Here is a 288,358-nt window from a genome sequence, read left to right as displayed (position 1 = left end):
GATTAGGAATTCAGAGTCCAAGTTCTATGTCTAGCTTTGTGTGACATAGACTGTTGGTGTTCCCCCAATATTCAGCCTCACATTTTCAATAGCAAAAGACCTCCCAATTTTATTTAGGGCATGTACTTTATTAGGGCTTCCCCAAGGCTCATCAGGTAAAGAATCCACCTGCAATACAGGAGACACAGGCGACACAGGCTCAATCCCTGGGTCAGGAAGATACCCTGGAGGAGGGCATGGCAACCCACTCAAGTATTCTTGCTGGGGAAATTCCATGGACAGAGGAAGCTGACAAGCTACAGTCCATGGGCTGGCAAAGAATCGGACATGACTGAAGCAACTAAGCATGCACACGTCCATGTATTTTACTAAAACACTGCATCTCCCAGACTTCCTTGGCAGTAGATGCGTTATGTAACAAAGTTCTGGCCAGTGAGATAAAAGGCACAGGTGCGTGCCTTCCAGGAAACCTCTTCACCATCTAGCCTTCACCCCTGGTCTTTGTCTTCCTCCTTCTTGCCCTTCCTCTGTTCTGATGCCTGACCCCACCATGCCAGCCAGAGCGCTGGCAGCCATTGGGACCACAAAGACAGGGGTCACACCCTAGGCAAGTGGAAGGAAACCAGGCTTCTGACAACTCTGCACAACCACCCACAAATGCTTTTACTTTCCTCCCCAAATTTACTTCCTGTCAGCTTCCACAGTCTCTAGGTACAGCTTTACTGCCCTCCCAGACACAGAACTGCTCACAACTCTGGCATCATCTTCAGCTCCCTTACTTCTGTCATCAGACAGCAAATCCTTCACCACGTCTTTCTGATTCATTCATCACTGCATGCTTTGGCTCTTCCCTCCTAGCCTGGATCTGCCTGAACGGCTATCTGATGGGTAGTGATAGTGACAGCAGCAACTAAGGCTCCTTGCCAACCTCATGAGACGATGCTTTGCTCACTGACTCAGCTGTATCCTCTGTTTTTGTCAGTCACTGTCCATTGTGTTCTCTGTGGGCACTGCATCTTTTAAGCAGAAAAGAAATGTCAGGGTAAGATCCTCCTCCAATGAATGTTCAGTGCTACCAAAGAGTCTGCCATTCACACAGTCAGTCAGTCAACTCTTATTACGTGTTTGTTTTGTACAAGGACCGGAGCTGGTGCCAGAGGGGGAGTAAAAGGATGACTGAGACATAGCCCCTGTCCTCAAGGATCACGGCTTCCAGAGGAGAAGGTAGTTTTGTATAAATAGAAACCAGAAACAAATAACTAGATGAAAATTTATTTTCCAGAAGAAAGTCCCAAAGCCAAGTTTCTGTTTGCCATTCAAGGAAGAACAATGCAAGCATCACCCAGAGTCTCTTAGGCCCAGTCTACACATTTGGAAGAGAGTCCCATAGAGCCCATGCAATAACCTACAGCATGATAACTTCTGTTGTAATCTCTCAGTGGTTGCAAAATGCCCATCTATCGTTTCAGCTAAGTGGGATTTTGGTGATTACATTCCTTCCAGCTCTAAATTTCTATGTTCTATGAAATACATAACTAATGACAGTTATGGTTACCCAGACACATATACACGAGTGCTTAGAGTGATACGAGTGTCTTGAGATGAGCAAGTTAATCTAGGAGGGTTTAACAGAGGAACTACCCACATAGGCATTCCAGTATGAATGAGAGCGCTTTCCTGTCAATAATACTTCCAAGTGAAGAGCAGCCACAATCAGAACCCTCACCTGTGCTTAATACAAAAGAGTTTCCACATATATGTTCTAGAAATGAGGCAAAACTATTTAACAAAATGCTATGGTTTCATTGCATATTTCTTTTTTATGTTCCTACTGTTTGTAAAATTGGATTAGAAACCACTAATAAAAAAAAAAAACCTATACAATAGGAGGATTTTGTAACAGATAAGAGAGCAAGAGACCTAGAAAACTAGAATGATGGAATTGATCAGAATATTGACCTCTGAGTTTCCGGATAGCTAAGGTAAGATGTGTTACATCCTGTGTTACGTCATTCTCATTAACTGATCATTTTTGAGAATTTGTTGTATAGATTTTTATGAAAGGGACATTGAACAATTTTCAAAGAATATATTCAAGAACAGGTTTTAAAATGCTTTAAATCAATGCTAAAAAAAAAAACCTCTGAAGCACAGATTATAGTCTGTTAGGACTACCTAATATAATGTTGCTGCTAACTACAGAACCCTATCTTCAGAAGGAGTAAAAATCCTGTCCTAGAGACTCTTTAGTAAAACTGAACATCTGAGGCTCAGCTGCCTACCTTGCTGAGCTGTCCCTTTGCACAGATATACTTCCGTGTGACTTGGAACTTTGCAACAGGACCACAAGGGGTTCTCTGACTTCTCAGGCAACACTTGCTGATCACCTGACCAAGGTAAGCTAGTCCAGTCCACTAAGTCCTAGCATACAGGATCACAAAGAATTCTCTGAAACAGCAGTGAGTTCATGCTGAACTCTGAGTGCCCTGAACTTCACTGAAAGCCGTTGGCAGCACTGGATAAGCTTCCCAAATGGACCAGGTGCATTTTCACAATGCCAAGCAACCAACTAGGGCTGCTGTTGCTTCTTTGTTTTCTTTCCAAAAATTCAAAAGCATGGATTCCTCCTGTCCACTGGATGGATGGTGGTTTGTCCCTTCGACATCTCAAGCTTGGTTCAATCCTGATCTCCAGATATCTGCCCAAGGGCTACCTAGCCTCTCATCCCTAAGAATGGAGCAGCAACGCTCAGCACCCATCATAATTCAAAGAACAGAGACTTTGGAGATCAAAAGTAGACTTCTGGAGTTAGGTGGAATTCCAACAACTGCTTTCTGAACTTGGTTACCCAAGAGCTTGTTGGAGTATCCAGAAGTCACTTTTTACTCTGAAATCTTCAGACTTGTCTAGATCCACAAGGCAGATGCTGATAGCTCCCCAGCAGGCTTTAAGCTTCTTTCCCTCAATCATTCTGGATCTCAAAGATCCCAAGTGCTGCCAGCAGAGGAGGGCAGGGTGGAAGTTCGGGAGAAGCCCCTGTACCTCTGCACATGCTCCTTCCACTTGGATGGACCTGCCTCTCTCTTGTTCTTCCATCAAAATCCTTTGTACCCTTCAAAACCCAGGTCAGGCCTTACCACTTCCGTAAATATTTCCCTGATGACTCCCTCTCTCCATGAGAATAAATCACTCCCAGCTCTGTACTATTTATCTGTATAGACTTTACTGTTGCCTGTATCATTTCATGTGTTTAGTTCTCATGTTCAACTCTAAACTCCACGAAGGCAGAAATTTTTTACCCCTCTTTGTAATTCTCAATACTAGCAGAGAGCTTGCAATTTTCTAGGAACTTAATGAGGGTTTGTTAATTGTCTGAGCAAGAGTTTTACCACTTCCCAGGTGGTGCTACTGGTAATGAATCCACCTCCCAATGCAGGAGACACAAGAGACTTGGGTTCAACCCCTGGGCCGGGAAGATCCCTTGGAGTAGGAAACGGCAACCCACTCCAGTATTCCTGCCTGGAAAATTCCATGGACAGAGAAGTCTAGTGGGTGACAGTCCATGGGGTTACAAAGAGTTAGACACAACTGAGAGGCTAACTTTCACACTTTTACTTTAACATCTTTGAAAAAAAATTACTTTCTTTAACATATTTGAAAAAAAATTATCTGAACCAGCAGGAAAAGCTTAAGGTACTTAACTACTTTAGGGGAAAAGAAAATCAACTAACCTAAATCCAAGGTGCAAGATTCAAATGCATACCTGCAAAGTGTGTTTTTCTGTTCTTGGAAATAAGAAAATATTCCCTCCTTAGCTGCAAATGGGAGAGGATAAGGGAAAGAGATCACAATAAGGGTGGAAGGTTGAAAAGAAAATTGCTAGAGCCAAGAGCACAGAGTCCACCCTCTCCTTCCTGTGTTTTCGGACCCCCAACTGACATCAGCCAACCCATCACCCAGGCATTCTCTGGGTTGGAGTGACTCTCATAAAGACACCAGAAGTTTCCCTACCCTCCTCTCCCCACCTACCCTCTCACACCACCCTCCTCCTCTGATGGCCCGGGATGTTAGTAAACTCTTCTCAGAATGAAGGGTGAACATCTTCACCTTCAGGGTGATGGCAGGAAGGGAAGACCCCCAGTAGGTAGGGACCATATGGAATCATTTGAAATCAGCCTCCCATCAGCACCCACAGTGGTGGGACACATCATTCCCATTACAACAGCCTTACAACTGTGCAGTGTTCTGAAATCTGGAACCATCCCACACCGACATCAGGCAACTCAGGTGCTGAGTTTCCCTTGGTCCCTGCAGGACTCTAGTTAAGTGATGTATGGCTTGAGGAGGGAGCCATTGTCTACATCTCCAGGCTACGTAGTTACTCCTGTGTTTGGGATTATGAAGAGTCTTTTAGAACCTATCATCTAGCTTCTAGCTAATACCCCAAGTGCTAACATTTTTAGTACTGGGGGCCACTTCAAAAATGTGCTTACAGTTAAAATCTAACCTAAAGTATACATTTTCTTACTTGGTGACTGAGGCGTGAAATGGAATCATGTGGGATAAGGAAGTGGCAGAGTAGAACAAAGAAACAATACAACAACACAGAAATCAGTGTTTTCTGAGCTCTGGGAAACACATGTTTGAGAAGGCGAATTCCCCAGGAAGTACTTGCTTCTGTGTTGTAGCTTGTTTTGTTTTTTTTTTTTCTTTTCTACTCTACCACTTTTTCCTTGTCCCATGGGATTGGGTTTCATGGCTCAGTCACTGAAAAGAAAATGTATATTTTAATTTTGAAGTGAGAATTCTGAAATAGCTTTGAAGTGTGCGGTGATGCAACAAAGCTGAATCCCTAGGCCTGGCAGATCAGCCGCGGAGGTAAGACAATTGAAAAGGAAGTTTAGAGCTCAAAAAGTTGATTCAGCAAGAAACTAGGAAGACATTAGGTGGTAAGAAGTAAATAAGTGCCAAACTAACCTACTGTTGCTCAAAATCAGGTATATACTAGGAACACCAGAGAACAGCTTAAGTGCCTATGGAAGGCAACTGGTAGCAATTAACAGGAGAACAAAAGGTTTTTGGTTTTTTTTTACATTGACTTTTCTGGAAAGAAGCATGGCGATGTCAAAGCCCAATTAAAAGAATTCTAATATTAATCACTTCACTTGTAAAGAAGAATAAATCCAAAGGAAAGGTGTATACAATAGGTGATTGTTGTTTTTTTAATCAGAAGTACAGCATTTTAAGAGTCCAGTCACATTTTTTAATGGCAAAGAGAATTACAATTGTTTTTCCAAGACAGTTATTCAATAATCTTACACTAACTGTTCACTGTTATAGAGAAAATCTTTGGAGAGAGGGAACTGATGGTCGTAGAGGGACAAGACCTGCAGAAGTTCCAACACAAAAATGCTCCTAACGTCCAGTTGATGGTTCTATCAAAGTCAACAGCCATCTGGGGCTTGAATGTCATTTGCTATTTGTGTTTCTGAAAGTTATTTATCATCATTTCTTTTTGTCTCTTAAAAAAATTTTTTTTTAATTTAGAAAGAAAAAGGTCAACTTTTTGGACCCTGGGAGATAAATTTCACCCTTTATGTTCATATGTTTTCCTTTCAATAACAGCATTTGTGTTACCCAACCAGCCTCCTTCTCAGCTCTATGATAAAAATCTATTATTCAAGGAGAGGCAGGATTCCTGAGACAGTCATCATGCTTCAGTTTATTTACTACACTACAGGGGAAAGAACACCAATCTCTCAAGTTTTTGCTGCACTTCTGAGGGGTCTCAAGATTCCAAAACTTCATTTGATGATTGTAAAAAAAATTCCTACAATGTTGTATGTGAAAATCGTGTTCATCTAATAGACCTGAATATTACAGTCACCAAAACAATGACACAACTGAAAAGAAGTCTTGGAATAAGTGACAAAGAATAAGAATTAAGAGAATAAAAGAATAAGAGACAAAGATAGCAATGGGCCAGCTGTTCCTCAAAAAAGGCCTTCAGTTGATTGCACATCTTTTTGGACTTTTTTAATAAACCAGTTCAATTATCTATTAAACCTCTCCTGAACCTTTCACTAGCAACTTTTCACTCCTCTCTTTACTTAAGAGAAAGTGAGATAAATAGCCCAAACAGGGCGGAAAAAATCTATAGTAGTGGTTGCTAAAATCAAGAACTTGGAGTTTTTCCCTTAAAAATGAATTACACAATAAAAAAAAAAAAGAAGAAAAAACATGAATTATAAATTTTCCAAGTCATGACTTTGGCCTTTACCACTTTGATTTAAGAACAAAGTGTATAGAATTCTGAAGAATGTCCACACATGGTTCAGGGACCATATGCACAAATTCAGAGATTAAATCCCTTTACTGTTCCACATATCTGAGCTCACATAAGTCAATACATTTTGAGGCTATGAGTTTCAAGAGCAACAGGAATTTTCCAACTCCTTCATAGAGAATATTTTACACTTTTAAAAATACATAAGCAAATCCAAACTGAGAGACATTCTACAAAATAAACGATTTGTACTCTTCAATAATGTCAAGGTCATGATGAAGACAGACTGGAGACTGTTCCAGTTTGAAGGAAACTAAAGAGACTTGAAGCTGAATACAATGCATCATCTGAGGTTTTTGCTTGTTATAAAGAAAACTATTGGGAAAACCAGCAATTTGAAAAAGGTAGATAATGGGGACTTCCCAGCTGGCTCAGTGGTAAAGAATCCGCTTGCCAATGCAGGAGATATAGGAGATAACAGTTTGATCCCTGGGTTGAGAAGATCTCCTGGAGAAGGAAACGGCAACCCACTCCAGTATTCTTGCCTGGAAAATCCCATGGACAGAGGAGCCTGGTGGGCTACAGCCCAGAGGGTCGCAAAGAGTCACACATCACTGGGAGACGGAGCATGAGCTAGAGATTAGTTAATAGTACTATATCAATGCTAATTGTGTAAGAGAATGTCCTTACTTTAAGAAACATGCAACCATTTAAGAGTAGAGGAGCAAGGACTTCCCTGGTGGTCCAGTGGTTAAGACTCCACACTTCAGATTTCTTAACAAACTAGAAATAGAACTGCCATATGACCCAGCAATACCATTTCTGGGCATACACACCGAGGAAACCAGATCTGAAAGAGACACGTGCACCCCAATGTTCATCGCAGCACTGTTTATAATAGCCAGGACATGGAAGCAACCTAGATGCCCATCAGCAGACGAATGGATAAGGAAGCTGTGGTACATATACACCATATTACTCAGCCATTAAAAAGAATTCATGTGAATCAGTTCTAATGAGATGGATGAAACTGGAGCCCATTATACAGAGTGAAGTAAGCCAGAAAGATAAAGACCATTACAGCATACTAACACATATCTATGGGATTTAGAAAGATGGTAATGATAACCCTATATGCAAAACAGAAAAAGAGACACAGAAGTACAGAACAGACTTTTGAACTCTGTGGGAGAAGGCGAGGATGGGATGTTTCGAGAGAACAGCATCGAAACATGTATATTATCTAGGGTGAAACAGATCACCAGCCCAGGTTGGATGCATGAGACAAGTGCGTGGGGCTGGTGCACTGGGAAGACCCGAGGGATCGGGTGGAGAGGGAGGTGGGAGGGGGGGATCGGGATGGGGAATACTTGTAAATCCATGGCTGATTCATGTCAATGTATGACAAAAACCACTACAATATTGTAAAGTAATTAGCCTCCAACTAATAAAAATAAATGGAAAAACAAAAAACAAAAAAAAGACTCCACACTTCTAATGCAAGAGGTGAGGTTTCCATCCCTGGATGGGGAGCTAAGATCCCACGTGCCACACGGCAAAAAATAAATAAATAAAAGATCATCATAGATCACTCATATTTTAAAAAAATTTGTAGAGTTCAAAATACAGTTCAGAAAAGCCTAATAAAATGCATATACATGTGTATATGTATATTATACACACATACCCACAGAACAGAGGCAGCATAAATAAAGCAAATGCAGTGTAGTGTAACAATGTGGAGACTGAGGGCATACAAGAATTCTTTGTACTATGCTACTAAATCCTCTGGAAATCTGAAACTATGTCAAAACGAAGAGCAAATACAAAATATTTTTAAATAAAAATATATAAGATTAAAATTTTTACTGCATTCACTCTTACACCACACTTACCCCTACTTAAAAAGAGAAACATATTAAGGGGTCAAAACTCCTACTAGGGTGTTTTACCCTAAAAATATATATGAAGGAGCACTACTTTAAGAAGGAAATATCTAACAAGTTTGAAAAAACAAAACAAAAAGCAGGGATCATTACATTCACAGCATGGTGTCTGGAAATACACTTTAGAATGTGGACAGGTTTCTTATGGGTTAGCAATAAATGTATTTTAAAAGTTGAGGCTTACTAATTTCAGAAAATGGAAGAATTAGTATCAAAGGCAAGAATTATCCTTTCCCCACATCAGTACCTTTTAAAAGAGGAAGATACCACCCGCTCCACTCATTGTCTACTATACTAAAGGTGGAGGAAGTTTGGGGAGAGGAATTTGATGGGAATGAAGTAGCAATACCCATCATTGATAAAAGTCCCTGCATAAAATGCCCTAAACTGGGTCCCAGGCTTGGGTTCACCAGGTGATTGCTTTAGTAAATGGTTTCTTAGAAACATGGAAGAGTTCGTCAACCTCCTTTGCACCAATCAGCGGATCCTTCCTTAGGAAGGATGGGGTTCACCTCCCCTTTATTTTAACTGATACAGAGAGAAGTATCAGTGCAGATGAAATGTAGTTGAAATAAGAAGTCTCATAGTGGTCCTAGACAGTCTATAAAATCCAGTGGCAAAAACAAGAAAAGCATTTGCCTCCTGTGTTATGTTTAATGTATTTAATATTAGTCATTTGGTCAGAAACTTAATGACTTTTCCAAATGTCCCTAGTTTTCAGATCAATGTCTAAAAGAGTGGGTTGCTCTCTTCACCTTCTTAGAGAAAGTTCAGGTTAAAATAAGAGAAATTCATCATAAAATACAAATAATATTGCTCTATTACTAATTCTTTCTTTCAATTTCAGTAAAATCTCAAACCAAAGTGCTTCATTTTCCAATCTAAACATTTTATCAATATATATTTTGCATTTAATTTCACGAGTATGGAAAGTCCTCAGCCAAAAATAAAAGCAAAGTTAAAGATTAATGAAAATAGTGCCTTGTTTTAGCCTGACTTCAGTATCTCTAAAATCATGAGAATTATTGTGAATTGTCTAAATGTCTGGACACAGGCTTAAATTTTTAATACTCCCATCTAAAAACTATGAACCATTTTTCTTCTAATTTGACTTCATTTTCTTTGCTCAATAAGAACGCTACTCACATTCAATTTGAAGTTTATGGCTTCAGCTCTTTGAGTTATATAAGCCTCAAAAGGTCAGAGCACTTTTCTTAGAGCAGAAAGTAAGTTTTTTCACCCTCACATGACTCAAATATGGCTAAAGTGACCCAGCGGAAGCTTTAAAAAGACTCACATACCTGTTGGTTTGGAAAGTTTTAACCTAAGAGAATATAATCCATAACCTAAAAATGACTTTTCAATAGCATGTGTCAGGGAGGGGAAATTTCCTTCTCTACCCCTCTGGAGTTCTTGAGGCTGAACTAATAATAAAACTGATATAAGACAGATTAACAGGAGAAAAAGTAACAAATTTTAATTCATCCACATGTAGATCTCAAAGACACGGGACTTAAGAAGTGGTCATCACAGGCAGCTTTCATACCTTTTAGACAGAGAAGGAATAAACTTGTGAGGAACTGCCAAGACAAAGAAATTTAGGCTCTGAGTGCTCAGTTAGTGAAGAATCTGGAGCCTGGACTTGGGGGAGTAAGTTAAAGAAATCACAAGGTTTGTTTATAAACACCCTGTCTCTGGAGGTAAGGGTGTTCTTCCACCTCCAGACGCGTGAAGGGCACTTTTCACATGAGAGATATATATCCTCCTTTCATGAAGACAGAAAGGAGAGTCAGAGTGTCCCTTTTGAATTGGCTGTTACTTGAGTGGATTTAATTCAAAAATAACCAATGTGTGCTACATATATACAATGGAATATTCCTCAGCCATCAAAAGGAACAAATTTGAGTCCATTGTAGTGAGGTAGAGGAACCTAGAGCCTGTTATACAGAGTGAAGTAAGTCAGAAAGAAAAAAACAAATATAGGATATTAATGCATACATATGGAATCTAGAAAAATGGTATTGATGAACATATTTCCAGGGAAGGAATGGAGACACAGATGTAGTGAATGGACCTGTGGACACAGTGGGGTAAGGGGAGGGTGGGATGAATTGAGAAAGTACCACCGACATATGTACACTGCGTGCGTGCATACTAAGTCGCTGCAGTGTGTTGGACTCTGTGTGAGCCTATGGACTGTAACCTGCCAGGCTGCTCAGTCCATGGGATTCTCCAGGCAAGAATCCTGGATTGGGTTGCCATGCCCTCCTCCCGGGGTTCTTCCAGACCCAGGGATCAAACTACCATGTGTAAAACAGATAGCTAGTAGGAAGCTGCTGCATAGTGCAAGGAGCTCAGCCTGGTGCTCTGTGATGACCCACAGGGGCAGGATGGGGGTGCGACGGAGGCTCAAGCAGGAGGGTACATATATCATATATAGTTTTATATGTATATATAGTTATAACTGATTCTTGATGTTGTATGGCAGAAACCAACACAACATTATAAAGCAATTATCCTCCAGTTAAAACTTTTTAAAATAATAACAATAATAACCAATGCCATTATGGCATATTTGGGGCAGCCAAACATGTTTCATATTACCTTGATTACATGTTCTGTAGTAACATATACAATCGTTTATCGTTTTTTTTTTGTTTTTTTTTTTTGCTGCAACTCACCACTTATGGGCTCTTAGTTCCCTAAGCAGGGATCAAACCTGGGCCCTCCACTGTGAAACTGTGGAGTCCTAACCACTGAACCACCAGGGAATTTCCAAAACTTACAAAGTTTTAAACTCACACATTTTAAGAATTTAATACAATTATTTTTGCTTGATTTTCAATACTTTTTCCAGAGGTAAAAAAGGAATTTATTAATGGATTAATAATGTTTTAGGTAAAACTATTCATTTGAACAAATAAGACTGATAGGCATAAAGCAACTATATATGTCTCCCACTGTCCTTCAATTTAATCCTATCCAAAGCTAGTTTCTCCTACCTCCTTAGATAAAAATTAGGGCAGTTTCAAGAGTTTTTCTGGATTTGCTTGGGTAAGAAACATTCCTCTCAAAAAAAAAAAAAAGAAACATTCCTCTCATGACTCTGGTCCCCCAGTCTCAGTCCATTTATAAAATGTTCACTGATTGCTGTTGTTGTTTAGTCTCCAAGTCATGCATGTCCAATGCTTTTGCAACCCCATGGACTGTAGCCCACCAGGTTCCTCTGTCCATGGGATCTCCCAGGTAAGAATACTGGAGCGGGTTGCCATTTTATTCTCCAGAGGATCTTCCTGGCCCAGGGACTGAACCTGTGTCTCCTGCATTGGCAGATGTATTCTTTACCACTGAGACACCAGGGAAGTCCTCACTCTCTGCTGCTGCTTCTAAGTCACTTCAGTCGTGTCCAACTCTGTGTAACCCCAGAGAAGGCAGCCCACCAGCCTCCCACTCTCTGGTACTTGTTAAATTTTCAACTGTCCTTAAAGTTCTTCCCATGTGCAGCTGGGCCTGATTCAGGTTGAACACTGACAGTGACAAAGATGAGCGTGATGCTCTCACTTTTTCTCCACCAGCACCACCCCTTTCCTTTCACCATCCCCAACTCAGCTCTAGCCGGGCCCTCAGATCTCTCAGGGTTGGAGAGGAACGGAAGAGGAGGGTAAGAGCTACAATATGGTGTGGCACTGTCTTCTGAAGACCTGCATAGCTGACTCCCTCTCCTGGGCTCTTCAGTGCGTTCTTGGACAGCAGAGGACTTCTTAACTTGTAATCCCAACATGCTGGGAAAGGTGTCATCTTATACTGACAGCTTACACCTCCTCCCTCAACCGCCACCTGTCTGTGCTTCTCCAGGATCCTCTTGATGGACCCCTCCAGATGGACCTTGGGGCAGATCTCAGATGATCTATACCAGTTCTCTCTCTTTTGCTGCTCACAGAAACCAATGGCATTTGTTATTGCACAAATTCTGAGTGTATAGCCTATCCCCTACCCAGTAACCAATATTCCCCATTCTACCAAAGCAGGCAAGCAGTGCCAGACCTGAAGCAGTATCATTCCCTAGGCATGAGAGGGAGAGTCAACCCCTTCCTCCTCTCCCTTTGGAACTTCTTAACTTTCCCCCAAATTTCTTACATCCGACTCTCCTCTGAGTCTCTTCAACAATGCTTATAGGTTGGAGACAGGTGACCAGCTAAGGGTTACCAAACCATTTCTCAGACAACGTCTTCACAATTGCTTCCCTAGTAGTCTGGAACTCTGTGCACACCCATTGTTTTGGGACCTGAGCCAGAACTGATCACATTTTTAAACGTCTTGTTCTTAACACTGTTGCAACACCTGCCAAGAAGATTAAAACACCCTGGAATGTAACAAAGCCAGGACTGGAAAATGTGGTAGTAAGCATTCAATTTATACTGTTTTAAATCATAGTATCCGGTTGAGGAAAGATACATTCAGAACTTCATGCTATTTTCAGACCAGGGAATCCAGTGTTCCCAGATAACAAACCCAACTGGGACCATAGAGACAATGGAGAAGAGGTAGATGGCAGAGGCTGACTGATTATAAAAAATTTGATCCTGAAAGGGAATCTAGGCAGCAGGAAAGAAACTGTTAAAGATAAAGGAAATCAATCAGAAGCCAGTGGAAGACCCATTGGCACTCCTGGAGCACCTCAGGGAATGCCTGCCACTGACCCTGAGTCACTGGAAGGGAAGGCAATCCTGTTATATTTCATTTCCCAAAGTGTCCACAACACTAGGCATAAGCTTCCTACCTCTCACCTGGTCAAGGTTGCCTACCAGGTGTTTAATAACAAGACATAAAGGAGGATAAAAAGCCCGGAGGCAAGGCCACCTACTGGCTGTTTCCCTACAAGGTCAGTCGGTCAGCAGGAAAATCTGGACTAACCACCCATAGAGACTCTTGATTCCAGTGAATAAGCCCTGGCTCCCATCAAGGGTCACCCAGCCAAGGAAATTAGGACCCAATCAGTGCACCCCATGTGAACAAGAGGGACACTGGGAAAGAGAACACCCTTGCTGTCCCCACATGGTGATGTAAATGGCAGATCCCAGCTACTACACTTGAATGCAGATGGTCCAAATAGACTAAGCACGATGGGGCTGGAGGCAGCCCTACTGACCCCAAGGAACCCCAGCTGATACTGGACATGAAGAAAGTCTGTCAAATTCTTAGTCGACACCAGTGCCACCTACTTGGTTTTGAACACCAGACTGAGCAAACTCAGTCATGATGGTTGTAAACCTACGGGGGTATCAGGGAAGGTCTAAGAGGAGGCATCCACAGAACCTTTAGAATGCCATCCTTTCCTGTATGTACAGGTCGGAGATTGGCATCCCCCTTAAACAAAGGGCACAGTATGATAATATTAATGGCTGAGGGCAAACCTCCATGGACAGAGCAAATCCATCTGCCCAGAGTAAACTCCAAGGTCAGGGCTCACAGGTAGGTGAGATGAGCTGCAAATGTTACTTCATGCAACTTTTTTTTTGTAATTTGAAGTAATTATTCAAATTACCTGTTTCACATGGGTGATTTGTAATAGGTTCTACCTTTACCATTTCACGTATGTTTTCAAGTGAGCAATCTATGTCTATACTCTACTCTATAGACATCGAGTGTGTGACAGTCTCTTACTAGCCTCTCGATGTCTATAGGTTTAGTGTAAAATAAAAATTCAATCCAGTAGATATTAAAGATCACATATATTAGCTTTATATGGTTTCTCTCTACAGTGGAGTCTTTTATTGAAATATAATTGATTATAACATGGCTCATTTTGGCTATACTACATAAAGAAGTATGTGCATGCATGCTAAGTCACTTCAGTCGTGTCCAGCTATGTTATCTATGGACAGTAGCCCACCAGGCTCCTCTGTCCTTAGGGATTCTCCAGGCATGAATACTGGAGTGAGTTGCCAGGCACTCCCCCAGGCATCTTCCCAACCCAGGGATCCAAGCCACATCTCTTAAGTCTCCTGCGTTGGCAGGCAGGTTGTTTATTACTAGTGCCACCTGGGAAGACCCACATAATGAGGTAACATTTGCATTTGCTTTATAATAAGAAGCCAATCCCATGATAGTCCATCAAACACCTGGACATTCACACCCACCAGACATGAGCATCTCTTTGTAGAGAGGACTTGTTTGGCACTGCCTCATGATACAGGGCCTAGTTGACCAGGGCCTTGTTACCTCAGGCCAGTCAGCCTGTTCTCTCTCCATTCTCCCCACAAAGAAATGCACTGGGGAATGAAGGGTGATATAGGACCTCAGTGCAGTCAGTGAAGACCGCCCCCCCCATATACACCAGTGGTCCCCAATCCCTACACCATGCTGGTTGCTCTACTGTCCACCAGGACCTGGTTCTGTATTAGACCCACATGAAGCTCTTCTTCCAAAAACCAACAAAACAACAATACGCCAGGGATATTCAGGCCTCAGCGCCAGGGCACACTCACTTCCAGGCAAAAGATGTAGATACCTTCATTTTTTTTTAGGAAAAATTTGACATGTGACCATTATTCCCTTGCTAATATTTGAGCCATGCATCCTAAATTGTCTAGAGTCCTTTGTCTTCAAAAGGTTAGACAGATGGTGTTTGCTCAGGGAGACTGAGGCCTGAGGACCACTAAACACGTCTGAAGGTGGCTGAGAAGGTCCGCTCCTCCACCCGCGGGTATAACGACACCCACACTCAGAAGGCTGGGACAAATTGAGGGCAAGAGGAGAAGAGGGCAACAGAGGATGAGATGGTGGGATGGCATCACTGACGGGATGGACGTGAGTCTGAGCAACCTCAGGGAGATAGTGATGGACAGAGAAGCCTGGGGAGCTGCAGTCCATGGGGTCCCAAAGAGTTGGACACGACTGAACAACGAACAACAGAAAATGCAGCTGCGTCCCTCAGCACCCCCTGAGAATGAGGAGCAGGACAAAAGGTAGAGGAGGGGTTTGTCTCCAGCAAAGCCCATTCACAGCTTCCAGGGACTCGAGTGGGAGTGATAAAGTCTAACCTTTCTCTTTTCCTTTGTGCTTAGCCTCTCTCACTGGCTCACGGGGCGCTGCGTGCTGAGGCCTCATACCTGGCACCTGACGTCAGAGCTCCTCTTGAAAATGGCTGCCCCGACACCTCACCTGGGCGGGCCGTGGGCAGAGACCGTGCCCACCACCCCGCAATCCGGGGTGGGGGTGGCGAGCCGTGTGCAGAAACGCTGTGCCCGGCACTGCCGTCTGAAACCCGGGGCTGCGCACCCGGGCCTGCCTCGCGAGAACCGCGTCGCCCCACGAGATTCCCGTGAAGCAGCCTGTCCGCGCACCAGGACCCACGCCTGTCCACAAGAGCGTGTGCTCCCAGCAGGAGCCTACCTCTCTCCAATCTGCGAGGAAAGAATTCGGCATTTTTACCCTTTGCTTCTGAACCCAACTCTGTCTCGTTCCGCTGCCTCAAAGAACACGGGACAGGAGGACGCTCGTTGGGGAGCAACTCGAAAGGTTAGGTGACATTAATCATCAGCCCTCAGAATCAAACCAGTCTGGGGTCTTTGTGCTTTTCAGCACGTAACAGCATCCTCCACCTGGGTGGGGGGTCTTCGTTCCTGCAGAACAGCTCAAAGGTGTGTGTCAAGTTGTTCCTCTCTTGCGGAGGAACTAGATATCTGTTTTATCACCGAACTAGGTTCTCGACTGCTTTTCCTTTGTTTCTGCATTCACTCACTCTCCTAATTGCAACTGCTCCTGCCTGCTCTTTGGAACTCTGGAAAGGCCTAAGGGACTAAAATCTTTTTCTTACAAACATGAAGTGGGGGATCTAAGTGGGCTTTTATATTCAGGAAGGTTCCCCCAGTTTCAGTCACCTCCTCTTTGCTTTGATACTTCTCAATCCTGGGGAAAACAGAGGTGAGACAAGAAAAGGAATAAGGTTTTGGACAGAGAGGTTAATTATCAGCTCGGCAGAGGAACTCAGTTTTAGGGGAACTAGGTTTTGGTGGCAAGACACATACACAGCTGGGGAATGTTAAAGTTGGTAGTGTCAAACGTGACTATAAATATCAAGTTCAATTCTTTTCAAACTTTGGAAACACAGAATTCCAAAGAAATGCCTCAGGGTCCCCACCAGAAATAAAGGGACAACTGATAACGTGACTTCGGCACTTTCCTCTGCAGCTTTAAATGGAACAGCTTAAATTTAATGTTTAATTATGAGACTTCCACAAAATGTTTCATTTTTTTTTTTAAAGGGTCCTCATGCAGGAGCCTGGACTACCCTGTAGCTCAAATGATAAAGAATCTGCTTGCAATGCAGGACACTCCGGTTCAATCCCTGGGTCAGGAGGATCCCCTGGAGGAGGGACTGGCAACCCACTCCAGTATTCCTGCCTGGAAAGTTCCACGGACAGAGGAGCCTGGCGGGCTACAGTCCGTGGGGTTGCAAAGAGTCAGATGACTGAGCACGACAGCAAACAACTGGGAAACAAAAGCCTGCTAAAAAGCAGAGCACTTATTTACAAGAGCCACCAAATGGCCTTTGCTTTCTTATTGCATCACCATCGTGGTCTGCAGTACCAACTCCACACATGTTGGATGAGTTAGGCACTTGCCCAAGACAACACTAGAGAAGGCAATGGCAACCCACTCCAGTATTCTTGCCTGAAGAATCCCACGGACAGAGGAGCCTGGCATGGGGTCACAAGAGTTGGACATGACTTAGTGACTAAACCAACCACCACCCCAAGACAACACCACTGATCAGTGCTAAGCAGAGACTGGAACCGAGGTCCCCAGATTTGCAGCCCAGGATTATGACTGCTGTTGTCACACTACTTACAGTTCTTATGGTCCTACGTTCAATAAATACTTGCTGAATAATTGCACTAATCTGCTCCATAGAAAAATCGATCTGCACTTCCAGGAAAATATATTCAGCCCCATTGTCATGGTTGGTCATGGCTTTTCCCCAGACTTAGCTTTGGGTTGATTTGGGACAGAGGGTTCCCTTGGTGGTGCAACTTGAAGAGGAGTAGCTATGGTGACACCATGGAGAACCCAATTCCAAGTCTTTTGATAGAGATTTCTGTTTATCGCAGACTTCTGTTCTTACAGTACAAAATTTTGCATCATCAGAAGTCCCTTTTTCTCATGCAAATGCTCCTGGGTAGACCAATTCATTGTCATTATCAAAATGAATTAGAACAGTGATTCAAAAAAATAGCGCACAGTTTTTATCTAGGGCTCTCCTTACAAAGTAACTTCTGAATCCGTCTTTCTGGAGTGAGGCCTGAATTTCTGCAGTTCAAACAAGCTCTCTGGTGCCTTGATCTGCCGCCCTAGGACCACGCTTTGAAATTAACCAGTCTCCAGAAAAGACTTGGAGGAAATAGAAGACAGGCATAAATCTAGAGGCAGAGCTTCTTCGTGAGTTCTAGATTCACAAAGGCCAGGTCTTGGGGGTTTCTAGCAGGGGAGATTCTAAACATTTTCCAAGAAGGACCTCAGTGTGGTCACAAAAGCACAGAAAAGGCAGGACACCGAAGACTGGCTAGAAGCTGCCTGGTTTGAAAAAGAAAGTAAAGCTGGGTTCAGCCAAGGGAATGGGTGAGTGTTAAAATGAGCCATCTCTATGCTTAGCACCCACCTGGGCAACCACGAGAGCCTGGCGTCCTGGATTGTTTAATAAGACCCACTTCCCAGGCTCCCTTGACTTTCAAGCTAACACCTCGCTGAGGTGACTAAGCGGTAAGCACGCACTGGAGTCGCACCTAGCTCCACCGCGGCAGCAATATTATCTGATTGGAGATGATCTTCATAAAGGCTGGGGGACAGGAGTATTGGCTAAGTTGGTTTCAGTGAGACTTTCACGAAGCTCCTTAAGCAGTTTGCCGCGTAGCAGGCAATATCCAGCCTTCCTCCCTCTGTGGCGTGATGCAGGGGCTTGGAGTTTCATTAGCCCCAGCTTAATTTTTACCAGATCCCTACTGAGCATACACAGAAGCAATTTTTTTAATTGGCTATTTTTTTTATATTTTGTACTTTTCTTTCTTCTTTTTTTTAAATTGAAGAAATACTATTGCACAAGGGAGATGAGTCATTGGTGAAGTTTGAAGTTTTATTTGTCAGAATTTTTTAAGGCATTATGGTAAAGCATATCTTCTCTTTTTTAGACCTATAAAATTTAAAAATATATATGTATCTTTTAAGGGTGGGGGATATCTTTGTATAACAAGATAAAGAAAAACTAGCTCTAAAATAATTTCCCAAACTGTGGCATATATAAAATTACATCATTCATTCCTTTGCCAAATAAGGTATAATTTTAATGTCTAGAAATGATAGCCACATACTTTGTGCTTATCTTGAAAACATCTTTTCTCTAACTGAAAAAAAAAAAAGAAACAGATTATCTTAATCATTTGTATCATTTGTCAGCTGCACACTGGAGGCAATTAATCTCGTTTTTAACTTTCTGAGTTTGTTGACACCACTTTGTTATCAGATAGCCCTCCTTCTCCCAGAAAAGGAAAATTTTCTTGTTGGTGTTCAGTCAGTACATTCTGCAGGGTCGTTTTCCTAGTTCTCATCTGCACTTCCCATGTTGAGGAGTGTTCCTACTTCTTTTCTAACATTGAAAACTTAATGTTATTTTAAAATGTCCCCTGTCACAGCCTAGATTCTCCAGAGAAACATATTCCTTTCCATAGAATGGGCATTTTTGCAACTTAATATCTTACATTTGATTACCATTGGTGCATATTTAAATATTGTCTTGCTCATCTTGTTTATTACATATATGTATTAAAAACTAATAAAAGCAAAATAAGACAAAAAATGAACATTTCATTTTGGCATCCTCCCTACTACAAAACCCTGCAGATGTTTGGCTGCCTGTGATATATTTTGGAGGATGGAATTTGCAACTGTTATAATTAAGCAATACCATTAAGTCACCCGAGAGTAAATTAGAAACTAAACTGGTGCTGTGTGCTCAGGAACCCAAGATTATGGGCTGAGATCTCTATTCAGTATCTGAAGTCAGCTCCCTTCAAATTGATTCTGAAATAAAAGGTGTTATTTCTATTCCCCACCTCCAAAATACGTAAGTGTATAAAACATGTCCCTAATATTGATTTGGCATGCCGGTTGTAATCTTAAATTGTAGGGGGGAAATGTTTTCGTAAATAGAGCTATTTCTGTTTTGCTACTACTGTTTCAGTTGTAATGGGCAAGAGAAATGTGTAGGTCTGGATTATTTCCAGGGATTTGGCCGAGATCCATGAACTCAGTTGTGGTTTAAAAAAAATGGAAAGAAAGAAATCAAGAGAAAGAAAGGGGGAGAAAGGAATCTTAGCACATCCTGTTGCAGTTAGAATTAGATAAAGGTAATGTCATGTCTCAGAGTTTTCCCTACATAATACCATCTAGAAAGACACAATCAAATCCCAGCAACCCAAGATACAAATTGTCCATAATAGGAATAGAACATTGATACAATAGCTGTCATAAAAGGCAGCTTGAACAACCTATAAGCTGATACATTTAGAATCTTAACAACTAAAAACTTGTTAATAATTACCTAATAAAATTAAACTAGATAATCTTGAACACAGCACCAGGCTAAACTCCTCTTTAACAGCAATTTAAGTTGGTTAAACTAAGACATAAAGGTCCAATCCCTCGCTACTAGCTGCTCAAATTAATGGTCTTTGACACCAGCCCCTTGCTACTCTGGGTAATGCCCTTTGAAAGCCCTATTAAGAGCACAGGCTGGGAGTTTGTTGGAAATGCAGAATCTTGACCCCATCCAGGACCGAATCTACATTTTCACAAGATCTCCAGATGATTCATTCATATCTTTAAGGAGAGAAGCTCTGATCTTGGCTTCCTACCTGTTTTCAGGACCCAGGTCAGCCCAAATTCACAAAGGCTTTAGTCACAGGACAGGGGCAGCTTTCTTCTACTTCCCCACTTGTCAGTCATTTCCTTGACTTTCATGACGTGGCTGATCTCCCTAAAGCCACTGCATTTCAACAGTTTCCGAGAATTCTTTACAAATACCACTGGTGTAGAGGATTGGATCCCAGCTCTTCTTTTCAGTAGAGCCACTTTTACGGAGCTCCTCACAGACACGCTGACAAGATATTGATGCTATACATTTTCAGAGTAGTTCTCAAACTGATCTTTCCACACCTGAACTGTTGTTAGGATGGCTTGCTTTTCTCCCCAGACTTGACATATGCCTCCCCTGATCTAACAATCTGCTGCAACTTGGCAGCCTGAGTTTATCAAGTTTTCTATTCTTTCAGTTTTTCTTCTACAGATAGTACTCTGATTTTCTTCTTCATTCGTCTGGGATTAATCAGTTCTGAGGCTTCCCTCATGGCTCAGCAGTAAAGAATCTGCCCACAAAACAGGAGACACAATGTAAGAGAGACAGTTTGATCCCCGGGTCAGGGAGATCCCCTGGAAAATGGAATGGCAACCCCCGCCACTGTTCTTGCCTGGAGAATCCCATGGACAGAGGAGCCTGGCAGGCTACAATCCATAGTGTTGCAAAGAGTCTGACATGACTGAGCACATTGACCAGTACAGTAACCGGTTTTGATCTGATAGACTTGATGCAGAAGGAAGCTACTTGTAGAAGTAACACTTGTCCTTTTTAGATATGGCCTGTCAGGAATGTGTCCTTCCTAGGGTGATTCCAAAGGCTTTCTTTCATGGCCTTCTCAGGCTCCCACTTTTTCACTCTACCCTATCAACAGAGGTGGAACGGTGTTCACATTCTGTGTGATTTTGCTGCAAGACTGCAAAGGACATCAATACCTGAGGACATATATCTTCTAATGAACTTTAAGGAAAAGAAAAAAACAAAAATACAAACCTAGCTACATGAGGTCCATTGCACCATGTTCATACAGATACCAAATCATTTTATGGCAAAGTCCAATCAATCGCTATGGTAACTAGGGTATCAACCAAAAGGCCAAGATCTGCTTTGTCCTCCAGGCAGCCTCTAAAGATTCTTCTCCTCCTCCAGATAGACTTGCTTGTCAGTTGCCTCCACAATCATGTTCAATCCAAGATTTTGCTACATAGGGTTTGCTTTTATTTCTATTTGGCAATTTCAGTTCTGCTATGACTTCCACAAACTCAACATCATGAATCACTTGAGCAAATAATGAGCCAGTAAGCACAAATCCAAGGGAAATTTCTACAAAGCTGTCTTTTGACTCTTTTCACACGGACTGAAGTGTTTCTTGTCATGGGATAACAATCTGAGAAACAACATCTGGCCAGATCCACAACTTCGTTTCAAATTGCAAACTATTTTAATATGTTAGAATAAACATTCCTTTATGCAATCAGTATCTATTCAGTGCCTACTTAGATGCAAGAACAAAAGAACAAAGGAACAACTCTTACAGCCTAATGATTTTTTCCCCTTATTTCTTCAAGCCTGTGCTTCTCAAATCCATCAAAAGGGCCTCCTTAGTGAAAGGTCTCCATGGCTTCCCCTACTCCTAAACGGCTCACATCAACCCTGGGAGCACTATCAATTCAGAAGAGGCCTTGAACACTTTTCAACTCCCCATGGAGGCACTCTCCCAAGCATCCAGAAGAGAGAGCTCTTGATGGCAAATCAAACATAATTTGAGTTAATATGTTTCTTAGTCATCTCAGTTTAATTTTTGTCCTCCCCCCACACATGCACCATTTTTCATACTCCTTCCAATGGTAACAATTTCCCAGCCTCTTGAAACTCTATGTGCTCAGCACTGTGGGACCTAATCAGATTTTCTAAGCAGCTCCATGCTGTGCTCTCAGCACTCTGGGACAATGCAAGACAGCGCTGAAATAAACTGGGGGAAGTATGTTTTTCTTTCCCAATTCCCAAGTATGCAGTTGGTTCTCACCAAATTTGCTTCTGATATAGTAGCCAGGCATAAAACCTTGTGATCATATTGAGAATCACTGCCCCCAAGACGCATCCAAAGGTGAAGAGAGACTGCTGATACCAGGCGGGGATTTCACAAGACCAAGGAAGGGGCACTCAAGAGAGGCAGTCTCCACATCGGATGCTGGATTTGTGCATCATTGGCTGGGTGTGAGTGGAGAGATGTACATGAGCAAATAAAATCTCATTGTGTTGAAAACCCTACTGGTTTTGGCTACCTGCTCCAGTTTGGACTGTTTTCCCATTGAGATGTTCTTTAACTTGCAAGAGCTCTTCGTTCTATTTTCCTAAACATTCCTTGGTAAATTCTTCTCTTTTGCATGTGGCAAGTTTTTTTGTTTGTTTGTTTCCAAGGCTTTTCCTTCTAAGCCTTCCTGGAACTTCATACTACCTCTTTCAGGAAATACCATAAGAGAAAAGGCACAGAGAATTATAAAGTTTAGACCAATGCTGCCTGATTCTAAAACTAAAAACAAATAAGATTCAGCCATCACTGTCTTGGAAAATAAACCCTATTAATAATAATAGGATGCTTCTGGTACATCCCCTACTTTATACTTTGTAAATTAGTCTGCCATTCTCATCAGTCGCCCCTCAGCGTTGGCGAGAAGAGCACTGGCGCCCCAGGTAATATTTTTTTGGCAACCCCTCCCCAAAACAACAAAGCCAGTCCCCCACTGCTCTCTCCTCTCCAGTCCTCAGGTCGCCCCATGTCTCTAATTGGTATTCATCCAACGTGGAACAGTAGCTATCAGTACTTGATGATTAACAGCCTTGTGAGACCTTGTGCTAGCAGCAAGAGTTGGCTCTTGTAGCCACCATTTAAAAGGGACGCTCAAATGTGAGATTCTTGTTTCAAAGAGTTACAGATGGATGGCATTGTGTTTCCACCAGCTGAATGGGTCCTGGGAGTAAGGGATGTGTGGTGGAGGACATATACCAAAATCCCTCTGTGTTCCCTCCCGACTTTGCTATGTACTGGGCAACTTTTAAAGCTTGATCTGCTTCTACATCGCTCCAACATTAATAAATCACTGGACTGTTTAGTGTTGAGACACCCATTTGTATTTCAAAGGACCTTCTGATCTGTAGTCACTTTTCTCCTCCATGTTGATTTTTGTGCAATGCAACCCTCTTCACCCCCGCCACCCCCCACCAATCCGATTCAGGATTCCTCACTCTCTGCCTTTTGCCCCAACTTCACTGACTCATAGGAAACTGGATGATCATCTACATTTATACTAGAGAGCAACCCAGAGTTGCATACAGAATTCAACTTCTTTTCGGAATGATCCTAAAGGTCTCTAGTTACAAAGAGCTTTGCATGTCAAGATGATGATCCCACCATATGGGGCTCTTGGCTTTGCACTGGACCTGGGCACAAGGTTTCAGAAACAAGGTTTGGGTCTCATGGAACCACCAAGAATGTTTAGATGGCACCAGACTTCATAAGCCACAGAGCAAATTGTAAATACTTTGGGATACTGGTGCACATTTTATAAATAATTCTGGCAGAGCTTTAATTCTCTGGGACTTTAGGGGTTTGTTATATTCCATTTTTCATTATTTGTTCATTTCCATGTGGCCTTATTTCTGCAAACACAATTTCTTGAAAAATGGAATTAGGTCCAGATTTAGCAAATACAAAAGGATGATTTGTAACATTCCTCTCATAAACTGGTTCTAAGCAAAGGCAAAATGAACTCATTTATACTTAGTAGAACATAATTGTAAATTTACACATAAAAGTTGAAGGGAAAAATTGATATTCTGAATTTCACCAGTCTCTCCAGTTGCTTTCCTAACCTCTTCAGGGTGACGAGGCCTTTCTCGTTCCATCAGTATTATGCCCAGAACCCTACAGGGCCTGTGTACTGACCAGAGGAAGCAGTGATTCAGTGGCTCCGGAGATAAGTTCCTCTCAGTAGAACCATTTCTTTTCTGAGTGCTCCAGAGTGACCACTGTGCACTGGTTCTACAGTGTGTCTCAAGGAGAAAAGAAGTGGCTAATGTAAAAATAATATCTGAGCTATTCGTACGATTATGTTCTATCTGCCTGAAATCCTCTGAGCAGATGACATGACATGTGACTCACTCCCTCACCTCTTTCTGGTCACTTGGTTGCCACCTCCTAGAGAAGGACTTCCCTGACCACCTCTTTTACATTGCAACCCACCCATGCCCAAACCCGGATCCCCTCTCTCTGCTTTTTCTCCAGAGCCACTGTGCATGGACACAGACACAGACACACACACACCTCTAGGATGCCGGTGCCGTGAGAAAACAGATTTCGGGATGTTTGGTCACTCCTGTATTCCTAGTTCCTAGAATAGTGCCTTGCATAGGAGAAACACTCTGTAAATACTTGTCGAATAAACGAAGGTATACAAGTCCATAAACAATGCGCATTTAAACACCCTCTTGGCCACATTATCTGTGTAAAGTTCACTCTAGGATATTCACTTTTCCCTTAGACTCATTAGGACCAAGCGTACACCTAATATGCCTTTTAACCTGCTTTCACCTCTATAGAATCCCCCTCCTCCTCCCATAATTTCCTTTCTATTCTCCTTGAGCCTTGACTTCTTATTTGTCTTCACCAGAGATCTATAGTGTATTCATCTGTAGAACCCAGTGCCTGGAGAAGCTAATAAAACTGAGCTATCAGGGTTAAGAGGAGAAAAAGATAGAAAATTAGGATGCTCAGAAGCACATTAGCATAAACCAAGCAAAGAGGAGTCTGGATAACTGCCACAGAACAACAGAGATGTTCACATAATCTCCGAAATTTATATTTACTGGCTGTTCAGTGGGATTGATCAGAAAATGTTGGGGCTAGGACTCAAGTTGAGGTCCTTTTCCTCAAAGTCAAATACGGTTAACCTTTTTTTTTTTGTTTTGTTTTATGATATAAAGCTCTTGGTTTCCTTAATCCATTTTATGGATTGTAGATGTCATTCTCATCTAACAACTTAATTAATAACTTCCTTGTATAGCTCACTCTTGAAAGATGATTAGGAATCAAGAATATTTACTGAAGTAATTCATCTCCACGGTTCATGCTAGTTGCAAAAGAGTAAAGAAGGAAGAAAAGAATTAGAGGGTATACGGCTTCCTCAAATACCATGGCTAACGGGGGGAACACTGTACTCTCTGGAACTCAACAGGGCCATCACTTGCTGCTACTCTAGTTCTGAAAGAGCTGCTGAAGAGCTAGCTGCTAACGTCAGAGGTGTCATTCTTATCAAGCTTGCCAACAACGCACTGAAGCAAGAGGCAAGAAGACTGCCTTCCACCAAAGGTGAGCTATGGGGAGAAATGACCCCATGCTTCCTGGATGAAGGCAAAAATGATGGGAAGTATGAGTAAACACAACACAATGACAATATTTGGGCCCACTAATAATGTGGCCTAGAAGACTTTTTTATGATTCCTGTTTTGGGGAAACTGTTTTAAAATCTTTCACTGGCCAAGGCAGACCTGGTACTGTTAGCTAGACTGATTAATTTTACATCTGTTCTAACACAAATAGCCAACAGGCATATTATTTCCAGATTCCTAAAGGTTGGTGAATAGCAGTGGAATTAATTCTTGAGTACACATGAGAACATGCTCTCCCCCTACTTAAATACCATTGTGTTTTTTTCTTATAGACGACACACAGCAGAGCTTTGTTCCCAGTCCTCGAATTCTAAGAAAACCTGATCCTTTTGAAAATCTCAATTCAAAAGTTTTGGAGTTTCTATTGTACAATTGCTATAAAAATTGTGAAATTCATCAAAACTGTGATCCTGGATTTGATTTAGATAAAACTCCTAATAACAGAATTATTATAGCAAACTATGTGTTAAAGTTTGGTTTTCCTCATGGAATTTACTCTGAAACTATATTTTATATATATATTTATATATATAGCATGCATGCTAAGTTGCTTCAGTTGTGACCAAGTCTTTGCAACCCTGTGGACCTTAGCCACCAGGCTCCTCTGTCCATGGGATTCTCCAGGCAAGAAATACATACATATATATATATGTGTGTGTGTGTGTGTATATAATATTCATATATATGGGCTTCTCTGGTAGCTCAGGGGTGAAGAATCCACATGCCAATGCAGGAGACTCAAGTTCGATCCCTAGGTTGGGAAGATCCCCCAGAGAAGGGCATGGCAACCCACTCCAATATCTTGCCTGGAGAACCCCATGGACAGAGGAGCCTGGAGGGCTACAATCCATGGGGTCACAGAGAGTCAGACACAACTGAGCGACTAACACCTTCAGCTGGACAAACAGATGACACAGCAAAAACTCCCTTGAGAAATACTTGGGACTATTTGTGAAGTTTTATCACCTGACGTTCATCTATCCTTTCCCACTAATACACCTTTCCATCTCAAATGTGCAGACTAAAAGCAAGAATAACTTAAGATACAGGATTGTAACCCAGCAGAACTAACTGTAACCAAGGAGAGGGGCTTCATCTAGTACAAGAGACACAAGGGCTCTACACTTGAACTCCAACATCCTCAAGGGACTGCCTTCTACATCTCTCTGCATTGCCCTGCCGGTAAAATGGGGCTAATTCAGCTCATCTAGATAACCCAACAGACGTGAAAGTGAAAGTGTTAGCTGCTCAGTCGTGTCTGACTCTTTGTGATCCCATGAACTGTAACCCACCAGGCTCCTCTGCCCACGAGATTCTCCAGGCAGGAATACTGAAGTGGGCTGCCATTTCCTTCTCCAGGGGATCTTCCCCGACTCAGGGATCAAACCCGGGTCTCCCACATTGCAGGCAGATTCTTTACCATCTGAGCCATCAGGGAAGCCCCACAAACATAAAGAGAAGATGAATTATTCAGGGTTCACTGAGCGCTTTCAATATGAAAAGCACGATGTATGTCACAGACAGAGGGCTCTGACTTCAGGGGAGGCAATCGGCAGCAGGCACAGATGAACTTTTAAAAAAACAAAGGCCCTATTCTCATGTAAATACTCCATAATAAAGGCTACGGAAAGGAAGCTGCAGGAAATATAAAATATAAACAGAATATTTTCCATGAGGAGTCAGCAGATTTTATCAAGTTAATAAATTATTACAATAGAGTATATAAAATCAAACTCATGCAGAATCAGACCAGAGACTATCACGTGTGGCTGCTGGGATCATCTGGTGGGAAAGATCTCATTGATTTTTGTAGAGCACTGGATCTGGGAGATTTTTAAATTAGGTAAAGATGATGACCTGGTTTGGGTGGGAAAAGCTTAGAGGTTCCCAAGGAAGAACACAGCCCAAGAAGTCGTCTCTGGAGGTGCAGTTATTTTTAACCTTTCAGACCTGCATGACATGAAAAGAATTCTGAAAACTGAATGCAAAAAGGAGACATTTTAAGAACTTCTATATCCACTTTTCCTTGTCATGACCTGGGCTAAGATTTAAAAAGGACGGGCAAAGTTTATTTACATTTAAATAGGGATTCAAGGAAGATGAAATTCAGCTTGATATTCTGTATTTACCAGTATATGAAGGAACAGAGCTGGGTGGATTTTCTCTTGGACAGTGATTGGGCTAAGAGAGCCCCGTAGGAAATAAAGGCCATGTGTAGTCGTTTCAGTTGTGTCCGACTCTTTTCGACCCCATGGACCATAGCCCGCCAGGCTCCTCTGTCCATGGGATCCTCCAGGCAAGAATACTGGAGTGGGTGACCATGCCCTCCTCCAGGGGATCTTCTCAACCCAAGGATCTAACCCACATCTCTTACGTCTCCTGCATTGGCAGGTGGGTTCTTTACCACTAGCATCACCTGGAAGCTACACTGAGATGGCTGAAGAATGTTTATTTTGAGACCACAGCAAAGTGCTGTCATCACCCACCATGATTTCCAACAGTAACTGGGGCCTGACACTGTCCAGGGTAGCCTCCCTTTCACTGCCTACGTGTTGCAGCTGCTCCAAAGCTTCCCACACTAGTCAAGTTTTCCACACCCCACGAGGATCCTGCCTACCCTCAGCAGCTAACTTGGATTGTTCTTAGAGAAGAATGCACTCACCAGGACCTGTCTCAATCTCTTCTCTTCCACCTCTCCTGACTTGCACTTCTGCATGTGTCCACACAACAGTGGATGCTGTGGGTGCCCAGATCCTCTTTACTGAAAGGTAATTTTGTCCCTTGGGCTTTCCATGTGACTCAGTTCAGTTCAGTTCAGTCACTCAATCGTGTCTGATTCTTTGTGACCCCATGGACTGCAGCATGCCAGGCCTCCCTGTCTATCACCAACTCCCAGAGTTATTCAAACCCATGTCCATTGAGTCGGTGATGCCATCCAACCATCTCATCCTCTGTCATCCCCTTCTCCCACCTTCAATCTTTCCCAGCATCAAAGTCTTTTCAAATGAGTCAGTTCTTCGAATCAGGTGGCCAAAGTATTGGAGTTTCAGCTTCAGCATCAGGGCTTCCAATGAATATTCAGGACTGATTTCCTTTAGGATGGACTGGCTGGATCTCCTTGCAGTCCAAGGGACTCTCAAGCATCTTCTCCAACACCACAGCTCAAAGAATCAGCTTGTCAATGAAGAAGACGTGGGTTCAATCCTAGGGTTGGAAAGGTCCCCTGGAGGAGGAAATGGCAACCCATTCCAGTATTCTTGCCTGGAAAATCACATGGACAGAGACTGGCAGGCAATAGTCCATAGGATCTCAAGAGTCAGACACAACTGAACAACTGAACATGCATGCTTTTGTCCCTCAGCTGTTCTGAGAGCTGGTTGTTTAAAATTCACGGCTACTGTCTTCCCCAGAGAATTGCCCTCAGATCAACTGTATGTACCTAGTCTGGAAGGCTATGACCCATTCCCCTGGTGGGCAGACCTTAACCAATGAGTAACTGGCAAGGGGAAGGCCAGTCTTCTGGCTCCAGGTGGGTAACCGCGTGTTGCAGCCCCTCCTTCTATTAGACTGACACTAGTTTCCAGTCAAGATCACACTCTTGCTTGGCTTTCTTCCCTACCCCATAGAGAAGATACAGAGTAATATCAGAAAAGAAGATTTTACAAGAAAAATGAACTGTTTTTGACGTGTTAAGTCTTCAATGCCTGTGATATTAAACTTGAGATGTTGAGTAGGCAATTGATATTGAGGGTTTCAAGAAGTTTTGTGTTGGTAAATATATAACCGGCTCTTGGTGGAGGAGGGGGACGCATGCATACATAAGCATTTATACATTTTCCTGATGTGAAGGATGTCTGGTGCCTAATTTACACATACTAATAAAATATAATATTCTATTGTAAACTTCATATCACCAACCAATTCTCATAAAATGTTTTTGTTGACTTTTATCAAGTGCTTGGATCCACAGAAAACCTATAAATGCAACTGATGAATGAGTGTTATGGTCAATATTTATGTTTAAGAGGAAGTGAAACAAGTAATTCCCTGGTAGTGCAGTGGATAAGAATCCTCCTGACAATGCCGGGGTCACGGGTTTGATCCCTGGTCCAGGAAGATTCCCCAGGCCATGGAGCAACTAAGCCCGTGTGCCACAATTACTGAGGCTCATGTGCCTAGAGCCTGTGCTTTGCAACAAGAGAAGTCACCTCAATGAGGAAGCCTTCAGACCACAGCAAAGTCCCAGTACAGCAATAAATAAATAAATAATTTTTTAAAAAAAGAGAAAGTGAAACAATAAAGTCGTAGGTCAGGATTTCTCTTGTTCATCAATGAAAGGACCAATTTCTTCGCTGAAGTGGATAATACTTTTTGAATGTGAGAAGACTATTTCCTCAGTTTTTTGGCATTACTATGTTACAGCTATAGACATGACACTATTACGCTTAACCTACATTATTAACATTTTCTCTATCACCTTCGTAAGTCTAGACAATCAACAAAACAATAAATTAAACCCTGATTTGAAGCATTTCCCAATTTCCATAGTGTAAATATTCCCACTGTGGCAGTTTTCAAGTTACCAAGATGACATCGCGGAATGTGAGTTGCAAGAGATGTGCAGTAATACGCCACTATCAAGTCCTTTCAATACATAAATACAAGAGACGCACAAAATCTCAAGTGCATTAATAGTTTTAAAATGTAGAAAAACTGTTAGGAAGTAATGGGTTTTAAGTATTTATTACTTTTGTTTTCTTTACTACAGTTTATTTTGTTGTAAATTTATAATAAAGGCTGGGTTTGGCAGCTGGCTCACAAAGTTCCTGAAAATGTAATAGTTGGCTGGCCGCAGCACACCATCAGTGTAGAGTGAAGTTGAGTGGTCCAGGCTGAGACATTTAAGTGCATAAGTAATAGCCCAATCAAGCATATGGATGAAATTCCCCCAGGGCGAATATTTTTCATAAAAAGGTAAGACAAGGTAGTGAGGAGGAAACCAACATTTAAAGGCAGGTAGTAGAAAGGTCAGTATGGGGAGGAGATGAGAAAGAGCCAAAGAAGAACAAACGAGGCAGCAGAGGGTGGGGGGTGGCGGGGCAAGGGCGAAGAGTGATGTGAGAAACGGTATGGTCAACAGTGTGAAATGAGGCCAAAAACTGATCACAAGGAATGAAAATTATCCATTCATTCATGGGATCATTTGTTTACTCATTCACCACTAATAATTCATTAAAAAAATTTTTTTATCAGGGTAAAAGTCACATCATATAAAACATACTCTTTAAACCATATTTAACTGTACAGTTCAGTGGTCCTAACTACATTCACACTGTTGTGCAATTCTCGCCACCACCCATCTCCTGGATTTTTCACCTTCCTAAACTGAAATTGTTCCCATTAAACAACAACTCCCCATTTCCCCTCCACACTGCCACCACCCGCTGGCCCTTGGCGTCTACCAGTGTACTTTCTGACCCTGAGTTTGACTATTCTAGTTTCTCTGTATGTGTGTGTGCTAAGTCGCTTCAGTGGTGTCTGACTCATTGCAACCCTGTGGGCTGTAACCCACCAGGTTCCTCTGTCCATGGGATTCTCCAGGCAAGAATACTGCAGGGGGTTGCCATGCCCTCCTCCAGGGGATCTTCCCAACCCAGAGATGGAACCCGCATCTGTTATGTCTCCTGCACTGGCAAGTGGGTTTTACCACTAGCACCACCTGGGAAGCCCATCTCTGTATAAGTGGAATCAGACAATATTTGTCTGCACCTGGGCTTCCCAGGTAGTAAAGAACATGCCTTACAGGAGATGTAAGAGATGTGGGTTTTACCCTTGGGTCGGGAAGATCCCCTAGAGGAGGGCAGGGCAACCCACTCCAGTATTCTTACCTGGAGAATCCCCATGGACAGAGGAGCCTGGCGGGCTGCAGTCCCTGGGGTCACACAGAGTCGGACACGATTGAGTGACTAAGCAGCACAGCGGTCTGTGACTCACTCCAGGAGAAAGTGTCCCCCTGAGAGGCAGGCTGAAGTAGTCTGGAGTCTGGGTGCTTGGACACTCAGTCGTGTCTAATTCTTTGTGACCCCGTGGACTGTAGCCCCCCAGGCTTCTCTGTCCATGGGATTTTCCAGACAAGAACACCGGAGTGGGTTGCCATTTCCTCTTCTAGGGGATCTTCCCAACGCAGAGACGGAACCCTCCTCTCTTACCACTAGCATCACCTGGGAAGCCCTCTACAGCCAGAGCAGGAGGCTACACTTGAGAAGTACCACCTCAAAGGAGGACCTCAGCCCCTCTGAGTGCATCCTGAGTGCATTCTGCCAGAGGGCCCAGCAGTCTGGAAAATGGCTGGAGGTGTACATTTGGCTGCAGAGATCACAGCTGCCCGTTTACCGTATAAAATGTTCTTTCCTTTGTTTCTATGGCATAATATCTCCCAGTTCTCCTTTTGATTTCTCATTGTTTCACTAATCCTCCTTATCCACCCACTCCCACACCTGCCTACGTCCTTAGCCATTCAGTCCTCCTTATATCACTGAGACTCCTCTGTAAAATTATCTTCAGAAAGAAATACTACTTCCTAGTTTGACCTGAATATACTATATTTCACCTAAGACTCGTGTTTTATCTGAGTTTCCAAACTGAAATTATAGAACATGGCTTATCTTTGTCAGCCTGAATTTTTATACCCTTTCCTTTCTCCGTTGTGGCAAACTTCTCGATGCATCAATCCAAATATGAATGTATAGATCCCACACGTGCTTACCAATGTATTCCAAGGAGCTCTTGCTATCTATTTCTCGTAGAAAAAGACAAATTATTAGTAACAGTAATGCCATGTCAGAAGCCCCTCATGTAAGGGAGCTGTCTACCAGAAGAACTTGGAAATGCTTAGAAGCCATAAAATGTTAATAAAGGAAACAGGTTTAACAGGCAACTTGATTGAAGATGGTTGAGTGAATATTATGCGGTAAGGAAAGCCACTTGGAATGTAAAGGTATGTTTGTGGAGGGTGATGGAGAGGTGGGGGAGAAGCTCTAGGAAACAGAAGGGGCATTGTTAAGGTAGGATGGGCACGCAGCCAAGGGTACAAGAGAGATGTGGAGAGGACAAAGAAGTATGATGGCAAGATCATACTGTGTATCACAATGGGCTACAATGGTGAAGGAAGAAAACTGCACTTTTTCCTAGTAAGTTGTAGAATCCTAATCATTTAGCTCTGGGCACAGAATAGAGAATAACAGAGACCAAAACAAAGACAGGAATGTTGTCATCAATGTCATCATTTTCCCCATCTAAACAGACATCCCCAAGATTTCCTTTTTTTTATTAACAAGGGGAAATAAGACAAAGTTAGCTTTGCTTATCATTTCATAACTATAAACTTATTGTAATTCTATAATTCATTAATAAGTCACCAATATAAACAGGCAACTACTCCTTGCCTACTTAAAAATGAAATGTATTGTTCTATTATACAGCTTAGGTGGCTCAGTTGGTAAAGAAACCTGCAATGCAGGAGACGCAGGTTCGATCCCCTGGGTTGGGAAGATCCCCTGGAGAAGAAAATGGCAGCCCATGCCAGTATCCTTGCCTGGGAAATCCCACGGACAAAGGAACCCGGAGGGCTGCAGTCCATGGGGTTGCAAAATAGCTGGACATGACTTAGCAACTAAACCACCACAGACATTGACACAGGTTCAGAATCCCTTATCTGAGACTCCTAAGACAAGGTATTTCATATACAGTATCTTACATCCACACCTCAAGGGGAATGTGAGTCAGATAAAGACAGGCCAGGCTTTGCAGGCAGATGACCTCAGGACAGGTCAGGACTGGGGAGTTTTGAAAAGGGAATTGTGAACCTGTGTTAATAATAATAAAAACCTTCTATTTTAACCCATTTGTTTCATTACTTCATTTATAATATGATTCCTAAATTTCTACATCCTAATTCATAATCAACATTCCTGATACACTTTCAACTAATACTTAGAATTTCCTTTACATATCAGGCATTATTCCACACACTGAGACCAGCAGTAGACAAAGTCCCTGACTTCAGGGAGCTGACAATGACTCCCTTTGAGCAACAGAAGATTCATAAATGAGTTATAAAGTGATGAAAGAATTCGGTTTCATTCCTAAATCTATTTTTTTTTTTTTTATTAGTTGGAGGCTAATTACTCCACAACATTTCAGTGGGTTTTGTCATACATTGATATGAATCAGCCATGGAGTTACATGTATTCCCCATCCCGATCCCCCCTCCCACCTCCCTCTCCACCCGATTCCTCTGGGTCTTCCCAGTGCACCAGGCCCGAGCACTTGTCTCATGCATCCCACCTGAGCTGGTGATCTGTTTCACTATAGATAATATACATGCTGTTCTTTCGAAACATCCCACCCTCACCTTCTCCCACAGAGTTCAAACATCTGTTCTGTACTTCTGTGTCTCTTTCTCTGTTTTGCATATAGGGTTATCATTATCATCTTTCTAAATTCCATATAGATGTGTTAGTATGCTGTAATGTTCTTTATCTTTCTGGCTTCACTCTGTATAATGGGCTCCAGTTTCATCCATCTCATTAGAACTGATTAAAATGAATTCTTTTTAACGGCTGAGTAATATTCCATGGTGTATATGTACCACAGCTTCCTTATCCATTCGTCTGCTGATGGGCATCTAGGTTACTTCCATGTCCTGGCTATTATAAACAGTGCTGCAGTGAACATTGGGGTGCATGTGTCTTTCAGATCTGGTTTCCTCGGTGTGTATGCTAAGAAGTGGGATTGCTGGGTCATATGGCAGTTCTATTTCCAGTTTTTTAAGGAATCTCCACACTGTTCTCCATAGTGGCTGTACTAGTTTGCATTCCTACCAACAGTGTAAGAGGGTTCCCTTTTCTCCACACCCTCTCCAGCATTTATTGCTTGTAGACTTTTGGATAGCAGCCATCCTGACTGGCGTGTAATGGTACCTCATTGTGGTTTTGATTTGCATTTCTCCGATAATGAGTGATGTTGAGCATCTTTTCATGTGTTTGTTAGCCATCTGTATGTCTTCTTTGGAGAAATGTCTGTTTAGTTCTTTGGCCCATTTTTTGATTGGGTCATTTATTTTTCTGGTCATTCCTAAATCTAGTCATGACTCCCAAAGAAGCCAAAGACCACATCCTACATATTTTGCGATATTAATGCCAAATGTAAGAAGTTTATGACTAGGTTGGCTATACAGATCTTTTATAGTTCTAGCAAATATTTGGAATACACAGTGCATTTGTAATCACACTCCTTTCTTTTTCTCAAACTACTTGCTGCTGCTGCTGCTGCTAAGTTGCTTCAGTCGTGTCCGACTGTGTCTGACGGCAGCTCACCAGGCTCCTCTGTCCCTGGGGTACTTACTTGTACCTTAATATTTTTTCTTGGTCAAATTATAGCTCTGTTGGTTATTTTCAAAACACAGATGTGGTTCTTATTTGATGATCCTCTTATTTTTATTAATTTATGATCTTTATTATTCCCCCTAAAAATCTTCCTTAGATTGTTTTGTCTGTGTTTAGTTTTGGCTTCCTCATCCATTTTCCTGAGTTGAATTTATTTTCCACCTTTTTCACATAAAGACATTTAAGGCTATCAGTTTACTTCTAAGAACTGTTGCATCAACACCTCATGAGTTTTTATATTGACAACTTGTATTTTAGCTCAGTTCTAAATCTTTTAAATTTCCACTGCAATTTTCTCTTTAACCACAGATGCTTATTAATAAATTTTGCAAGTTCCTAGCACATGTACCGTTATCAGATAGTGACTCATCCAATATGGATTCTGTAAAATTTGATCAGACTTTATAAATTAGCATAAGGTCAATTTTTGTAAATATTACATATACTTGAAAAAGATTTATACTGTCAGGTACAAGACTTTGTATTTACTTATTAGATTTTCTGCATCAAGGCTATCCAGCATGGTAGCCACTAAGATGGGGCTGCTGAGCACTTGAGATGTGACAAGTGATGCACGCCAAGTGTGAAATACAAACTAGATTTCTAAGACTTACTTTGGAAAGAATGTGAAACATCTCACGAATTTTCTCTCTCTTGAAATAGCATTTGGGGTACTCTGGGTTACACAAAAGATATTATCTTCTCTGTTTCCATACTTTTAAATGTACTACTAGAAAACATTTTAATTACATATGGAGCTGATACTACATTTCTATTGGACAGAATCTTTCTCTATCCTTATTGTTGTCTGGATAGTAGACCCACGTTTCTGCTAGAAACAGACTAAAATCCTTCCACTATGGTCTTGCAGGTGTCCCTTCTGCAATGCGGGAGACCTGGGTTGGGAAGATCCCCTGGAGAAGGGAAAGGCTACCCACTCCAGTATCCTAGCCTGGAGAATTTCATGGGGTTGCAAAGTCACACACGACTGAGAGACTTTCACTCACTATGGTCTTGCAGTTTTACATTTTTGCTTGTAATTCTGTTTTTGCCTTATATATTCCAAAGTTATTATACCTTAAGTGGTTTTTCTATTTAATTACTTCAGATCCTTCTTTATTCTATTACTGCTTTTGCTTATAAATTCTACTTTGATATTATTACCTGTTTATTTTTCTACCTTTCTGTTACAGTTTTAGTAATATCTCAATAAGAATAGTTCGGGTTCCCAATTTAATATCCTATAATAAGCTTAATCCATTTATACTTACTGTGACTGATGTATTTAGATCTAATTTTATGATATTCTTTCATGAGTTTTTACCACCCCATCTCTTTTTTCTTCCTTCCACTGAGTTAACACATTTTGTCTATTTCTTCTTCTCTTTTTTCCTCTTCCCTCTTTCTTGGCTCTTAAATTTATTAATTTGTTTTTTTAACATGACTCATTTTTTTATGCTGACACTTTTTAACATTACTCTTACAATTATACCCTAAAAATTTCCAATAAAGTCTAAAGGTTTTCAGTCTATTTCCCTGAACATGAAAGAAAATCCACATGCTTCCTATCTTGTATCTTATTATTATATCAGCTATCTATTGCTGCAATAATGCTTCATAACAAAGAAACATATACTAGTTTCATACAAACAAAGAAACTATACACAAAGTCAGTGACATATAACAAAACAATGGCTTAAGAGCCTGCAGGGTCTTGTTGATCTGGACTAGACTTGAATCTAATCTGTGGTCAGCTGACTGGCTGGGTGGCTTTGCTGATCTTGCCTGGTGTTCACTGTTGATTCGGCTTTGCCTCTCAAGTCTCTCCCATTCCTGGGCTGGTTAGCCTGGGCAGATTTCCACAGCAAAGGCAGAGGTACTGAGTGGAAGCAGAACTGCACCAGTGTTCTGTAAGCACTCTATACAAGTTACATCTGCTAATAACCCATGGACAAAAAGCAAGTCACACAGCCAAAGTCAGAATCCAGAATCCAGAAAACGAACTCAGCCTCTTCAGTGAGAGGAAGTGCAACATCACATGGCAAAGGGGCACGAACTCAAGAGAGGGGCGCGAAGAATTGAGATCATAAATGCAACCAACCTACCACATTTATAAATTTTTTTTTTTAACCTTTCATCTTCACCTTTCCTTTCCATGGGCTTCCCTAGTGGCTCAGATGGTAAAGAATCTGCCAGCAATACATGAGAGCCAGGTTTGATCCCGGGGTTGGGAAGATCCCCTGGAGAAGGGAATGGCTACCCATTCCAGTATTCTGGCCTGAGAAATTCCATGGACAGAGAAGCCTGGAGGGCTACAAACCATGGGGTTGCAAATTATAAAGAGCAGACATGACTGAGTGACTAACACTTTTTCTTTTTCATCCCGTAAAGCGATCTGCTTCCTATGAATAATTACACTTGACAAATTTTATGTAATCTCTTTTCATCATCCTATACCTTCTTCTGATCATTATTTCTTTGCTGAAGTACATCTTCCATGGATGATAAACTCTCTTGGCCTTTGTAAGTCTGAACATTTCTATTTTGCCTTCACTGAAGAAGGCTAGTTTAGCTAGGAATAACATTTAGACTGACTTATTTTCCCTCAGTACCTGACTTCTCTGTATCTTTTAGATTGTTGCAGATTAATTCTCTTGCAAAAATTTTACTTCTTCATAGGTAATGTGTCTTTTCTCTCAGATAATTTTTAGATGTTTTGAACATCATCATAATTTAACTGAATATGGATTCACTTTCCTTTGCCCTCATTGGACCTAGGGCAAATTGATAATTCAAGTATTAATAGACTGAACTGTGGAAAACTGTCAGCTTTTATCTATGCATAGTTTTCCTACCAATCCCTCTATTTTCTTCTGGAGCTACCTTATTGAAACTCTGCCTTCACTTCCATCTCTCTTCAATGTTCCTTCGTTGATATACATATTTTAACGTTTTGTGTTCTTGTATGAGACAATATCTCACACTATCATCTAAATCACAAATTTCCTCTTCAGTTGTGCCCAGCCTACAGTTTACGCCAATTGAGCTTGTTTCAGTGATATTATTTTTTACTTGTAAGATTTCTCAGTGGTTTTTATGTATGTTTCATTTCTTCATGTTTTTGTTTTGTAATTTCATATCCATTCGAGGACGTGACTGGATAAATTTCCTTGAGCTGCTTAAGCATTCACATTTTAAAATGTCAGACCATTCCATAACATTTAATTTTATATAGTGGGAATACATATTCTTCCAAGTGATTCTGACATATCTTGAAATTTTAGTTCATGGGTTTATTTAAAGAAGGCTTTACTTGTACTTTTTTCCTCTCTTCCCTACCCTTCTTCTGTCTTTCTGCCTTTCCATTTGTACTCCTGGACCCTTGCAGAAAATTCAGAACCAAATCTCTAAAAGCTTCTTTCCCTACAATAATTATTTTAGGAATATTTTAGATCTAATTACCAAGTTTCAGAATACCTTGGTTCTGCTCCATATTAAGATGCTAAATATGTATTATCTAGCTTCATTATACTTAGCTGCCTGGAAAGAAGGCCCTAGATAGTGATCATCAGTAGATTTTTTTTTTTTAAACAAAACCTCCTTTTGGATGTGTGAACAGTTGGGAAGAGTCACATTTGAGCTTCTCTGATGTTAAACAGTAAACGTGGCTCCAGTGTCCAATCTTGTTATTACTTTTAGTTTTTATTACTTCACAGGAGCCAATTTCTTAAGTACCACTACCTGCTTCTAGACTCAAAACCCAGGTGCTCTGTGGTTTCAGTCTCACTCACCAATTCACATTTTTATTCTGTTTTTGCTCCACAGAGATACTTGGTTTTTTGAGCTTGACTGTATCTGCTTTGGTTCCTTTTCTGTCTTATCTTACAGTAGCAGTATTAGTATGCATTTCGAGATAATACATCAAAACATGAACCATCCCTACTTGATCGAAGTCTACATGGAATATTCAAATCCATACACACCCTAAAACAAACCCAAAAAAATCCATACACATTCTTTCTGAGTGACTGATCTTAATCATTTTCCACTTCCAAAGAAATTTAAATATCAAGTGATCTATTTAGTGATATTAATGACATAAACTGTTACCTCCCAGAAGATTATTGTAAATTATGGTCCAAAGTCCTTTAATCATGGGAACATTGACGTATATTTTATTTCAAAGAACCAAAGAGTCAAGTGCCACTGATTTGCAACTTGGAATTCAATTTCTTCTTATAAAAATCCAGTTATAACTTATTAAAACTCAAAATGCTTATGGGAGGGGGAGGGGGCTAGAGGAGGATGAATGACTTTTAGAATAGCCTGAGAATCGTGAATAAAGAAAAACATTGCTGTGTTTATTTAGAGAGTATTACCCCTTGGAGCCAGCATTTGCACTAATGCATTTTACATTAGCGTGCCGCATCAGGAAATCCTGAATTCTGGTGCCAAGGGGGTAATTAATATCAGTTCATGTTTTCAAAATGGTTGTGTTTATGTGGGAATGAGGACTGAGCACTAACATGTTGAGTTTGAAGTATGAAAGCTTGCTGTGAAGCAAGATCTTGGGAAAGAATGGAATACTGAAATTAATGAATAGGAATAGGATTTCTATGGATAGACTAATATTAGTACTGAAAAGAAAGTCACTGCCACACTTCCTTGTTCTTAATTTACTAAGCTAACCATTAACAGAAATAATCCCCTGGTATAGTTGCATCAATAGAAGATAAAATCCTTGATAGCTATAAACAGTATTTTGTTCCATGATGTCAGGAGTCCTAAAAGTGCAGAAAACTTGATGTGTATGAAAAAGTATGAAAAATAATCAATATTCCAAGATATCCTTCCATAGCTAATATAGTTACACTTCCTACAGATATTAAATCCTTTATATTTGACCTGAAACTGAAAGATAAAAGCTATTACAGGTATAAAATTAGAATGCTTTTAGTACATCTTCCCCGCCCACCCCCCCAAAAGCAAAGTTGGCAGGTAAACTAGAATCAATGTATACACTTCAGATAGTCAGTCAGAAAGCTAAGGAAATAGCAAAAAAGCATTAGAGAAAAAAGTCCAAAGATCAAGTTAGGGCAGAAGAAGCCATAATAAAATTAAAAACACAAGAGATTTTATGAAGTCCTATCTAAAACATAATCCTCAAAGTAAGTATTCAGAAAACATGCTATTTATAAAATTTATAAATATGCCAAATGATAATAAATAGTAAGTATATTTTTACCAGTACTTTAACTACATCTATTGTTACTAAATATAGCATTCAGCTAATTCAAGTGGTGGAAAGCTGAATATGATATTAAAGGAAATATGGTGGGTTTTACCCTGTTTCACTAGTTAAGAATATGAACTAAATACAAAGTACACTACACACACAATAAAAACTTGTCACTTCTAAAAACTATGACTCCACACAGAATATGTACAGGGTAGTATGAACTGGCCCTCCCCTACGTGACCCTACATTAGAGTATGGGGTTTGCTGCTATAACAAAGAGCCCCATGAGACAGAAGTGTTACTTCTCTCATGTCATCATCCAGGCAGATAAGCAGTACGGGGATCCATGAGGCCATTCAGGAGACTTTTCATCTTATTTAGTTGCACTGTCATTCTCTAAGTAATTTTCTAAGATGTTAAGTTCAGATCTCCCCACTAATATGTGATAAGAGAGCCCTTGGGAACTGGAAGAGAGAAAATGGAGCATACTTTTAAAAATGTTATCTAGAAGTTACACACATCACTCCAGCCCCTCTTCCACAGGAAGCTGTAAAATGTAGTCACTAGGTAGGTGGCCATGTGTCACCCAAAACTTGGGGATTATTTTTAAAAGAAGAGAGGAGACTACTGATTGTCATCAGTATTTCAAAGAGACCAAAAATGATGAAAAAAATCCTCATAATATTCAGGATTTTCCATTCACCTATTTTAACATTAAATAATTATTTATAATGTACCTCTCACAAAAAACCTCTCAGAATATTACCATAGTTACAAATTATAGCCTAAACATAAATGCAATGCTCACACATCTAAGTTCTTAAACTATAGATCTCTATCAGGAAAAAAATTTTTTTATATACATACATTTATCCACATGTATACAAATATATAATACATACATATATATGAATGTGTATGTGTAATGTATATTTCAATAATTCTCTTACTATTAAGAAGCCACTCATTATTTATACCATTGCAGTTAACTCTTACCCAATAGCAAAACCCTTGTGAGGGGAAAAAATTAATAACTTTATGCCAGCTAAATGAAGTTATATTTAAATAAATCTAACTAGTCTTTGAAATGGCATAAATCAAGCATGTCTTAGCTATAATTAATTTTTTAGGTAAACAAAATAAGGTGACTTCTCAAATAAATTGGTTTATTCAGTAAATGATATTGAAACAACTGGTTATCACATAGGATAAAAACTAATGCTCTAAATCATATCATGTACAGTAAGTTTTAGAAAAATTAAGTATGGGAATATTCTCATAAATTTGGAAGTTAGGGAGGTTCTAAGAAGTTATGAAATTGAATACATCAATAGTATATCTACAGTTAAATAATAGAGACTAAAGAGATGGGCAATATAGAAAGAGAATTAACATTTGCATTTAGAGAACCATATATAATTTTGTAATTTGTGTATATGTATTTATATAATTTCCTATCTCTCTCATATGCCCAAAGAAAAATATACAAAGAATATTAAAAGCCATTTCACAGCAAAAAATAATAAACTCCCTTTAAGTATTTTGGATGCTTAAACTTACAAATAAATCAAATGTAATTCAAATTAAATTCTGAGATAGCATTTTTTAGAAGCCTATTAGAATTGCAAAAATTAACAAGGTTAGTAATCTCGTGTTAGCAAGGATATATCCTTTAGGAAGATAATAATGTACATGGCCTTAAACCTAACATACTAAAATTTATAGTTTAGAAATATTCCAACAATCATATAAAAACAAAACCAAAAACACCTTGCCAGATAGTTTATGAAAGCTTTGCTTTTGCAATTGTAAAAAAACAAACAAAAAATCCAAGATATTTTTTACCTTAAAAAAAAAAAAAGCTGCAAAACAGTGTGGTTAGTTAAATTCCAATTTTGTTTAAAAAGAGAGAATAATATCTCAGCTTATGTGTATAAAATCAAGCTGGAAGAAATGTATCAAACCTTCTTAACAAGTGTTACATTTGAGAAATGAAATTAGGAAGACTGTACACTTAGTATACTTTTGCTAATACCTTAATGATTTAATATAAATGACTTTTTAAAATGAAAGAAAAGGTAGCAATTTGGCCATACATATTCTGAGATGATTTTTTATTCATTGCTAACAATGAAAATACAAAATTTCCAGAGCAGGAAGAATCCTGGTACCAAGGTGTTACTTTAAAAAGTATTTATCTTTAAAAAAAAAAAAAGTATTTATCTTTTAGAGGGAGGTGGGAGGGGGGATCGGGATGGGGAATACGTGTAAATCTATGGCTGATTCATATCAATGTATGACAAAACTCACTGAAATGTTGTGAAGTAATTAGCCTCCAACTAGTAAAAAAATAAAATAAATAAAATGGATAACCAACAAAAAAAAATAAATTAAAAAAAAAAAAAAAAAGTATTTATCTTTTAGAGATACTTATTGAAAGAATCAAAGGACATAGTGTTTGCTTCAATTTGTGGGTGGGTATAAAGACAACACAAGACTGGCCACGAATTGCTAAGTGCCTCATTCGGATTTATGGTACACCAAGATCCTCATGCCATTCTCCACACACACAGAAAATGCCATTAAAAAATTAAAAACAAAACCAAAAACAACTTGCCATCAAAGCTGTACAGACTACTAACATACTCTCAAATGCCGAAACTGGCACAGTTAAATAGTTTTAAATGTTGATCAATAACTGCCCTGCTCTTCTTAGTAATGTTTTGCTTCTGGAATTTCATGGGATGGTATGATTTCTTCATAATAATACATTTTGCTAAAACGAAATTTCCAGTTTTACAATATATGGTCTATATGGTGATGTCAAACTTGGTAGAAAGCTACTGGTAAAGTTATTCAGCTTACTAGGTATCAAAGGAGTAAGGTAATTTTTGTCACCACCAATTAAAAACTTCTACGAAACAGGACTGTTATAAAACAATTAAACCTTGCAAATGCGGTAGTCTCCAGGAAGAAAGTCCTAGAGGAAATTCTGCTTATTAAAATTGCAATTTTAGTTTCCATTAAAAGAAGAATAAGACAACAGAAGATGGGTTGGCAAGACAAATTATTTCTTAATGTCAGTTGAGCTTATTTCAAATGAGATAACGTATCTACACCAGGTTGGGTTCAGCACAATTTCGTCTCCTCAACTCATTTATCTAATTCAGTCATCTTGATTATAGCCTCATGGACTTCATTTTCAGAGAAAGAATTCCATAACAAACAGCCCACACAACATTCTGATTACTGAACAGTTAATTCTAATTAACTTGGGCATGACAAGAGAATTTTGATAAAGTCCTAGAATACAAATATAGTCTGCTTATACTAGACTAACTTATATAAAAAACCCATAGCACAGTCTCCAGACAGAACAAGAGAGTCAAAGAGATCTAATTTAAAAAAACAAATGAGAAAATTAAAATCACAAATAATTTATTCTTCTGTTAGAGTTGATACAGTTTTAAATAGCAACAAAGTACACAGTGGTGGAAAATTGGCACAGAACCTAAAAGCATTTCAGTCACAATAAGGCTGTCCATGCTTTATCTGCTCAAATTTGATGTCCATTTTCTACTGACCATGTTGAAAACAGCCTTATTCAGACTTTAAAACACGCACACACTCTCTTTCATACACACAGAGACACATTAAAATTTCTCCTTTTGGTTACAGGATGTTAAGAACAGTACATTTTGCTTTTTCAAATTTATGGCACCCCTTCTGTTTTGTTTCCAGTTGTAAGTGGGAAAAAACAATCCAATTATAAAGAATATACCTTATTCCCTGGGCACAGGCAACTGTGATGAAAATAGCAACTTACCTTTGGGCTAGACGTTTTCAGATTACGCTTAAAGAATTGTGGTTATAAACTTCTCAATGCATGATTTCCTGCCTAATGCAAAATCCCTGAACTCAGCTCAAACAATCAGGCACAGGACAGTCTCAAGTATGATTAAATAGACCATGCTAATAAAACAGAGTGATCTGAAATGCAACCTCTATGCTTTTAATATAGATTAGAATAAACCTCATCAGCAAGCATTTTCCTAAACATCTCTGTGTTCTATTAACCAACATAAAAAAGGGGGAAACATAAAAATACTCCTTTATAAATGGCATTATTTCCAGTCAAGAAAAGTTGAAAGGAAGGTTTATAAAGTCTCCTGAACTATTCTTATTATAGAAACCAATTATCCTTCTCATGTTAAAAAATAAAATACATCATTGTTGACTCTTCTTTGCTATCATTTATAAAATGTTCTGATATTGTTTACTAGTGATTACTCAAACAAGGTAAAATCAAAACTTTCATGTTCAGTTATTGCTGTTTTAGGAGAGGACTTACACGCAACTGTTAACCAAGATTCTTCAGATCCCACACGAAGCAATTCTTATTGCCTCACATTTTAAAACAGAATTATAAATGATCTTTTATAAAAAAGGTTTTTGTCCATAAAACTGGAAAGCTTTTTAAAAAAATGTCTTTTTACTCAAAACTGTACCACAGTGCCCCTGATTAGCTAAGAGAGAAAAGGGGTCTGAATGTCCTCTGAAGAACCTAGTAGTGGACGTATGGGAGCTTTGTCTTCCCCCTCACCTTTAGCTTCACAGAACACCATTTTCAGACTAGCACAATCAAGCATCCAACGTGCTCCCATCCCCATGAACAGAGGATTTCTGATTCTGTCCAGCGCGTAGTGTACCGCCTTGCATATTCACCACATGAAATAAACATAATATACAAAATATTGCTGCTGTAAAAAGTGTACATTTCCCTCTTCCCCTTACAAAAGAATCTATGGAAAAGTATTAAATTCCCTTAACCTTCATAAACATACAACGCTGTTCACACCTTTCAGTCTGTAACAGTCCGTTTGAAACGCAGTTCCGAAATCATTGCAAATTGGGTATGTCATTGTATTTTCTGTCCAATGTTGCCATCTAGAGTAGACATGTGAAATCAAGAGTATTTTTGAGCTACTAAAGCCTTTTTATAACTAAGCCACACAGGCTGCTTACGGATGAAACAGCCGCTTATCCACAAGGTTTTTCCAAAAACTAGATGGAATGGAAGGGTCTCTTCACAGGAAGGTGTCCACAGTGCTGAGGCGACAATATGGCTGCTAGTAGATCCTGGCTACTGGAATGGAAGTACTTTTCACTGCTGGTAGTTTCCATACTGCCCCTAAAAGATAAATTTTAAAACGTAATTAGATGATCATTTGACCATAATAGTTTGCACAGAAAATCACAAGTAAGTCTTTACACTGTCATATGGCAAAAGCAGCTATTTTCACAACATAGAGATATTGTTCTATATTTAGGTATATATGATATCTCTATAAATTTTTTCTGATATCACAGTCAACTGCAAATGGATTTCAAAATCTTTGAGCCTAGAACAGAACATAATGAGAATTTAAGTTTCTGGTGAATTTTGATGAACTGAATTGATCAGGAATGAGCGAGAAGTTCTGGCTCTAAACTCTGGCATGGTGTGTATCAGTGTATAAATTATGTGCTAGTATACAAAGTTCGTAACTGTTTAGATTATTATAATTACTTATGTATTAACACCAAGTTAGGACAAGTAGCAAGGATGAAGAGATATCTGGGAGATAAGGGGAAAAGAACCTATAGCCTGTCTACAGAATTTGGGCCTCTCCCTGAGGCCAGTGAGGTATCAGCAGACATATTCAGATAGGCAGCTGGTACATAAAATCAAAGAAAGACTGTTGTGCTTTTGTTGCTTTTATTTTTATTTTTTTGCTTTTGTTGCTTTTAATAAGGTAGGTTTGAAGGGCCTGTAGGCTGACAGCAAGGGAAAGAAAATAAAGTATAGATATAAAAGAGGTAATGAATGAAATAGCAACATTCTACAAGAGAGGTAAACAATGTCCAGTATACAACTGTTACAGCAGGTTTTTAGAAAAGAGAAGGAAAATATTTTTCTCCAAAAGAGAAGAAAAGTAGAAGCAAAGAGAGACCAGAAAAAATATACTTTAGTAAAACATCTTAAATGTGTTTTAAAAAGATGCTCATAAAAGCACTTATTTTCCAAAAACAGTACTCACTGGAAGCACATAATCAGCTATTTCCTCTGGCTAAATACCGCCCTCTAAGTCACATTAATTATTTTATATCAAGAAAGTATTCTAGAGTTGAACTCCTCCTATACCATAAGAAGTAGTACCCTAAAAGTTTACACTTCCATAGAAGTAGATATACTTGAAAATCTGCTGAATACCACTATATCTAAGCAGATAATGCACTATAAATAGAATTAAGGTTTGAAAAATTTTGATGAATTTTACATAATTATATTCAGAAAGATTTAAAGTCAGAGTTCATCTTATAATATGTGCAGGGCTTCCCAGGTGGTCCCATGGTTAAGAATTCAACTGCCAATGCACGGGACACAGGTTTGACCCCTGCTCTGGGAAGATCCCACATACCAGGGAGCTACTAAGCCCATGGGCCACAACTACTGAGCCCATGCTCCACAATAAGAGAAGCCCCTGCAATGAGAAGCCCATGCACCACAAACAGTAGCCCCACTTGCCACAACTAGAGAAAACCCCGCAGAGCAATGAAGACAGCACAGCCCAAAAATAAACAGGCCATTAAAAAAAATAAAATTTAAAAAAAAAAATTTAAAACAATTAAAAAAAAATTAAAAAAAAAATATATAAAATTACAAAAAGAAATATTTATAGGTAGGATTTGCTTTAAAATACTCAATAAAATAGGGTGGAAAGTATATAAAAGAACATTGGTAAAATGTTAATTGTTGAAGTTGGTTTGTAAGTACACAGGGATTCATGAGGTTCCTCTCTGCTGTCTTTGTTTAAAAATTCCTACGTGCTGTGCTTAGTTGTTCAGTTGTGTTCAAATCCTTGCAACCCCATGTGTCCATGGGGATTCTCCAGGCAAGAACACTGGAGTGGGCTGCCATGCCCTCCTCCAGGGGATCCTCCCAGCCCAGGGATGGAACCCAGGTCTTCCGCACTGCGGGTGGGTTCTTTCCTGCCTGAGCCACCAGGGAAGCACAAAAACTCCTACAGTACAAAGTGTGAGATAAGAAACGCTTCCTGTACAGGAGCTTGCTAGTCAACTATAAAGTTACCTAAGTACTAAGTTTAAGTCCCAACTCTACTGTTAATTGTTTGAGACGCAGATTCTTCACCTATAAGGTGGGGACTGTAACATACTCATCTCTGGATCTCAATTTTCTGTTTAAGGTTACATGAGTTCTACCTCACTTGTTTGCTAGGACACTCAAATAAGAGAGCACATGAGAAAGCACTTTGAAAAATTACAAAAAAATTAGAAATAAGCAAGCCTCAATGCTGGAAGGAAACACTCTCCTAGTGCATGTGTATAATGAGATAGTAATGATGAAAGCAAGTGGCACGTATTATGAATGACATGAATGCAGAAGAGAGGTAAAAACTGATATGCTATATAAACAGAAGCTATAATCTATCTACTATAGTATGAATTAATGATAGGGACTAGGTCTTATCCATTCTTAGGCCCCAAGTATTGATGAGTGCCTGACACACAAGACTTCTTCAATAATGTATGCCAAATATGATATTCAAGCAATTACAAACATTTACTGAGCAAATATTATATGTTCATCACTGTAATAAATCTGAAAAATAGGGAAAATAAGATTTACAAATAAAGTCTAGTTACAGAACAAGTTCTATAAGCATTCAGAAAGGAAAAGGTTAACACAACTAAAATAATTTTACAAATATGTCACAGAGACTGTGTGCCTTAATAAAATAGTAAAATTTGAATAGCAGAGAAAAGAAAAAAGGGGCAATTCAAATAGCAGACATAGCTAAAGCAAAAGTGGAGAAAAAATGGGTAAAAAACGCTTAGGGAACTGGAGAATAAAAAAGAATGTACAATAATAAGGAGTAGAAGCTATTGATTATTTGGTAACACACAGCTTGAAGTAATAGATGTAAGTCTAATATCAATAATAGCTAACTGTTAATGTGTCTCAATAAGATCTTAATTACCAGATGTCAAACACCATAATAAGTGCTTCATGTTCATCTGTTACATATGCAGTACACATTATCTCCATTTTATAGATGAAGAAACTGAAGCCCTGAAAATTTAAGTAACTTGATCTACACTAAATCACTTCGCTAGGATAAAATCAAATCACAAGCAAGCCCCCCCAAATACGTATATTTGCAACCATTAGCAAATTCTAGGGTTAAAAGTAAAGGTTTTGGAGCCGGAAATCTATTTCTAGTTTTAACTCTTCTGCTTAACAGTTTCTTGTCCTTGAGGCCAGTTACCTACCTTCCCTTTCTTGATTTTCTCATCTGACAAGTGAGGATAATTATAATTCCTGCTTCAGAAAGTTATTCAAGAAGAAGAGCATGAAGATGCTCTGCACACAGCTGGTGTGGCTGGAGGCAGCCTGGTACAGGGAGGGTCCAGTCACTGGGTCTCTAGTCACTCAGGACTTACCACCCAGCTCCACCACTTCTCACCTCGGTCATCTTGGGTCAACCACGTCTACTCTCTAGGCCTCGGCATAGCATCTCTCTCTCTGCTTCTTCAATTTTTCTTTTCCTTTTTTAAATTACAAAATTCCTCTGAGTAATGAATGGGAAAGGATGCAAGAAGATAGCATGGGAGAATCCTTCATCCTGTGATGAAGTCAGGACATATTAATGGTCTAAACAAAGATAAGGCACTTTTAGAAGTGGACGGATACAAGAATGTTGAAGGAAACCAGGCTAACAAGATTTTGTCATTTACCAGATGGAGAGAGGGAGATGGAGAAAGACTTAAGCACCAAATGTGGCACATGGCATTCTAACTTGGCAATAGTACCTCTCTCTGATAGACAACACAGAAAGGAGGAATGTGTGGCACAGAGATTATAAATGTTTTGGTTATATGAAACTGATATGCTATTTCTAATTGCAGATGACTACTAGGTGCCTGATGTTCAGAAGAGAAAGTCAAACTAGAAATACAGATTTGACAGTCAACAGCACGGTAAATTGAAACCCTGTGAGTAAATGAGATTTTCTAGAGTGTATGGTGTGAAGAGTCCCTAGACTGAACAATAACTGAGTAATATCAACCATCTTTAAATTTCTTTTCTTCATTCACCTAATCATACAAAGGTCTTAAAATTACTGTCAGAATGCTTTTTAGGGGTTTCTTTATTCTTATGATCACCATTCAGATTTAGGAAGTAAAGGTCTTATATGTTCACTCACCATATTTATTGACTACTTAATGTGTTCCCTGGAAGAAAAGCTATGACAAACCTAGACAGCATATTAAAAAGCAGAGACATCACTTTGCCAACAAAGGTCCATACAGTCAAAACTATGGCTTTTCCAGCAGTCATGTATGGATGTGAGAGTTGGACCATCAAGAAAGCTGAGCGCCAAAGAACTGATGTGTCTGAATTCTGGTACTGGAGAAGACTCTTGAGAGTCCCTTGGACTGCAAAGAGATCAAACTAGTCAATCCTAAAGGAGATCAGTCCTGAATATTCATTGGAGGGACTGATGCTGAAGCTGAAGCTCTAATACTCTGGCCACCTGATGCAAAGAGCCGACTCACTCGAAAAGACCTCAGTGCTGGGAAAGATTGAAGGCAGGCGGAGAAGGAGCTGACAAGAGGACAAGATGGTTGGATGGCATCAAAAACTCAATGGACATGAGTTTCAGCAAGCTCTGGGAGACAGTGAAGGACAGGGAAGCCTGGCGTGCTGCAGTCCATGGGGTCACAAAGAGTTGGACACACCAGAGCAACTGAACAACAATAACAGCAATGTGTTCCTGGGTGGTGGAGACTCAACAGTGATAAAAACAGACATGGTGCTGTCTTTAAAGAACTGACAGTCTAGGGGAAGAGAGTATGATAATAAACAATAACTACATAATGTGTCACATGGAGATAAATACTATGCTAGAAAATAAAAGCATCCAACATCGTATTTAATGAAACTTTCCTGCTAAGATCTAATGAAACTTTTGTGCTAAGATCAGGAACAAAGCAGAGATGTCCCCTCACACCACTCTTTCTCAACACTGTACTGAAATTCCTAGCTTATGCAATTAGAAAAAGAAATAAAGATAAACAAATTGGAAAAGGAGAAATAAAACTGTCTATGTTTGCTGATGACATGACTGACTCGGGAGAAAATCCCACAGAATCAACAATAAAAAAAACCTCCTGAAACTAATAAGCAAGGTTGCAGGATACAAGGTTAACACAGAAAAGTCCCCTGTACACTAGCAACTGAGAGAGTCAATTCCTGGGCAGGTTGATAAGAAGTCCAGGGTCACCGAGGAGGAGGAGGAGAAGAGAGGGGTCTGGAATTCTCAAAGAGGAGGAAAGGACAAGCGTCTTTTTTTTGTGTTCCTTAGTCTGAGTCATAAAACATTTTTTTCTTTAAGCCTGGAAGTGATGATTATACAACAAACAACTCAGTTTAAACTCTGTACTAAGGATTATATAACAATGTATCCTGCTTGAGGACAGTTTCTCCTTCCTGAAAATCTTCTGACTAATCCTAGTATCTTAGAATGTATATTATGGGAGTGGGTCTGGTAAAATCCTTCTGTTTTTAAGTTCTAATCCTATTATCTTAAAATGTAAACTGTGGGAGTGGGTTTGGTAAAATTTTTACAACCTTGAGACATTCTTATGATTCACTGTAATAGCTAATTTAAAAACTATGTAACTCCCTTGCTAACACTAGCGAGGGGGCCACTCTCTGTCCCCCATCCGATGTCTGTCTTTGCATCCGATGTGATGTCAGAAGCTTTCTCTGTCCCTTTTCTTACTTTAATAAAACTCTGCTACACAAACGATCTTGAGTGATCAAGCCTGGTCTCTGGTCCTAAAGCTAAATCTTCTTCAGAGATCATGAATCTCACACCGTTCACGGCAAGTTATCACAATGAACAAGTGGAGTTTGAAATTAAAAACAATACCATCTACATAAGAATTCTCCCCCACAAGTTAAATTCTTAGGTATAAATCTAATAAAATATATATAGAACTGTATAAGGAAAATTTAAAAAGTAATAAAAGAACTGAATAAATGTAGAGATTCTCCATGTTCATGGATAGGAAACTCAATATTGTTTTGAGTTCTTCCCAACTTGATCTAAAGACTCAACACAATTGCAACCAAAATCTTCAAGTTATTTTTGGATATTGACAATATAATTATAAAATCTATATGGAGAGGCAGAAGACCCAGAATAACCAAGGAATACTGGAGGAGATGAACAATGACTTATCAGTTCATCATGTTCAGCTTCAAGACTTACTATCAAGCTATAACAATTAAGACAATGTGATATTGGTAGAAGAATAGAAAAATATATCGATGGAAGTGAACAGAGAACCCAGAAATAGATCCACTTAGATACAGTCAACTGATCTTTGGCAAAGGAGCAAAGGTAATACAATAATGCAAGAGTGGTCTCACTCAACAAATGGTGCTAGTTAACTGGACATCCACATACAAAAAAGTGAATCTAGATACAAATCTTAACAATTAAGGTTTTCTCAATTCAGAAAATTAACTTAAATAAGAACTTGACCTAAATGTAAAATACAAAACTAATAAAGCTCCTAGAAGGTAACATAAGAGAAAACATAGGTGACCTTGAGTTCTGTGGTGACTTTATAGAAACAACATCAAAGGTGTGATCCATGAAAGAAATAACTGATAAACTGGACTTCACTAAAATTAAAACTTTCTACTCTGAGAAAGACAATGTCAAAAAAATAAGAAAAGTCAAGAAAACAAAGAAGTACTCGAAAGAGACACATCTGATAAGGACTGTTATCTAACCTATACAAAGAACTCTTACAACTTAACAATAAGAAAATAAACAACTCTATTAAAAAATGGGCCAAAGACCTGAAAAGACACCTCACCAAAGAAGATATAAGGATGGCAAATGAGCACATGAAAGGATGTCTATATAATATGTCATTGGAGAAATGCAAAATAAAACGAGATACGCCACACACCTATGAGAATGGCCACAACTCTGAACACCGATAACATCAGATGCTGATGAGGGTGCAGAGTGACAGGAACTCGTACTCACTGCTGGTGAGAATGCAATACGGTTGAGCCACACCATTATCAAGATGAAGGCCAAGCTCCCCTCTATGGCTGACAAGAGTCCTCCGAACCTGGCCCTAGCTTATCTCTCCACTCTTGCCTCTTCCTCCCACACTTCTGCTTTACTGAGCCACATATCTTAACACTAGTCCTTCACGAGTGCACTTCTTTCTGACAAGAATACCATTCTGTTCTCTCCAACAAGCTAGCTCCTGCACTTATACTTCCCAAGGAACATGTATCTGAGTTAAGCGCTCCCTTTCACAAAAATCTTGCCTTCCCTCATACAAGTACCTTCTCACACTACATCATATCATCTACTTACTTGCCTGTACCCCACCTAGACTTCAGTTCACAAACACAGAGTCCATATTGATCTAATTTTCCTAACATGTTCCCATCTTGGCATATAAATGTTGCTCAAGAACCATTTGCTTAATGAATGATATAAGCTTAGGAGATTCAGAAACATGATAAGTCAGAAAGAAAATGATGAAGCTGAAGAAAATGGCAAGACACCCAGAGAGATGTTCTGTACACAGCTGAAAAAATGGAGCTGGAGTTGGGTTGAGAAGGGTGGGTTAAGGATACGGAAAATGTAAGACAGGAGGAATACAGACCGAAAAACTAAGCCAAGGATTGATAAAAGAAACTGATGGGGTAAAAGAAAGATGAGAAACAAGTAGAAAATAGAAAAGGAATCACTGGAAATGTAAGAGGAACGAAACAGTAGTCATGTAGAAGCTAAAAAACACCACTTAAGAATGAAAATAGGAACCTGAGTCAAAGGCTAAAGTGAGGTTAAGGAAGATGGAGGGAGTTTCTCCATGAGCTGTAAGGACCAGGCCTGTTTCACTCATCTAGGACACAACAGAGTGTCCAGCACACATGGGAAATTAATAAAAATCTGTTGAATTACAGAGTAAATGACAACTTTTCAACAGCTATCCTGTAGATTAGAATGAGCCTAAATTATATCTGCTCAGAGATCTTGTCCTTAAATACTCACTAGTCAACACTTATTTTACAATTAAATAAAACTTCTACCTAATCCTTTGACTTAATCTTAGTATATTCTTTTTAATATTACTTATCTGTCCACATCCTTTTATTTTTCCCACCTAACTAGAAAGTGTCAGTACAAGAGGGTTGTCGACTTGGGAGAGCATTGACGAAAGAGCTGCTCATGCCTCAGCATCTAACCAGCATTGTATATGACTTGTTCCTCAAACTAGATCATTCCTACTGGTCCTGTAACCCTGACATTAGAAAGTAATGTAATTTAGGCAGCTTAAGTGGTGAATAGATCAGATTCTCCTCACTGTAAAGTCATTAAACAAACCTGAAATCAATCAAAAAAAAAAAAAAAATAACCCTGCCAACATAATAAATCATCTTAATAATTTAGAGCATGTATGAGAAGATTCATAAAACAATGACTGTAGCACAGATTATTAAGCCTGAGCAATTTACTGATGCAAAGGTTTAAGAGAACACAGACATCATAGGATGATACACTTATACTTATCTAAAGGAAGCAGAAGGAAGGATAACAGGGGAGAAAGAAAGAGTATTAACATCTGACATAGTGGATAGGGGTACAGGAGGCAGCAGAGACAGGCTGTGAGCATGAGCGGAAAGAGAAAGGCCATCGTGGCTGCTGAGGACGTGGAGTGAACATGCTGACATGAAGCTGAGAGCCAGTGAGTGCACTGACGCAGACGGACTCCACGTTTCAACAGGTCGGGTCTTGAGGAGTCTTGAACAATAAGCAGGAGGGAAATAAGAGAAATCAGGGGGTTTAGAATACAGAATAATGTTTGGAAGGGCTAAGGGAAGCATGCCTGCAGGGTAAAGACTAGAGAGAGACTATAAACGAATGAACACGAATGAATGCTGGTGCCTGGAGAATGCCATGTTTTATACGCGACAGTAACCATGCTGCTGCTGCTAAGTCGCTTCAGTCGTGTCCGACTCTGTGCGACCCCATAGACGGCAGCCCACCAGGCTCCCCCGTCCCTGGGATTCTCCAGGCAAGAACACTCGAGCAGGTTGCCATTTCCTTCTCCAAGGCATGAAAGTGAAAAGTGAAAGTGAAGTCACTCAGTCGTGTCCAGCTCATAGCAACCCCATGGACTGCAGCCTACCAGGCTCATCCGTCCATGGGAGTTTCCAGGCAAGAGTACTGGAGTGGGTTGCCATTGACTGTGCTAGCATTCTATGAAAAAGACTCAAGAGAAAATGCTTTTTTTTTGGTTAACTCATGTTATAAACAAAAGGAGGGAAAAATGAGTTGCCAACTGAAAAATATTTAAGCTAATCAAGAGTGAGCAAACAGTGGGGCAGCCACACAGCTGGCCAAGTAACTTACCTGGTCGTACCCATAAGGCCTCTGCTGCGGTGGCTGTGGGGGTCCAGGCTGTGCCGGTCTGTAACCCCCATACTGCTGACCTTGTCCCTGTGGGTAGTTAGGATACTGAGGACCTGGGCCACCCTGTGAAGGACCTGCAAAATAATTAACACAAATAAAACCCCAGAAGAAAATACAGCAAGTTCCTAGAATTCTAGAAAGGGTTTAGAATTAGATGTTACTATGCTCTCATTTTTAAACTCAAAAGAATAGTTTGCTATCTTGATTCTTCTCAAATGCTTTTTGAAATAAATTCCAAAATTTATAAGTAAAAATACTGTTAGGTTCAAGAAGGAGGGGACACAGGTATACTTATGACTGATTCATGCTGACATTTGGCAGAAGCCAACACAATATTACAGAGCAATTATCCTTCAATTAAAAATAAATTATAAAAAAATACTATAAGTTGTAAAGCACACGAACTCCATGATGTTAAGGAAACTTATCTGTATTTCTATTAGAAAGTTAACCAGTATAAGCAAGGGGTAAAAGAAAAAAAGCAAGCAGCAGACTCAAATTAAAGTACTGAAGAAATTTCTAATTAAAGTTTGGAAATCAGTGATAGTTGCAGCTGTATAACTCAACATTTACACTTGCAATCACTGGAAGAATCACAAAGAATGACTTTACATGTAAATTCCAGATTTACATTCACAATCACCAAAAGAAAGCTTTATGCTCTACACTGACAAACAGAAACTAAAGAAGACTTGAAGAGCCACAGATTGCATGTGAAAAAGCACGATTCAAAAGTTACACTCTGTACCCATCACCTTTAACACTTAACATACATTAAGTGAATGATTTCAATGTCCAGTGAGAGACAAGGGACTAATTTGGCTTGCCAAACAAATATGTTTATTTCGTAAATTCTACTACTGTCTATTGTCAAGAATGCTTTATAAAGCATAAGCTGAAATACTTTCCTGCTTAAAAGTTTTCAATCACAGCCATTCAAAACCTATCATAGAAAACACTGATTATAGAGGAATGTCAAGAGAGTAAATTTTCAAGCTGAAATAAATTCCATCAGTCTACTATTTTGACTATGTAATTATTATGCACCCAATTATTAAAACTAAATTTTCTATTAGAATGAAGTTTGACAACTAAAACCTACAGATAAGCAAAGTGGGAACATTTCCATGAGGGTACCCAATGTCAGACAGAAAAGCATTTAACCACTTAAACCCAGATTACTAAATTTCTTTTACTCTCTCTTTCCACTGAAAATATTTCTCTTAACTCAATAAACTTGCCTGACTGATCCATGTAACATTTGTTTTCATACAAACACAATAAAACCAGAATACTCTATTTATTCAACGTACAAAATGTCCAATGGTCATGAAATGGAAATGCCATTTGAGAATAGTAAGAATATCCCTTCAAAAAGACAAGAAATACATGGAATATTTCTAAAGTCATATTTGGAATTACGGAACCAGAACTGATCAACGAGGGGAAAATACCTAACTTCCAATACTTGACTGAAATTTCAGTGCTTATTGGTAAAGGTGCAAGAGAATTTTAGCCTGATTCTGGTTCTCAGATTTGCTATCACAGATGGAAAGAGGTGCCCATAATAACAGCAGAGTTTAAATCAATGAATAAAAAGAGTAAGACGTTGTTGTTTTCAGTCACTAAGTTAGGTCTGACTCTTTGTGACCCCATGGACTGCAGCATGCCAGTCCCCTACTATCTCCCAGTTTGCTCACATTCATTGAGTCAGTGATGGTATCCAACAATCTAATTTCCTGTTGCCCCCTTCTCCTTTCGCCTTCAATCTTTCCCAGCATCAGAGTCTTGTCTAATGAGTCAGCTCTTAGTATCAGGTGGCCAAAGTATTGGAGCTTCAACATCAGTCCTTCCAATGAATATTCAGGGTTGATTTTTTAGGATTGACTGGTCTGATCTTGCAGTCCAAGGAGTCATCTCCAGCACCACAGTTCGAAAGCATCGATTTTTTAGTGCTCAGCCTTCTTTATGGTCCAACTCTCACATCTGTACACAACTACTGGAAAAACGATATTTTCAACTATACCGACGTTTGTCGGCAAAGTGCTATCTCTGGGTTTTTTTTTTTTTTTTTTTTTTAATATCTCTGGTTTTTAACACACTGTCTAGGTTTGTCATAGCTTTCCTTCTAAGGAGCAAGTGTATTTTTATTTCACGGCTGCAGTCACCATTCACAGTGATTTTGGAGGCCAAGAAAATAAAATCTGTCACTGCTTCTACTTTTCCCCTTCTATTTGCCGTGAAGTGATGGGACCAGACGCCAAGATCTTAGTTTTTTTTTAATGTTGAGTTTCAAGCCAGCTTTTCATTTTCCCCTTTCACCCTCATCGAGAAGCTTTTTAGTTCTTCTTCACTTTTTGCCATTAGAGTGGTATCATCAGCGTATCTGAGGGTTGTTGATATTTCTCCTGGCAATCTTGATTCCAGCTTGTGATTCATCTAGTCCTACATTTTGCATATAAGCTAAATAAGCAGAGTGATAATATACAGCCTTGAAGTACTCCTTTCCCAACTGTGAACAGGTCATTCTATGTCCGGTTCTAACTGTTGCCTCTTGACCCACATACAGGTTTCTCAGGAGACAGCTAAGGTGATCTGGCATTCTCATATCTTTTAAGAATTTTCCAGTTTGTTACAATCCACAAAAGGCTTCAGCATAGTCAGTGAAGCAGAAGTAGATGATTTTCTGGAATTCTCTTGCTTTCTCCATGATCAAACAAATGTTGACAATTTGATCTCTGGTTCCTCTGCCTCTTTGAAAACCATCTTGTGCATCTGGAAGTTCTCAGTTCACATACTGCTGAAGCCTAGCTTGAAGGATTTTGCACATATCCTTGCTAGAATGTGAAATGAGCACAATTAGATGATAGTTTGGACATTCTTCTTTCATTCAATGGAATGAAAATTGACCTTTTCTAGTCCTGTGGCTACTGCTGAGTTTTCCAAAGTTGCTGACATATTGAGTGCAGCATTTTAACAACATCATCTTTTAAGATTTTAAATAGCTCAGCTGGAATTTCATCACCTCCACTAGCTTTATTCATAGTAATGCTTTATAAGGCTCACTTGACTTCACATTCCAGGATGGCTCTAAGTGAGTGACCACACCATGGTAGTTATCTGGGTAATTAAGACCGTTTTTGTATAATTCTTCTGTGTATTCTTGCTACCTCTTCTTAGTCTCTTCTGCTTCTGTTAGGTCCTTACCACCTCTGTCCTTTATTGTGTACATCCCTGCATAAATGCCCCGTTAGCTCCAATTTTCTTGAAGAGAACTATAGTCTTTCCCCTTCAATTATTTTCCTTTATTTCTCTGCATTGTTCATTTAAGAAGGGCTTTTAATCTCTCTTTGCTAGTCTCTGGAACTCTGCATTCAGTTGAGTATATGTTTCCCTTTCTGCCTTTGCGTTTCACTTCTCTTCCTTCCTCAGCTATTTGTAAAGCCCCTTCAGACAACTACTTTGCCTTCTTGCATTTCTTTTTCTTTGGGATAGTTTTGGTCACTGCCTCTTGTACAACATTACAAACCTCTGTCCATAGCTCTTCAGATACTCTACCAGATCTAATCCCTTGAATCTATTTGTCACCTCCCCTGTATAATCATAAGGGATTTGATTGAGGTCATACCTGAATGGCCTGGTGGTTTTCCCTACTTTCTTCAATTTAAGCCTGAATTTTGCAATAGGGAGCTAGCTCATGATCTGAACCACAGTCATTTAGACATATTGACGTAAAAAAAAAAAGACCCTGTTAGCAAAAGATGATATCTAATTAAGCAGCTATATCTCCTATCATAGGAACTATATTTTCCTATATCTCAAGTAGTCATAGATAATTAAGACTGATATTTCAGACTGATATATCAGGTCTGTATCATTCCCCACTCCCTATCTAATAGATAGCCAACTAGTAAATATTACAGTGAGAATATAATAAGAAAAAATGGCTATACTTCCTCCAAACTCTGTAAGATACATACCTGCAATAAACCTACCCCCATGGAAAATACACTGCTATTTTAAAAGGGCATGACAAAAACATTTTCTCTAGACATTCCAAATGGACCTCATTTGTACACTAAAGGATCAATGTTACTTTTCATGGTAACAGTCATTAGTTTTGGAAACGAATTTGCCAAGCAGATTATGTAGATACTGTTAGTAATCACCCAACTCATCAGTTTTCTAAGCACATGCAAAGCTACTGGCTGGTCATGAATGCCAAACAGGTTTAGGAATTGATTAATTAATGAATTCATTTCAAATGACTTTCTATACCTTACCTGTGGTCAATGAGCCATCTCCAGTTTTTGCTTTCTCTTAAACAGACTACTAGTTTTAAGAACATTTTAAAGAGACACTCCATGAGCAAACTGAGCTAAAGCTATGAATTTTCAAATGAACATTTAAATATCCACTTCCACATTTTGGGGGGAGGGACAAAGTTAAAACTTCCAGAAGCAATTACCATAGCCCTGCTGCTGTCCTGGGTAGCCTTGCTGCCCTGGGTACTGCTGCTGGGGTGGGTAGCCCTGCTGGGGAGGTGGTCCTTGGTAGGCATCTTGCTGTTGGCCATACTGTGAATTTCCTACATGATAATTGGAGAAGAGGACAAAAAGAAAATACTGAGGAGTTTGCTTAATTAACTTTTTTCCTCTAAGATGCATAGCCAACAACACAAGAACAAAATTAAATGCTATATTGATTTTTAAAAGTTAACAAAACAAAGAAAAAACTCAAACCAAACAGAAGGATTTCGGCCAAACAAACTGCAGTTAAAGCCAATTTTGCAAGGTTGAACTGCAGCATTTTCAGCGTCTCTGCCATACGAGCATTACATTTACTGGAACATCACAGTCATAAGATCATGACTATGCTAAATAAAATAAAAAAGACAAAAATTAAAGACAGCTACAAGAGCACACACTAGCTACACAAGATCAGCAAGCTGTTTCCTAGAGGCACTAAACTTATATGTAAAATTATACATATGTGAACACACAACAAGAAAAAAAAAATTGGATTGATGGATTTATGTTCAAATAGAAAATTTCCACCGGGGAAAAAAATTATTTTAAAATGTTTTAGTCTTTTTATGGTTGTTAGAAATGGCAAGTCATGGTTATACATTTTAAATATTTGTAAGAAAATTATTCTGATTGTTCTAGGCTCCCTGGAACTTTCAAGACAGCCAGCAACTAGTATTCTACGAGAGCTTTGCGTGGGTAGAAGTTGTCTTATGCAAGAATTTTTGTTCCTGTAGAAGGGGATATATATGTGTATGTGTGTGAAGGTATATAGATACCTCCTTCGTAGTAATGTTGTGAGGAATCCTCATAAGGCCTATCGTAGCCTTGTTCAGGATACGACGGTTGCTGATAACCGTAATCATTATGACCTACATCAATTCGACAAGAGACAGGAAGAAACGTTAATGGCCACTGAGTGAAAACCCTAAATATATTTATACTTTCAGATAAAACTGAAAAAAAAGAAAAAGAAATGGAAATACATAAAAAATAATTTCAATTGCATTAGCCAAATATTTACCAAATGTGATTGCTTTCATATTGAGATAACGTGCATTTTCTTTTTAAAGCAAAAAACAGTTTTAGAAACATTACATTTAGTCTTAACTCTGATAATCCTCATCAAGGAGGGGAAAAAAAACTCTATCTTCCATTTTTTTAAAAAAAAGAAAAGGAAAGCATTTAGGCCTTTCACATGTAAATAACCTGAATTAAATTAGAATAAGCAAAGGAAGCAATTATCATATTTTGTCAAACACCTGTTCTGCTGGTCGCCAATTCCACAGCATATGCTAAAACAATGCAAAATATAAAAGAGCTCATAAGTTTTTTTCCCCCTAAAAGAAACTTAAATATTTCACATTCTGTATTAACTTCCTTGAAGTATTTGTATCTCAAAGTATTTTCAGATGCAAAAATATATTGCTTAATGCTGACATTCTAGGAGCCTTTAGAAAATATTTCTAGAGTATCATAAACATACACCTTCATAAAATTAATACTGTGTTAAGTGCCAGAGCACACTTTTAATTTTAAGGCACAATAAGTTACACCTGCAAGATGACTAGGCTTAGTCCTTTTAACTTATTTGCTCAAAGAAATTGTGGGAAAAAACCTTTCCGTTAGCTAAAATCTGAACTAAATTTTAGAAGAATACCTAATTAAGGAAGGAAGAATATAGTTATGAATAAATATAATACTCATAACTCTAGTATTTCAGTGTTTCCAAACCACCTCCTAAGTATCTACATTATAGATTGGCAACCTACAGCCTGTAGTCTAAATAGAGCCAGTGGCTTGTTTTTGCAAATTAAGTTTCACTGGAACAGTCATACCCATTCATATTTTCTATAGCTGTTTTCATGCTACCACAAAAGTTTAGTAGTTGAGACCAAGACCATAGGACTTGCAAAGACTAAAATATTTACTCCCTTGCCCTTTACAGAAAAAAGTTTGCTGGTCCTTATCTACATATTTACTGGCATAAGTATCTAAACGTAGTAAGAAAACATCCAATGCTGTTCAAGAAAACTGACTGTTGCTATAAATGAAATACTCTATGTAAATATCAGAAAAATATATTAATACACATTTATGTAAAAATGATATACAGCTTAAATTTTTAAATTCCATTGTACAATAAAAGAATTATTTATAGCAACCTTAAAGTTCTGCTATTTATAAGAACAACATATCTATTTTGAATAGAAAGTTCATATTTATAACAATATAAATTTCATGTTTCACGAAATACTCAGTAACAGAATAACGGTGTTAAATTCACCTCAATTACTTAAAATGTATTTTAAAAATTAAACAAGACTATCATTTATTTTCAGCAGACTATACCTAATGTGTTTAGCAACCTAGATTTCATTTCTTTAAAATATCTATAGTATATACATGTAACTAAAGTTTTTCAAGGAAAAAAAAGTTAAAACAATGTCTACATGTGAAAGGAAAACAAAAGAACTCCAACATTCTAAATAACTGAGGGCAAGTAAGAGATTTTTTAAAAAATATTTTCTAACCAAAATTATCCATATGTATCACTACCACTAAGAAACACATATTTTGTGTGCAAAATTCTATAAGGCGTGTTTGTTCTGCCTATATAAGCAGAATCTCTGCAGGAAAAAAACAATGTCCTTATACCACTTAGGATTTATACACTGACAGAAAGTGGCAGACAAAATGCTTTTTTAAATACACCAAGTCATATCCTCCTGCTAGCTTACATTAGCTTCTAGTCAAATGGTCTCAACATTTCAGCTTCAAGTTCTTAGTTTCTCCAAGTTTGTTAAGTAGTTTTACCTAATTACATCAAGGGAGCTTAATATAAATGAAGATTTTGGCAAATCCTTCCAAACAAGATAGATCATTTTGTAATGTAAACAGCCACCTCTATATGATCAATTTTATATGTCTGAATTATTTTTTCTTCAATATTGTATCATAAAATTTTCAAGCATACAAGAAAACAAAGAACTGTATGATGACAGTCTACTTGTAAACTTGGCTTACTACTAAACACAGTACATCTTTTACTGACCATTTTTTCGTAAGCTACCTTCTCGTTAAAAAATAAAATTACCATTAAACTAAATAACTAGAGTTAAAATCTGATTTTCAAATGCCTTTCTATTCTACTAACTCTATATAAATAGCTATATTATGGATACAATTTAGCCTCCAAAATTTTTCTCAAATGCAAATGATAACATATATAAACCATAGTTCTTTGAGACGTATGTAATATTAACTAACAGGATAAAATTTGGTAGAATACTCAAGAACTATATTCTCTTTGTATTTATACAATGAATAAAAGTAAATCAACAGTTGAACTTTATGATGTATGAATTACCTCAATAAAGCTGTTTCTTAAAAAAGCAAATCAGTAACACTTGCTTTGGTTCAAATGAACAATTCCAGATATAAAAGGATCTTCTTTTACATAAGATAGGATTCCAATGATAGAACATGTTGCCTGACGATACGAATATGGAATAACCAAGCAAAATATACTTTAAAATAGGTTATAAATTAATGCCACAATTGATGCTTTAGATTACTGAAGTGTTTCTAAATTTGGAAGAAACACAGTGTTAGTTTTTTCATTCTCATTACAGTGTTTTGAGTAGCTAGCTACATTAATACTGGGCAGGGATAGAAAACAGGAAAGTTAACATTAGGAGAGATTACCATCAGGGTAATATTGCTGGTTCATGCCTTCTGGAGGACCTTGTCCACCATGACTGTATTGGTCCCCATAATAGTCTTCCTGGCCTGAGTACTGCTGTGGTGGGCCTGAAAAACCACAACCAGTCAAGATGTAAATAGTTTGTTCTCTGTGTCATCAAAGGCATTCGGTCTAATCTGATGTTATGACAGATTATTTCTCAGCCGTAGATTCCCCTCCCATGCTCTGGCATCTCAGACACTTCTGACTTTTCTTATACACACACATGCATAAACACCCAGCAACAACACACACCACATTTCACAGAAATCAATGTTAAGACCATACATGCAATATCAAACAATACCAACTCAAAAAACATAAACACTACCTTCCTAAAAAGAGATTCAAACTGGCAGAAAATTAATTTCCTGATATTAGGGCAGTTTGAAACAAATTAGGGTTTGTTTGTGATCATACATTTAGTAATTTCTCAAAAATAAAATGGTGTTTTCTGCTGTAAATTAGTGAGCTTATAATAATTTGATGACACAACCTTTTCCCAGAAAAGAATAAACAAAACCATAAACCAGGGAGTTCATATCCACTTTTCGTGACCCTCTGTACCTACTATACCCATTACCTTTTAAGAAAAATAATAAAATATGATTTTCAAAATCAAGCAAGAAAAGGCTCTAACTTTGCCTATATGAAAAGTTCATTAAAATGGAAAGCCTTTCGAGCACTGTGAGAATTTCTCCCCGTGGAGGCGTACCCTGTTGAGGTGGTCTATAGGGGGGGATCTGCCTCTGACCCAGCATGTGATTGCCTTGGTTAACTTGACTCATCATCCCCATTGGTGGCTGCTGGCCTTGGTAATGCTGCCCGCCTCCCTGGGGCATGTTGTACTGTTGAGAAGGAGGCTGCTGGTGCATCACTGGACCTGAAAACAGACAAAACATTACACACATAATTGCTGGCACATAACTTCAACATCTTAAGAGAAATACAAACTTCTTGTATTGTCATATAATCCCTCAACTAGGTAATTTATTGCAAGATAAACTGACTTCAAGTAACATAAGCAAATCTTTTAACTACAGTTCACGTGCCTAAAATAATCTGCAAACTAGGAAAAACAAGCAATCCACAGTTTGATTTGAATTCCACTGGAGGAATGTTATACCAATTTCTTAAAAAACAGAGTGGTTATAATATATGAACTTGCTAAATGCATATATTTTTCATTATGTACTATGTAATATTTATCCAGACAACCTTTCCAGAAAAGACAGAATCTTGTGCTACATAAGAAAATATCTCAAAACAAAAAAAAAAAAACACAAAAATCACACAGCAAATGAGTATTTAAACAGAGGGAAAGAAATCTAATTCCTGGGTATGTCTTTTTCCTTTTTCAATGCCCAATCATTATGTAACAGTAGACAGGGAATCTACAAATGCATTTATAAATGTACTGTTTATATCAGTGGAATTTCATACACAATTTTAAAACAAAAACCTAAGGGTCTTCTATTTTTCAACTTTGTGAATATGCGTGTTCAGTCATGTCCGACTCTTTGTGACCCCCATGGACTGCAGTCTGCCAGGCTCCTCTGTCCATGCAAAAATTTTCCAGGCAAAAATACTGGAGCAGGTTGCCATTTCCTTCTCCAGGGGGTCTACCTGACCCAGGGATCGAACTCTCTATCTCTTGCATCTCCTGCACTGGCAGGATGGTTCTTTACCAGTTGAGCCACCAGGAAGTTTTTTCAACTTTAAGATTTATAAACTAAAACAGTCTTCCTGAAATCAAAGGGCTATAAATGCTTAATAACCTCTAACACACACAGTCAAAAAAACACGTAGGCAGAGAATTACAATAAGCCATAGACTTAGAAATCAGAACTGCATAGTTTCCGGAGTGAGCAATATCCAGATAGTGGAACCACCACTGCTACAGTATCATCACACTGGCAACAGTAAAAATGTACCACATGATATAATCAACAACAGCCATGAAGTTCCCTGTTGCCATCTAACAAAGTAGGTGGCTCCTCAGAGGTTCACTGGGCTAAGTTAAGGTATGTAGAGCTCATCATTTGAACATTACAACCATCACTGCCTGAGAAGCATGTATGAGTTGTCTCCTAATTTCCTGCTTAAATAGCTAGATGCCCCACCCCGCCTTCACTGACTTGGGGAAAGAATTAGAAAAGTTTTACAGGAAAAATTGTCCAGATGAGCCAAAAGCTCACAATTTACATAAAAAATTAAAAACACAACACACCCACCTCTTTAAATATATTTCTGACTAACAACAGCAGGAACAACAATGTGAGCAAAGAGAATTCACTCTTTTCCAATATGAAGAACTGGCTATCTAAAGAAGTACTCTATTAGAGCGAAAAATTTTTTTTCTCCTATTTGCCTTCTTCTATTCTACTTCTTTTCAAATTTCTTTTTTCTTCTAATTTTGTCATAAATATAAGTCTTTCAAAGGTTACTCTGGGACTTTGTCTTCAACAAGGAAGTAAACTCAATCACAGGGATAAGACAGCTCAGTAGAGACTGGGAGGGGAAAACGGAACCCGACACAGAACGCACTTGCTACCAGAAGTGCTCTCACGTTTACTTCATGTAAATCACTGACTACCAGAGGTAAGGAGCCTAACTTTCCCATGTTCAGCCAAGAAATCCAAAGATCAAGATTACATAAGCTAATAGACATCAACTGGGAATCAGGCAAAACTCCAGTTAGATTTCAAAGCACATGTATTCCACTATTCTTCACTGCCTCTACTCCAGCTATAGCAAAGTTAGCAGTTCAGAAGCAAATTATGCAATGAAAAAGTTTCAAAGTACTAATTTAATTAAGGGTACAATTATTAAAACATTTTGTATATTGAACACCAGCATTCATAATAGAATAGGCAGCATAATTGACCATTTACAGAATTCATTTCCAGTAAATGAAGGTTTTGCCTTGTCTTTCTTCTTCAACATTGATTAAAGATCTCGTGTTTTAACAGAAGATCACTATAAAATTAAAGCATATAATATGCAGTGGAACCAAAATTAAAGGGGGAAAGAAAGCAAAAACATATCAGTTGGGGGAAAATCCAAAAAGACACAATAATAACAAAGTTCTAAGGTTTGCTATAAAGGAGAAAAGTAATTCTAGTTTAAGCCCTAGATAGAAAAGACCATGCCACTTGTGCTTTATCTTTTGGGACTGTCAGCAGTTCCAATCCCAAAGAGCTCAATTATCACCCTTCTCTTATTTTCTGTCACTTCTCTCCCTCTAAGGATCCACGAATCACTCAAGATCAAGCCTAAAACTGCAGAAAACAGAGCAGGAGAGCACTGCTAGACCATGGCACTTTTCATCTTTTTCCTTGAAGCCTTATCTATTAAAAAACTATGACTTAATTCTGATTGTTTAGGAAGCATATTATTTTTCTTATGATAATGAAATATGTCACACTGACAAATAAATGTGTATTGAGATACTAAGGGACATAAGAACACTAAACTCAAAAGGCTACCCCAAAATAAGTTCTAAAAATCTGTGCTACAGAGTAAAGATTACAAAATGAGTCTATTATAACCATTTTCTACAAAGTGTGACATCACACATTATTATATGCTTAAAGGCTATTTTTTATCTTTCACATAAACCTTTCCGACACTAAGAAGTACTATAAAGGATGATATATACAAAGATCCTACTATCAAATACTCTACAAAAACAATGTCCTATATTTTAATCATATCTTGAGATGCAAAATAATAAAACTCTAAACTCATATTATTAATCTATGAATAATTTTAAAAGATTAAAAATGACAGCTAACAATTAATGAGTACTTATTATGGCCCAGGCATTAAGCTAAGAGCTTTATGTCTATTATTTATCCTCCTCAAACCCGATGAAACAGGTAGTATTGTTGTCAATTTCACTTTACAAGTAAGAAAACTTAAGGCATACAAGCATTAAGACTCTTACCTAAAGTTGTATGGCTAGGAAATGGTGAGAAATCTAAAGCCATGCTCTTAGCCATTATGTGTAACTCTTCTCCAAAGTCAAATCAGACTTCTCCATGTAATATCTCGGAGAAAAACAGTCCTACATAACATTATCACTATAATAATAAAATCCTAGAATACAGTAAGTTTCTTCTTTTCATCTATTATGTCTGTGTTATAGTAAGAATGACTACAAAACTGTGTAGATAATATCCACTCCAAGCCCATTTTCTTGTTCATCTGTCATCACCTATTGCTCACATTTTACTACTTGTTCCTTAACCATTCAGTCTCAAACTAAACCATTTATAGCTCTCATTTGAAAGTATTACTAATGGTTTATTTGCAAGAAGAAAATCCCTGTATTTCAGTAAATTCAATTAGCTAACCCACTATCTATTAAAATGCCATTTAAAGTGAATAGGATTCTTTACTTACCTAAAATCTACACCTGCCTTCATCAAGAGTTTTAAGTGGTTCATAAGACATTTAGAAAAAAACATCAAGGGTAAAAGAACAAGAGCTAAGTAAGAAAATCTCAGAAGTTTAGTGAAGTCACTGTTAACCAGTACAAACCGAGCTGCATTTCCTAGCAACCAATGAAGAAACAGAACCATGACAGCTTTTATCTAGTAAAAAGAACAATTTTTAGAGAAATCCCATGAAAGTATTTAAAAAGTACTGAAACATAACGTATCAATAACTTTTGTTATTGTTGTTAAGTTTCTTCAGTAACACAGACCACCCTTCCATGCAGTTCCGTACAGTAACCATTTCTTAAGGCTGTGACTCTGTCCCCAGGGGACTTTCAGTCAAGTTTGGAGGCATTTTTGGTTGTCTCCACAGGTGCTGGGGGTTGCCTACGGCCACCTAGTGGGTACGAGACAGAAATACTGCTAAATATCTCTGCACAGTGCTCGCTTCGGCAGCACATATACTAAAGTTGGAACGATACAGAGAAGATTAGCATGGCCCCTGCGCAAGGATGACACGCAAATTCGTGAAGCGTTCCATATTTTTTTAAAAAAGAAAAAAAATAAAATAAATAAATAAATATCTCTGCACAGGGTAGGCCCCCACAGGAGAGACCAATGTAACTCAACATGTCAATAGTGCTGAGTTAAGAAGTCCTGGATTCTCAAGGGCATAATTCTACATCATAGGCATCTCTACAAACTAGTCTGAGGATTAGATTGTATATTTAGCTTTCTGCTGATTGAAAATTAGGAAAGGGATGTGTTGTGGCTTCATAAATCTGGCAAAGCAAAAAGCTATGCAATTTCTCAGTCAACTCCTCTGAATAGTTTCAACTATACTATATAATAATATTAATTCAAAAACAAAGCCCCTGTAGACTGCATCTACTGTAAACTGAAAGGAATTCCAAAAGCTCTAGATTTATGGGACACAAGTGACAATCTACCGTGAAAGTAAAGGCCCCACCTTGTCCAAACAAAAAGCCATGGAGATGGGCTATATGAGAACATACAGCTTGTGTCAACTCAGCATGAAAGCTGAAAGTTATGAAGCAGCAGGTACAGGAGAGATTGTCCTGCCCAGAAAAACTTCAGATGGAATGGGCTGTATAAACAGGCATGACTTGGAAGATTTGTAAATTTCTAAAATTTACCCCTAGAGATTCTCATTTAGTGGGCATGGGGTGGAGCAGACAAACCTTGTTTTAACAGGTACCCCTGATGATTCTGATGCCGGTGGTCTTAGGATCACACTTTGAGATAAAGACTTCTAACAGAAAAAAGTAAATCAATCATCCCCTTTTATCATAAAAGAAGCGAGATTATGGTTAACACAAAACATTTAAACTGGAGTAAAACAGCATCCCATCAAGTCACCTAGGATGTTAGTTATAAAAGGAAGGCCAAGGAGTATATGTGTTACAAATACATCAAAACCCAGTGAATGAGACACTTAAAATTTATTTCATTGTATGTAAATGTTACCTTATTTAAAAAAAAAAAAAAACTATTAAAAGAAAAAGGAAAACGTTTTTTTTTTGTTTGTTTGTTTTTGTTTTTTTTTTTTAATTTTTTTTATTAGTTGGAAGCTAATTACTTCACAACATTTCAGTGGGTCTTGTCATACATTGATATGAATCAGCCATAGATTTACACTTATTCCCCATCCCGATCCCCCCTCCCATCTCCCTCTCCACCCGATTCCTCTGAGTCTTCCCAGTGCACCAGGCCGGAGCACTTGTCTCATGCATCCCACCTGGGCTGGTGATCTGTTTCACCATAGATAGTATACATGCTGTTCTTTTGAAACATCCCACCCTCACCTTCTCCCACAGAGTTCAAAAGTCTGTTCTGTATTTCTGTGTCTCTTTTTCTGTTTTGCATATAGGGTTATCGTTACCATCTTTCTAAATTCCATATATATGTGTTAGTATGCTGTAATGTTCTTTATCTTTCTGGCTTACTTCACTCTGTATAAGGGGCTCCAGTTTCATCCATCTCATTAGGACTGGTTCAAATGAATTCTTTTTAACGGCTGAGTAATATTTCCATGGTGTATATGTACCACAGCTTCCTTATCCATTCATCTGCTGATGGGCATCTAGGTTGCTTCCATGTCCTGGCTATTATAAACAGTGCTGTGATGAACATTGGGGTGCACGTGTCTCTTTCAGATCTGGTTTCCTCAGTGTGTATGCCCAGAAGTGGTATTGCTGGGTCATATGGCAGTTCTATTTCCAGTTTTTTAAGAATCTCCACACTGTTTTCCATAGCGGCTGTACTAGTTTGCATTCCCACCAACAGTGTAAGAGGGTTTCCCTTTTCTCCACACCCTCTCCAGCATTTATTGCTTGTAGACTTTTGGATAGCAGCCATCCTGACTGGCGTGTAATGGTACCTCATTGTGGTTTTGATTTGCATTTCTCTGATAATGAGTGATGTTGAGCATCTTTTCATGTGTTTGTTAGCCATCTGTATGTCTTCTTTGGAGAAATGTCTGTTTAGTTCTTTGGCCCATTTTTTGATTGGGTCATTTATTTTTCTGGAATTGAGCTGCAGGAGTTGCTTGTATATTTTTGAGATTAATCCTTTGTCTGTTTCTTCATTTGCTATTATTTTCTCCCAATCTGAGGCTGTCTTTTCACCTTACTTATAGTTTCCTTTGTTGTGCAAAAGCTTTTAAGTTTCATTAGGTCCCATTTGTTTAGTTTTGCTTTTATTTCCAATATTCTGGAGGTGGGTCATAGAGGATCCTGCTATGATTTATGTCGGAGAGTGTTTTGCCTATGTTCTCCTCTAGGAGTTGTATAGTTTCGGGTCTTACATTTAGATCTTTAGTCCATTTTGAGTTTATTTTTGTGTATGGTGTTAGAAAGTGTTCTAGTTTCATTCTTTTACAAGTGGTTGACCAGTTTTCCCAGCACCACTTGTTAAAGAGGTTGTCTTTTTTCCATTGTATATCCTTGCCTCCTTTGTCAAAGATAAGGTGTCCATAGGTTCGTGGATTTATCTCTGGGCTTTCTATTCTGTTCCATTGATCTATATTTCTGTCTTTGTGCCAGTACCATACTGTCTTGATGACTGTGGCTTTGTAGTAGAGTCTGAAGTCAGGCAGGTTGATTCCTCCAGTTCCATTCTTCTTTCTCAAGATTACTTTGGCTATTCGAGGTTTTTTGTATTTCCATACAAATTGTGAAATTCTTTGTTCTAGTTCTGTGAAAAATACCGTTGGTAGCTTGATAGGGATTGCATTGAATCTATAGATTGCTTTGGGTAGAATAGCCATTTTGACAATATTGATTCTTCCAATCCATGAACACGGTATGTTTCTCCATCTGTTTGTGTCCTCTTTGATTTCTTTCATCAGTGTTTTATAGTTTTCTATGTATAGGTCTTTTGTTTCTTTAGGTAGATATACTCCTAAGTATTTTATTCTTTTTGTTGCAATGGTGAATGGTATTGTTTCCTTAATTTCTCTTTCTGTTTTTTCATTGTTAGTATATTGGAATGCAAGGCGATTTCTGTGTGTTAATTTTATATCCTGCAACTTTACTATATTCATTGATTAGCTCTAGTAATTTTCTGGTAGAGTCTTTAGGGTTTTCTATGTAGAGGATCATGTCATCTGCAAACAGTGAGAGTTTCACTTCTTCTTTTCCTATCTGGATTCCTTTTACTTCTTTTTCTGCTCTGATTGCTGTGGGCAAAACTTCCAACACTATGTTGAATAGTAGTGGTAGAAGAGTGGGGCACCCTTGTCTTGTTCCTGATTTCAGGGGAAATGCCTTTCAATTTTTCACCATTGAGGGTGATGCTTGCTGTGGGTTTGTCATATATAGCTTTTATTATGTTGAGGTATGTTCCTTCTATTCCTGCTTTTTTGGAGAGTTTTAATCATAAATGAGTGTTGAATTTTGTCAAAGGCTTTCTCTGCATCTATTGAGATAATCATATGGTTTTTATCTTTCAATTTGTTAATGTGGTGTATTACATTGATTGATTTGCGGATATTAAAGAATCCTTGCATTCCTGGGATAAAGCCCACTTGGTCATGGTGTATGATTTTTTTAATATGTTGTTGGATTCTGTTTGCTAGAATTTTGTTAAGGATTTTTGCATCTATGTTCATCAGTGATATTGGCCTGTAGTTTTCTTTTTTTGTGGCATCTTTGTCTGGTTTTGGAATTAGGGTGATGGTGGCCTCATAGAATGAGTTTGGAAGTTTACCTTCTTCTGCAATTTTCTGGAAGAGTTTGAGTAAGGTAGGTGTTAGCTCTTCTCTAAATTTTTGGTAGAATTCAGCTGTGAAGCAATCTGGTCCTGGGCTTTTGTTTGCTGGAAGATTTTTGATTACAGTTTCGATTTCCTTGCCTGTGATGGGTCTGTTAAGATCTTCTATTTCTTCCTGGTTCAGTTTTGGAAAGTTATACTTTTCTAAGAATTTGTCCATTTCATCCAAGTTGTCCATTTTATTGGCATAGAGCTGCTGGTAGTAGTCTCTTATGATCCTTTGTATTTCAGTGTTGTCTGTTGTGATCTCTCCATTTTCATTTCTAATTTTGTTAATTTGGTTCTTCTCTCTTTGTTTCTTAATGAGTCTTGCTAATGGTTTGTCAATTTTGTTTATTTTTTCAAAAAACCAGCTTTTAGCTTTGTTGATTTTTCCTATGGTCTCTTTAGTTTCTATTGCATTTATTTCTGCCTTAATTTTTAAGATTTCTTTCCTTCTGCTAACCCTGGGGTTCTTCATTTCTTCCTTCTCTAATTGCTTTAGGTGTAGAGTTAGGTTATTTATTTGGCTTTTTTCTTGTTTCTTAAGGAAAACGTTTTAAATGTTGTGCTCTAATGCTATGCATACTAAAGTGTTAATGGGCAAAAGTATAATAATATCTGCAAAACACTCGAAAATGCATTTAAAAAGAAGATGCCATTAACAGATGAGTAGAATACAGAGGGCAACGATACAGGTACAATTCCTTGAAGTTTTCTGTATGTTTGAAATTTTACATTAAAAAAAAAACCCGGGAGAAAAATTTTAAATTAATCCTAAAAGAATATATGAAGACTTCTCAAAACTCAACAGTTAGAAAATAATTCAACTAGAAAATGGGCAAAAGACATGAAGAGACATTTCACTGAAGAGGATATACAGATGGCAAATAGGCACGTGAAAAGATGTTCAGCATGGCCAGCCATTGGGGAGATGCAAATTAAGGCCACAATGAGATGTGATCTACTACTCATTTTTAGAACAGCTAAGATTAAAAAAAAATTGACAATACCAAATGCTGGCAAGGATCTGAAGAAAGCAGATCCCACATGCACTATGCTGCTGGGATGGTAAAATGGGAGAGATACTTTGGTAATCACTTTGGCAGTTTCCAAAAAAACTGAATATATAACTGGTAGTAAACCACTGCATAATAAGAGTAAGTATAACAACCCTGGCTATGATAATTTTTTTTACCCTTTATATTTATATGATAAAGGTACTGAAAGAAAAACTTCCCACTACTCTAATGTCAAGCTTCTAGATCAGATCATTATCACTTGCAACTTATGAGCTAAATGAATCAAGACTTTCTTAATACTGTTCAAACAAAACTAAAGCCAGAAATAAATTAGGTCTTATAGCTAAAGAAGACAATAGCCAATAAACAGATCTCAAGTTCTCATTTTCACAAAAAAACCCTTGTTCTCATTTGATGTAAATTATACAAATAATTATGGAATTAGGCTTTTTAAATGCATCATCTCACTTAATCTTACTTAAAGAAATTAAGAAAATTAGACAGAGGTCCCATACACAGTACTCATTGGGGCCAAGACTTGGATCCAAGTCTGAAGAATTATATACCATATCTGGAAGTTGTGAAATATATGCTTTAACACAAACATAACAATTTGTGAAAATCCTTACGTTTGAATATGTAATATGTAAGCAAAATGGTGTTAAAATCTGGAAAGCTATAATCACTAAAGCCTGGGAATGAAAAATATGCTGGTTCTATCAAATGTTAACTGTTGGTCCAGAAAGCCTACCACACTACTCAAATTAATTAGACTTTTAAGAAACATCTTTAAGGCACTAACTATGTATCTTTCTGGGTTATCATGTAACATTTGGTTTCAGTTCCCATTCACTGAAAAGACATATCTGCATGCCTACCCCCAGGTTTTGTTCTAGACACCAGGACAAAAGAGGCAAACCTCTGCCTCTTTGGAGCTCTCTGAATTGCAGTGGAGCCAACACTCTCTACGTAAGTGAGTGGATCCAACAAGTAAGAAGGTGATCAACTGTGAACATGAGCCTTACTCCTAAAGTTCAAAGTGACCATCACTGAACTTAATATGGGAAATAGTTAAAATAACACAGGAAGTAGATCGGATTAACTATCTACAACATTGTGCAGCAATTTAAGAAAGAAATTAACATTAAAAACTTGCTAAACCACTCATCTAAAAACAGCTGTCCTTATAAAAGAATATACACTAAATGCTAAATTTAAAAATATTTGCTTTCTCATAAAACTACAACTAAAAGTAGGCACCAACTGCAATGCCACTGTCATGTAAGTTTATTTAACTTACAATTTTTTAATGACCATGAATACAGAAATCAGTAAATTTAATGAGGCCATGTTTGGTATGGTAGGTCTACATGTTTTCACTATATTAGACTTTGCATTAATCTGGTTTGCTATTACTTTTCAATTTTTCAGTAAAAATTTAAAAGCTGAAAACAGCTTTTAGAGAATTAATGACATCCAAAGACATTCCATAATTTCATTGCCAGAAATGATACTTTTACTATAACACTAGAACACAATGTCCCCTTTTATATTGGAACTATGAGTATAAATCATCATGCTGCTTCTCCTTCCTTTTTTAAACAATCAAAATGATAAACAGAAAATGTATAAGATGTCTATCCTTTGAATTAATTTCAATCAGACTCCAAAATACATGACAAAATTTTTAGATGAGTACTTTTTTTCTCCTGAATTTCATTTTCAAAGCAGGGAGGAAAAAAAGAAGGAAAGGAAAGGAAACAAAGGAGAGAGGGTAAAAAACAAAGCCACTTCAAAACTACCAGAATAAAACACATCTAGGTCTTGACCAGCAATGTTCTATTTAGAAAACTACTATGACATCATCAGATAAAGTACCCAAATATGTCACCTAAATAATAATTATTAATGTGACAAAGGTTAAATAATTGCTATTTGTTTTTAAAACACAATTATCACTGTGCTTTTTCTCCCCTTTGTCATTGGACAGAGATTTAATCTAAGAAATCCCACTATTTCATTGTTAAAAAATAAGGGGTTTTAACATTTTTTTTCTAATAGCTCATGATGTAGAGATATGTATACAGAAATAAGCAGATAGTCAAAAGGCCTCAACATTTTGAAATCTGAATTAATTCAAAGAACAGCAAATAATATCTCAACAAATAATAACAAAAAATTTTTAAAGTAGAAAACATTTCCTTTTATAGAATATTGGTATTCTTCTAAGCTTTTCTTTATTTTAAAATGTAATCTCCTCTAATTTCTTTCACCTATTTATCAAAACAGAAAAAATTTAATGTAAAACATGTAGCTTATTTGTATAAACCTAAGGAAAGGTTTTATAATAAAATAAATATTAAAACTTCAAATAAAACTTATATCATGCTGAACAAGTTTTTAAAAATCCAACAGGTAACATGTAACTAAAGTATTTTTATAAGGAATTCCAAAATATTTTTATAAGGAATTTAACTGAAAAGTTTTTTATTTGTGATTAAGAAAGCAAGTATTGCTAAAAACTCATATAACTTTCCCTCCTTTTTTCCATGATAATTGTAATCTTCTCTGGTGGTTCTTGATTCTGAAATGTCAAAATTTAACTGAAAAGCTTTATATTTGTCCTGAAGAGATTTTTTAAAACGGCGGTTATTTCCTCACTAACATCCTCTTTTCTCTTTTGAAATGTAGTTTTTATTTCTAAATCAGATCCTCAAAGTCATGTTTTATACAGTCTATTTTCTATTCATAAATTCACAAATTATGAGAACAAAGAAAAAGTAAAATAAACTTCTAAAAGAAGAAAAAACTATACATTGATACAAATAGGACATTTTTCAGAAGAACACTGTGGGGTGTTGGGGATGATGCACAAAATAGGTGAAAGAGATTAAGAGGTACAAACTTCCAGGTATAAAATAAGTAAGTCATGGTGGTATAATGTACACATAGGGAATATAGTCAATAATATTTAACAATTTAGTTCAATAACAGATGGTAACTGGACTTATGGTTATCATTTCATAATGCATGAAACTATCAAGTCATTATGCTATACACCTGAAACTAATACTGTATGTTAACTGTAACTAAATGAAAGAAAAATGATTTTAATTTAAAGAACAGTAATAGCTGGTGGTTATGTTTTGAACAGAAACTCCTATAAAACTTTAATTCCTTTTTCCAAAAACAGTTAAAACTATTTTCTCCATACACATTGCTGCATATGTTATTTTTCTTCTTCAAATCTTAAGCGCATGCTCAGTTGCTCAGTTCTGTCTGACTCTTTGGCAGACCTATGGACTGTAACCTGCCAGGCTCCTCTGTCCGTGGGATTTCCCAGGCAAGAATACTGGAGTGGGTTGGCATTTCCTTCTCCAGGGGATCTTCCTGACCCAGGGATCGAACCCGGGTCTCCTGCACTGCAGGCGGATTCTTTACCACTGAACCACCTGGGAAGCCCCTTCAAATCTTAAGATGCCATATCAAACCATGCTGTAGCAACATCCATTTTTGCACAAGTATTTTCTAAGAAGTGAGCCACCATTACGGTGGTTGCTGTAAAGAATCACTATCGCTATTTTTTGCTCTCTTTCCTGGTAATCAAACTGTATAGGAAACATCTGAACCCCTCCTGATCTAGCACTGACTGGATCTTGCTGTGGTTTTGAACCTTTATTTGATATAACTTAAAAAAGGAAATATTCCATAATGGGCACTCAACAACTTTCAGGGGAAAAGAATGGAACAAGTGCCAGTTCTATGAAGCTATGTTCATGGACAATTTGTTCCATTTATTTGCCTTTGTTTCTGGTGTATTTTACCAAAATATAGACAATATTTGTAGATTTTAAAATCACAATATATTATTTCATCAAAACTAATGATCAACAGATTAACATTAACTTCCTTTATCTGGGTATATTTTGGTGATTTGTTTTTCATAAGCAAAATCTAGAGAATTTTATTGCAAATACATTTAATTTATCTGAGACTCTTAACCTCACCACATTTCATAATTGAAATAGCTTTAAGCTGGCAACAGGCCAAATGTTTAAACAGGCAATTAGCAGAACAGAGCGCCACTTACTGGTTTTTAGTTATTATTCACAAGAATACTTAAAAGAGAAACATGATAACAATTTCATTCTCTGAAATTGGTAATAAACTTTAATAGACTTCACACCACTCTAATAACACAAGAATACAGCAGCACCTCCACTGAACATTCTAACAACAAATTATCTTAAAATTACCTTTAATGCTGAAACACAGCATCAGAAAACATTAAATCAAGGAAGATTCAAAGAAAATTAAATATATTCTTCACAAGTAAAATGAACCACAGAGCAGATGCTTTTTAAGGAATGTACTTAATAAAACAAAATTTTATTTTCTCAATTCTCTAGGTCTAACCAAATGTTCTGTTATTCACCAATTAGCTTCAAAATCCAAAAATACTGTCTCAAATAAACTGTCCAAACAATATAAAAATAAATAGGCTTGAAAAGCTAAACTGAGCAATTCCTAAATGTAAAAGAAAAAAAATATTTTCAGCTAGTTTCAAACTTGATGTTCCTTTTCTGAGTATGACTTACTTCAAACTTGTGTTTTTGAAAATCAGCTAACATTTTGAAAAAACTGATTTTCAAAAGCTAATGGAGCATGGTAGTCAAGAAGGGTATAAAGAAAGCTAACTTACCTTGGTTTGGTTGCATACTCATATTTGGTCTGGGGCCGTAGTTTCCCATGGGCTGCCCTTGACTCATGGTCATCTGGTTCTGTACCGGCATGCTCTGGGATGACGGCACGGAATGGTTGTAACCTCCCATGGACCCATGGCTACTTGAAGGCATGTTCATGGAACTGTTTGTCATATTAAGTTGATTGGGTCCAGGTCCCTGCATAGGCATATGGTTGGGCCCTTGAAGAAAAGTGATCAGAACCAAAATATGAAAGTTAAACAGATGATCTCTACAAAAGTACCTTAAGAAGCTATTTTTTTTGCATTAATGCAATAGTAATGACAAATGATAACTTGAGTATTGAATCAATAGCCAAAGAAGTAAATGCTTTACTTGAATGATAGCAAATACTGTAAGGTGGACTACTATTCTCATTTTACACATTAAGAAACTGATGCTTTTGAAAAGCCAGAAACATTCTAGAAAAATTAAAAAAAAAAAACAAAAACAGTATGAAGGAGGACTTGCTTTATAAGAGACCAAAACATATGAAGCTGAATTAAAAGTGTGTAGTGCTAACACATAAATGAACAAATTAACAGATCAATGAACCTAGAGCACAATCTAAAAACTGACCCAAAAGCACAATCTGGTAAATGACAATGGTTCTGATACTAAGTATCTGTGAGCAAAAGAAAGATAATTCAGTAAGTGATGTTGTGACAACTGAGTAGACATCTGGAAAAACACAGGTTGGATCCCTACCATGTTTTTTCCAGCAAAACTAAGTCCAGATGTGTAAAAGAATTAAACATTAAAAAAGAAGAAAGAAAAAGTAAGGAAACCATAGAAGAGTATTTCAAACTGGAGAATTTCTAAAATAAACTTAGAGTGGAAGTGCTTTCTTAAGTATACAAAAAAACTCAGAACTGTAAAAGATTTATAAACTAGAGTACATAAAAATAAAACATCTGCACATGATCAACAAAGCAAAATTAAATAACAAAAAGATTAACTGGGAAAAATTATTTACAAGAAATATCACAGACCAAACTAATTACTTCACATATAAACTAAGTAGGTAAAAGTCCACCAGCAGTAAACAGGCAAAGTACATATGAAACATCAGTTCACACAAAAGCTGCAAAAGGGCCATAGACATGAGAAAATTCCTTGTTTCATTTAATATAGCAAAAAGGCAAATTAAAACCATGAGATCCATTTTTCATCTTTTAGATTTGCAAAGATCAAAAGTTTTGTTCCAACCATATTATGAAGAAAAAAGCACTTTCATACTTCATTGGCAGACTATAAATGTAATAAGTACTATTTTTATGTAGACCAATATGGCAATAGCTACCATATTATAAAATGCATATACCTTTAACCTAGCAATTTCAGTTCTGAGACGTTATCCTATAAATATACAAGTTTTTGAGTGAATATGTGTAGGATACAAAACTAAGTTTGTTTACTTATTTATATTTCATAGGCATATTCACAAAAGCGTAATTTTTAATACCAATAGACTAGAAATAACCTATATTTCTACCAGAAAGAAACTGTCCAAATAAATGAGAGGCATCCATAAAAAGAATGAATACAGTCATCAAAAACAATGAGGCAGCTCTTTATATACCGAGTGGTCTCCAAAATGTATCTTTATATACTCTTGGTCTCTAAGGGAAATTTTTTAAGAGGTAAAAATATGAAATATAATACTACCTAACATATGCTACCATTTGTGTTTAAAAAAAAAAAAGGAAGAAAAAAGAATGTACACCACACGTTTTAAAGGGTAACTAGACACCAATGACTATCTGGAACAACGAGTCTGGGTAGATAGGAGCTGTGTGCCTTTTCGCACCTTTTGATTTTGGCACCATAGGTATATATTATCTAGTTTTTTTTTAATCTGCTAAATTTATTTTAAAGGAAGATACGTGACCAAGATCAAGCAGCATATAAAGAGTACTACCACTTACAAGACAAAATATTAAAAACAAAACTAAAATCAGAAATTAAAAGCCTAGATACAAATTTGTGTGCATAAAAAGGCTGGCTAAATACCATATGAAACTTATTAAATAAAAACAATATAACTAACTGGACTTCCAATTTCTCCTACACCTAACTGAAAACTTTCTAACTATGAGTTGTTTTAGTTGTTCTCCAGTATTCTGGACAACCTAGGTCGTAACTGGTTGAAAATCCCTGGCTCATAAAGAGATATCTTATTCCAGATGGCATTACACAAAAACCAAATGTCATGTTAACAATAATTATATTGCTGCTTGCTTGCTTCCTCAGCCTTTGGCTTGAATGTTACCTGGAAAAGTTGAATCAAATTCCTAATTAAAGGCACCGCCATTAAAAAAAAAAAAAAAAAATCACAAAACTCCCCTGACTTGCTAACCTGCATTGGCACCACCCACAACGTGTCCTGATGATCTAAGTGTGGACAGAGCAAGAAGCTTCCTTCGACTACAACCAGTTCCTTCTGACTACAACCGGAAGGAGGCAAGAAGCTTCCTTCTAAGTAGCACCAACAAGCTGTTATGTCTTTAATCCTGCCTCCACGTGGGGTGAGGGCCATGTGGGCCATGACTGTGGAAGCCCCGGAAAGAAAGAGAAAGTTGCCACCAAACCACCCCCCCACATGACCAGTCAGTCACATGCCGACCTCCCATAAGCCAGGTCACCTGGCCTCTTTGCTCTGTGCTTTCTACATCCACCCTGAACACCAGTGCTACCGACACAGTCAGTTGATACTATCCTAAGGATGCTAATACTAATTTTAAAAATAAACTTCTCTGTGATTTTAATTTACTCTCACTATTGCTATTTGTACAATACTTTATGTTAATGAAAATAACCTTTGTTTTTAGAAAGCAAAAATATTCTCACATTAAATGTAGAAAACACCCCAGCAAAAATTACGGGTGTGTGACTGTTGTTACAAAAACAAGATAATTTAAAGATACTTTTCAGATTAAAAATTCAACCCAGCAAAAGGTGTGTAAATCAGCGCCTGACGGTCTGAAAGATATTTTAAGTAGCTCTAAACTTAAAATGGATAAACAACAAATGATGCATTATATAAGAAAGCTGACACTTTTCAGCTTTTAATTTTGCTCAATTTCCACATTTCCATTATGCTATAAACATATATATTCATAAAAATCCAAGCTCAGTTTCAACAGACCAATGAGGAAATACTAAATACACTAGCACTTTAGAGAGTGTTTCGTTTTTATCTCCCCATGTGTTATTTTTTTCAGCAGTACTATTTCTGAGATCAATAAAATTTCAAGTAAATACAAAACTCAGAGAAATGCTATAGTACATTTTTATAAACATTTTCATTCTTAAGCCACGACGCCATGCCTTTTTTCTCCCCCAAAAGCTTCTAAAGCCAGCTGTATTGCATAGTTTCAGACAGACTAAATTTAGCCAGTTCTGTTCATCAGAGGAATGCTGTGTGTCAGCTACATCAAAGCCCAAGGGCAGCCTGATAAACACTGAATACAGGTCACGTAGCTCTGTAGCTAACAAACTCTAAGAGAGCTTGGACTCGGGGGCATTCAAAGCAGTTTTGTCATCAACAATCTAAGTATCCCTTGAGCCCCCATGTCGTTTCAGTTGCTAAGCAACTCTGGTGTTAATGTCTTAGAGGAGAGAAACTTACCAGGCATCTGGCCGTTCATCTGGTTCTGCATGTGTGGTGCCGGAGGACCCCCACCTACCATCCCATCTGAAGGCATGTTGTGGGCGCGCGGAGGTGGGGGAGGGCCGCTCGGACTCATCCCTCCGGGACCCATAGGCATATTCTGTGTGGGTGGCTGAAAGAAGACAGTTTAGTAAAACAAGACAAACAGTCAGACTAATATATTAAAGATGCATATGGTGTAACAGTTGCCTATATTATTCAAGTGAACAGGAGCAAAAATACACAAGTGTTTCAACTTATTCTGCTGCATTTTAATCATGGGCTTATTCACATTGTGTTTAATACGCTCCAAAAACTTCACAGGATCATCAGCATGGATGTATCCTCTGACCACCTTAGACCAAAAGAAGAACCACAACTGAGGTATATTTTACTTTACAGTGAAAATTTAAAAACTGTCATTCAATACAAAAAGAATTCTTGTTTATCTATCAAGATTTCTAAGGTGCCCACTATTGCTATTTCAATTATACTCTAAAAATCAAGTCTCCTTTCATTATTGATATATGGGGGTGTATTTACTCTTAGTGATGTTATTTCACCTAAAAAGATACAGTAACAAAAGACTAAGGGACAGAAACTTCAAAATGTGATATATTTTATACTTTTGGGAGGGGGGTGGTTGTGGAAGGGGAATGTTTTAAACCACAGAGATGCAGCTCAGCCCAACATTTTTGTGCCGACTACTCCTATAGATTGGAAACATTACTGACGGCCTCCAAGGGTACACAGACAGCTGCCTCAAAAGGATGCCTTTGGCAAATTTCCTAATCCAAGTGTGAAGAAAATCACTGACTAACCTTGAGAGTTCACAAAAGGGCAAAAGGAAAAACACAGATATAAGGTAAGGTGGTCTGTAAACTTGGCTCCCTTCTTGGGGATTTTTGGGTAGAGAAAGCATATAGTTTCTTTCCAAACCCCAGTTTTTTAAGCCTATAAGAGGATACGGACACCTTACCTTTACAGATCTATTTTGCTTTCTTTCTCTACTTGTCTGTGTTCTAAAAAGAGTGTTCATTTCTACAACTTCAGTCTTCCTCTGACATGTTTACTATGTCTATACTATCCAGATTTTGCAAACACAGTCCTCCCTAGCACACTGACCAGATACACATTGTTCTTTAGACATCACTTGTAAACACTCAAATCTCCAACCACCTCATAACCACCAACATTTACAAAATTAAACAGATTCAAAATCTTAAATTCATAATCTTAGTTTCTTCCACTACTGAATCCAATCCAATAACTGCTTATTAAATATTTCCTCTTCAAGTCTTACCTTAAATTCTTTATCCAATTTGTATTCTTTAAATACTTTGCTCCATTTCAAAAAAATTACCAAACATCAACTTGGTGTCACATATCTCACTTTTAAATCACCCTTTCTTTATCCTCCTTCAATATGGCTGACTTGACCCTCTAGTTTGAAAATCAAATTCCTTCCTCCTATTATCTTGTCCAAATTTTTTGCTCAAGAATTTGTGCTCTCACTCTCAGTAGATATCAGTTTCTCATCTTCTTGTGATTCAACTCATAAAACATCAGTGCTCTCAGTTCCCATAATAAAGTAGCTGGTATCAAACTAACCCTCTTGCTAGTAAAAGCTGTAAAATCCAGATAGGCCACTCTCTCCTTCCAAGATGGCCCAAACTCTGTCTGTGGAGTGTCATTCTCTCTAAATCCATTTCTTACCCATCACCTGGTTCTCACAGAATTCTTTCTGCCATGAGACATCAAGAACCTGAGCTTCATCAAGTTCTGAAACCAGGAGGTGGATCGAGAAAGATCTTGCTGTGATTTATGTCAAGGAGTATTCTGTCTATGTTTTCCAAGATTCATTACTTTATATTTGTGCTTCTTTACCTGGTTAGTTATACTTTTTGAAAATGGCAAAGAAAAATTAAAACTGTTTCTCTAAAAAAAATACAATCTAGATAAAAGTAAAAATCTAGATAAAATCTAGATAAAAATACAATCTAGATAAAAGTAAAAATTTAAAGGCACTGAACAGTGATGTACACAGAGAGTAACAAGAGGGGCTACAACCCTTAAAAGAAGGGAAAATAGAAACAACACAACCCCACAGCCACGCTGGCTTTTCCTGACTTCACTGGGGAACAGGAAAACAGAGCCCACGTAGGAGGCGCCAGTTCTACACGACTAAGACAGAGATTTTTGGCTACCAGAGAGCTGGAAACTAAAGAACAAAGTCCCAGAGAGAAAGAACCAGAAAGAAGGGGAAGATTCAAGAAAACTAGCAGAAAACAGTAATTATAACAAAAAAGAGCTGAGAAGAGATTCCAGCTCTGCCCTGTTCAAGGGAGACAAAGATTGGAGTAGAGGTCCCAGTACATCAGAAAGGCCTTCAAACAAGTCCATTCCTCTGTTAAGATTTCAAAAGAGCCTTTATTTGGATCAAGATCAAATTTAAATAGATCAGCCCTACCAAGTCCAAAAGCCCTCAATTAAAATTAAAAGGCATTCTACAAAAAGTAAGAAATTGCCAACACTCATCAGGATGGCTACAAAAAAAAATTTTTTTTAACTACAGAAAATAACAAGTGTTGGTAAGAAAGTGGGGAAAATAACTCACATGCTGAAGGGATTGTAAAAGGGTGCAACTGTTGTGCAGAACACTTGAGCAGTTTCTTAAAGAGGTAAACACAGAGCTATCAAAGGACCTAGCAATTCCACTACAGGTATAGATCCAAGAGAATTGAAGACATACATTCACACCATATTTAAACATGAATGTTCACAGCAGCACTATTCATAAAAGAGCCAAACAGTAGGGAAAAAAATAAAAGTTCTTTAACCGATGAATCAATAAACAAAATGTGATAAATTATCTACACAATGGAATGTTTCTCAGCCACAAAATGGAGTGAAACACTGATATACACTACAACACAGACACATCTTGCAAACACTTATGCTAAGTGAAGATGTCAGACTCAAAAGTCTATACATGGTGTGATCCCACTTATACGAACTGTCTGGAACAGGCAAAGCCAGAGAGACAGAAAGTAGACTGATCAGTCTTTGCCAGGGGGATGGGCAGAGGGGAGAACTGCAGCTGATGGTCAATGGTCATGAGTGTTCTTTTTGGGGTGATGGACGTGTCCTGAAATTAGATAATGGTAATGGCTGTATACCCTGTGAATACACTGAAAACCACTGAGTTGTATACAATTCTTCACTTTATTGTGCTTCAAAGATACTGTATGTGTGTGCGTGTGTTATAAATTAGAGGTGTGTGGCAACCCTGTGTGAAGCAAGTATACTGGTGCCATTTTTCCAACAGCATTTGCTCATTTCAAGTTTCTGTGTCACGTTTCGGTAATTTTCATAGTATTTCAAACTTTTTCATGACTGTTGTATTTGTCATGGTGGTCTGTAAGCAGTGCTGTTTAATGTTACTATTGCAAAAAGATTACAACTCACTGACGGTTCTGATGCTGGTGAGCATTTTTTAGCAATCAAGTATTTTTTAATTAAGGTGTGTACACTGATGTTCAGACACAGCGCCAATGCACACTTCACAGACTACAGTACAGTGTAACACAACTTTTATGTGCTCTGGGAAACAGAAAAATTTCTGTGACTAGCTGTATTGCAGTATTCATTTTATTGTGGTGGTCTAGAATGGAACCCACAGTATCTGTACTTTAAAAGGTTAAAATGGTGAACTTCACACTATGTGAATTTTATCTCCATAAAAAAAAGAGAGAGAGAGTAGATGGAAGACCAACAGAAAAAAAAAGACACATAGGTCATTCACATTTTAGAGTTATATGAGAGACTTTAATAATGACTGATATGTTCCAGGCAAAAAGCAAACAGAATAAATGGAGAATTTCAGCAAAGCCTAGAATTCTTAAGAGAGTAAAATGGAGCAACAAAAGTGTAAAATAAAATCACAAATCAAGATAGAAAAAATGGAGAGAAAATACAACTCAAAAGTGTTAAAGACATGTATGCCACGTTAAAAAGGCCTCACACACATCTAACTGGAGTTACAAAAGTGTTCTCCACTTTTTGACACATAAGCAGTAAGAATGCTGGCCAAGAATTTTCCAAAGCTAACAAAAGACCTGAGTCTCTAGCAAACGTACGAAGCTCTACAAACCTCAGTAGGATATGAAGCAAACACAGCTAGACACATCAGAGTCAAAGCCCTAAAAGCCAAAGTCAAAGTGGAAACCTTAAAAGTAGCCAGGGAAAATAAGTTGCATTACCTTCAGGGAAATGGCAATCAGACTAAAAACCTATTGTGTATCATAAATAATGGAAACAGAATTAAAAAAATCAAGATCTTTAAAGTGCTAAGACAGAAAAAGAAAATAATAAATCAACCAACCTAGAATTCTACACTAAGAGAAAATATACTCCAAATACAAAGATGAAATAACAACAGTTTCAGATGAATGAAAGCTGAGATAACTTGTTCAACTGAAAAGGATTCATCCAGCTAAAAGAAAATGGCCCCAGACAGAAGCACAGAACTAGAGGAATTAACATAAAGGAATGGAAAGGTAAATATGTAAACAAATAAAAACATTAACATTTAAAATAACAGTAACAATGACTAGTATAAAGATATGTAGAAGTGTAAAATATGACAAGACTAACATAAAGGACAACAGAATAATAAAGTTAAATTGCTATAAATTTCTTGTATTTTTTTCAGCAAGTGTTAGAAGTACAAATTTAGACTAGAATCTACTAAACCAAGCTTGCACAATGTAATCTATTGGGTAACTACTTCAAAATGTCTATACACATATAAAGGAACAAATAATGCTTGATTAATTCAAAGAACGACCAAAAAAAGACAAACAGAAAACCAGGATCAGGCTGACAAACTCAGACCCTATTATATCATGTTCTACATTAAATGTTTATGGACCTCTCATTTCAATAAAACAACGAATACTATTGAATTTTTAAAACACTCAACTATATTCTGTTTATAAGAGATTTACTTTAAACTTAAGGACATATAGATGTTAAAAGAAAAAGAATAATATATAAACATTAATTAAATGTATGGTGATATCACTATATATCAGACAGTTGACAAATCAAAAACTACTACTACTAGAAATACTAAAGGGACAGTTTATTATAATAAAAGGACCAATTAACCAGGAATGAACAATCATAAATTTGCATACATCTTATAACACAGCTTCAAAATCTATATCGTAAAAGTTGACAGAATCAAAAGGAAAAATGGAATAATCCATAATAATGGTTGGAGATTTTAATATACTTCTAGTAACTGACAGGACAAAAAAACACCTAATAGAAAAAAAAAGCCTTAAAATATAAGATTTGACAACACCATTAACAACTCAATTTAATTAACATGCTTAGACTACTATATACAACAACTGAATAATACACATTCTTCTCAAACTCTCAAGGAATGTAGACCAAACTAGGCTATATACAGGGCCACAGAGGAAGTCAACAAACAGCAAATGATTGAAATCCTATGTTACATGTTTTGAGCACAGTGGAATTAAACTCTAAATCAGTAACAGAAAACTAATAACCTGTTAATGAAGAAATCACAATGGAAATCAGAAAATATGCTGAAATGAATGAATGGTAATGAAAATGCAACATTAAAATTTGTGAGACAGGGACTTCCCTGGTGGTCCAGTGGCTAAGACTCTGAGCTCCAAAAGCAAGGGGCCTAGGTTCAATCCTTGGTCAGAGAACTAGATACCCCATGTTGCAACTAAGGCACAGCACAGCCAAATAAATATTTTTTTAAAAAAAGAAGCAGCAGCAGCAGCCAGAAAAAATATGTGAGATACAGCTAAACCATGAAAATTTATAGCTTGAAAATGCATATTTAAAATGCATTTTTAAGAAAGGTTGAAAAATTAATGATATAAGCTTCCATCTGCAGTAGCCAGGAAAAGACAGCAATCAAACCCCAAGTAGTATAATGAAGGAAATAAAATAAGACAAGTACAGAACTCAAGGAGCCATATACAGTCTTTTAGAGAACAAAAAAATGGGGAACAATTTCCAAGTCTTAATGAGGTCACCAAAACTCTGATACCAAAACCTGACAATGACATCACAAGAAAGAAATTTACAGGCCAATATTTCTCATGAACAGACACAAAAATCCCAAACAAAATTTGCAAATCAAATTCAGACTGCATAAAAAAGATGATGCATTAATAACCAATGGAATTTATTTCAGGAATGCAGGCTAATTTAACTTTTGGAAATTAATCATTGTAACTCACCAAGTTACCAAAATAAAAGTCATATAATCATCTCAATAAAGGAAATTATCTTTCAAAATTCAACATCCACTAAAGACTTCAAGACATTAAGAATGGGAACATCATTAACCTAACAAATCTAGTTTACAAAATAAAATGTATACTCAATATCATCTTTTACTGATGAAAATACTGGACTTTCAGGAACAAGACAAGTATATTCATTAACACCATGTATTCAACAAAATAAACAAGCCATAGACAAATCAACAGTATAAAAAAAGAATAAAGTGGGGGAAAAATAGAAGATTGGTAATGACATATAATTATTATTCAATAATAATAGAAAACCCAAGAGAATCTTTAACGAACTGTTAAAACCACTAAAGTAACTAGAGACAAGGAATATATATATATATATATGTATAAAAAAATCCCCTGATGGGATTTTGATTGAGATTACATAAAATCTCTAAACCAACATTGGAGAAACTGATACATCTCCACAATATTTAGTCTTGCAGTCAATGAGGATGACATATCCCTCTGTTTAGTAAACCCCTTAATTTCTGTCAACAATGTCGCAGTGTAGAAGTATTGCACATCTCTTGCTAAATTTATTTATTCACCTTTTTTTGGATGCTGTTGTACATGGTATCATTTTCAAAATTTTAGTTTTCTAGTTTTTTACTGAAAACTACAGAAATTATATATATACACACACATATAGGTATATATACCTCGGTCTCCAGCAATGTGAGCATATTCTTTACCTTCTGAACTATCAAATAAAGGTACTCAATAAATAATTGTTACATGAAAAAATGGGGCTTCCCTGGTGGCTCAGACAGTAAAGAATCCGCCTGCAACGCGGGAGACCTGGGTTTGAACCCTGGGTTGGGAAGATCCCCTGGGGGAGGGCATGGCAACCCACTCCAGTATTCTTACCTGGAGAATCCCCATGGACAGAGGAGTCTGGCGGGATCATGATTTTTGATGCCAAAATTACCTACTCTTAACTCCACACTTCCATTTGTCAATCTATTAGACACCTCAAACTTAAAATTTACAACACTGAGTCCCTGACATCTTGGCCTCAGCCTCAAATCCCTTTGTCCAACATTATCAGCTGATGGCAATTTCATCTTCCAGTTGCTCTGCTGAAAACCAACAGGGGCATCCTTCACACCTCTATTCTTATACACTGCCTCCTACATCCAACTTTCAACATGTCCTTTGGGCTCTACCTTCAAAATAAACCCACAGTGTGACTTCTCCTACCAACTCCCCTGCTACCACCCTGGCACAGGCCACCGTCACCACTCACACTGATTACTGCAAGAGTCTCCTTGAGGACTCCCGCTTTGACCTACGCTCCTCCACAGCAAATTCTCCACAAAGTAACCAGAGTGAACTTGTTAAACATCAATCTACTTTGGCTCAAAATCCTCCTTGAGTTTCTGGTTTCAGAGTGAAAAACAAAGTCCTTACAACCGCCTACAAGACAGGCTCTGCTCACACACCTTCCTCACCTCATTCTGTTCCAGCCACAACCACCTTCCCGTTGTCCCTTGAACAAGCCAGGCACAGTCTCACCTCCGGAGCTTTCCACTGCTTGTTTCCTCTGCCTAAAACACTTTCTCAGGTCTTAGCTCAGACGTCACCTTCTCAAAGAGGTCTACCCTGACCACTCCATTCCATATCATAAACTCCACCCCAGCTTCCAGTATTTCCAGTATACCTCTTCTTCTCCTATTTGTTTTCCTTTTCCTTAGCTCTTTCCATCTCCTAACAGGCAACATGCTTTAATTATTTATCACGCCTGCCTTACTTGGTACAACATAAAATCCAAAAGAGCAGGAATATTTGTGTTTTGGTAAAGTAATTAACTATCGCCTAACACACAGTAGGTACCTAATACTTAAGGAACAAATGAAGAAACTACCAAATTTAAACAATTTACTATAAAACTAAAAATAATTCTGACTATAAAATATCTTCACTATTTCTTTAGAATATTTAAAAAAACTGAAAAATACAAATTATAGTTTAATAATCTTTGGCCTGTATAAATATCATTAGTGTAACTGTCACTAAAATAGTTCCCCAAAGGAGGCAATCAAGTGACATACAGAAACAGATTAAAAAGAAACTATTCAAAATAGGCTACATATATTTTACATATACAGATAGATACATATACACATATAAATACTTTCAAAAACTGATAAAGAGATGATCCTTAGACACACACAAGAGTCTTGATGAATCAACCAAGACTGGATCCAAAAGCCCCATCCATATCATTATTTGTCTTACTTCCTGGTCCTAAAACCAGTCTCCCAAAATGAGTTTTACACATATCTGAAACGATTTAGGAAGGTCTCCTCCATTCCTTATTCATGCTATCCAGCAAATGGCTATCATGATTTTTCCTAGGAGTCTGAAAAGACACGACAGGCAACAATGTTGGCAAAATGCTCCCTATATTAACATAGTGAAATGTGTTCCCATAAATTAATTCTCTATGAAATGCACGGTTACCTCTTTTATGAAACCTTCTCTAATCCTCAATAAAAGAACTAATCACATCTATTATGTTTCAAATGTACTTGAAATATACATACTTCTAAAATAGCATATAATTATACTGCAGAATTACTGTTGTCTTTAATTTCATTTATAGAATGCTCTGGCATATAAACTACAGATACACATTTCAAAAGACCATTTCACCTGCAGTCTTGCTCTGTTTTTAATACCAAAATGTCTTAATTAGACACTTTTTATTTTGCAGCACTTATTAAGGTAGAAGAGAAAGAAGACAGCTGTGGCTGGTGAAAGAAAAGGGACTAGTCTGAGATGATCACTATGTTTCTCAGTAAAAGAACTCAGTGTTTATACTACTCACTTGAGATAGGAAATATGAAAACGCAGGCTGTGCAGCACCCCCCCCCCAACCCCTTAACAGCAGGGAACAGAGGAAACTGGAGAGAGATGAGTTTTGCCCACATCATGTGGTGAGCCAAGAATATGGAAGAAGTGAAAATGAAAGTGGCTCAGCCATGTCTGACTCTTTGTGATCCCATGGACTATACAGTCCAAGGAATTCTCCAGGCCAGAATACTGGAGTGGGTAGCCTTTCCCTTCTCCAGGGTATCTTCCCAACCCAGGGATCAAACCCAGGTCTCCTACATTGCAGGCAGATTCTTTACCAGCTGAGTCACAAGGGAAGCTCAAGAATACAGAGGGGGAACCTCAAGAATATAAAAAAACAGGCATGTGAGTGAAATCTCCCAGAACGGGTGTGCATGGTAAAAAAATGTTCAAGGATAGATCATCAACATTTGACGGGCAGGTAAAGAGAGGGAGCTGAGTAGCGAGAAAGGTGAACAAAGAAAACCCTCCCTGAAGTTAAAGGACAGCAGTCCCAGCGTCGCCACACTGACCACATGAGCACAGCCATGCCCATCAGATGCTGAGAACACCCCGGGACTCAGAAAAGATGCCGATACTGAAGTACCATAAATCTAAATGAGATGTTAAACACTTTCATTAAAAAAAAAACTGTAATAAAAAATAGGATAGTGTGTACAGCAAGGTTCTACTCGCACAGAAAAGAAGGGGAATGTATGTATTGGCTTTTATTTGCATAAAAGTACATTGGCTTTTATTTGCATAAAACACAGCAAGAAGACAAGTTGGAGATGGGTTTTGTATAGCTTTTGGAAGTCCTTAATGTTCTAACCACATCAAAGTATTATAACCTGTGCTAAAAATTAAGCTAAAATTTATAAATGAAACAGACCTTGCTAATCTTTAAAATATTCCACAGCTCTAACCATGTATTCCTTCACTTCACTTGGACCCTACCTGCAAACAGCTAATTTTGTAAACAGCAAATCCTATAATATCAAACTTTAGTCAGTGAAACATCTTAACTAATGAGTGCTCTGCCAGCATGGTCACTGACCTGAAGACAAATGTATGATCGTTATTACTGACACTTATCTAAGGAAAGGCTAATCGAGGGCCCAATGCTAACTCAGACTATCAAGTGTGGCATCCTCCAAAAACGCAATTTAGGAAATAAAAAAACAACATATAAAGTGTAAGGCTACTTTCTCTAAGCTGATTTTCAGTAACAATTTAAGACTTATTTTTTTGTACAGAAAATACATTAAACAAAAATTATCTTTAATACCTAAAATTACCTAGTTAAATTAGAGATTCTTTTTAAAACTTAATGCTCATAATGAATTAAGTGAAAAGCCAAGACAAGCAATTCCAATCAACTTTCGGCCTTCTTTTAAAATTAAATGCACACACACTCAAACTCAGTGAATGGCATGAATATCAGTTAAGTCTCCAAAGTCCTTCCCTTATCCTGTATATGTATTCAGTAACATAATCTCACCAATCTTCTTTCAAACACTAGCAAATCTGAATTCTCTTTCCATGTGTACGTTCCAATTGCGTACTACCTTCATTGTCATCACCATCAGTATTTCCTGAGTACCTCCTATACACTGGACACCCTGAATGCTTTATTTAGTCCTCCATGTAGTAGAATCATAGAGTAATTATAAATTCTCATAAAGTGGTCACGGTATACATCAAATGAAGGTAGATACTACAGAAAAAGGTATCATATTTTTCCAAAGTTTTACCTATCCTCAAATATCACTGGATATCCCATTCAAAATATATAGCAATATAAAATCCTCAATTCCTAGTTATACAATAGAATCAACTGAAAAGCTTTTAAAATGTGCCACCAAGGTAAAGAAACACTAGACAATAGGATTATCCAAGTTCCTTCCAGCTCTAAAATTTAATTCTGTAGAAATTCCAGACTGTATGTCTTCAAAATGAACTACCACAATAAAAAAAGACGATTTCCTCCCCAAGTTTTTCCCAAAGAAAAATTAAATCAAAAGATAAAAGCTGTTTAAAATTTAAACTGTTCTCTCATAATTCTTTCCTAAATCAATGGTACTTGAAAGTGAAAGTTGCTCAGTCCTGTCCAGCTCTTTGCGACCCCATGGACTGTAGCCCACTAGGCTCCTTTGTCCATGGGATTCTCCAGCAAGAATACTGGAGTGTGCTGCCACACCCTCCTCTAGGGGATATTCCCAACCCAGGGATTGAGCCCAGGTCTCCTGCACTGCAATCAGAGTCTTTACCATCTGAACCACCAGGGAAGCCCGCTGTTGTTTTAGAAAGTAAATACCAACTCTGAAAACCAATATTCCAGTGATGCCTCCAACATCATAAGGCAGACAGGATACATACACATACTAAATGGCATCAGAATAGTGTGCACTTTGAACAATGCCCACTTTGTATAAATATTTGGCCTCTCTCAATGTCACCTCAGATGTCAGGTACACTGCTTTTAAATAAGCCTGTCCACAGATACATTCTCTGAGCTCTGATTTGTGATTTGCTTTTTGGTTATGGGCTTAAAATTGAAAAATCAAACTTGTTAAAACATATATAAAATTAAGAATAGTTTCTGTTAGAAACTTACACTGCATTTGAAACAAGAAAAGAATACCCAGGGCCCAGACTAAGAAGTAAAATGCCTAATGGTTAGTACACTGGCTTTGTAAGTCATCTTTCTCCTTTTAGGTCTTTTTCCGTTTATTCCTGGTCTTTCAATTCTTGACTTTCATTCAAACAGAAGAAACTTGCTAGATATGGTCTAGTTTCAGATACATGAAATATTACTATAAACACATAATTCCTCTTTTGGGGGTGATATTAAAGACTGAAAGTTGAGCTTACATGTAAGTATGGGCACATTTCCAATTCCCACAACCAGTTTAAAAAAAAAATGAAAAACTCCATTCTGGAAAACTTGAGTAAAATCACCCTAAAACATAAGTCTTTTTTCAGGGTCAAAATTTCTCACACTACAGTTAGTAACTAGTATATTCTATCCCTTTTGGCTGACTGGTGATAGGTATTCTGCTATTTCAGTTTTCCCAAATTCACCTTTCTTCCTATTTCATCTCTAATCCAACTGCTTCCCTTGCAGCTGATTTTTCCCCTCTCTAGCCCCACTTTTCTTTATTGGTCCAACTCTCTGTTGCTCCCCTTACTATAAGGATCAATTTCTAGTTTCTCTAAAACCCTTCCTCCTTGCTAATGTTGCTTTTCAAACAACTTAAAGTTCAAAATACTCATTTTTTAAAATGAAAATTTGGTCACAAACTTCAATTAAAACTTTGACCAGTATTAAGAGGGAAAAATTTTATTTCAAAATACACAAATGGCAATATCTATATTCTTTAGCAAAATATGTAAAATGGTGACTCTGTTAAATGAATCTGAAATAATGGTAGGTCTGTAATGAAATCTGTGTCTTTCCTACGCGATAGTTCTTAACTAGGTGATGGTAAAATAACATTTGCCTTGAATACAAACAATAATAATTTTTACTGTCCTATTTGATCTGTAGGAAAAAATATAAATGCTATTTTTAAAAATTGCAAAAAATTTCAGTAAAGTATATAACTTAGCAACAGGTGAGAATGGAATAGTAAATTCTGAATCAGAAAATTTTGGGGTAGCTTAATGAATTTCTATGGTAAGCTAAATTTTACCACACTGGCTTCTCAATAATTACTACTTTTCTGAGGATGGGCAAGAGAAATGAGTAACTAAATCTCCAGATGCGTGCTATGAACCAACACTGTTGTGTTCTCCATGAAAGCTAGAGAGAATAAGGGACATGTGAGAAATTATAATGTTTAAGACTTTAAGGTATTTCCATATCCTATGAAGATTTAATTTCAAATCAAGACAAACTGACAAAATTCAAAATTGCACAGTATCGTAAGTTAGACTCTCCACTGGGTGGGCGGAAGGGATGTGGAAGGGGGAACAGAATCACCTGAGAGCACTGTGCACTGCTCACTCCCCAGCCAACCCCGAGATTCTGGTAACTGTCTGGGGGAGAACGTCCCCTCTCCACACTCAATGCCCTGACTTGAGAATCCTGTAATGCGTTACTGTTTTGACAAGAACATGACCAGAAAAGTGTTATATCTTTCAGGTGTACAAGAACAGGAGGAAAAAAAAAAAATCACCATGGTGACAATAAGCGAAATTCTTAGCTTACATCTTAAATCCACAGTATAGTCCCCAAACTATAAGCAGACTCATTCATTTAATACTTTTTCTACAAACTTAACACCTAAGGACAAGAACAATGCTAGACAAAAAAGAAACAAAGGTGACTAAGGCATTCATTTACCTAACACCACAACCAAACAATCAAGTCACTGCAGGCTGTAAAATCTAGATTCAAGCTCTAGAAAAATCTAGCCAACTCCTACCCTGATACACAAACTTAACAGCATAGGGGTCAAGCTTTTATTCCCACTCCATCCCAGTAGTCACATGACTGACTGATATAACGCATGAACTGCTTTCAGTAAGGCGTGGGCTCAAGGGTCATGCTACCACTTACCAAGACACCCGAATCATCCTGAGACTCAGTATCTTCAACCATGAAATGGGACTAGTACTTTAAAGAATTCTGAGGATGAAATACAGTATTCAAAGGACCCAGTACTTAGCAGTCCTTTTCTGCAAGTGTGTTCTCTCTCCAGTGAAACAGGCATATCTGAGAAGCCATAAAAATAATTAATACACTATGGACAGCAAACAGAATTCTATGCCAATACTTAAGGAATCACACAAGGTGATGGCAGAGGAGGTCATTCAAACCCTCCATGATGGACAACAAAAAAGCTGGAGAAAATATTTTAAAAATATGTTTCAAGACATAGAAGAGCAGACAAAGCAATTAAAAATGCACAGGCCAAGCTCCAGAAGAAAAAAAATGCAGAGACATGGGCCCAAACCTGGGGCTACATTTGCTGTGGGCACAACAGGCAGTACAGAAAGCTGGTTGAGAATTTCCCAAAACTGATCAAAACTGATCAAAGATTTCAATCCACAGACTTCAGAAATCTCAACAAGCAGGATAAATAAAAAGAAAATAGATAAATAAAACACCTAGAGAGAACAGAGTAAAACTGCAAAAAAACTCTAGGCAAAGCAAAACTCTTCAACACAAAGAAAATAGTCAAACTGCCTTCAAAATAATCACGTTTACATCGACACAGGTGTCAATAGTTAAAGGTCAGAAAACAACAGAATTATTAATTTAATGTACTCATATGCCAACCTAAAATCTGTCCCTGGCAAAAGCATCTTATAAGAAGGATAGTAAGGAAAAAAAAAAAATTTTCAGATCACATATACAAAAAAAAGACCTGAAGATATTTGTCACCACCAAACCAGTGCTAAAAGGAAATGCTGAAATATGTTCTTTCAGGAGGAAAAGAAGAAATGACCTGAGAGAAAAGGCTGAAAATGAAGGGAGGAATGAAAAGCATCAAAAATGGCAATAATGATAATTCTAATGAATATTAACTTTAAAAAAATAATTGTGAGTAAACAGTCACAGATTTAAAATGTGTAACAACAGATAAGTCATTGAGAAAATGAATAGAAATACAGTTATCTGAGGGTTCTTGAATTAACTGTACAGTAACCTATATAGTAAAAGAATAGTAAGCATATAAGTATATAATTTCCAAACGAGCATTAAAAAAAAAAAAAAAAGGAATGATAAAAAAATTATCCAGACAGAAAGAACAGAAAAAAGGAATATAAACAGATGAGACAAACACAAAGTGTTTGCATGGTAGGTTTATATGATGGTAGGTTTAAACTCAGATATATGAGCAATTACGTTCACTATAAATGGATTTAACATTTCAAGTAAATAACAAAGACTGTTCAACTGGATTTTTTAAAAGCTTACGTATTATTCATAAAACAGGTATCTCTAGCACAAAGAAATGGTCATTCAAATGGGAGATACAACATGAAAATGCTAAAGAGAGCTGACTGAGCTACACAAAACCCAGACAAGTAGATACTAAGACCAAAAGCATAGTCAGAGACAACCAGGGGTACTTCATAACGACACATGTTACAAAGAATCAGAAAGTTATAACATTTCTAAACATATAAGCACCCACTGACAGTGCCTCAAAGTGTAATAAAATCTTAAAACTGTACAAGGGAAAACAGTCAATCTATAACTACACTTGGACATTTTAAACATACACCTGTCAGTAGCTGATAGAACACACACAAAAATGAAACGTCACGAAGTTAAAAAAAATCAGTAAGCCTATCTATGTATTAATAGAAGATTCAAACAAGATTAACACACTTGAAACAGTCAACATATATAGGACTCTGCACTCAGGAGCTAATGAATACATGGAACTTTTGTAAAAACTGACCATATGTTGGACCACAAAACAAATCTCGAAGAATTCCCAAGAACTGAAATCATATAAAGTGTTAACTACCCACAATGCAATGAAGTCGGAAATCATTAAGAAAAAGAAACAATAAAATCTCCCTGCTTGCAAACTAAGAAATATATTTACCAACCCATGTATAAAGAAGAAATAACAATGGAAATTATATATGAATATACTACACAAAAGAACTAATTGGACAGAAATTTACACCCTCAAATGCATAAATGAGTATAGAAGGATTGAAACTGAGGAAGCCAGGATTCATCTTAAAACTCAGAAAAAGAACAGCAAGATACAGTGAAAGAAAATAAAATGAAACAATGAAGTAAGATCAGAAACGAGCCATAAATAAAAACAAACAAAAGAGTAATGTCACAAATTCTGGTTCTCAAGATTCTTTTAGGAAATCCAAAAGGTCAAAACTATTTCCATAATAGTACTAAGATAATGTTTGCTTTTTAGGCTATGTTGGTATTTATAATATCATGGTGCAACAGCAGAAGTGGACCTAACAGATGCAGCCTTATATCAAGGCATCAAAGTCTACTATAAATCACTGTATTATTGACTATCACAGACTGGCAATAAAAGAAAGTCACTTTCACTTAAGAATGTCCTTGATAAAGCAGTAAAAATTATTCATTTATTAAATTCTCCATGTCAGTTAAATACTCCATGTGATGACAAAGTGAGAAAATAATAAACACATCTGCCACAAATCAAAGTAAAATGAAAACACTTCGTGACTGAGCTGCTTGCTGATTTAGGCACCGTTTTCATGGAATACTGGGGTTCGTGTTTTCACGGAACACCCGTAGCTCAGATAAGAATCTGCCTGCAGCACAGGAGAACCAGGTTCAATCTCTGGGTCGGGAAGATCCCCTGGAAAAGGGAATGGCACCCCACTCCAGTATTCTTGCCTGGAGAATTCATGGCCAGAGGAGCCCAGCTGGTTACAGTCCAGGGGGTCGCAAAGAGTCAGACACGACTGAGTGACTAACACTTTCACTTCCCTTCATGGAACACCAACTTTACTTCAAAGAACAATTTCTAGACAAATTACCCTTATCCAGGCAGACATTTCCTCAAAACTGAACACAGTGAGCCTGGAAAACAATTGACAGTACTTGTTGCCAAAGACCACACTGCCAATGATCCTTGACTTTTCAAGGAAGAAATGGGAGTTTGGCAAACATATTTTCTATCTTGAGCTTGACAGCATCCCAACATATAAGAGACTTTTCTGATGAGACTGGCAGTAATTTCAACAAATGCGGTTTTTGGTATCACATAATGAAACATATTAGTACTCAAAATATGTGCAGAACTAAGTGAATTTATTATTTATCAGATGACCAAATCATGATGTTCTGAAATCATGCATGAGTAAAAGATCCATCCAAAAATGCAAGACAGACCAATGAACTTTAAGGTACCGGAATAAGATAAATGTACTGATAAAATTTCAGATTCCATACTGCAACTAACCTTAAAAAAAAAAACAAACACTTGTTAAGATGTGCTATACTATCAAATTATTCACAACATTCTGAAAAGGCTAAAAATATTCTTCCCTTTACGAACTTCCTATTTGTGTGGAACTGGGTTTTCTTCTACTTCAACCAAAACATATTATGTTAGGTCAAATTCAGAAGTAAATGTGAAAATACAGATGTTTTCTATTAAGCCAGACATTCAAAAGAAATTTGCAAAATTATTAAACAGTATCATTTACCTCACTAAATTAGATCTCAAAGATATAGTTGTTTTTTCTTTAAAGAATCTTATATGAACATGCAATGAGTTTAGTATTGTTCATTTTAAATGAATAGTAGTATAATAAGTAAAATAAAATATCATATATATAACATATGAAACTCCTCAGTGTTCAGTCATGTTTACATATGATGCAGTTCTGAGGACAGAGTTTGAGAAATGATGCAACAGAGAAAGATCAAAGACAAATGCTGATTCTTTAAAAAGATTAAGAGAATAAATACAAAAAATACTTGGCAACTGTGATCAAAAAAGATTTTTAACGAGAAGGCACAAATAAACTACAATGAGGATAAAAAAAGAAACTATCACTACAGACCCTATAGACATTAGGAAAATTCTATAAAACCCTAACAGATGTTAGGATTATTCTACAAACTTTATTATCAATAAATTTGAAATTTTAGATAAAATGCTAAAAAGCACAATTTACTGAAATAGGTATCTCATAAAATATAGAAATGCATAAACTGTCCTATAACCATAAAGAAATTGAGCAGGTAAATAAAAGTCTCCTCACAAAGAAAACTCCAGATCCAGATGGCTTTTCTAAATTATACGAATCATCTAGGAAATAGCAATATTATGCAAATTCTTCCAGATAAGAAAAAGTGGGAAAATTCTGCAGCTCATTTTATAAAGCCAGCATAACCTCAAAACAAAAAAGAGACAAAGGTATTATAAGAAAGGAAAGATAAAAAAAAAAAAAAAAAGGAAAGATAAAAGGCAATTACACTCATGAACACACATAAAAATCTTGATCAAAAATTCAACAAACTGAATACAGCAATTTTTTTAGAAAGATCATGACCAAGTGGGTCATGAAAAAGTAGGTTAATTACTAAAAAAATTCAAGACTGAACATTAAGAAGTAAATCAATGTAATTCACCACAATAACAGATTAAAGAGAAAACTATGATCATCTCATTAGATGCAATAAAAGTATTTAATAAAACTTAACATCCATTCAATATATAAACTCTTGGCACAAAAGAAACAGAAGGGAACTTCCTTAATCTGATTAAAGGTATCTACCAAAAAACTAGAGGGAACATCATAGGGAATGGTTAAACAGTGAAAGCTTTCCCTCTGTGACCAGGAACAAGACTAAGATGTCCTCTGTCACCACTTCTACTCAGGAATGTACTGGAGGCCCTAGCCAGAGAAGGCAAAAGAAATAAATAAAAGGTGTAAGGACTGGCAAGAAAAGAACAAAACTCATTCACAAATGATACACTGGTGAATAGAGAAAACGAAAGTATCCACAGAAAAATTTTTAGAGATAAAAACTGAGTAAGACTATGGGATTCAAAACCAATTGTGTTTCTATGTAAACAGCAATCACAGTTACAAAATAAAGCTTAGAAAAAACAAAGATTCCATTTAAAAACTGCCTTAAAAAGACAATGTACTTAGCAATAGATCCAAAGAGAGGTGTGCAAATCCCCTCCAGGAAAATCAAAAAACTTCACTGACAGGGAGGAAAGGACTAAATAAATCAAAATATATGGAATGATCATGATTTGAAAGACTCAGTATTGCAGAGACATCAATTGTCCCCAAACTGACTGACAGTCAAAGTCATCTCAGTGAAAATCACAATGGGATTATAGTGAACACGCTGATAAGTTTAAGTGTATAAGGAAATGCAAAGGACCAGTACCCAAGATAGTCTTGAAAAAAACAAAAAAAGGAACATAAGGAAGAAGTAAAGAACTTCTCTAATATACACCAAGACTTATTACAAGTCTTGACTCTGACAAGTGTGACAGGACAGAGGAAATCATCAAAACCAGCCAATGGAACAGAAGAGGTAAGACACAGACCCCCAGGTTTATGGGCACTTGATGTATGCTATAGGTGTCATGACAGAAGTAGAGAAAAGATATTTTGCTTTGTTTTCCCAATAGATAATGCTGAGAGAGAATTATCCACCTGGAAACAAATGAAATCAAACCTATTTCTCATACTAGCTGGTAATCAAGATTATGGTTAAAAAAAAAAAAGATCATGGTAAAAAAAATCACATTATTTCAGATTCAAAACAAAATTTATTCATTATATATCTTTAGTGAGATTTATCTTAAGGACAAGCCCATTACTGTTAGTGGCAATGTTGCTATATTGAAATTATGTTACATATGTAGCAGTACAAAGTAAACAAGACTATAAAGTTGTTAAGATGTCAAGCTTTTTAGAAAAAGAAGAGACACTAATAGACAAAATTAAAGCTCAGTTAAAAAAAAATCTTTCCTGAGGTGAAAAATACCACCAATATTTTCTTTAAAAAAAAAATGTTTACTACCTCTGTCCACTGAAAATGCTCCAAACATTCATTGGAAGGACTGATGCTGAAGCTCCAATACTTTGGCCACCTGATGTGAAGAGACAACTCATTGGAAAAGACCCTGATGCTGGGAAAGACTGAGGGCAGGAGGAGAAGGGGGCGAGAGAGGATGAGATGGTTGGATGGCATCACCGATTCAATGGACATGAGTTTGAGCAAACTCCAAGATAGTGAAGGACAAGGAAGCCTGGTGGGCTGCAATCCATGGGTCACAAAGAGACAGGCACAACTTAGCGACTGAACAACAACCAAACGCAGTAATAACAAATGCCCCAAACACCCAAATTGTGGTCTCTAAATATCAACTCCAACAGAAAAAAAGGCTAGCTGAAAAAACAGCTGGGGCAGAATAGTTCTGGGGCAGAAGTATAGTCAGTCTGATCTCTCTCATAAATTCTAAAGTAAAGAAGCTCCACAAGAATACTGGGATCATGTCAGCAGGGCACAGAAGCCAAAGAAAGGGATTCCCACTGACCAAAGGTGAGAAAACTTGAGCATCACAGCGTCTCAACGGATTTAAACACATTAAAAATATAGAAATGTGTAAGTTCAGATAATAACAAAAACAAAGACAAAATCCTTGGTCATCCTTTGCAAGTTGCCACAGACCAACTTGTTATTCTGAAAATTGATAAAACTGATTAAAAAATTGATAAAGAATAAAATCAAGATTTTATCATGACTTTCCTATAGGAACTCTCTATTTTAAGATAACCAAATATTTGCTGAAATTCTCCTTTTTAAAAGAAGTAAAATGAGGAACTGTAAAATGAAAAATTTATCATCCTTAGATCTTAAGAAACAACGGACCCAACCAACAAGCACCAATGACTGATAAACCCATTAACTGAAAGGTAGATGAAGAACTTTATAATGGACTGATGAAACTGGTATCAATTGTAAGCACTGATCAACATTAACATCACTAAAAATTGGACAACAAAATATGTTCCTCCTAACAAAAAACAATAGGCTACACTCACATGGCGCAGTCAATGAAATATTCAACATAAAACTAATTCTGGTCGAGCCTCTCCACCTATAAACTACCAGTTTAGAGGAAATAGAAATGAGATGGAGGAACATGTTTAAGGATCATGAGGCTACAAACAGCCAAATCCAGAATGTGAGAAATTCTACAAAATAAGTGACCCTCTTTCTTCAGTAAGTAAATGGAGAATGAAAAAAACTGATACAGGTTAAAAAAGACCTAAGACACAGATCAGCCAAAGCAGACAGTGGGCCTTGCTTGGATTCTGTGGCAAACAATCGGCAAAACATTCTAATTTTTTTTAGATAACTGGGGAAAACTGAAAACATCCTGATTATTATAAGACATTAAGAGATTCTGGCTATTTTGTTATGTGGGATATCAGTCCTTATCTGCTAGAGATGCATATTAAATTACATACATGATGGATAGGGATCTGCTTTAAAATATTACAGATTTGTTCCTAAACAATTTGTGTGATTACACATCAAAATAAATGAATAAATAGGTAGGTGGATGGGTGAATGAATAGATGGATGGATGTTAACTTCCTTGGGCAGTGAATCAATTCTAACTGAATTAATTCAAATTAAATATGAAGGTAAAATAATAAAGCTAATAGATCATGTAAACAAATATCTTCATGTTCTCAGAGGAGGGCAGGATTTCCTAAACAAATCTCAGAATCAATCAACAAAAATGGGTCCTTCTGTACAGAACTCTATAAAAATTATCTACACTTCCCACTACTTTAAAGGTACTTACTGCTGGTAAGAGAGACTGCATGTTCTGATTAGAATCTGCTATTGTAGCAAGGTAGACCAAGTTGGTATGCAACATCTGTTGATACCTATTAAAACAAAACAAATGTCAATATTAAAAAATCATTTTCTTCCTATCTGCTTACACACAAATAGCATTCTATTTCTCAAGTTTTTAGTAAGAGATTTCTGTTGCATGAACACCAGCAGTACTTCAATTTTTTCCTAGTTCTTCTGCAAAGTAACTGCAAATAAGTACATTCAAAGACAAAAATAAACACAAGGCTCTTGCCATGTGCTAGATATTCCTAGAGAATACATAAACATGCTTTATATACTTAAACGTCAAACCAACACTATGAGGTAAAGGTTCTTATTTTCTCCATTTTACAGATAAAGAAACTGACATTTAGAAAGGTTAATACCTTGTACAAGATTGTACAGCATAGAAAATGGAATACTAACACAGGTAAGGGCTCCACACAAACTACTGGGTTGGCCAAAAAGTTCGTTCAAGTTTTTCGTATTATATATAACACCTTATGGGAAAATCCAAACAAACTTTTCAACTAACCCAATACACTTACAAAGAGATGTAGGATAAAGGAATCAACGAAACTGATATGTTTATTCCCTTCCCTCTGCCATTTTTGTGTTACCAAAAACCTCAAAGTCAAGTACAGTCAACACGCTCTGTTAAAATGTCAGAAAGGAGGTGGAAACCACACTTTTTTATCCTCATTCCCGCACCAGTGACTAATAATTTATGCAGTTGTGCTGTCCAGCTATCAGGGCCTAGCATACAGAGGACAATAAATAGGTGTCTCCAATTAAAAAGCAGAGACATCACTTTGCTAACAAAGGTCCGTCTAGTCAAAGCTATGGTTTTTCCAGTAGTAGAGACTTGGACTATAAAGAAAGCTGAGCACCAAAGAATTGATGCTTTTGAAGAAGACTCCTTTGGAGAAGACTCTTGAGAGTCCCTTGAACTGCAAGGAGATCCAATCAGTTCATCTTAAAGGAGATCAGTCCTGAATATTCATTTGGAAAGAGTGATGTTGAAGCTGAAACTCCAATACTTTGGCCACCTGATGCAAAGAACTGACTCATGTGAAAAGACCCTGATGCTGGAAAAGATTTAAGGCAGGAGGAGAAGGGGACGACAGAAGATGAGATGGTTGGATGGCATCACCAACTCAACGGACGTGAGTTTGGGTAAACTCCGGGAATTGGTGATGGACAGGGAGGCCTGGCGTGCTACAGTCCATGGGTTCGCTAAGAGTTGGACACAAATGAGCGCCTGAACTGAATTACAAAAAAAAAAGTTACAAGCTAAAGCACTGAGATGGAGTAAAGAACAGAACACCAACACCATTACGAATTAACTTTAAAAAATAAAACAAATTCTCATTATTGGCATGAAGTGGTTTTAAACATGTTTATTGCTATTTTATTTACTTATGAATAATTTTTGCTAAGCCTCTCTTCATAATCTTAAAAATTAATTCCAATGAAACCAGAGTGAAATTAGCAGTGATTCCATTACTAGTGTTGGTAAATACACAAAATACAAACTTAAAATCTGCATCAGATCATTATTCTTTTAGAATTTCATTTACTAATGAATAGTATATAAATTAAAATTATGAAGTAAGTAAAAAAACCTTTATTCTGCTAAATAAAGCCTTCTAATGCAGATCCCAAATGCAGTAATTTTCTAAAACAGACACCATAAGAGGAATCCTAGCAAATTCTTTGCTGTTAGAAAAACTAGTAAACTCTTTTTCCTGTTAGAAAAACTGGTTTCATTACTTTTTTCTTATTTAGTGGGGAATTTCTCACTGAACTTGAAGTTTCTTAACTAACAAGATTATGCTTTCATAGTTTGCTTGTTTTTTTTAGATTTATTGAGGTATAACTGATATTTATAAAGAACTTCACATATTCAATATGTACAATTTGATGTTTGGACATACATGAACACCTGTGAAAATATCACCACCGTGGAGGTAAGACATACCTAACACTTCCCAAGTCTTCCTTGTTTCCCTTTGTTATCGTTTTGTTGTTGTTTAAAAACAAGTCTACAGGTTCTTTACGTTCCTCCTCACATACATTATACACTACGCTGCTCAATCACACGTGACATATTGTTACAACGATCCTTATACAAACAAGGACCAAGAAATAATATTTTGCAGTTATTCACAATTAATTATGCCACTGAAGTTCTTCAAACAGCACTGACAGGCACGACCAGCTGGAACTACTTCATTATTCCACAGGGATCTTAAATGGAATTTAAGGTGCAGGGCTCCACAGTCTTGCCATTTTTAAAAAACCAACCAGCCATTTTTAATTAGAACATACAATGCATTTCAAAGGCTACTCCTTCAAGTTTTCCTCTTTTTCTGAGTACCAGTAAGGCTCTAATACACGTATTCAGATATGAGATTTGCTGACTGCCCTATCAAATATAAAAATGCCAACGTTACTAAGAACTATGGCTTACTTATGACCCTTTAAGAAAATCTGTAATCATGGTTACTGGTACTCAGTAAATCAGTATTAAAATATTTAATCTGCCACACTCTTGAGGCCCCATTTATAAAATACTGGCAATGAGAGTGGATCTATAAAGTGCTTGTAGTTCTAAATATCTTCAAATACAGCACCTTTTGTCAAATATGTTAAAACATTTCCCTAACTTTCAAATCTTAATTTTTAATCTTGAAATAACCTCAAACTCAATTTCAAGAATAGTATGAAGAACTCCCAAGTATCTTTCTCCCACACTCCCCAACTGTCAGCATTTTACATTTGTCTCACACTATCTCTAAACACACAAATCAACATACACGTGCATGCAACTACACACTTTTTTCCCAAAGCCATTTGAGAGTCAGTTACTGACATAATACTCATTACTCCTAATACTACATTGTCAGTTTCCCAAAAACAAGGATATTCCCTTACATAACTACAGTACAACCATCCTAAGGAGGAAATGAATGCTGATACAATGTTAATCAAATCCAAAGAACACAGTCAAATTGCTACAACTGTCCCAACAGCCAAATCTTTTTATCTAATGTAACCGGATAGGTAAAAACGAAAAATTTTAATGGGTCTTTTGTAAGTAACTTCGTTAGGTTTTCTTTCTGGTAAAACCTAGAAAATTTTTCTTTTGGTTTATTTCTGGTTTCTTTCTTTCTGGTAAAACCTAGAAAAATTTTAACGGGTCTTTTGTAAGCAACTTCATTAGGTTTTCTTACTGGTAAAAGAAAGAAATTCTTTTTTCTTCTTATTTTCTTCTTCATTCTTCTTACAACACTCACCAAATAAGCTTATTTTCAATTCTTCTACAAATACTCTTCTGAGAAACTTTTTTTATTCTATAAATACTAATTTATCACTGAAGCAGTTTTTAATGTATATGCTTGTAATTTCTAAAGCAGTATATTTTATATGAGAAAACAGTACATAAACAAAGGGCAGATATAAAACATAATCAACATCTTATATTTGATGATGGTAACTGGCAGGTATTTCCAAATACCCTCAATTATTAACCTATTAAAAGTGAGGCAGTTCACTTCCCAAAGATTCCACTAAGAGCCACTACATCAATTACCTCGAATAAAGTTAAATAACCACTATTGAATGTACTGATAGAATTATAAAATGAATCAAAAAACATGAGATTTCATTTTGAAAAAGAAATCTTTATCTAGAAGCTATGAAGACTATATTTATAGTTTAATAGGAATACAATGTACAGAATGAAAGTTATCTTCATAACTAGAGATTTTAACCAAAATTCATTTATATTATGAACACAAATTTTTCATTTGAGAATTGTTTATAACACATTCTGAAATAGATGCAATCACCCTGGAAAAAAAAAAATAAGGGCTGATTTAAGTAAATACATGGAATGATTTAGAAAATGCTCAAACCAAACACCACGAGAGAGCAATAATATATGCTTACATACACGTTGTCAGAATTTAAAGTGAAGAGGAGCTCGGTGTAGAAGCTCAACAGTGACTCAGTGCCTTATATGTGTGTGTGTGAATGTATGAGTGTGGGTAAGGAACGAGTAACATACACAAACAGAGCTTCCCAGGTGGCCCTAGTGGTAAAGGATCCTCTTGCCAAATAGGAGACACAATAGATGCAGGTTTGATCCCTGGATCGGGAGGATCCCCTGAAGTAGGAAATGGCAACTCACTCCAGTATTTCAGCCTGGAAAATTCCATGGGCAGAAGAGCCTAGCGGGCTATCATCCATGAAGTTGATGTAATCAGCAAAAAATCTTTGGGTGATGAGAATATGGTGTTCATTCTCTAAATTTTATATATCCGTGTTTCCTATTTTCTACAATGTATATACTGTGTTCATAAAAATAAAGTTATTTTTTATCTTAAAAAACTCTGCTTGAGGCAGTTATCACATCTTAAGGAACTGTTTAATTAAAATTGAACAGTCAATTCCCAAATGGTTGTCATTGACATTTCTCTTTATTTTCCTTTCGCTTCTCCTCCTGTGAGAAACAAGAACATTTATTAACATTGAACGGAGAGATTTTTTTTCTCTTCACTCCCAAACCAATTCTGACAACTTTAGAAACAAAGAGTACCTGGAAAACTCTAAGAATGAAATTAGATACAAGAGAAAGGGCAGAATTTAAGATTCTGTCTAAATCAATTTAGGCCCCATTTATACCAGATACATCTATGTGAGCAAATGAGGTCTATGCCAATAGGCCGAGAAAGAGGAAAATGATCACATACACGAAAATGCTGAGAATATAAAGAATAAGACAGGATGAACTTGTGCCAACTAGCTGGAAAAGAGGGTTCTAGATCTGAATATGTCTTATCCCCGTCATTCACTGCCAAGGCCTGTAGGAAACTGAACCAACCCTACGCCCTCGGCTCTGCCTGGCATTTTGAAAAGCCACAGGTGTGGTGATCACTTTGTAACGTACGGAAGGGTCAAATCACTACGCTCTGCACCAGGAACTAACATAGTGTTACAGGTCAGTTATGCTTCAAAACAAACTCACAGAAAAAGAGATCAGATTTGTGGTTACCGGGGGCCTGGGGGAGCGTGCGGAATGTGGACCGGGCAGAGGTGCTGGATGAAGGCAGTAAAAAGAAAAAAGCCACAAGTGAAAATGATTCTTCTCATCAGTGCCTCACAATCATTACTATTCCACAGCTGACTTGAGGTAGGGATCTCCTAACAACTGATGATCAGTCACAGTTAAGCTAAGGAAGTAGCTCCGCTGGTAATTTTCGTAGAAGAATGTTTCACATATAAACAGACAAGATTCATCAAAGAAAATACACATAAAAGAAATGGTAGTGGTCACATAAAATGCAAAATGCACAAGTGATTAGAAAATAGGATAGCCTAGCATTCAGACCTTAATTTCTGAATATAATTTTCCAAAAAAAGAACGAGGACCTGGAGAAATGGATGATTCCAGACTGGGGCAGAAAAAAATACAAGATAAGCCTGGAACATTTTGTCAGGCAAGAAAATTCTGTAAATGCTCAAAAAATAATAAGAGATGTATCAAGAAGCCAGCTTGAAGGGCTGCCAGTGGCCAGCATTTGGACAATTTGAAAAAGAAAATATATAGACTAACAAATTATAATCCAGAGAATACAATAAAAATCAGTAAGTCCATTCAGATATAAATCAATGAATGAATAAATGGGAGCAGGGCTTCGGAAATTTCTTCCTTACAGTAGGATTCCAAACAAGAAGGAAAGATAGATTCTGTCACCTTTTGGCAACCAATACAGTAGTAACTGTTTGAGTTAAGAACCACTGTTGTTACCGGCGTTTAGCACTATGTCTACTGCTGTTTAGTCACTAAGTTGTGTTCAACTCAATCCCACGGACTGAGGAGCTGGCAGGGATTTCCCAGACAAGAATACTGGAGTGGGTTGCCATTTCCTTCTCCAGGAGATCTTCCCAACCCAGAGATTGAACCCGCATCTCCTGCTCTGGCAGGTGGGTTCTTTACCAGAGTTACCAGGGAAGCCCCAAAAATCACTGGTGGATGTTACAATGAACATGTAGAAATAGGCTAAGAAACAGTGTTACATGTGTCTCAAGGTATCTCCCCAAAACATAGGTAGGAATCATAAAGGAAAAAATAGTAACTTTATAGTAAAAATCTTGGCAGACATGACAGCACCTTAAAATAGTGGCCAAAGTTATCATGAATACTGGGACAAATCACGGTCACACAGCTACCGCGGATGCACTGAGAAGACAACAAAAGTATGTAAACACGGATCTCATCAAGGAGCAACAGCAGTCAAACTCCACAATGAGGGACATCCCACGCAACCGTCCTGTACTCTTCAACAATGTAAACATCATGAAAGAGAACAGATAAATCAAAGGACAGGTCCAAATCAAAGTATTCTGAGACCAACCTAAACATATCATCTGATCCTGCACCAGACTGTGGACCTGAGCAAATACACTAACAGGAAAACTAGTAAAATTCCTAATAAGTTTGAAACTAGACAATGGTATTAAATCTTGATTTGAACAACTAGACTCTTAAGTTGTGCCTGTTTTCATGAAATATGTCTGAAATACACACGGATATTATAAAGGTGAGAGAGAATCATGCCTGCAACTTTCTCTCAAATGTTTCAGAAAAACAATGTGGGGAAGAAATGAATGACATAGCAAGGAGACTAATATGTTAACATTTGAGGAATTTCAGGGAAGGACATACAGGATTTCTTTTACTATCTTTGAAATGTTTTTTGTAAGAGTGAAATTATTCTAAAATAAAAAGTTTTAGGAAAAGATACCACTCTTCACCAAACTATGTAAAAAAAATTTTTAAGATGGCCACTATCCACTGCTGGCAGACACGGTTGAAAACTAGGTCTCTGAAACCTAGTTGGAGGAAGGCAAACCAATACAATACAATTGAGTAATTTGGAGATTCAGCACAGTTTTGGACCCAGCCATTCCTTTTATAAAACTCTAACCTACTAAAAACAAAATGTCTAAATGTGTTTATATAAATATGAGCACATATTTGTAAATGCACAGAAAAATGTTTGGAAAGACAGAACTAAACCACTGTAAGTAGTTACCTCTATGGAGAAAAGAGATAAGAGTGAGAAATAAGAAGTGTATGCCTATGGCCGATTCATACTGATGTATGGCAAAAAACATCACAATACTGTAAAATAATTACCTTCCAATTAAAATAAATATAATTTTTTACAAAGTTTCATCTCTACAAACTTTTATGCTTTATGATTTTAATTCAAAAATAATTTTAAGCACAGGGGAAAAAGTCATGGAGAAGTCATGAAGAAGGACTCAAAATTAGGAAAAGGGTTAATCAGATAATAGCCAAGAGACCAGCACAGCATGAAAGCCATGCAGAGCCAGGGTTGCTGAAAAACATCTTCCTGAGAGCAGACCAGTGAGATCTCCAGGAAATAAATGAATACCAAAACAACGGTGGGAGAAAAGTACTTGGAACTGAGTTGTCCAATACGGTAGCCACTAGACACACTGAACTTGAGGCTAGTACAAAATGATGTTAGTAGAATCAGATGCACAGTGGGTTTCAAAGAGTTGGTATGAAAACAAAAGAACATAAATTAACTGATTAATATTTTTATACTGGTTATATATTGAAGTGATATTTTAGAAACAATGAGTTAAGGAAGGTATTATTAAAATTAATTTCACCTGTTTCTTTCTACTTGTATAACGTGCCTACCAATGGCTGATGGTAAAGAATCCGCCTGCAATGCAAGAGACCCAGGTTAATCCCTGGGTCAGGAAGATCCCCTGGAGAAGGGAATAGCTATCTACCCGTATTTTTGCCTGGAGAATCCCTTGGACAGAGGAGCCTGTGGGGTACATTCCATGGGGTCCCAAAGAGTCAGACACGACTGAGTGACTAGCACACACACACAAAAGCAAATGTAGAATGACTTATGTGGCTTGCAATATATTTCTGCTGACAGTGCTGTTATAAAGATTTTTGATAAAATATTCAATTTGTTCCACTCTATCAGATCCTACTAGATATAGGGTACTGTTCACTTCGAAATATCATTACTTTAAAATAAATTCAGTTATGAGTGATAATCAATTCTCTATTTATTAGATATAAACTTTACATTCTCAACCACATACAGTTGACCTTTGCACAAAAGGGATGAAGACACTGAGCCACCTGCAGTTGAAAATCCAAGTATAACCCTACAGTTAGCCCTCAGTATCTCATGGTTTCGCATCCATGTATTCAACCAACTGCAGATCATATAGCACTGCAGTACATCTACATTGAAAAAAAATCCATGTAAGTGCACTTGTGTAGTTTAAACCTATGCTATGCAAGAGTCAACAGAATATGCATGTAACTATGAATGTAAAGATCTAACTGTTCCAAAAATCAGACTATAGAAATTTGAAGTCATTTATAACACAGGATAAGTGTAAGGAAAAAACTGATATATCCTCCCGCCCAAGTAACAAATTTTTCTTTTACAAAAATCAAGTCACACAAAAAATTGCACATGAATATGCACAGCATCACTCATCATAGTCAAGAACAGGAAACAACCCAAATGTTCATCACTGATAGATAAACAAAATGTGGTACAGACATGGAAGATTATTTAGCAATAAAAAGGAAGGAAATATTGATATAAGCTTCAGCATGGATGAATCCTGAAAACACGATGCTAAAAGAAAGCAGTCAAAAAAGATCACGTACTGAGTGAATTCATTTGTATGAACTGTCCACAATAAGCAAATCTACACAGACAGAAAGCAAATTAGTGGTTATCAGCGGGTGTGGGATTAGGAGGTGAGAATGGGGAGTGACTGCTAATGATAGGGTTTCTTTCTGGATTGTTGAAAATGTTCTAAAATTGATCAAAGTGATAGTAATACAACTCTATGAATATACTAAAAACCACTGAATTGTACACTTTAAAACAGGTAAATTATATGGTCTGTGAATTGTATCTCAATAAAGCTATTCTTAAAAAGAAAGAAAAGTAAAAAACTAACCAACACAGAAAAAGAAATATCAAAAAACAACTTTCATATCAATCTTACTGAGAACACTCTGAGGTCTTTCCTTTATTCTGATAATCCATTATACACTGAATTAGATGGTTATTTTCATCCAGCATCTGAAATAAAAGTAAAAAAAGTATATTGTAAGTCTCATGCATCAAGTAAAATAAAAAATTAAGATTTCTAGAAAAGTTTATCTATTCAGGAACTGAATCCACAGGTCTTTTTTATACCTACAATATAGCCCTGCACAAAAGATCTTATTTTATATCTTTGGGATGTTTTGTTTAATCAACAATTTTTAATTTTTTTTTTTCAACCACTGCCGCCCAGCTTGTGGGATCTTAGTTCCCAATCAGGGATTGAACCTGTGCCCCCTGCAGTGGAAGCTAATCTGTCCTAATCCAGAATGAAGTAAACTGATGAAAATTTCAGCACAGGAGGCTTAAGGAGATAGCTGGCTAGCTTCCAAGTTTTATGTTGTTGTTCAGTCACTAAGTCATGTCTGACTCTTTGAGACCCCATGGACTGCAGCACACCAAGCTTCCCTGTCCTTCACCCTCTCCCAGAGCTTTCTCAAACTTTGCCCATTGAGTCCATGATATTATCCAACCATCTCTTCCTCTGTCACCTCGTTCTCCTGCTGCCCTCAATCTTTCCCAGCATCAGGGTCTTTTCCAAGTTTTATGCAGCATGGTTTTGTGACTTTCCAAATATGAAATCATTAATTCCAGTAATTTCTAGATAAGTATTGTAATATTAACCACAGACCCTATGAGCCAACCTTATAATTGTCCCAAAAGTTTAAAAACAAGCATATATTTATCATACTATGAAAACAATTCAAAGCAAAATTGGCTTTAAGGATTAAATAATTTCATCTAAGCAGAGTGGTACTGAGGAAAAAGCACTATGTAGCAATTAAAAAGCCAGTTTTACTGTCAGTTTTGCTATCCTGAGCAAACCACTCAAGATGTCAGAGGCTCAGATTTATCAAGGGACAGGAGTAGATGTTCCTCCTCAAACTGTCCCCACCCTTCCAGGATTTCAGGAAAGCTTTAAGTTTAATACCATAACCACTCTTTCTCACTAATTTAGTTAATGTAATTAAACACGAAGATCCATTTAAAAGTGTGACTTCTTTTCTGCATATGAATCAGTCTTTACTAGGTGGAAAAAAAATATTAATATGCCCTTCAAAAAAAACCAAATGCAGTTTTCTTCTTATTATCTACTCATCAGATGCCAAAAAAATTTGTCTTTAGAATGTGTTTTAATACAATGTCCAACCTAACGATTTCACAACCTATCTTGTCAGTAGATTTCACGGCTTAACAATCTTCACCATTAGAACGTCTGGGTTTGTCTGGTATCTAACGTCATTCCCTCACACTATACAATCAGGCACTTAATGTGGATCCTTTTTCTCTCCTGAGCTGAGGATGAACACTTTAACTGATCAGCATCTCTTGAGTTAGTCACCCACGATAAATTATCTTAAGATGTAGGTAAGAACTCTTTATAAGAAATACAAACTCAGAACTTTTCTACAGTCCAAAAAGTGAAGCCTTCCAGAAACACGGTTTGTGTACGCGTACTCGGAGCTGTTTGCCAGGCCGCAGACTTCGCCCAGCAAGCTATACAAAAAGTACTGCATTTTCAGGCAATGCCAAGCCTGTCTCTTCATAAATAAAGCAACAGTTGGGCAAATATCAAACGCCACACTGTAAAGAGCCTGAGAGTCAACAGAAGCCTATTAACATAAACTACTAGGCATATGATGGTGTCTTGAGTGGTTTTAAAAGTTGACTTTTTTCCATTTTCATCTTTGTTCCGGTGCATAAAACAAAACAGAACTATTTAGGGTAAATTGCAAAATTTAGCAAGTAACTTTTCAAACTCTGGTTCACTAAAATTCAGAATGCTGCCGTGCTCAAAGACAACAAGGGGCAGAAAACAATAAAGAAACCTTTGTGTTCCCAACTGGCAAGTAACCGCGGCCACAGCGCAGCTCCCCGCGTGTGTATCACGTCTTCTGAAACTGATCACGAGGCTCAGACTGTCTCCACCACTCGACCCTAAGCTCCCTGAAGGCAGACCGGGACCATGCTCAGCACCGCAGCCTTGGCGCCTACACTTGGCGCTGCAGCTGTAAATGGGTCGGGGGTGGATCCGGAGGGAAGAAGGGGCTCCGAGAGAACCCTGAAGTGTAGAGGGTGCTCCCTCGTCCGCCTCGGAGCCTCGGCCGAGGTACCCCGCAGCATCCCCCAAGTTCTGCTGAGAGCTCCCCAACTCGGCCGGAGTTTGCAGCCGAGCGCCGAGAGCGAGCAGCGCTCCTACTTCTCCTAGGCCCACCCCCGGGCCCAGAGGTGGGGTCGACCCGGAGCGGCCGCCGCACCGCGCGGGGCGGGGAGACGCCAAAGTAACTCCGGAGCTACGCGCGGGCCGCGGGGGGCGCGGGCCTCGGAAAACAGCCCTGCCCCGCGCGGCAGCCGCCGGGCGCAAGCGCCCCGTCGCGCGAACGCCGCCCCATCCCCAGAGAAATCGGGCGGCGGTTACTCGGGCTTTTGTGCCCGTAGGAAGGAGCCCGAGGGGGCGCGCAGGACTCTGCGAGGGGAACACGTCGCCCCCTTCCGCCACCCACTAGGGCGCAGCCCCGCGGCTTGGGTTCCCACAGCCGCCCGCCCGCCCAGCAGGCCCGCCTCCGCCCCCGGCGCGGCCGAGAAGCCCGGCCCGAGCCCGACCCCCGGGTTCCTCCTCAACGCGGGCCAGGCCTGGCATCCGCGACGCCGCGCGGCTTCACCTTCTGAATCGCGGCGGGAGTAATCTCCCCCTTGCCGCGCTGCCTCGGGGCCGCGAACGCCACGGACATGTTGCCGCCGTCACCACTACGGGCAAGTCCCGAGCGCTCCGGGTGAACGGCAAACTGGGGGAGAGACGCCGGCCTCTCGGGCCGAACCACGTCGGGCTCGCGGGGAGGGGGGATGCTCCGGCGCCCGACGGGCAGCCGGCCGGCCCCGCCTGCGGGAGGAGCTCTGGCCGAACTAGTCCGGTTTCTGCGCGGTACCTGGGAGCCGCGGCCCCGGCAGAACGTCCCTGTTCTCGGCCGCCCTCCGGTTCCTCCGCCTGTCCTTCCTCGCCACCCCCGGCCCTCTGCGCTCGTGGTAGGGCCGCGCCCCAGCCCTCCCTCCGCTTCAGCGATTCAGGAAATGGTCCCGCCGCCCGCGGGAGAGGGAGCGGTAGGGCAGCCCCTGTCACAGGAAATGCGAGCGCCCGAGCCGGCCCGCCCCCTTCGCGCGGGGCCGCTTGCCTCCCTCTCCGCGCGCCCGGGTGTCCCTCGCGGCGTTTCGGCGCTCCGCTCTAGAGCTCGAGCAGTTTTGCCAACTTCCTCCTCACCCCCTCCTGGGTAGAAGTGGCCGCCCCGAGCTCTGCGGTACCCGGCCAGGGGAGGAGGAAGGTCAGGATCTGGGAGTTCCGTGCGCACCCGTGGAGCATCTGCCGAGACGGGGCAGGGGTGGCCGGACGAGGGGAGCGCCGATTCGCTGGTTTGAATCGCTCGGCTACGCCTCCGAAGTGCGCATCTCCGAGCCCACGGTCTCGTGCTCATACACAGGACTGCCGAACAATTAGAAAGTAAAGCGCGACCCAAAATCGGGAAACGAAGGCTGTGTCGTGTACTTCAGGGGCAGTCGGCCAATTTGGCTGGAGCGGCCAGAGTTCGTCTCAGGATAAACCCTTGGCGGAAATGTGGGTCGGTTTCATCTGACTCGCATCTTTGGAATTAGGTTTTGAAATAGGGCACCCTCGCGCTTTTCTTTTGCAATTATGTATTTAGTGGCTTGTACATTAGGCCCAAGCTAATCAGTGTGAGGGAAAAAGCCAAAAGTTTTCAAATTGTGGAAGGGACATGGGCAAAGGTCCGTAATATGGTGCAGGCTTTATTAATACACAGTAAAATTAGACTTTCATGTAACACGAAGGAAAAGTTTATATAAAAATGTCACCCAACATTAATGAGGCTCAAAAATCAATCCCTCGGTTTATATATAAAATAAGCCGGGGGGGGGGGGGGGGAAGGAAAATTTCCTTATTTTAAAATATATGTTTCAAATAAATGCTCTTCACAAAAAAAGCCATGAGTTTCACTCATTCAGCAAATTTGGGTCCTTTTTATGTGCTAGGCTTTATGCTAGGCACCTGGGATACAGCTGTGAACAAGATGGACGAGTACCTGTTCTCAAGGAACTTAAACTCTGACAGGGCTCAGAGACCAGAGACAAACAAATATGTACATATGTAAAGTATTTAGGAAGACAAGCAAACTGGGGACTGAGACTGAGAGAGACTGGCTGTGATGCGAAGTCCCCTTGGTTATATTTAACCTGAGACCTAAAGGATGAAGAGACTCAAGCCATCCTCAGAATAAAAGTAAGATGTTTTGTAATTCTGCAAATAGTAGTTTCTTTCAGGAATTGTCTTTCACTACCCTCAGCGTTGACAAAAATACACTGGTAAACTTGGACATAGTGCAAACACATCAATTTGGAAAACCTATTGAATTCAGAACAGAAACTAAGTCTTGTCTAAAAGCCTGGCTTCCATGGTGGTGTGTTGATGTTTACACAAATGTGCCTTAGTAGTTGAGAATATCTCAGTAGGAGAAATGAAAATTCTTACTGCTCCACTTCTATCTGCTAGGGAGATAGCATGGAAATTGTAGAAGAATAACATGAACCAGTAGCAACACTGTCTGAATTCCTATAGTCCAGGAAAAAAAAGTGCCAAGGAAGTACCCAGAGATAGGTAACTCTTTTGTCTAAAGTACAGCTTCCCAGCTGTAGGTAAGGAAAGAGATAACAGCTCTGCTCAAGTAGTTTATTCCTTCAAAGTAGCAGGGCAGGGCCTAGGACACCCACTACTTCTAGACATGGATAACCACAGTTTTCTCTGGTACCAAGGGCTTCCCAGGTGGCCCAGTGGAAAAGAAACTGCCTGCCAATGCAATAGACACCAGAGACATGGGTTCAATCCCTGGGTCAAGAAGATTCCTGGAATAGGAAATGGCTACCCACTCCAGTATTCTTGCCTGCAAAATTCCATGGACAGAGGAGCCTGGTGGTCTGTTGTCCCAGGGGTTGCAAACTTGGACACCACTGAGCATGCATGTGTATATGCCAAAAAGATACCAGTATTTTCTATGTGTCCATCCCATGAAATCAAAGGGCAAGCACTCGTGTAATGGTTCATCCAAAGATACAAATGATCTCCGTGAAGAATTCACCTTTTTAAAGGGGCCCTAAAATCCCACGGACGGAGAAGCCTGGTAGGCTACAGTCCATGGGGTCGGAAAGAGTCGGACAGGACTGAGCAACTTCACTTTCACTTTCATCTTACTCCTGGGCTTCCCAGGCAGTGCTAGTGGTAACCAATCTGCCAGGCGATGCAAGTTAGTCATAATAAATGCCGGTTCTATCCCTTGGTTGGGAAGATCCCCTGGAGAAGGAAATGACAACCCACTCCAGTATTCTTGCCTGGGAAATCCCATGGACAGAGGAGCAAGGCGGGCTACAGTCCACAGGGTTGCAATAGTGGGACACAACTTAGCAAACAGACACCAACAACAATCTTACCTTTAAGCTTTCATTATAAATCCAATCAGTCAGCTTGATCTGGACAAGTAGAAAATTCAGCAAGTGGTAAGGAAGACTGTAGCCTGGAGGAACTCTCTGGGAATTTTGGAGTCGTTGTACCTATAAGATTCCTGAGTTAGGGAAAAGATGGAAGCATCTAGTCTCATTTCACCATTAGTTAAGAGAGAGGAATCCCAAGGTAACTACAGAGCGATAGCAGGACTGCAAGGGAAAAGAACAGAGTCCCCAGAATTTAGATAAGGAGAAAACAGAGAATGGGTAGTTGGCCCAAGTTTGAGAAATGACTTGGAACTTAATGAGCTCTGCAGGCAGCCGTCTCCCCAACTAGAAAAATCCGTCCCATTATTTAAACTGCTCTTGGATTGAGACATCTGAAAAAGGAATTCAGCCCGGTAACAAAGAGGTAAAAGGTTTTTGAGAATCTACAATAGCTCAAAATAAGTAAAAATATCCACATGAACAACTGGTCTTTATTATTCACACTAATGAATGTAGACACACTTTTCAAAAATAATAATGAGGAAATTATCTGTGCTTGATTTTCAAATATGCTTAAATTCTCTATTTGTTTTACATGAATTTGTATTCCTTAAATGAATTTAACTGAACTGACTGAATCAAGTGCTACAGGAATATGTTCAATATTTAATAAAACTATAAAATCATGGCATTAAAATTATCTTAATCCACAAAAAATACATCATGAATTTTCAGATAATTGAGATAACTTTACTTTCATACAAGCATTTCTTTAGTACTTACTGTTTTATAATTAGTAGACTCTCTGTACTACCAAATTAGCTGGTATTTTACGCCCCTGTGCTGCCATCAATTCATATAATACATTGGGAAGGCACAGACCAAGCCTGTCTGCTTATAATTGGGCTCAGAGCAAAACCCCTCAGGTAATATCTTTCAAAATATTTCTGCTCACTGTCACCATGGCATTTGATGAGTCATTTTGAGTTGTGGCTTCCACAGATTTCAAGACTATAAGGAGAACAGCAGACATCTATATATAAAATCATTATTCTAGGCAAGAACAAATCACCTTTCCCAATCCTTCGTAAAAGACTTTATTTTCAATACTCCAGAAGATTTCATTCAGAGTAGACTATAACTTAACCTCTCTGGCACATTTCCATTTCTTCTAATGCTATCAAATATTGAATGAATTAAGGAGAAGCTGAATCAATTATATTTGGGGGTTTAATGTTATAAGAAAGCATTGCTTCCAAAAACTAGTTTCTGTGGGAAGCTCTGTGCAACTGTAACTCACTGTGATGAATGCACAAGTTTGGAGATCCCCATTCTTCCACCTATGGCATGATACTGGACAGAACACTCTTTATCTCATTCACCTTTTGCCACCCTATCTAAAAGACTACTAGGAATAATAAGATGTTTAATTATTTAGTTAGTATTTATTATGCACAGCCATCGTGCTGAGTGATTAAGATGTTGTCAATCTTAACCGGTAAAATATGCAAAAAAAATGTGATATTGTAATTACTAAATAAGGATAAGATTTGTACTTAATAGTCTAAAAAGGAGAGAAATACATACTTCAAGACTAGAAATGGTCCAAAATACTTGATAGTGCAGCCTCCTCTTAAGATATTCTATAACTTAGGGATCACATTTTTTTCCTGTTGAACATGTTTCCTGACCTTGAAAATGATGTCCAGTTACTTTACCTTTAGTAAAAGAATATAATAACTGTCCTTGAACTACTTCACAATTTATAGAGAGGATGATGACATACTAATTTCCGTATGAATTGTTAACTAAGTTCCCTATGAATGGATGCGATAGGCACTATAATTTCACCCTCACAAAGATGACTACTTCCCAATCCTCAGAACTTGTAAATATGATAACTTACATGAAAACATGGTATTAAGGTTCCAGTTAGAATTGAGGTGGTTAATCAGCTGACCTTAAAATACAAAGATGAACCCGGATTATTTGGGTGAAAGTTAAAGTCACTCCGTTTGTCTATCTCTTTGCAACCCCATGGACTATATAGTCCATGGAATTCTCCAGACCAGAATACTGGAGTGGGTGGCCTCTCCCTTCTCCAGGGGATCTTCCCAAACCAGGGATTGAATCTGATCTCCTGCACTGCAAGCAGATTCTTTACCAGCTGAGCCACCAGGGATGACCTTATTTGAGTGAGCCCAGTGTAATCACAAATTTCCCTAAATGGAGAACAGTGAGGTTGAAAAGTCATGATCAGAGATGGCAACTTGAGGAAGACTTGTCATTGCTGGCTTTGAAGAGAGAAGTGGTTCATGAGCCAAGGAATGTGGGTGGCCTCTAGATGCTGAAAAGGCAAGGAAGGAGATTCTCCCCAAGAGCTTCCAGAAGAAATAGAACCATACTAACACTCAATTATAGGGCTTCCCTGGTGGCTCAGATGGTAAAGCGTATGCCTACAGTGCAGGAGACCTGGGTCGGGAAGGTCCCTGGAGAAGGAAGTGGCAACCCACTCCAGTATCCTTGCCTGGAGAATCCCATGGATGGAGGAGCCTGGTAGGCTACATTCCTCGGGGTTGCAAAGAGTTGGACACGTCTGAGAGACTTCACTTTCACTTAATTATAGCCCAGTGAGGCCCATTTTGGGTATCTGACCTCTAAAACTGTAAAGTAATAAATTTGTGTTGTTTTAAGCTACTAAGTTGGGGATAATTTGTTCATGCACCTATAGGAAATTTCCCTATCTAACATTTATGGTTGAATTATGTAATGTGCACTAAAATATGGATGTTATTCAATATGTTACAAACTACTGTCCTAGTTACATACTAAGCTAACCTAATAGCATTTATTGTATATTTTCTTTTGAAGAAAATATTATAGCACAGTCCTATAGACACTATGGAGAAGGCAATGGCACCCCACTCCAGTACTCTTGCCTGGGAAATCCCATGGACGGAGGGGCCTGGTAGGCTACAGTCCATGGGGTTGCGAAGAGTCGGACACGACTGATGTGACTTAGCAGCAGCAGCACAGACAATATAGTTTCAGCCTTCTGGCCTCCAGAATTGTGAGAGAATAAATTTCTATTATTTTAAGCCACCAGATTTGTGGTAATTTATCATAGCAGCCATAGGAAAACTAATACAGATGCCAAGATAACTCAGTGGAGGAAAAACTGTTTTGCAACAATTCATGTTTTAAAAAATGAACTTTGATCCTTTCCTCACATAGGGACAAAAATTAACTTGAAATATACTGTAGACCTAATGTAGAAAGTAAAATTATAGAATTCTGAAACAAAAAATTGGAGAAAATCTTCAGGACCTTGACTTAAATATTTCTTAGGTATAACAAAAAACAAGAAGCATCCAAGAAAGATTGATAAAGTGGATTTCAATCAAATTTAAAAGTCTTCAATCCTCTTCAAAGGATTATAAGAAAGTAAAAATGCAAGCTATACTCCAGGTGGAAACATATGAAAACAGAGAACTTGTATCTAGAATATTTAAAGAACCCTTACAGCTCAGTAAAAACGCAAACAACTCTTAACAAAAACGGACAAAAGATTTAAAGACACTTAAAACAATGATGTAGGAGCGGCCTGTACATAATGCAGCTTTACTGTGATAGTTTCTTAGAGTTGGTTGAAACTTACAGATTCTTACCAGTGAATTTTTATTACTCTTGCTGTTGTTGTTTAGTCACTCAGTTGTGTCTGACTCTTATTAGTGACCTCATAGACTGCAGCACACCAGGCTTTCCTGTCTTTCACCTTCTCCCAGAGCTTGCTCAGACTTATGTGCATTGAGTCAGTGATGCTCTCCATCCAACCATCTCGTCCTCTGTCGTCCCCTTCTCCTCCTGCCTTCCATCTTTTTCAGCATCAGGGTCTTTTCCAATGAGTCAGTTCTTCGCATCAGGTGGCCAAAGTATTGGAGCTTCAGCATCAGTCCCTCCAATGAATATTCAGGGTTGATTTCCTTTAGGACTGATTGGTTTGATCTCCTTGCAGACCAAGGGACTCTCAAGAGTTCTCCAGCACCACCGTTCGAAAGCATCAGTTCTTCTGCAATCAGCCTTCTTTATGGTCCAAATCTCACATCCATACATGACTACTGGAAAAACCGTAGCTTTGACTGTACAGACCTTTGTTGGCAAAGTAATGTCTCTGCTTTTTAATACACTAAGTTGGTCATAGCATTTCTTCCAAGCAAGCATTTTTTATTTCATGGCTGCAGTCACCGTCTGCAGTGATTTTGAAGGCAAGTTTGTTATTACTCCAACTCTATTACATTAAAATCCATTGGTCTATGTAGTCTTTTATTTATGCAAAACTATGTATCTTGCTTTGGTCATTGGAAAATACTGGTTCACTGAATTATGTATAAATTCCAAATGCAGTACTACATAAAAAATTAGACTTTTTCATTGCCACTAGTCTCATAAGTAAAAGTTTATTTTTTTTGCCATTTAAGATTTTAATTTAAAAATAATTTTACATATACATTTTTCTATTCTTCTTTAATTTTTTTCCTAAATGGGTTATTGTAGAATACAGAGCAAAGTTTTAATTTATGGGGAAGTTGTCCAGTTCATGGTGATGTATGCAAGTCTTCCAAAAATTCTAATTTTTGCTTAAATGCTTGAATTTTATCTTTTGAAACACACACTATCTGGTTTTGGGGGTGGTTGTTTTGGACTTGCACTGGGAGTTGAAGGATCTTAGTTCCCCAACCAGGGACTGAACCTGCCCTACGCAGGGAAAGCACAGAATCCTAACCACTGGCATGCGTACCTGCTCAGTTGCTAGCTGTGTCTGATTCTTTGCTACCCCATGGACTGTAGCCCACCAGGCTCCACTGTCCATGGGATTTTCTAAGCAAGAATACTGGAGCGGGTTGCCATTTCCTTCCCGACCCAGGGACGAACCTGAGTCTCCTGCATCCCCTGCACTGGCAGGTAGATTCTTTATCACTGAGCCACCTGGGAAGCCCTCTAACCACAGGACCACCAGGTAATTCCCTGTATGCTGTTCTTTTGAGATGACAGGTTAATGTCACTCAAGAAATGTTTGCCCAAATATCTAACTCTGAAAAACCACAGCATGTCAATCATTCTTTCAAGAATAAATGATGTCCCATAAGAAAGGGGGTGGTTCAGCAAGCAACTCAAATATTTAAAAAATGCTTTTTCTCAAGCTAATTTGAAGGCAGGAGAGGTGTTTTATGTGTACTGCCCCTTACGTCATTCTGAATATTAAAACAACAGATACTCAAGAGAGAAGATTTAATAAAATTCATAATTAAGTGCTTATTCAATAACATTCTAAAATGAATTTGGCATTTCTTCCCACAGGTGCCTACTGGTAAATAATATAGTATTTACTAGTACAACTTTGTACTACTGCCTTGATTTATTCCAAAACTCTAGAAGTTTTACCCATTTCTTTACACTGTCAATGTAAATATCCATACAGTGAAAGGGCAAATACAGTTTTAAAAAAATTTTTTATTAGAGTATAATTGATTTACAATGTTGTGGGACAAATACTGTTTCAGTGTTATCACTATAGGCTTAACATTGTGAATCCCTTGAAAGGTTTTGGGGTACCTCCAACATCTCTAAACCACAGTTTGAGAAACATTGCTTTATTCCAATAGGACTGAGATGATTCAAAGCTTGGTATTAGTCCCTATGAGAACAGGTCTATTTTTGTTTCACTCTTACTTCCGGTTGTGGCTCTCTGAATCCTAACAAAAGCCTAGGTGTTTTTCATGACCTCTGTACTCTGACAGACTTTGAACTCCAATTTTTATCAAAGGTCTCCTTTGCTTCTCATCTAGGAATAGGCAGATACTTTAAGAGGAAGATGCTAGGCTTACTCTCTATGAGTTTTCCTTCTCTTCTGATCCTGGCACCACAAACCCTAGGTGGAGTTAGCAAGCATGCATATATTTTTTAAATATTTTGTCCAACATTTCTGATTGTTCAATAAGATATTTGGCTCAGACCATCAAGATGTCATTGTTGGAAGTCTCTAGGCATTAAACTAGAAAGTTTAATGTTGCTTTTATTATTTAAGTATAAATTATGTTTGCTGTAAAAAATTTAAAATAACACATATAAAGTTTGGAACAGTATCTTCTCTTTTCTTACCATGTCTCCCCAGTCTCCTGCCAATCCTTGGCCTTTTGCAAAGAAAACCATTTGGTTGACTTGGTGTATGTTCTTTCACCTTTCTTTTGTAGATTTAGAAATACATATATACATATGTATTTACACGTGTACATTTTAAATATGTACATATTTAAATACATTTAATATGTATGTATTACATACATATTAATAAATACATACATTTAATGTGTATATACACATGTACATTTAAAAAATATATAAATGGGTTCATGCTACATTTTACACTTCCTAATTTTCTCTTACAAAATAACCTTAGCTTTTTACTTAACTCAATGATTAATAACAATGGTTATCATTTTTCAAGTGCTTGTATGTATTAGGTAAGGTCTGGTATTCCCATCTCTAAGAATTTTCCACAGTTTGTTGTGATCCACACAGACAGAGGCTTTGGTGTAGTCAATAAAGCAGAAGTAGATGTTTTTCTGGAACTCTCTTGCTTTTTTGATGATCTAACAGATGTTGGCAATTTGATCTCTGGTTCCTCTGCCTTTTCTAAATCCAGCTTGATCATCTGCAAGTTCATGGTTCACATACTGTTGAAGCCTAGCTTGGAGGATGTTGAGCATTACTTTGCTAGCATGAGATGAGTGCAATTGTGTGGTAGTTTGAACATTCTGTGCATTACCATTTTTTGGGACTGGAATGAAAACTGAACTTTTCCAGTCCTGTGGCCACTGCTGAGTTTTCCAAATTTGTTGGCATATTGAGGGCAGCACTTTCACAGCATCATCTTTTAGGATTTGAAATAGCTCAACTAGAATTCCATCACCTCCACTAGCTTTGTTCATAGTGATGCTTCCTAAGGCCCACTTGACTTCACATTCCAGGATGTCTGGCTCTAGGTGAGTGATCACACCATCATGGTTATCTGGGTCATGAAGATCTTTTTTTGTATAGTTATTCTGTGTATTCTTGCCACCTCTTGTTAATATCTTCTGCTTCTGTTAGGTCCATACTTTTCTGTCCTTTATTGAGCCCATCTTTGCATGAAATGTTTCCTTGGTATCTCTAATTTTCTTGACGAGATCTCTAGTCTTTCCCATTCTATTGTCTTCCTCTATTTCTTTGCACTGATCACTGAGGAAGGCTTTCTTATCTCTCCTTGCTATTCTTTGGAACTCTGCATTCAAATGGGTATATCTTTCCTTTTCTCCTTTGCCTTCAGCTTCTCTTCTTTTCTCAGCTATTTTTAAGGCCTCGTCAGACAACCATTTTGCCTTTCTTTTTCCTGGGGATGGTCTTGATCACTGCCTCCTGTAAAATGTCACAAACCTCCATCCATAGTTCTTCAGGCATTCTATCAGATCTAAACCCTTGAATCTATTTGTCACTTCTGCTATATCATCGTAAGGGATTTGATTTCGGTCATACCTGAATGGTCTAGTGGTTTTTCCCTACTCTCTTCAATTTAAGTCTGAATTTGGCAATAAGGAGTTCATGATCTGAGCCACAGTCAGCTCCTGGTCTTGTTTTTGCTGACTTGTTTTTGCTAACTGTGGAAAATTCTTAAAGAGATGGCAATACCAGACCACCTTACCTGCATCCTGAGAAATCTGTATGCAGGTCAAGAAGCAACAGTTAGAACTGGACATGGAACAACAGACTGGTTCCAATTAGGAAAAGGAGTACATCAAGGTTGTATATTGTAACCCTGCTTATTTAACTTATATGCAGAGTACATCATGAGAAATGCCAGGTTGGATGAAGCACAAGCTGGAATTAAGATTGCCAGGAGAAATATCAATAACCACAGATATGCAGATGACACCACCCTTATGGCAGAAAGTGAAGAAGAACTAAAGAGCCTCTTGATGAAAGTGAAACAGGAGAGTGAAAAAGTTGACTCAAAACTCAACATTCAGAAAACTAAGATCATGCATCTGGTCCCATCACTTAATGGCAAATAGATGGGGAATAAATGGAAACAGTGACAGACTATTTTCTTGGGCTCCAAAATCACTGCAGATGGTGATTGCAGCCATGAAATTAAAAGATGCTTACTCCTTGGAAGAAAAGCTATGACCATCCTAGACAGCATATTAAAAAGCAGAGACATTACCTTGCCAACAAATTCCATCTAGTCAAAGCTATGCTTTTTCCAGTAGTCATGTATGGATATGAGAGTTGGACTATAAAAAAAGACTATAAAGACTATAAAGAACTGATGCTTTTGAACTGTGGTGTTGGAGAAGACTCTTGAAAGTTCCTTGGACTACAGTCCTTACAAGGAGATCAAACCAGTCAATCCTAAAGGAAATCAGTCCTCAATATGCATTGGAAGGACTGATGCTGAAGCTAAAGCTCCAGTACTTTGGCCACCTGAGGAAAAGAACTGACTCATTGGAAAAGACCCTGATGCTGGGAAAGATTGAAGGCAGGAGGAGAACGGGGGCACAGAGGATGAGATGGTTGGATGGCATCACCGACCTGATGGATGTGAGTTTCAGAAAGCTCCAGGAGTTGGTGATGGACAGGGAAGCCCAGCATGTTGCATTCTATAGGGTCGCAAAGAACTATCTGAGCTATCTGTGTTAGGCACTGCCCTACAGGCAGTAACACATTATTTCATTTTCTCTTCATAACAACCTTATGAAGTAAGTATTGTTATCCTTGTTTTACAGGTCAGAAAACTATTTTCATCATCACTAAAAAACTATTTTAATGACCTGAAATATACTTGCCCAAAGCCACCCTGTTAGTTTCAGTGTCAGTGTGAATCCGTGAATGTGTCAATTAATCCTTGTCAACATTTTAATGCTATATTTATGAAATATGTGCTACAACACACTGCAACACTTTCAGAATGTCTCTCAGTCAGAGCTATGTAACTATTTTATACCAGTGTCAGTTTCCTGGTTCTGATATTGTACTATCATTAATATGATGTAACATATTGGGTAAAGTAGATGAAGGGTACAAGAGCCCACTCTTTTATCATTGAAACTTCCTGTGAATCTATAATTATCTTTTTTAAAAGTTACATCTGTAAAATATAAGGAGGGAGGAAGGGGAAGCGAGAGAAGGAAATTTTAGAATATGAAACCAAACATAAGAGATTGAAAACTAACTTACCACTGGTTCTCTAACAGGTTTGTGAAAAACAAAAATACTCAATCTTCTAAATTCTGTGTGTGTGTGTGTGTGTGTGTGTGTGCATGTGTGCACATGCCTTAGCGTGCTCAGTCATGGCTGACTCTTTGCAACCCCATGGGCTGTAGTCCACCATGCCCCTCTGTCCATGGGATCCCCCAGGCAAGAACACTGGAGTGGGTTGTCATTTCCTTCTCCAGGGAAATCTTCCCGACCCGGAATCGAACCTGCGTCTTCTGCATTGGCAGGAGGATTCTTTACCAACGCACCACTTGAGAAAGCCCTATTCTCACTATTAAGCCCTAATCTTTGAGATCGTTTTCACAACCCCATCCTGCAGCAATACCAGGGTGGGAAAACCAGGACACAGGAACTAAGGTGAGCCCTAGAACAGGATCACAGTGGACTCGCACATACCACCTCTCACCCGCGGAAGGACTCGAGGACGCCTGGGCGTTACGTCAACACTTCCGGCGGTGACTTGGGGAGCACGCGCAAGCACTTCCGGATAGCACGTGGCCGCCGGCCCCGCCTCTCCTCGCTCCTCGGCTGCCATAGCGTGGGACGCTCAGCTGGGCCAGGGGTAGTGGTGCGCGATGGCGTCTCGGTATGACCGGGCGATCACTGTCTTCTCTCCAGACGGACACCTGTTTCAAGTGGAATATGCCCAGGAAGCGGTAAAGAAAGGCTCCACCGCGGTGAGCGAGCAACTTTTCTTGGCCGTCGACCCCTGCCTAGTGTCAGGCCTTTATTACTCCACCGTCCCAGCCCATCGCTGGATGTGGAGGGACCGGAAGTGTCCCCTACGTGTGAAAATTGCCTCCTTTTTCTATCAAGGGAGGTGTTGTTTCTGAAATTCGGGTTGGAAACAGCGGAGTTAAAAGGTGGTAGACTTCTTAGGTTTCCCTTGTTGCAGCTGCCATTAACAGTCGCCGTAGATGCGTAGATACGTACCTGGGGCACGGGGGCGGGGGCGGCGTGGAGGTGTGTGTTTTGTAGCCTTGACTGTAGAAGAGACTTTTTTTTTTTTCAAACTTCAACCTTTTTATTTTGTATTGAGGTATAGCGGATTAACAATGTTGTGGTATTTTCAGGTGGACAGCAAAGGGACTCAGCCATGCATGTACATGTATCGGTTCTCGCCTAAACCTTCCCCCCCGCCCCCCGCACCATGGAGGCTGGCACATAACATTGAGTAGAGTTCCATGTGTTGTACAATAGGTCCTTGTTGGTTATCCATTTTGCAAATAGCAATGTGTACAGTGACCTCCCCAAACTCCCTAACTATCCCTTCCCTCCCCCACCGAACATAAATTCGTTCTCTAAGTCTGTATCTTTCTGTTCTGTAAGTTCATTTGTATCATTTCTTTTTAGATTCCACATATAAGGGATGTCATATCATATTTCTCCTCTGCCTGTCTGTCTTGTGGAAGAGAGACCTGTTAAAAATGTTTGCCCAAAAATTTACTCCTGATTATTTAGCAGCCTTCTAGAGATTTTTAAGCCCCCAAGAATCTCCACTCTTTTGCCATTTCCCACTTTTGGTTTGATTGTTATAAAGGAGAGTATACCCTCCTTTAAATTGATACATCCACGGTTCTGAAAAACTTTCAAATACTGAGGGTAGCAGTAGTACTCCTGCCAAGGTTTAATTACGTTTAATAATCTTAGTGATTTATAAAAATTTATAAGGACAAAAATGGCCTGGTGACCCAAAAATCTGTTACCCCAAATCTTCCAAATCCTAGCCATTGGGCTTAGGAGGACCTGATGTTTTTAAATCTTTCAAATTTCATGAGCAGGTTTGTTGTGTATCTTGGAAAAGGAGACACCAGCTATGAGAATACACAGTGCATTTCTAAGTCTAGCAATGTCTATATTTTCTCTCGCTTTCCATTCCAACTTACTTATGGAAGGAAATAATTCACTTTTATTATAAATCTATCAAATGTGAAGTGGTAAAAAAAATAACACTAGAAGGAATCTTATCATCATTTTTAAAGTATTTTTCTATTTAATTGGGCCCTCTAGTTTTACTTCTGTTTTGTAAGTAACTCTTTTAGAATTGTAAATTTAAGAAAAGCCTGATGTAGCTTAAACCAGAGGGGTACCATTTTGATAAAAACAAGAAGTTATATAATCCCCAGCATGGCGTGAAGCATATGGTTAGAAAATAATGCCCCAGTTTTAGAGCCTAAAATAAAGAGAGTAATGGGAGAAGACTGAGGTGTAATAAGAAGCCGCACTGGCTATTTAAAATGTTTTAAGAATGCTATAGAACTGATTGATAGTTCCTTTGTAATGAGTTGTAAAAGGGTAAGGATATAAAAATACCTATAGTGGGCATTTTTAAAGATCCATTGCAAGGAGGAGACAGTTTTGTCTCAGGATTCTGAATTATAATTTGCATCTTTGTATGGAGTTATTCATTGTGTTTCCTTTAGGGTGCTATGACCTGTCACGTGGGGTAAAGTTTATAATGGCACTTGTTTATTAAGATATGTCACAGAAGATTCTGTCTGTAAATGACAGTTGATATGATGAGTTTTAAATAAGCCAAGGTTGGCCAGTTTTGACCAATATGAAGATGTGATATTATTTAGTAATAAAAAAAAAAGTTATATGGGCTGCAACTAGAGACCCTGGGTTCTGCTTTCTTCTTGATGATCATCTTACAGAATTAAGTGAGGCAAGAGGCCTGTTTTCTTTTTCCTTAGTTCCCTTTTTATATAAATGAAAAATATGTTTGAATAACATTTTAGAGAGGTAATACCTTTCTTTTTAGGAAAGAAAAAAAAATGAACCCCTCTAGAGTATTCCCATGGAAATGATAAGATTTATTATCGTTCTTCATTCTGTCCTTTCCCTGACCCCAAACTGTTATTAGCTCCATATTTCCTACTTTATCAAACCCCAGATCCACAGTCTGGCCATCAAAGTCTTCCATGATCCACTTTAATTAAGGGTAGAGCTTTGTGGTTTTACCAATATATGTTTCTGCCCTTGTAGGTAGGGAGAGCAGAAAACACCTCTGTCACTCTCTGTCTTAAGAATCTCTGCACATTTCTCTCCTTTGTGGAGCCATCTCTGATCCGCTCCAGTCATGGATCTCTTGGTTCTCTGAAATTATCATCTGTACCATTGTATCATCTGTGTATAGTATTTACTGTTTGGCCTCATGTGCTTCCCTGGTGGCTCAATTGGTGAAGAATTTTCCTGCAGTGCGGGAGACCTGGTTTCAATCCCTGAGATGGGAAGATTCCCTGGAGGACGGCATGGCAACCCACTCCAGTTTTCTTGCCTGGAGAATCCCCATGAACAGATGAGCCTAGTGGGCTACAGTCCATGGGGTCGTAAAGAGTACATTTGGCCTCATATTCTCTTTAATTTCAGACATTCTAATAGTCTTCTCACTTTAACTGGATAGTAAGACCTTGGTAAAAAATCCACCTGTAATGCAGGAGACCCCAGTTTGATTCCTGGGTCGGGAAGATCTGCTGGAGAACGGATAGGCTACCCACTCCAGTATGCTTGGGCTTCCCTTGTGGCTCAGCTGGTAAAGAATGCAATGAGGGAGACCTGGATTCGATCCCTGGGTTGGGAAGACACCCTGGAGAAAAGAAAGGCTACCCACTACAGTATTCTGGCCTGGAGAATTCCATGGATTGTATAGTCCATGGGGTCGCAAAGAGTCGAACACAACTGAGCAACTTTCACTTTCGAGAATCTAAATGGTGTAATGCCTTTTGTACTTTTACTGCAGGATATACAGTGGAGGAGCTGAGAAAGAAGGAAACGACCATTTTAAGTAATGCTCATTTCCGCCACATGTTTCATGTACATTGTCTTACATTGCATGCTCAGTTACTCAGTCATGTCCAGCTCTTTGCTACCCCATGGACTGTAGCCCTCCAGGCTCCTCTGTCCATGGAATTTTTCAAGCAAGAATACTGGAATGGGTTGCCAGTTCCTACTCTAGGGGGTCTTTTTCTTAACCCAAGGATGGAACCTATGTCTCCCACATCTTCTGTGTTGACAGGTGGATTCTTTACCACTGAGCCACCATTAAGAACAGTGTTTAATCCCCTTTTTAATGTATGTGGAAGCTATGATTCAGAAGCTTTCATAACTTGGTAAGGGTACCCAGCCAGAAAGTCATAGAGTCCGTGTTCTCACTTCAGTTTTCCTGGTTCCAAAGCCTTTGCACTTTGTGTTGCACCATGTGATTTATTCGGTAAATGTTTGTATATTAATTATCTGTGAACATCTCAAATGTGGAAGCTAGATATGTATCATGTAAAGCAATTAACTTCTCTAAGCTTCAGTTTTTTAAATAGATGGGCATCAAAATAGTGCCTGCTTCATAGAGCTGATGCGAGAATTGAATTTGAGGCAGTCATATGTGTTCACCATTTTGCAGTGTCTGGTTCACAGCAAGTGCTTAGTAAATGGTAGCTATTATTCTTTACTATCCCTTTGTTTTCCCTTTTTCCTTCAATTTTGTCTGTAGTTCTTCCAGCACTTCCATTTACTATTTAAAGACATTTTTGTCTGACACTTACACCTGCCAAATGTGGTGCAAGGTCCTCTAGTTTCACAGTGGACAAAAGAGTCTCAGTCTTTGGCCTCAGAGAGCTTGCTAGCAGGGATGTTGGATGACTGTGAGTATGTAGTCCTAACAAGGCCTGTCTAAGTATTATAGTGGGAGATTATGAGGCTTTGTGGGAACTCTAAGGTCCTAGGTCCATGGTCCCCATGAGGAAGTATGTGATATTTATGTAGACACCTGAAAGATGAAGTTAGCCAGATGAAAAAGTGGAAGGGGAAAGAGAGGGGTATAATAGACAAAAAGAACTAACATGTGAGAAGACCATGTAGGAAAATACAACTATGGTTCACCAACTGAAAGGCATTCAGGATTGCTGAAGCAATGGAAAAATGGGAAGAGGTGAAGCCAGAAACAGGAGCCAGACTGTTGAATGCTTTTAAGGGAATAAGAAGACTTGAAGGGTTTTGATGTGGTTATTATTGTTCTGCCTTTCTAATAACAGGCTCCATTTGTCCCACCAAAGAGGTACTCACATGACCCAAGAAATGTCATTCATAGTTTCTGTCCTCCTGCAACAAGCAAGGGACAGAAATCTAGCCAGTATAAGTCCATAGAGCAGGACTTTTCTAGCTAGAGATACTGGTGGCTTTTTTCCTCTGGGAGAACTATTGGGATATGAGTCCAGGGTTCCCATTTTTTTTCCTGTACAGATAAAGCGTATCTGCATTAAGAGCACAGAAAGCTGATAATACAGAAATAAATATTACAGTCCCTAGATCCTTTTGTCCCACGTCTACTTCTGTGTTATCTTGGTTTGCCTAGTGAGAAATGTTCCCCACTAATACAGATTTTAAGTGGGGGAGTGCAGCATTCCAATTTTCTTTTCTTTTTTCTTCATATTTTTATTTTTCAAAGATTTCTCAGACTGCATCGTGGTCAGTGGATTAGATGAAATCAAGGAAGCAGGGAAACCACATAGGAGTCTCTGGAAGTAACCCAGATGAAAGATGATAGGAGTTGTTAATAGGGTTGGGGCCAAAATGGACATACGGCAGATTCTGGAGAAAATTCCATGGTATTGTTGATACGTTGGATGATTATTTGGATGGGTTTGGGGGTTGGGGAAAGAGAAAAGGTATTGAAGAGGGAGGAGTCAGAGAAGGTGCCTCTGTTTCTGGATTTAATATCTTGGTATATGGCACTGCCGTTGTGTTTTTTTTAAGGTAATCTGAAGCACTAATTGACATGCTTATAGGATCTGTAGTTAGCGGCCTCCAAAATGGCCTTTAATGATCCGCATCTTCTGGTGTTCACTGCCTCAAGTAACCCTCTCCCTGTATGTGAGCTGAACCTAGTGAGTGGCTTCTGAGGAATGGAATGGGAAAGTGATGGAACGTCACTTCTCATGTTGGGTTTCAGATGGTGACTTACTTCATCCTCCTGCTTGCTCACCCTGGTGGAGCCCAGTTGGCATGTTGTGATTTGTCATATGGAAGGTTCTGTATAGAAGGAACTGAGGGAAGCGTTTCTGTTAAAAACCTGGTATGAACAAAGCCCAGTGTGGAACTGAGGTCCTTAGTCCAGCAGTCCACAAGGAACTGAATCTTGTTAACAGCCTTGTGAGTGAGCTTGTAAAGGTTCTCCCCCAGGAGCCAGGAGATGAGTGCAGCCCTGGGTGACAGCTTGGTTGCACCCTGGTGAGAGAACTTAGCTAAAGGTGAACTTAGCTAAACTGTCCAGATTTCTTACCTAGAGCTGAATATACATGTTTGGAAATCAAGAGACTGATCTAGGCTGGAGATAGTAATTTTAAAGTGTATCCTTTCTCTCCCCAGATTAAAACCTATGTTAAAGGTCAAGTAAATGAGTATTCTTGAGCATCCTTCTTCACTCAAGAAAATAAGATATAGACTACAGACCATGTAGAGGGTAGACAAAAGCCATAAGGGACCTTAATGACCTATGTGTAGTGCACCTTGGCGAAACTTTGGGAGGAGTGGGGTGGAAAGCGGGTTGCTGTAAACTGAGTTGATGACCGAATTTGGCCTTGAAAGGGTTAAGAGAGAGAGGCAGAATTGAAACAAAGTGGTCTCTAATATTCTGTTTAAACTAAGAGAGGGCTAGCCATGTGTTCAAATGTTGGTGAAAGTTGCTCAGTCATGTCCGACTCTTTGCAACCCCATGGACTATACAGTCCATGGAATTCTCCAGGCCAGGATACCGGAGTGGGTAGCCTTTCCCTTCTGCAGGGGATCTTCCCAACCCAGGGGTGGAACCCAGGTCTCCCGCATTGCAGGCGGATTATTTACCAGCTGAGCCACAAGGGAAGCCACAAGGGACTTCCCTGGTGATTGAGCCTGTAAAGTGTCTGCCTACAATGCGGGAGACCTGGGTTCAGTCCCTGGGTTGGGAATCGCTTCTGGAGAAGGAAATGGCAACCCACTCCAGTACTCTTGCCTGGAAAATCCCATGGACAGAGGAGCCTGGTAGGCTACAGTCCATGGGATTGCAAAGAGTCAGACACGACTGAGTGACTTCACTCACTTCAAATGTTGGTGAGAAAACCTCTGGAGAAAAAGCTGAGGTTTATTTGTTTTTAGGTTTGTTTGATTTATTTTAAACTTTTACATTTACAAAGATATAGAGGGAATAGTATAATGAACTTCTTGTATACCCATTACGCAGCACCAGTAATTATCAACATTTTACCAGTCTGTTTAATCTTTCTGACTTTTTCCTGTCTCCAGTGGAGTAATTTTAAATGAAATTTCTATTGAGATCATTGTAGATTTACATGCAGTTGGAATAAATAAAACATAGGGGTCCCTAGTATACTTTCTGCATTTTCTGCCAATAATAACATTTTGTAAAATGGTACAGTGTCACAACCAGGATATCGATGTTGATATTTTATTCAGAATTCTCCAGTTTGACTTGGACTCATTTGCCTGCATACTTCCTGCATCCACAGTCAGGATACTAAGCAGTTCCAGCTCCACAGTTCCATATGTTGCTCTTATTTAACCACCCCCAACTCTTTATTTACCTTCCCTACCAAACTGACCCATCCATAGCTCTAATCCCTGGCAGCATTCATCTATCCTCCATGTGTAAAATTTTGTAACTTCAAATTGTTATTTAAATGACATCATACAGTATGAAACTTTCTGGGATTTGCTTTTTTCCCTTGAGTTTCATCCAAGTTGTTTCATGTATGTGTTTTAGTGCAAGTAGTGTTCCATGATATGGATGTACCATAGTGTTTAATTAACTATTCATGTATTGGAGAACATTTGAGTTGTTTCCAGTTTGGAGTTTTTATGAATAAAGGTACATTCATAGCACACTTTTGTGTGAACATGCTTTTATTTCTCTGATAAAATCTCCCAAGTGCACAATTACTAGATTGTATGTTAATTGCCTGTTTTATAAAAAGCTGCCAAATTGTCTGCATATGGTCCCTAATCCTTATCCCTCCTAACTGAGATATATGGAAGAGCTTTCAGGATTTTATCTACTTGACATTCTATACTGCTTCTACTACCACCGGTACTGGTACTGCCCATTCTACAAGAAATGCATACGTATTCCCAGCATCTTGTTTCATTTGGGTAAATGTTGTTCTGTAAGGAGCCTGGTGGGCTACAGTCCCTGGGGTCTCAAAGAGTCGGACACGACTGAGCGAGTTTTCACTTTCACTCACCCTTAGGCGTATGAGATTAGGACAGTCGTGTAGTTTCAGCACTGGTGGTGTATTCTAGTTTATACCTATTTGTCTTTGCTTTGAGTTTGGGAAATGGACTTCCTGTAAGCCTATACTTGTGTGTCTTTAGTTTTCTTGGAAGTCTGTTTTTCTCTTTTATATTGAAAGTTTAAGGAAAACCCTTTTCCTGTAAGTCATTTGTTAGAATAATTTGCTTTTAGGTGTAAAAATGGCCAGCTCATTTTTTCTTATAATGACTCAACAGGTTGGAATTCGAGGTACTAATATAGTTGTGCTTGGGGTCGAAAAAAAATCCGTTGCCAAGCTTCAAGATGAAAGAACTGTGAGGAAGATTTGTGCCCTTGATGACCACGTCTGCATGGCTTTTGCAGGTACTTGTGGGCCTATAGTAATGATGCAGAGTGTGTTGGTATTTTAGGTAACACAGCGGGCCCGACTGTAGCTGTTACATAATATTCATCATAAATATACTATACGCCATTTCTCATTAAACATAAATAGTATGTCTTATATTTTGGGGGGAAATCACAACTCTATAAACCAAGATTTCTGATAATGAGTTTTCTACATATACTTTTATTTTTCTATAGTTTTGGATTATATCATTATTTACAATGTAAAGAAATACTGTACTTCAATATCTCCTTTCTTATCATATTTTTAAATGGAGTGAAGCTTTTAGCCTATAGGGTAGGCTAAGTCAATCTATCACCATTTCTTTCTCTCAGATAACCTTTGCGAAAAGAAAAGAATCCATTTCTTCTCTTTAATTGAGTGTCTGATTGTAATTCATACCCTACTCCTGGGTGTTAGAGTGGTTCTCAACAGTGGCATGTTCTGACAGCTGCTTCTTTGTTGGTTACTGTTAACTATCTTCAGGAACTAACCATTCTTTCAGGTTTGTAGAAACACATTTTGAAATGGCATGGAAAGAAACAAGAGCTTGTGACTGCAGAAGACTGATTGGTTATGTGAGAAACGGCTGTTTCAGAGATTTTGTGAATGAGTTTTTTGAGCAATATGATATTAAGAGAGTGGAGAGAAAAAAAAAAAAAGAGAGTGGAGAAAGAAAGTAAATGGTGATGAAAAGGTCAAATGCCAAAGTCTTCAATAGAAATGTTTGTAATCATTTGTAATCCATTTAAGTTTTTGGTCATTTTGATAGAAACATCTTCTGTCTCCTCTTAGAAGTGTTAGGAATTCATCACATGATGTTTTGGTATGATAAAAGTAAGATGAATTTTTCTTTCCTTCTTTCTTGTTTTTTGGCTGTATACCTTTTGGCATCCTAGTTCCCTGAAAGGAATTGAATCCAGGCCCTCAGCAATGGACATGCCAGAGTCCTCACCATTCGACTGCCAGCAAATGCCCTTCTTTTTCTGTTTTAATGTTCTTGATTTTCAAACCCCTAATCTTAGACAAAAAGCTGACAAGTGGCATGTCATGGTTATGTTGAATGCAGATTGAATTCGTGTTTGATAATGAAGTTTCGTCATCTTCATAAGAAGAAATCCAGCTTACTTTATGGTTTAGGTAATAAGTAGCTTGATTCTGGAATCAGGATAGACGGTCAGCTTTTGAACAAATCTGCCACTGATACTGTCTCAAAAAAGCTTTTAAAATTTGACTACAGAATTGTTGTTTTTTTTTTAATTTAATAAAACCTAATAATCAAACCAGCTACTGTAAATTAAACCATCTTGATCTTTGGGAAATAGGTTACTTAACATTCATGTTTAAATATTAATTAAAACAATCTTCTTTAAAAAGTAAATAAGAATGGATCAAATGAAGGAAACAAAGCAACTTAGGATGAGTGATAACTCTATTTCATAAATTCTTTATTATGGACATATATTGGAAAAAACAAAGAATGTTACAGGAAAAATATAATGGTGGCCAAAGCACTTTTCTTCTTTGACTGTTTTTATAGGGCTGACTGCTGATGCGAGAGTCGTCATAAACAGAGCGCGTGTGGAGTGCCAGAGTCATAAGCTCACAGTTGAGGACCCGGTCACTGTCGAATATATAACTCGCTTCATAGCGACCTTAAAGCAGGTAAGCCAGCATGCCAACAGATTCCCCCACGTGTTCTTTTTTCCACCGTGATGGGTCCTAGCATGGGAACACTAGTCACTCCAACCATTCAGTCTGTTGAAATGTACTGAATTCCTTATTATTTCTCACTTCACACTCAGATTCTTATACCAGTGGAGTGGATTGATTTGATCACTAGAAATCTCAATCAGTATCAATTCTGAGAATTAAATATTAAAAAAAAAAGTGTGACCTTTTAAGGAGATTTCTGTAGTTCAGAGATGTAGCAGTAAGACACCACTTTTAAAGTTTTCCATAGAAATACCTGATTCTTTCATCTACAAAGCTAAACACAACTGATCAAGTTTAGATATTATGTCTTCTGAATCCATATGTAGATACATGATTTGACTTTTAGTATAATCATGATGCATACAAATTTTGCTTCATTTATTATCATTTTCTTTGTTATTTATCCACAGCAACATAGTTCTTAACCCTCGCCACCCTAACTATGTAGTACTGTTTCTAATTGCTGTCTCCTAATGATTTAGGTCGCTCCAGGTTTTTTCCTTTTCTCCTTCCCTCCCCCACCCCCTCTTTCTGCCTCTCTTGCTGCCTCTCCCTTTCAATCTGCTACTTTAATAACATTATTCTATCTTGGTCACAGTTTTTTCTTTTTTGAATTATATTGTTAAATTAACTTTCAGTCTGGGATTCCTAGATTAAAGGTTGTAATTAGTTTTAAGACTCTTGTTATATGTAGCTAAATTGCTTTCTAAAAAGATTGAACAAATTTTTATCGTACAACTAGCAGTACATAAATATATCCCTAAAGAATCATCAGCATTGGGTTTTTCATTTTTCTTTTATTTTGCAAATAAGTATAGCATAGTATTGTAATAGTTGTTTTAATTTGTATTTTATAATTAGTAGTGAGGTCAATTTTCCCCCCACATGTTTGTTTGCTATTTTCATTTCTCCTAGTGTAAACTATCTTTTCTTTTGACAGGCACTCTAGCAGTTAAGAATTTGCTCCCAGGAGCCAGAAATTTGGGGTTTAAGTCCTGGCTTTGCTACTTCTAGTTAATGCCTTGGGCAAACCATTTAGCCTGTTTTGCCTCAATTTCCTTATTTATAAAATTAACATTACAATAATGTTTGTTGAGTTGCAATATATAGTACACTTAAAGAATTTAGAATACTTCCTGGGATGAATTTAGTATTTGTTTTTACATAGAGATTTTTTATAGGTTCTATATATTCTAGATATTAAATTTTTAAATTTCATACTTATAAGAAATGGCCCTATTTTGTTTTTTAGAATTTAATTCATTTCAGCAAAGTTCAGCATTTTTATATTTTATTTATTTATTTATATTTTTCTTTCTTCATTGCTTTGATTTTCCCAAGTTAAAAGGTACTCACCAAAAGCCAAGAAGATTGTGTACAGAAGGTACAGAAGATTGTGTACACAAGGTTCCCAGTTAAGGTTTTTAGGTTTTATTTTGGAAATATAAAAACTATTATGCATGGAACATTTTTAGAAACATGCATTGTGAATCTGTAACAGTGGCGTTGCTACCGAGGAGAAGCCTGAGGCTCTGGAACAAAAGTTATCCTCATGTACACCTTTTGTTCTTTTAAATGATTTTTTTTTTTTTTTTTAATGATTTAACCTTGTGCATGTATTTCTTCTTCATGCTGCTTCCATCCCTGGTGGAGGAACTAAGATCTCACATGCCTCTCGGCATGGCCAAAACAAAACAAAAAAGTGGTTGCTTAAGCAAGCAAAGTAAAAGTTTCTTTCCTTTAAGGTGTATTTACAAAACATCTACATTTACAAAACATCTACTTCATACCTACGTGTGAACTAGGAACATTAGGGAATACAGAGAAAAAAAGACAAACCCTATTCTTTCAAGAGTTTCTGTTGTAACTCACTATTTGCATTCAAAATTTAAAGTGGCTTTGGAAATTCCCTGGCAATCCAGTTAGGACTCCGGCTTCCACTGCTGGGGGTCGGGGCATTTTGAACGAAGATCCCACAAGTTTTGTGGCATGGCTGAAGAAAAATCAAACAAAAAAAACCCAAATTTAAAGTGGCTTGTAAATATATATATAACAACATTAAAATAAAAAAAAATTAGACAAGTCCAAGAAGAAAGCTAGTCTAAAGCATCTCAGGCCAGAATTCATACAGTTGCCTACAAATGTGGTCCTGAGTTTTCTACCATAGCTGCTGCTCTGCACAACTTCTCTGGATGCCAGTCTCAGAATTTGCGTGAATTCCACTCCCTAGGACATAAATTCAGAAAGTTCCTTGCACTAAGTTAAAAGATAAAACTGGTTTCCAGTGCCCCATTGTCAGTGAGGAGAAAAACATGCTTTTTCTTCAAGAGAAACAAAAGTTTCTTGTTTTGAGACTGAAAGAAATGTCCTAGTTGGATTTTTATGGAGAGATAAGAGCGTAGTGAACAGAATATACTTGATAATAATAGTATCAAGTAAGAATACTTGATAATAACAACAGTGTCCCTCACAGCGAAACCAAGGCCGTGCTTCGCACAGCTCCTGAAATCAACTTTGTTGAGAACCAGAATGATATGACATGCACAGTTCTCTGCAATAGGAAAATGGTTACAGTTTATTTATGCTACCAAACTTACATAAGGCAACAGGAAAACAAATTTGAGACCATACATGAGAAACTTAATGATTTCATTTTACAAGACTGTCAATATTTACTTTTTAAAATTTTCATCATGGGTTGAGGTTACTACAGAAGAAATTCAGCAAGAGGATCTTGAAGTTATACAAAACAAATTAATAAAGATCATTTTATCAGGAATACTTTATTTACTATTAGAGACTGTTATTTGATAAGTAATAGTGTTGTCCTTTCTTTGGCCTCATACAGAGAGTAGCCATGAAAATATTTTATTTTTCAGAAATATACTCAGAGCAATGGACGAAGGCCTTTTGGTATATCTGCCTTGATTGTAGGTTTTGATGATGATGGTGTCCCAAGATTATATCAGACTGATCCCTCTGGTACTTACCACGCTTGGAAGGTGAGTCAGGAATTTGTTCGTGTCTTTTAGAATTTGAGGGTTATACTTGTTGGATAGCATCACTGGCTTACTGGACATGTGTTTGAGCAAACTGGGAGATAGTGAAGGACAGGGAGGCCTGGCGTGCTGCAGTCCAGGTCGCAAGAGTTGGACACAACTTAGTGACTGAACAACAACTGCTGAGAAGCATCTTTATTTCAAAGTCAGTTAGGAAAATAATGGAGATTGCTTAATTGTTGGCAAGTTTATTTATCATCTGGGTCTGAAACTGCTTTGCTGTGGTGTTGTAAGGCCAGGTGGTGGAGGTGGGAGGGTGTAAACAGCACGAGCATGTGGGCGCACACATGTACACCGTGTCATCATCATTTTACCGATTTTATGTATTGCACTTTCTTATAAGATTTTGGTTGAAGGACGCAGTATGCAACTTAAAAAAATCACCTATAACAAAAAATCTTGGAAACTTTTTTATTCTACGTGTTGGAAGTAATACTCAGGAGTTAAGTGATTTTCTTTTTTTTTAAGTTTTCACCACTAGTTAATAGCAAGACTGGAATTAGAACTCAGGGTCTCCTGCTTCTTAGTGCAGGGTTCTGTCCTCTACTTCATGCTACTCCCTCAAGCCAAATGATCCTCTCTCTATAGTATATAAATTCTGATATCCAGCCTTTCAATGTGGAGTAAAATCTTGTGGTTTTATTTTTATTTAGGGGTGTGCCCTCTGGCACTTTGTTAAACATAAGGTCAAGTTTCTCTGTCTTGTTTTTTTTTTGTTGGTTTTGTTGTTTTTCACTCTGACCTAGTATACCACGCAGCCTGGTAAGATGGTGCTGTGGACTCCTGAGAACACGGCTGTGTCATCACCGCCTGATGACAACACTTTGCAGTGCTAGGTTGTAGTCTTACAAGGTGCAGTTAGAGGACATGTGAAATAGATAGTACAGATTTTCACATATTAGAGTAACATGATCTGATTTATATTTTAAAAGTATCTCTCATTGAGAATAGATTGTAGGGCAGAAGCAGGCAAACAAGTTGCATGCATGCTCAGCCACTTCAAATCCTGTCCAGCTCTTTGTGACCCCATGGACGGTAGACCACCAGGCTCCTCTGTCTATTGGATTCTCCAGGCAAGAATACTGGAGTGGGTTGTTGCCATGCCCTCCTCCAGGGGAATCTTTCCAACCCGGGGATCGAATTCGAGTCTGAGTCTCCTACATTGCAGGTGGATTCTTTACCCACTGAGCCACAGGTTAGGGGACTCAATAATAAGTGAAATCAGATTTAGATCAGGGGCATTGGCCAGTGAAAAGTGGGGATAGATCCAGCCTAGTCTGTAAAGGAGGAGAACCCAGAGAGTAATATCCTGGATCCCGAGTGAAAACAGGATTCCAAGAAGAGTTGATCAGCCAAGTCAGCACCACTGATAAATCAAGTAAGAAAAGGACTGTGCTATGATTGAATTGGGCAACATGCAAGTCATTGGTGACCTTGGCGAGAACAGCCTGGATAGAGCGACGGTGATACGCTTAGAAGGCCAAGTTTTTGCTGTGTTGGTAATACTTTAAACAGGAACAAAGTTAGTATATTGTGTACTTCAGAACAGTGTTTCTCAAAGTGTATTTCTTTGGATGTTAATATATCTAAGTTAAGCTGTTTAAGGCTAATTAATTTGGGGAGATGTTTTTCCAAAGAAATTTAATAAATTTTCTTAAGTTCTGCATGTTCTAAAAGACATTGTAAATATTCTACAAGCAGTTTAAATAGTCCCCAAGATTACTTTAATTTGGAACCCTTTTATCTTAGATCCTCTCTCCACTGGTATTCTTTGGAAGATACCATTTGACCATCAGTAAAGGCCATTTATTTATTTTAGTAAAGGCCATTTAACCATCATTTTTACTAAGTGCTTTGGGGATCAGCATTTGTTGAAGGGAAGGGAACAAGATGAGGCTGAGGGAAAAGTGGGCCTGCAGTGCAATTTCAGTAACGGCCTCCTCAGCCCTGTGGGAAGCCCTGGGTCAGGGGTAGCTCTTTGGAGTTGTTTCAAGTTGGGGTGGGGGGACTGGGGATTAATAGCTGTTCATCAGTCAGTCATTGGATTTGGGCCAGCTCTGGAGAGTACAAGACCTTAGGCAAGATAGCTCTTGTTAACAAAGGCACCTCTCAAAGAAAGTTAAGAGCAGGGGCCATGTGCCCTTGGCACTTCCAGCAGCTGGAGGAATAAGGCTTTCATTTCTGAAGGGGAGTGGGGTAGCACATCCCAGGATCCACTCAGAGGTGTATTTGTGAATTACTGTTCTCGGCTCCTAACCACAGGGACGTGATGATCCTTAACACATAAGGATTTATCTTTCCTGCATAATGAGAAGGTTGAAGTAGGCAGTTACTGGTATTTGTCTCTTTTATTATCTTAGTCTTTTCTCATGCTCCCAAGGTAGTTACTAGACCTCTAGCCAACATGTCTGCATTATAGGCAGCAGAGATTCCTAGAAGGTTCATCCAGTTACTTCCACTTGTATATTCCTTTTGGTAACAGAGGGTAGGACATGACATTTTTCAGCAGGCACATTGCCTGGAGTTCTGTCACAGAGGAAGAATGAATACTGGGGTTGGCAGCTAATATTCTTCGCCACAGAAAATCATTAATCTGGACGGGCAGGCAGGAAAAACATTGCAGAACCATCAAAAGTCTGTTGAAATGAGCTTGAGTGGGTAATGGGGCTGGAGGGAGGGTGGGGTTAAAGTGTGGTAAGAAGCAGCTGGACTTTAGGAAACCAGTCAGATAGGTTCGGGGTTAAAGAATTTTGACATCAGCAATTGGAAGCAGTGGACAGGAAAGTCACCAGGCATTTACAAGGTGACTTTTAAAGGCTCAGTGAGATTTTTGGAGAAACCACTACTTTATGTACTTCCTGTCCAGGCAGCAGCCAGTTAGTTGACCAAAACAAATTTGAAGCTAATAAGCTCCAAAGTCACACCAGGCTGAAGGGTTTACCTTTATCTTAATGAAATTTCAAGGCCACAAACTCTGATTTAAAATTTCATAGCTATTTATTTTAATCTTCTGAAATATAAAGGTATGGTAAAAGTTCTGCGAAGTTCAGTTCAGATGCTCAGTTGTGTCTGACTCTTTGCAATCGCATGGACTGCAGCACACCAGGCCTCCCTGTCTACCACCAACTCCTGGAATATACTCAAACTCATGTCCATTGAGTCGGTGATGCCATCCAACCATCTCATCCTCTGTTGTTCCGTTCTCCTCCCACTTTCAATCTTTCCCAGCATCAGAGTCAGTTCTTCGCATTTGGTGGCCAAAGTATTGGAGTTTTAGCTTCAGGATCAGTCCTTCCAATGAATATTCAGGACTGATTTCCTGCAGAACTATATGTTCATGTAGTACAAAAGGTATGTTTTCATACTCACTTCCTAAAAATCTCCTTTGCAGTCTCTTTCCAGTAACCATAGTACATACCAGTTAGAACTGGGACATTCCCTATTTACAGCCAGAATCCTTCAGTGAAAGGATGGGCCTTTCTGCTGGTTCTTTTCACTCTCTGGAGCCATCACAGCAAAAGGGAATATGGCAGCATGGTGTATAGAGCTCAAAGCTCGGACTGATGATTTGGTCTACTTGGTTTCAAAGCTCATATCTTCTGCTTACCCCCTATATGATCTTGGGCAAGATTACCTAAGCCAGCGGTTCACAAATAGCGGTGATTTTGTCCCAGCATAGGGACATATGGCAATATCTCAAGGCACATTTGGTTGTCATCACTGAGGTAGGGGATATAACTACCATCTAGTGAATAGAAAGCTGAGCGCCGAAGAATTGATTCTTCTGAACTGTGGTGTTGGAGAAGACGCTCGAGAGTCCTGTGGACTACAAGGAGATCAAACCAGTCAGTCCTCAAGGAAATCAGTCCTGAATATTCATTGGAAGGACTGATGCTAGAGCTGAAGCTCTAATACTTTTGCCACCTGATGCGAAGAACTGACACTGGAAAAGACCCTGATGCTGGGAAAGATTGAAGGAAGGAGGAGAAGAGGATGACAGAGAAGGAGATGGTTGGATGGCATCACCAACTCAACGGACATGAGTTTGAGCAAGCTCTGGGAGTTGGTGATGGACAGGGAAGCCCAGCATGCTAAAGTCCATGGGGTTGCAAAGAGTTGGACACAACTGAGCGACTGAACTGAACTAGTGGATAGAGGCTGCTAAACATCCTGCAATGCACAGAATAGCCCCCCACCACAGCAGTTATCCGGTCCAAATTGTCGGCTCTTTTAAGCTTTTCAACCCTTCATTTCTTCCTCCATGAATTAGAGTTAGTAATGGTACCTTTTTGATTGTTTTTGTGATGGTTAAGATGAGATAATCCATTTAAAATGCTTAACATAGTGCCTGGCACATTAAGTGTTCTGTTAATAAAAATTACTGTTGTTATCATTATCATCACTAGTACTCATGTGGATATTTACACTGAATGGAAAGAACAGGCTATATATTACCTGTAGCCATGCAGCCAGGGAGATGCTTTTGCCTCTTCCTTTCATCTGCTGAAAATTTCTGAAGAACGAAGAAAAATGGGGAATGGAACAGAAAGAAGCAGCCCTTCTTGCTTATAGTCAGAGGAGATAAAATGATGCACAGTCCTGTTCAAAGAAACACCTTTCTTCTTCACAATGATGTCCTTTTATTTTTCTTTTTGCATCATATTGCAGTTATATCTCCTTTCCTCTTTCCATCTTTTCGAGTTTCAACTCTTTCAATCTTTTTTGACTACTAAGGACTTGGGAACCATTAAGGAAATAGGAAGCACTGGCCAGGACAAGGCATTGGTGTATTTGAAAATAAGTCATGCCATCATCTCAGATTATTCATATAGTAAATCAAATGAGCTGTTGAAATGTTCACTAAACCTTCGAACTACAATTTTCATTAAGTAATTATGCTAAGTAATAGTGGAATAAACTCTAAACCCCTAAACTTCACTTAGTAACCATAAGTTCATTCATATTACAATGGCATTAATAATTATCTTCTATCTTTCAAGGCAAATGCAATAGGTCGAAGTGCCAAAACTGTCCGAGAATTTCTGGAAAAGAATTACACAGAAGATGCCATAGCACATGACAATGAAGCTATCAAATTAGCAATAAGAGCTTTGTTGGAAGTAAGTGATCTAATAAAGCATATACAGAAAATCATGGTTTTTTCCCCCTCATTCAGTTGCTTATTAAAACACAGACTTTGGAGAAGGAAATGGCAACCCACTCCAGTATTCTTGCCTGGGAAAGTCCATGGACACAGAAGCCTGCGGGCTGCAGTCCATGGGGTTCCATGACTGAGCATGTGTGCACGAGGGTGGAGGGAGATGGGTTGGTAGCAATAAAGTGGTAGAACTAAAATAAATAAATAAATAAATAAACAAAACAGACTTTCCTGAAGTAATTCTAAAATTGCACTTGTTTTACATTAGGTTGTCCAGTCTGGTGGAAAAAACATTGAACTTGCTATAATAAGAAGAAACCAACCTTTGAAGGTAGGTCATTAACCAAAGAGGAAAAATACCTGTAGTATAAGGCATTTTGACAAAAAACTTTAGTATGTTGCTGACACCTGTGAATCTTTATTACAAGCCTGAAACCTCCATTTGCATCCATTGACACTGTGATGACTTCTGTTTTGTTTCTGTAGGCTGACAGTCACTAATCTGCACATGCTTACTGCACAAGCAGTTAGCTCTCCCTAGCCCTCTGTGAAGTCCTAGGGGTGCTGAGATCTATGTATAGGCCTACCCCACTTAGTACATGTTCTTATAAGTAGGAATCCCTACTGAGTCCGTCCCATATAGGGCAGCATACTGTATTCCCTGTGGAGATTCATTCCTGGCACCATATAGTGAACAGTCCTTCGTGGTGTCTTTTTAGATCTGAAATCAAGATTAGCTTCGTGTCATTCAGCTGCCATTTATATAATTGTTGGCCCTCTAGGCTTCTAACATAATGTTATCCTTCATTATGTTAAAAAACCAACCTTTCTCGATTGCCTACTGGTTTTTATCTGATTTCTCTACTTTTCACTTATGAGTGCGTTAAGCTTCTGTAAGACTTACATTTTAATATCTAATTGTGATCATCTTTTCATATTTCTTTATGTCAAGTCTAGCGTTATTAGTTGTACACCTTAGTCAGCCATTATGTGTTAAAATTGCTGGACCACAAAGTAAATTGTGCAGAACACTGCAGTAAGTTGTTCCAAACATTGTGATGGAGAATTCATTGGTGAAGAGTATTTGAAATGTGACAGACTGTTCGTTAGGTAGAGCTCCACACTCTGTGCCAGCTGGGTCTTTAGCTGAGTGTACAAAAGCACTTGCCTGGGAAACTATATGAAAAATGTGCCCTAAGGCAGTATTTTACGTATGCCCGTTCTTTTGTGTTAAGGAAACCATTTCAAGGGGAAACAGTGTTAAAATCAGTGCTGTGTGGAGCAGTGGTTTGGTTTTTGGAGTTTTGTTGTTGTTTTGACACCAGTGGGTTAGGGATGCAAGGACAGGGCAGGAGCAGGTTTCAATGAGTAAGAGAAGTGGGGCCACGGGGGCTGGGCCGCCTCTGTAGGGCTCCACATAAACAGCCAGGGTGCCGAGCAGAGTATGGAGATGTGGGGGGCAGGTTGTCGCCTCTGGCTTCCAGGACTCAGGGACAGCTGTGCCAATACCACAGGGACACAGAACCACTGAGTCCAGAGTCAGCTCTCCAGCCCCAAGACATCCATGTGTACACAGCTGGGTAAGCGCACACACACAGATTCACGTGTCTTTATTTTTGAGTGGTAGGATGGTATGCATCCTGGCAACAGAGTTACACTGTCCCTCCACATGACATTTCCCAGTAGGCTGGGTAGTTAGTAGAGCCTGTGCTTCAGAATTAGGTAGATTTGGGTTTAATTTCCAGCAGATGCATGTGTTTAACAGTATGATCTTAAGCAAGTTGCTCCCATCTTTGATTTTAAGTAAAATAAAACTGATTTAAGTAAAATCAAAACTCTTCTGTTCTCTGCTTAGTTTGGCAGTTCTAAACAGAACACCATGAAAATCATCATTTTCCTACCTCTTTGGCTAGTTCTGGAGCTGATAAAATAAACAAAACCTAATGAGAGTCACAGTGGGATGAGGTGGGAGTTCAGTAATCAGTTATTTTTTCATGAATAGAATAAGCTTTGAATTCAAATGTGTTCAGAATTATATCCATATATAGTATATGGAATCCAATATTGCATTTCCTGGCTTTTTATTTTAGCACAATGGTAGTAGAATTCTGGTTTTGTCCATAAATGTTATAATTAAGCTACTTCTGAAATATTTCATCATATACTTGAAGTTATAAGATAAAAAGTTATAAAAAATAAAATTATAAAATATAATTGGGTTCATCGACATAAATATTTAGAAATTGTTGCTATAAATGGAATTTGCTTTTTAAAATTTTTTCTCTTTTCAGATGTTTAGTGCCAAAGAAATTGAATTACAAGTAAATGAAATAGAAAAGGAAAAAGAAGAAGCAGAGAAGAAAAAATCAAAGAAGACCACCTAATTCTTAGGAGAAACACTGGGATCTTTTAATATTTCCTTGTACTCAGAATTGCTTAGTGAAATTTTAAAGGAAATAAGTTAATATGCAACATTACATTTAGTAGTTACATGTGTTGAGAATGTCATACTTGTGGCATTCATCTATGACAAACATACATGATTATGAAGATTTTTTTTAAGAGTTCAGTAATTGTTGAAAGCAGTCATGACTTTACATAAACCTGAGACTATATTTTATAACTTTCTCAGTATGTTACTTTTTTCATATATGCAAATTCAATTAAAAAATTTTAAATTAAAAAATAATTTGGTGCTATTCAAGCATTGACTGTCAGGTAGAGATAGCTATTCCAAAATAAACAATATAATAATTGAGTTGCATTTCTAGATAAAAACACCCTTGTGTTGGTGAAGTGCCAAAATTTTGTCAGTGCCTTATTTTTAAGCAAGCTTTCCAGGCAGTGCTAGTGGTTAAGAACCTGCCTGCAAATGCGGGAGACATGAGACGTGGGTTCAGTCCCTGGGTTGGGAAGATCCCCTGGAGGACGGCACGGCAACCCACTCCAGTATTCTCACCTGGAGAACCCCATGGACTGAGGAGCCTGGTGGGCCACAGTCCATGGGGTTGCACGGCTGGACAGAACTGTAGCAAATTAGCACGTGTTGTCATAGTTATCTTACAAGTTGCAGTACAGTCATCTGTTGGTGTCGGCCCCTGTGAACACCAAAACCTGCAGATGCTCAAGACCCTTGTACAACAAAATGGTGGAGTATTTGCATGAGCCTACACACATCCTCTTGTATACTTTATTATTTCTTCCAATTTTATTGAGATACAATTGATAAGGGCCTGGTGGCTCTGCTGGCAAAGAATCCACCTGCAATGTGCGAGACCTGAGTTTGATCCTTGGGTTGGGAAGATCCCCTGGAGAAGAGAATGGCAATCCACTCTAGTATTTTGGCCTGGAGAATTCCATGGACTGTATAGTCCATGGGGTCGCAGAGTCGGACACGACTGAGCAACTTTCATGTAAAAACAGAGATTCTGATTATGCATTATGGGATTCCCAGGTGGTGCTAGTGGTAAAGAACCCGCCTGCCAGTGCAGGAGACGGAAGAGACCCGGGTTCAGTCTCTGGGTCTGGATGATCCCCTAGAGAAGGAAATGGCAACCCACTCCAGTGTTCTTGCCTGGAGAATCCCATGGACAGAGGAGCCTGGCGGGTCACAGAGAGTCAGACACAACTGAATGACTTAGCACAGCACAGATGATTAGTGATTTTGAGCATCTTTTCATGTGCCTGTTGGTCATCTGTATGTCTTCCCTAATGTCTTTTGCCCTTGTTGAACATAGAGTGATGGGAAGGCACCACATAATTGTTGAATATGTCAACGTATTGCATGTATGGTCCCTGAAAGTGGATTCAGACCCTGGTTAAGTCAAAATGGGGGGACCTCCAGAAAGAGAGGGATGTGTTGCTAGCCCACACATGGCCCTGGGAAGCGATCTCATGAAAGTGCATTCACCTACTGCTCATCCTCACCAAACATTCTCTTCATGCTAAGTGAAAGTCAAAGTTGCTCAGTCGTGTCCAACTCTTTGTGACCTCATGGACTGTACAGTCCATGAAATTCTCTAGGCCAGGATACTGGAGTGGGCAGCCTTTCCCTTCTCAGGGCATCTTCCCAACTCAGGGATTGAACACATGTTTCCTGCATTGCAGGCAGATTCTTTACCAGCTGAGCCACAAGGGAAGCCCAGGAACACTGGAGTGGGTAGCCCATCCCTTTTCCAGTGGATCTTCCCGACCCAGGGATCAAACTCAGGTCTCTTGCATTGTAGGCGGATTCTTTACCAGCTGAGCTATCGAGAATTAAAAAGATATGGTCCTTGTCTTGAAGAGGTCACAGTACCAAATAATTGAGCCCATTCTTATGAGTTATATGAATAATGCAAAGTCTATTTCGCTTAAATCTGTGGATTTAATAGGGAGTATGGAGTATGTTGCTAGTAGTTTCTGGAATAACATTTAAGTCTTAGTAAAACACACCCTAGTAAAACACACAACACTAGACCTTAAAGGAAATAAGACGTATTTTTTGTTAATCAACAAAAAGGAGAAGATACCTTCCTCTCCCAATTTCCACCTCTAATCTGAGGACAGGGCCTTTTCTACCTCTGGGTGTGTTTGGCTGTACATGGATACAGTACAATGTTAATTACTCTGTTCTGAACCATACCTCAGCTGTGGGGGTCCCATGCTTCCTAGGTGTGGGGTGAGGGGAGGAATGGGGACACATCATCCTAATGATCTGTTGTAATTCCACCCCTTACTTTTACTAAACCACCACTCACGCACTGTTTACTACATGCCAGACACTGTCTTGAGTTCCTTGAAAACATTAACTCACTGAATTCTCTTACCTCTAATGAGACACACTGTGTGGTTTATACCCAAAGACACATTTCTCCCCAGTCTTCCTCACAAGGCTGTATCATAAGAGGCGAAAGCTTTTATATCTCATTGGCTTTATTCCGCCTGTAACTGGCATGAGCATCAGATTGTTTTTGACTTGATTGCTTTGTTTTACTTTGGAAATCGAAGTATTGTTTTGGTCCGGTTTTGCTGATTTATACATATATCTTTTTTTTTTTTAATGTGAAGTTTTAACCAAAATATGGGGCTTCCCCCTGGCTCAGTGGGTAAAAATTTTGCAGTGCAGGAGACACTGGAGACCCAGGTTCGAGCCCTGGGTCGGGAAGATTTCCTGGAGGAGGAAATGGCAAACCACTCCAGTGTTCTTGCCTGGAGAATCCTATGGACAGAAGACCCTGATGGTCTACAGTCCAGGGAGCTGCAAAGGGACATGACTGAGCGATTAACTTTAACCAGAATATACTCAAACATTATTGCTATTTAAAATGTCAGTTTTCTTTTGTTGGAAAAATGCAATATGCAGTCACTTTGTGCTTTTTCTCCCTTGTATCCTCAAACTGAGATGATCACAAACATTTGGTTCTCGGGATCAGCTAGACAACTTCTCTTTCCATCGTTAGGTTATCATTAACTAGGTAGTCTGAAAAAACTCTCTCACTACAGGCAAAGAAACAAACACTGGATAAAATCTAATGAATCTAAGTATATGCCCTTTAAATGCAGAACTGAACTCACCGGAAGAAAGGGAAATCCCTGAGGCCAAAACCAGAAAAAGGTTTGAAACACTTAAGAGATGGATAATTCAACTACCTGAAAATGTAAGCTTCTCTATATCAAAAGATACCATAAAGAACGTGGAAAACTAGGAATAAAATAAATTAAAAAAATAAAAATATATAAGATAAAAACCTTAAAATACTAGGAATAAAGCCACCATATGACCCAGAAATCCCACTCCTAGGCATATACCCTGGGGAAACCAAAATTGAAAAAGACACATGTATCCCATTGTTCATTGCAGCACTATTTACAATAGCCAGAACATGGGAGCAACCTAGATTTCCATCAACAGATGAATGGATAAAGAAGTTGTGGTACATATATACAATGGAATATTACTCAGCCATAAAAAGGAATGCGTTGAGTCAGTTCTAATGAGGTGGATGAACCTAGAGCCTAGTATATATACAGAGTGAAGTCAGAAAGAGAAAGGTAAATGTTGTATTCTAATGCATATACATGGAATGTAGAAAAATTATACTGAAAAAATTATTTACAGGGCAGCAATGGCAAAATAGACATAAAGAATAGATTTGTGGACATGGAGAGAGGGGAGGAGAGGGTGAGATGTATGGAAAGAGTAACATGGAAACTTACATTACCATATGTAAAATAGATAGCCAACAGGCATTTGCTGTATGTCTCAGGAAACTCAAACAGGGGCCCTGTATCAACCTAGAGGGGCGGGATGGGGAGGGAGGGACATGAGAGGGAGGCTCAAAAGGGAGGGGGTATATGTGTGTAACTATGATTCATGTTGAGGTCTGACAGAAAACAATAAAAGTCTGTAAAGCAATTATCCTTCAATTAAAAAGCAAATAAAAAAAGAATGTGAAAAGACTGGCCCCATGGGGGAAGATGTTCCTAACATGTAACTGATAAAAGGTGTGTATCTGGAGTTTATACAGGACTGGTTCAAAGGAATAAAGAACACCATGCAACAGAAAAATGGACCATTTAAACAGACGTTTCACAGAAGAGGACACCTGAACGATTTTCTCTTCATGAGGAGCTTATTAAATGAAACTCTACCCTAATCCAGTAAATACATATTGTAGCTGTGATGAGACACTATTTCACAGCCATCATCAAGCTGGCAAAATCTAACACCGTATAAAATGTCAGTGAGCATTTAGAGCCCAAGAAACTCCAGTATACTGCTCCTGGACTTTGGACTACTACACCTGCTTTGGGGAGCAAGGTGGTGAGATCTAGAAAGTCAAAGAGGCATGTGTCCTTCAGCCAGTAATTCTACTCTGAAATATGCAGCCTACAGAAAACTCCACTGTATGTGCATAAAGACAATCACCGGCAAAGGCATTGCTTGTGATAGAAAAAAAATTAGAAATAACCTAAGACTCATCAACAGGAGAAGGACTGAATAAATCATGATTTATTCATACAGGAGCATACCATACAGCAGGGAAAAGAAGGCATTACCATTACATGTATCAACAAGGATGTGTCTCCAGAGCAAACACTAAAGCCAGTTGTGACAGAGTACACAGAATGGACTGTTTATAGAAAGCTTAAAGAGCTACAAAACTAAAGATAGTGTTCAACAGACACTGCCAGGTAAAACTGAAGAAAAGCAAGGGAAGAGTTGTTGCGAAAGATAAGACAGTGAGTCCTTCTGTTGGGAGCCCGGGAGAGGAATACACAATGGTGAGGCTTTTGCAAAGCTTGGTGGAGAGAATGTGTGTGTTCAATTCATTATTCTCTGAACTGTGAACGTCAACTACCTATACTTATTATGTGTCTCACAATTGTAAATCCAAAGAACATTCGATGCAGAAAAAGTTTAAGGAAGTTTAAACATGCATACCTTGCCTTTAAACACACATACTTAAACAGAAGCACACTGTTTAAGAAAAAATGGAAAGCATGAATAACTATAACATATTGTGTTGTCTGTATATTCATCTGTAGTAAAAATAAAAAGCAAAATCAGTAGGGTTGGAAAAGAAGGGAACACAAAGGGCTTCAACTGTATTTGATACATCATATTTCTTTATTTCTTGAATAGCGGATGGAATAAGAGTTGATTACAGTATTCCAGAGACAACTTGGCTTCTTTACTAAGGTTAGAACTTAATCCTCTCTAAAAATTTCTTTCACCCTCATTCCTGGTTATCTTGAGGAAGATGATCAAGAGAGTGAAGTAATGAAAGACAGGACAAGGTCACCATCATCTGAAGTGAAATCATGACTAATTCTCTTATGAGCAGATCTGTAGTTTGCACAGTAAGTTTCAAAAGACATTTGAAAGTGTTAGTCACTCAGTCGTGTCTCTTTGCAACCCCATGAACTGTAACCTTCCAGGCTCCTCTGTCCTTGAGTTTTTCCAGGCAAGAATCCTTGAGTGGGTAACCATGCCCTACTTCAGGAGATCTTCCCAACCCAGGGATCAAACCCCAGTTCTCCCGCATTGCAGATTCTTTACCATCTGAGCCGCCAGGGAAGCCCCCTAGTAAATTTCTACTTGTTCTTTGGAAAAGGATGTGATTGAAATAAATACTCTCTTAAGTTTGAAAAAAAAATCTCATATTTCATATTTCCTTAGAGGGTCTTCATTCCAAGTATCCCCATGCTGTATGTAATTTAATGGAATATATATATAAATTATATATTAAGATTCCTTTAGACAGAAATTAAACAATTTATCATGATTCCACATACATTTTCAGTGGTTATTGATCAGGTCATAAGAATGTCTCATCTAATTAAAAATTAAAAGAAGGCTTTTCACTGTATTTTTAATAGACAGTTATAAACATACATTGTGCTTTACATAAAGTGGAGAAAAGAGATAACAAGATTTTCTTTCAGGAGGCGTGTATCAGAAATAAACAACATAAGAAGTGCATGTAATAGTCTCATTGAAAATGTTTATACTATTAACTCTTACTTTTAATAACTAATATATGTGTGGCTCAGCTAGTAAAGAATCCATCTGCAATGTGGGGGAAATGGGTTCAATCCCTAAGTTGGGAAGATCCCCTGGAGAAGGGAAAGGCTACCCACTCCAGTATTCTGGCCTGGAGAATTCCATGGACTGTATAGTCCATGGGGTCGCAAAGAGTCGGACACAACAGAGTGACTTTCACTTTTCACATGATACATAATTTTTTAAAAAACTGTATAGTCAAATACAGTATAGTCCATCCAATTTTTGTCCCCCAGAACAGAGTTTCTCTTCCTGGAGGCAAACCACATTATCAGTGTGTTCCCATTGATATTTTCAGTTTACTTCTATTGATATTCTGTACATATACAAACATGAATACCTCTTTCAGTGAAAATGGTATCACACTGTAGATACTGTTCTGTGTTTTGACTTTTTTCACTTACATGTCTTTGATGTCTTCCCATGAGAAGAACATTCTTTCCAATATACAGATGTAAAGTTAAGGTTCTTAACCAATCTTCTACTGATGAACCTTACTGTTCATGGTGCTGCTATTGCAAATAATGTTGCAAAGAATGAACTTAGGTTTGTCATTCCCCACATGAGACGTATATTTTCAGGGTAAATCACTAGAATTAGAATTGCAGGGATAAAAGTATTGTACACAGTTATACAAATATGTGTTTCTCCTAACAGTGAGAGAGGGTCCCCCCACTATAACTTTCCCATTGTTAGTTGCACTGGCTTTGTATGGTGTCAACTCAGCTGACCTTGGAATGACTTCCCCAATTTTTCTTTCCTGTAGGGAAATTTGCACAGTATTTGAAGGCAGAAGAGAAGGAGCTCAGAGTAGGGCACTGGTACTAGAGCAGCTTGCACGGGATGCTGGTTTGCTGGCTCACTTTACTGGTGCGGGGAGGCATCCAGGCTCACAGCTACTTAGCTCCTCCAGATCCTGCCAAATCTCCTCCTTCACATTCTTCGCTCACGGATTCTTTGCTTGCAGCTTGATGGCAAAGGACCCCAGCTTTCCTGCAGGTCACCAGCAGCATCAAGCCTGCAGATGGTGAAAGATACATGAGGGCACTTTTTGTCCTAGTGGGTTACAGCTTGATCTCATCCTCCCCATTTCACATCCAGCTTATCTTCCTGACTTCCAGAATGAGCTGACTACAGAGGCAGCAGCCTTGCACAGACCTCTCCCTCAACTCCCACAACTGTGTGAGGTCTACTTCCTCTAGAAAATTGCTTACTCGTTATCACAGTGATTTTGCCTCTCTAACTGAACTCAAACTGATAACAATGGTACGTCCAACTTTTTTGCCCAGAAATAGGTGAATCTCAATATCTATTTACTTTTTTTTTTTAAAAATTTCCCCAAATAATTTTGATTCGCATTTCTCTTACGAATGATGTAGAACATCTTTGAAAAGTTGAAAGTTTAGCCGCACAGTCATGTCCGACTCTGCGATCCCATGGACTGTAGCCTGCCAGGCTCCTCTGTCCTTGGAATTCTCCAGGCAAGAGTCCTGGAGTGGGTTTCCATTTCCTCCTCCAAGGGAGAACATCTTTATGTTTGTCTAAATGCCTTTTGAGGGCTTCCCCTGGTGGCTCCACGGTAAAGAATTGTACCACAATGCAGGAGACCATAGGTTGGATCCCTGGATCAGGAATCTCCCCTGGAGAAGGAAATGGCAACCCCCTCCAGTATTCTTGCCTGGGAAATCCCACGGACAGAGGAGCCTGTGGGCTACAGTCCATGGGGTCGCAATAGAGTAAAACACAACTTAGCGACTAGACAGCAAAAAAGCCTTTGAATTTTCCTTTCATTGATCCTTCATATCCTTTGCCTAATTTTTCCAATAAGTCTTGGCTTTTTCCACATCAATCTGTATGAGCTTTTACTATATTTGGGAAATTATGTTTTGCTTACATGTTAAAACAATGCTAGCTGCTACAGTAGATGACCACACACAGAAGTTTCTCGATAACAAATCCCATTGCTGCTTGCAATCCTCCAAGCAAAAATCTAGGAACCATGATTCTTCCCATTTTGTGGCTCTGGCATCTTCAACATGCCATTTTCAAACACTCCCAAGACTTCTGTGTCCATCTAGATTTAACCTAGCAAATGGGGAAAGAATTTGGAGTATCAATTGTAATTAAAAAAACAAACAAACAAATTGGTATACTAGAAACAGAAGAGAACTTCTTCAACATGATAAAGGATGTTTTTAAAGGACCCAAAGCTAACATCATACTCACCGAAAAAGCTTTTCCTTTAAGATCAGGAATAAGACAAGGCTGCCCACTTTCACCACTTCTATTCACCAATATATAGGACGTTCTAGTCTGAACAACTGGCCAAGAAAAAGAATTAAAAGGCATCTATGTTGGAAAAGAAGACGTAATATCAATTTTGTTGCCAGATGTTTATTAGTTCTAACATTTTTAAAATGTAATCTTCAGAGTGGAAAACAAAGACGCAGGATAAAAAAAAATAAATAAACCCAGATGCATTTTCTTAAAGATTTTTTTTTTTTTGTGACGTGGACCATTTTTAAAGTTTTTATCCAATCTGTTACAATATTGCTTCTGCTTGATGTTTGGCTTCCAAGTATGTGAGATCTTAGCTCCCTAACTAGAGATTGAACCTGCACTCCCTGCATTGGAAGGTGAAGTCTTCCACTGGACCACGAGGGAAGTCCCAAGTTAGATGCATTTTATACACTGACAATGAACAATTCAAAAAGAAAATTAACAAGTTCCATTTACAATAGCATCAGAAAGAATATAATACTGAGGAATAAACTTAACCAAGGAGGCAAAAGATTTGTGTACTGAAAACTGCCAAGCACTGCTGAAAGAAATAACACACAAATAAATGGAGAGACACCTTGTGTTCATAGACTGGAAGACTTAATATTGTTAAGATGTCAACAGTACCCAAAGCCATCTACAGAGGCAATGCGATCTCTATCCAAATCCCGGTGATTTTTTTTTTGCAGAAGTAGAAAATTTCACCCTACATTGAAAATTCAAGCACTAATCATGGTTTCTGTTTTCATTAAAGACCACCCAGGTGGCTCAGAGCTAAAGAACCCACCTGCCAAAGAGAAGATACAGGTTCGATCCCTGGATTGGAAAGATCCCCTGAAGAAGGGAACGGTAACCCACTCCAGTATTCTTGCCTGGGAAATCCCATAGAGGAGCCTGGAAGACCGTGGTCCTTGGGGCTGCAAAGAGTCTTTGTTAACTAACGTAAACTAACAAGTATTTCTCATACTTTAATGAATTTATAAATTTAGGATCTTGTGAAAACACAGGTTCTGACTCAATCAGTCTGAGGTAGGTCTTTTCTGTCAAGTCCCCAGATGATGCCTAGACGCACTGGCATCACCTAAGTACTTACTATGCCTGATTACCTCAGGATTTAGGAGACATCTACCTACATGGAGCCTTACTCTGGTCTATGAGACCTGCCACCCCTCACCCTCCCCATACCTCTTTGCTTCACCTCTTGCCATTCCTACCATCCCTCATTCACCTCAAGCCACACTGGCCTCCCTGCTGTTCCTCATAAACAAGAAGCTGTCTCAGAGCTTTGGAGCTGACCGTCCTCAGCCTGGAGTACTCTCCCCACATGCTCCGTGGGCAAGGCTTGCTCCGGGGTGTGCATGCTAAGTCACTTCAGCCCTATCCAACCGTTTCAGACCCCGCGGACTGTAGCCCACCAGGCTCCTCTGTTCATGGGACTCTCCAGGCAAGAATACTAGAGTGGGTTGCCGTTCCCTTCTCCAGGGGATCTTCCTGACCCAGGGATCGAACCTGCGTCTCCTGTGACTCCCACATTGCAGGCAGATTCTTTACCGCTGAGCCAGCGGGGAAGCCCGGCTTGCGCCTGTACTTCCATTTGTGCACAAATGTCACTGAATGGGCAGGTTGTCTCTTATTGTCATTTATAAGACAGGACTCCCGCTACCCCCAGACCTAACACCTGAAATATGTTTGTGTTTACTGACTGTCCCCCATCCAAATTGTAAGTTCCATGTCTATTTTATTCATTAGTATATGGCCAGTGCCAAGAACAGTCTGAGCTTACAGTAGGTAGTTAACACATACTAAATGGATGAATATTAGACAGCCATTTACTTATATCACAATGTAAAACCCCCAAATCAGATACCACTTGTCTCCATGTTTCTTACTTAAAATCGCTGGCTAAGATGAGATTGTTTTTTGCTTATTTTAGTATAATATCATATTTGTTGACAATGGCATAAAGTTATAGGAAAGAAGTTTTGAAAAGTTCTCCAAATGATGTGTTTGGTAAGTTATCATTCTGTCTTCCAAATGCATATAGCATGTGAGTGGGTTACATATATGAGGCTGGCCCACCTCCACTAGGAATTCAAGGACAATTGAAGGCCATCTTTTTTCAGACATGGTATTTGGAATCTGCTGACAGTGTCATGTGTTCTGTATGCCCACTTCAGTTAAGATCTTTCGGCTAAAAGAAACAAAGATTGACTCCAGCAAGGATTCAAGGAAAAAAAAGACTCTTGCTGGGAAATATAAAACTGGGAAAAAGAGCACCATTTTGCCTTGTAGGGACGGCACTGCTAGAAATCTCAGCGTCAGGAACTTTTGGATCTTAATTCTAACATTGAAGCAGGAATACGATCACTTCCTTTCAGCACATCTGTTCTTCTCTCTCTGCTGTCTGACTTTCTCAGCCTCGTTTTCTTTCTTTAACGCACTGCTTATGTTAACTCATGGCTTCTTTTCCTTTATAACCTTCTGGCTTATACATATGCATTATGGCCCATCTCGCCTCTCTTTCCATTATGATCGTGTAGCTTCAGCTCCCATAGTTAACTTCTCTTCTCTTTTCAGGCTCCCAACAGCAATTCTGCATGAGTAAATGTGTTTGCACCGGCTGATATTTTTTGCATCTGGCCTGGGTAGGATGGCTGCCTTTGGGCCAGCTTCCTGTTGCTTGTCCAGCCAGGAGTGGCCAGTGGCCAAGTGGTTCCACCCTGTGATGACCTTTGTATCAGTGAAGCAGTTCTCTTTCGAGGGGCTGCATGTATGACTGAGGTGGGGGAGTACCCACATGCTTCCTCAAAACTTCTTTCCTTCTCCTTTTCATAGATGGGAGCTGACTCTGGAAATTTCTTATGACTCACCCCAGGTCCAAGAAGCCTTTCCTCAGGCTGGTTAGAAGCCCGACCTCTGTGAGTTTTTGTTGGGATCTGTCTCATACTGTCTAATAAGTGTTTCATACTTGTACCTTCCACTTTAGTGTGAGCATCTCTGGCTAAGAAAACTATACTTGTTTTTCATTTAAAGTATTTATGAAATATCAAATGTTGATGGTAATTGGTGATAATCATCAATTTCTTGCCTCTTACACATCCAGCTTTCTTTGCCCCTTTTCATGACAGTAGAGCTGGTCTCTGGAAACATCTCTCCTTTGCCAGCTATGAAATGCCAGACTTCGCCAATAGAGGGCGCCGAAGACACACTGCAGAGCCACAGCAACAGGCTTGTGGATTCCGGTGAGCTTCCCAGGTGTGGAGAATCCGCCTGCCAATGCGGGAGAGGCAGGTTCCATCCTTGGGTCGGGAAGATCCCCCGGAGGAGGAACCGGCAACTCACTTCAGTACTCTAGCCTGGAGAACCCCACGGACAGAGGAGCCTGGTGGGCTACAGTCCTTGGGGCCGCAGAGAGTCAGACACGACTGAGCGCACACACACTCCCAGATCCGCGGTGGCCCTTTTCCTCTGGCAAGTTTCTCCATCACTGCCAGGCCGTGTGCTCCATGCCCTCTTTGAAGAGTTCTGAATCTCAGCCACGGGGAGTCTCCTCTGGTAATCTCTGGGTCTTTCAGAGTCCACTCTTCCTCTAGCTGGAGGAAGTAGATGCTTCTTCTGCACCTGCTACTCTGAGGATGCCTTAGAGCACAGGTCCCCAACCTCTATGAACCTAATGCCTGATGATCTGAGGTGGCGCTGATGTAATAATAAAGGGCACTATTAATAAATATAATGCCCTGAATCATCTGGAAACCATCCCTCCTACCCCTCGTCCATGGAAAAAGTGTCTTCCATAAATCTGGTCCCTGGTGCCAAAAACGCTGGGGATCACTGCTAAGAGTTCTGCTTCTTTCAGCAGTAAACCACCTTCCAGAAGTTAAAAATTCTTTACATTTTCCCTCTTCAATTAGCTGAGTAATAGCTGTCCTCTGAATGGACCCTGGCTAATATAACATGTAATGAGGCTTTTATGGTGTTTTTAAATGGACCCATAAATAAATAACATAATTTTCTCCATTTTAATTTCTAACATGGTAAATATTGACAGATATAATCCATACAGAGAAAAGGTTTTAGGGGTCCTCAAAAAGTTTTAATAGTTTAAATGTTTCCTGAGATAAAAATGTTTGAAAACAGCTGCTTTATTTCAAGTCTTCTCAGTGTTTTGGGTGTTTTTTTTTCAATATTTATTTATTTTTATGACTGTGCTTGGTCTTTGCTGCTGCTGCAGCTACTCTCTTGCTGTGATGCATGGGCTTCTCATTGTGATGAATTTTCTTGTTGGGGAGCCCAGGCTCCAGGGCACGTGGGCTTTAGTAGTTGTGGTGCACAGGCTTAGCTGCACCCAGCATGTGGAATCTTCCCTGACGAGGAATCGAACCCATGGCCCCTGCATGGGCAGGTGGATTCTTAACCACTGGACCACCAGGGAAGTCCCTTCTCAGTGTTTTGCCATACTAATGCACATTGCATATCTGAATTTAAACCCAGGTCTAATGTATATAAAGCTGTAAGTGAGGCTGACAATGTTTAAGTCTTGAAAACTTGAAACCTTTTTTTCTCAATCAGAAGTTTCTTTAAAAAAATTAAAAAAGAGATCACCCCTTAACAGTTAACAATGTGGTAGTGGTGGTTTAGTCACTCAGCTGTGTCCAATTCTTTGCAGCCCCTCGGACTGTAGCCTGCCAGCCTTCTCTGTCCATGGGATTTCCCAGGCAAAATACTGGAGTGGGTTGCCATTCCCTTCTCCATGGGATCTTCCCCGCCCAGGGATCAAAACCCTCACCTCCTGCTTGGCAGGCAGATTCTTTACCCCTGAGTCTCCTGGGAAGCCCAGTTAAAAATATAGTTAAAATGAAATACATCAGCTGGGATTACTTGACATGATATGGAAGATATAAGGAAGAATTTGGTGAAACTTAGAAGGCAGAGAAGATTCTCTGGGAAGGATACCTGGAAACAAACTGAGAGGTGGTGGGTGAAAGCTCAGTTTTGACTGAGATCTTGACTTCCTTCCTTCCTACCACAAAAAACTCATGATACTGTGGCAGAAACTGCAGGTTAAATGGCAGGTTAAACGGTAAAGTTTCTGAAAGAAACTTAAGAGTCTACAGGGGAGACTGGGAAGTAAGGAATATACCAGGAGAATCTAAAGGAAGATCAACCAAGAGGATGTGGGGATATTTGTTGGGGAGAGGGTCATAGGAGACTTCTTTGGGAAAGTTCTTCCCCCACCTCTTTGCCTGGCAAGAGGCGCCTGGCATCACAAGAAGTCAGGTGTGGGAAAAGGAAGGTGGTAGCCAGAAGTGATGCCAACCAGTGGTCACATCACGATGGGATGTCTAGTTCATGTCTATGTTTTATTCTGGGGACACTGAGGGAGAGGGAGGGGCATATGGTGGGTGGGAGGAGGGCATGGAACATTTTTAAGTATGCAGGAAACCACAAATTTTTGTTTTGTAGAGGCAAACATCAAACAAACCACGTGAGGAAATATTACATCGAGAACAAGACTAGGAAGCATATCACTGTTATTACTTGACACTCCCTTGGAGGTCATATCTAGCCAGTGCAATAAGACTACAAAAACACACGATCTACAAATCCATTCATTCAGTTGAAAATATTTATCAAACACCTACTATGGGTCAGCCATTGGCCCATATTTAAGGATATAGCAGTGAACAACAACAAAAGAGCCTTGATTTCATCAAGCCTCCTTCTAGAAGAGCCAAACTGAAATCTGACCTCTCAGCATTTCACATAGTTCAACCCTTGGTTCTCGACTTCCACTCTTTTTTCTTTTTTTCTTTTTTTTTTTCGCCTTGGTATCCTGACTTCACACTTTTTGTTTTTTCCCCCCTATCTCTCCAGCCTCTCTCCTCCTTTCCCAGTTCCAATTTATTGGCTTTTATTCCTATGCTACCATGAAATGCTGATGTTTGATATGGGCTCTTCTCTCTTTACTGTACTTGCTTTCCTTCCATGATAATATCCAGTACTATACTGTGTCATGAAGTGCAGCTAGAAAGGTAATATAAAACCTAGTTTTGGTTTCACTTTCAAGTTCTATTCAATCTTCCTTGAACTCTTGATCTTTGCCATCTCCAATCTTCCCCATTACTGTGAATGCAATCACTATCCACCCAGTATCTCAAGCTATAAACCGAGAGTCACTCTTAACACTTTTCACTCCCTAAGCTACTTGGCTCAATTTGCCACTAACACCCACAGATTTTTACCATCAACATATATTTCAAATCTGCCCACTGCTACTACCCTATTTCAGTTCAGTTCAGTTCAATTCAGTCACTCAGTCGTGTCCGACTGTTTGTGACCCCATGAATCCCAGTATACTAGGCCTCCCCGTCCATCACCAACTCCCGGAGTTTACTCAAACTCATGCCCATCGAGTGGGTGATGCCATCCAGCCATCTCATCCTCTGTTGTCCCCTTCTCCTCCTTCCCCCAATCCCTCCCAGCATCAGGGTCTTTTCCAATGAGTCAGCTCTTTGCATCAAATGACCAAAGTACTGGAGTTTCAGCGTCAGCATCAGTCTTTCCAATGAACACCCAGGACTGATCTCCTTTAGGATGGACTGGTTGGATCTCCTTGCAGTCCAAGGGACTCTCAAGAGTCTTCCCCAACACCACAGTTCAAAAGTGTCAATTCTTCGGCGCTCAGCTTTCTTTATAGTACAACTCTCACATCCATACATGACTACTGGAGAAACCATAGCTTTGACTAGACGGACCTTTGATGGCAAAGTAATGTCTCTGCTTTTATTTTTATTTTTTTTAATGTCTCGCTTTTTAATATTCTGTTTAGGTTGGTCATAACTTTCCTTCCAAGGAGTAAGCATCTTTTAATTTCATGGCTGCAGTCACCGTCTGCAGTGATCTTGGAGCCCAGAAACATAAAGTCTGCCAGTATTTCCACAGTTTCCCCATCTATTTGCCATGAAGTGATGGGACCAGATGCCATGATCTTAGTTTTTTGAATGCTGAGCTTTAAACCAACTTTTTCACTCTCCTCTTTCACTTTCATCAAGAAGCTTTTTAGTTCTTAACTTTCTGCCATAAGGGTGGTGTCATCTGCATATCTGAGGTTATTGATATTTCTTCCGGCAATCTTGATTCCAGCTTGTGCTTCATATGCAGAGTAATTGTTATTATATTATTACAAACTAATATAACGTGTCTCCTAATATGACACAGAGGGTATAATATCACTTATGCAGTATTTCAGACAAAATGCATAATCTGACTCTGCTTATGAGGAAACAATAAACAAATGCAACGGAGGGCACTCTACAAAATAAATGGCCTGTTCTCTTCAAAAATGGCAATATCATGAAAAAGAAAGGCAAAAGAACTGCTCTAGATTGAAGGGGACTAAAGAGATATAAAACTGTGCACAATGAATGAGTCTCAATTGAATCCTGGGTTAGAAAAAAACTTGCTATAAAAGAACAATATTGGGAAACTGGCAAAAATTGAAAAAGATATGTTGATTTAAGATTTATTGACTAAATAGTTGTATCAATGTTAAATTTCCTCATTTTGTTAATTGTACGGTGATTATATAAATCCTTGTTTTTAGGAACTATAAATTGAAGTATTTGGGGGTAATGAGGCATCTTCAACTTAATTTCAAGTGGTTCAGGGGAAAAGTGTATATAGAGTTCATTATTTGTAGTGATTATGTTCTATTAAGTTGCAGAGCACTGAATTAGCAAATACTCAAAAAATTGTGCCTAGGGGAAACACACAGTTAAGTTCCTGTAAGCCTCTAGTTATTTTCTTCCCCCACCCGTCAATATATTAACTTGTTTCATGTGTGTTTCTGTTTCTGCGTGTGTGCATACTAAGTCCCTTCAGTGCGTGCAACTCTTTGTGACCCCATGGACTGCAGACTCCCAGGCTCCTCTGTCCATGGGATTCTCCAGACAAGAATACTAGAGTGGGTTGCCATGCCCTTCTTCAGGGGATCTTCCCAACTCGGAGACTGAATCCGCCTCTCTTGCATCTCTTGCATTGGCCAGCAGGTTCTTTACCACTAGCGCCACCTGGGAAGCCCATGTTTAAAGATATCTTATTCAATACATATTTAATATATACTGTTGATTCATTAACACTGAACTCAAAACCAACAGTGCCTACTCTTTGTGACCCCATGGACTATACAGTCCATGGAATTCTCCAGGCCAGAATACTGGAGTGGGTAGCCTTTCCCTTCTCCAGGGGATCTTCTCAACTTAGGGATCAAACCCAGGTCTCCCGCATTGCAGGCGGATTCTTTACCATCTGAGTCACAAGGGAAGCCCATGTTTCTATTTAAAGATACCTTATTTAATATATATTGTTGATTCATTAACACTGAACTCATAACCAACAGCACTATTACTCATGCCTGGAATTGACCAGGGAGAATATGTTTCAGATGGGGAAGGCTTTTAAAGGGAGGTGAACCACTGTATGAAAATGCATTGGTTTTCATACCAATGAGGTTTGAGAGAAAGTTTGGGACATCTGGGAAGTTCCTGTAGTTGTATGTGGGGCCAGTGGAAGGTGCCCAGCTTTGTGAATTCAGTGAAGTTTCCTGGATATTATGGACAGGAGATGAGGAAGAACTTAACTCTGTGTACAGATTTCAAGTGTTACTAAGAATACATATTTTAAGAAAAAGTTTGTTAATTTTTGATTATTTAAATACTATTCATTCATTGTTTAAAAAAAATTAGAGCATACAAGAGAAATTTTTTTTAAAAAAGATCACTTGGACTATCCCCAAATAGAGACGTCCTCTGTTAACAAGATTGGTGTATAATCTAGATTTTCTTCTGAGCATCTATCTGTTTATTGGTTACAAATATTTTTTAATTTACAAAAAAATGGAGTCATACTTTGTATCAGTTCAGTTCAGTCGCTCAGTCGTGTCAGACTTTTTGCGACCCCATGAACGACAGCATGCTAGGCCTCCCTGTCCATCACCAACTCCCGGATTCCACCCAAACCCATGTCCATTGAGTTGGTGATGCCATCCAACCATCTTACCCTCTGTCGTCCCCTTCTCCTCCTGCCCTCAATCTTTCCCAGCATCAGGGTCTTTCCAAATGAGCCAGCTCTTCGCATCAGGTGGCCAAAGTATTGGAGTTTCAGCTTCAACATCAGTCCTTCCAATGAACACCCAGGACTGATCTCCTTTAGGATGGACTGGCTGGATCTCCTTGCAGCCCAAGGGACTCTCAAAAGTCTCCTCCAGCACCACAGTTCAAAAGCATCAATTCTTCGGCGCTCAGCTTTCTTTATAATCCAACTTTCACATCCATACATGACTACTGGAAAAATCATAGCCTTGACTAGACAGACCTTTGTTGGCAAAGTAATGTCTCTGCTTTTTAATATGCTATCTAGGTTGGCCATGACTTTCCTTCCAAGGAGTAAGCATCTTTTAATTTCGTGGCTGCAGTCAGCATCTGCAGTGATTCTGGAGCCCAGAAAAATAAAGTCAGCTACTGTTTCCCCATCTATTTGCCACTAATGTCTTTTTTTCATTTAACTACATGCCATGATCATTTTTTTTTCATAAATGCACCTCTAAAAGTATATATCTTAATGCTGATTAATATTCCATAGTGTGAATAGATTTCTTACATTAGGATCATTCAGCTGTATCCACTTTATTGAGGACCTTGACTTTCAAATATTAAAAATTTTTTAAAGTGGCTCAGACTTCATTAACCTTTAATGAAGCCACCCAAAATTGAAATTATTCACGAAGTCAAAACTCTTTAAGAGTTTGAGGAATTTCCTCGTGGTCCAGTGGTTAGGTCTTGGAGTGGTGGGGTGGGGGGCAGGATCCTGCAAGCCATATGGCAAGACCAAAACAGAAAGAGAGTGAGCCACATTCCTTTAAGAGGAAAGGAGTGATACAGTGGTGTTCTGTTGCAGAAAGTATTTAAACAATCTGATGCAAAACACAGATACTGGACTAGGCTCAAGGTACAGAACTTGAAGGCACACAGTCGTTTCTGGCACAGTTTGAAGGTGAGGCCACAGCCATCTTAGTCAAATAGTTGTTTTCTTAGGCAGATTTTTCAGCTGATCTCATTTCACAAATAAAGAAGGTTTCCTATTTAAATCCTAAAGAGTAATAAAGTTCTACTCATTTTGTGGAGACTGTAGGTACTTGGAAAATCAAATGGCCAATAAGAATAATTGACACATTAAAAAAAAAAAAAGAAGAAGAATTGACACCTTCTACTTGGTAACTGTGTGTGAGTGTGTATGCGCCCAGTCATGTCTGACTCTGTGATCCCAAGAACTTGTAGCTTGTCAAGCCACTCTGTCCATGGAATTCTCCAGGTAAGAATGCTGGACTGGGTAGCCATTTGCTACTCCAGGGGATAACTATACCTAGTTAAATTGTTTGTGTCTGTGTGTTAAAAAGGGCTCCCAGATGGCTCAGTGGTAAAAAAAAATCTGCCTGCCAATGAAGGAGACATAGGTATGATCCCTGGGTTAGGAAGATCCTCTGGAGGAGGAAATGGCAACCCACTCCAGTATTCTTGCCTGGAAAATCCCATGAACAGAGGAGCCTGGCAGGCTACAGTCTATAGGATAGCAAAAGGTTTGACATAACTGAGTAACTAAGCATGCATGCAGTATGTAAATAGTAAAATATTCAGAATATAGATTTTATATTTGTTCAGTTTTATCACCTGAGTTAATAAGCAGAATATCTGGACAATAAATGACTTAATCCCTCATTTAGAAGGTGCTAAGGGCTTTCCTGATGGCTCAGCAGGTCAAGAATCTGCCTGCAATGCAGGAGAGTTGGGTTCGATTCATTGGTCGGGAAGTTCCCCTGGAGAAGAAAAGGCAACCCACTACAGTATGCTTGCCTGGAGAATTCCATGGACAGAGGAGCCTGGAGGGCTGCAGTCCATGGGTCGCAGAGTCGGACATGACTGAGTGACTAAACACTCACTCACACTCAAGGGATTCCCAGGTGGTGCACTGGTAAACAATCCACTTGCAAAATCAAGAGACATAAGAGACATGGGTTTGATCCCTGGGTTGGAAAGATCACATGGAGGAGGAAACGGCAACCCACTCCAGTATTCTTGCCCAGAGAATTCCAAGGACAGAGGAGTCTGGCAAGCTATAGTCCATGGGGTGGTAAAGAGTTGGACAGAACTGAGTGACTGAGCACATACATACATGATCTGAATGTTTGTATCTCCCCAAAACTCATATCTTGAAATCCTAATGCCCAAAGGTGACGGTATTAGTAAGCCAGGGCTTTGGGGAGGTGTTAAATCATGAAGGTGGAACCCTCATGAATGGGATTAGTACACTGGACTAAGGCAAATGAACAAGGATTTTCAACATCTTTAATTTCACAAATATTTTAACAGCTAAATCTAATAAAGTGTTAGTCACTCAGTCATATCTAATAAAATCAAGATTTAATCTTCCCCCTACATTTTTCTTTTCTTACATAGAATGCATTTTGCCTCACTATATGTACTGTTTTATCATTATAAATTTCTATAGAAAGGAAATGTAATAAACACAATTATTGCTAAACTCCAAATTCAGGACAAGTATTATAGTTACTTGAACTGGGTAAAGAGGAGTAAATTTTTAAGTAGAAAATTAAAGCTCCCATTAGCACAGCAAATTACCAAGCAAATGTAATTAAAAGAGAAATGTCCAAGGTCACCTTAAAGAGAAAGTATACTTCCTCAGTCAGGTCTCTTTGTAACTTGATAGAAGTTATTTACATACCTAAATACAGTATGTGAGTTGGGGGTGGGGTTTAATGGAGTTTTAGAAAAGGGTAGTTCTCAGAGCAAACTTCTGACCCTTTCTTTCTTCAGCTGAACAATTTGTCCAGCGTGGAAACAGCAGGTCTGAGATTCAAATCCACTAGGTGGTTTTGCTTCCCTGAAAATGTTGCATTGTTGTCATTTAGTCACTAAGTCGTGCCGACTCGTCCAACCCCATGGACTGTAGCCCACCAGGTTCCTCGGCCCATGGGATTTCCCAGACAAGAATACTGAAGTGGGTTGCCATTTCTTCTCCAGAAAATGTTGCATGGCTCCATTTAATTCATTTACTTAGCAAATATTTACTAAATACCTTTTCAGGGCAAAGTACTTTGCCAAGAGTTGTGTGTGGGGGATATAAGATTCATTAACGGAGTAGTGGGAAGAGATGTGCTTTAGGATCAAACAGACTGGTTAGATTCCCAGCTTCATGGATAAATTACTCCTTTGCAGTTTTTAAGCCAGTGAACTGAAGTTGTTTTTGTTTTTTTTTTAAGGAAGAAAGCAAGAAGGAAATATAAGTATCTGTGACCAGGACACAAGAAGTGCTCAATAAAACTGCTTTTCTCTCTTCAACTCCACTTGGAGTTTTCTATAAGGTAAGTGATCAAGTAAGCCTTCATAAAATGGGGAAGGGTGTAATTGATTTGGGTCTTAAGAAGGGTTCTTGATTTGGACTGGCTGAGATATGGGAGAGAACAAACTCAGCGACTGACGTGTTTGAATTGGAAGTAGATCCTGTTCTCTGGAACAGACTAGGAGGGTGAGAACAGGAAGCTGCAAAAGTCAGGATGCCTTTTATAATCTCATTCAGTATAGAGCAGGTTCCTAAAAACACAAAGTTATGAGGACAACAGTCTGAAATCAAGGCATCTTCTCTGATTAGATCTACGCGGCAAGTTTTTCCGTATTTGATTGTATTATTGATTCATTCACCACACACTTTTGATTTATTCAAAGAATAACACAGCACTTAAAATCTAAACACTAGAATGTGACCAGGAATCAAAAGACACTGTCCCAGTTTTGAAGCAGACACATAAACAATTTAAATACGTTTAGAGGTGATAGAGAGTCAGGTAGAGCAGCTCTGAGAAGAAAAAGATTTTTTTTTTGGGTCAGCTCAACTCTAGTTATACGAAAATAAACACATTTTAAAATTATACGCCACGCTTAAACATTAAAAAAAAGAAAGGGACATTAAGTTTTGTTTTTTTTTCCCCCGAAGTGTCAAACGTAAAGCTCATTCTAGCGATGCTTTTGGAGCTAAACCCGCAGAAAAACACTGAGGAAGCGTGACTGAGTTCTTACTGTTACTGCTCTCCGAAATCGGTCCTCCACATCGTTTCCTTAAAAAGTAGAAGCTTATGGGAAACACAATCTTGGCTCTTCAAGGAACACGCAACTAGAGACACCAAGGAGATAGCAGAACGCGGATGCCGCAGTTTTCCAAGTGCTGTCTGCCGTTCCCACGTGGTGGATTTTTGGCAACTCGCCCCGCCTTCCTCCGGATTCAGAGGAAGATTCTAACGCCCTCTGGAGCCGTCCCTAGTGACGTCACGAGCGCGATTCCAGTCTGCGGCCAATCACGCGGCCGGATTCCGGGGGAAGCCCGGGGCGGCGGTGGCGGCCTGTGCGCGTGCGCGAGGTCTCCGCGTGGCTATATAAACATGGCTGGCGTGGCCGCGCGGCGGGGCCGTGCGGAGCGCGCGTAGGGGGCTTCGGGGCGCTCTGGCTTCGTAGGTTTGAAATTTCTGGCGGGGGATCTGCCGCGCCGAGTTTCGGTGGGAGGTGGGAGCCGACGTGACGCCCTTCCGGGAGCCGCGCAGCCGGGCTCCGGTGCATCTGGTCCCGGGGCTGAGGTGCCGGGTTGAGCCGGCGCACGTGTGAGCGCCGCTGAGGAAGCGGCGAGCGGCCGAGCAGGTGTGGCAGCCGGCGGGGCCGCGCGGACGGGAGGAAGGTCCGGGACGCCGGGGTCCCGCTGTCCAGCGCGGCGTGGGTCACTGACTCCTGTGTCGCGGCCCCGGCGCCTCTCCCTAGCGATGCTGTGGAGCTGGAACTGCACCGGAGTCGGCGGCCGCTTGTCAAGCCTCCCCTCGCCTCTGCTCCCGGAACGGCGGCGCCGCGGCTGCCGCTGATCCACCTGGGGGGATGCCCGCGGGCCTCACGGAGCCGGCCGGCGCCGCTACCCCCGCCGGTGTGGGCGCCTCCGGGACCGTGACGATGGCCCCCGCCGCGGCTCTGCCCGTCCGGGTGGAGAGCACTCCGGTGGCCTTGGGCGCCGTGACTAAGGCTCCTGTCAGTGTCTGCGTAGAGTCCTCGGCGTCCCAGCCGCTGCGGTCCCCCGTGGGGACCCTGGTGACCAAAGTGGCCCCTGTCAGTGCCCTTCCTAAACTCAGCAACGGCCCTCGTCTGCCATCTCCTCAGATTGTCGCCGTGAAAGCCCCCAACACCACCACAATCCAATTGCCTGCTAATCTGCAGCTTCCTCCAGGTACGTGGCTCACCTTGATAGCTTTAGCGGGCCAGCTGGCTGTGACAGGGGAAACGTCGCAGCCCCCGATCGCGCCTTGTCGCTGGGAGTTCCAAAGCACTCAGCCCAGAGAACCTTTCAACGTCTCCACTTTGAGGGGAGGTGATTTGGCTTGACAATGGGGATAGCCTCTTTGAGTCCTTCCTGCATAGTTTTTCTTTTCATATTTAAGGAAAGCATTTTTCACCTAAGGGGCCACAGTAAAAGCTGGAGCAGCATGTTCAAGAGGCCTTTGAGGCACTGGCTCTTACATTCGGGAAGATAGAGATTCGCTCAAGTTTTATTTCGTGTGGAGAAAGGACCAGTTTTTATATCCACACACTTACATTACTGTGTAAAAAAAAAAAAAAAAAAAAAAGTGTTTTTAAAAGGTTCTTCTGTGTTAAGACCGAAAGAGAATTTAAATTGAAGCAAGCCTAGATAAGTTTACTGCTTTCTAGTACCAGAAATGAATAATGTTGCTTCCCGAACAATCTTCAGAGGTGTGATGATTGTAACCTGCCGGAGTTGACAGGTCAGAGCCAGGAGGTTATTTGTGAAGCAGTGTGTGAATTCTGCAGTTAATGAGCCTGTGACTACTTTTTATACTAAAGTTTACTCTGTAGGGCTGTTTTTCTTGACTGAGGCAAAGTTTTTGCTTTGTGATGACTTACGTATTGTAAATATGCTGGAAGGTGTGTAAGTATTTTATCTTGTTTTCTTGCCTCCAGTGAAAGTCACTTGGAATTTCTGTGGGAGGAAAAGGCACATTTTCTCTTCTTTGGAAAAAAAATTCTGCTGGTAGTTTTATTATATTCTATGTGTTTTGCTTAGCAGTGGGAGCTCTGACCAGCAAAGGTGGTAAAGAAATGGAAACCTTTTGGTTCACATGATGTCAGTTTCCCCTTAGAATGAGGAGGCCTCTTTTGTAGCTAATGTTCAGTTTGGTCAGGAACATTGTGGAAAGATTAGTTCTTAACTTTTGATGAACTTGTGTTTTAGTTCTGTATGGTACAGGGGGTACTTACATTTAAGACTGTGTGCTCCACTGGATACATTTTTTTTTTTTAATGTTTTGGAAGGACATCATCTATTAAGAGAATCATCATAAATTAACCCTGTACAGAACACAGGAGCTGGGTGGACAGAGACTATAGTCTTTTGTAAGACATTGCTTCCTACTAATCAGTCCCTGCAGGGCTTGCTTTTTTTCTTTCTTAACTTCTATACAGGGTTACTGTGCAGTTGGAAAAATTCTTTCTCAAAAGAGCTGATGTCAGTTTCCCACTGTCTACAAATTCCAACAAAAAGTAAACCCAAGTGTGCTCACAAAGTGCTCTTAGTCAACATTACTACTGGTATGTAGTTTCAAGGTCTCCCCTCAATTGGTAAAATAAACAAAACCTTACAAGAGGAACACTAAAATATACATGAATACTTTGCTCAGTATCACACAATAAGTTAGGTTTCCAGTTCACATACTCTATGACTGTGCGATCCACCTCATCCATACTGGTTCCCAGGACTGTGTCCGCTTGGAGGTTTAAAATAAAGAAAATAAGCCAAACTCTGTGGCTTAGGAGTCCTCTCTGGAAGACAGTACTGGCCTTCTGAATGCTGGGACTCACGGACTTGTTGATGTGGCTTCCTGCTGTGCCAGGATCTCCTGGCAGGTCCTGTACATTTCAATCTAGCAGTTCCACTGAATATATTTTGTGCTGGTTCTAAATTGTCACCCTACATACCCTCTTATAAAGTAGTTATGAATGTGCTTAGATGAAGTACTCCTGATTTGTTAAAAACGAAATTCCTATCTAGTCCCCAAAGTTTGTTTAGAAATGATAAAAAAGTATTGAGAGGAAAACTTTCAAAAGTGGGAACTCGCTGGTGAGAGGGCCCCGATCACTTATTGAGAACATACTGTGCTATAAAAATTGAGGTAAAGTTGACATACAATATTATATCGCTGGGCACTTTTTATACATTTCCGTTATTTTGTTTCTTGGTCAAAATAGATAGCAAATAAGGAAAAAGTTGTCTAAGGGTAAATAATTTGTCCAGTGCCAAACAACTCATAGATATCAGAGGGAAATTGAATCCAGCTTTGTTTGACTCTTTCCACAGCACTGCGCTTACCACTTGATGTGCGTGTATGATATGCCTTCTTGAGTAGCAATGTTAAAAGGTGATTTATAGAATTTTAGAGCCTAATCTTTTTATTACACAGAGAAACCAAAACTGAAACTTGCTAGAGCAAAAGAGCAGCAAGCCAGGACCACAGCTTAAGTATGCACCACGCTGACACTTGTTATGCCGTGGGAGTGCTGTGCTGTGCCTAGTCACTCAGTCGTGTCCGGCTCTTAGCGAATCCACGGACTGCAGCCCGCCACGCTCCTCTGTCCATGGGCTTCTCCAGACAAGAATACTGGAGTGGGTCGCCATGCCCTCCTCCAGGGGATCTTCCCAACCCAGGGATCGAACCGAGGTCTCCCGCATTGCAGGCGTATTCTTTACCTCCTGAGCCGCCAGGGAAGCCCATGCTGTGGCAGAAACATCCACAAAAGAGAGGAGATAAATTGTCTCTAGGAGTTACTTAGCGAGGAGATAGGATGGTACTTTGAGGAGCAGCTTTTGGAATTTCTGCTCAAGTGTAGCAGAAGAGCATACTCAGGTTTGCACTCTTGTAGGTGCACAATAAGATAACTGATAACCTGAGGTATGACATAGAAACACTGATTCAAATAACGTTTGGACACTGATTAAAGTAATGTTTTAAAGAGTTTATCGGTCTTGTACTAGTTCTTTTATAGGCCAAGGATTAGCAGAGGATTACTCACAGATGCTTAAATTACATAGGAGTCAGCTCTGATTTTTCCAAGGTAATGAATTCTTTGTGTTTGATTTCTCTTTACTTCAAAATTTCCTCTGTGAACTGAACTATTTTTTTAAAATGTACATATGTACCACAGGTTTTTCTTGGGAGCAGGAGCTGGAAACAAAAAGAGGGGCATTGTGAGGAAATGAAAGAAACTGTAGCAAAGCCCTGAAGATTATTCTGTGGAATATTTTTGGTAATCTCTTCAGTCTTTTCTCTTTTATGAATTTGTGGGATTCAGACCAGACTGTGGCTCTTTGCATTTTTGGTATCCTGTGCCTCTTCTATCATGTATTTGAGAGTGATGAGGAAGGACTTGATTGCTTCTTTTATGCCACAGTTCTTTTACGAACTGTGCTTCATAAATTCTGCTTCCACAGTCTTACTGTACAGAAGTTTGTGAAAGTTACTGGTGAAATGGATCAGGTCCTTTTTCATCAACTCCTTCATGGTGAGACATGGCGTAGGTTTTGCATCTTTCTAGAATTCTGAATCAGTACCTAGATAAACTTGTGGTTCTTGTTTTTACCCCAGCTTTATCAGAGGGATATTCCATGATCATCTGCTCCCATGGTTGTCCCAGTACTCCTGGACGCCATGGAAAGAGTTGGCAGTTGTCGTCAGTGGTCACCAGTGTCCCGGTGACTCATCTGGTAAAGAATCCGCCCGCAATGCGGGAGACCTGGGTTCGATCCCTGGGTTGGGAAGATCCCCTGGAGAAGGGAATGGCTACCCATGCCAGTATTCTGGCCTGGAGAATTCCATGGACTGTATAGGCCATTGGGTTGCAAAGAATCTGACACAATTGAGCAACTTTCACTTTCAGGGCTCACCGTATGTACCAGCCACAGTTTGGATTTCAAGGGCTGTGAAGTCACTTTGACTCACATTTACCCTTGCAGCATTAATAACAACTACTACTGACAACTTTAAAATTCATAAATTTGCTCAGAAGTATTGTCTCATTTGACCTGTTTAACAATCCTGCAAAGTAGGTATGTCTCTCAGTCCGCAAACATGAGATGTCTTTCCATTTATTTAGATCTTTAATTTCTTTAAACAACATTCTGTAGTTTTCAGATATTGCTTTTGTACTTTTTTTTTGTTAAATTTATTCCTAAAGTGTATTATTTTTATCTTATTGTAGGTGGAATTTTTTCTTAATTCTCTTTACAGTTATTCATTGGAAATGTATGGAAATGCAGTTGATTTTTGTTTATTGATCTTGTATCCTGCTTCCTAGCTGAACTCATTTTTTTAGTTTTAATAGGTTTTTTTAATCATGGATCTGTTTGGATTTTTATATACAAAATCATGATATATGTGAATAGATAGTTTTACTGTCTGTTTTGGATGCCTTTTATTTTCTTGTATCATTGCCCTGGTTAGAATGCTCAGAACAATGTTAAATACAAGTGGTAGTGATTGTAGGCATCCTTGTCGCGTTTCTCATTTCAGGAATCCTGATCTTAGGGTAAAAGAATTTAGTCTTTCACTGTTAAGTATGATGCTAGCTATGAGTTTTAAACCAACCTTGCATATTGAGATAAGTATCACTTGATCATGGGGTAGAACACTTTTTAAATGTTGCTGAATTTAGTTTGCTAGTACTTTGTTGAGAATTTTTGCATTGGTATACATAAGATATTTTGGTTTTAATTTGAGGGTAATACAGACCTTACAGAATGAATTGACACGTGTTTTCTATTCTGTTTTTTTAGAAGAATTTATGAAGACCTAGCATTTATTTTCCTTTAGATATTTGGTAGAATTCATCAGTGAAGCCACGGGGACCTGAGCTTATCTCGTGGATACTATTTTATATTATTCATTCAGTCTGTTTGTTAGAGGTCTATTTGGGTTGTCCATTTTCTTAAGTTAGTGTTAGTAGTTTATTATGTGTCTAGGAATCTGTCCATTTCATATAATTTATCTAATTTATTGGTTTATAATTGGTCATAGCATTCAACTAGAATCCTTCTTTCTGTAAGGTTAGGGGTAATATACCCTCTTTCATTCCTAATTTTAGCAGTTTGAGCCTTTTCTTTTTTTCTTGATTAATCTAGGTCAAGATTTCTCAGTTTTTTGATCTCTTCGAAGAACCAACTTTTGATTTTTTTTTCTCAGTTGTTTCTCTATTCTCTATTCTCCTGACCTCTGCTGTAATCTTTATTAATTTTCTTTCATCTGCTTGCTGTCATTTTTATTTAGTTTTTTCCCAGTGTCTTAAGATAGAAGGTTATAAAGCTATTACTTTAAATTATCCTTCTCTTAAAACACAGGGATTTACTTTCTGTAGTCTGTTTTCAACCTGAAGAACTTAATTTGGTATTTTCTGTCTGATGCTAGTGCCCAGTCCTCTCTGTTTTTATCTGAGGATGTCTTTTCTTTTTTTCACTTTTTATTGGGGTGTAGTTGATTTGCAATGTTGTGTTAGTTTCAGGTGTGCAGCAGAGTAAATCTGTTATACACACACGTATGTCCACCCTTTTTTAGATTCTTTTCCTGTATAGGCCATTACAAAGTATTGAGTAGAGTTCCTTGTGCTATACAGTAGGTCCTCATTAGTTATCTATTTTATATATAGTAGTGTGTATACGTCAGTTCCAATCCAGGATGTCTTTGTCTCCTTTTCTGAAAGATATTTTCTTTGAATATCTGATTGTTGGTTGATAATCGTTTTTGTTTTTCTTTTTCCCCAGCAAGTGGAATATGTCATACTCCTGATGTCTGGCCTCCATTGTTTCTGATGGGAAGTTAGCTGTCAATCCTTTTAACACAGTTCTCTTGTATATTTTTCTCTTACTGTTCTCAAGATTTTGTCTTTGTAGATTTTTATCATGATGTGTCTTTGCATTTATTTTATTGGGTTGACCGAAAAGTTCATTCAGGTTTTTCCATCTTATGAAAACTCAAATAAACCATTTGGCCAATTCACAACTTAAGAGTTTGTTTGGCTACTTCGATGTTTATTTTTCAGCACATTTGGGAAGTTTTTAGCCCTTATGTCTTTGGATGTTTTTCTGCTCCTCTCTCTCTCTCTCTCCCTCCCTCCCCACTTCTTTTTTTCTTTTCCCTCCCCACTTCTTCCCCTCCTTTCCGGTGTTCACATCAGGCCTGTGTTGATGTGCCTGTCACTGTGCCAGGTTTCTGTGAAGCTTTGCTTGTTTTTCTTCATTCTTTTTTCTCTCCATTCTTTGGATTTCATAATCTCTATTGAACCGTCTTCAGGTTCACTGACTTATCTTATGCTCATTCAAGTTTGCTGTTGTTGATCCTCTCTAGTGAAATTTTTATTTTAGTTTCTGTACCTTACAATTACAGAATTTTTTTTTTGTAATATCTGTTTCTCTAATAGTATTCTCTACTTAATGACAGAATTATCATCATATCTTCCTTTACTTCTCTAAGCATGATTTCCCTTAGTCTTTTGACATATTTATAACAGTTACTTTGAAGTCTTCTAACGTCTGATTTCACTCATAGGTGGTTTCTGTTGCCTGCCTTTCTCTGTGTGTGATTCTTTTTTCTTTGCATGTCCTATAATTTTTAAATTAAAACTAATATATTGAAGCTTCCAGTGGCTAAAGCTCCATGCTTCCAATGCAGGGGGCCCAAGTTCGATCCCTGGTCAGGGAACTAGATTCCACATGCTGCAACTAAAGATCCTATCTGCCGCAACTAAGACCCAGCACAGGCAAATAAATAAATATTTTTTAAAAATTAGCAGAGTGACTTGAGCTATTGGTTTACTCCCTTGAGTGGATTATTGTTGTTTGTTTTTTAAGTGTCTGGCTGAACTATTTTAATGAAGTCTGTTTCCCTCAGAGGGCACAGCTTTAGGCATAAGCACAGCCTCCCTGGGATGACAGAGGTTTTAGCAGGGCTCTTTTTGACTGTTTCTTTCTCTGATAGCTCTGTTAAGCTTTCTGCCTCTGCTGGTATCATGCTGGTATCATGAGACTCCACTCACTGCCAGTTACCCTCTTGTTTTCAACAGCACCCTAAGGCCTAACTAGCTTCACAGTCTAATTCAATTAAATATGGACTCATCTGTAGGAAGTAGTTTTTTGAGGTTCTGACCCCAGTGAAGTGAAGTGAAGTCGCTCAGTTGTGTCCGACTCTGTGACCCCATGGACTGTAGCCTACTGGGCTCCTCCATCATGGGATTTTCCAGGCAAGAGTACTGGAGTGGGTTGCCATTTCCTTCTCCAGAGGATCTTCCTGACCCAGGGATCGAACCCGGGTCTCCCGCATTGTAGGCAGACGCTTTACTGTCTAAGCCACCAGGGAAGCCCTTGTGACCCCAGTAGGGCCGTTCTTAGTTGTTTCTTTGTCTTGTTCTCTCTGGTAAACCAGAGATAGACCTGTGACTTAGCATAGCCTGGATCTGTTAGGAAGATACCAAAAGCCTTTCTTTTAATTGGTCATTGTATTTGAGAATGCCCTTAGTTTGACCTTTCCCACACTCTGAAATAAAGTCAGTTTCTCTTGGGAGATGCTTGGAGCAGGTACTCAGGACAATGGCATGCTTCTTTCTGAGTGATGTCTCTGCTTTAGAAGTGGGGTACTGGGCTTGGGTGGTAACCTCTAGTCTGCTCTGCTTACCTCTTCCATCATGGAACTCCCACCCCATGGAAGAGCTGGGGTGAGGGTGATGGGGGCCCAAGTATTCTCAGTCGAGCCTTCCCTTTATGAGTAGGATGAGTCAAACAAGAAGCCTGGAAACTCTGGGATGCACTTGTCTCCAATTTATTCTCTTCCGTATGCAGCTTGAGGTGGCAGAGATGCAAGATACTGTCCCTGAGAAGTAACAAAGCCCTCAACTGGAAGCTTGGGAGAGAGGGACACCCTATGTTGGCCACATTACCTAAACTGAGGGAGAGGGGGTGGGTCATGGTTCAGATGCCACAGATTCTTGTTGTTCTTACTGAGTTTTAGTAGATTCTCTCTAATAAATTGTCTAGTCATTTTCTGTATGCCTTTGGGCAATTTCTGAAGACTTTAAATAGTTGTTTTTAAAAACAATTTTCACCAGTTATGGGGAATGGCTTTATGGAGCTCTTCATGCTGCCATTCCAGGAATGGAACTCCAGCTATGAATATTCTTGCTTGTACCTGCTACTTATATGGACAAGAATTTCTTTACAGTAGAAATACTGGGTTAGAGGGTATGCAAATGGGAACCAGTTTGGCACAGTCGTGTAGAGTTAAATGAAGCAGTTGTACCAAACTAGACTACCAGCATCAAGATTTTAAGAGTTTTTGTTGCTACACATCTCTCTAATACTTAATATTGTCAATGGACTTATTAATTTTTGTCTGCCTAGATAGACACAAAGTGATATTTCACTGTGGTCTTAATTTACCTTTCCCTGTCATTGGTGTCTGTGTTTCTTTTGTGCATTTTGGATGTTCATTCTTTGAATATATGTGAGTTAAATTTTTTTTCCCAATTTTTGTGCTTTGTCTTTTTACCTCATGGTATCTTTGGCTGAGCAAAAGTTTTAAAAATATAGTGGTATGTATCAAGCTTTATTTAGTTAAGAAATTCTTCCCTGTTTCAAGTTCAGAATGACAGTTTTCTACATTGTTTAAGAGGTTAAAAGTTTTTATTCTTGTATCCTTGATGTCCTTGGGTTTTTGTGCATGGTGTGGAACATTTCATCTTTTCCGTATAAGTAACTAATTATATAGTAGCTCTTTTTCTCACTGATCTGCAGTACTCTTAGAAAAATTTCATATGACGTGTCTGGAGGCTATTTGGGATTTTCTATTCTATTCCATTGGTCAGTTTGCATAGTCTTGTGCTGTTACCATACTGTCTTAACTGTAGCTTTATAAATAGTTTGATGGCATGAGGAAAAGTGTTTTGCCTTTTTCAGGAGTAGCTCATCCATACATTTAGACTTTTAATATGTTAAATAGCTTTGAGTAACAACATTTTTCTGTATTATATATTGTAATTAGTAGACATCGAATTCAGTATGTACTAACTGTTCATTTATTCAGAACATTTTACAGCATTGAAAGAAATGGGAGAACAAAATATATGAAGATTATGCTTCATTTATTAGCTCACGTTTTGTTTTCTGTTAACTACAGGAACCGTTTTGATCAAAAGTAACAATGGTCAGCTGATGTTGGTATCTCCTCAACAAGCTGTAACAAGAACCGAGACCACAAGTAACATAACTTCAAGGCCAGCGGTGCCAGCAAATACGCAAACCGTCAAAATCTGTACCGTGCCGGTAGTATACCTTAATGTTTTCTTCATCCTCCTTAGTTTTCTAGCAATTACCTTCATATAAGTGTGTATGTATTTGCCAGTAAAAATAATAGAAGAGATGATTCTGCTCAACTTTTTGAATTAAGCTACTTTCCTTGAATATGTTAATTTTATCAAGATGTTTGGTTTTGTCATTTGGTAAAATTAAAAATTTAATCTTCATGCTCAGATTTTGTTGTCCTCAAGGGAGTGTTCAAAGGGCTATTTGCATCTCTAAATGGGAAGAAAATAACCATTCTCCTTCTATTTTAATTTGTGGTAAGACATCAACACTACAGTTTACAGTATTCCTTTTTATCTATATCATACAGGAGTTATCTTTAAAAAATTATAAATCTACTGTAATATTTCATTAACTTGGCATTGTTAAAAGATGATTTATTTTACATACATGATCATCTTTCTAGGTATCTAAAGCTTATCCTGTGTGTGTCAGAGTTAATAAAAAATATTTTTATGGGCATCTTTCTTTGGTTAAACAGAAAATACAGAAGGTAGTATAGTAATTTCTTCATGAATCAGGCTCATCCTGATAAAAAGGTTCATTGTATTCTATGGTAATATCATCTCTGCCAGCCTGTCCCAACCCGCTGTGTTCTGTGCTCCCCTAATTTGATTCTAGGTGCTCAACCAGTCATTTTCTCTATTTCTGTATCAGTGATAGCTACTCCTTCCTTTTCTTGTTTCCTATGGGTTGAGAAGATACGTTAGCAGACTTTTGTTTATAATCACATATTAAATAAGAATCTAAAGGGGAGGGGCATGATAGTGGTAGAAGATTTAAGAGATACGAACTACCATGTATAAAGTAAATAAGCTACATGGATATATCATACAACACAGGGAATATAGATAGTATTTTAAAATAGTTGTTAATGCAGTATAACATTTAAAAGTTGGGAATCAATATATTGTAAGCCTAAGACTTATATAATATTGTACCTCAACTATACTTCAATAAAAAAGGAATAATAATTATGTGATACGATGTAGATATTAGTGAATGTTATGGAATCATTGCATTATATAAATGCATTATATAAACTCCCATTCATGTTAGGGAATCATATTGCATTATATAAATGTATCAAATCAACACATCACACACTTTAAACTTATGCAATGTTATATTTCTATTATATCACAATAAAAAAAGCTTAATTAGTGATTTTTTTTTAAAAGACTAAAAGGATATCAGCAATGAAAATGGCAGAAAGAAAGAATCTATGTTTTCTGTGAGAATCAAAGAGTAAAATTCAAGTTTTTAATGCTGAAATACTGTAATATTTAGGAATATTAAATCAACTCTTCACCTACTGAGCCATCAGGAAGCCATAGTAACAATTTACTAGTTAGGTTAATAGTAGAAAATATGCATAAAGTTCATAAGGTTATAAAGCAAGTTATAACAAAGAAGTTTCTCGTGTTAAAGTGTTTGGATGTTTGCTATAATACTGCTGATTGATTTTAAACTACTAATATTGATGACTCTCTCTCATCTCCCCCTTCCCCCAAGAATTCTAGTTCGCAGTTAGTCAAGAAAGTGGCAGTGGCGCCTGTTAAACAGTCGGCACAAGCAGGCACTACGGTGGTGACCTCTGCTCCAAAGCCTGCCCCGGTGCAAGTGAGTGTGGCGTGTGTCATGTGCGCCCTGCTTATAGTCTCATGTTTCGTTATTATTTATTGTCTGCTATTTCCTGAAAAGAACAATCCACTGATATATGAGGATACTTACTAAACTGGGAACTATTGGAAGTATGGGAAACACAGATGAACATGGTATATAGTCTTGGAATATCATGTTTATTTGAATGTATTAAATTAATACAAGCGTGTCTAATGTTTATGTGTCCCAGGGTCTATAAGCAGGTGCTGGGACAGAATTTTGGTGTCTGGGATGTTTATAAAGGATTGATAGCTGTGGAATGGAAGGAGAATAGTAATTTGAACTAAATGCAGGCCCAATAATGCCTTGGCCACCCTAATGGGGAACTCTGGAGCAAGCGTGGCCTGTCAGGAGTGTCTCACTGAGTGCCATCTTGGTTGGGTGAATCACAGTTCCCCCCCTGTGATCAGTCACTTGATGTGGACTCTCCAGGGAGAGTTGTGTTCATGGCAAGGTAATGCTCTGTAGCTGAGACAGATTCTGAAGGAACTGACAACTGTCATTTCTCTAAATAGCATCCCCAACAGCTAGGATAACATATATCTTTCTTTCTGATGGTATATCGCAGTCTCCACCTTGAAGCACTGGGACATACATGTTGGAAACCAACTCTCCTTGGATTCTAATAGGTTTCTTCCTTGGGGAAGCAGAGAAGAGGAAGTTAGTAGGGTGGACTACAGTCCCCACCGCTGCAGCTGACATCATCATTTCCCTCCACCATCCATTGTGGATTCCTCCCACTCTTACCTACCAACTCTGTTGGGTCTTAACTGGTAGCGTGATCAGACTTTTATCCCTGAGGGATCTGAGGTCCAAATTGCAGTTTTGTTTTTTTTTAAATAAGTATGTTTATTTCTTTATGGTTGTGCTGGGTCTTCATTGCTGTGCATGGGCTTTTCTCTAGTTGCAGAGAATGGATGCTAACTCTCTAGTTGCGGTGCACAGGCTTCTCATTGTGGTGGCTTCTCTTGTTGCAGAGCACAGGCTTTAGGGTGCGTAGGCTTCAATCACTGTGGCACGTGGGCTCAGTAGGTGGGATCCCTGGGCTTAGAGCACAAGCTCAAAAGTTGTGGTGCACGGGCTTAGTTGTTTCTCAGCATGTGGGATCTTCCTGGGTCAGGGATCAAACCCCTGTCTCCTGCATTGGCAGGCAGATTCTTTACCACTGAGCCATCAGGGAAGCCCCACCACAGTCTTTTTAGGCAAGAGTTGTGGCCCTTGTCCATTTATCACCATAATTGGACAAGGAAATAACCAAGAGCCAGTAAGTGAATCACCTAGATTCACTGCATAAACTCCTTGACCTTCACTGTATAAAAGCAACCTTCCCTATTCCAGATGTCAGGTCTGTTACCCCTGTCATGATAATGACTCTTCTCTTTCCTGCTGGTTGGTGGATAATTCGACCTTGAAGCCCCCAGGAGGCAGCCGTAGTGTCTGCTTCCTAGGGACTCCTGTTTCATTCTTGGGTGAAAGTGTGCACGCTGTAGGCAGGGATGGAAAGCACAGAGACCCCCCAGTGGGTTTGGGGAGTAATAATAAGTAGATCCATTCATCCTTCTACTCTTTGATTTTTTGGTTCTTCATGTTTTTGTCCATATAAAATTTTTTGATTGAGTGAGTACACCTAAGTCTTAGAAGATGGAGGATGGAATTCTGTCTTCATAGAGTATTGTCTCTGAGTTCGCACTTCACCTGGTTTCTGCAGGCTGTTCTAAACTAAGCAGGGTCCTGCCAGATGTGATACAATCAGTGGATCTCGAGGTCACGGGCCCACTGTTTCCCTTCCTTTGCTGTATAGAAGGTACATCTTCCTGGAACATGTTACGTGAAATCCCATGCTGTAGATCAAACTTGGTGTTTAAGGTTTCAAAATTGTTTAACCATATTACTTCCTCTATCATTAGAGATGATGAGCAGTGAATCTGATTTTAAACATAGTTTTTCTTTTCCCTAATAATGGCTACCATTTATTGAGCACTTAATATGTTGAACACTTTAAGAGTTTTACATCCCTCACCTCATTTCATTTCGTCCTGTGACTACTCTATGAGGAAGTATTATCTCCATTTTATGTGTGTGAAAATAGGTTTAGAGAAGTTAAGAAATTTGCATGATTTCTGCTAATATGTAGCAGAGGGGCATTTGAGTCAAGGTCTCTGTCTGACTCTGGAAACTGTTCTTTATTACCTCTATGCTGATTGTCCCAAACTCTAGGTCCCCCCAAACTTGGGTTATTCTAAGGAGCTCATTGGGCCAAAGAGCATAAATTGAGGCCTATTGATGTCTGCTCTGTATTGTAAGAAATAATTATGTGTCTTAAAAGGGGATTTTCTTTTCTGATGATCAGTCAGATGTAGGCACCAAATACCACCACAGAGAGGTATGTGGAAGTGAAAGAGATTTATTATACTGGCAGGTCTTAGAAAAGGGGGCATAGCATGCCATGCAGAGGGGCACGTGGGAGGAGACCTGGGGTAGACTCACCAAACAGGTGGTGTCTGAGAGAGTGAGGACCTGGGGGACAGGTGCCTGTGTTGAGAGTTCGTATGCATTGAATTTCACTGGTGAGTTTAAATGGCACTAGGTCACACTCAGGAGGGCAGAAAGAGAACTTGTGGCAGGGACCAGCTTTATCACCCTGGGTCACCTGGTCACCTGGGCGAGGTGTTCACAGCTTCTTTGTGGGATGTTGAGGCACCAGGAAAATATGAAGTTGAAGAATTTATAAGATTATTTTATGAAAGATTTTCTCTTCTGCAGTACTTGGAGTATGTAATTTCTTTTATCTTTTTGAAAAATATTCATCTTTTATTTTTGGATATGTTGGGTGGTTCTTCGTTGCTGCATGGGCGTTTCTCTAGTTGTGGCCAGCAGGGGCTACTCTTCATTGCAGTGCATGGGCTACTCGTTGAGGAGCACAGGCTTTCGCAGTTGCGGCACATGGGCTCAGCAGTTGCGGCATGCAGCCTTAGTTGCTCTGCAGGAGGTGGAATCTTCCTGGACCAGAAATCAAACCTGTGTCCCTTGCATTAGCAGACGGATTCTTATCCACTGCACCACCAGGGAAGTCCTATCATTTTTTAAAATTCTATTTCTTAAAGATTTAGTACATGCAGTTGTTCCAAAATGATATATATGTGTGTTGTTTCATTCTTTTCTACCATTGCTCTTTCCATGTAGTGTGTGCATAACTTTTCTTAATTTAGACTGATGTATATTTCAAGCTGGGTTGCTCCTCAGTGGAAAGCTAAGGCAGTAGAAATATCAGTGAATTAGAGAATAATATCTGTGTGCACTTTGAGAGGCCAGTCAGTTCAGTTGCTCAGTCGTGTCTGACTCTTTGCGACCCCATGAACCACAGCACGCTAGGCCTCCCTCTGCATCACCAACTCCCAGAGTTTACCCAAACTCATGTCCATTGAGTTGGTAATACCATCCAACCATTTCATCCTCTGTTATCCCCTTCTTCTCCTGCCCTCAATCCTTCCCAGCATCAGGGTCTTTTCCAATGAGTCAGCTCTTCGCATCAGGTGGCCAAAGTATTGGAGTTTCAGCTTCAACATCAGTCCTTCCAATGAACGCCCAGGACTGATCTCCTTTAGGATGGACTGGTTGGATCTCCTTGCAGTCCAAGGGACTCTCAAGAGTCTTCCCCAACACCACAGTTCAAAAGCATCAATTCTTTGGCACTCAGCTTTCTTGATAGTCCAACTGTCACATCCATACATGACTACTGGAAAAACCTTGACTAGCCTTGACTAGACGGACCTTTGTTGACAAAGGAATGTCTCTGCTTTTTAATATGCTATCCAGGTTGGTCATAACTTTCCTTCCAAGGAGTAAGCAACTTTTAATTTCATGGCTGCAGTCACCATTTGCAGTGATTCTGGAGCCCAAAAAAATAGTCAGCCACTGTTTCCCCATCTATTTGCCATGAAGTGATGGGACCAGATGCCATGGTCTTAGTTTTCTGAATGTTGAGCTTTAAGCCAACTTTTTCACTCTCCTCTTTCACTTTCATCAAGAGGCTCTTTAGTTCTTCACTTTCTGCCATAAGGGTGGTGTCATCTGCATATCTTAGGTTATGATATTTCTCCCGGCAATGTTGATTCCAGCTTGTGCTTCTTCCAGCCCAGCGTTTCTCATGATGTACTCTGCGTATAAGTTAAATAAGCAGGGTGACAATATACAGCCTTGAAGTACTCCTTTCCCAGTTTGGAACCAGTCTGTTGTTCCATGTCCAGTTGTAACTGTTGCCTCCTGACCTGCATATAGATTTCTCAAGAGGCAGGTCAGGTGGTCTGGTATTCCCATCTCTTTCAGAATTTTCCACAGTTTATTGTGATTCCAGTTTTAGGCATTTCTTAGAAATGAGGGTCTAGAACCTGGATGACTCTGTGTAGTCTGTTAAATTTGCATACAGTTCATTTCACTGACTAGTATAAGTGATTTTTCACAATTTGTTTCACATATACCCAAGCATTTTTCTCTCCTGTCCCCTAGACATGCCTATCAGTGCCAGTGTGGTCTTGAAAAGCATGGCAACAGCATTACCTGGTCTAGCATATGGAGAGTTTAGTGATTAACACAGTTCATCCATTATAGCAGTGTGATTACACATAGTGTAAGGGTGGAATCATATAACTCTCCATGCCTCTTAAGAGGTACAAGTATCAGGTGAGGTACAGGTAGTAGCTATATTAGTAAGAGTTACAAAGGACAGATTTTGTGCTGGAGACAGGATAAAATATTGACAAGGAAAGTAGAAATGCTATAAATGCTTCTACTCACAAAAAATAGGACTCTTCCTGAGATTTTCCTTATTTTGCTTCATAAGGAAAAGGGACAGTAGTTCCCCTGAGGAACTCCTCTCATCGGTCCTAAAGCTGAAGTTCAACATCACTTTCTTAAATATACTAGTACAGAGAATTAATGGCAGAGTACAAAACATTCACTGAAGAAGTATGTATTTACTGTCTATAAACCTAAAAAAGTTTATTAGAAAATCTCCAAAAGGAGTCAGAGGAAACTGTATAGTACTTTATCTCAATATGGTTGTCTCAAATATTTATTACCCAATTTGTGATTTCTTGTATTAAACTTTTTATCCTGCAGGTGGTGCTGTAATCACTCTTCATTTAATTGAGGCTAGAAGAAACAACTGAGATTCTTTTCCATGTGAAAATAACACAATCACATAATATTTGTTATTACAAATTTCAAAGATATTACTTCTCTAAGAAGTCTACATAAAAAGCAGCTCTTCTGAATATAAGATGATCAGTATATCTCTCAGCTTTATACTTAAATAAAAAGCAAAGTATTTCAAAATAGGAAATTGTGTATTTTCATATAAAAACTTACTATTTCACATCCTTTTTGGAGACATATTAATATACTTGAGGACTGTGCGCTTGGCACTGTTTTTTAAAAACAATCCCAGGATAGTAGGTACCATTGCTATCCTTGTTTTCTTACAGATAGGAATCAAGAGATTAGCAAGATTAAGTAATTTACCTGAAGTGGATGCTTGGGTGTCAATGAAAAATAATAGGTAGTTAATGAAACCCAGAAATGAATTGAAACCTAAAATAGGTGAGAATGAAACCCAGAGGTACTAGAATCCAGAGCTGGTAAATGATTTTACATTGCCTTAGACTAGTAGAGCATAATACAAAAGCACGGAAGTCAAGATCCATCTGTAGTCTTAAGTGTGAAATGAGGCGCCCACGTGATACACAGCATAGTAATGCATATCTCAGTATCTACTGCTTTCAATTTCAGTCTGTGGCTGTGCCAACTAACGTGGTCACAGTTACTCCTGTAAAGCCTGTGAATACTGTAACGACCCTGAATCTTTCAAGTTTGGGAACAGCATCTGCCCCCTCAAATGAGCTCAATCTCAAAACAGAGAACGCGGCCGCTGCTCAGGCTAACCTTTCTCCGGTAAGCTCTCACTTGCATCTTACCTAAATCAAGCACGCTACACATTTTCTTGAATTCTGTTTTCTAGCCAACATTTGTGCGTGTTTGTATTTCTGCATTTAGACGATGCTAGAAAATGTGAAGAAATGTAAGAACTTCCTCGCAATGTTAATAAAACTAGCGTGTAGTGGATCCCAGTCACCGGAGATGGGGCAGAATGTGAAGAAGTTGGTAGAGCAACTTTTGGTAAGTTCGGACTATAAAAGCTCTGTAAGAATCCATACAACTGAGGGAGGTGGGAGGGGGGATCGGGATGGGGAATACGTGTAAATCTATGGCTGATTCATGTCAATGTATGACAAAACCCACTTCAATATTGTAAAGTAATTAGCCTCCAACTAATAAAAATAAATGAAAAAAAAAAAGAAAAAAAAAGAATAAAAAAAAAAAGAATCCATACAACTGGTTTTAAATGGGGAATAAATAAATATATATATATATATTTTTTATTTTGAATGGCTTTTTTAGGTCAAAATCACATAAAATGAATAATTGTGAGAATTATTGTGATTTTACAATGTATAGAAATATCAAATTGTTGTTGTACAATTAAACTAATATGTGCCAATTATACCTCAAATTTTTTAATTAAAAAAAATTCCATGGCATTTAGCATATTCACAGTGTTGTACAACCACCACATTTACCCGGTTCCAACACATTTCCAACATCACAAAAGTCCACATTCATTAAGCAGTCGCTCCCTTTTCCCCAACTCAAAACAACCTTGGCTACCACCAATCTGTTTCTATGAATTTACCTATCCTGGATATTTCATACAAGTTAAACATACAATATATGAATTTTTGCATCTGACTTCTTTCACTTAGCTTTTTTTTTTTCAAGGTTTATCCACACAGTAGCAGGTTTCAGCACTACATTGGAGCATTCCTTTAGTGCTTAGCTGCTGCTGCTGCTGCCAAGTCACTTCAGTCCTGTCCGACTCTGTGCGACCCCATAGACGGCAGCCCACCAGGCTCCCCCATCCCTGGGATTCTCCAGGCAAGAACACTGGAGTGGGTTGCCATTTCCTTCTCCAAAATATTTTTAAATGAAGTTTATCTTAAATGGATTTTTGGATAAACTTTACTTTTGCTTCTTGAAAACTCTGTAATGATTATAAATCTTAGAGTCGTAAATCTAGGCTATCCGGCTGTTGCCCCGTATCCATGGGGGTTGGTTTTAGGACCCACTGTGGATACCAAAATCCCCGGATGCTCAAGTCCCATAGTTGACCCTCCCTGTCTGTGGGCTCCACATCCGCGATTGGACCAATCACGGGTTGTAAATCTTATAGTACCCCATCCTTAACTGGTTGAATCTGCATATGCGAGTCTGCGCACACGGAACGCGGGGATCCAGAGGGCGGAGTGTGTATTACTTTTTGTTTGCTAGTTTTGCTTCTCTTAGCCTAAAAACATCTTTAGAGAGAAGGTTGATTTTTTTTTTTTTGGTCAGGTAAACTTATTTGGGGAATGTTTGGCCTCGTGGAAAGAGATGATTGAGAAAGTATTTTGAGAGCTTTTCTCCAGGTCATTCATTATAGGTGTTGTTTATAGTCCACTGGTTTATCTTGTACCTTGAATGGATCTTTCACTCATGTATGATTTTTGTAACAGCTCACATTTGGTCGTCTGGAAAATAACTGGTTCAGTGGGTTGTATAGATCTTCCAAATGTTGACAGATCTTTTTTAAAATATCAAAAAAATCATACTTATAATCTAACAATCCCATCAGAAAATTTTTTCAGTACAGGGAAACTATCAAATTCAGGATTATGGTTACACATTTTCCAAAATTTTAATTTTGACTTGAGAGCGCTGATTTTTATCATTCATTAGCAGCAAAAACTGACAGTTGTTTTCCTCACAGTGACAGGCTTGCTTCATTTGTTTTTTTCCTTTTGAGAGAATGTCTCTCAAAATACCCCAATGTGAATAACCACAGCTGGTTTGATATTCTTTCCAGTAAACGAAAAAAATAGCAACAAAACACAGCTAATTCAGCTAGCAGCTCAGTGGAAAAGTGCTTTTCCTTGAGTATCTTACTTTGGCCTGCTCTGTGTGTGGTTCCCAGTAGGTTACATGTAATATTTTAAAAAGATATCTACTAAAGTGTTGAGATTTGGTATTTTACTGTTTGGTCAAAGACATTTTCAAGTGGAGCTGGTTCTGTTTTTTTGTTTTTTACCATACCTGGTTTGCAATGTAGAATATGACAACTATTTAAAACTGCCAGCAGTTTTATTCAGTGTTGCTTTTGTACCATTTGTGCAAATCTCAACACAGTGAAAAAGGCCCCCAAATGATTAGTATTAATGTGAGAATAATTTAGACCTCATAGACCCCTGCAGTGTTTAGAGTCCAAAGCGGTATGGAAGGGTTCCTAAGCCCTTTGAAACAACAGCATGTGTATTATTGTGGCCTTGTAATAGCATTCTAAAAATACAGTCCAGTCACAATTAAAGTAATTTAAAAATTGGGAAGGCAAAGCAAAACAAAATCCAAAGCCCCCACACCAGGTAACTTTTCAGATTTCTGCCCTAAGTAATGTAGGACTCCTGTGTTTTTACTTCTTAGTTTGTTCTTAACAGACTGTGGTCTTAATACTGTCACTTTACCATTTAGCCAGCTCTCATCTCACTTTCACTTTGCTTACTGAGATCTTAAAAAATAATAATAATTGCTTCATTGTATTCTATATGAAAAAAGCATCTGTTTATTCACTTTGTAGGGGACATGAAAAAAAAAAAAACCCACCTGTATTTAATGATAGACTTTGACTTTATCATTGTTGAAAGCTTGCTATATCTCCAGTCATGAATTACACACACTTTTCCTCTTGTAAAATATTTGTAGACCTAAAAGTGTCTTTCTTTTTCTTATTCTTCAGGATGCAAAAATTGAAGCTGAAGAGTTTACTAGACAACTGTATGTTGAACTAAAGTCTTCACCTCAGCCTCACCTAGTTCCTTTCCTTAAGGTAAAGTTATGTGTTACTTTGAAGAAATTGTTTGGATTAGATTACTTTAAAGTAATTGAAAATCTGAATATTTCAATATGACAGCAACTTAATATGAAGATTATAACAGTAGGAGAAACCGCTCAGGGCTGTTGTAATCTGTAAAGCACATTTATAATCCATATTCTTTGGATTGGAGCATGCTGGGAAAACAAAAGTAACATCTCATTCATGAATATAACTTAATGATTATATTATTTAATGCTTGTATCCTGAAAGATTCTTAACTTTAAAAAAATAGGGTCTCTTCTTTGTCCTGTTGATTCTTACTGTCAGAAATAGTCAACCTTGTGGTGCCAAATTTAGTGGGAAAACTGTTACGTTTTGGGTGGGGTAAAGCTATTATTTTTAAAAAGTAATTTATAATGTTAGACATTCTCTTCTCTAAGATTTATTGAATTAAATAGATTTTGATGGAGAACAATATCTTTGATAACAAGAACTTTGTTTGGCAGACTGAAAAAATATGTTCCTTTTGTATATTTAGTAGCTGAAAAAGAGTTGAATTGAAAGTTATAAAGTTATTAAAGACCCAGGGTTATAGTAAACCGAAGAGTCCTCCCATCCATTTTGAAATAACAGAAGGAAGAGTTGCCTTTAGAAGAGTTTGGCATGGTTGTCTAGGGGAGACGAGCGAGACTTCGTGAAGATGAAAGAAGAGTGGGAAAGGGGGTGGGGCACCACACTTTCTCCTAAGGCTATTAAGATAGTAGAAATTGTCACCAGGAGGCTGATCATGTTAATTAGGAGGGTGCCAGACATCTGATCTGAACTGAGAGTGTTTTAGCCTGAGCAGACTTGGTCTGGGGAAGAGAAGATTAAAGAATCAGCACAGTGCTGAACATCAGATAACGTTTCCAGGTAGCCCTCACGACTGAGAAGTTAGTGCCCGTTCTTCCTTAGGTGCTTCAGTGCAAAAGGTTTGTGAGCTGTAGGTGCTGTGTGTGACACTGGCAACTCTGTGTAATTTGAATCTGTGTTTCATACTCATTGGAGACTGTAGGGGAGAAGAAGGGAATAAGGAAGTACCCCCTATGTGTTCTGTGCTTTGCTAGCTACTTATGTTTTTTAATTTGTATTGTTTGGATTTAATTTTCCATTTCGGAGGTGAGAAAATTGTTCAAGTTAACTTTTGATTAAACACACAGGCCTAGAATTTAGCCTGACTCTAAGGCCTATAAAACACTACCTTAAAGTTATCAAATATTACCATTAAGTTTTTGCACTTTGCATCAGTTTTGTGAGGACTGTAACAAAGCCTTTTTTTTTTTCTGGAGAATAGTTTTTTTCATATCCTTGGGCACTCTGGCAGTTGGATGGTGCACTGGGATGAGGGATTTGGCATTTAAGCTTAACTCTGGCCAGATAATCAAGAGATAATATAGCATACATATTGTATTTATTTAACATACATATTTTTATTGCTATTTTTTTAAGTCATATTACTTTAGCATGTCTCTCCAATGTGTTTTTCCCAGGTCTTCTCCATCTTTGATTTCTTACTTAAATTTAATTAATCACATGTTCATGTATTTTCAAAGCAGCTTATTTTCTACCATTTTTAAAGTTTTGGAAAATAGTGTTGAGAGACTTTCTTTTCTTTGATACTATTTGTAGATATATAACTGAAAACCTTCGGTTTAAAATTTTTTCAGCCTTTTTAAATAAAAAAAGTAAAAGAAGTAACTGAAGTAACTGAAAAGAAGGGAAGAGAAGCCATAGTTCTCATTTGCTTCTTAAGTAAAGGTGGTCTGATTGAATATAAGTATCAAAACATGGAAATCTTCCAGAACAGCTCAAGAGTACACCAAAAGATAGCCTATAGCCTTCTCCTTTTTTATCTTTTTTTCTAACTTAAAAGCAAATAAAAATCCCAGGGATGAAAAGGGAGAACCTTCTACTTTTTAGTTTAAGCTGTTTTTTTTTTTTTTTCAGCAAGATACAAAGAGAGACCCAAACTTTAAATCCAGTCAGAAAATACTCTAGCTCAATTAAGAAAATTGACCTTGTTTCTGTTAGTTTTATTTTCATGTAAAGACTGTTTCTATTCAGTTTGGAAGTTATTTAACAAAAACTTTTTTTTAAGATTCTGCTGTCCTGTAAACAAACTTGTAGATACTAAAGTTATGGGTGATCTGTTAATGGGGTTTAGATAAATACAAATAAGTAGGATAAAGTGTTTTATTTTATCATACTAATATTTGATACCAAATTGATACTACAGTCTATAAGCTTAATACTGAGACATAATACTTATGAATTGAAAAATGAAGCACTTTGGAGCTTTATTTGTATCCTGGATATTGACAGAAGGTAAATGATTGATAACAGATTTCCTCAGCTGAAACATTGATATACTTTTTATGTTGTCGAGATAACGGCACACAAAGTAGTTCTATTTTACTAGAGCTCACTCAGTTACCAGTGTTGTTGTTTTTTTCTTTCCTGTTTCTAGAAAAGTGTGATTGCCTTACGACAACTGATGCCTGATGCCCAGAGCTTTATTCAGCAGTGCGTTCAGCAGACTTCTAGCGAGGTGGTCACTACTACCTGTACCACGACATCAACACCTTCTCCCGTGGTAACAACGGCAGCTTCCTCCATCCAGCCTGAGAAGCCTGTTGGTGGTTCGGAAGCCGCGGTGCCCGGAACTGTGTCCGTGCAAACTCTGAAACCACTTGCTGGTCCAGGGGGAGCAAACACTGGAGTCGTGACACTTCACTCTGTGGGGCCGGCTGCTGTGCCTGGAGGGACCACGGCTGGCACTGTCGTGCTGCAGGCTCCAAAACCTCTGGTGACCTCCCTGCAGAACACGGTGACAACAGTCTCTCTGCAGCCTGAAAAGCCGGTTGTCTCCGGCACAGCGGTGACGCTGGCGCTCCCCTCGGTACCTTTTGGAAAAACCTCAGCAGCAGCTGTTTGCCTTCCGTCCGTGAAGCCCGTTCTTACTTCCGCTGGGACCACGTCCGACAAGCCCGTCCTTGGCCCTCCACTCCAAATCAAACTCGCACAGCCGGGCCCTGTGCTTGCCCAGCCAGCCGGTATCCCACAGGCAGTCAAAGTCAAACAACTAGTGAGTAACTTTTCTTTTCTTCCTCAGTTTCTTCTTTAGAAAAAGTCCAACGTTCTGAAAACTGGCAAGACTAGTAAAATCAACCCCTGTGTACCCTTGACCACGGTTGGTGAGTTGGTAACGTTGGAACATGTTGGCTTTGTCTCATTCCCCTCTAGTCACAGGCACAGACACACACATAATTTTTTTCCTGAACCATTTAAGAATTGTTTGCAGAAATTGGGACTTTGCACCATTAAATACTGTGTATCTCTTAAGAAAAAGGGTTTCTTTTTCTTTGCATTAACTGCAACATACTATCATGCATGGGAAGTTAATACAGGCACAATATTTTCTTTGTTGTCCCAACAGGTTCCTTTATAGCTAGTTTGCTTCCTGATGTTTCCAGTAAAGAATTGCATATTACCCTTGTCATTTTTTTTTCCAGACTCCCATAGTCTAGAACAGTTCTCAACCTTTTGTGGTTGTTCGTTGTGTTGTAATAATTTTAAGTGCTTGGGGCTAGTTGTTTTTCAGAATATCCTTTTGTGTAATCGTTTCCTCAAGATTAGATTCAGATTAAATATTTTTGGTAGGCTTGTTATTAGTACATAGGTGATGTTATGATAACATTTCTTTTAAAATTGCTAAGGAGAGAAGGTGACAATGAGGGGAGCAGATGAGTAAGAAGTGGTGTTTTCTCCTGAACTCTGTAAGTTGGGAAGTTCTTGGGTAAAAGAACTTGAGTGAAATCTGTGCTGTTTATTTATTAATGTTTAGATAAACCTTACTCAAGACAAGTTTTATCAGGAGACTGAAAGTACTGTTAAGCTGTGGGAGACAGTACATGGTGAATTAATTGAAAATTATGTTTTTTAAATAAAGTTCTCACCTACCTTATCCTATAATAGAACTAACTGTTCTTTTTTGATTTTTGGTGATTGCACTTGTTCTTTATAAACCTCCATGTTAACGGCTGTGTTTTGAGTCTCTTTTTTTTTAGTGTTTTCTGCTTTTTTGGAGTATTAAAATTAAGTAAACTTCCCATCCTTGTTTATGTGATCAGAACAAAACATTAGTATCTATGGATGATGGTCTTTGAGGCAGAGGGCAAACCTTGGGTATAGAATGAAGGTGTAGAATAAAAGAGGAAAGATCAGTTTGGACACTAGTCAGACTCTTAATTTTTTTTTTTCATCCCTTCCTACTCTGGCTCTGATTTTTAAGTGGAAAAATGTACCTGCCTCATGGTGTTTCTCTTGGGTGTCTGAATTTAATCTAAGAGATAAAACCTTTAGAAGCAGTGATTCTTAAACATCTGTCTAAACATCCAGGTTTGGGAGGTGCTGGAACTGTAAATGCCCCTGTGGAAGGTTGTTTTTTGTAACACTGAAGAGAATGGAGACCCTAAATGCCCCAGTGGAAGGTTGCTTTTGGTAACACTGGAGAGAATGGAGATCCTCTTTGTGTGTCATAGCTGATTCTTGAATCAGTGCTCATCTTTATTGAAAATCTGTAGCATATCCACCCCTCAGTGAAATAACACTTCATAGCTACATAGAGTTTTAAAAACATACCTTGTATGCAGTGTGGAATTTGAAATAATTTTGATGGAGGTAAGATGGAGAAAACTAAGAATCCCAGAATTTTAAGGGAACAGTCTGCTGACACTCAAGCAATAGATCTCAAAGTAGAATACATTGTCTTCCCCATTAAATTATGGTGCTCATGGCAAGAACTTCTAGGTTTCTAGAATGTCTTGAAACAGAAAACTGTCAGGTAATAATATCTTGTGGCCTCCAAAATGACTCAGTGGTAAAGAGTCCACCTGCCATGCTGGAGGCACAGGTTCAATCCCTGGGTCAGGAAGATCTCCTGGAGAAGGAAATGACAACTCACTCCAGTATTCTTGCCTGGGAAATCCCATGGACAGAGGAGCCTGGCAGGCTACAGTCCATAGGGTCACCAAGAGTTGGACATGACTTAGCAACTAAGCAACAATAATATCTTGACAGCATTTACACTTCATAAGCTTGAGTTGTTATGCATTAGAAACTATTTCAATCAAGAAAAACATAACAAAATCCATTGGTACATTTCAGGGATTTTTAAACTTCTACTTTGATTCTTAAAAGAATGGAAATGTTTTAGTTTTCTTATGAATTCTGCTTTCTTATTTGGCCTTTGTTTCAGTTTTAATCAACAGATTTAATGTCAGTATTCCTACCTTACTGTTTAAAACAGCAAAATCCAGAGCAGCTAGACTCTGAAGATGCATTGTAATCTGTTTTACAGCAGATTTTTACCTGGGGCACAAAACAGCATAAGCTGTTCTATATGGTAATGCCACAGAGAGGATTGAACTTGAATGCTCTTTCAAATCAACTAATTTAGAACCTTAGTATTACTTAGGTTGGAAATAGTGTTACTCAGGTAGTTTAAGAATATCATTAGTGAGTTCATTACAAACTAGTCCAATTTAATCCTAGGTTGAAGCGAGGAGGAAGACACTCAGCGTGCTAGAAATAAGATGGTATTCAATGCAGCTTATAAGAAACATGATGAATAATTATTTAAAATGTGAGAATTGCCACACTGGATCAAATCTGTGGTCCATAAAACTCAGGATACAGTCTCCAGTAATGGTCTGAACAATGCAAATGTGACTGTGTTGTTCAGTGTCAGGTGTAAAAGTTTGTGTGGTTTATTTCCTTTAATAATCATGAATTTTAAAATTCCCGTTAGTACTTTATCCTTTTCTAGCTTGTACAGATTTTTCTGAAGAATTCTATAGGTTTTCTTCCTTCTTGATAAAATGTTTTAAATGTCACACTTTTAAGTTACAAGAAGCTCCTTAATCTACCATTGCAGAGTTTAGTTTTATCATAGATATTTCCCTTATTTCAGATGTATATTTCTCCAGGTGACTGTGTTACTTGCATTTCTCTCTTAACAGAATTGTAGACATTTGATAAATAAGTGGCCAAGTACATTCAACAAATCATTGTCCAACTACTATTGTTTTGTCGATATAAGGGAAAAATAACTAATTAGTACATTATTAATGTGGTAATTTTCATTTTTATTATACTGAAGTGAAACTGATCTCCTAAAATAAATTAACCCAGAATACTAGGAAAGATTTGTTGTTGTTGAATAGGATTTTTGTCCCATAACTAACTGTTTTGAAGGAGAAGCATAATGAGTAGGAAACAAAACAAGGGTTATTGTTTTGTTGAGTCAAATGGTTCACTCTCAGTTTCTTATTGGACCGACCTAGATCTAAACTTGAGTAATCAGTTTGTGGGTTTGGTTTTTTTCTCACCTTTTTTTGCATGCTGTTAGAAGAGTGAGAGGAGAGGTAGAATTCAATTGTTGATTGTAACACCACTAAGATAGGACTAATGAAAGACTGGGTGAAGAGGCTGAGTCCAAATAAAGCCTGCTGCCCTTTATTTGCCATATATAATTAGGAATTGCATAGAAAAATCTTTATAGGCTATAATGTGGTCAGAGTTTACATAACAATAGTCTTAACATAGATTGATTAATGCCAGCTCATTTAAATTTACTTGAAGAATATATGTTTTTTTAGGTTTTATTTTAATACGGGGGCATCAGAATTCATGGAAAATAAACTATTGAAACTATATTTACAGTGTATATGTTGTCTTATTTTTGCCTTATTCAAGAAAATGTTTTATTATGAAAATTTCCAAACATAGCAAAGTTGAGGTTTATCATGAACACTGTATACCAGCCACCTAGATTCTACTGTTTACATTTGCTCTACTTGATTTATTCATTCATCAATTATCTTAATTTTGATACATTTCAAAGGCTTCTTCCTAAAATATTTTGATATGTGCATATTATTAACTGCCAATCAATATTTCTTTACTCTTTTTCTTGTTTTTAGTTACAATGTATATACTGTGACATGCACAAATTTTAAATCTGTCATTGGATAAATTCTGACAATGCTTAAAAGTGAAAGTGTTAGTCTAGTGGCTTAGTTCATGTCCAACTCTTCGAGAGTCCATGAACTGTAGTCCTCCAGGCTCCTCTGTCCATGGAATTCTCCAGACAAGAATACTGGGGTGGGTTGCCATTCCCTTCTCCAGGGGATCTTCCTGACCCAGGGATCATACCCAGGTCTCCCCCATTGCGGGCAGATTCTTTACCCTCGGAGCCACAAGGGAAGCCCCTTGATGATGCTTACCTCTGTAACTCAAGTCTGCTTTTCAAGATATAGAAATGTTACCATCACCTTGAAGTTTCCTTCTCTCCCTTCCCAGTCTGTCTCTACCTGCATACCTCCAGAACCACTGACTCTTCTAATAATAGCTCTTTGTTTCGCTTGCCAAGTAGGAGCAGATCTATCATCCTTGGACCAATTTCCATCTCTCTCAATATCAGTCTCTGTTATATGCCTTATATTATAGTCTAAAACTGTACTTTCTTTGAAAGAACACTGCTGCTGAGTTGTTTTATATTTTCTCACTAGTGGTATTTTATTTTGTTCAGCAAGTGTTCAGGAATATGCTGCACATATGCTCCCAAGTGTTACAGTCATTAGGACGAGGAATGATGGGGATCCAGGATTGTTAAATCAGTGGACGCATCTGCCTCCTGCCGTGTACATGAACTTGCACTGGATTGGGCCTAGACTGGGCCATGCACAGCCCCGGTCTTGGAGCCCATGTGAAGGCTCATCTCCCTACTTGTTCTGTGTCAGGGTCACATGCTGATGCTGGGTTCCTTTGGCCTTCCTACCCCATGCCTCCTGGCTGGTCCCCTAGAGGCCTGGAGCCTCCATTCACCTTAGGGGCCAGCCTCTATGCTGTAGTTATCATTATATATATATATATATATAGAGAGAGAGAGAGAGAGAGAGAGAGAGAGAAAGTATCAAAAGTGGTTTGAAAACTAACTCAAATTTCTAATAACATTTTATTACTACCTTTCATAATCAAAATATGAAAACAATACCAAATAAAAGATAGCAGGGAAGAAAATAAACAATAGGGAGATAAGTCAGAGTTGCTAGGAGTATTTGTTTTGTTTTGAGTTTTCATCTGAATGCATAAGTGGGACTCTGAATGTATATTACTTTGTAGAATTGAAATCTGATTCCTAGAACTTTAGGATACAAAAGTATGATCTCAACTGAAATACATAATTGTTTTCAAGGGTTCTTTCTCTCTTTCAAGAGTCAGTTCTCATAGAATCATGACAATCGAATTATTCCAACTTGTATTTCTCCTCTAGGGGCATTAGTTCCTATATGATTATTTACTGGGACATTTTGGATTTCTTGTAAATTACTTTTGTTTAGTAATATGCACTAGATTTAATTTTATTTGTAAAAGAATATAGAATAAATTATGGGCTTCTCTGCTGATTCAGACAGTAAAGAAACCGCCTTCTATGCAGGAGACCTGGGTTCAATCCCCAGGTTGGGAAGATCCCCTGGAGGAGGGCGTAGCAACCCACTCCAGCATTCTTGCCTGGAGAGTCCCCACAGACAGAAGAGCCTGGTGGGGGTTGCAAAAGAGTCGGACACAACTGAGCGATTAAGCCCAGCATATAGAATAAATTAACCTCCAGAATTCTGTTATGAAACTAGATCATTTATATTAGCCATGTATGAGTTTGAGGACTTAAAAATAGTTCGCTATGAATAGCTGGCTCAAATACATAGTGACTGTTTTTTTTTCTTTGAGGTGAAAGCATGAAACTCTACTATTCTGTTTTTTTCTTCTTTGAAGCTGAAAATAAGGCTCTGCTATTACTTTAATTTCTCTTCTTTTATCCCCAACCCTCACCCTGTGGATTTCTTGAACTGTTATCTTGGAGAATGCCTTTAGCATTGCTATCTTTCAGATGCTTTTAAAAAACAACTGTTTGAAAGTCATTATCTTTTAGAGGTATATTTTGAAATATTTATGGATTAAAAGATATACCTGAGATTTGCTTTAAAATAATTGAGGGTGGGGAGAAGTGGGTAGGGATAGAGATGAATTAATCATTGCTGAAGCTGGGTAATAATGCTATAGGTGTTTTCATTTTTTTGTTGTTGTTGTTCCCTCTGCTTTTGTATGTCTTTGAAATTTTCCATGGTAAGTTAAAAGGATGAAAATAAGATCTATTTGGAGATTTAAATTGCGCCGTGTGTAAGTTTGAATTCCACTCTGAAAATTACAGTGTGAGATTATCATGGTTTTCACTTTTGAGCTAGGTAAATTTACAACATACAAATTTAAACTTTTAAGTAGGCTTTCTTATGATGCTAAGGTAAAGGTATGTATGGTTAAATGAGGACAGTCATTTGTTCTCTTGTTGCAGTTGTAGTTTTGTTCTTTTCTGAAGCAGGTCTAGTTGAAGGACTGTATTAATAGTTCTCGTTGTTTCAGGTAGTCCAGCAGCCTTCAGGAGGTCTTGCAAAACAAGTGACCACTCTTACCCATTCCCCAGCATTGACCATCCAGAAACCTGGACAGAAGAAGGTGGCAGTGAGCACTACAATACCTACCAGTCAGTTTTCCCAAGGTAGATTTATAACTAATCTCTGCCCTGTCATGTTGGGTTTGCAACATGATGGGTTTCTATACTTTTTTTTTTCACCATTATATTCAGAGAAGAGAGATTTCTATTAAGTTGAGACCTATGAGAGAAGACTGAAAAATAGCTTAATATTATATTCTTTGTACATAGCCACTTTTAGGGATGTATGTTGTTTTAGATTAAATCAACACCATTCATGGTGTTTTGTAACTAGATAAAACAATCTACTAGTAAATATAGTACTTTTTTTAACATAAATTTTGCTGTTGCCTTATTTCTTTTATTAAAATTGTGCTTTTTTCCCTCTACATTTGGAAGTCAGTCTTACAAAGGATAAGAGTCTTTATGTATTTTTAAAATCCACCAATACAAAAGATATAGTATAACATGTTTCTTTTCTTCATAGTATTTTTCATAGTATTCTTCATAGTATTTTTGTAATGCTGGTAATTCTCTAGACAATTTGGGGAACATATAAAAAGAAATGGAGAGGTCTTGATTTTGTGATTTCTTGTGCAGGGAATAAATTAATTGTAATGTTTGAGTTTAAATATAGTTCTAGAAAGCTTTGAAATTTTCTTTGATTATTCTTTATGCATTGAAAATAGCTATTGTCCTAAATTTTTTCCTGATGTGTGATTGCTTTTTTTTTCATTTTACTTTTTCTGGCTTCTTTTGTTTTTATAGCTTCCATTCTAAAGCAAATTACTCTTCCAGGAAATAAAATTCTGTCACTTCAATCATCTGTTCAGAAAAACAAAATAAAAGAGAATGGAACAATATCCTTCAGGTAAAGAAATTCAATGATCAAAATTTTGTCTGATTTAAGAAATTAATATTCTTTTTAAAAACACAAAAGAGATGACGAAATAATACTTACATAAAATAAATTTAATGATGCCTTTTGAAAAAGCTAACAGTGCTTTACTGAATATAATTTATAAGTAGTAAAGTGCACAGATCTTAAGTGTAGAGCTCAATGAATTTTGACAAACATTTACCTGTGTAATCTTAATTCAGACCAAGATGCTAAACATATCCATCATCTTTATGCTCCTTTCAAATCAATTACTTCCAACCTTGCCTCTGGCAGCCACTGTTCTTATGTCCATCACCATAGATCATTTTTGTCCATTCTTGAACTTTACATAAATGGAAAATTACATTATCTACTCTTTTGCATTTGATTTTTTTCACTCAGCATGTGTTTGAGATTCATCTACATCATTTTGATTATTATAAGGTTGCTATTTTGTTCTGGTGAACAGTATTCATTATCTGAATGTAAATTTGGTTGTTTTCCTGTTGATGGACATTGAGTTGTTCCCAGTTTTCAAATGATTCTATAAAGTTGCTGTAAACATTTCCACACAGATTTTTATGAACATAGGTTTCATTTCTCTGTAGTTAACATCTAAGAGTAGTATTGTGGGGTCACTAGGTAAGTATGTGTTTTACTATTTAAGAAGCTTTCAAACTGTTTATCAGAGGGACTGTACCATTTTTCATTTCCACCAGCAATGAGGAGACTTGCACTCCAATTTTAGTACTTGTTATTGCCAATTCTTTTGACTTTTACCATTCTAAGTATACAGTGGTTATTGTCACTCTCATTTTAGTTTATATTTTCCTAAAGTCTTAAGATGTTGAACATCTATCTGTTCTTGTGCTTATTTGCTATCCTTAACACTACCTTCTTTGGTGAAGTAATCTTTTGCCCATTTTTCTTTTGAGTTGTTTGTTTTTCTGTGCTTGCATTTTTAGAGTTCTTTATATATGTTCAAGATCCAAGTCATTCTCTTACCAGTGTCTTTCACAGAGCAAAAGTTTTTAATTTTGCTGAAGCCCAGTTCATTAATTTTTTCTCTTGCAGATTATGCTTCTCATGTTTTATATAAGAAATGTTTGTGTAACCAAAGGTTATAGAAATTCTCCTGTTCTTTGTTCTAGAAGTTTTACAGTTTTATGTTTGTCCTTCTTGGATCGATACTTTTTAAAATTTACCGGTTGCTTACTTAAAAATCTGTGTGTGGATATTCTATTTTCTTCTTTATATGCTCCCATTTTTAGTTGCATTATTTGTCATAGTATGTAAGCATTTGTACATTAATCCCCCCTCCTCATCCCCATCAATACTTTAGTTGTAGTTCTACTTTTATATTAAAATGCTCACCTTCACTCTGTTCTCTGGAGTTTTCTCAGTCATCTCTTGTTTGGATGAAATTAATTGAATGTGGTCCATGCTTTGATCTACCAGGACACCTCTTTAGTATTTTTTGACTTGGGATGTACTTATCTTCCTGCCAGTGGTATATTTCATCCTTTATTCTGCCACTAGTTCTCTGGTCTCTCTCCTGCAATTTTTATTCAGTCTGCTTTTGCCTAAAACCTCTTGAGATAGGGTGAGTGAGTTGAGGAATCGGTTGCCATTGGACAAGAAAGTGTGCACTGGAAATTGTTGTTTTGCTTTTTCATTTATTCTTGTTTTGAAGGTTGGATATTCTTTGTCTTCAGGTTGTGCTGAGGCTGTGGTGGTGATTGTTCTGTATTGCTTGGGGGAAGTAAATGTTGGAAGATGATGACCTAGGCAGTCATCATTGTCTTCCAATGCAGTGAGTTTTGACAAAAGACTAAATTCATGTACCAAGTACCTCAGTCAAGATACATAGAATATTTTCAGTACCCTGAAAGCCTCCTTTGTGATACTTCCCAGCCAGTCCCCTCATTATACCTTAGGCAACCACTAACTGGCTTCTTATCATTGTTGATTTTTCTTTCCTAGGGTTTTAAATAAGTAGAATTGTATAATTTGTATTCTTCGCTTGGTGTCCTTTGCTCAGCATAATGTATTTGATATACATCCAGTGTTGTTGCATGTATTAGTAATTTGTTGCCTTTCATTGCTGAGTAGTATTCCACTGTATGATGCACTGTGGTTGTTTGCACTGAATTGTTTATCTCTTTAGCCATTGGTGGATATTCAGGTTGTTTCCTGTTTTTGGCTATTGTGAGTAAAGATGTTAGAAACATCTGTATCCAAGTCTTTGTATGGACATAAGTTTTCCTTTGTGTAAATATATGAGCAAAATTGCTGAATCATTTAGTAGGTTTATGTTTAACTTTATAAGAAGCTGCCAATCTGTTTTCCTATGTGGTTGCACCACTACAGTCCTACCACAAAGTATAAGAATTTGTTCCAGTTGTCCTATATCCTTGCTCGGTGGATGGGTAAATCAGGTTAGAACTGACAGCCCGCTGAGTTTGCTTTACTCCAGAGAAGATCTGTGACTGTCTCACAGGAACCAGGGAGGATTTGGCACCACGTAGCACCTGCTCTGGAGAACCTGACTTAGTGTCTCCACTCTAACAGAGGCCTGGAAACTAGTGCCAGCCTCGGGCATTTGCCCTCGAGGCAGTTCTAGCTTTAGAGTGTACTCTAAAGTTCTAGCTTTAGAGTGTGCTTGTTTTTACTGATACTTTTTGACAACTTCTGTGCGCCCAACATTGGAATGAAAAAGTCTTAAACTTGTCTAAATTAGAATGCCAACCTAATTTTGGCATTAGAAATTATATAATTTCTAATTTCTCGTGGGTACATCTAGTCCACTTAATGCCTGATGCAAAAGTGTCACCATTAGCAGATTTTAAATCACAAAACTAGGTTTATCAGTCTCCTCCTTTATAACTTTTGAATTTTGCATTATTCTAAGAAATCTTTTCCTATCCTGAGCTTATAATGATGAGCTTGTGTATTTTCTTCCAAAATATCTATACAAACTCCATATATGCAGTAGACCTTTACAAAATCAGCAGTAGTGCTTGATTCTATCTTTGTAAATAGCTGAAGCAGAAATAACCTTTTCCTGGCTGGGTTGCTTACATCAACAATAGTTACTGAAGATTTCATCATCATTACTTTTCTGATATGAAATGCTACTTTACCTTTCAGTAAATCCCCATTTGTTCAAGAGTATATTTCTAAAATTTCATTTTACTGCTGTTTTTGTTTTATTTCTGTGTTAATATTTTTGCATTTTGATTTCTCTTACTTTCATTATTTTTATATCTGGATAAATTCTCTATTCCTTTCTTATCAAAAATGTCTTGACTTGTTCTTCCTTTACATATAAATTTCAAAATCAGCGGGGCAGTTCTTTTAAAAATTTTTTACTGAGATTACCTTGAACCATAGTTATATTTATTAGAGTTCAATAAGGTTGTAGCTGGCAGAAAAACTGAAGAATAGTGGCATAAGCAAGATAAGATTCTTTCCCATATTTAGGAAAACTGTAAGTAGGCAGACCATTACAGGTACAGCATTCTCTTGGTGTTAGGGACGGAGGAGTTCTGCTCCCTTCCTTTTGGTTCCTCATACATACTAGTCAGGCCCGCTGTACAGGTTTTAGATGTGGTTATTTCCTGCATTTTCCTTCCCCATCTTCATATGGACCAATCCAGTTTAAAAGCTTCTGTTTATAACAGTTATTATTAATATTTCAGTTTAAAAGTTATCTGACTAAAGAGTCTTTGCTTGGCCAACCCTGTAAAGTAGCTTTTTCAGTCACATCTGCTGTCTTGAAGCACTTATCTAAAGTTACTCTATTTATTTGTTTACCCTTCTTTATACTCCCCAATCTCTCTGAGAGTTCGTTGTAACTTTACCATTGTGTACTTAATGTGTAGAAAAATGCCTTGTTCATAATAAGCATTCAGAAATTTATTGAAATAATGAATTTCAAAAAAGAACAGGAATATCTATAATCTTAGATATAATCTATTTTTAAGATAAGTTTTATTTTAGCTCTAATATGCACTTTTCATTTTTGTATAATATGTTCTAGTTATTTGGGTCATATGTGACTTTATGCATATCTTTTTATAGTGATGTCTTTTTGTTAAGTTTGCTTTCTCAGATACGTAGTATTAATATCACTTCATTTACTGTTTAAGTAAGAGACTCTATTTAGGTAAGAGGATGTTAATAGTGTATGGCATTAGATCTTGTCTTGACTTAACTGGATGAGGTTAATAGAGTGATATCCCTCTGTATTTTCAAAACTACTTAAGTGAAAAGAAAATTTTTGTGACTTTTTCCCTGCATAAATCATATTTTCTGTTGTGCTTGTCAGTACATCTGGGATGAATAAGGGAAGCTATATAGTGTTTAAACACCAGAGGGTGCCAGAGATTCGTGTTTTATTCTTTATATTTCAGAATCAGAAGTGACAAATATTACAGTACCTCTGCATGTTTGTGTAGTTAATTTTATTTAAACTGGAAACTGGAAATTTGATGATCATAAGGAGTTATTGTTGATTTTTTTGAAGAGGTGATACTGTCTTATGATTAAAGTTTTTCTTTAGAATCCTTATATTTTAGAGAGAGAATAAAATATTTGTGGATGGATGTTATATATATGTGGATATTTATGTATACATGTATAACTTAGGACGCATTGTAACAGCTAGAGGTTAAGTGGCTTTTTTAAAAATTTGCCTTAAAAGACACTTAGAAAAAAACATAGGACAAGGTTACATACTGTTTGTACAGATATTACTCCACCAACTTTAATGTCCCATTTTCTTCTTATTGCAGGAATCAGATTCTCTAGTGTAGGTTAAACATGTGCTCTATCTTGATTCGTATGTAATTAATTGTTTTATTATGTATTTATACATAGTAACAGATGGTTAATCATTCCAAGGAAGGACTTAGAAAACTGTCTCTGGTGATAAAATCTTGGAAGGACAGGAGACAGAAGAAACACCCTTCTGAGCTGTGCAAATTAATTCTAAATCTAGGGTTAAATTCAACAAAAAAAAGTCTTGGAGGAGTTGCCTTTATGCTAATTCTTGTTAGACAGTAGGTTCTTAAATATTCCTCACAGCAAAATTACATGAATGAAAACTTAGAGATGTGATTGTGAAAGCTTGCAAAATTATTAGCCAGATTTTATTATAGTAAAATGCTATTTAGGAAAAAATTATCTTTGTGCTTACATGCAGAATGAACTGGGAAGGAATATACTCTGAAGTAGTTCCTAAAGTCACTAAAGTTTGAGAAATACTGCAATATTCTATGCTATGTTTCTTAAAAAGAAGAAAGATTATTTCCCATGGGGAAAAATACCTTTGAAAAAGCATAAAAGGAGAGTAAGCAGGATGTTGTGTGAGTTTATATAATGGCTGTGGTAGGTAACACAGAGATTATGCTGAAAGGTGATGAAACAAGAATATTGAAGGTAAACTTATTTTACCAGGGATTAGTAACCTAAAGGAAGAACTTGATCTTCTTAAAATAAAAAGAAATGTACCCTTGGAAGTTCAAAAGTTGTAGTAATTGGACAGACACTTTAAAATTATGAAAACAAACTAACATTTCCAAAGTAGGCAATTGAAGTCGATCTGGACTATGCATGGGGCATTGACAGCTGAAAGATAATAAAGCAAAAGGAGCTGAAGACTAGAACAAGAAAGGGAGAATAGCCTGAGAAAGGCCAGGGTCGGTAGGAGCTATTTGATGGTGAGAAATGGGAGAGGAGAGTGTGCTAAGTTAAGGTCATTACCTGGAAGACCTTGAATATCAGGTTGAGTTCATGGGATCATGAAATGTTTTGTAACAGGAAAGTAATGTGATTTTTTTCTACTAGAGAAGATTTAGTTTGATGCTATTATAGATCTTAAGAGGGTTCGGTTCAGTTCAGTCGCTCAGTTGTGTCCGACTCTTTGTGACCCCATGAACTGCAGCACGCCAGGCCTCCCTGTCCATCACCAACTCCCAGAGTTTACCCAAACCCATGTCCATCGAGTCAGTCATGCCATCCAACCATCTCATCCTCTGTCGTCCCCTTCTCCTGCCCTCAGTCTTTCCCAGCATCAGGGTCTTTTCAGATGAGTCAGCTCTTTGCATCAGGTGGCCAAAGTATTAGAGTTTCAGCTTCAACATCAGTCCTTCCAATGAATACTGAGGACTGATCTCCTTTAGGATGGACTGGTTGGATCTCCTTGCAGTCCAAGGGACTCTCAAGAGTCTTCTCCAACACCACAGCTCAAAAGCTTCAATTCTTCGGCACTCAGCTTTCTTTATAGTCCAACTCTCACATCCATACATGACCACTGGAAAAACCATAGCCTTGACTAGACAGACCTTTGTTGACAAAGTAATGTCTCTGCTTTTTAATATGCTATCCAGGTTGGTCATAACTTTCCTTCCAAGGAGTAAGCGTCTTTTAATTTCATGGCTGCAATCACCATCTGCAGTGATTTTTGGAGCCCAGAAAAATAAAATCAGCCACTGTTTCCACTGTTTCCCCATCTATTTGCCGTGAAGTGATGGGACCGGATGCCATGATCTTAGTTTTCTGAATATTGAGCTTTAAGCCAACTTTTTCACTCTCCTCTTTCACTTTCATCAAGAGGCTTTTTAGTTCCTCTTCACTTTCTGCCATAAGGGTGGTGTCACCTCCATATCTGAGGTTATTGGTATTTCTCCCAGCAATCTTGATTGCAGCTTGTGCTTCCCCAAGCCCAGTGTTTCTCATGATGTACTCTGCATATAAGTTAAATAAGGTGACAAGTAGAAGCAATTTTAAAAAGTAGGCACAAGCGGTAGTTAACTGTATTAAAAGCTGAAGAATTAGATCAGTTTCAGAAGCCAAAATGCAAGCCAGGTGATTGGGTAATACTTCTTTAACTTTTGCATAGTAACCTATTGCCCCGACAGAATCTTAATTTGGAAGCCTTTCACTGTTAAATTTTCTTCTTGTGTATCTTTTAGAACAAACAGGCTTATGTCTTTCACACCTTCGTTAAAAAATATACTGCATCAGACCAGAGGTCTTGAAGAATGATTCAGAGATTCTCACTTTCTTTGCCTCTAAAATTAAACCAACCCAGAATCACAAATTACCTCAGCAGCAAAGCCTTTGTTCCTGCCTTGGCCTGTCTTTTTAGCCTTATCAACAATGCTGCTATGACACTGTATTGTCTTTGCTTTCCTCTAGTCTGCCTTCTCTCTAAGAGGAAGTTTTAAATGGTTCAGGTACTGTTGATCGTGGTACTCTTTCCTCTTCCCTCCTTAGGGTCTCCCTCTCTTCATGCGGCCTTCTGTAACCATAGCAGCTGATAGCTGGACTAGAGGGAGCTGTGTTCAGCTTGGGGCCAGATAGAAGGGGCGGGGATGGCTAGGCAAGAACAAATCTTATTGGGTGGTTAGCTCCCTGCTGATTTCAGAGAAGGGCTGCAAGAAGATTCTGAAAGACATGGGACAGTCTCTTCACTGATGAATTACTTTCAGTTCTAGTACTGTGCATGGGACTGCTAGTAATAGGAGGCCTGGTACTGGTCTCTCCAGTCTTTATGTGAGATTTCAGCAGGGGCTCAGCGGGAACACCCACCTGTGGAAGCAAGGTGCCGTGTACAGGGCCTCTGTACCTGGCACACAGCTGACATTGTGACCATACCATGCTGTGTGCATGTGTGTAAAGGCCACGTGCTGTATACCGTAAATAAGTCTGGGGGTTTTTTAAGGAAAGAATGAGGCTATGTTCTGAACTTCATTATATTTCTCTGTCTTCAGTTTTCTTTTTCTGTTTATTTACATATTATTTTTAAGATATCACTAACCATTTGATTGAGTAATCCATGTATATAGTACAACATTCAAAGGGTAGAAAAGATAACATGTTTGCATGCGAAGTCACTTCAGTTGTGTCCGACTCTTTGCAACCCTATGGACTGTAGCCCTCCAGGCTCCTCTGTCCATGGGATTCTCCAGGCAAGAATACTGGAGTGGGTTGCCATGTCCTACCCCAGGGGGTCTTTCTGACCCAGGGACCAAACCCGTGTCTCTTAATGTCTTCTGCGTTGGCAGGCGGTTTCTTTACCACTAGTGTCACCTGGAAAGCCCCTAGAAAAAGAGTATGATGTGATATAAAATGTCTTCTTTCCTACTCATGCTTCCTGATTTCCCCCTCCAGAGATGAATTTCTTGTGTATCCAGAGATATGTCCATATAAGTGTGTATTTTTTTTTCCCAAGGTACACTCTGTTCTATACATTGTTTTGTTTAGTTTTTCCCATTTCGTAATACACCTTGGCATTTGTTCTCTATCTGGCCAAAGAGAGCGCCCTTATTCTTTTAAGTGGCTGAGAGTGACATTAGAAAGTACCCTAATCAAAGTTATTCATTGTTTTGAGGAAGAAAATTTTGTCCTAAAGGCGATAAGTAACTGGTTGGGATTCTATTTCAGAGTAAACAGATTCTGTTTAGGAGTGAACAGAGTTTTTAGTCGAATGTACTTGGCCCCTTTTTTCTTTTTTAATAGATGATTTTTTAGTGCAAATTTAGGTTCACAGGAAAATTGATTGGTATCTTGTAGAAAATTCTAATACATACATAGCCTCAATCATTACCAACATCCCCCACCAGAGTGGTTTATTTGTTATGCTTGATGAATCTGCACTGAGACATCATTATCAACCAAAGTTCATCATTTACCTTACAATTCACTCTTGTTGTGTGATGCAAATTCACTCTTGTTGTGTGATGCATTCTGTGGGTTTTTACATTTTCGTGTGATGACATATATCCCCCATTATAGTGTCATACAGATACTATATATTTCACTGTCCTAAAAAGTCCTCTGTTTTCTGCCTAGTCATCCCTTTCTGCTAACCCTTGGCAACTCCAGGTCGTCTTATTGTCTCCATAATTTGCATTTGCCAAGGTGACATATAGTTGGAATCATCAGTATGTAGCTTTTTCAGTTTGGCTTCTTCACTTAATAGTGTGCGTTTAAGTTTCCTCCACATCTTTTCATGGTATGGTAACATTTCTTTTTAGTCCTCAACGATATTCCATTTCTGGATTTACTACAGTTTGTCCAGTCACCTGCTGAAGGACATCTTGGTTGTTTCCAGGTTTTGACAATTAGGAGTAAATCTGCTAGAAACATCCATGCACAGCTTTTTGTATGGATGTGAATTTTCAGTTCCTTTGGGTTAGTACTGAGGAGTATAATTGCTGGATCATGTGGTAAGAGTATGTTTAGTTTTGCAATGAACTGCCAAACTGTCTTTCATGGTAGCTGTACCATTTTGCGTTCCCACCAGCAGTGAATGAGAGCTCCTGTTTCTCCACAGCCACATCAGCATCTGGTGTTCAGGCTTGTGGCCATTCTGATAGGTGTGTGGTGGTATCTCATTGTTTTAATTTGCATCTCCTTGACAACATAGGATGTGGAGCATCTTTTCATATGCTTGCCATCTTTTTGGTGAGTTGTCTTTTAGGTCTTTGGCCCATTTTTTAATCTGTTTGTATTCTTTTTGTTGTGTTCTAAGGGTTCTCTATATATTTTGGATAACAGTCCTTAATCAGATATGTGTTTTGCAAATATTTTCTCCCAGTCTATGGCTTGTTTTTTCATTTTCTTGATACTTGATTTTTAAAAAGTATTTTTTTACTTAGACCTTTTAAAATATTTTTTTAACTCGGATCTTGGTCCATCTTTAGGTTTACAGTTTCTATTGTACTTACATTTAAGCTTTAAGTGTTCAGATGTTTCTGGAATACTTCTTTGTTTACATAGGTGGTAAATTAGTTCTTAGAACCATTCTCAGCATCCCATACCTCTGACAGTACCCCTGTGACATTTGATAAGGTGGAGACCAACCATTTTTATACAGTTTCTTTACATTGTATATTTCATTTGGTTGATTTGAGATACTAATTTTAAAAGTTTTCTTTTCCCTATTACAGAGACGCAGTTTTAAAGGTTAGGCTTTTAAATATACTGTTCAGGTTGTGGAACCATATTTCTTTCTCTTCACTTGCAACTGCTGTGTCTAGCACTTAACTTTCTTTCATTTAGTTTGAAACTCTTATACCTATGTGAGTGGGGTCTCTTTCCCTCTCTTAGCCCTAACATGCTGCTTTTTAAAGTTGAACACCAGAGGCTTTCATATCTTAAACACTTAACTGGTATAGTTCATTTCTGTTTTTTGTACACAAATGCATTACTACAGGGAGATTCAAATCTATTGATATGAAATCACATGATAGATCATTTGGCCCATGCAATAAATAGAAACAATATCTTTTTTATATAATCATGTTTGTGTAAATTGTTATGCACTGGTACGTGAGTTACGGTCAGTGACATGCCTCTTATTATGTATGGTGTTAAGGATGCCATTCAGTTCAGTTCAGTCGCTCAGTCGTGTCCGACTCTGCGACCCCATGAATCTCAGCACGCCAGGCCTCCCTGTCCATCACCAACTCCTGGAGTCTACCCAAACCCATGTCCATCGAGTCAGTTACACCATCCAGCCATCTCATCCTCTGTCGTCCTCTTCTCCTGCCCCCAATCCTTCCCAGCATCAGGATCTTTCCAAGTGAGTCAGCTGTTCACATCAGGTGGCCAAAGTATTGGAGTTTCAGCTTCAACATCAGTCCTTCCAGTGAACACCAGGACTGATCTCCTTTAGGATGGACTGGCTGGATCTCCTTGCAGTCCAAGGGACTCTCAAGAGTCTTCTCCAACACCACAGCTCAAAAGTGTCAATTCTTCGGCACTCAGCTTTCTTTATAGTCCAACTGTCACATCCATACATGACCACTGGAAAAACCATAGCCTTGACTAGATGGGCCTTTGTTGGCAAAGTAATGTCTCTGCTTTTAAATATGCTATCTAGGTTGGTCATAACTTTCCTTCCAAGGAGTAAGCGTCTTTTAATTCATGGCTGCAGTCACCATCTGCAGTGATTTTGGAGCCCCAAAAATAAAGTCTGACACTGTTTCCACTGTTCCCATCTATTTGCCATGAGAGTGATGGGACCAGATGCCATGATCTTAGTTTTCTGAATGTTGAGCTTTAAGCCAACTTTTTCACTCTCCTCTTTCACTTTCATCAAGAGGCTTTTTTTCCTTCACTTTCTGCCATAAGGGTGGTGTCATCTGCATATCTGAGGTTACTGATATTTCTCCCAGCAATCTTGATTCCAGCTTGTGCTTCTTCCAGCCCAGCATTTCCCATGATGTACTCTGCATATAAGTTAAATAAGCAGGGTGACAGTATACAGCCTTGACGTACTCCTTTTCCTATTTGGAACCAGTCTGTTGTTCCATGTCCAGTTCTAACTGTTGCTTCCTGACCTGCATACAGGTTTTTCAAGAGACAGGTCAGATGGTCTGGTATTCCCATCTCTTTCAGAATTTTCCACAATTTATTGTGATCCACACAGTCAAAGGCTTTGGCATAGTCAATAAAGCAGAAATAGATGTTTTTCTGGAACTCTCTTGCTTTTTTGATGATCCAGTAGATGTTGGCAATTTCATCTCTGGTTCCTCTGCCTTTTCTAAAACCAGCTTGAACATCTGGAAGTTCACGGTTCACATATTGCTGAAGCCTGTTTTGGAGAATAAGGATGCCATTAGAATTTTAGTATTTCTTTCGTCTTTCTCTTCTCTCTCCTTAAACATAATATACTCATCTTAGTACCCATAGCCATGTAGCAATTCTATTAGATAAAACCAACTAATTAATTTTGCTGGCACAATGCAAGGAGCCCAAACATATTTTGTGTTCTTATATGTGTGTCTTTTACATATGTGTGTATAATTTTATATCTTAAATATTAGCCCTTTGCAGCCATTTGCTCGAGGAGGTGGTTTAATGAATTCAATTGGTACAGATGAAGCACACCAAAAGTCTAAAGCAGAAAAACAAAGCTGGTTTTAACCATATAGTTTCAGAATAGCTAGTCTAGAGAGATTCTTCTCAAGGGCCTTTTCACGGGTATGGACCTTTCAGGATCGAAGGGTTTCTCCTCCTCAGTGGACCAGTGGAGGGCAATGGGGATATTTCAGGGGTTTTTAATCATCTTGGGTGAAAAAAAAGAAACCTGTTTTTATTTCATTGTCTTTCATTGGAGGCAGTTTGTGGATAACTTAGACTAACTTCCAAATCCCTCTTTTTTGAAAAAAAATTATTTATTTTAATTGGAGGACAGTTTTTCCACAGTATTGCATTGATATCTGCCATACATCAACATGAATTGGCCATGGGTATCCTGTCCCTGCCCCCACCACAAACCTCTCTCCCACCCCTCTAGTTTGTCACAGAGCACTGGACCAAATCCCTCTTAGTGCACCCTATTTACTAAACTGAGAGAGGGAGAGATGGGCACCAGGATTCAAAGGTGTCTGTGATCGATCTTTCTGATATTAAATGTACTAGACGTTAGAGACACCAGTTAATTTTAAAGACTGACAGAGAGGGATAGCCATGCCTCACTTCTTCTCTTGCTTAGATAAATTAAGTAAGATAATGTGTTTAGTTATAAGGAGAGATCTACACTTCCTTGCTCTTTGAAATCACTCATTCACATACCACCACCACCACCAAACAGCTTTCCTTTTTTTTTTTCTATTAGAGATGAAGATGACATCAATGATGTGACTTCCATGGCAGGGGTCAATCTCAGTGAAGAAAACGCCTGTATCTTAGCAACAAATTCTGAATTGGTTGGCACCCTCGTTCAGTCCTGTAAAGATGAACCATTTCTTTTCATTGGAGCTCTACAAAAGCGAATTTTAGACATTGGTAAGTATGATCATTGACCTGGTAAGACTGTCTGATCCAAGGAAAATATTATCAAGAGTTAGATAACCTGAGTTTGTGTTTCTGGAAAGTCTGAAGCTTAACAAAAGCTCTGCAAGTAGTCAAGATTTCATGGGTGTTACAGTAATATTTTATTTTAAAAATTATTAAAGTAACTTAAATCATACAACCTGTGGTTTCTGGTATAGGTAGTGGTTAATATCATAAGTATATAGATATACTTAGGATATATATTTTTTTTCTGTGCTGTTCTTCTTTGGTTGGCCTTTAGGCATGTAATTTATGTTACAAATTTGTGTTTATGAAACAAAAAAATAGCCAACGAGATTAAGTCCCTTTTTCCTCATCTCCACCCTGGAACTCAGACCCATCCTTATGGTAAAAGAGTGAAACTAGAATATCAGGGTTCTCTCTGGCCAGTAGTTGTTAGATGGCCTGAAGTATGTGAAAGGAAATGGTAGAGAACATACCTGTTTTATTCTGGAGCCAAACATTTTTGTTGTTAATAGCAAACTCACAGTGGTAACTGAAAAAAGAGACAAATTGAAGAGAGACTGTTGTGTGTGTGTCTTCTCGTTTCTTGTGTCCTGACCCAGGGGCTGGCCAGAGACTAACTCTCCTCCTTCACCCATGTCCACTTGAGAGGCCAGCACCAGTGACCTTTTAGTATGCTTGAGTAAGAACCTTTGCGTTCTGTGTTGAAGGCTTCACACAAAACTGTGGAAGTTTCAGATGTTTGATACATCCATGGTATATTTAAGGACTGTTACATATTCTAAGTCTACTTGAAAATTACCCAGTAAATATTTGAGCTCCTACTGTATGCTATACAAATTATCACTTTTTTCACCTCAGTATATATTATCCTTTTATTTTGAAAAAGTAGAACTTACATTAGTTCAAAAGGATTGGAATTCAGAAAAGCTAATTCTAAAATGTTTGTTTGCTGTTTGCTTGTGTTTTGTTTGCTCTCCTCTCCAGCCCTCCCTCCCCCTCTTTCTTCCCTCTCTCTCTTTCTTTCTCTTTCGTTTTCTTCATTGCGTCCTGTTTTGTACTGTACAGAAGGCGGTTCCTTAATTTGGGATTAAGCCTAAGCACATACCTTTCTGTGATGGCTTGGGAAATTTGCTGGTGTTTTAACTGCTTTTAGCCACAGAATTATTTAGAACTCTGGTGGAGCACAAGTCGATTCGTACTTAATTTTATCAATTCCCTGCCCCCGTATAAATTTTATTTCTAGCTTGATTTAGACCTTGACTGTATGATAGGAGAATTTTAGTATTGAAAGAACATTTTTGATCTTTTAGGACAGAGATTGACAGGTGTTTTTTTTTTTCTTGCAAAGGACCAGATAATAAATATTTGCTACTTTGTGGGCAAATATAGTCTGTGTCACAACTGCTCACCTCTACTGTTATATTACAGAAGAAGCTGTAGACAATATGTGAACTAATAGGAAAGACTGTATTCCCATCAAACTGTATCTATAAAGAGAGACCAGGTTTAGTTTGCTAACCTCTGCTTTCAAGGAGAATTCTGGGGATATATCTTTGTATTTTCAGTTCTTAGTGATAAAACACAAGCTTGTCATTTAATATGATGGAAAATTGCAAAACTTCTTCCCTCTAAATTACCTAAGCTTTTAAAACAAAAACCATAGAGTGAATGGAGTTATGTATTTCTAGGAATGTTCTTCATTTATAATAAAATTCCATGTTCACAGAACAGGTCAGAACCAAGATCATTTTTTAATAACAGGAGTTATAAATTAACCCAAAGAATTTGGGGAGGAAGATTTTCTTACTTGAATATGGTGGGGGAGTAAACATGCCAGTGTTCTTCCTTTTTTGCCAGTTACCTAAATTAAATTACACAGACTTTCTGTAAAATCACATAGTAAGCTTTCAAACACCAACTTGATCTCCTTAATCAGTTAATGATGACTTTACCAAAGAGAGTGTTTTATTTTAAAGTGAGACTTTAACTTTGTAATTGTGTCATGTTTTATCGTCAGTTTAGTGAGGATATTAGAAAATTTGATTGTTCACTAAGCCCTGAAATTGTTTGCAACTCCCAACGCTTGTTTATTTTTAGTATTTTAGAAATATGGATTTTTCTTTAACTTAAGCTTCTGTTTTATACTTATGAAATTATTTTCAAAGTTTTTTCCCAGACACTATATGTTATTAAATGTTCGTTTTTCTTAAAGTATCAACTGGTATGTCATCCTCTACATACCCATGTTTATTCATAATTTTAATCACTGGATTGTTTTGAAATTGTATTATTGCTGCTATACAAGGCCCCACTATTTATTTATGCTGACGTTTCAGTAAAGTAGATTTGACTTTCCGGTTTTTTCCCCTTGCTTGAATTGTATATTGGTGATGAATTCAGTTTTGCTAAAAAGTAATGAACTACGTTTTGAAGGTTTGGTACAGATGAAGCTGAATCGTTTTATATCCTTTTTCTGTCTGGTTTAATATAGCCCACGTTTTGAACTAAAGTTCAGTGTTTCTTATGGCAGCATTTCTTATGATCAAACAGTATATTTAAGATTTGTTGGCTTTTTAAATTAAAGCTTTTTTTTTGCAATCTTTATTCACACTTTGAGTATATAAGAATGTATTTCAGATAGAGTGCAAGTTAAATATTATATTTTTAAAATTTGTGTAAATACATATGTTAAAAACAAACACAATAGCACTTAGAAAACTCATTTAGATGAGATTACATAATTGCATGTATCTTTAGGGTTATCATCTCTGATGATACAGGTGGTTTCACTGAGCTGGAGAACTGCTATTTAAATACTGATGAGGTTGATTTATAAATGAGCTTCTGCTTTGCAGTATGTGGTCGAAATTGTTTTCTTGAAACTTTCTTCCTAGTTAGCAGAAGGAAGAATAGAAGTTTGGTTTATTTATAGAAAGAGATATAGTGAAAGAGAAGTTTTTTAAAATTGATGAGTAAAATGATGAGGCTTTGAACTCATTTCAACATGTAAACTAATTATCAAGTCAATTTATAGAATATGAGTGCAAAGTAAGCATGATTGGTATTGGACAGAAAAAGTATAGGTGTGTCGTGTAGACAAGCTATTAACAGAGATTCACAATCTGAATTCATGGAAACAAATGTTGTAAATTGCTACCAGTGTCAAACAGGGCAAAATGTAATTTTCTGTTTTTTTTAATTACTAAAATTAACAGAATACAGCACTAATTTCTGCAGTTACCATTTTCCTCCCTGAACACTAGACTTGATTTGTGTTCTTATTAACTTTGTCCTATAAATGACCTTGCAAGGAGAATGATTCTAGAGGCTAAGTGAAACAATGTCTATATTTTCTGAGGCTCCAGGCTAGGTTTTATTAATGTAATGTCTTAAGATCTTTGAAGTTGTGACTTTACCAGGAAAATCATAATCTCCAAACCTTTATTCATAATGGGTATGACTTCCAGGGGGAACAGAATACCTGCTGTGCTAATTATTTCAATTATCAGCCTCTACTAAAACACGTAATGGATTTTCCCTGCTTCCACAGGTAAAAAGCATGACATTACAGAACTTAATTCTGATGCTGTGAACTTGATCTCCCATGCAACACAGGAGCGATTACGAGGCCTTCTAGAAAAACTGACTACAATTGCTCAGCATCGAATGACAACTTACAAGGTAAAGGAAATCGTTAGAGAAGACCAAACTCTTCTCGCCCCTTTGTTCTGTTAAAGGTAGCTGTTTGATATAGATTCATATTCTAGGTACATTTTTCTTTTTTTATTTTTATTTTTTTTTTTCATATTCTAGGTACATTTTTCAAGGAAATGGTTGAGACATAATTCATACTGGTAGAAAATCAAAATCTCATTCCTAATGTGCCTTATTTAGATATGTTTACATGACAAATAAATAGAGTTTCAGTAGTATCCAAAGCTTCTATGTTAGTGTAGACTGAAATATGCATCTGTCATGCCTGAGGCTTCTCTTCCTAAAGCTCTTGACTGGAAAGGGGAGGATGTGTTAGAAGGAAATATTGGGTAGCTGTGTTCTCTTCAGTGATCCGTACTCTGCTGGCAACTCCCGTTTCCTTTCAGTGAGTTAAGCTATTGCATTGAGGACTTTTATTTAAAAAATTACATGCACGAATAGCCTTGTCTTATCCCTAGTGGTGTGAACCAGATCACTTGCCATCATCAAGATGAAAGCACTGGATTTATTTGTATTATGGTTTTGATGAAGAACAAATATATTGGTTGATGAGGGTTAAAAAAGAAAAAGATAACCTTTCCCCTCATAGCAGGAAATGTTCACAGCTAGATTTTATACATGTTACATGGGTAACCTTTTAATGTTTTGAGTTTGCAAGAATGGTCATTGTCATGATGTCCTAGACGTAGGTTAAAAGGAATCTAGAGAAGTATCAGCTATGCTTATGGAAAATTTCCTGGAGGAAATAATTCTATTTTCTCCCCTTTCTGCTTCATTTAGAATTTTGGGAGAACTGTTTATAGTTGTTGAGGTGCTCACTTGTGTGTTTGAGGTGCTCACTTGAGAATTTGCTAGACTGACTTAAATATCATCAGAAAAAACTGCAGAAAAAAAGACCCCTAATGTCAGTATTTATTTCTGTGTACTTCTGGAATTTGTCCATTTCTTTTGGGTTATTTAATTTATTGGCATACAGTTGTTCATAATATTCTCTGGTAATCCTTTTTATTTTTGTAAGGTCCATGACAATGATCCTACTTTCTTTTCTCACTTTGTTTCCTGAAGGTATAAGGTTGGTTACTTATTTACAATCTCTTCTTTTAATGAGGCATTTCTTTATTGCTATAAAATTCCCTCTAAACACTGCTTTTGCTGCATTCAATAAGTTTTGGTACATTGTGTTTTTGTTTTCATTTATCTCTTAGTTATTTTCTAATTTCCCTTGAGATTTCTTTTATCTATTGGCTATTTAAAAGTATGTTGTTTAATTTCCACATATTTGTGAAATTTCCAGTGTTTCTTCTGTTGATTTCTAGCTTCATCGTTGTCAGAGAATATTCTTAGCACAATTCAGTCATTTTAAATGTAGTGAGGCTCGTCTTGTGGCCTAACATATCATCTTTCTTAGAGGCTATTCCATGCGCACTTGAGAAGAATGTGTATTCTGCTGTTGTTGGGGAGGAGTGTTCAGTATGTCTGTTAGATCTAGTTGGTTTATAGTGTTAGTCCTCTGTTTTCATATTGATATTCTGTCTAGCTATTCAATCCAGTATTGAAAGTAAGGTATTAGACTTCAGCTACTGTTGTAAAACTGTCTCTTTCTGAATTCTCCCCTTTTCCTCACCCTGTTGTTTCAGAGGTACACAAGTGTACTTTCATTTACAGTAGACAGTTTCTGTACAAAATGTAGTATGTACATTTAGTATGGGATAAAATTTTTCCAATGATTGATTGTAATGGAATGCTTTCCATTGCACTTTCCAGTGTAATGTTTACTATCCCAAATACCATCCAAAGCTTTATTATGTGTAACCTTCAGATGGAGTAGTTCTTGTAATGTACATCAGCAGCACATATTCCAAGGATTTAGTTGCCCCAGGCTAAATGGATAGCATCTACTCCACTTAGAAACTCAGTAAGACTTCCCTGGTGGCTCAGACAGTAAAGCGTCTGTCTACAATGCAGGTGACCTGGGTTTGATCCCTGGGTTGGGAAGATCCCCTGGAGAAGGAAATGGCAATCCACTCCAGTACTATTGCCTGGAAAATCCCATGGACAGGGGAGCCTGGTAGGCTACAGTCCCTGGGGTCCCAAAGAGTCGGACTCGACTGAGCGACTTCACTTTCACTTTCAATACCTCCTTAACTTCCTGCCTTGACATTGTCTGTCCTGATTTATTTTTCCCCCCTCTGCCTTTCCCCACTCTTACTCTTTAATATAGCTAATGCCACTGTGTGAGTTCATGCATATAAAAAGGCAGCTACATGATCATACTTCTTTAAATAGAAATGATAATCATTTAATTATTTTTGATTCTAATTCAAAATTATACTTATTTTGTAGACTCTGATTATGATAATCTTTGTGTCACAGATTGAGCCTTGTCTGTATATTTCAGTTCATCCTGATAGGATTTGTTTTTATCTGTACAGTGGGAAAATTTACTCCATGAATTTCATAACAATGAGCTACTTTTATTAAAAGCAAAATCCCACCATCTCTTTCGATTTGAAATCCATCTACTTTTGATAATCTTTCACCTGGTTAGATATAATTCTCTAATTAATCATAGTCCATAAATTGAGATTTAAATAAAGAAGTGGAAAGTAAACACATGTGATGCAAAGCTTCTGATCTTGCTGCCAGGTTTTTTCCCACTGAAGATATATTAGAGTCTTCTAGTGCCAGTGGCTGTGGAAAAGCTTCAGTGTTTTCCAGTTGAAAGGGACTGTAGTGCTTTCTTTAGATGGGATTCACTTGATGATGTTGTCATTTGGTCTGAGTCCTTGTATTTTCATTACTAAACCACCCTCCTCTGTGGTCCAAGAAGACTTCAGTTAGACCAGCTGGATAGACAGAAGGGATCATGATAAGACTGGGGTTACTGTTATTTAAATACAGTTAGAGACTCAGTAGAAATAGGGAAGACACTCATTTGTTTAGGATCTGGAAGAGTAAAGGAAGGATGCATTAAGCAAGAGGTGGTTGCACTGAGCTGGAAGAGAGAAAGAGAAGGAATCTTAGCATGGAAATGAGATTGGGTTCAAATTTAGAAACTCTGTTCCCCTTTTTAATTTAGCATTTGTTGTCCTTTTAAATTAAATCCTCTCAGTAAACTATCTCCAGAGTGTATGAACACAAAAATGGTAAAAATGAAGTATTTAAGAAGCCACTGGTTATTTTGTTTATGCCTGTATGGTTGGCCCATAATGTATTCCATATTCTATCTTGTATTATTTAACTTTAAAAAACATTTGAGAATTCTTTTTTGTATTAAACACAAAGTAAAATAAGTAGCACTAATACATCCTTGTTCGTTATACTATGTAATACTCCTTTGATCTGGTTAAATACCAACAATAAAAATTTAATTTAAAAAGAATCTTGGGCATATGAAATCTCTCAGTCCCAGTTAATTAAATCAGCCATGAGCATGGGATAAAACAAAGATGGGAATGGTACTGTAACTAGATTTCCAAGCCAGGCACTGACTGTTGGACTAAATGTTTAAAAACATTCAGTTTTCCTGTTATAGTCTCCCTCCTATAGTTTAGATGTCTGAATTACTGAAATGAGTAGATGGCAGGAAGTCACCCCCCACCCCCACAAGCATATATATATTAATATTAAGAGAGATGGGTGGTTATATCAGATGAAGAAAATAATAAAGTATTTAGGTTGTAAAGCACTGTTTTAGAGTTTAGCATATTAGAATAAATGAGACTGTAAATTTTATCCTTTTATGGAACATTGAAGATGAATAATTACACTTCTTGTTATGACTCTGATTTATGCAAGTTTCTGCCCAAGTCCATAGCTTAAGGAAATCCTCACAACAGGGTTTAGGATTTTAAGTTTGCCATTTGATCTTACGTTGTCTTTTGATAGAAGTTGCATTTGCTTGTAAAAGTTAGACCAATTCAGCAATAGAAGCAAAGGTGATAACTTTCATCTTTGGTATATTTTTCAGAGAGGTGATTATTTATTTTTTTATCTTTTATGGGCCTAAGATTTAATTAATCATTAAGGTCTGATGAGATTGATAGTAGTTTAACTAAAAAGATTTAGATGATAGGTAAACAGTACACTGTTTTGCTTTCTATTCCTATTATCAGGATCTGCTGGGCTTAATTCCTTTTTCCTCCCCTCTGGAAGAAGCTTACTAGGAAATCTCTTTGAAATTTTTGCTTAATCGCCTCTCGGATTTTAAGAATGAGGGCTTCCCTAGTGGTTCTGACAGTAAAGAATTTGCCTGCAATTCAGGAGACCCAGATTCCATCCCTGGGTCAGGAAGATCCACTGCCGGAGGGAATGGCAACCCACCCCAGTATTCTTGCCTGAAGAATTCCATAGACAGAGGAGCCTGGTGGGCTACAGTCCATGGGATTGCAAAGAGTTGGACATGACTGAGAGACTTTCAAACTTCTTTTTAAATTGCCTCTCAGATTTTAAGAATGATTAACATACTTGCTTTGTTGTTTGTTTAGCAGAAATAAAATATTACCTCCTGAAAATTTACCTCCCTATGTATCTTGGTGTAACTGTCTTTAGTTGATTTATAACAAGACCTAATGTAGAATGTGTTGCCTTAGATCATCAGAAGACTTTTTTTTCCCCCAGGCAAGTGAAAATTACATCCTGTCTAATGACACCAGATCACAGCTCAAATTTCTTGAAAAGCTAGATCAACTGGAGAAGCAGAGAAAGGATTTAGAAGAAAGAGAAATGTTACTTAAAGCAGCCAAGGTAAGATCCTGTGTGATTTATGAGTGAACATGGCCTGTCAAGGAGGTCAGAATCAGCTTTATCATTGGTTGACTGTCTTGGTTTTGTTAGGCCATTAGGTGTCTCTGAAGGATTTCTTAAAATGGAATAGTTTTTAAAAGTTTATTTATTTTGAAATCATCCCATACTTACAGAAAAGCTGCCAGAACAACATATCTCCTTTTCAGTTGAGGTTCCCATTTTTAAGATTTTAGTGTACTTGCTCCATCTCCACTGTTTCTGGAAACAGGTACACACTCCCATCATCATTATTCTTTTCTTCTGTTCTTTTTCTCTTTCAATTCAGAGATTTCTTGTACTGTTTTCTCTAGTCTTTCTCTGAACCTTTGAAAGCAAGCTTTAGACATGACATCTCATCATCATTTCTGAACATTCTAGCATGTGTTTGGAAAATCAGGGACATTCTCCTGTGTAACCTTCCAAGTCAGGATGTGACTCATATGACACAACCCTCTAAATCCTTAGACCCCAGCCAGGTTTCACCGGCTGCCTCAGATCTTTTTCCTTCAAGGCCCGTTTTCACGTTCAGGTGTATGTGTCTGTTCAGTTGTCATCTCTTTTCAGACTCCTTTCAGATCTCCTCACTCTTTCCCTTTCATATCTTTGACAGGTTTCGAGAGTACAGGACTTAATTCTTCTGCAGGTGACTCTGGACCACAGTTCATCTTGTGTTTGTTTCCTCACGTTTCATTTAGGGCATGCATTCTTGGTGGTTATACATACATAGAAATGATGCTGCATTCTTCTCAGCTGATTCTTTCAAAAGGCAAACTTAATCAGCTCTCTCTATTTTAAACTTGCCCTTTTCCCGTTTGTAATCAATTAGTTTTTTGTAGAAAGGTATTGTAGGATTATACCAATAATCCCATACCTTATCAAACTCTACTTAGCAACTTTAGCATCTATAGATGATATCTGTGAATCAGCTACATCTACGATGGCTGCCAAATGGTGATTCTTTATTCTTGTCACCTCTTCCACATTTGTTAGTACTGTCTTCCGTGGAAGAGCCTTTCTTTCTCTGATTCATTCACTCATTTTTATCAGTATGGCCTCTCAGATTTCTGTTTGATTCAACAGGTTGTAACCTATTACTGTCATGATCTATTCTGATGCTCAGATCTCTTGAGTGGGAGACCCTTCCAGCTGGCACCTCTGTCCTTTTGTCTTATTAAGATCATTCACTGAACATGCCCTTGCTTTCAGGCACAAGATACTCCAGGCCCAGCTTTCATTCATCCTCCCCAGCCATAGAATCAGTCATTTCTCCCAGGAACCCTATATTTTTTTAGTTGAGGATGATACCCAGAAACAAGATTAGAGCCTCCTATGTGCTCCTTGCTCAGAGGGTATTATTACATTAGATCCTGTCAAATAGACAGAGGTAGGAAGTCTAAGTATGGTATGTATATATGTACACATATGTGTATAAACACACATAGATGAATAAATATTTTTCTGTGTGTGTATAAAACCATAAATTTATATTCTAAAACTATAATTTTTATATGAATACCTTTATTTCATATCTTAGGATTCTTCCTAGCCTTAACCTTTCCATGTTTATAAGTATTTACTCTGTAGTCAGAAACTTGGCTCTCATTATCCTTGATCTATTTACTTATATTCGCTATTTACTTATTTGATCAATGTAATTAATCTTCCAAGCAGCCATGTTGACTGACTCTTCTGTCTGCCACCACTGTTATCCCTGCCCTCATTTCATGGCCCATGTAATTGGCCGCCATGCCTGCTGGCCCTTGCCTTGGCGAGCCTCCTCAGCCCTTCGTCTCCCTTCTTTCTTGGCCTCTGGTCTACACCTTCATGTGTCAGGGTGCACCAAAGCCATGTGACTGAGCAGCTCCTCACTGCCCACAGTCTCAGTCCCCATTTTGACCCCTCTTACACTGGGAAAGGCAGCTAGGACAGGCAGATGCTCTTTCCTGAGCCCGTGAGTATTATAAGCAAGCATGCAGCCGCTGTAACGAGGTGGTTTATTGGGATTTTATTTCCAATTACTATGCTGTAAACAAGGTTATAAACTATTAAATACTTGTTTAGTTCTTATTGGATGTAGTATATTATACTTGCTCTCACTTTCCCTTCTTTTCACCTTGCAGTCTTGCAGATTTTCTTACTCAGTAAATGACATTGTTACTCATCCAGATGTTCAAGCCACAAAATCTAGGACATCATCGTTAACTCCTTTCCTCTCTCCTTGTCCTGCATCCAGTCATTTCCTGTTCAATTCCCGAAGTATCCGCCACCCTCTCTTCATCACTGTTGTCACCACTCTAGTCTAAGGCATCTTGCCCTTGAACATTTATAATATCTTCTAACTAACACCCTTTTCTTTCTACAATCCATTTTTCATACTGTTGTCAGGATAGTGTTTTCATAACAAATCGTGTGTGTGTCTCTGTTGCATAAAATTCCTTCAGTGGCTTCCTCTTGCACTTAAAATCCAAACTTCTTACCAAATTTTAAAAGGCACCCACCTCCCTGTCTGACCTTGCTTCATGCTTTTCCCTTCTTCGCTCATTCAGCCCCAGTCACAGTGACCTTTCATTGCGCTCCAAGTTTGTATCCTAGACTACTGATGAGGCATCCAAAACTGAACGCTGAGTTCCCTTCCCCAGATCTAGTGCGGTCTTGACCTTCTCGGAAAATTGGAACAATCATCCTTCCAGTTACTTAGACCACAGTCCTAGGCGTCATCCCTGACTCCTCTCTTTACTTCACACCCTGTGTCCAGTCCTTCTGTAAATCTGGTTGGCTCTGCCCCTAACATATGTTTCAATCTAATTATTTATTGTCACCTTCTCTGCTCTGATGCCGGCTCAGGTCATCCTCATCTCTGTCCCAGTCTTGTATTCACAACAGTTGTCTTAGAACAGTCTCCTAATTGCTCTGTGTTCCTGTGCCTCCAGTCTTGGGTCCCTTCAGTGCACCCTGTACACGGCCTCCAGGGGCCTTTCAGAAGTGTCTTGTCGGAGGCATCTCACACCTGTGCTTCAAATCCTCCAGTGGCTTTTTCTTAAAACAAGAATCAAACCCCAACTCCTTACTGTGGCCTGTAAGGCGACACCTGGTATCCAGCCACAGCAGCCTCCTTTTTTCCTCAAGTGTGCCAAGCAGATTCCCATTTTTTGGCTTCTGCAGTGACTTCTGCCTTCTGCTTGGGATGTTCTTCCCTCAGATATTTGTGTGGCTGCCTCCTGCTTGTCATTCAGATCTCTACTCAGTTTTCGCTCCTTAGCGATGGATTCTGTCCCATTCTAGCTATAGAAGTACTCCCCTCCTTCTATCACATGATCCTGTTTTCTTTATAGTACTTACCATTCTCAGTCATTTTTTTCTTTTTCCCCATCATAAATGTATTATATTTCACAGCTGTGTTTAATTTCTGTAAATTTTATTATTTTTATCTTCTTAGGCAGGGACTTTGTCTTGTCATCTCATTTCTGTATCTCCAAGGCCTAGAACAGTGACAAGTCAAGTAGGATATATACTATGGGTAGTCAGCAAATGTTGGTTGACTGACAAAGACTTGATAACAAAATGTGCCCATTTTATACTGAGGCAAAGCATTATATGCACAAACATGTACATGCACACATATACACACATGTTTTTGTGTGAATACATACATACACATACTCATTCTCTCCTAACATAGATATAATAATAAAAGAGTTTTCTTAGTTTCAGTTGGAGTGAAGTTGTTCTATTAGATTGGACACAAAATGAAGGAAAAAATTACTTTGAACAGAATCTTATGTAAGTATTAAGGTGTTTAAAATTGGAAGGCACTCAAATCTAAACAGTTTCTAGTGCTTTCCTTTAACAAAATTCTATTAAATTCGGAAAATACCTTTAGCTTTTATTTTGTTAGCCTATCTTTAGTTAGCTAATGTTTCATTTTATAGAATAAATATTCAGATTTATAAGGAATTAGGTAATTTTGTTAGAATGAGAAAAAGGATATACCTGTCCACAGCATCTTTTTCAGCAGACAAATGTCCATGGTGTCAAAAATAAAATTCCTTCCTTACCTCTTGATGCATCATAGCATTACATGTAGAAGGTAGCTCTCTTCTTATAGCAGTCTTCTAGGATTATTCATTTTTGGAATGTTGAACTGAATTAGCATGGAAAGAAACATTCAATAAACAGTTTTTGAACTTTTACTTGGGCACAGCATTCAACTAAGTGCTATAGAGAATCCAAAGAAGATGACATACTCTAGTGAAAACACTGGGATGTATTTCTTCCTTAATTCTTAAAAATTACACATTTGAAGAGAGAGAAATTCAGTTCAAAGTTCATCAGTTTCTTGGTTTTAATAGTCTTTGAAATACCATGTGTTTTACCAAAATGACTTCACCTGAGGATCAGCCAGTGTTGATTGTTTTCATTCATTTAAGCCAACAGTTATCCTCCTTTGCTTTCCTTCCTCTGTACCATACATTTTTCAGTTTTTAGTGTTCCAATAAGAACAACGTCATGCCTCAACTGGACCTGACCGACATTGTTAGCATCATTTTCTGTATAAACTTCCTCCAGGCTAGAACTGCAGCAGCCAGCCCAGATGATGAGGTGGGAGGAGGTAGGGGGAGCACGGGACTGGATTGAGGCATTTTCCCCCAGAGCTAAGGTTTTCAATCACAAGAGAAAATTGTCATTTATTAAATATTTAACGGCAACTATGGTGTTTAGCTGCTAGTAATTTCTATTAAAATTTTCTTTTCCTTTGATAGAGTCGTTCCAATAAAGAAGATCCAGAACAGCTGAGATTAAAGCAGAAAGCCAAAGAGGTAGGACTTTCAAGTTACCATGCTGTCTTTGTGTTGGAGGGAAGGTTGGCAGCTCTCTCCTGGCAATTAGGTCAGGGTTTATTTTGCTGTTGCATACCATTTGCCGAAGCCTTGGGGAAGGACAGGAACTGCTGAAGGCAAGGGCAGTGCTTCAAATGAGGTCAATGAGTTATGTGCTCTCTTTTTAAAATTTATTTTCAAGGCTTAGGCCTGTCTAGAAATGGCTCTTTGTAAACTCCAGCAGCCCACTTGGAGGAATATAATGTGGGATTAAAAAAAAAAGAAAAAAAGAAACTTCTGAGATTTAGCATCTGGGACTGTACAATAGGCTACATTTTTCCAGGGTAATTGTTCGTTTTGTAAATCTGATACTGCTTATAATTCTTTGGCTGGGAGGTGGTACTGGGATTTAGTTTTAAATGGAAAACGCCTCTGGCTTTTAATTTTCTGGGCCCAGCAGTTTTCTGTTCTGGAATGGAGCCCTTGTTTCACACAGTTCATGTTTAGCTGCAGGGGTTTTAGTTTATAGCTTAGACTGGTTAAGCTTTTACTCCCAGAGGCCTCTGCATAGCAACTGTAGAAATCAACAAATAAGTTCATTTATGTCTGCAGCCTCCTCTCAGTAGCTGACTTTTTACATTTCCCAATATCCATTTCCTGACTTTTCTAGCCCCAGAGAAAAAAGCTCCACTAATTGGAGCTTATTTTAATTGAGCCTTAATATTGGATCTCACTGGAGTTGCCCCCAGAGCTGCTGAGAACAGAAGGAAATGAAAGTACCTAAGGTTGAAGATGGGGTGTGTGTGGATGGGGGTGTGTGTGTGTGTGTGTGTGAAATTTTTCACTTGACCTACAGATTCTTTTCCCTGCTGAATAAATCATCAAGCCTGTTCACATTTCTGATTAAGGATCTGACAGCAGACGATAATAAAGACAATTGAGGTGTGAGACGTGTGATATGGAGCTGAAGAAATTGGTTTCTATAGTTACTTGACTGATTTCATGCAATTTTTAAGGATCTTTGTGCTAAATAAGAGTGATTTCCTGAGCAACCTTTTTCCTTAACTGTGCCTCTTGAACTATGAAATTTGTTGTTGCTTAACATTGCTGCACTCGGCTCCTAGGTGCCAGCAGCAGCAGGTTATTTATGAATGTTTTAAGGGCCCTTATTGTTTGGATTAATGTAGGAGCTGAGGCAAAACAAATGGAAATCTAGTAAGATCCTTACAATCAATGTAGTGTGTTTTCACTAAAACAGAAAAGGAAGAAAACATGAACTCTGGATGGAGGAGTTTCTGGATTGGGGGGAAGAGAACTATGAAAGGAGAACATTAAAAATGATTTGAAACCAGAATCATTTTATTTCAGCAACAAAAAGATTTCTGGTACTCATTTCTTTCCAGTGGAAAACTTACCTAAAAATGTCACGTGAAAAAAGGAACCACAAGAACTATACCTATACCCTTTTAGCAAGCCTGGCTTGATGGTAGATTGTGTGGGGATGCGCACTCTGTGGCTGCTCTGAATCATGAGTGGTCCTGTTTGTTTTCATTAAGGACTGATTAGATGCTTATCTTGCTTCGAATTCCAGCCACTTTTGGAAAATATATATCAGAAATCTTACCCTTTTATCATTAAAGGCCTTTCCTGTCTGTTCTTCCTTCATAAACTTTCAAACATCTGGATGATTAGATTAAATTTTCCTTCAGGTTTATATGGAGTGGTTTTGGTTGGTTGGTTGGTTTTTCTTTTATGTGTGTGTGTGTGTGTGTGTGTGTGTGTTTGTTTTAAATTCCCTGAGGGATGAATAGTTGGATAGGAGTTTTCGAAGAAAAGTCTAAGAGCAAATGTGAAGGGAAAAACTTCTCCCTGAGAGCAGGTGGTGGCAAACCTGTTCTTTTTCCTCCCCAATCTTTTCACAGCTCCATTTATTTCTTTTTCCTAGCAAGATTTAAAAGACCATATATTTTCTTTCCAAAATATTTGGAAAGTTTTCTGGTTGCTTCCTATTCTAAATCCTCTTTGATTAAAAAAAGAATCAAAGACATTGGCCCAGTTCCAAGAACAGGGCCACCCTGTATTCGTTGCAAATGCTTGATAAAAGTAAAATATTGTCATTTTTGTCATCCCTTTGCCCCCTAGAGCTCTTCATAACTAATATTCTTAGGGCCTCTAGTTTAGAATCAAATATGCCATATTTTTTTAAGAAAAAACTTTTTGTTTTGTAATGGTGATATAGCCAGTTAACAATGTTGTGGTAGTTTCAGTGGACGGCAAAGGGACTCAGCTGTATGTATACATGTACCCATTTTCCCCCAGCACCCCTTGCATCCAGGCTGCCAGATAACAGAGTTCCGTGTGGTCTTCAGTAGGTCCTTCTTATTTATCCATTTTAAATAGAGCAAAACACCATATTTTGTTTGGGTGCAATAATCATTGACACTGTCTTATAGAGTTGAATTGTTGTATGGTAATTTGTAAGGTTATCATTTGGGATATGCTAACTGCTATCACACTGGTGTAAACTATAAAGCTTTGGTTTGTCCTGTTTCGGTATTTGGCTGTTGAGGGAGTTTTCACTGTCCAGTCCCGAAAATTAGCACAGATGCCTTCCAGTGTCTCAGTTAAAACTGCTTTGCTCTCCTTTTCCAGGTAATTACCTACCTACCAAGGTGGGCACAGGAAATAGATTAATGACCACATCTCACAAATATAGAACTCCAAAGAACTATTGAAGGAAGCTGTAGGCTTTATTGATCCTGAGAAATGTTTCAGCAATGATGTCTGTCATATAAATATTAAATCTCAGCTTGAGTCCCCTTTGCACATAGGCTTATACTTCATGATTGCCTCTAGCTGTTAAGGGCTAGAGTTTTGGTCTTGGTCATTTCTCCCCTTGGTTTTCTTGTCTCTAATACAGGTTTAGAATCTATGCATTCCCTCTTGACAAACTGTTCAGTTGAGCAGGTTTTTGTAAAGGTGTCTAATTTCTCTTCATCCTTCCTGTTGATTTCTTCCAATGTTGTCATTCTCATTCAGCACATTAAAAAAAAGTAAACTGGGTACTTCTCTGGTGGTCCAGTAGCTAAGGCTCTGCGCTCCCATTGCCAGGGGCCTGGGATCGATCCCTGGTTGGGGAAACTAGATCTCATATGCCCCAACTAAGATCCAGTGCAGCCAAATAAATACATACATACATAAAGTAGGCTGCCTTTGGGTTTGCCTTCAGCTTGATCTCAGTACAGTGAAGTAGCTCCTGCTACATTCTATTCTTATTGACCTGACAGGTTATCTGTCTATTTGAAAACCTTGTTGTCTGGCTAAAATGTCTGTGGATATCAGACTTTCTTTAAATTTATTTTTATTGGAGGATAGTTGCTTTACAGTGTTGTGTGGGTGTCTGCCATACGATGACGCAAATCAGCTATAAGAATACATATATCCCTATATCCCTTCCCTCTTGAATTCTAATTCCAACTTTGGGGCCATCTTTTTCCTGTTTTCTATTTTCGCCTAGAAAAACATCATTATATGTGTCTTCTCTCTTTATTGCAACTTTATATTTTAAATATGGACACTTTTAAATTGTGATGGCTTTTTTTCCCCTTAGATACTTTTACTAAAATGTAAGTACTGACTTCTTCCATTTCACTGTCCATTTGTGAAGGGTTTTAAATAGATTACTAATTGCCAGATTGTGACTTCAAACAAGCAGGGGCATTTTTGTTCAGTGCATCTGCAGACTTGTCTGAATTGTGTGCTGTGTGTCCTAGATTACCATCTAGCCTTGAGTGTTTTCCTTTCTTACCACATCATCCAGAATTCTATGGATCAAGCCATCTGACCTTGGAGTTCAAACACCCTGATTCCTTAAACATTTGTTATATATATTGTGACCCTTATTTCCTTTTAAATATCTTCTTTCTCCTATGGGAATGTGAGTTCAGTACATCTGTGCAGAGTGAGACAAAGATTCATTTTCTTTGTAACAATTCCTAGCATTCCCATTTTCATTTGTTATCAGACAATAGAAGAAAGAAAAAGGAATGCAAGACGTGTACCTACTGGCACCTTAGTTTCACAGTACTTCCTCTAGAAACTACAAAAATAAGTATTAAATTATTAAAATGCGTAACAGTACCCTGAAGTACTTGGGATTTTTGTTTGTATAAGATATAAGAACTATAAGAAATACAATTCTCCATAAAACATTATTGTACAATAAATAGAATACTGACTCATAAGACTCATTACTGATTAGAAAATATATTATTTAGGTACAAGAAGGGTAAGGGACTTTTTTATAATGAAATTTTAAAAGATATAGAGTCAATGAAATGTGATGGTAAAGGCTAACTGTTAAATTATAGCAACTTGTGTTTAAACTTTATGCTGGTTCTCCATGAGCCAAAATTCGTGGAACACTGAACAGGGCAAAATGAAATTTGTCATTAAAAGTACATTCGAGCAATCAAATTAATGTAGTATGGAGAAGGTGTTCTTAAAATGACAAGTTATAAAGAACTTGTATACATAGCAGAGAAACAGAATTGCCATGTTTCAAAGCATTGGTAGTCTAAGTGGTTCTCAAACTCAGGCGTACATAAGAATTATCTGGAGGACTCATTAAAACACAGATTGCTGGGTCCCAGGCACCTATGATACAGCAGGCCTGGGTGAGGCCTGAGAATTCACATTTCCGACCAGTTTCCACTGATTTTGCAATTGCTGTTGCTGCTTAAGAGACCACACTTAGAATCCTTGGTCCAGGAGGAGAAAGAAGGTGGCCTTTAAAAATCTATCATTTTTATTTTCCCATTGACTATATAGTCATAGAAGGTTAAATTAAATACTATGATTTGGGGAATCTGAGAATTGGCATCTTGAATTGGCATAGTTCAGTCACCATCCAGTTACCATTCACTTGGTTCTTTCTTGGACACAGGAAAGCTACAGTAGGTTTTTTTAATGGATATTTTCACAAGAGACCTTTATTGGTTATGTCCCTGGATTGGTGTACATAAAAAAGACGACATTTTATTTTTTATTTAGAGCTTCAGAAGGGAATATGCATCTTTAATTTTGAATATGGGATCTGTGTGTCTTGAGAGACATGTTTTCCTTTTGCGGGAAAATGTATATATTATAGCGGAGGGAGCATTGAGGTAGGAGTCAGGAGTCTTGGATGCTGATTCAGTCTACCATTGTCTCAATTCCACTGTGGGAAAATCACTTGACCTCTTTGAACTTACCCAGTTCCTTGTATTTAAAATGAATGTAGCAGTACATGCTCTGCTTGTGTTACAGAGCTGTCATAATTTAGGGAAGGGTGAGATATTAGAGGGAAAACCAGTAGCTTAAAAACATTGGCTATGGAGATGTTTAAGAAAGATGCCATCAGGCAAGATTGACCATGAGCCTGAGATTGACCATGGATATGTCTGTTTCCAAAAACTAACATACCAATTTTGTATGTGTGTGTTGGGGGAGTGGTTTCCTTCCAGAGGTTGAGAATAAAAAAAGACTATAAAAGTAAGAACTGGGGGGAAAGTTCTGTAATCATATCAATATAGTACATTATATTTCTTTTCAACAATATATAAAGTACTGTGTTTGAGTGTAAGGGGGAAAGTGTCCAGTTGAGATTATGTGGAATATACTATTTTCCTGAAAGGTGAAGTTGAATTATAAAGGCTAACTAGCAAGATAGCGCCTCTAATTCTGCCTAGTAAGCTTTTGGTTTCTGTTTTCATACTTGTTGCTTGATCCTAGACATGGACACAGTCACAGAACTACATGGCCAAGAGGAGTAACTAAAGCCCCAGCCTTCTAGCCAGAGAGACAAAAAGAGGAGTCAGCCCCAAGGAACCAGGATTTACTGGGAAGAGGAGGTAGAAAGGGAGGAGCTCAGGAAAGCAACCCCATATTCTTATGTTTATTTCTTGTTCCCACTCGAGCTACACTCTTGTCATATGTGACCCTGACCTACTCTGCATACCAGTCAACAGTATAAATCAATATGCCTCATGAACATAAGTGTAAACATCTTCACCAAAATATTAGCAAATCAAATCCAGTGATACCTAATAATAATATATCTTGACCAAGAGTTTACCCCAGGAAGGCAAAGCTGGTTCAGTATTTAAAAATTAGTAAAATCTAACATAATAATTGTCTAAGAAAGAAAAACCATGTGACCATATCAACTGAGGCAGAACTATGTTTGCAGATTTCACCATGCATTATTAATAAAACTCTAAGCAATCTAGAAATAGAAGGGACTTCCTCAGTCTGATACAGGGCCTCTGTTAAAACCCTCCCACTAATACCATTCTTAATGATGGAAAGTCTGAATGCTTTCTTCTAAAGATTAGGAAACATTATATTGCTAGTACAATAAGGCAAAAAAAGAAAAAGCATACAGATTGAAGAGAAAAATAGTGTGTCCTTTCATTCTATTAACTGTCTTTTACAGAGCAAAAGTTTTTAATTTTTATGAAGTCAAATATGTGAAAAAAAAAATAGACCTGCTTTGGCTGTCAATGTCTGAGAATTCTTTTCTGGGCCATAAGTCATGAAAGCTTTTCCTTATGCTTTTTGCTAGAAATTTAAAGTTTACATTTTGAGGTTAATTTTTGTATAATGTATGAGGTTCAAGATTCATTTTTTTTTTTTTGCCTGTGAATGTTCAGTTGCTCAATTTGTTGAAGTAATTGCTTTCTCAATTGAGTTGTTTTTCACCTTGGTCAAAAATAAACTGGCCATGTTTATGTGAATCTGTTTCTCGATTCCCTATCCTGTCTCATTAATCTGTGCCCATTCCTTTGTCAATACCACATTATTTTGGTTACTGTAGCCTTATATAAGTAATTCTTAAAATTGCATGGTGTAATTCTTCCAATTTTGTTCCCTTTTTTCCCCCCAAAATTGATTTAGCTTCTGATTTCAATTTCCATATAAATTTTATTATCAACTTACACATATCTACAAAAAAATTTTTATTGGAATTATGTTGTCTGAAGGTCAGTTTGGAGAGAATTGAACCTTTACTGTTTCTTACAATCCATAACAATCCATAGATTGTTAAATCTTGCAGTCCATGAACACAATGTATCTCTCCATTTATCTGTTTTTTTCTTTTATTTCTTTCATTTGCATCTTGTGGTGTATAGCATACAAGTATCTGTATGTGTTAGATTTATACTTATTTCATTCGGGGGAAAGCTATTTTAAGTGGCATTTAAAAAAATTTTAAGTTTCTGACTTTACTTAATGGTATTTAGAAATGCGATCATTATGTGTATTGACTTGCATCTTGTAGCCTTGCTTAAACTTGTTATTAATCCTAGGAAGTTCTTCAATTTTGTTTTTTATAACTACCTTGAAATTTTCTGTGTAAATAATCATGTCACTTGCAATCCTGTTTCCACTAGGAAACCTCTAATTCAGTGCTTTTATCACGCAGAAAGTTTACATGTCTTCATCCACAGTGTATTATGCTGGCCACAATACATTGAGTTTAAGAAAGTTTATTGTAAATACAGGACCCACCAAACTATGGTCAGTTTCTATTTTTATTAAGAGTTTTGCAAAATTTTCTAAAACATTGTGTGTGAGATTTCTGGAAACCAAAGTACAATTTGCAGAAAGAAAATGTTTTACTTTATAGGGAGAGGAATCTGATGACAGAGGTCAGTTTTAAAACTGTTTGGTGCGACTGTCTTGCAGATACCATTTCTCTACAGGGAAAGACTTTAAAATATAGCTTGTTGTTTGATTTGTGCTGCAGGGTAGATTAGCTACAATTGTATTTTGTCACCCTGAAGTTCTATATTGTAACAGCATCAGACTCTAAAACTGTATATTTTATTTAAAAGACCATCCTCAACAAAAGATAGTTTACAACTCCCGAAAATAGTTTTCTAACAGTTTATATATATATAAATACACAGTTTAAAGGACGGATTTCTGCCCTGTAATTTGTGGAGCAAAAGGGAAGTGGTTCCTAGTTCATTTTCTTCAGTTAAGTCAAACTTTTCTGCTTTGTTAGACTCAGTTACCTATAGCTTACTGGCTTATTCTTTGTTTTTCCTTTGATATTATAAAGTAATTTGAAATGATCTCTCTGAAATGGCCTACTTCATCCCAAACTGTTTTCTGCTTTCATCTGGTCTTTTTTTTTTTTTTTAAAGTGTTAAAAATTTGGTTAGTGTTCTTTTAGAAGAATATTCTCAGGATATATTTATGGTTCCCCAGTAGGTTACTTCAGTTGACTATCTTGGAGTCTGATCTTGTTTGAATATTTATCTAGCAATCACTACCTAGTTCTTTCTCCCTTTTTCTCCACAGTAACAAGATTTTTGATAGGAATGGAACATTATTTCTCTTCTGGAAAAGCCCAAGGATCTGTGTAGTGATATTTTATTTTGACTTCTTTACCTTGTTGTTTTTTAAAAAAAAGAATACCATTTGACACTTGCCTTGGTGAAATGATGCAGTGTTTCATACATTTATTTCTCAATTTTAGTATATTAAATTTATCTACCTTAATGGGACATCTTTGATAGATCCTGTGTACAGCTTAGTGCCCAAATATCAAAAAATTATACCTTGTAGATTTCATCATTCTGGTTTAAGCATAGTGATAACAGTACACCAAAACAATACTGACTCACTTTCAATCTTTTGACATGAAGATAAATATAGAGTAAATCCATAAAAAATGTGATATATTGAGAAGGCTTTGATGGCTCTGAGTTCTGTTTTTATCACTTCTTAATTGTGTGACCTTTATGATGTTTTCCCAATGTCTTTAAAGCCCCACTGTCTCCCTTAGTTAAAAAAAAAAATACATGTATACTTTTCATGTTATTATAACAATATATACCTTTCAATGTGATTGTAAGAGTTAAATGAATTAATTTGAAGGAAGCGCTTTGTAAATCATATAGAACTGTTTCCTATAATACATAAAAACTGTCTGTTTTTAAGTACAGTTGACCTTTGAACAACACAGATTTGAGCTGTGTGTGTTCACTTACATGTATATTTTTTTCACTGAATATCTAGTACTACATGACTTGCAATTTGTTGAATTAGGGATATGTAGATATGCAGAAACCTCTATAAGTTATATGTAAATTTAATTATGTGTTATGTATTAGCTGCTCAGTCATGTCCAACTCTTTGCGACCCCATAGACTGTATCCTGCCAGACTCCTCTGTCCATGGAATTCTCCAGGCAAGAATACTGGAGTGGGGAGCCATTCCCTTCTCCAGGGGGTCTTCCTGACCCAGAGTTTGAACCCGGGCCTCCTGCATTGCAGATTCTTTAATTTAGTTGTATGTTAGTTATGAGGTATATGGAAGACCAACTATAAGTTAATGAATTTTCTATTGCGTAGATAGTCAGCACCTCTAGCCTCACATTCATTGTTCAAGGGTCAACTGTAATTCGCTTTTAATCTGAAAAATTTGACTGTCATTTGGCTGCTTTCGCTCCAATTTACAGTTCAGCTTATTCTTCAGGCATTTCTTATCTGTGGTTAAACTTAAGGAGAGGTTAAGCTCTAGATGTCTTTCTTCTGTTCTATTCTATACTTCTTCCTTACCTAAATTCTGCCTCTTCTATTTAGAGATTCAGGACTAAGGAGTTTATCAGAGCAAAGGAATCAGAATATGATGTATACTTGGCTGTTAGGGAAATCTGTTATTTATTTTGATCTGATATTTATTTTGCACTGTCACATATTTGGGAAAGAACAGAGAAGTGGGCTTAGTGGTCAGTTTCTTTACCCTGTCTGAGCATGGCTCTGTGTAAACACCGATTTTTTTTTTTAAATTCTGTCTTCTAGTTACAACAGTTGGAGCTTGCGCAGATACAGCAGAGAGATGCTAATCTCACAGCTCTTGCAGCTATTGGACCAAGGAAGAAGAGACCACTAGAGTCGGGGTCTGGAAGTGAGGTATGGAAACAATGTTTGTCCTTTTATTTATCATGTCAAAAAAGCAGGCCTAAAGGAAGCAGAGAATGCAGATAATTTACTCTACCTTGCACACTGTTGCTGCCAAATGCTTGTTAAAGCTCTCCTTTGCCTATTTTATAAAATCTTAATTTTTGTTTGTTCTTAAAAATATATATTACCTTGAACTTTCCTCCAATTTGCTACCTGTTTTATACTTCCCATCCCCCACCACTGGTCATATTGAGTTTCACTATCTCAGTTTTTTCCTGTACATTCTTTCAGGCAGTTTTATATAATTTTCTCCTCTCTGGGTGTCTAAATCCAGCTCATCTGTTAAGATCAAGTCTGCCCTCTTTTTTCCACCATGACCTTGATTCTGCATACCCACACTAACTTCTCTTTTTTTCGGCATGTAATGTGTTTGCATGGCATTAACCGTTCTCTGCTCCTCACATGAGTATTTTCTCTTCAGTGAGTTTATGAACTTCTTGAGCAAGACTGTAATCCTTTCCTTTGAATCTCCCACAGGACCAGGTACATAGTCATATATATTCAATAAATGTCATTAATTGTTTGATTAACACCAAGAAAGGATCTTACATCTTTAGAGCAGTTATTCTAGATGAATTAATCTATAATGCTAGATTTTCAGATTGGTCATTGGGGCTAAGATACAAGAGTGAGAAAGAGCCCTGAGTTAGGTCAGTAATAAAGAAACTGTGGCTCCTCTGTTGTGCTCTATAAAACTTAAATGTGCTTTGGGACAAGCTCTTCCCAGCACTGACCCTAAACATTAACAGTTCCTGATGAATGATAGTCATCTCTATAGAGGAAAGATTTTAAAAGTCTAGTTCTTTTTATTAATAAAAATGTAATGGATATAATACATTCACATGCAAAAAAAGTCATAATATAAAAATGTTTGAAAAGATGAGTTTCCTCCTCCCAGATTTCTAGTCCCCCATCCCCTGCCCAACCAGATGTAACCACCGTTCAGATTCTCACATATCCTTCTAGAATTTATTATGAATATGGACGTGTATCTATTGTTCTGCTCTTGATACTTTTCCCCTTTTCCATAATCTCTCTCATATAATTTACCTCAATGTTTTTTAAAGGTGTTACATCACTGTGTTTAGATAAACAATTATTCAGCCAATTCTCTAATAGAAATTTAGGTTGTTTCTGGATGCTTCTGTTACCTCAGAGTGTCCTTGTACTTCCACTGTTGTGCTTGTTCAGTGTATCTATAAGCTGAATTCAAAAAAATGAAATTCCTGGGTTAAAGACTGTGCATGATAGGAACAACTTTGGAAAAATTCAAACATATTCAAAGATAGAGTAATATAATGAATCCCCTACATACTTACCATCCTGATGCAACTACTATCATTTTATGCCAAATTTTGTTTTATTTATATCTGCACCAACTTTCTCAGGTAAGTTTTTTACTCCTCGGGTTATTTTCAACACAAACCCAGATTCAGTATCATTTTACCCATAAATAATTTGTTGCTTTTCATTTTTGATAAATATTTAAAAATTGCCCCTGAATGATTTGTATCAGGTTTTGCATCCATTCGTGCCTGTTTTTCCACACAGTCATTAACCCAGGGGATTATCTTTTCCATCTGATGACTGGAAGTACAATTTTTAATAGTGTTTAAATTCCAAGTGAAATTGAGCAATTTTTTCATGTGTATATTGACACTTTCAATTTATTTTCTCCCACTCCACACCCCCCTTCTCTTTTCCTTCAGTTTGTCTGGGCTTTATTCATATGAAAGTTTGTATTTTGTTAAATTAAAAAAAAAGAAATCAGTCATTTTCTTTTGTCCTTCTTGGATTCCATTGTGTTTGGAAAGCCCTTTCTTAATGATTAGACTTACGAGTTAGTACTTTTATCATTTCAGCTTTAAAGTATAAATCTCTGATTCATTCAGAATTTGTTCGGAATAATAGGTGAGATCTGCATTTAGCTTTACTCCCTTTCTCCCTCCTCATTCTCCAGACGAGCAGATTGTCCCAGCACTGTTTTCTCAATAATTCTTTCCCCACCGATTTGTTGTGCCACCTTTATCACAAGCAGGTTTGTGTCAAATACAGATTCCTATATGTATTTGAGTCTGACCCAGTGCTGTCTAATAGAACTTCCTGTGATGAACACGTATGGAGTTTGAGCTGCCTTCAACAGCTACATAACAGCTGTTGAGCAGTTGAGCTGTGGCTACTGTGATTGAGGAAATGAAATTTTAACTTTAAAAAGTTTATGTAAATTTTAATAGGCACACGTGACTAGTAGCTGCATATAAGTGCATGGGGCCAGTCTACTGTTTATAGATTATTTATATCTGTTTATGATTATTTATGTATTGCTGCCGAATCTTTTTTCTTAACCATCTCAACCATTTTTAAGTGCACAGATCAATGGTGTTAAGCATATTCACATTGCTGGGCCCCACCCCCCAGAACTTTTTCATCTCGCAAAACTGAAACTCTATATACCCATTAAACAACTCCCCATCTTCCCCTTTCCCAGCCCCTGGTAAGCAACACTCTGCTTTGATTCTATGAATTTGACTACTTAGAGTCCTCATGTAAGTGGAATGAATCATACAGTATTTGTCTTTTTGTGACCTCGAGGTTCCAAATCTTAGTATATTTTTAAAATATGGTAAAACTAGTCCAGTAGAAATTTTTATGTTCCTAACTTCTCTACCACAGGATGACCCACTGTCCTTTATTATTGGTCTATTTGTATATAAATGTGTGCAAATATTTTATTAAAAGTGAGGCATGCTGTTTCATCATTAAGCACATTCCTATAAATATGGCCTTGGTAGCATACTTTTTTCTTTTTGGCAGGAACAGTTGTTTGTAAATTTGTTCATCCACATAGTTATTCTTTATAATATCATAACTCCTTTGAGAAAGATAGAGGAATGTCTGAGCTCCTGCCCTGCTTGTTGATTAATTTTTTCAAAGCTTCATTTTTATGTGTCATTTGAGTTTGTCACAAATCTCAGAAACATAAAGGTTCCCTGGTTTCTAATAATCAGAGATTGTAAAGTACTTTTCATTTATTGTATGTTTGAATCTGAGAAAGTCTATAGGTTACAGGGGGCAGAAATGAAATGTACTATTGATATTCAAAATGGTGATTTTTAAAAAATCAGTTTCTATCAGTATTAAAATGGAAATTTATTTAATTTTTATTTGTTTAGTGGAAATTTAAATTTAAAAATTTAATTTAATTTTTAAATTTCAGAACAGATATATGTTCTAACTTGGCTATAAATATACTGAAGTGTTTGTCTGCTTGGTGCTTCTTCAGGTTTGAGAATTTAGGCACATATATTTTCCCCTTTATTCCTGTATTTTTAACTTAGATTGTTGTCAGACTTTTTCTGAATTATAAACAGACAGTACTTTAAGTAATCCAACCTGAATTGAAAATGTCCATTTCTTTATTGAGTTGGTGACATTTTAGTACAATCCTTATTTTGAAATTAGCTGAAAACTACTTTTTTGTGTTGATTTGTATTCATGGTTTCTAACTTTAAAGGCAATTTTCTTTGAAAAATGGGAAACTGGAGAGAACCCTCCTATATGCTCTTTCAGTGTTTACATAAACTGCTGATTGATTTGCCCCTCCAGTCACTTAAATTGCATGAATCAGGATTGTTAAAAACCCTTTAACAATTTGATTTTTTTATTCTCACAAATAACACAAAATTGATATTTGAAACCATTTATATTTTTATTATTCTGTACCTAAAAATTGAGGGTCTACTTATTGTCTGCCTCTTTCTTTATAGATGGAAACCTGAAATGTTATCTATTTGGTCTGAATTTGCTGGAATAAGCATAAAATCCCAGAGGGGAGTGAGGTGGAGTCTTGCTCTTTGAGCAGTAAATCCTTGGTTCAAATGCAGGTTTTTCTAGTACCTAAGGGGAGAGCTTTCAGTTTGGAACACTGCATACAGTGGTGGTGATTTTTAAAAATATAAACTTCAGAAAATTAAACTTAGAACATTCAGCATTCATAGCTTATCCTTTTTGCTGATAACAAATCAACAAAAATAAATTTGAAGAAATTTGTTTTAGACCTTCTTCCTTTAGTATTTTTTTCTGTTATGCAAAACTCCCTCTTATCCTTCAAAAATCTTTCTAGTTGTACAATTTATATATTAAACTATCCTCTATGTAGATTTACATTTAATATTCTCAGAAGTCTTGCTAGAGTTGAATAGCATCAGCCACTGTCTCCGGGTGTTACTCTGGCAAAAAGCAACAAGTACCAATTATCATTTAGAACCAACTGTTTATTCCATAAGCCTGTTGCATCTAAGGGAGGGGGACTGTTAAAATTTACTACTTTGGAGTATTTAATTTCTCCTTAATTTACTTCTGTACATTGAAGTTATATATAAGAATATAAGTGTATGAAATCAGTTCTTAGATCCACATAGACTGTACAGATACCTCTGCAGTAATCTAGAACCTACTTAAAGATTTAGAATGTTTGCATGTTTGTGTTTTGTATGTATATTGGTTAGGTGATGTCTTTGGAATGTTAAGTCATGAATAACTTCACTTTCTCCATTAATTTTAGGCCCTTGGATTAGAAAGAATCTCTCTTCTGGATTAGCAATACTTTTAAAAAATTATTTATTTATTTATATTAATTGGAGGCTAATTACTTTACAATATTGTGGTGGTTTTTGCCATACATTGACATGAATCAGCCATGGGTGTACATATATCCCCCATCCCGAACCCCCCTCCCACCTCCCTCTCCATCCCATCCCTCTGGGTTGTCCCAGTGCTCTGGCTTTGAGTGCCCTGTTTCATGCATTGAACTTGGACTGGTCATCTATTTCACATATGGTAATAGAATTGTTTCAGTGCTATTCTCTCAAATCATCCCACCCTTGCCTTCTCCGAACAGAGCCCAAAAGTCTGTTCTTTATATCTGTGTCTCTTTTGCTGTCTTGCATATAGAGTCATCATTACCATCTTTCTAAATTCCATATATAGGTGTCAATATACTGTATTGGTATTTTTCTTGCTGACTACTTCACCTGTATAATAGGCTCCAGTTTCATTTACCTCATTAGAACTGATTCAAATGCTTACTTTTTAATAGCTGAGTAATATTCCATTGTGTATATGTACCATAGCTTTCTTATCCATTCGTCTGCCGATGGACATCTAGGTTGCTTCCATGTCCTAGCTATTGTAAACAGTGCTGCAGTGAATATTGGGGTACACGTGTCTCTTTCAATTCTGGTTTCCTCGGTGTGTATACCCAACAGTGGGATTGCTGGGTCGTATGGCAGTTCTATTTCCAGTTTTTTAAGGAATCTCCACACTGTTCTCCATAGTGGTTGTACTAGTTTGCATTCCCACCAACAGTGTAAGAGGGTTCCCTTTTCTCCACACCCTCTCCAGCATTTATTGCTTGTAGACTTTTGGATAGCAGCCATTCTGACCAGCATGAGATGGTTCTTCACTGTGGTTTTGATTTGCATTTCTCTGATAATGAGTGATGTTGAGTATCTTTTCATGTGTTTGTTAGCCATTTGTATGTCTTCTTTGGACAAATGTCTGTTTAGTTCTTTGGCCCATTTTTTTATTGGGTCATTTATTTTTCTGGTATTGAGCTAAACAAGCTGCTCATAATATTTTTGAGATTAATTCTTTGTCAGTTGCTTCATTTGCTATTATTTTTTCCCATTCTGAAGGCTGTCTTTTCACCTTGCTTATAGTTTCCTTCGTTGTGTGAAAGCTTTTAGGTTTAATTGGGTTCTATTTGTGTATTTTTGCTTTTATTTCTATTACTCTGGGAGGTGGGTCATAGAGGATCTCGCTGTAATTTATGTTAGAAAGTGTTTTGCCTATGTTTTCCTCTAGGAGTTTTATAGTTTCTGGTCTTAAGTTTAGATCTTTAATCCATTTTGAGTTTATTATTGTGTATGGTGTTAGAAAGTGTTCTAGTCTCATTCTTTTACAGGTGGTTGACCAGTTTCCCCAGCACCACTTGTTAAAGGGATTGTCTTTTCTCCATTGTATATTCTTGCCTCCTTTGTCAAAGATAAGGTGTCCATAAGTGCGTGGATTTATCTCTGGGCTTTCTGTTTTGTTCCATTGATCTTTATCTCTGTCTTTGTGCCAGGACCATACTGTCTTGATGATCATAGCTTTGTAGTACAGTCTGAAGTCAGGCAGGTTGATTCCTCCAGTTCCATTCTTCTTTCTCAAGATTGCTTTGGCTATTCGAGGTTTTTTGTATTTCCATACAAATTGTGAAATTATTTGTTCTAGTTCACTGAAAAATACCATTGGGAGCTTGACAGGGATTGCATTGAATCTGTAGATTGCTTTGGATAGTATACTCATTTTCACTGTATTGATTCTTCCAATCCATGAACATGGTACATTTCTCCATCAATTTGTGGCATCTTTGATTTCTTTCATCAGTGTTTTATAGTTTTCTATATATAGGCCTTTTGTTTCTTTCAGTAGATTTATTCCTAAGTATCTTATTCTTTTCATCGCAATGGTGAATGGGATTGTTTCCTTAATCTTGCTTTCTCTTTTCTCATTTTTAGTGTATAGGAATGCAAGGCATTTCTTTGTATTAATTTTACATCCTGCAACTTTACTATATTCATTAATTAGCTCTAGTAATTTTCTGGTGGTGTCTTTAGGGTTTTCTATGTAGAGGATCATGTCATCTGCAAACAATGAGAGTTTTACTTCTTCTTTTCCAATCTGGATTCCTTTTATTTCTTTTTCTTCTTGATTGCTATGGCTAAAACTACCAAAACTATGTTGAATACTAGTGGTGAGAGTGGGCACCCTTGTCTTGTTCCTGATTTTAGGGGAAATGCTTTCAATTTTTCACCATTGAGGGTAATGTTTGCTATGGATTTATCATATATGACTTTTGTTATGTTGAAGTAAGTTCCTTCTATGCCTGCTTTCTGGAGAGTTTTTATCATAAATGGGTATTGAATTATGTCAAAGTCTTTCTCTGCATCTATTGAGATACTCATATGGCTTTTATCTTTCAATTTGTTAATGTTGTATATGTGTCACATTGATTGCTTTGCAAGTCTTGAAGAAGGCTTGCATCCCTGGGATTAAGCCCACTTGGTCATGATGTATGATCTTTTCAATATGTTGTTGGATTCTGTTTGCTAGAATTTTGTTGAGGATTTTTGCATCTGTGTTCATCAGTGATATTGGCCTGTAGTTTTCTTTTTTTGTGGCATCTTTGTCTGGTTTTGGTATTAGGTTGATGGTGGCCTCATAGAATGAGTTTGGGAGTTTACCTTTCTCTGCAATTTTCTGGAAGAGTTTGAGTAGGATAGGTGTTAGCTCTTTAAATTTTTGGTCTAATTCACCTGTGAAGCCATCTGGTCCTGGGCTTTTGTTTGTTGGAAGATTTTTGATTACAGTTTCAATTTCCGTGCTTGTGTTAGGTCTGTTTTTTATTTCTTCCTAGTTCAGTTTTAGAACGTTATACTTTTCTAAGAATTCGTCCATTTCTTCCAAGTTGTCCATTTTAGTGGCATATAGTTGCTTATGATCCCTTCTATTTCTGTGTTGTTCATTGTGATTTCTCCATTTTCATTTCTGATTTTGTTGATTTGCTTCTTCTCCCTTTTTTTCCTCAATGAGTACAGCTAATGGTTTGTCTATTTTATCTTCTCAAAGAACCAGTTTTCAGTTTTGTTGGTTTTTGCTTTAGTCTCCTTTGTTTCTTTTTCATTTATTTCTGCTCTAATTTTTATGATTTCTTTCCTTCTACTAACCCTCAGTTCAACCCTAGGGTTCTTCATTTCTTCTTTTTCTAGTTACTTTAGGTATAAAGTTAGCTTATTTATTTTATTTTTCTCTTGTTTCTTGAGGTAAGCTTGTATGCTATGAACCTTCCCCTTAGCACTGCTTTTACTGAATCCCATAGGTTTTCATTTTCATTTGTTTCTATGCATATTTTGATTTCCTTTTTGACTTTGTCCTTGATTTGTCAATTAGCAATACTTTCAAATAGTTTACCTAACTTACTAATGATCCAGCCATCATAACTATTTATTTTGTTGAAAATATAGATTTTATTTTGACCTTATAACACATTGGCTTGAAAATCTGGTATTTCTCTTAAGATTAAGTGGTTACAGTGTCAGATCAACTACATGGTGCTTATAGTATTTATATACCTAGTCTGTGTTGCTTTAAAGAGTGTTCATTTGCTAAACAAAGCAAAGAAATTATTGCCACATAGATCAGTGTATGCTCTTTCTGTCTAGAAACTGGTTAGAGTACTGCCCTGTAAAATTGTGAAGATTTTAGGGGAAGAAAAGGGACTTTTTTGAAACTTTGCTTGGCAATAAATACAAATTTTATTGAATCAGAATTGCTTTCAGACAAATATATTTTTTTCCACAGTTGAATTCTAATTCAGAAATTAATGTCAGAGAATGATAACGTTTTGCTATTTCTCCCAGCTATTAAAGATACATCCCTAAAATTCATTTCTTCTTTATTGTACTTTTTAAGTGTGTGTACCTTCAAAATAAGGCATTTAATTTAAGCAGACTTGTAACTAGTATTAAACCAAGGATTCTTTAAATATTATTAGCCAAGCAAATTTTATTTGGACAGAACTATAAAATGATTCTACAGCAAAACTGTAAATCTATATGCTTAACCATTTATTGGTTAATGGTGTCTCTGTAACATTAATAATGAAATCATCACATTGCAGTATTTTGTGAGTAGACTTATAGGGGAAAGAAGGTGAAAAAGGATCATTTTAGAATAGTATGTTGACAATACTATAAAGCAATTATGCTTTAATTAAAAATAAATAAATAAAAAAAGAAATATTGGAGTCCATATTTGCCTGCTTATATGCCAGGAATTGTTCTAAACATTAGGAATATAACAGTAAGTAAAAAAGTTAAAAGGGAAAAAGAAATAGGGTATTGAATTCCATTGGCAAGAATATTTCATGCCATAGCTTACAGAAGTGTGATTTCTGAGAAAGTTATATTAATTTTTATGTGTATTTAGAGATGAACTTTTGAAAAAATCCAATACCTCAAATAGTGTTTCATTACAGTTTGCTATAGATATTATTAGAACTTTTTTGTACAGAACCTGAGAGTCTTGTGATAGTATCTGTTGTAGCACCCTGCCTTTCTCTTTGGCTCCAATTTGATGTCTAAAGTATTAGAGTACTTTGATTTGAGGGGGAACAGGGTATGGAGAAGGAAGGGAATTTTCAGAAGACTGTGGGCAAACAGCAATGAAATAACTCAGGGTAAAGAAATAAATAATGATGGTGTAAAAGAAACAAAAGTGCTTTAAGAATCTTTCCCGTATGTTTTCTTTTATTTTAGTCTGTGTCTGGGTGCCCTAAACAAAGAGTGGCCCTACTCTGCTAGAAGCCCTAGTCCTCTGAAGGGCAAAGTACATTATTAGGGCCTGGGCTGTTTTAAGTAAAGATATCTCAGGGCTTGAAAATTCACCTGTGTTTATTTTTTTGGCACCTGGTATAAAATTTTAAAAATCAAGTGGGAAATAAAGCTTTTTTAAGAAAAGAAACTGAAATTGTTTGAAGAAAAATCACAGTGTCGTATGAAGCAGGGCTGAAACAATGTAACAAGTAATAAAATGCCTTGTTTTGAAAAGAATGTTCTAGAGCTGTTACATTATAAGTATGTGACAAGGTTTGAGAAAACTCAGAAGAAATAATTTGCATTAACTTCATAAATTTATATTAAGTGCTTACTATTTTGAAATTTTCATTCTTATGAAAAATAAAAGTAATGATAGTCACTTCATAGATAGCCTGAAATCACTTGAGCATTCTACTAATTTGAATATACCTGAGAAAAAATTTACCAGAATCATAGTGGCACAAACATTTGCCTTTCCTCGTGATTTAATATTAAATCCTCAGTGTCTTGAGCTTCCCAGGTGGCTCAGTGGTATAGAATCCACCTGCCAGTGTAGGAGAGGCAGGTTCGATCCCTGGGTCGGGAAGATCCCCTGGAGAAAGAAATAGCAACCAACTCCAGTATTCTTGCCTGGACAATCCCATAGACAGAGGAGCCTGGCGGGCTATAGTCCATGGGATTGGAAAGAGTAACATGACTTAGCAACACTAAATAACAACACCTCAATGTCTTAGGATGCCTGCACCTATTCAGTAAAAGAATAGCTTAGTGGAGTCCAAGAACTATCTCCAAGATTCTGAAAAAATCTGTGTGGTGGGTAGCTATTTTTTTCCCTCCATGCTAATCCCTAACAACAGTATTTCCTGTCCCCCTCCCATTATTTCTGTTCTTTGCTGATATGCGCCTTCAAGGAAGTGAAAATTAGCTAGTTAAGTGCCAGGTAATGATGTACCTGTTTTTTTAAAACAAGGACTCAGCAGCAACTTCCTGCTCATAGCCACAAATGAAGTCTGGGAAAGGTGGGACATCCTGGAAAGGCAGTGATGGTACTTACTGGAAGGTGTTCTGTCCAAGAACAAATGGAACTTTGGTGGTTTGTGTATGTCTTGTCAGATGAGAGGAAATATCAGGAGGCAGAGTGAGATGGGTTCCATTGCTTTGTCTTCTTCAGAGAAGATGGTTAGGGAATTTCTGGATTTTATTACTAATTATCCTAATTATTACTTTTCCAAGAATCATTCCAGGATCTTCCCTGGTAGTCCAGTAGCTAAGACTCCAAACTTCTAATGCAGGTGGCTTGGGTTCAATCTCTGGTCAGGGAACTAAATCCCAGATGTTACAACTAAGACCTGGCATAGTTAAGTAAATAAATAAAAATTTTTTAAATAAAAGAATCATTTCAACACGGAGCAAGCTAGGGCTTCCAAAGCACTAGGCCTGTGGTCTCGAACACAGAGTGCCCCACTAATTTCTTTGTACCTGTCAGAAAATATTATTTTGTTCTCATTTCTTGACTTTTCTTCTCAATTCCCACCCACTTTTTTTAAGGATAGTTATATAGAATTATTAAAACCAAAGCTCTTTGGAATATAATATTAGATAGATTTCAGTGGTAACTTTCTTCCATTGTTTAAACTAGTATGAGTTTACTTAGGTATGTAATCTCTTAAGATCCTTTCCAGGACCTACAAGTTTCTTATGAAATGAAGAAGACACAGTTTCTAGAAGAGTACAATCGAAAGGTAGATTATTGATTGAGGGGGTAAGAAAGAGGTCTCCTGTGTCTGCTAGAGTAAATAGCTTTTTATTTGGGAGAAGGAGTGTTAACTCTGATCATGTTGAAAAATGTCAAAATGATATAAAAGAGTATTAAAAACAACTCTTATGTTTCTTGGGTTACCCTTTCCAGAAATATCCATACGTATATTAGGTTAAACCCTATGAACCTGCCATTTTCATAGATGAAAATCTATCAGGTATTGGCAACTCCATACCTATGATCAAATATATATATATATGTGTGTGTGTGTGTGTGTGTGTGTGTATACACACAATTGCATATTAATAACTATAGTTTACCTTTATCAAGCACTTAGAATGTATTACCTTTGTTAATTTTTGTTAACTCCTCTACTATTGTTTTCTCTAAATGAAAAAATTAAGGTATAAGGAAGATGACTTTTCCAGAGTTCCACAGTTAGTAAATGGAGAACCCCAGATACATATCAAAGAATTTGATGTTTGTCTGTGCTCTTAACCACTATAATGGAATCATCCTAAAAGTACTGTTTTACAACTTGTGGAACAGTGTATATTGGACATTTTCCTGCACTGGTTACATACTTTTGTGCCATAGTTCTATAATCCACTGATAGACATTTAAAATATTTTCATTTGGTTATTTTAAATAGTTAGCATTCTCTATCATCATGTACCCATTTATTTTGCAGACTTGATTTCTAGAAGTGGGACTCTGGGTCAAAGGATATTCACATCTTAAATTTTAGTAGATATTTCTGTGTTACTTTCCAAGAAGTTTATGCCAGTTTCTACCACTGTGTGAATGCCTATTTTCCCATTCCTTTGTTAGTAACAGATGTGATCAGACATTTCAAAATGTTCCAGTTTCTACAACTTTTCATTTATTATATCTATACCATTTCTCTCTGCCCTCTTCAAAGGTTAAGGTTCTATTTATGTATGGAACATGGTGCAGGAATGTGAACTTCTAAGGTAGCCTATAAGGATAATACTTGGGTTTTTAAATTTTTATTTAAGCATTAAAAATTATTTATGGACAATTTTTTTCATACCTTAGAAATGGGTGTATTTTGAAACAGACAACCGAGTTGAATTCTTAAGGGTATTTGAATGATCAATCTTACATAGATGTTATTTTGTTTACCAATTTAGTAGTTTTCATGATTTTTGAGGGTCTAAAGTAGATTATAATTGAAATATTAAGCATGAAATGATTCAGGGAACACAGCAGTTTAAAATCTACTAGGGGACAAACAGAATTAGATATTTCAACAGATTTGTTTCTATAAATATCATTTAGATACATTAGAATTGAGAGCATGTATCATTTTAGATAAAGAAGCAGCTTTTTATGTTTTGAGGTATATTTTTTCACATTTAACTTTGTTCACACTTTCATTAACAAATCTGCCTCTCTTTCATAAATGACTTAAACATAAATCTGAATTTTAGTTGGATCTTTAAAATTTTCCAGAGATTCAAAGGCTGACTCTTTGTCAGCTATCTTCAGGGACTGCCTGTGAAATAAGTTGAATTGCACATTACAGGTTTATCTTTCATCCTTCCCAAATCCCCTTTAAATGATAGTAAAGGAGAGAAAATGACATAAAAACACAAGAATAAAAAAAAAGAGAAAACAGCAATACAAGTATTTACTTAGTTAAAATAACACTAAATTTCTCTGTGAAATATTACTAAATAAAATGTTCAGATTTTCAATTAATGTTGTCAGTTAAAACCCAGGTTTTCATGGAAAACAGTGTATCTGTCTTAAGTATTGCAGCAGTACCTAGTTAGAGTATGTTCTTAAATTCCTATTTATGCAATTTCTACTAAGAATTATAGACAGTTTTGAAAACAGTAAATATAAGTTGTTATTGAAATGTTTACTACAACTTGTTTGTTTGACTTATCAGACTGTGCCAGTTGTTTGTATTTTTCGTTGTGATAAATTCACATACCACGCCAGCACTTCTTATGCTTAGTATTTGCATGATTTATCGTTTCTCCATTCTTTTACTTCCAGCCTATCTGTGTCTTTATTTAAAGCTGATTTCTTATGGCTAGGGCTAGGTCACTTCAGTCGTGGACTCTCTGCCTCCCTGTGGACCTTTCAGTCGTGTCCTCTGTCCATGGGGTTCTCCTAGAGTGGGCTGCTGTGCCCCCCTCCAGGGGGTCTTCCCGGGGATCAAACCTGCATCTCTTCCTCTCCTGCATTGGCAGCGGGGTTCTTTACCACTAGTGCCACCTAGAGCAGCATGTAATTGAGTTTTGGGTTTGTATCCAGTATGAAAATTTATGTGGACAGTTGAGTTCATTTACGTTTAATGCAATTATTACTGTGATTGGACTTGAGTGTACCATAGTGCTGCTTTGTTTGTCCTTGTTTTTGTTGCTGTTATTGTTTCTCCTTTCTTTTCATCTTTTGAGTCAATCAAGTCGTGTTTTAGTATACCATTCTATATCCTCTTTTAACTTTTTAACTATACCTCTTTTATTTTTTTTTTAATGGTTGCTATACAGATCTGTCTAAAGGTACAGTATGTATTGTTAACTGCTTACACAATTTTGAATTAATGCCACTTCACATACCATGTAAAAACCTTTTAACTGTAGAATTCCATTATATAAATCCCTCCCATCCTTTGTGTTATTTGTCTTCACCTGTTTCACTTCTGCATGTTTTAACTTCCATAGTACATTGTTATTACTTGGTCATATGTCTCTTAAAGAACTTATGAAAATAAAAACAGCTTTTTAACATTTATCATTTCTAGTGCTCTTTCATTTTCCCTGTAAATTCATATTTCTTTCTAGTATCATTTTCCATCAGTCTATATGCAATTCGTCAACTCTAGAATTGCCAGAGTTTCAGTTAAACAAAGCTGCTATTAATACATTTAAATATACTGGTAAACCTACCTTTGCTCGTGAGGCACAGCAATCCTTACAGATACTGTAGCTTTTTTTTTTTAAACATTTACAATCCTGAAAGGATAAAATTAAAGCTGGCTCTGAAAGAAAAATCTTTTACTGGCAATCCTTTAAAGAAATTCTTATAGAATAATAGATAAAACTTGTTTCTAGACATAGTTTACTTGAGTTTTTGGAGGACTTTGTAAGTGTCTTAATTAAAGGTTAAAGAAAATAACCAGAGTATGAAGAGGACACAGGCTTATCAGCTTGCAGTAAGTTACTGCTTTTCAGAATTGACATTTATTTGGTTACTTGGTGTTCTTGTGTGTTGTATTACTTGGTGGGTTGAAGACTTGCTGACTGTTTGGAGAAAGTGACAGAAAATAGCCTTTTGAGTAAATACCATCTGGTGGCAGCTTGGTGGGGATGAATAATGTAGAAGAACAAGTCATCAAAAGACTTTACCTTTCAGCTCTTCTCCCAGATTATTTGGCTTAAAGGTAAGAATAGCAGCAGGATCTTGATTTAAAAGCCCGTAGTATGGCTCATTTTCACTGTTTTGGTCATTCACATAACTGATATTATTGAGTCATACTTTGTGCAGAAGTGTACAACATGTAGATTGGATAGCAGTAAGTGCCATATATATAAAATATTCACAAGTCTAAAATCCTTCCTTTCCAGTGAGTGGGCAAGTTATTAGAGAAGTAGTTGTGTTGCATTAAATACATGTGATGGTAAAGTAGAGAGCACTGAAGTCCACGGGAGATGCCCCTCATCTCAGCCAGGGCTAAGTGTGTTTGTGACATTGGAAAAACACGTTACCTGAGTTGAGTATTGAAGAACTTAGTCAGGTGCTGTGATTGAAGGATAGGACAGAGATTGGAGAAGGAATCCCAGGAGGAGAGAAGTAACTCTCTCGAACAAACTGGAAAACATATTCTATGGCATGATCAATAATTTGAGTAGTAAGAAGGAAATGAGAGATGAAAATGTGGAGAGAAGCTTTGGCGTGCTCATGGTTGACTGTGTCATGGTTAGATACTTGGACTTGGTCCTGGAGAAGATTTTTAGCCACTGGAGCATTTTAAATAGGAAAATGGTATTACCAGATTACTTATTTGAGAAAGATCATTCTCACTGCAGTGTGAACACTATTGATACTGAAAACAGGAAGATTTCTTAGAAGGCTGATGAAGTAATCTCAGGCATGGAGGTGAAAATGTAGAAAGATGTGGATTATTTGGAAACTATTAAGGAGGTAGAACTAATAAGAAATGATAGTTGGGATATGGAAAGTAGGTTTGAGGGTGACACCCAGTTTTCTGGCTTAGGCATTGGAGGTGAATGGTTTTACCATTCCTTTAAGTGAGAAAGAGAAGAGGAAAACAGGAGAAGTAATGACTTAGAGCTGTCTTCCCCAGCCTCTGGTAAAGAATCCACCTGCCAATGCAGGAAACACAGGTTTGATCCCTGGGTTGGGAATATCCCCTCGAGAAGGAAATGGCAAACATACTCAAGTATTCTTGCCTGGGAAATCCCACGACAGAGGAGCCTAGCGGGCTACTCGCAAGAGTCTGACACAACTGAGTGACTAAACAACAACAAAAATGACTTGCCGCATTCTTTATTAGGGAGTTGAACAATGAGGTCTAGAATTTAAGAAGGTGTTCTTTCGGAGATAAAGATGAGAGTGGTCATTAGCACAGGACATCCAGTATTGTCTTTATAGCTCTCATAATTGCACAACTAGAAGTAGAATTCAGCTTTACCAGCTGAGCCACAGTGGAAGCCCAGAATTAGGATTCAGAACCCAGGATTACGTGTCACATCAGTCCATTTAGACATATAACTTCTGTAAAAGACTGCTGAAACACAGAAATTTAGAGGTGACAAAATTCGAGGGTGGAAATTAACATGCAGAGTTGTCTGTGTTCTGAAATAAAGGTGATAGAGGTGAAGGATCTATTACCTCAAGAGTTCTGCTTGTTGACCAGCAGAGGGCAGGCAACAACACGGCTCAGTATCCATAATTTCTGCTCTGTGTTGCCCCTCAGGCCTGGAAGTTCAGGCCTTCTAGAGGTAAAAATGTCCAACTTTTGTTCCTAGTTAACTGTTAAGATTCAAGGACACGTTTGTGTTTTGCTTGGTCTTACGATTCAGAGACTGGAGTGGAAGGAATGGACATTGGTTCATGGCGATGGTGCTGATGAGCCTGGTTGGTTCTGTAAGGCAGCACTGCCACTCTTCCACTATTTGATTTGAGGAGCTTGTGAAAACCTTCCTATCACAGTTGGGGTGGCAGGACAAATTATCAGTATTTCTTTAACCAGGACTTACTTACAAGAATAGGATTTAGGCGGGAACATTTAATTAGATTTAACTAGGGGATGCAAGAAAGATCTTGGAACTAGGGTTATACTATTTCCGATTTACAAACCTTCAATGCCTCCCAGCTGACAAATGACATTTATAGAGAATATACTGTATGCCAGGTATTGTTCCTATTTAATCCTTAGGCCAATCTCAGTTACTATTCCTGTTTTGCAGATTAGGAAACTAAAGCACAGAGAAGTTAAGTAATTTTTCTGAGGTTACTATGGAGGAGACAACCTATATGCACCACCATTCAATCCCCCTGTGTATTTTAATTTTTTAATTTATTTATTTATTAAACTAGTTTATTTTTGACGGTGCTGAGTCTTCGTTGCTGCATGTAGGCTTTCTCTAGTGGTGAGCAGGGGCTACTCTCTCACTGCAGGGCCCGGGCTTCTCATTGCAGTGGCTTCTCTGGCTGCAGAGCATGGACCCTAGGGATGAATGGGCTCAGTAGTTGTGGCATGTAGATTTAGTTGCTCCACAGCATGTGGAATCTTCCTAGACCAGGGATCAAAACCATGTCGCCTGCATTGGGAGATTGATTCTTAACCACTAGACCACCTGGGAAGTCCCCCAGATAACTTTTGAATTTAATTAGTACATGGGCTAGCATGAATTCGCTAGAATAGCAGTAACATAATTTAAGAAAACATAGGTAGAGACGCTTATAAAAGTTTTACCTCACAGCATCTACCTGCTGTATTGAGAAATATGGATAATTGGTTATTTTTAATTACTTACTGATAACTGACAGTGTTCAAGTGTTCCTTATTAGATCAAAAAAGTTCCTCTAAAAATATGAAGCTTTGATTACTGATATAATTGAACAACTTAATGAAAGGCTAACTTAATTGACCTGGCAGTTTTAGAGAATGCTTACATTTAGGTTTGGTTATGCTTCTGAAAACATCTGTTGTACACTTAGTAAGTGAATTATTTCTTTCATCTTCATTGAATTTCATCTTCTATTTTATCCTCTTTTCATCTAAATGAAGAATACAAATTAAGGAGTATGTTCATATAGAAAGTCAATTGGGAAAACCTTCTGTTTCAGAAACAAATAGTACATTGTCCCAAGAGGTTTTTATTTTCCTTCTTACAACTTCTCATCTCCTAACTACATTTGTGTTCTTTGGCATTGACTGAATAGCATAACCAGAAATCAGTCCTAGACAACTTTGGGCAAAAAGACTTGGTGAGAAAGAAGAAAATGAAAACTGATGGTGAGGGCAGATTTTGAGTTTTTATAGCTCTGGGTTCCACCCTCCTTACCGTGGATAATTAAGAGGTAGCTGACTGTTCTGGCCAGGTCAGTGGGAAGCTGACAAGTCAGACTGTGGATTTTCCCACATCATCAGCCTAGGAATAAAATTGCTATATACTTGTATCTAAGTTCAAGAAAGACTGACTTTCCAAGCCAGCCACTGGTTTGGGAGAAGAGAATGCTGTCACCTTCATAGAGTTGTGAATTATAAAAGACATTTCTGTTGGGTTACTGCATGTCCCTTGGGGTTTGTTTCATTTATAACATTGCCTCAGGCCTTTCGCGGCATCCTGTTGGAATGACCTCCTTTTCAACCCTGTGCTGGCAGCTGCAATGTGGCTCTTTCCCGGGGATCCTTCAGGCTGCTCACGTGACCAGCATGAACTGCGACCCCTTTGTTCCTTACCCAGATGATCAGTTTTCCTTCATTTTTTTTTCTATTTAATAACTTTGCCTTATTTTCTGTCCTCTTTTTCCTCTTCACTTCCCTTTTTATTTCCTACATACACAAGACTTTGGGTGGCAATTTAAATTTTTTTTATTGAAGTATAACATCAATGCAGAAAAGTACACAGATCATAAGTTAGCTCACTAAATTTTCATAGCATGAACATACCCATGCAGACAGTCCTCAGGTCAAGGAAGAGAACAGCACCAGAATCCCAGCAAACCTCTCCTGTCCCCTTTTCTGGTTACCATTCTTCTCCCTTAAAGAGAATCCTTATCCTGACTTCTACAGCTTTGCCTGTTATTAAATCTAGAAATGGAATCAAACCATGTGTATTCCTTTCATTGATCATTTTTGTGACTTGTCCACATTACTCTTTATTCCTGCTATGTAGTATTCCATTTGTGTGCATAGTCCACAGTTTATTCTGTTCTTTGTGGGCGTTTGGATTGTTTCTAGTTTAGGGCCATTATGAATAGTACTGCAGACATTCTCATACATGTCTTTTATCAAAAGACATGACATATTTCTGGATATTTACATAGAAATGAAATTGCCAAGGCCTAGTGTATCCATCTAACCATTTAATTTAAGATTCATGTCAAACACTGCATGGGTGATTTTTGGTGAATTCTTGGTAGGAAACATTTGTAAACATATAGATTCAGCTTCAGCAAGTCTAATCTTTGGCTATGAAAAATGCCTTTAGTTAAATGTGTGGTAGTTTTAAACAGATGACTCCTTTATACAACAAAATTGCCGCTCAGTCATGTGTTTCATTAACTTTCTTCCTAATGTGTCCTTTTATCCAGCATTTCAAAGCTGAGTTGGTGGGCCCATTCTGTAAAAATCTTATGTATTTTGACAGTAATAATTTACAAGAGTTAAGATTTCATGTTTGTTACACGGCCTTTAAGTAACAGTGCAGGGGAGAGTGATGTACTGGTGCTTGACTGTCATGCTCAGTCAGAGCTACAGAGGCTGGCACTTGTATTTGTATAAATTTGTACCAAGACACCTGCAAAGGTGATGAAAGACAGGCTCTACACCAGACGGTCTCCAGGAGAAGTAACCAGGCAATTGCGTAGCCGAGGGTAGTCTTCTTGTTCTTTTTTTAAAATCAGGACTTTATAAAACTTGTTTCATGGATGCTTCTGAATAAGTTTAACCTAATGATTATAGAAATGTGATTGTGATATCATATGCCTTCAAAAGGGAATAACATCTTTGAAGGAAAGTTTATTTGTGAAATAAAATGTTCCCAGTCATTCTCTGAACATGTATGGGGTTAAGTTGACTTGCTTTGACCATAGTGTTTTGGAGACCTTCAAGAGAATTTCCTTACCTTCCATCAAAATAAAACAAAGCAAAAAAAAAAAGAAAGAAAGAGGGAGTAATTAAAATTTGATGGTTATAAAAATATAGTAATGGAACCATCAGATTCACTTCCCATGTTAGGTAGATAGCTTTCCTTTAGAAGAAAGTCTTTTGAGTAGGGAAAGGAGGATTGCCATTCCAGTTGAGATGGTTTTGAAACAAAGTATAGTAAAAATAAATAAATAAAAGAATGAGAGAATAAAGGATTCATTTCTGCCAAATTATTCTATGTCTGAGTATTCTGTATTATTATTTCTTCCAGTCTTTTTTTTAATAGTGATGTATAGACATACTGATAAGAGAATTTAATATCTTAATATAGAAATATTGGGTTTCATTCTATTTTGAATGACATTTAGAACTCACACTGAATTGTTCAATTGAGAAAGTATTGCTGATAATCTGTGTTGTCCTGTGTACTTGGCTAAGCCCTAGATGACATAGAAATGATAGTCCCTGTCCTCAGAAAGCTTACAATCTAGTGGGTATGGCATGTACAAATTACAGTGTAAAGCAATGGCCACAGTGAGAATTCTTGAAGGAAAGGAGAAGGCAAGTAGACCCATTTGAAATGAGTCTTAAAGGATAAGTCGTTTGGCCTGGAATGGCCTCTTGCTGATCTTGGCAGTGAGAAGTAAGGCTAAAGGGAAGCAGGTAATGAGTTTGTACCTGATATGGTATCCCAGGTGACACAATGGTAAAGAATCTACCTGCCAAGGCAAGAGATGCAGGTTCAATCACTGATCTGGGAAGATCCCCTGGAGAAGGAATTGGCAACCCACTCCAATATTCTTGCCTGGGAAATCCCATGGACAGAAGAGCCTGGGAGACGACAGTCCATGAGGTCGCAGAATTGGACACGATTAAGTGACTAAGCAGCAACACAACACAGAACAGACCAAGAGCATTCACTTTAGATGAAGTTAAAAATTGAGTCTTTGCTCAGTGTTGCTGTCTGGCCTTAAACAGGTTGTGTCAACCTGTCCCAGCTCAGGTTCCTCATTTACTTAGTGGGGACAGCGCCCATGTCACTTGCCACAGCGTTGTAGGAAAGATGAGATCCTGTGCAGAAGTGTAGCTGCACTGCTGGAGGACCGGGTCGAGCTCCATCGTGATGTGACCTCCAGCACCTAACTCAGGAGCCAGAGGAGAGCAGGCTCTTGCTGAACTGACAGATTCTCTTTGAAAGATGGCTTACTTTATACTTGCTTCTCCCTTTATTTTGTTTAGGGTTTAAAAGACAACCTGTTTGCCTCTGGGACATCCAGTCTGACAGCCAGCAAGCAGCTGGTTCGTCCAAGAATCACGAGAATCTGCCTCAGGGACCTGATCTTCTGTATGGAGCAGGAGAGGGATATGAAGTATTCCCGAGCTCTATACCTGGCCCTCCTGAAGTGACCACAGCCCTGGCATCCAGACCCTTGCTACTTACTGCCAAAGAAGACGTCAAGAGCGTTGTTGTGCAGTCCTGACATTTCGTTTCTAGAAAATAATCACCAGTAGGGGAGACCATTGTTTACAGTTATAAACTTTTACTAAATCGTGCTTATATATCCCATGAGGTTCTTAATGACTAGGATTCAGCTTTGTCTCCTGAAAATTGGTTGTGACATACGGTTTCCACCGTAGTAGGCCTCTGCCTTCGTACATGTTTAATTACAGCAAGGCTCTGTTTGTTCCTGCCTGCTTCACTTGTTAACAGGTAAGGTGTCTCTCCCTGTTACATCCTGCACTGAGAGGCAGGGGGACAAGAGGGGGAGTCTTTACTTACCAGGAAACTATGTATTTCATCCTACATGGAACCTGACTCAAAGCATTAGGTTTTCTGAGCTGGAATCAGAAGTTGCTAAGCTAACTGTGACAGTCACCTTCTGTGGTTGAAGGTGACAAGCCACAGGGAAAGATGCCATGGTGGTGACTTAGGTCAGCTGAGACCCATTGATGTCAATACATTGACAAATGGTGATAGTTTGTGCCCGAGGTTCCCTGGTTCACGTCACTACGTGCTGCTTCTGATACCAAGGGGACATCCTTGTCAGGGAAGGATGCTATACATTGAAGCTGCTGGTATACCTCATTGAAAAATGGAAAAGAAGTGAGTATACAAAGGAATGATGGGGTACTGCCTCCAAATTGATGGAGGGAAAATGAAAATGGACTCGTAACAAGAAATATGCTTTATACACCTAAGAGGAGGCAGATCTAATTAGAACTCCAAAGCAGCCAGTACATATTTTGTTGACAGGGAAAAAAAAAAAAAAATCGCAGCCCAACCAAAAAGGAAAATGTGTCAAACATTTTCAAATTACAGTATTTCAAAAGAAAGAAGTTATTCTTTGTTTTGTGTATTGCTTTAAATCTCAAGAAGGATAGTTTTATAAACTCTTTTAGCCTAAGTTTTAAGCATCTTGTTGCATTTAAAAAAAGTCCTAATTGATGATTAGAAATTTTTAACAATGGATTCCATTTTGGGTTCTGTACACAAAAGGTAATGTCAGCATCTTACTCTTGAACATCTTGGCTCTGCATATATATTATGAGAAGCATGTTACATGTATACTCCTCTGAAGAGGAGGCTGACATTTTTCAAAGCAAACCCTCTAATTTTTTTTAAAATTCGACTTTTGTGGCATGTAGCTGGTGAAAAATAATAACTGTAGTTAGAATCACATACAGAAAAAGTGAGTAAATCCTCCAAAGAAGGTTTTTTAAAAAGGGGTTGGGGGAGGAAACTGTGCTTCTTAGAAAAAGAATTCAGGGGAGAGAAAAAAAAACCTCAAGTATGTTATTCTTCATCCTGTTCTTCCCTTTGGGACTGTTATGGCCATATTCTGACTGTAGTAAGTTTTAAATTGGCCACATTTTCTGTTTCAGCAAGTTATTATGTAAAAATGCTATAAATTATGTATATGTTAAAAAAAGTCCTGTAAGAAGAGATCTATACCTAAAGTTGTTTTTGTATATTGAAAACAAGCTTAGCTTTATTTTTTGGTAAAGTGCAGCACACTCCCATATTTGTGTATAATCTTCTTGATCAGATGTTTAAAATTATTGCAAATACTTCATTAAAATAATTATTTTATTATAAGAATAACGTTGCATAATCACTGACTTGGGCAACATCTCTGGAAGTCCGCCCATGAAGCTGGGGGCTGGGCAGTGAATCTTTCTTGGCTCGGATTGTTACTCTGGAGAATGAGCATTCTAGAACCTCACTTCATATCCAAGCTCCTGTATCACTTTCTTTGACATAGTTGTAAATTTGCATGGTATTTGACTCACAGTGAAAGCTACGCATATTCATTACAAAAGCTTTTCTTGGCCCATCAAAGTTTTCTTACAAAGGTATTCCTTTTTCCAAATTTAAATTTATTACACATTTTAAACTTTGGGTCATGGAGTAGATCTTACACACAAAAAGACACACACAGTGGGCCCAAGGTATTCCTCCACTCACTTTGCAGAATGGTGTCCCGGGGCCAATTTGATCTCTTAAGTGAATTCTCTGTGACTCACATGTTGCTGCCAATATTTTAATTCCCAAAAGTATATTTCCAGTTCTTTTTAAAAATTAGATGATCTGGAGTCGTTAGTTGTACCCGTTTGTGTGACGACCTTCTGGAGTCAAACCACTGGCTGTCTAGATGTGAGGGGATTGCACAAGTTTGCAATCCCTTGCCTGATCCCTTTAAGCACTGATGTTGGAGGCTCTCTGCCTTCAAAATATATTTACTTTGTGGGATGAAAACTAAAAGAGCAAAGTGCCAGAAATTCTCCATCTATTTACTGTTTTTTAGCAACTTTATTGAGACATGTTTTACATATAAAATTCACCATTTTATTCGTTTAATTTTAATATGACTAATGGACCTTTTAAATTATTTCTTCGCGGATATCTGTAAGATTCTTCTCTTTAAAAAAGTGAATTTAACTTTCTTTCAAAGCCTATATTTGTCTTTTTCTTTTTTTGTTTGAATTGAATGAAAGTTTCAATTCTATAGTGCTTTATTGTTTCACAGTTTTCAGAAGTTTCACATATATGATTTCAAGTAATCCTATAGTAACCCTTTTTTCCCTACCCCTTTATTGCCCCCTTCCCTCTCTCCACTGGTAACCTCTAGTTTGTTCTCTATATCTATGAGGCTGCTTATTTTTTGTTTTTATTCACTAGTTAGATTTCCATTGGTAAGTAATATCATATGGTATTTGTCTTTCTCTGACTTATTTCACTTAGCTTAATGCCCTCCCATCCATGTTACTGCAAATGCAAATTTTCGTTCTTTTTATGGCTAAGTAGTATTCCATTGTGTGTATACATATGTGTGTGTACACACACACACACACACACACACACCACATCTCCATTCATCTATTGATGAACATTTTGGTTCCCTCCATACGGAGTTGGTGATGGACAGGGAGGCCTGGCGTGCTGCGATTCATGGGGTCATAAAGAGTCGGACACAACTGAGCCACTGAACTGAACTGAACTGATACCTTGGCAATTGTAAATAATGCTGCTTTGAACATTGGGGTGCATGTATCTTTTTAAATTAGCATTTTGTTTTTTTGGCTCTATACCCAGGAGTGGGATTGCAGGGTCATATGGTAGCTCTGGTTTTAGCTTTTTGAGAAACCTTCATTTTTCCACAGTGGCTGCACCAATTTCCATTCCCACCAACAGTGTATGAGGGTTCCCTTTTCTCCATATCCTCACCAACATTTATTACTTGTGGGTTGGTTGGTTGGTGGTTTTTTGGGGTGATACCCATTCTGACAGGTGTGAAGTGATATCTCATGGTGGTTTTAGTTTGCATTTCCCTGATAACTAGTGATGTTAAGCATATTTTCATATGCCTGTTGGCCATCTGCATTTCTTCTTTGGAAAAATGTTCTTCTGCCCATTTTTTAATTGGGTTTTTTGTTGTTTCTGTTGTTTTTTGATGTTGAGTTATATGAGTTGTTCATATATGTTGGATATTAATCCCTTATTGGTCATATCATTTGCAAGTATTTTCTCCCATTCAGCAGGTTGTCCTTTTATTTTATTGATGATTTCCTTTGCTGGGCAAAATCTTTTAAATTTAATTAGGTTCCATTTGGTTTTTTTTTTTGCTTTTGTTTCCTTTGCTTTAGTAGATGGATCCAAAAAATATTGCTGCAATTTATGTCAGAGGGTACTCTGCCTGTGTTTTCCTCTACGAGTTTTATATATTCAGTCTTATATTTAGGTCTTTAATCCATTTTGAAGTTTATCTTTGTAAATGGTATTAGAGAATTTCTAATTTCATTCTTTTACAAGTAGCTGTCTGGTTTTCCCAACACCATTTATTAAAGAGATGGTCTTTTCTCCATTGTATATTCTTGCTGCCTTTTTCATAAGTTAATTGACCATCGCGTGTGTGTTCATTTCCTGTTCTGTTGATCTGTGTGTCGGTTTTTGTGCCAGTACCATACTGTCTTGATTACTGCAGCTTTGTAGTATGGTCTGAAGTCAAGGAGTATGATTCCTCCAGCTCTTGTTATTTTTTTCTCAAGATTGTTGTAGCTATTTGGGATTTTTTGTGTTCCCTTACAAATTTTAAAATTATTTGCAGTTGTGAAAAATGCCATAGGTATTTTGATAGGGATTGCATTGAATCTGTAGATTCAGTGCCTTGAATAGTATGGTCATTTTAACAATATTAATTCTTTCAATTCAAGAACATAGTATATCTTTCCATTTGTTGGTGTCATCTTCAGTTTCTTTCATCAGTGTCTTATAGTTTCCCAAGTACAGGTCTTTTACCTTCTTAGGTAGGTTTATTCTTAGGTGTTTTATTGTTTTTTATACAGTGTTCAGTGGGCTTGTTCCTTAATTTCTGATAGTTCATTGTTAGTGTATAGAAATGCAACAGATTTCTATATATTAATTTTGCATCCTGCAAATTTATCAAATTCATTGGTGAGCTCTAGTTTTCTGATAGCATCTTTTTTGTAATATATCATCTGCAAACAGTGACAGTTTTACTTCTTCCTTTTTAGTCTAGATTCTTTTTATTTCTTTTTCTTTTATGATTCTGTGGCTAGAATTTCCAAAATTATGTTGAATAAAAATTAAAGCCTGTATTTCTTGAAATCTGCTTTGAGGTAAATTTTGTTTCATTAGAATTTTGGCCAAACTTTATTTAGAATTAAAACCATTTATACTAGTTATGTCATAGTTGCAGTAAAAAAAAAACAACAACCAAAAAAAAAAACCCACAAGCAGTATTAGGGCATATTCTTTAGAAAAATAAGGAACCAAGATCTCAGGATGATTGAGTTGGACTTCATACCTACTTGTACAATGAGCCAACTAAGTGTTTGTGAAACTTTAATGTTAACAGAAGTCAGTGATTCTACAGGAAATAAAAGTATAATATATCCTATGTTTATATATGACCTGGTAGCCAATTTTTGTTTGTAACGTCACTAGCTTTTCAGATATTTTCATATGCCTTGCTGCACTGAAACAGCTTTTTTTTTTTTTTAACATTTAGGCACAGTTTACATCTAATAAGCAGAGTAATTCTTATGTCCATGGCTTTGCCTATTAAGTTTCTTGTAGGGTTGGAAGTAGTAATGAAGCCGTGCTGTTATTTTAAAATTTTTAATTGAAACTATTATAGATATTGTGAACAATCAAACCGTATAAAGGGCATGCCAAAGTAATTCTCCTACTAACAGACTGCAGAGGTCCTGTGCTCCCCTCCCTCGGTGCACCCACTTTTTCCAGTTTCACATACCTCTCATCAGACATAGTCTGTATACATAGAAGCATGTAGTTGTGGGTTCCTCCTTTATTTATGTATGGGAGCATACTGATCTATCCATTGCCATTTTCACAATCTCATTATTCTTATTCAGTTTATACTGTGTTCCAGGCCAGGAATCCTAGAAGCATCTTGCTGCAAATCTTTGGGAAAACTACACTGAAATTTTCCTTGAGGTATTTTAGTCTCAGATTTTCTTACTGTTTAGTAAATTTTCTTTTCTCACTAGAAGAATCCAGTGATATCTGAGTGTGTGTCAACAATGTTCCTCTATCAAATAGGCATCATGAAAAAATCAGCAAGGGGAGTAGAGGTTTCCTCTGGTAGGAGGTAGGGAGAAGGAAAGGGGAAAAATCACCTAAGCTAAGAATTGAGTGTGCCAGTTATAAAGTTTCACTGACAGGACCCTCCCGCCATGAACACTAGGATTGCAAGTTAACCTGAATTGAGGGTCACTTCAACCTCTTTTTTTGTAAGATTGACATTCTTCATTTAAAAGGAATAAGTAGATCTTAATAGAGATGATCTAAATTTGGGTTCCTGGGAGTGATCCCTAAAGGGATGCTTGATCCTGAAATATTCATTTTGCAAACTTGTAAAAATATTCTGCACTATGGGGAGCAAGGGCTTTCCTGGTGGCTCAGACAGTAAAGAATCTGCCTGCAATGTGGGAGACCTGGGTTTGATCCATAGCTTGGGAAGATCCCCTAGAGGAGGCATGGCAACCCACTTCAGTATTCTTGCCTGGAGAATCCCCTTGGACAGAGGAGGCTGGCAGCCTGCAGTCCATGGGGTCGCAGAGAGTTGGACACAACTGAGGGACTAAGCATGGGGAACAAAGATGCATAAGACAGAGTCCATGTCCTCGTGGGGTTCTCTAGTCAGAGATACGGACTCAAGATACATAAACACACTAATAATGCAAAGTAGCATATATTCCCTGAAGAGAGGTGTCTCATTATTTGCATTGGACCTCTATGTGAGAAGCTAACTTGGGAGAATTGCCAAAATTACTGAGCAGAATCAAAGCTAGTGTGGAAATGTTACCTATGAGATTTATACTGTAGGACTCATAACTTTATGGTTTGTCATTTTAATGGAGGCTTTACCTGAAGATGAGAGGAAGATAAAGATTTGCTGGTTGATTTCTTGAAATCTCCTGACTTAGGTTTATGCGTGTGCATGCATGTTCAGTCATGTCTGACTCTTTGTGACCCACATGGACTGTAGCCTGCCAGGCTCCTCTGTCCATGGAATTCTCCAGGCAAGAATACTGGAGTGGGTTCCCGTTTCCTTCTCCAGGGGATCTTTCTGACCCAGGGATCAAACCCACAAGCCTTGCCTCTCCTGCCTTGGCAGACATTCTTTACCACTGCACCACCAGGGAAGCCTGTCTTAGAGTTTCATTTCCCCACATAGAAGTGTGAAGTTGTGCCAGGCGGTCTCCAACGAACCTTTTAACTTTCAGATGGAGATACAAGTATCTCACAGGGTGCTTCTTAGGAGTGTTCATTCCTGTCAGAGACAGTGGTTGCTGTTAATGCCGAGGAGAGCAATTGAGTAAATGGTGTATCTTGTCTTCTCCGTGTCTTCTGCTGTTATCAAGAAGTGTAAGTTGCGTGTGGTTCTGGACAGACCCCAACCAAAGAACCATTCAAGTTCCCTTCTTGCTCTCTCCCGAGCTGGATGAGGGTCCCACGGCTGCCATAACAAATTGCCATAACTGGGTGGCTAAAAACAGTTAAGTTCTCTCACAGTTCTGGGGGCCAGAAGTCTGAAATCAAGGTCCCATGGCAGGCCCACGCTCCCTCCAGGGGCTCTTGGAGAACCTTTGCCCTTCCGGCCTCTGGTGGTTTTGGAGTCAGCAGGACTCCAGAGTCTGCTTCCATCTTCACCAGGTCTCTGCGTCCTCGCCTCTTCTCATAATGACATCAGGCATGGAAATCAGAGCCCACTGTAGTCCGGTCTGACCTCATCTTGACCCTCAGCTAACATCTGCAAAGACCTTATTTCTGTTTGTTTTTTTTTCAATTTGTATTTATTTTTTAACTTTTTATTTTGTATTGGGGTGTAGCCAATTAACAATGTTGTGATAGTTTCAGGTGAACAGAAAAGGGACTAGGCCGTGCATACACATATATCCATTCTCCCCCAAACTCTCCTCCCATCCAGGCTGCCATGTAACATTAAGCAGTGTTCCTTATGCTCCGCAGTAGACAAAAACCCTATTTCTAGATCAGGTCCCATTCCGAGGTTCCAAGCGGACATGAATTTGGGAGGGGAGACACTGTTTACCCTACTACAGGGTGTAGGATGAATACTGTGTATGATTTATATTCCTAATACTTTGTTTTCTGCCTCTGACTTAGTAATGAAAAAACGTCATCGTTATTAAAAAATGAAAAGGGGTTGATTTTGTGTCTCAGGTACAGGTAACTCAGAATCTGGTGGTCTGTTAAGACCCCTGTCTTCCCCTTCTCTCCACTTCTCTCCTCTTTAGGCTCAGAAGTTTCTAGTAGGTGACTCTGTTCTGAGCAACATGTCTGATGTGATGTAGACTGCTATCCTGCTGTTTACAGAAGTATCTTCAAGTGACTGTCTTCTGAAACCTTTTGAGGTTTTACATGTTATGTACATGTTGACTGTTCTTAAGTAAATTCTCCACACTGAGCAAATCATAAGTTTATTTCATGTGGAAGTACAGATTCTAACAGGTGTCAAGTATTAGACTTTTTTTTTTTTTAATAAAAGTGAATTCGGGCCCCCTCTTCAAGAACTTCAAGACAGTATAGGCATGCCTCATTTAACTTGTTAAAGAATGTGCTTTTCCTACTGCAGCTTTCAAAGGCCAGCCTCTGTCTACTTCTTATGGATTTACTGAATAACTAGGCAAAACAGTTGCTACGGGTTTGGGGGAAAGGCCCTTAGAAGAAGTCTACATTTATTCTAGGCAGAACCCCACAGGAAAATCTATCAAGTGTTATCTGTAAAGGTCAGAAACCAGCAGGATCTGCCTGAAATGTTAATGGAGGCTCAATCATCTAGCAGATTCTCAAACTTGTTTTCATGACATAATCTGCAGTTATCTCAAGGGAGGATTCAAATCTCAGGTTTCCCAAGATGAAATTTTAATCCATCTTTTTAATAGATGAAGACACAGGCATGAGATAAGGAGAAAAAGATATCAAATTAAGCAAAAGGGTAGGACGTTGCATCTTCTTATCTGGTTTCATCTGTTTCAAGGCTAGTGAATGACATCCATTGCTGAGGTGCAGGCTAGGTTACAAAGATGAGAGTCCATAAAACAAGGATGTTGATGTGGTCCCATCTACCACATTTGTGTGCACATCCACTTAGAGTCAAACCACTTATTTGCAGCCCAAGGTTCTTGATATTTCTGAGGCTATTCAAAGGTTAGCTGGTCCAATATTCAACTAATAAAGGAACTCCCGTTGGCATCCCTGAAGCCAAGGTCCTCTACTTGAATAGCTCCAGTGGTGGAAACCTCACTGTCATCACAGAATCCATAATTGAACTAATATTCCTTTGTTTTGTCTTGGTTTGATCTGAAATCTGTCTCCCTATAATTTAATATTTGGGAACCTACATTTGTTCTTCAGAGTTAAGTGATAACAGCAGTTTGTTGAGCGATGACTGTAACAGGGACTAGACCAAACTCAGCATTCTCCCTGCGCTATCTAAACCATCACCCTCACAGCAGCCTCAGGAGGGAAAGCAGCTGGGAGTAGCTGGCTGTTCACCACGTCCCTTTCTTCCTGGGCTTAACCACGTTTCTGAGTCTCTCTGTCACTGAATGTGACCTTGGGTCTGAGGTCTGGCCAATCACGTGCAGGCAGAAGTGATGTGTCAGCTGTCAGAGCTGGCTCCTGACAACGTGCTGTGACCTGCTTGCTCTTTTCCTTTCTATCAAGACCCTGCAAGGCTCGTGACGGCAGAGCCACCACATGGAAGGAGCAGTGGTCGCTGAATTGTGGCCAGTTGGAGCAAAGCTACTTGCTAATCAAAGATACCTATTTTATTTATTTACCTGGCCGCACCACGTGGAATGCTGGATCTTAGTTCCCTGACCAGGGATTGAACCCCTGCCCCCTGTATTGGAAGCTCAGAATCTTAACCACTGGACCACCAAGGAAATCCTAAGAACATTCGTTTTAGACTATACACAACTGAGAAATAAACATCTAATGTGTAAATCACTAGCATGATGTAACTATCATGACAGCTAATTGCTAATAACTATATATGCAATATGGGCTTTCCCAGGTGGAGCTAGTGGTAAAGAACCAGCCTGTCAATGCAGGAGACGTAAGAGACGCAGGTTCAGTCCCTGGGTGGGGAAGATCTCCTGGAGGAGGGCGTGGCAACCCACTCCAGTATTCTTGCCTAGAGAATCCCATGAACCGAGGCGACTGGTTATTGTGTCATGTTTCAATTTGTTTTTCTAATGCTCTTCACAGCATTTTAAATATTTCTAGTGATAGCTACTATATTGTATCCTGCACATGGTGTTCCCTTCTGTCGGCTGAAGCGTCCCAGTTTTCCCCTTCTCACCACATAGATTCTAGATGTCTGAGAATTTTATTTGTTCTCTTGGTCACATTCTACTCTGCTAAAGGCCACATGGTTTTCTGTCCTAAATGCAATACAGCAGAAGGAGCTGGGGCATCAGAGGATAGTAGGGCCATTCATTCACATGAAGTCAGATGGTGGTCGTGTGAACGTATGGTTGACAAACAGCTCAGGGCTTTTTCAGCCTCGCTAATCATCCCCAGGTAGGGAAGACCCCTGAAACAGGGCACGGCCCCCGCTCCAGTATTCTTGCCTGGAGAATTCCGTGGACAGAGGAGCCTGGTGGGCTACAGTCCGTGGGGTCACAAAGAGTCGGACACGACTGAGGTGACTTAGCACGCAGAGAGTAGCCAGTGGTCCAGCAGCACCCTCTTCACCTAGCAACTTGTCAGAAAAGCAGACTTTCAAGCCCCCACTGCAAACCTGCTGAGTCAGAACCTGCCTTTTAGAGAGAACCCCAGGTGTGTCCCATCCTCACTGCAGTTGGAGAAGCACCTGGCTGTCAGTTGCCTCTATCAACCTGGAGAGAACCTTACTGTATTCTGCTTGCCTCATGTTGTTAGTTTTGGCCTATTCTAGCCAGTCCTGATCATTTAGATTTTGATTGTCACTCAGTGAGGACATTTGAGTTCAAGTGACTCAATCCACTGTGCAACCCATTATCCTGTTCAGCCTTGTGTCACTTACACGTTGCACCAGTGTGCCTTTTGTGTTCATTCTATCTGCCCAGATGTGTGTTGAACAAGACAGGGCTGGCTATGAGACCATGAAGCATGTTGCTGCCCTCAAACATCAGTCTGTTTTCTTTATTTTTATTTTTTTGGCTGCGCTAGGTCCTTGTTGCTGCACAGGCTTTCTCCAGCTGCCGTGAGTGGAAGTTACTCTCTAGTTTCGGTGCACAGACATCTCATTGCGGTGGCCTCTCTTGGTGCTGAGCATGGGTTCTGGGATGTATGGAGTCAGTAGTTGTGGCTCACAGGCTTCGTTGCCCTGTGGCATGTAAAATCTTACCAGATCTTACCACGATGTTCCCCCACACTGCAATCAGATGCTTAACCACTGGACTGCCAGGGAAGCCCCTGCCGTTACTTTTTGGTAGAAGTGGTCATCCGGCTCTGGTGAGATGATCTGAAGTGGTGGTACCTTTCTGTTTGTGTGAGAAACATGGCCTTAAGTGATGTTAACTAAAATGCCCCAGGGCTGTTTATTCCAGTAATGACTCAGATGAAGTAAAGGATTGATTCAAAGGGCAGGATCACTTCTAGGGTCACAAGGTACAGAGAAATGTTCAAGGCGTGTGCATTCGTGGGCTTAATCAAAGCTTACGGGAATACCACACACCTGCGACCAGGCTTCTGGGAGAATGAAGTCCTCACCAAACAGCACAACCTCCAGCAGTCCTGTAGTCCTGTCCCCTTGACATCAGCATCCCTCTCTCTGGAATCTCAGTCCCTGCCTCTCCTGCTGATTTTCTGCTGCTATCTTGCTTTCTGTTTCCTGCAAATATGTCCTCCCTGCACACATGTGCATCTGTGTGTCACATTCAAACCACCCAAGAGAGAGGAAGCACATGGGTAGATTAAATAAATGCTCTTCAATTTGGAGATTCATACCTTTTGGATAATGATTTTGTGCTAAACTATCCCACAGGTGACTGGCCAGCCTATAAATGGTTGCTCTGGGGTCAGGGCTGATCCCTGGGTCAGAAAGGTGTGTCACAGGTATAAAGCAAGACAAGCGCGTGAGGAAGTGCCATTGGCAGTATTGTTTATAGGAAGGCTTTAGCATAGCGGGCATGCTATACCCTTGCCACTCAAACTGTGGTTCCAGGACCTACAGCACAGGCCTCACCAGGAGCTTGTTAGATGCAGGACCTTGGCCCCGCCCCCGAGCTGCTCAGTCAGAATCTGCATTTTAACAAGAGGCCCAGGGGATTTGTATGTGTGTGATGCAAGTTTCAGAAGCACCGCTCTACCTATCACTGCCTTCACTGATCTTTGGTAAATTTGGACTTTTCTGAATATTAAGTTTGCTTAGGGGGCTTCCCAGGTGTCACTAGTGGTAGAAAACCTGCTTACCAATGCAGGACACAGGTTCGATCCCTGAGTCAGGAAGATCTGGAGAAGGGCATGGCAACCCACTCCAGTATTCTTGCCTGGAGAATCCCATGGACAGAGGAGCCTGATGGGTTATAGTCCATGGGGTCACGAAGAGTCGGACACGACTGAAGCAACTTAGCACGCATGCATGCAGGTTTGCTTAAAACTGCACACCCCTGTGGGTCAGATCAGAGCCAAGCTTAGGATTTTACAGACTTACTGAGCCTTAGCCATGCAGTCAGATTTCAGCATGATAACCTGAAACCCTTGAGAGATTAGTTTGCCTGAGGGCACAGTACTAGAATGAACTTAATGATGCACAATTGTCTAGAAACATGGGTAATATTTTTAAAAATTATCTTATGCAACCTAGCAATAACTGAGTCAGTTTCAGATCCAGATAAACGTGAGAACCGGGCCTAAACTTATTAAAGCAATGGACAAATTACCTGACTGCGTACAGGAACTGCATTCAGAGGGGTGAGTGCCGTGGAGGATTGGAGAGAAGTTGGAGGGATTGTTTGCCAAAGAGAATCATCACCCTGCTTCCAGTTACAGGGGCCAACACTTGGCTTGGAGAGTCAGTCACTCTATCTGGTCTTACCCTCTCAGGAGAGATTATTAGCATCTATCCCATTTCTAAGCAAATTCTCCAACCTCTTTTCTATTTTAAATTTCCATTTTGATTTGCATCAGAATGCCTTTGATCTAAATGGACACCTTGATAGTAAAAGCATTTGTAGTCTTGGCGTTGGTAGCAATAATAGTACAGCATTTCAGATCTACGATATGAATGAGCTATGGACGTTGCACTGATAGTATGAATCTAAAAAAAGTAGCATTGCAACCCTGACTGTTTTTCCTGATGAATTTTCCACTCATAAATAGATCTTATGGTCTAAAATACTTTTCTAAGGTTTTGTAGTGGTCACTGTTCATTCAATATTTAGCTATGGAAGACTTCCCTGGTGGCCCAGTGGTTAAGAATCTGCCTGCCAATCTGAGACACAGGTTCGATACCAGGCCCAGGAAGAGCCCACATGCTGGGCAGCATCTAAGCCCATGTGCCACAGCTACTGAAGCCCATCACCCTAGAGCCCGTTGCTCAGCAACAAGGGAGGCCACTGCAATGAGAAGCTCATGCACCGCAACTAGAGAGTAGCCCACACACAGCAATGAAGACCCAGCGCGGCCATAAATAAGTAAATTTAGCTACAGAATATCCCCTTTGCAGAGCTTTTGAGGGGGAGGAATTGTACACATGAGCAGGCTAAGGGATGTTTGAGAGCCTGGAACAGGCACCTCATTTTACAGATAAGAATAATGTCGACAATATTGTAAAGTAATTAGCCTCCAACTAATAAAAATAATTGGGGGAAAAAAAAAGAATAATGTCGATAAATGGTCAGTAGCAAAACAGACAACTGGTGCCCAGGCGGACAGAGGTTTGAATCATTTATCAAGTTGGTAGGGTGTCCCCTTTGGCCACGAACTTGGCCTTGGGAGCCTGAGAGCCTGACATCTGGGCATTTGCTTGAGTGGCCTGGCAAAATACTTAACCCTGACCCCCCACAACCGTCTTAGCTGTGGCTCTTGCTTCCAAGTGTAAAGGTGTCTTGGTTGTAGGTTGGATACACTCCAATGCATTCCACCATTTCCCCTCAACATGTAGTTGGGGCTCCTGTCTATGGATTTCTTGCATTCACTGGTCTTGCCAAACATCTAGCAGACATTTATTTGGCGCCTACTGTGTACCAGGCACTACATCTGTGTAGTGGAAAATTCATCAGGGAAATCCTACAATACAGTAGGATTCTAGGATGAAGGAGACACACACTCTGCCCCTGGAGCTGCCTGTGAAAATGAGACATACGGGAGGCACGTGGCTGGAACAGGCTGTGGAGAGGGCTCAGGGTGAACCCAGTGCCGTTGGAGGGCTTTCATCCCTGTCTGTATCAACTCTATTTCTTTCACTTTCTGTCTTTTCTTTCAGTTTCTTTTCCTTCTTGAAAACAAATAAATATCAAATAGCTCAAGGAGAGTGATTTGTTTTTGTTACCGTTTAGCTGCTCAGTTGTGTCCAACTCTTCGTGACCCCATGGACAGTAGTCCTCCAGGCTCCTCTGTCCATGGAATTCTCTAGGCAAGAATACTGGAGTGGGTTGCCATTTCCTTCTCCAGGGAATCTTCCTGACCCAGGAATAGTAATACCTGGTTTTATTTTATCACATGTCCTTGTCCCCAAGCAAGGTGATGGGTACACAGAGGTGGACTATGTCCTTGACAGTGACAGACTTGTCATCAAGTAGCTGCGTGGGGTGCTCAGTACTGGGACGGGAGGCGTGCAAGGCCCTGCAGGGTGCACAAGAAGGAGGCTACTCCGGGAGAGACTTGGGAAATTTAGGAGCTACCTAGGAGTTCCCTACTGGCTCAGATGGTAAAGAATCTGCCTGCAATGCAGGAGATCTGGGTTTGATACCTGGATTGGGAAGATCCCCTGGAGGAGGAAATGGCAACCCACTCCAGTATTCTTGCCTAGAGAATCCCAAGGACAGAGGAGCCTGGCAGACTATAGGCTATGGGATCACAAAGAGTCAGACACAACTGGGTAACTAACACTTTCACTTTCCCTAGACCCCTAGGAGAAAGAAAGTTGTCCAGGCAAAAGGCAAAGGTCCATGAGGTATCTTTATTTAAGGACTTATTCATTTCTTGAGGCTGGGGCACATCAGGAGAAAGTGCAGACAGACAGCTTTCCTAAGCCATCTGAGTATGGGATCAACCCTCCAGTGGTTGCACAGGGCACGCATCCCAGACGCCCTTGCCTCTGTAAATGATATACATGATACACGCCCTTTAAATGATGATACATTGATGGTACCCAGGCAAGGCTTTCTGAGAGGTAAGGCCTGCTGGAATTTAAGCACGAGAGAGCCTCAGCTTTCACACAGTCTCCGCCTTTGCCCACCATTCACGCCCACACACCAGTCACGGCCATCCATGGGTTTCGGTCTTTCACACGCGGTGGGGCTAAAGATAAAGCATCCCTGCGCCGCCTGCCCACCTGCCTGCCTGGCACCACCCCCGAGCGAGCAGCCAGGGGGTGAGTCACCGCCCAGCCGCCTAAGCCCCTGCCACGTCAGACCCTGAAGCCTCTTTCTGGGGGCTCCTCTGCCCCACGCCCACCCTCGTCTTTCGTGACAGTACCAGTGGGGATGGGTCAGGACACAGCTCAGAGCTGTCTGCACACGGCCTCACGTGCGGTGGGCCCACTGGGGCCCCACGTGACTCATGCCGTGGGAACAAGCCAACAAGGTAACAACCCCTTTGCTGCAGCCTCGCTTGTGGGGGGGACGCCTAGGTCTGGCTTTAGAGGTATGAAGGTCGAGGGCGGGCTTGTCAGCCCTGGTGGGACTGAGGGGTGGGGCTCAGCAAGAACAGGGGTCCCCTCGCCAGGCACTGGGATCTGGGGAGCGTCCTAACTGCCTGCCCAGTAGCCTGAGCATGGGGGAGGAAGTGCCTACAGATGCTGTCATTAGGGACTTGATCTTTTCTTTTTTTTTAGCTCCCCTGGAATGGAATTTCTGGAAGTCAGCAGGAGCAAACTGGCTGGGCGGGGCCGGGGGGCGGTTCTCCTGACTGTTGGCGGCAGCACTCGCCACCTCTGAGTCACGGGCACGGTTCTGGGCTCCTCCTGCGCGGGCTTAGGCGGGTGCTCTGAGTACAGAACCCTCTTACGTCACTTCCTCCAAGCCACCGCCAGCAGGTCGCTTGTGCCACATAAGCCATGGACTCTGGTTAAGCACCTCCAGGCGTGTTCTGTAACAGAAGCCTGGCTCGTCTCCTCTCCTCTCGTTGCCCCTTCTCCTCCTCCCGGGGGGTCATGTGAGGGTTCCAGCTCCCTCACAGGGTTGGACGTTGTTTCTCAGACTGGAGAACCGAGGAGGGAAGCTCTGTGTTTTCCCCTCTCAGCGCCCTGTTGTCCTGGGAGCAATGCCTCTGGCTGCACAATCACGATGGGTGGGCCTGTCTTACTTCTAGACTCTTCGATCCATAACTGGAGACCCTGGGCTCCCATTAGAGGCCCGTTAACCAACCCAGGCTCCCTGGCCACTCTTTTGGAAGGAGTGGGGCAGGGGGACTCATTCATGGTCTAGAAGCCTAGTCTGTCCACTGTAGGGGGGCTTTGAGAGAAGAAATCCCTTCCAGATACCACAGTAGGCTGCTGACTGAGCCCAAGAGGGTTATATGGGGTCAGACGTGCATTTATGGGTGCCAGGGGCAAGGGAGATGAGTACCCTGAGCTCTAGGCAGCCCTGCTGGTAGTGCCGACACCATCCAGGCTGGAAGGGAAGCCCTGAATTACAGAGGGCCAGGAGGTTGCAGGGGGTGGTCGGGGGAGTGATGCTGGTGGAGGGACTCACAGCCCACGTGTCAGAGGCTCCGAAACACAGAGGACAGGAGGGTAAAGGCTCTGGTTCTGCGCCTCAGTGTGGACAGGAAGTACTCCCAGGAAGCTCTCCAAGGAGAGCATCCATTCAGATGGGCAGAGGGAAGGTCACTGTGGTCCCACAGTGCCGTGTCTCCTACTTAAAATCAGGACCAGTGGTTTGACACGGAGGACTGGGCTGCTGTCTCGAGAGTATGAAAGCCTGAGGGTCCCCGCAGGGCCGGCCTCCAGGTCAAGCCCATGCTGCACTTCCTGGCTGCCCATGTTTCTTAAACTCACCCACCTGGATGGCAGAGAGGCCAGAGGGAGGCGAGCCCAAAGAGTCATGGGGAGGGTAAGATGGGGCGGCAGGGGGCTCTGCCCCTCTAAGCCCTCAGCGACCAAGCAGCCTGTTCCCCTCTCCAGCTCTCCTCTCCAGCCTCTGCGGGTCCATCCATGCGGGGGTGGGGCTGGAGGCACCTACCTTTTGCAGGATCACTGGATGTCTCAATATGCAGATGCCCAGGGCCAGCCTGGGACGTGTGAGAAGCTTAGGAAATTAACCAGTAAGTGAACAAGCAGACTTCCTACTCAATCTGACATCCCATACATATTTCCTTCCGACCCAGGGCAACCTCAGCCTCAAGAATCACAGCTGGAGAAAAGTTTGATGGAAAAGAATTTGTGAAATCTTCTCTGGCAGGAAGCATGGACTTTGGAAAGCTGTCTTTGTACCTGGATCCGGAAGTGTGCGCCGGAAAATGTTAGTCTGGGGCTTGTTGCCTCTGTGCTGGTCCTCTCTGCAACCCCGTGTATACCACCAAGCCGCTTCAGGGTCTAAGTAAGCAAGATCAAGTGTGCTATATGAAGCAGAACCATGGGAGTCTCTTTTCATCCTGGATTGAACAATTTCAAACTTTCTTCTGATGTTTTTTCAGGGGAGGGGTGAAGGAGGGTCTTAACTCTTAATAAAAAAAGTCAGAAATACTCAGCATCTCCTGGAGATCTGAGGCCTCTAGACCTGGAGGCTTTCAGCACTGAGAGTTGACTATAAACACCAGTGTGGCCAAAACCCACAACTGAGTGCTATTACTGGAAAGTGAGTGGATGGGTGATTTTTTTTAATTCAGCAAATAACATGGCTTCCCTGTATCTTTACTTCTCACGGGTGCTGGCTTTGCCAAGCTGGTCAATTTCTTTTATAGATAAATATGTGCCTGTTTTATTAAAACAAAAGCCTCTTAAATGCAGATGATACGCTTCCTGCTTGCTAGTCCTCACAGATTCCTTGTTGCAACCCAAGCGGGCGTGTTACTTTGATAGTCGTATGAAATAACCTTCCCTTTGCCTGGGGATATTTATAACAAAACATGCAGAATTATTGCACCATAAAGCCTGCTTCACTGATTCTTGCTGATTAAAAACATTTTTTTTTTTAAGACTAATGTAATAAAAACCAAAGACCTAGCAGCTGGAGCTCAGAGGACAGCCCAAGTGGAGCCAGCAGCTCGCCCTCTGCCCTTTGATTCAAACCCTGCACCCGGGAAGCCAGGCCAGCACCGCGGCCCCTTCCCAGAGGCGCTTCATGCATCACCGATCTTCCCGCCCCAAGTCCAGGCCAGGAATGAATGGCCTGGGAGGGACAGGCTTGTCTTTCTGCCACGCTGGAGGCCAGTGCCAAGTTTTACTTCAGGAAAAACGAAGGCAGAGCAATCCTGGGCATTAAGCAAGGCCAGTGTATCTCGCCTGTGCCCTGGCAGGCAGGTCCAACAGGACAAAGACATTTTTAATTGATGCTAGAAACTTGCAAGCATAAGAAGTTGGCAGGAACTAACACAACCCTTTCTTCCTCCTTCCAAGGTGCCCATTTGCTGAATACATCCTCAAGGGCACTGTTAACTGGTGTGAAATCAGATCCAGTGGGTTTTTTCCCCTCGGCTGTTGGCCTGAGTCAAACTGGTTTCGTCAGACTCTGAGTGTCGACGCTACCTGTGTTAACTGGTGCCTTCAGAGTTAATTCTCATTTTCTCTGGGTGCCACGAGGAGCTTTCCCATAACCTCTCCTATTGGTTTGGGGCCGGAATCGGCACCACCCCACTCTCTTTCTTCTCTTCTCTCACTTCCCCTCAACCTTCTTCAGCCCCTCCCCTGGCCACCTACACATTCACACATGCAGAATCCTTAAAACATCAGAATCAGCCGAGTTCCCTGACTCTGCCTGCCTGTGTGCATGCTAAGTCACTTCAGCCGTGTCCGACAGTTTGCGACCACATGGACTGTAGCCCACCAGGCTCCTCTGTCCATGGGGATTCTCCAGGCAAGAATACTGGAGTGGGTTACCATGCCCTCCTCCAGGGGATCTTCCCCACCCAGGGATCGAACTTGGGTCTCCTGCATTGCAGGTGGATTCTCTACTGTTGAGCCAAGGGGGAAGCCCCTCCCTCAATCTAGCTCAGGCGGAAAAAACCTGTTCTGTATTTTTTGTTTTTTTAAAAAGGTGTTTTCTTATTCCTGAGGGGGTTACTGAAGAGAAGGACAATACATTTATCTTAAGCCCCACCCACAGGAAGTGGGGGCTGAACAGGAATCCCTATCCTGTAGGGGTGTCTCAGCCACCATTCACCAATCCTGATGACCCTCACTGTTTGTAATGAGGTGGAATAAAGACTCATAGTTCAGGGAACACTCATGTGCCCAACACTCACTCTATTCTAATTTTTTGTTTTGATATCACTCTAGTTGTTTTATTTTAGTATGTTACAATGCTCCGCAGTTAATTATCAGGAATAATTTATTTGTGGTTAATATTTTAGAGTCAAGGAGGAGGACTTACTCTATTACATGATAATGTCATTTCATAAAACACACAGACAAGCCGTAGAGAGTCTACAAAAGTACACGGTTTAATGACGAACCAAAGAAAATGTCAGTTTAAACCACTGATGTAGATTATTACAATTATATTGTAATTCATCTATGTAAGTTTTATTGAGGCAACCCTAAGAGTAAGGGTAAGCGAAAAGCAAAGCCCCCCCAAAAAAAGCCTATGACTGTATGTTAGAGGGCTAGTTTTCCAATACAAATAAGGACAAATTTTACTTTGCCAACAGTCACTTTAATACAAGGCTGCTGCTCTTACCCCAGGGGTCCCCCTGTGTGTCCTCTTTGGTCTAGCTCCTTTTCTCTTCCCTCAGAAATGATCAGTCATCCTGAACTGTGTGTTCACCATTCCCTTGCTTTTCTTTATGTTTTCATGTACACTGAATATCTCTAACTAGAATCTTCAGTTGGCATGTTTCTAGACTTTACATGATGCAATAATATTCTTCTGTGACTTTATTTCTGGCAACATCAGGCTCCTGAGAAGCATCACTTTGGCTGCAGCTGTGAGTTGTTCAGCGTTGCTGCTGCATTGAGTCCCATCGTATGTTGATACTGAGTCCAATAGACATTTAGATTGTTTTCACTTTTTTTTTTTTTTTACTATTTCAGACTTTCCTGCTGTGCTATATTCTAGATAATGTCTCCTTATTCAGCACTTTCTCTGGAAGTAAAAAGACTGGTTCTAGATGGTGTACATCTTCAGTTTTCCAAAGTGGCTAGTTCAGTTTCCACTCTGCTGCAGTGTAGTAAGTATACCGTTCGTTTCCTTACAAACTTGATGTTGTTTTTTATCTTTGCCAATCCACTGAGCAGAAAATGATGGCTCAGTGTGATTTCAATTTGAAATCCCCATTGGTTAATGAGGATGGATATCTTTTAATTTTGCTAATTAGCCAGTGTGAAGCACCTATTTGAATATTTTGCCTGTTTTTTTTTAATGGATTTATAGGTATTCTTCATATATCTTGGATATTAATCCTTACTTATGTGGGTAACAAATTTATACTCTCAGTTTTGACTTATTTCACTCTCTTTGTGGAATATTTGATGAATAGAAGTTGTTAATTTTAACATGAAGTTCTTTAATCTTTCCCTTTAGAATTTGTATAATTATGTCTGGTTTCAGGAACCCTTTTCTACTATATACAATTTCATAGTCTTCTAAGCTGTCTTTTAAAAGCTTTGTGGTCTTATCTTTTGTATTTAGCACTTTAGCCCACTTGAAATTCTTTTTTTTTTTTAATGGTATAAGTTCAGGGTCCAATTAAAAATTTCCATCCATATGGATAAGCCATTGTTCTACCAATTTAACAGTCTGTTCTTTCCATTGATCTGTAATGCTGCCAATTTCATATAGTCTCTTTGAGGCTCTCAATTCTGTTGTCAATTTCTCTATGTCTGCACTGTTTTATTTATTATGGCTTAAAATAAATATCGATACCTAAGAATGCCGGTTCCACACTCCTCCCCCATTCTTTTCCAATAGTGTTTTGGCTTCTAGACTGTTCTCGTCTCTTTACACTTCCATATAAATTTTAGAATCAGTTCATCAAGGTCCACAAAAATCCTCCTGTATTTGACTGGATCTGATAAATTTGGTAAATTGATAAATTTGGTAAATTGATAAACTGGTAGATAAATTTGGGAAAAATTGGTATCTGTTGATGAAAAGATTTCAATACTACTGTCAGGTGTATTTTTAAAACAAGCTTTCTAGCATAGTCTGTCTTTACTCATATTTGTTTTTATTTGTTTCTTTCTATCTTAGTTTGGCCATGCCCCATGGCATGCAGGAGCTTAGTTCCTGACCAGGGATCGAACTCCTGTCCCCTGCAGTGGGGGCACAGAGTCTTAACCACTGGATTACCAGGGAAATCCCTCTACTCGTATCTTAAATTTCTTATTTTATCTTTTAAAACACATATTCTGTATCTGATCATTCCCTGGGCTCTTCTGTGTGTATGTGTTTTTTCCTCCTGCTGTACCCTCTCACGCTTTGTTTCCTTATGTATTCTGTGATTCTTGACTTTGAGCTGATACCTGCAGGAATGATTTGAGGCTTTGTTGACGCGTGTCTCTTGGGAAGATCTGTATTTGCCTCTTTCAGGCATCTGGGACACCTTCTGTCATAGATGTATAGCCAAGTCATACATATGTGACAGATATGTCAGACATATATGACATAGATGTCAGACATATATGACATAGATATCATAGACATCTTTACACTAAATATTCAACTTGAAGTTTTTCCTTCCTCCTCCATTCTGTGTTCACAGAGGCAAATCTCTTGCATCCCCTTAGAGGAGGGAACAGATGAGTCTATTTCTCAGTTCACACTTACACGGAAGATCTAGAACCCCACTGGGGTTCTAACTTTATGTAGGGGTTTTTCTATTAGACCCCCCCCCCCTTGATCGAGCCCTGTTTCCTTCACCCAACAAAGCTGTGAACACCAATATTCAAGTTCACTGTTGCAGCAAATGTCATCAAGGAGAAAGCTGGCTTTGGAATTCCATTCATGTCTCTGATTTTTCACCGTCACTTAATTTTCAGTCTCCTGCCATTTTTCTGGCCAAACTCAGCAGTGCTTTTTATAGATCAGCATTGTTCCTCGTTTGCCGTAGGAGGGTAGGCCAGTGTATCTTTTCCAGAAGCAGAAGTCCTCCCAAGAGTTACTACTCCAGTTCCTCTTCCCAGAGTGCTGATTTCTGTTAGACAAAGTTTTCAGACTCTCTAATTTCAACTGAGCAAGCCTACTTGGATGCTTTGCAGTCTGTGTCTCCATCTCTTTTAGATGTATTTTTCCTCTTGACCTTGACCCCCGACCCTCTGCTTTCAGAGGCTCCTCTGCTTCTTACGTTACAAAATACAGTGAGACCACCAGCTATGAATTCTCTTGCACTCCCTCCTTTCTGTTTTCCAATACCTGTTTTTTTTTTTTTTAATTATTTATTTTATTTATTTGGCTGCATCAGGTCTTAGTTGCGGCATGCGGGATCTTTCATTGCAGCGAGTGAGTTTTGGCACTCAGGCTTCTCTCTAGATGTGGCATGCAGGCTTAGCTGCCCCTCAGCATGTGGGATCTTAGTTCCCTGACCAGGGATTGAACCCTTGTCCCCTGCATTCGAAAGCAAATTCTTAACCACTGGACCACCAAGAAGTCCCTCCAATTCCTCCCTATTTATTCTTCCATTAAGGCCAGCTCCTCCATCCTTGCTATGCGTGCTGTCTTTGTAGCAGGAATTGCTCCTTTCTCACACGCTTCCTCTGCATCTTCGGCAGTCATATTATTGCACATCTTCTAAGGATGAATATGGTACTTTCTCTTCTGTGATGCCTTCTGAGGTGTCCCTTTCCTTTTCATCCCAAATTTCCTCTCTGATCCCCAACAGCACTTTACTGCTAAATGAATCCAGGGCTCACACGGCCATGCCACATTACTGCGTGTGGAACTGTCACCTCTCCTACTCAGCCGCGGGTGTCTTAGAGAAAGCGCTGCTTTTCATGTTATCCTTGTTACGCTTACTGTGCTGAGCACAACACTTTGCAGATATCGGCTCCTTGTCCCTGAACTAATGAGTCCCTGCTTGCCCTCTGTAGAAATCAGCTTTTCCAATGATCTCTCTTCCTTACTCTCCATCTTCTCTAGATCCTTCCCTTCTCTAGTCTGACACGCTCAAGACTTGGAAGGGAAAGAAAAATCTCTTGCCTTGGTCCTGTGTTGCCCTTTTTGTCTTTTCTCTTCTGAATATCTTGAACACGTGGTCTATAATTTCTGTCTTCTTTCTTTGCCCTGAGTCTTTCTTTAACCATCTGTAATCTGACCCCCACCCTCATGTCTCTATTGAGATCACGCTCTTAAAAACGGAAGTTTGCCTTCTATCACTGGCACATCCTCCCCTCAGCTCGCTGTAACGATTCTGAGCTCGCCTGCTGGTAAGTACCCTCTGCCCCGGTGGCCCTAGAGTCCCTGGTGCTCTCCCTACCCTGTGACCTCTCCACTCAAGCCTCTTCTCAGCCCACAGCTTCCCTCCCTGTCCTGGGGTTCCCCCGCCTTTGGGACTTTAGCCTTAATTAATGTGTCTGCTTTTCACATCTTGATTCGCATCCCTAACTTCCAGACATTTCGTTCCAGTGCTCAAGATGTCTCTCTCTCCTAAATTTTTAACGTTCATCTCTTCCATCATCTCCCAGGTCATTTAGGTTCATAAAAATTTCAACTTAGCTTCGTACCTCCCACTTTCTTATTTCTCTCTCCTGTCTCCCTCACCTCCCATCAAGTTGGTTCAGCCATCACAGCATCTCTATCCCTTCTGGTTGCCATGGTTGCCATGACTCTAGTGTAGGGTTTCCCCCTCTGGACCAGTGTGTCAGGCTCTGCTTTATAGCCCCTTTCCTTCCTTAGCCATGTTGCCTAGTTTTCTAGAAATCCTCCCATCCCAGGATATGATGGAGGGCTCTCAAAAAAACAGTGTGGATTTTGGAATCAGTCAAACCAGAATCTGAACCCCAAATCCACTGTTAGTGACTGGGGAGTGCCAGCTTCTTCAGATGCTATGAGAGTTGGACTTTGGGGAGTATTAAGTGAGAGGATATAATAAAGTTACCTTCCATATTAAAAAAAATATTAACAGATGAATAAGCAGTTTCAGAGCTGTTAAGTAACTTTCCCAAGGTCACAGAAATACAGTCTATAAAGCGGAATACAGTCTATAAAGAGATTTTTCACATATCTCGCAGATCAAGGTGAGCATAAGCCTTTAATTGGCCTATATTACTGAGTCCATATGCCTAAGGTCTAGAAACAAATTCTGGATTCATCTGGTTTTTCAGGATCCAAGAAAGCACACTGACTGTGTAGGGCTGGAGCTGGTCCTTATTGATGTCAGGGGCCAAGACCAGGGATGGAAGGCAAGGTCGTATGGTCAGTGTGGAGGCCAGCACGCGGACACTGGGAGGTGAGGGGACAGGAGCTCGTGACCAAAGGACCCCTGCCTGGCACGACTGTCGCTGGAAAATGAGAAAGGATGTGGAGCTCATTGTGTATTTTTATGATGTTCAGTGAATTTAATCCTTTTCTGCCTAGGGCAATTCACTCTTCATAGGGGTCTTGGGGATTTGGCCAATTGTGAGAATGTCTGTGGTGATATTAAAGCTCATTTTATGAGGTTGGCAGCCATTACTTTCAAACCATAAATTTCATCCTTTAAAACAATGAGAATGACTGCTTTGAAAAACTCCATTTGATGATGGAAAGTACAGTCACAAGAAAAACAAAAACAAAATTCAGAATCCCTCCTCCTGGTCTCAGGCCTGGCTGGGAATGGGGTCAGGCGTCTGGGCCATGTGAGGGGCTGGGGCCTCCTCCCACCCAAGCCTCTGTGACCGATGCTGTGGTAAAGCCAGGGAAAGACCCAGGAGCGTGTACTCAGGAAGAAGCGAGAGCAAAGGAAGTGGAAGGTCCCTCACTCCACCTCCCTTGGCTTGACTGCCTGGGGTTGTATGTCTGGCTTCTTCAACATGGCGGCAGCATGGTCTCGATTTGTCCCCTCCTAAGTCTGGGAGCTGTGCCTTTTCCATTTGCTCACATCCCTAGAGCAATGGCTTGAGGGAGCCACTCCTGTGTGCATGCTGTGAGTGCTTAAGTCTCTTCAGGCATGTCAGACTCTTCACGACCCCATGGACTGTAGCCCACCAGGCTCCTCTGTCCATGGGATTCTCCAGGCAAGAATACTGGAGTGGGTTGCCACCCCCTCCTCCAGGGAATCTACCCCACCCAGGGATCGAACCTGCATCTCTTATGTCTCCTGCATTGGCAGACAGGTTCTTTACCACTAGCACCAACTTGGAAGCCCGTAGTTACTCCCTTACAACTCCTTGAATAAAAGCATTCTGTGGTGAATTCTGTTTTGGAGAAGCTTCGTGTTATTCTCTCCTGCAAGTTCAGTGACTACCTTCAGTTGGAGTTAAGACTCTTCATTAGTGAATAACCTTCAGGGCCCAGGTGACAGTTTTGGGGATATACCGGGGTGTTCCCGGGGCCCACATCCTGCTCTGGAGGAGTTTGGAAGACTCTCACTGCTCTGGAGATTTCCACCATGTCTGTGGTTTGTGGCAGTTACTCCCTGGCAAGGGCGCACCATGGAAGAGGGGTCAGAGTCTCCTTCCCACCTGCTCACAACCAAGAGCTCCTGGTTGTTCCCTTCACATAATTTGCTTCCCCAGTCACTCCTCCGTCTACTTGAAGGAGGATACCCACTTGTCTGTGCCCTGGGACACTCTGTGGGCTAGTTTAAAAGTAAAGTATGGTTTAGGGATGGAAAAGCTTGAAGCTGTGTTAGGGGGAGCAGGTTGCGTTGTTACAGCAACTAAAGCCATCGGCTGGTGTGCAGTGGGGCGGGGCTAAGCTCAAGAGCATCAGTGGGAGTCCCACCCATGGTCATTATCGAAAGTCAAAGGTCACAGATAAACTCCAGGGCAGGGGGTTCAGAGTGGCAAACTGGTTCAGCATGCAGGCACTTAAGTTCCCCAACAGGGATTGAACCCGTGCCCCATGCAGTGGAAGCACAGAATCTTAACCACTAGACCATCAGGGAAGTCCCTCACTGATCCTTTTAAAATACAATTTCTTTTCTTCTCTCTAACTCTGCCCTCTCCTAGGGAAATAGTGAGAGAAGTTCTTAGGGAGTTTCAGAGTCAAATCTGACTGACTTTGATGAAAAACGTGTGGAAGGAGACCACTGTGGGCAGAACTAAAGCCTGAGGTGTCACTGCCCTGTTTTCTGACCCCAGCAGTGAGCTGCCTGCCGCCCGCAGGGGGACCCCAGATGGTTTTCTCCACACTTGTTCCTATCTGGAGGAGGGAGAGTCTGGAAAAGTCTCTGAAATGTTTCTGTTAGTTGAATAATTTGTGTATTTAATGGCATATAACATTTTAAACATTGTCAACATCTCATAAAGACTAAAAACTATATTTTAAAATGTTATATTTGAAGAAAAACTACAGGCACACCGTGGAGATCTTGTAAATTTGGTTCCAGACCACCACAATAAAGTGAATATTGCAATAAAGCAAGTCATACAATTTTTCTGGTCTCCCAGTGCATATAAAGTTATGATTACACTACACTGTAGTCTATTAAGTGTGCAGTAGTGTTATGTCTAAAAAGAATGTACATATCTTAACTACAAATTCCTTTATTACTAACAAATGCTGACTATCACCTGACAACACAGGGTTGCCACAAGCTTTCAATTAGCCACAAAAAACCCGAAAAAAACCCACATTATCTGTGAAGCAAAATAAAATGAAACCTAATAAAATGAAGGTGTGCCTATAAAGTAGCAATAATACAAAGACATACAAGCACAAGGCTTTTCCTGGCCAAGGCTGGAAACTGTCAGCTGCTGGGGCTGAATGCCACACCTCCGGCCAGCTGCCCAGGGCTGCAGCCTGGGCAGTCACCCAGGCCCTTCACACGCAGGACCGTGGACTTGGAGGAATACACTCTCGCTGCTGTCTTGAAGTTCCCAACACCCTGTAAACAAGGGACCTCGCGTCTTCATTTTGCGCTGGGCCCCTAACTATGTGGCCGGGCCTGCCTCACTTGCTCCCCATCCCGGCAGAATGAAGACTGCTCGTGGAAACTCTCCAGGCCCAGCCCTGCACCCCTCTTGGACCCCTTATCTGCTCCCTGCTGGGGGCTCAAGGTGGCTGGTCCCAGGCTCAACACTCCCCGCATGGGCTTTCTTGCCTCTGACTTTGCTGAGCTGACCCTGGCTGGGGAGGCCTCTCCCTGCTCCTCAGGTATCCGCTTCTGCCTCCTCCCTCCTTAAGCATCCCTCCTCCCTGCCACTGGTCCAGCTCAAGCGCTCACATTTCTATGCAATCATCCACCACACCCATCCCATTACACTCACATCCTGCGTGTCAGTCCCCTCCACCCCATGAACCCCTCTGGGCGGGCACTGTGCCCAGCCACCCCCATGCCACATGTCAGACGTAATGTGAGATGAATTGTTGAATGGATGACCTTTAAGTTGCCTGGCAATGGGGTCTCTGGGACCAAGCTGGGAGGGCCGTGCACAGTCTTGACTTGCTCCCAGCACCTCCTTGAACAGCCCACGCTCAGACCTCCAAGTACCCTGGCATGATTTATCCCTCACCCTCCAAGGCTCCTTTTGTGGCCAGTAGAAAGAGAGACTTGTCGCATGCAGCACGGACATGGTGCTAATGCCTGAGCACTCGGGTTGTTCCTCACCCCATGTGTCCCTGTGTGCCTCTGCCCCAACGACCAGGACACTTACCTGTGTCCATTATCATAACTGAGGTCAAGCAACCCTGTGGACGGTAGCCTGTCAGTGTCCTCTGCCCATGGGATTCTCCAGGCAATACTGGAGTAGACTGCCATGTTCTCCTCCAGGGGATCTTCCCGGCCTAGAGATCAAACACGTGTCTTATATGTCGCTTGCATTGGCAGGTTGGTTTTTGGTCACCAGTAGCACCACCTGGGAAGCCTGTTTCTTCATCACAAAACAGCCTAAATAGACTTTGCTTCCTCACCAGGCTCTGGGAAGGTGAAATGAGATAATGTATGCAAAAGCACAGTATAAGTCAAAAGTACTATGCTTCCTGCACCATCACCACCCACTGCAATCTTACTCACCTCTCTTCATCTTCAGATTCCTTAGTCAAGAGTTGGTTTTGTTGTCTTGATATGAGGCAAGAATGATTTCTGAAAAGCAAAGTTACTGCCATGTGCAAGGTCAAAGTTTTTTAGGCAGCTGCATTTCAGGACGATGTAGTAATGGAAAGATAAAAGGCTGGGACTTCCCTGGTGGTCCAGTGATTAAGACTTCATCCTCCTACTTCAGGAGGCATGGGTTCTATCCCTAGTTGGGGAACTAAGATCCTGTATGCTGTTTGATATGGGCAAGGGAAAGAAAAAAAGATAGAAAGCTGATGTCAGAATGTCTGATCTCTAGTCTTGGCAATGTCCTTGTCCTTATTTTCCATCTTTAAACATAGGCACCATCCTTTCATTCTTGAACACTCTACTATAACCAGACTCTGCTAGACACTGGAGCAGAAAAAAAAGTCTTAATTCTGGCCTTCAAGAGGTTAGCCTAGTCTTTCTGGCAAAACTTGGGCTGTGGTAGACCATAATGTGGTTTGCAATTATTTGCTGCCATGGGTTGGTGCTAAAGAATGTGCCTGCTAAAGCAGGAGACATAAGAGATGCAAGTTTGATCCCTGGGTCAGGAAGATCCCCTGGAGAAGGAAATGGCAACCCACTCCAGTATTCTGGCCTGGAAAATTTCATGGACAGAGGAACCTGGTGGGCTACAGTCCATGGTCACAAAGAGTCAGACACGATTGAGCATGCATGCACCTTCTTGGGAGAGGATTGTTTTTCCTTGCCTCATTGACATTGGCTTGGGCAGATGACTTCCACTGGCCAGTGAGATGGAAGTGAAAGTGGCATTTACTGCTTGTGAGTCATTGCATGTCTGCAGCTCCTCTGGTTCTTTTTTCTCTACCACAAGACCAGCTTGTCCCAGAGAGGGATGTACCCCAGCCTAGGTTTTGAAATGGAAGAAAACATGTGACTGACTCATAGAAAATGTGAAACGGGAGCAAAAAATAAACCTTCTTGTTGTAAGACTCAGATTTGGGAGGACATTTGTTACACAGCCTAACCAAGCAAAAACTGAGTGATACAAAAGGAAAGAATGGTCTTCCATTTCTTTGCTTCACTGGTTTGGTGATAAGAACAGTAATCACTGTGACTAAAATGATAGATTTTATGTTGCTTAAAGCCTTACTTCATTCATTTCTTGTCTTTAGAGCCTTGAGGTCTAAGTAGCCAGGGATCCAGGCAACCAGGACAGGTCAAGTCCACAGAAGCTCACTGCCCGCTTCTCTATGGCCTTGGTGGCCCTAGTGTCCCAGGTTTCAATGCTTCTTTGCCACTATTTCTGATGAGTAGTTGGTTCTTTGTGTTGAAATCACCCTGAGCTGCTTCCCTGACAATATCTGTAAGGCAGGATCCTGGGGTTATTTATCCTTCGTGACTTGAATCACGACTTGACTTTGGAAAGAAACTCCCTATTAGACCATATTGACCTGGGTGCAGAAGATGCAACTGCCTGTCTGCTTTCCTAGCTCCTCTCAGAGTCCACCCTTGAGGAAGCCCCAAGTCGCTTCTCTGTTTCATCTTCCTCTTTCTTCTGTCCATATCGTCAAGGCTATGGTTTTTCCAGTAGTCATGTTGAACGAACGTGAGAGTTGGACCATGAAGAAGGCTGAGCACTAAAGAACTGATCCTTTCAAGCTGTGGTGTTGGAGAAGACTCTTGAGAGTCCCTTGCTCTGAAAGAAGATCAAACTAGGCAATCCTAAAGGAAATCACCCTGAATATTCATTGCAGGACTGATGCTGAAGCTGAAGCTCCAGTACTTTGAACACCTGATGTAAACAGCCGACTCATTGGAAAAGACCTTGATGCTGGAAAAGATTGAGGGCAGGAGAAGAGAGTGATAGAGGATGAGATGGTTGGATGGCATCATGGACTCAATGGACATGAGTTTGAGCAAACTCTGGGACATAGTGAAGGACAGGGAAGCCTGGCATGCTGCAGTCCATGTGGTTACAAAGAGTCAGACATGACTTAGTGACTGAACAACAACTATATACACATGGTTACTTTTTTTCTTTCCCATTGGATGGAACTGAAGGGACACAGCCAATTCCTTTAGAGTGTCAGGCCTAGAAGACAGACAAGCTTTTGTCGAGCTGATCCTGAGTGCCTCTCACAGCCTGACTTCATGTAGTAGTAGTAGTGTTAGTCACTCAGTCGTGTCTGACTCTTTGTGACCCCATGGACTATAACCCTCCAAGCTCCTCAGTCCATGGGATTCTCCAGACAAGAATACTGGAGTGGGTTGCTATTCCCTTCTCCAGGGAATCTTCCTGACGCAGGGATCGAACCTAGGTCACCTGCATTGCAGGCAGATTCTTTACTGT

General features: G+C 38.8%; 3 protein-coding genes, 1 long non-coding RNA gene and 1 other non-coding gene across 12 annotated transcripts; 3 read left to right on the top strand and 2 right to left on the bottom strand.

Annotated features, from left to right (window-relative positions):
• Window positions 1–43,694: 43,694 nt before the first annotated feature.
• Window positions 43,695–115,308, bottom strand: SS18 (SS18 subunit of BAF chromatin remodeling complex). Of its 7 annotated transcripts, none has more exons than XM_043443925.1 (11): window positions 115,173–115,308; window positions 111,902–111,978; window positions 102,771–102,855; window positions 81,236–81,389; window positions 77,565–77,786; window positions 63,842–64,009; window positions 63,090–63,194; window positions 60,161–60,253; window positions 59,324–59,443; window positions 54,796–54,929; window positions 43,695–45,464 (listed from the first exon to the last, which is right to left on the bottom strand). In XM_043443925.1, the coding sequence occupies exons 2-11, from the start codon at window positions 111,976–111,978 to the stop codon at window positions 45,438–45,440; spliced, it is 1,185 nt and encodes a 394-aa protein (XP_043299860.1). In that variant the 5' UTR covers window positions 115,173–115,308; the 3' UTR covers window positions 43,695–45,437. The 7 variants fall into 7 exon arrangements, with proteins under 7 accessions (XP_043299860.1, XP_043299862.1, XP_043299864.1 ...); XM_043443927.1 differs by having other exon boundaries at window positions 115,259–115,297; XM_043443929.1 differs by lacking the exon at window positions 115,173–115,308 and adding an exon at window positions 114,930–115,033.
• On the top strand, window positions 68,009–68,115 carry LOC122425944. The gene has a single exon (XR_006265086.1). It is a non-coding gene; the product is annotated as a U6 spliceosomal RNA (small nuclear RNA).
• Window positions 115,309–127,310: 12,002 nt separating the features above from the next.
• On the top strand, window positions 127,311–148,086 carry PSMA8 (proteasome 20S subunit alpha 8). The gene is made up of 7 exons (XM_043444339.1): window positions 127,311–127,481; window positions 135,301–135,427; window positions 136,990–137,114; window positions 140,045–140,167; window positions 145,225–145,344; window positions 145,651–145,713; window positions 147,674–148,086. Exons 1-7 carry the CDS (start codon window positions 127,380–127,382, stop codon window positions 147,764–147,766), a joined length of 753 nt encoding a protein of 250 aa, XP_043300274.1. The 5' UTR covers window positions 127,311–127,379; the 3' UTR covers window positions 147,767–148,086.
• Window positions 148,087–152,424: 4,338 nt separating this feature from the next.
• LOC122425870 lies at window positions 152,425–169,533 on the bottom strand. Its single transcript, XR_006265037.1, has 4 exons — window positions 169,359–169,533; window positions 156,157–156,279; window positions 155,825–156,015; window positions 152,425–154,948 (listed from the first exon to the last, which is right to left on the bottom strand). It is a non-coding gene; the product is annotated as an uncharacterized LOC122425870 (long non-coding RNA).
• A 549-nt stretch (window positions 169,534–170,082) lies between these two features.
• TAF4B (TATA-box binding protein associated factor 4b) lies at window positions 170,083–259,623 on the top strand. Of its 2 annotated transcripts, XM_043444279.1 has the most exons (16): window positions 170,453–170,541; window positions 173,529–173,630; window positions 179,540–179,685; window positions 181,240–181,347; window positions 187,177–187,338; window positions 187,441–187,563; window positions 190,271–190,360; window positions 192,855–193,472; window positions 199,868–200,003; window positions 200,706–200,808; window positions 213,452–213,621; window positions 217,187–217,317; window positions 221,971–222,096; window positions 226,896–226,952; window positions 236,807–236,917; window positions 257,766–259,623. In XM_043444279.1, exons 3-16 carry the CDS (start codon window positions 179,575–179,577, stop codon window positions 257,931–257,933), a joined length of 2,214 nt encoding a protein of 737 aa, XP_043300214.1. In that variant the 5' UTR covers window positions 170,453–170,541; window positions 173,529–173,630; window positions 179,540–179,574; the 3' UTR covers window positions 257,934–259,623. The 2 variants fall into 2 exon arrangements, with proteins under 2 accessions (XP_043300213.1, XP_043300214.1); XM_043444278.1 differs by lacking the exon at window positions 173,529–173,630 and having other exon boundaries at window positions 170,083–170,541.
• The last annotated feature ends 28,735 nt before the right edge of the window (window positions 259,624–288,358 follow it).

Source organism: Cervus canadensis, chromosome 23 (genome assembly GCF_019320065.1).
Source record: "Cervus canadensis isolate Bull #8, Minnesota chromosome 23, ASM1932006v1, whole genome shotgun sequence".
In the NCBI taxonomy this organism is placed as follows: Eukaryota; Metazoa; Chordata; class Mammalia; order Artiodactyla; family Cervidae; genus Cervus; species Cervus canadensis.
The sequence above is the reverse complement of the archived record's forward strand: the minus strand, read 5'-3'. Positions and strand labels throughout refer to the sequence as shown.

Excerpts from the sequence above, each read along its gene's own strand:
- SS18 (XM_043443928.1), bottom strand. The coding sequence starts at position 114,734 with ATGTCCGTGGCGTTCGCGGCCCCGAGGCAGCGCGGCAAGGGGGAGATT. Across the intron at positions 111,979-114,665 it reads CTCCCGCCGCGATTCAGAAG|ATGCTGGATGAAAATAACCA; the intron begins GTGAAGCCGCGC and ends CTTTTATTTCAG. Across the intron at positions 77,787-81,235 it reads GATGAACGGCCAGATGCCTG|GGCCCAACCATATGCCTATG; the intron begins GTAAGTTTCTCT and ends CTTTTCTTCAAG.
- PSMA8 (XM_043444339.1), top strand. The coding sequence starts at position 127,380 with ATGGCGTCTCGGTATGACCGGGCGATCACTGTCTTCTCTCCAGACGGA. Across the intron at positions 135,428-136,989 it reads CGTCTGCATGGCTTTTGCAG|GGCTGACTGCTGATGCGAGA; the intron begins GTACTTGTGGGC and ends CTGTTTTTATAG. Across the intron at positions 140,168-145,224 it reads GTACTTACCACGCTTGGAAG|GCAAATGCAATAGGTCGAAG; the intron begins GTGAGTCAGGAA and ends CTATCTTTCAAG.
- TAF4B (XM_043444278.1), top strand. The coding sequence starts at position 170,199 with ATGCCCGCGGGCCTCACGGAGCCGGCCGGCGCCGCTACCCCCGCCGGT. Across the intron at positions 190,361-192,854 it reads ACCTAGTTCCTTTCCTTAAG|AAAAGTGTGATTGCCTTACG; the intron begins GTAAAGTTATGT and ends TCCTGTTTCTAG. Across the intron at positions 217,318-221,970 it reads ATCGAATGACAACTTACAAG|GCAAGTGAAAATTACATCCT; the intron begins GTAAAGGAAATC and ends TTTTTCCCCCAG.